The sequence below is a fragment of the Lynx canadensis genome, chromosome C1 (genome assembly GCF_007474595.2).
Source record: "Lynx canadensis isolate LIC74 chromosome C1, mLynCan4.pri.v2, whole genome shotgun sequence".
Lineage (NCBI taxonomy): Eukaryota > Metazoa > Chordata > Mammalia > Carnivora > Felidae > Lynx > Lynx canadensis.
The window spans coordinates 22,917,243-23,202,959 of record NC_044310.1 but is presented as its reverse complement, the minus strand read 5'-3'; the positions used below and the strand labels follow the sequence as shown (position 1 = coordinate 23,202,959).

Genomic DNA, 285,717 nt, shown 5'->3' with positions numbered 1-285,717 from the left:
TACTCTTGCTGTAAAAATTCAAGTAAAACTGAGCCCAAAGCAATGTTAAATGTCCCAAGTCCCAAGTCGGTGGCACCCTGAGGAGGCAAATTCTGCTCTTGATGAGGGGTGTGGCCTTTCAGACCTTCGACTGTATGTTTTCACTCAGACGCGTGTTTTGTCTGCTGGATAGCTTTGTGTGTTTCACTTGGCCAACTGCCTTTCTTCTTTAAGAATCTGTCTTGAATGTTTTTCCGTGTCAGCACATTTAGCCCAGGCTCCAGGGTGACCTTCCTAAACTGCCTGTGACTTGAAGCAGCTCCCCAGTTTAGGGGCCTTCGAAGTAATGCTCCCCACTGCTCCTGGAGGCCCCGCCCACCACTTCCGCCTCCTCTCACCCTCTTCACACCCCTCCAGCCTCGCTGGACTCCCCTTGTTTACTTGAATGTGCCTCAGGGCCTTTGCACGGCCCATCTCTTCTTTCTAGAATATTCTCCCCTTTGCCTAGCTAACTCCTCCTTACCTTTGAGGTCCCAGCAGAAAAGCCTTCCCTGAGGCCCCAGGCTGGGTGACATCTCATGCCCTTCGTCTTTATAATACCCCGTATTTTGCCTTTGGAGTCCTGGTAAATAATTAAGTCGTCTTGTCATTAATTCGCATTGGTAATCGTGCTGCTAATTAATGAGTTAATTATTCATTTTTTTTCTCCCTGACTGGAGTGCAAGCTCCAGGAGGGAGGCCTCCCTTCTGTCTTGTTCGCTCACCTCGCGAGGGACCGGCACAGCTCCAAGCGAGGAAGCTCAGTGGTTGTTGAGTGAGTGGAAGGAAGAAGGGAAAAGCTGCCAGACGGCTTCTCTCTGTTTCCGTCTCCGTGAGGCAGCCCTGTCTCTTCTTGTCTCTTGTCTTTTTTTGTTATACAAAAAAAAAAAAAAAAAAAAAAAAAAACAAGAAAAAACTACAAAGGCTTGTTTTGTTTTGTTTTGTTTTGTTTTGGGTTTAAGAAAATTGAGATGGGGGTGCCTGGGTGGCGCAGTCGGTTAAGCGTCCGACTTCAGCCAGGTCACGATCTCGCGGTCCGTGAGTTCGAGCCCCGCGTCAGGCTCTGGGCTGATGGCTCGGAGCCTGGAGCCTGTTTCCGATTCTGTGTCTCCCTCACTCTCTGCCCCTCCCCCGTTCATGCTCTGTCTCTCTCTGTCCCAAAAATAAATAAAAAAAAAAACGTTGAAAAAAAATTAAAAAAAAAAAAAAGAAAATTGAGATGGCAGCTACCACTTTCTAGATAAATTTTAGCTTGCTTCTTCACATCCACAGAGCCATTTGGGGCCATCTGTCCAGCTCTGATCCTCCGAGAACCGACCCCTACCACAGAGAAGCGTGTTATACATATGGTTCCTCCCCAGAGGCCATAGCTGATGAGTCTTGAGCTCGAAACCTGTCTCAAACTGGGTCACTCAGAGTCCTTGGGCCGAGAATTTGGAATTTATCACAGAGCTCCAGAACTGACCCGGCAATTTACCGTCAGATGCTGAGGAAAGCAAGAAGGAGGAGGAGGAGGAGAAGGCAGACTACAGAGGGAAGCTAGACCAGACTCTCATTCATTCAGTAAATATTCACTGATCAGGGCGCCCGGCTGGCTTGGTCAGAAGAGCACGCGACTCTGGATCTCGGGGTCGTGAGTTCAAGTCCCACACTGGGCGTAGAGATGACTTAAAAAGAAATTGATTTTTGAAAATAAGTGAATAAATATTCACTAAGTCAGGCACTATTCCGTGTGCTCAGGACACGCCGTGAAACACCAAAGGAAAAATCCCTGCTCTCTTGAGGGTACATTTTAATAGGGAACAGACAGTATGTCATATCAATAAGGAAAATAATAAATGGTGATAGGAGCTGAGAAGGGAAAAGAAAGCAGGCTAAGAAGTGGGGCAGGAAGTGTAGGGGCAAGAGAGGGCAAGTCCTGAAATGTTAATTAAGGTGTCCAGCGAGGGTTTTACAAAGACGGGGATTTTTTTTAAACATATATTTTACTTAAAAAAAATTTTTTTTAATGAATTTTCTTATCTTTATTTATTTTTGAGAGAGAGAAAGAGCAAGTGGGGGAGGAACAGAGAGAGAGGGAGACACAGAATCTCAAGCAGGCTCCAGGCTCCGAGCTGTCAGCACAGAGCCTGACGCGGGACTCGAACTCACCAACTGCGAGATCATTGGGGTCAACTGAGCCCAAGTCAGACGCTTATCCAACTGAACCACCCAGGCGCCCCTGGGGATTTTTTTTTTAATGTTTATTTTTGAGAGAGAGAGAGAGCACAAGTAGGGGAGGGCACAAAGAGAGAGGGGGACAGAGGATCCGAAGCGGGCTCCGCGCTGACAGCAGTGAGCCGGATACGGGGCTTGAACCCACAAACCGTGAGATCATGACCTGAGCTGAGCCACCCAGGCACCCCTGCACTCATAGCATTCTTTAAAAACCCCACTCCCTCCATGCGTTCGAGCCCCGCGTCGGGCTCTGTGCTGACCGCTCAGAGCCTGGAGCCTGTTTCCGATTCTGTGTCTCCCTCTCTCTCTGCCCCTCCCTCGGTCATGCTCTGTCTCTCTCTGTCTCAAAAATAAATAAACGTTAAAAAATAAATAAATAAAAACCCCACTCCCGCTCCATCTGTGTAAGCTGGTTGAAAAGGGTTTCCATTCAGGACCAGCTGAAAGACAAGCCCCTCCTGATACACCTGTTCATGTGTCATTTCAGGGGCCTGAAGCCTTGCAATACTTTTTTTTTTTTTTAACGTTTATTTATTTTTGAGACAGGGAGAGACAGAGCATGAACAGGGGAGGGTCAGAGAGAGGGAGACACAGAATATGAGGCAGGCTCCAGGCTCTGAGCTGTCAGCACAGAGCCTGACGCGGGGCTCGAACTCACAGACTGCGAGATCATGACCTGAGCCGAAGTCGGCCGCCTAACCGACTGAGCCACCCAGGCGCCCCAAGTCTCGTAATACTTTATATGCATGTCCGTCTACCGCTGGACCACGGGCTCCCCGAGGGCAGGGGCTTTGCTGCCCACGTCTGCATCCCCGGGAGCTAGCACAGGGCCTGGCTCAGAAATATCCCTGGTTCAAAAAAGGTGGACGAAATCCTGCCCGCTTCCAGGTGAGTGGGGCAGACTAAACGCACACTTACTCTGTGTTCCTTCGAACTAAAACGAGAGGAAAGCCCATTGAGCCGAATCTACACCGGCGAGGGCGGAGCGGAGACGCCGCCCGACTTCGCCGCAGCGGACCCCAAAGCTCGGGGCGTGGAAGGACCGGGTAGCTCTGGTCTACACGAGAGGGGCGAGAGTTGCTGAAACTCGGTTGGAGGCGGGGAGGCCTGAGGTCCTCCCTGCCTCCCCATGTTACACACCACCAACTTCCAATCTCTCCTTCCTTTCACACTCCCTTTCAATCCCTCCTTCCCAAAGTTGAATTCTGCCTTGAGGTTATGAACACTTTCAGTACCGCTGAACTGTGTTCCTGTCCTCTTTGAAATTTGCGGTTAAGAAAAAGGTCGAATGAATAAAACCTTTTGTAAAGACGGTCGCCACCTTCAACAGAGCTGAACAGTAAGCATTATTCACAAGAAGTATTTGTTTGAGCCATAAAATGTATCTCGTGGAAGTCCATGTACTTTGATGTGAACTGTCAGAAGTGATAGTCTGATCCTAAGGAGAAGGGATTGTAACAGCTTGGATTATTCCTTAAATTCATCCTTTCAATAACCTCACGTGCCAGGCATTCAGATCTATCGGCAAACGTCTACAAGCTCACACGGAAGAGCTTTTCCCAGAATAAGACAAGTATCACCTGAGTCAGGTTTCCCAGAAGGAATTCTTTTTTTTTTGGGGGGGGGAGGGTGAGGAAGGGACACAGAGAGAGAGAGAGAGAGAGAGAGAGAGAGAATCTCAAGCAGGCTCCGTGCTGTCAGCACAGAGTCCGATGCTGGGCTCGAACTCACAAACCCACCTTTCTCATTTCCATTACTTCCAAAGGTGATGTTTCCTTTGGTCCAAAATGCAGTGTTGACTGCACGCAAGCCAGTAAAATCAACACTTTGGCAATGACACGACCGCATCTTGGTTTAAGCTACTCACTGTGTGAGGTTGAAACTACCCTCTTGAGCTGGACCTGATACTGTGAATGAAAACGCACCATCTGAAAGGAATCTTCTTCCTCGTTCTGCACGTGGAGATGCTTTGACAAGTTCCAACCTTCTTTTCTGTGTCAAGTGATGCACAGACCTATGAAACAGCTCTTGGAACTCGAATTATGAAAACACCAATGAAATTAGAAACAGTTGGGGCGCCTGGGGGGCTCAGTCGGTTAAGCGTCCGGCTTCGGCTCAGGTCACCATCTCGCGGTTCGTGGGTTCGAGCCCCGCATCATGCTCTGTGCTGACAGCTCGGAGCCCGGAGCCTGCTTCGGAGTCTGTGTCTCCCTCTCTCTCTGCCCCTCCCCCGCTCCTGCTCTGTCTCTCAAAAATAAATAAATGTTAAAAAAAAAATTTAGGAACAGAACGAAAATTACAGCCAAAGAGTTAGGAATACAGGTGTGGTACAGCCCAATGACAGAGATGGAAAAGAACAGAGAAATCACCAGAACACCAGAGGGCCAGCCTTGGAGGTGCAGTATCTCAGTCCCAGGAGTTCCAAAGAGAACAGAGGAAACAGAGTGGAGGAAATCCTCCAAGAGCACATTCAAGAACTCTAAAGAACATTGGTTACCATAGCGAGGCCCACTAAGTTCCCAGAAAAGTAGGTGAAAATTGGCCTGTGCCAAGTTACATCGGCAGGAAATTTCAGAACAATAGGGACAGAGAGAAGATGTTAAAAGATTCCAGAGAGAAAAACAAGTTTTCCACAGGCACGCGTGCACAGGGAGTCCGGTAACGGTATTCAGACGTGCTGAACAAAGGACACTGATTCTGTTCACTCTGCAAAACGCCGTGTGGGTGCGGGGACGTAGTTTTTGTGGGAGGGAGGGAAGTGGGGGTGAACTGTCGCTTTGTGTGCCCGGAAGGACACATCACTCTTCTGGGAAGGGGTTCTGTCCCTCTCTCCTCCACGTACACCCTGCGTGTCGAGTGGCTACTCCCCGGTCTGCTAGGCTCCTTCCTCCCTGGCCACGTTATATCAGAGCCACCTCCAAAATTGTGAAAACCCGGGGCTGGAAAGTCATTACTGATTTCCGGCTGGGTGGGAAAGATGGGAGCTTCTTTGGCGGCTGGCCACCGCGAGCCCAGTAGATGTTTGAAAGCCTAGAGTCCCGGCAGAGAGAAGCAGAGATGAGATTTGGCAGTTTCCGAGCCCTGAGATCCGGCCGTCCCCGAAAGTAGTCGAAGCTAGACCCTTAGAACTTTCGGGGTGATGTGAGGTCTTCCAAAACAAAACAGCCGAACCAAACGTTTCTCTGACCTGGGTTTCCATCACTGGAGCAAAGTCTTGTGCCTAATACAGAAATGTAAAGGGCGACCAGACTTACCTGTGCAACAAATAATTATAACTTACGTGTATCGGGGGTGACGAGGTGCCAGGCACCATGAGCGTGTTTTCAGTGAAACAGAGAAAGCAACCGAGGACAGGGTGGGCGGCTTACTTCTTGTTTTCACACCCTGAGATCAAAGGCACGTAAGAGGCCCTCAGAGACCCTCCCTTCAAAGGGACACCTCCCTCCTGCCCACACTTCCATTCCCCCCACCAAGCCCTGCTCCTGTTTTGTCTTTTGCCAGGATGCCCTTTCTTCCGGAAAGATCCTATGCGTCCTCCAGGACCCACGCAAACGTGTCCTGCCTTGGGGTCCCTGGCAGGGGGAGGAGGAGCATGTGACTCTTGATCTCAGGGCCGTGAGTTGGAGCCCCACGTCGGGCACGGAGCCTACTTAGAAGTGTCCTGCCCTGGGCCATCCTGAACTCGTCTTCAAACGCAGATCACTCCCTAACCTCTTCTCTCTCCTCGCCCCGTAGGCACAAGAGTATGAAATGTAAGGGCATAAACTCTGTTCCGGTGGAATTTATTTTTTTTTTTAATTTTTTTTTTTAATGTTTATTTATTTTTGGGACAGAGAGAGACAGAGCATGAACGGGGGAGGGGCAGAGAGAGAGGGAGACACAGAATCGGAAACAGGCTCCAGGCTCTGAGCCATCAGCCCAGAGCCTGACGCGGGGCTCGAACTCACGGACCACGAGATCGTGACCTGGCTGAAGTCGGACGCCCAACCGACTGCGCCACCCAGGCGCCCCTGTTCCGGTGGAATTTAAATCCCAGCTCTAGCATTGGCCTGTTGAACATACCTGGGCTTTTTTAGTTTTCCTCCTCTGCAGAAGGGGATAAACTAGGGCGGCCTGATAGGGTTTTCGTGAGGATTAAGTGACTTGAACACATGCCCACGACAAGTTCTTAGTGCCCGCGTCGTAAAGAGCATTGGCTGAACGTCAGCTAACGTGATTACCAGCCCATGACTTCATCCTCAAGCAACTGCCTTACTCTTTCTACGCCTTCGATTCCTTATCCATAAGCGGGACGTCACGACGGCCCAGCTCTCGGACTGGCGTGGGATTTAGATCAGCCACTGCTGGTGAAGCACCTGGCGCCGTGGTCAGAACACCCGAGGCCGCTGCCAGAGACTGACGTCTCCATCTATTTCGAGACTTTCCACGACGCACCTTTCCGTGCGGCTCTGCCTCCGCCCCCAGCACTGGCATCTCCGGGGCAGAAGCGGCGATCCAAGCGGCTGTTCCCCGAAAGACCTCTCCCTGCCTTTCCAACTGATTGGTTTCCCAGTTGGAAACCCAACGTGTAAGTCTGGTCGGGTTCTCTTATTTATTTAATTTTGAAAGAGAGAAAGCGTGCGTGGGGAAAGGGGCAGAGAGAGGGGGAAAGAGAGAGAATCCCAAGCAGGCTCTACACTGTGGGGCTCGAACCCACCACCCGAACCGTGAGATCGTGACCTGAGCCAGAGTCGGACGCTTGACCCACTGAGCCGCTCAGGCGTCCCTGGGGACAAATCCCATCTCCTTATTAAAAATGTGTGCATTATCGCCAAGACTGAAATCCGCTTGGAGCGTCATGCCAATTCCAACCCTTTCAGAGATTCCCACTATTACCGGTCTGATGGCTGATTTTCATTGAAGTTGCTCAGTAGCTGGGTACTTTCAGTCTGAGATCTGATGTCTTTCTTGTGTTCTGGAAAAGTCCTCGCCCCTGACTTCTTCAGGTACTGCCTCTCTGCCATTTGCCCCATTCTCCACTTCTGGAGTGCCTGTAACATGGCCTCAGTCTGGCCTCCAAATGTCTTCATTTCTCTCTCTTTTCCCTCCTCTGTTTTCCTTTTGGGAAAACTTAGTACTATCTTCATTTTTTAGTACTTAGATAGTACTTAGTACTATCTTCCTTACTATATCTTCATTTTTTATTTCCCTGAAATTTGACTGTGTTCTCATAGGCGATGAAGAATAAGTCTAACACGTCACAACAATTATGAAAAGCATGTGACATGAATATTAAAATGTAACAACATAGGGGCGCCTGGGTGGCTTGGTCAGTTAAGCCTCTGACTTCGGCTCAGGTCATGATCTCACGGTCCGTGAGTTCGAGCCCCGCATCGGGTTCTGTGCTGACAGCTCAGAGCCTGAAGCCTGTTTCAGATTCTGTGTCTCCCTCTCTCTCTGCCCCTCCCCTGTTCATGCTCTGTCTTTCTCTGTCTCAAAAATAAATAAACATTAAAAAAATTAAAAATAAATAAATAAAATGTAACAATATAAAAACTTAAAAAAACGTTCGATGTAAAAGGTAACTGTACTTCTTTTAAAAGTCTTGTCCATTATGGGGCACCTGGGTGGCTCAGTCGGTTAAGCATCCGACTTGGGCTCAGGTCATGATCTCGGTCCATGAGTTTGAATCCCTGTTTCGGATTCTGTGTCTCCCTCTCTCTCTCTGCCCCTCCCTGGCTCACGCTCTGTCTCTTTATCTCTCAAAAATGAATAAACGTTAAAAACGGTTTTTTAAAAAAGTCTCGTCCATTTTGAAAAGGTGGATATCGAATTTAAAAATTTTAGGTGGGGGGAAAAAATCTCTCTCGCCAAAACGTTTCAAGAGCCATGGGCGAACATCGTATTCTAAGTGCCTTGAGTGAACTCTTAGGAGCTGGAACGATCTTTCCAAGGCAAGTAATGACATTCAGCTTGTGAATGCTATCTGGATTTAGCCCAAAGCGAAGTAAAGGTGAAACGGGCCATTTAGAAATAGCCACGTCACCCCTCTGTCTCTGATATGCTGCCCCGCGCGGAGCCCCATGCCTGACGCATGCAACCCCTTGGCCTCACTTGGGAATCCGGCACCATGATTACAGAATGGCCACTCCAATTACACTCCAGGGCCCCTGAGACTGGAGGGCCCGGAAAGCTAGCCAGTACCATCTGCTTTCACCAGGAACAAAGATCTCTCTGCAGCAAACTAAGTTACTTTCCAAGACCTCCTTAACCTAGGACCCCAACCATGTGAAGTCTTTTTATTGCTTTTCCTGTTTACTAATTATGACCGCAATGTGTCTCAAGAGATTGTTTTTTTCCAGACAGGCTTGCTGTATTTCTGCTTCCTAATGACAGAGAACGCTGGCTGTACACAGGGCCACGGGCTGCCTTTTGTCCCTTTTATTGTACTTTGGTTTGTTACCCATCAAAGGTATTTGGGGGGCAGAAAGAAAAGCTGGGAAGTCCATCAGGACGCACACATTTCTTAAGCTGAGTCACCTCCGATAACACAAGACCTCATTTAGCTTGCCCCTGGAGAAAATTCAAGCAACTTTGGTGTTTATTCAAGCATGCAGATCGTGGTGTCAATTTCGAGCATAAATCACAGCCCTCCAGACGTATGTACTTTCAACAGAAAAATAAAAGCGAGCCGTTTAAAAATAATGTTTTCTAAAATGTCATTTGATGGATTTTTATAGCAGGTTGAGTATCCAAAACTCAAGCCTGAGTATTTTTTTGAAACAGACAAACTGAAATGTGTTCACCAACAAAATAAATTCAGCACATGTAGCCAACTTGTTTACAAGGTTTTTATGTATAAAGGCACTAGTGAATTTATATTCTGCAACATTCGATCCGCAAGTCAGGTTGTTTTTATTAAGAATTGCATTTTGGGGGCGCCTGGGTGGCTCAGTCGGTTGAGCGCCGACTTCGGCTCAGGTCACGATCTCGCGGTCCGTGAGTTCGAGCCCCGCATCGGGCCCCTGTGCTGACAGCTCAGAGCCCGGAGCCTGTTTCAGATTCTGTGTCTCCCTCTCTCTGACCCTCCCCCGTTCATGCTCTGTCTCTCTCTGTCTCAAAAATAAATAAACGTTAAAAAAAAAAAAGGGGGCGCCTGGGTGGCGCAGTCAGTTAAGCGTCCGACTTCAGCCAGGTCACGATCTCGCGGTCCGTGAGTTCGAGCCCCGCGTCGGGCTCTGGGCTGATGGCTCAGAGCCTGGAGCCTGTTTCCGATTCTGTGTCTCCCTCTCTCTCTGCCCCTCCCCCGTTCATGCTGTCTCTCTGTCCCAAAAATAAATAAACGTTGAAAAAAAAATTAAAAAAAAAAAAAAGAATTGCATTTTGTAGATAACAGAGCATCACAAACTGCATTCTAGAGTAAGAAATGTGGTGTTTTGACATCAGTCCACATAAAAAGTTCTGTTGAGATACTTTCCCAAATTAGTATTATGTAATCTTTTATTACTTTCCCAGAAAAACACGGAAACGCTATAAACACATTACTCTGAAAGATAAAAAAGAGGTAACAATGGACTGCTCTATTACTTTTGACTGGAAACATTAAAAAATTTTTTTTAAATGTTTATTTATGTTTGAGAGAGAGAGACAGAGCATGAGCAGGGGAGGGGCAGAGAGAGAGAGAGAGAGGGAGGGAGACACAGAATCTGAAGCAGGCTCCAGGCTCTGAGCTGTCAGCACAGAGACTGCTTGGCTCTCTGTCTCCCATTCTCTCTCTTCCCCTCCCTCGCGCTCTCTCTCTCTCTCTCAAAAGAAATAAACTTAAAAAAAAAATCCAAATCCTTAAACAAAAAATAAACTAAAAAAACCCCCAAAACCTAAATCTTAGGGGCACCTGGGTGGCTCAGTTGGTTGAGTGTCAGACTCTTTTTTTTGATTTTGGCTCAGGTCACCATCCCAGGGTCGTGAGATCGAACCCCGAATTGGGCTCCATGCTTGGCGTGGAGCCTGCTTCAGATTCTCTCTCTCCCTCTGCCCCTCTCACGCTTTCTCTCCCAATGAATTAAAAACACACACACACAAAAACTAAATATTGAGCTCTTTTGCCCATCTTTTGGTATCCAGATTAAAATCAGTGGAAATGAGGGGCGCCTGGGTGGCTTGGTCGGTTGGGCATCCGACTTCGGCTCAGGTCATGATCTCACGGTCCATGAGTTCGAGCCCCGCGTCGGGCTCTGTGCTGACGGCTCAGAGCCTGGAGCTTGTTTCAGATTCTGTGTCTCCCTCTCTCTCTGCTCCTCCCCAGTTCATGCTCTGTCTCTCTCTGTCTCAAAAATAAATAAAAGTTAAAAAATTTTTTTTTAAAAATCAGTGGAAATGAAATGGGAACACGATTAGAATGAATTTGTATCTGCTAGGGTCTTAGGTAAAGTGTCTTCTGAATGACTGGAAAAGGAAGTTCTGCTCATTTTACTAATTCCTCATTTTTCTTTTTTTTAATGTTTATTTATTTATTATTTTAAAAAATTAAAAAAAAATTTTACCATTTATTCATTTTTGAGAGTGAGAGAGACAGAGCATGAGCGGGGAAGGGGCAGAGAGAGAGGGAGACACAGAATCCGAAGCAGGCCCCAGGCTGCAAGCTGTCAGCACAGAGCCTGACTCGGGGGCTTGAACTCACGGACCGTGAGATCATGACCTGAGCTGAAGTCGGACGCTTAACCGACTGAGCCACCCACGTGCCCCTATTTATTTTTGAGAGAGAGAGAAAGCAAGTTGGGGAGGGGCAGTGAAAGGAGGACAGAGGATCCAAAGCAGGCTCTGTGCTGAGAGCAGAGAGCCCGACGGCGGGGCTCAAACTCACAAACTGTGAGATCATGACCTGAGCCGCCGAAGTTGGACGCTTGACAGACCAAGCCACCCAGGCACCCCCAGCCCCCAATTTTCATCTTGAAGTAACGGCTGCTTTCTACCTTATTCGTGCTACTTTTGTTTGTTTGCTTTTTTGTAGGAAAGGATATGAATGAGGGCAGATCATATTGGTTTCTTATCAGGACGATGTCTCTATGTCTCTTACATCCTTTTTTTTTTTTTTTTTTTTTTTCCCTGTTAATATTGCAGGATAGGTTTCCTTTGGGCTTCCTAAGCCTTTGGTCTCTCGGCAACAGCGTTCGGTCAGCTCCCAGACGCCCGTGGGTTGGGGAGGGTTGGATCAGCACAGTATCCAAGGCGCTGGCTGTAGGAACCTAGGAAGCAGGAAGGCATCGCTTAACAGTCTTCAAAGGCATGGTCAGGTCAATCACCATGTCTGTCAGACGAACTCGATCCAACAGCCAGCTCTACAGGGTGAGACTTTTCAGCAGAGTCACCCTGCCTGGATTGAGTATCCCATGCACCATGGAAGTCTTGAATGAACGCTGACTTCTGGGTCCCTCGGCGTGTGGTCTTGGAACAGTAACCTGATAGATGTGAGGTGGTATATCTTGCTTTGGGCACAGCACCCTTGCCTAAACCCAGGACCCTCCTGGTCTCTGTGATCAGCAGCTGCCTGGATAGCTTCATGCTGGAGAGAGAGATTAGGGCAAACTCCAGGCAGGGATGAGAGGTGGCCTGGCCCAGTGAGGCTGTTCACCCAGCTCTGCCTCCCGTCCACGTGTTAATTTGCATGCTTTCTGAAGTCCGTTGTAATAAATCACCACGCCCCTCTCCCCACTTTTTTTTCATTTTTTCTAAGTGTATTTATTTATTTTGAGAGAGAGAGAGAGAGAGAGCATGAGCAGGAGAGGAGGAGGAGCAGAGAGAGAAGGAGAGAGAGAATCCCAAGCAGGCTCCACCCTGTCAATGCAGAGCCCGACACGAGGCTCGATCTCATGAACCGAGAGACCGTGACCTGAGCCGAAATCAAGAGTCGGACGCTAAACCCACTGAGCCACCCAGGCGCCCCTCATTTCTTAACAGACTTAAATGTCTGCAGAATGATGTCCTCAGATTGTAAGTATGTATGCCGTCGGATGTGTCCGACAAAGGCATACGGCCCTGTAACCCACACCCTTCTCCAGATAAAGAATATTTTCGGGGCGCCTGGCTGGCTCAGTTGGGAGATGACACTCTTGATCTCAGGGTTGCGAGTTCGAGCCCCACGTTGGGTATATAGATCACTGAAAGTAAATAAAACTTAAAAAAAAAAAAGAGAGAATATTTTCATCACCCTAGAAAGGTGCCTCAGCGCTTTCCTATTAATCTCCCCCACCTCCGTCCCAGGCGACCTGTACGTCCCTGATAATAACACATAGGAGGAGTTTGGCGTTCTGATATTTGCAAATAGTGTTAGAAGAGCAGCAGCTGTTCGTGGTCACGTATGAACATACATATCGCCCCAATGTCAAGTGCTTCACAAGTATTACCTCATTTATTTCTCACAACAACCTCGTCAGGTATCAATATCCCAATTTTCCAGGTGAGGCAACTGAGGCCCAGGTTGGTGAAGCATAATTGGTAGCCCAGGTTGTAAGGGGCGGGGCCGCTGTTGGAGGGACCCAGGCTACGAGACCCCCAAGTTTCTGTCCCGTTCTTCTCACATTGCCTCAACATAAAGCCTTACGAGCAACGTGTTTTTCGAAGTAACAGGGCCCTGCTGGGGGGGGGGGGGCAGAGGCGAGAGTTGACCTAGAAGGTGCCAGAACCCTGGGTCTGCAGGCTTTCGGGAAGGTGTGCTGGAGTCTGCCCACCTGGGAGCCGACCGTTCCATCTTCAGGCTGATGCAGGACAGAAAACCAGCTTGAAATCCGCCACAGTGAGAGCGTTCACAGCGAGGAAATCAGCCAACGCTACAGACCGGAGCTGTCTCTTCACTCCTGACAGCCGCTTGGTGAACACTTAATGGCACGCTGCTGGTGACACCCGTCATGCCGACTGCCCTTTCCTGTGCAGAATCGTCCTCCTGAATAGCCCAACGGGATAGGCACAGGAGACCAGCGTCCGATCTGACTTTGGCAGCTCGCTAGGTGAGTGACCTTGAGCTCATCGTTCACACTTGAGTCTCAGGTTGGTCCTCTGAAAAATGAAGGGAGGAGCAAGCCAGGGCACATGGAGTTAGGGTCCAGATAGCACATCTACCTGGGGCTTTCTGATTCTTCCAGACCGAAGGACCCAGGCAGAGAAGGGCCGGACCAGACAGATTTTAATGGTCTCTTAGCCATTAATAATGTAGAAGGCTGCCTAGTGAGACAGGCCTTAATTTTTAGTTTGGCAAGAGAAGCTGCTATTTTAAAATTACTGCCTGCTTCCCACCCTAGAAGGACATAGAAAGTCACCTAGGTGCGGAGCAGTCTAGGCAAGGATTCCTGGAGTGATCCCTGTTACATATGTAAATGTAAGACTGGTTTGCTCCTTATCTGTGTGTGTGTGTGTGTGTGTGTGTGTGTGTGTGTGTAGGTACCCTTTGTAACCTGACAGGGGCTTCCTCTCCAACTGGAGTCCTGAAGGAGACAGAAGTAAGGAAATTTGCATTCTAAGAATGACCAGATTGAGACCTGCCCCCTTCCCCATGAGCGTCAGTGATCTTCAACCATTTCTGGAGGACTAACGTGTCTTCTCTCTTTCTATTCTCTTTCTGGAACTCCTCGTAGTTAGATGTTCTTCCTTCTGAACTCACTTCTCTCTCTCTTTTCCCAAGTGTGAAGTCAATTTAGAAAAATTGGAGGGGCGCCTGGGTGGCTCAGTCGGCTGAGCGTCCGACCTCAGCTCAGGTCATGATCTCGCAGTTTGTGAGTTCGAGCCCTGCGTTGGGCTCTGTGCTGACAGCTTGGAGCCTGGAGCCTGCTTTGGATTCTGTCTTCTCTCTCTGCCCCTCCCTGCTCATTCTCTCTCTCTCTCTCTCTCTCTCAGAAATAAATAAACACAAAAATTTTAAAGTAATCTTTAAATCAAGCCCCAACAGGGGGCTTGAACTTATAACACCTCTACAGTGCATAAATCTGAAACATATACTCGTTAAATTTTAGAAATGAACATACCTGACACGCCTGGCTGGCTCAGTCGGAGCATGTGACTCTTGATGTCACAATTCTGAGTCTGAGCCCCATGTTGGGTGGAGAGATTACTTAAATAAACTTTATTTAAAACAAAAATCAACATACCCATGGAATCATCTCTCAGATCAAAAGGGAGAACGTTTCCAGCACCCCGGATTTCTCCCTTTGCCCCTTGCAGTAAGACCTCTCCAAAAGCAACCACTTGGTGTTGTGATAGAGTAGTCTTGTCTGTTGTAAAATTTCGTACAAACGTAACCATGCAGGATGTACCCTTTGACATGCATTTTTTTTTTTCACTCTGTATTGTATCCATGAGATTCCCCTGTGTTACTGTGTAGGCCAGAGTAGATTCTTTTTACATTGTTCTGTGACATTCTACCACATAAATATAAAACACGCTGGGGCGCCTAGCTGGCTCAGTCAGTAGAGCATGCCGGTCTTGATCTCAGGGTTGTGAGTTTGAGCCCCGGGTCGAGTGTAGAGGTTACTTAAAAGTAAAATCTGGCGCACCTGGGTAGCTCGGTCAGTTAAGCGCTGACTCTTGATTTCGGACCAGGTCATGATCTCAAGGTTTGTGAGTTCGAGTCCCATGTTGGGCTCCGCACTGCCAGAGTGGGGGAGCCTGCTTGGGATTCTCTCTCTGTCTCTCACTGCTGCTCCCCCACGAGTGCACTCTCTCTCTCTCTTTTTTTTTTCGGTCTCAGAATAAACACTTTTTTAAATGAAATCTTTGAAAATAAATAAATATAAAACATTTATTTTCGAGTGTTCCTGTTGATGGATATTTGGATAGTTTCTATTTTGGAGCTGTTATCATAAAACAGCTACAAATATGTCATATTTTACTTAAGAGTTTTTATTAGGAACAACTGATCATGCTTTTCAGGCTCAATTCATGTAATCTTACGGGTTTTCTTCCTTAATTAATATCAGTGTGTTCTTTGACAGCAAATGCATTCACATACTCACAACGAAGCCTGTTTGTATTATAGTCACATACCCTGTGAAGGAGGCTGTAGTGTATCATGTTCTCATTATATTGCTAGATTTGGATTGTCAAGGTTTTATTAAGAACTTTTACAACTATGTAATGTGAATTCGGCATGTATCAAGTTTATTAATTTACATATTAAGGTTATGCCGGTGTCATACAAATAAATTGTGAGGCTTTCAATTTTGTGATCCAAAATAGCATTAGGGGCGCCTGGGTGGCTCAGTCAGTTAAGCCTCCCGCTTTGGCTCAGGTCATGATCTTAAGGTTCATAGGTTTGAGCCCTGCATCGGGCTCTGTGCTGACAGCTCGGAGCCTGGAGCCTGCTTCAGATTCTGTGTCTCCCTCTCTCCCTGCCCCTCCCCTGCTTGTGCTCTGTCTCTCTCTCTCGCTTCAAAATGAATAAACATCAAAAAAATACAAAAAATAGCGTTAGATATACTCGAGTTTTAATGGTTACAGAAAATTCAGCTATGAAAGCATCTGATCTGATATCCTTTTTTAAATTATTTTTTAATCATTTTGATATAACCTTAGGCTTACAGAAAAGTCATAAAAACTGTACAAGGATTTCAGATTCAATAAACATTTACATTCTGCCCTACATAATTCTCTCATTCTTCTCTCCCTCTCTCCCTCTCCTTCTCTCTCTCTCTCTCCCTCTTTCTATGTATGTGAAACAAGACCATTCTCTTATATAACCACAGTACAATTATCAAAAATCAGAAAATTTAATATTAGTGTATTACTATTACTTAATATACAGTCCATACTCACATTTTATGGCTTGTTGCAGTAATGCTCCTTGGGGCTATTTTTTTTCCAGGTCCAGGCTCTAGTCCAAGGTCACACACTGCCTTTGGCTGTCCTGTCTTCAGTCTCCTATAATCTGGGGAACAGTTCCTCAGACTTTCTCTGTTTTTCTGACTTGGCATTTGGGAAGTGCCCGGGCCAATTATCTTCGCGTGGGTTTGTCTGATGTTTCCTTGTGATTAGATCCAAGTTATGCATTTGGCTAGAGCATCACGCAAGCGAGCTGTGTCCTTCTCGGGGCCCAGGACCCCAGGAAACTGTCTGCTTGTCCCAGTCTTGGGGTGTTAACTCTGACCATTTGCTTAAGTTGGTGTCCTCTGTTTCTTCACTGCAGGGTCACTGTTTTTTCTCCTTATAATTAATAAATATTTATGGGACATTACTTTGAGTCCACTTAACTGCCCTGTTCCTCCTCGAACATCTGGCCTCACCCCTTTTAGAAAAATAATGGAACTTTCATTACCTTCCAGCCCCTTCTCGATGATCGGTGTTCCAACTTTTCTGTCCTTGAGTCAGCTCTTAAAATGTTCTGCCTGTCTTCTTAGCTCTCCATTTTGTGGAATTTTGTCACCTTTCATTTAAAATCTTTTATCTGCATTAAAAAAAAACAACAACAAACAACTCAAGCAATCGTGTAATTAATTCCAAGAAGACTTTCTTGTCCTCTGTTCATTTTTTAAAATGTGCTGTTACTGTTGAAGAGATGACAATAATCGAGGGTCCCCTAAAGTACCTTTGCTGCCTCCAAGATCTTTTTCCCTCCTTGTTTATATATATATATTTTTTTATTTATTAAAATTTTTTTTAATGTTTATTTATTTTTGAGAGACAGAGAGAGACAGAGCATGAGCGGGGGAGGGGCAGAGAGAGAGGGAGACACAGAATCCGAAGCAGGCTCCAGGCTCTGAGCTGTCAGCACAGAGCCTCATGCGGGGCTCGAACTCCCAAACCGTGAGATTATGACCTGAACCGAAATCAAGAGTCAGTTGCTTAACAAGTGAGCCTCCCAGGCACCCCTCCTCCTCATTTATCTTGGTCTTCCTCTTTCCCTCTTTCCCATGGAAGCCTTCTTCAAATGCCTGGCAAGTCTTGTTTGGTGTGTGCAGTTCTAAGAAGGACGCAGTGTCAAAGCTCTCAGGGGCCTTGCACGAACTTGCTAGAGGCTTTCTGGCTGAAAGCTTCATTTTTGGAGCCGTGGGAGGGGCCCTCACGGTGCTGGAGGATCTCAAGGGGAGATTTATTCAGACAGTAGCCGCCGTCTTCCCCATCCGTCTTCACCATCACCAGAGAGTTCAATTGCTTAATTGTGTAGACAAGAGCCCCCACGTTACAGCCTGCCATTTCGTGTGGTGGAAGGGCGTCTGGGTGAGACGTGCAGTGAGTGCCTCCCTTTACAGCCCATCTCTGACTCTACCACGTTATCCCAGTTCTCATTTGCCAGTCAGGAACCTCTCTAGAATTCTGCCGAAAAAATAGATTCCCTCTCTTCCTGCAGCCCCTTCTCGGCATTTTCTCACTCGCTGCTTTCACCAATCTGCTTTGCCGCCCATTTTCCACCACCCTGGAAATTTATTGAAACTTCTAGTTCCCCCAGGGATCAATCTCCTTTTTTAGGTGCAGATATATACAATGTAAAAAAATGTTGCTATCCTTTCGGTGGCATCCCCAGACAGAACATAATACAAGGGCCAGGCTGTCATCTTGGGCCACCGCCTCTCCAGTTACATTTTAATAAAAATGTCCTGTACTAAACTAACCAAAATTTGCATCTGTTACTTGTAACCAAAATATGTTGAAGATAGAAAGGCATGGTCAATTTGTAGCTCTCTGCTGTAGGCATAGGATCCCTTCTCATTCCCTCCGCCTTTCTGCAAATGCACCACATTGCAATTGACTAGCGTCCTGGCTTGTTGCGTGAGATCACTGCCCGGTCACCTTGGATCAGAGTTTTGGTTGCTCCTGAAATCCTCCATCACAGTTAATTTCCTTTCTGATTCTCGGGGCGCCCGGGTGGCTCAGTCGGTTGAGCGTCCGACTTGGGCTCAGGTCATGATCTCCCGGTTGATGAGTTCGAGCCCCGCGTCGGGCTCTGTGCTGATGGCTCAGAGCCTGGAGCCTGCTTCGGATTCTGTGTCTCCAGACTCTCTCTCTGACCCTCCCCCACTCATGCTCTCTCTCTGTCTCAAAAATAAATAAACATTAAAAAAAATAAAAAAAGATTCCTTTCTGATTCTCAAATCCTAGGGGGAGCCAGGCATATGTCACCAACGAATGAAGTGGGCTACGTGGGGACGGGGGCAAACAGAGGGTTTATGCATCGTAGAGGAACAGCTGACACCAGACAACACAAGATCTCTGCCATGTGGACATGTGACCAAAGTTGCCAGGTCTTCTGATTTTGGGGGGTGGGAGGGGGTGGGGGGGCAGATCTTTTGAGTTTTAAGAGAAACTGGGAATCTAAAATTGATGTAAAAATTCCAGATTTTTAAATGTTGGCAACGGATTTTTTTTTTTTTAATTTAAAACCCTGTTCTGACTGAAGAAAACGTGCTTTAAGGCCACATTTGTTACTTCTAATTTAATCCCATAGGTGTTTAATCACAACTGATTTATGGGACACTTTTATCACTGCTACTGCTGGTGACAATTTTACTGCATATTTACTATTAGGCATTGTGCTAAGTAATTTATGAATATAATTGTATTTCATTGATATTACTTTTCCGTTTTATAGATGAGGGTGTCTGGGTAGTAAGAGTGATCCTTTTGAAATACAGCTCTTAAATCCTTAAATCTGTTCGAGGCTTCCTGTTACCCTTAGAATAAAAGTCAAACTCAAGATCCTATTTTTCTCTTTTTAAAGTCTGTTCATCTGGGGTGCCTGGGTGGCTCAGTTGGTTAAGCGTCCCACTTTGGCTCAGGTCATGATCTCACAGTTTGTGGGTTCAAGCCCCGCGTCGGGCTCTGGGCTGATGGCTCAGAGCCCGGAGCCTGCTTCCGATTCTGTGTCTCCCTCTCTCTCTGCCCCTCCCCTGCTCATGCTCTGTCTCTCTCTGTCTCAAAAATAAATAAAAAACATTAAAAAAAATAAAGTCTGTTCATCTATTTTGAGAGAGAGAGAGAGAGAGCGAGCAGGGGAGGGGCAGAGAGAGAGGGAGAGAGAGACTCCCAAGCAGGCTCCATTCTACCAGCACAGTGTCTGATGAGGGGCTCAATCCCACCAACCGTGAGATCATGACCTGAGCCGAAATTAAGAGACACTTAACCAGCTGAGCCACCCAGGTGGCCCGAAACTCAAGATCCCTTAGCGTGGGGCGCCTGGCTCGTTCAGTTGGTGGGGCATGCGACTCTTCATCTCAGGGTTGTGAGTTCAAGCACCGTGCTGGGTATGGCGATGACTTAAGAATAAAATATTTTTTAAAAAGAGAAAAGATCCCTTAGCTTGGGTTACAAGGCACTTAACGCCCAGCCCCTACGTATCCCTCACCCTGCCTTGCACACTCAGCTTCAGCAGAAGCTGAGTTTGAAACTGAAGTTTTCTCAGTTCCTTCAAACATAGTAATTCTGCTCTTGCTACTGGGTTTTCTCTACCTGAACACTCTTCCTACACTTCCATTCACCCCGCTTCCCTTCTCCCCCACCCCCCATGCTCCCTCCTCATCCTGAATTAAGTTAGGTACTTACACCGTGAGTTTCCACAGCACTCATGCCATTTCATTGCCGTTGCTGGTGTAACAAACGTGTTAATTAAATACTTCTTCCCTCGGGGCGCCTGGGTGGCTCAGTCAGTTGGGCGTCCGACTTCAGCCAGGTCACGATCTCGTGGTCCGTGAGTTCGAGCCCCGCGTCGGGCTCTGGGCTGATGGCTCAGAGCCTGGAGCCTGTTTCCGATTCTGTGTCTCCCTCTCTCTCTGCCCCTCCCCCGTTCATGCTCTGTCTCTCTCTGTCCCAAAAATAAATAAACGTTAAAAAAAATATATATTTCTTCCCTCTTTATCCCCCTTGAGTAATAGAGCCCTTAATGATGGGACATCTAGGTCAGATTCCATAAGTTCTCACTCACTTTCAGATATTCAATTTGTATCCAGTTTGACGTGTGACAATAGTCTGCAGCAAGAATCAGCAAACTGGGGCCTCTGGGCCAAATCCTCTGGACTGTTTTCGTAAATAAAGTTGTTTTTCTTTTTTTTAACACTTATTCAAATAAATAAAGTTTTAATGTACAACGGAATAGTGTTCTGCAATAAAAAGGAATGAAGTTGGGGCTCCTGGGTGACTCAGTTGGTTAAGCTTCTGACTCTTGATTTCGGGTCATGATCTCACAGATCATGAGTTTGAGCCCCGCATCAGGCTCTGTGCTGACAGCACGAAGCCTGCTTGGGATTCTCTCTCTCTACCCCCCTCTCTTTCTGCCCCTCCTGCGCCCTCTCTCTCTCTCTCTCTCTCTTAAAATAAATAAATAAATAAACTTAAAAAACTGATCGTAAAAAAAAAAATTGATCGTGGTGATGGTCACACAATTCTGAGTATAATGATAACCAAGGAATTGTATATGTCAGGTGGATGAATTGTACAGTATGTGAATTATACCTCAATAAAGCTGTTAAGAAAGAAAGAAAAAAAAGAGGAAGGCTTGAGAGAGAGAATATGGGGCACAACGGTGTGAACTTGTTGCAATTTATCGCACCGTGAAAGGTTATCAGTAGGTTGACAGAAATCTGTTCAGACTACAGCGGGAGCAAAGAGGGAGGAAAGGTCACTCCCTCCAGGGAGGTACTTGGTGATACATGAGCTGGGTATTGAGAGGTAGGTTGGTGTTCACCAGGCTGACAAGGCAAGGTGGGAAGGGGTGAGCGAGGCATTCTAGGCAGAAGGAACAACTTGGCAAACATCCAAAGATGTGAAACAGCAAGATACGTCTGGGAAACCGTAAGCCTTTCAATACCGTCAATCCTTTAAAAAAGGAGAGAAATTGGGGCATCTGGCTGGCTCAGTCGGTAGAGCATGTGACTCTTGACCGCGGGGTTGTGACTTTGAGACCCACGTTGGGTGCAGAGATTACTTAAAAATAAAATCTTGGGGCGCCTGGGTGGCGCAGTCGGTTGGGCGTCCGACTTCAGCCAGGTCACGATCTCGCGGTCCGTGAGTTTGAGCCCCGCGTCAGGCTCTGGGCTGATGGCTCGGAGCCTGGAGCCTGCTTCCGATTCTGTGTCTCCCTCTCTCTCTGCCCCTCCCCCGTTCATGCTCTGTCTCTCTCTGTCCCAAAAATAAATAAACGTTGAAAAAAAAAATTAAAAAAAAAAAAAGCTGTATTTATTAGATTTAGCTGCAAATGCAATGAAGCCCCAATCAACTGTGATCTGGGTGGTGGCCCAGGGTTTCTGTGTCGTTCTGTTGTCAGGAAATAGGTTTCCTCCAGTTTTGTGGCTCTGCCATGCTTGGTCTTAACTTTATGATGCAGAAAAACAGAACTACATTTCAGAAATGGATAAAGAAGTAAAAAGGGCATTACTCATCACACATAGTCTCTCTCTCTCTCTCTCTGTGTGTGTGTGTGTGTGTTTAAAAAAATATTTTAAACATTTTATTATAATGTTTATCTATTTTTGAGAGAGAGACAGGGCGTGAGCAGGGGAGGGGCAGAGAGTGAGGGAGACACAAAATCTAAAACAGGCTCTGAGCTGTCAGCACAGAGCTGGATGCGGGGCTTGAACCCACAGACTGCGAGATGGTGACCCGAGCTGAAGTCAGTTGCTTAACCGGCTGAGCCACCCAGGCACCCCGAGATTACTTTAAAAAAATTTTTTTAAAGATTAATATTATTATTATTTTTGCTTCCGTTTATTTATTTTGAGAGAGAGAGAGAGAGAGAGAGAGAGAACCAGCGGGGGAGGGACAGAGAGAGATGGGGACAGAGGATCCCAAGAGGGCTCTGTGCTGACAGCGCAGAGCCTGGAGCCTGCTTCCGATTCTGTGTCTCCCTCTCTCTCTGCCCCTCCCCCGTTCATGCTCTGTCTCTCTCTGTCTCAAAAATAAATAAACATTAAAAAAATTTTTTTTTTTAAATGTAAAAACCACTTTCGGCTCACGAGTTGTATAAAAATGGACAGCAGGATCCCTGTTCATCACATTCGGTATAAGCGTCCAATTAATCTTCACATCGATGAGATGAGGCGTGTATGCTTATCCTCGTTTTATAGACAAGGAAACTGAGAGAACCCCCAAGAAGGGAAATAACTTGCCCAAATTCACATAATTCTTTTTTTTTTTTTTTAAGATTTTGGTTTTTTTTTGGGGGGGGGGGGCACTTGGGTGGGTCAGTCGGTTGAGCATCTGACTCCTCAGGTCATGATCTCACAGTTCGTGAGTTCAAGCCCCGCATCAGACTCTGTGCCGACAGCTCGCAGCTCGGAGCCTGAAGCCCGTTTCGGGCTGTGTCCCTGTCTCTCTGCTCTTCCCCTGTTCATGCTCTGTTTCTCTCTCTCTCAAATATAAATACACATTTAAGAAAATCTTTTAAAAGATTTTTTTTTTTTTTTAGGTAATCTCTAGACCCAACATGGGTCTCAAACTCACAACTGTCAGATCAAGAGCCACATGCTCCGTTGACTGAGCCAGCCAAGCATCCCCCAAATTCACATAGTTCTCAATCTCTCTCTCCCCCTCTCTCTCTCTCTCTCTCTCTCTCTTTTTGCAAGCCCCTCTCCCAAATTCACAAAATTCTTTACCGGAGCTGGAATTTGAACCGAGGCAGTCCACTTCCAGGGTTTGTCAGCTTAACTACCTTGTTGGGGAGTTAAGGCACACGCAGGACTTGTCACTTACGTATTTATTTATATATGATTGCTTCCCTTTTTCATCTCACGGGTGCCAGATTGGAGAAAGGTATCTCCAATGGAGAATGAGAAGCACAAAGAAAGAAAGAAATGCAGAAGCCTTTAGGAGCAAAAGATCTCCCAACACTTCCAGACATGCCCCCAATAACCCTGGGACTCAGTGAGGGCAGATGTGATTATCCTCATTTTACGAACACAAAGCAGATACTCAGAGAAGTAAAGTGACTTGCCCAAGGTCACACGGCGAGGGTGTGGCAGAGTCAGGATCGGGGCTCCGGACTCCGGAAGCTTGTCTGGGTGCATCTTACGAGCACACTGTCTCTCAGACTCTGTCCAGGCTTGCAGCCTCCTCTGTTGGATGGGTTACCCAAGACCTGGTTTTTCCCGAGAACACCGCGTATGATCTTCGGTTGTGCACCAAATCCCACAACGTTAGAACCCTTAGAAGCTCGGAAGTGGCAAGTCCGTGAAAGACCATCAGGGGACCCTCCTACTTCTGTCGTGTCTGTGTGCCAGGCCTTGCTGGCCGCTTGGCACTCGTTATTCCATTCAATCCCGCAGAAGTCTCCTGAATCTTTCATTTGCGAATCTGTGGCTCCAACAGCAGGTCTCAGCGAAGGGAGTCAAGGCCCTGGGGTCAGACCGCTGCCCGTGGCAATCCTGGCTCAACCACTCACCAGGTCTGCAACCCCAGTTAGGTTGCTTTACCTCTCTGGGCCTCAGTTTCCTCGGCGGGAAAATGGGGACAATAGAACTTATCTCGCACAGCTGTTGTAAGAATTCAGATTAATATTTGCATGTCAGATTCTTCTCAGTGGTGATCACTAAGGGGCAGGATTAGGGGAGACATATTTCACAAACTTTTATAACTGTAAATATTTTACAATAATTGTGTATTATTTGGGAGCACCTGGGTGGCTCTGTCGGTTAAGCGTCCGACTTCGGCTCAGGTCACGATCTCGCGGTCCGCGAGTTCGAGCCCCGAGTCGGGCTCTGGGCTGATGGCTCAGAGCCTGGAGCCTGCTTCCGATTCTGTGTTTCCCTCTCTCTCTGCCCCTCCCCCGTTCATGCTGTGTCTCTCTCTGTCTCAAAAATAAATAAACGTTAAAAAAAATTTTTTTAAAAAATAGTGTATTATTTTGTCAGTAGAAATACGCGTATAGATGAACATATATATACACACACACATACACGCAAGCTAAGTGCATACAGTAAGCACTCAGTTCACTTGCCTGTATACGTATTTGTTCAACAAACAGGGAGCATCTGCTGTCTACTGTTGGCTACAACAACGTGTCTGTGGGATTTGAGCCCTGAAGAAGTTCCCAGTATGATTCACACTGGGTGAGGGTGGGAGGCATCTGCTGTGGTGTGAACAGAGCGCTGTGTGTAGGTGACAAGGCCAGGCGGGAGCGGGGGCCTCTAATTGCCAGTTAGGGGTGATGGAGACACTGGGAGAGGCGGGCACCCAGAACAAAGGGTAGGTTTTCTGGATTAGTAGAGCTTGCCGGAGGGCAGACTGGGAAGGTACTTTCCCACAGCCAGCGACGATTTTTCGCAGGATTATAAGGAAAAGAGTTCTTTGTTTGAGGGTGGCTCAGTATGTGTCAACCTCTGTAGCGGGGAAGGCACGGCCGTAAGATTTTAGGACTCACCAGGTCACTCGTGGTGGGGGAGGGACAATTCTCTGAGAGAGGCTGGATTGTCATCCGGATGGAGCCCAGCTCCCTTACAGATTTAAATGTTATATATTGGGGCGCCTGGGTGGCGCAGTCGGTTAAGCGTCCGACTTCAGCCAGGTCACGATCTCGCGGTCCGTGAGTTCGAGCCCCGCGTCAGGCTCTGGGCTGATGGCTCGGAGCCTGGAGCCTGTTTCCGATTCTGTGTCTCCCTCTCTCTCTGCCCCTCCCCCATTCATGCTCTGTCTCTCTCTGTCCCAAAAATAAATAAACGTTGAAAAAAAAAATTAAAAAAAAAAATAAATGTTATACAACCATCAAAGCTCAGGAAGAGGGGTGCCTGAGCGGCTCAGTCGGTTGAGCAGAGGACTTCAGCTCAGGTCGTGATCTCGCTGTCTGTGGGTTCGAGCCCCCCGTTGGGCTCTGTGCTGACAGTCTGCTTGGGATTCTGTGTGTGTCTCTCTCTCTCTGCCCCTCCCCTGATCACATTCTCTCTCTCTCTCTCAAAAATAAACATTAAAAAAATTTTTTTAAAAAGCTCAGGAAGAAATATGTGAATAAGTTTACAGTATAGAGTTGAAGAAGGGGTTCCTTCTAAACACCAAGCCAGAAGCCATGTTGTAAAAGATTGATTAATTTGATGGGGGGGGGGTGGAGTCTAAACACAGGTACGGCACAAGAGTCCAAAACCAAAAGCAAATGACAGATTGGGGGTAAATATTTATAATAAATGTAACATGTGTGTAGTGTAAGCACAGAGCACCTGCAAATAGCAACAGAAAGACAGGGCAAATAGGCAACTCACAGAAGAAATGGCTGGGGAACGCAAGAAGATGTTTATCATTCTTACTATGTGAAGCTACAAAAAAATCCAACAAAAAAATACGATCTTTTTTATCTATCAGATTGACAAACTTCATGAAGGTTAATGATAGCCTGTGTTGGTAATGGTGCATCTGTGTGTCTGTGTGTATTTGTGTACTTTTTTTTTTTTTTTTTTTGGTAAACTCTACCCCCAATGTGGGGCTCGAACTCACCACCGTGAGGTCAAGAGTCATGTGCTCCACTGACTGAGCTAGCCAGGGCTCCCGTGTACCCTTTTTATTTTATTTTTTTAATTTTTGAAATGTTTTTTATTTTTGAGAGAGAGAGAAAGAGAGAGAAAGTGCAAGCAGGGGAGGGGTAGAGTGCAAGAGAGAGAGGTAGACACAGAACCCGAAGCAGGCTCCAGGCTCCGAGCTGTCAGCACAGAGCCCGACGCGGGGCTCGAACCCATTAACCGCGAGATCATGACCTGAGCTGAAGTTGAACGCTTAACCGACTGAGCCGCCCAGGCGCGCCCTGTGTACCCTTTTTAAGTGGGTTTGAAATTGGGCAACTACTTTGGAGAATAATTTGACCGTATGTATTAATATTTGAATGATTTGCTCTCTCTCCCTCCCCTCACTCCCCAGGAACGTAAGATCCAAGAGGGATCCAAGGACCTCAGTGGCCATCCCTGCTGTTGTATTCCCAGAACCTGGAAGAGTATAGGTATGGCATAATAGGCCTTGAGTAAATACTTAACTTAATGGAGGCATGAATTTTACACTCACGTTTCTCTAAGTGTGGAAATTCTTTTTTTTTTTAAGTTTACTTATTTAGTTATTTTGAGAAAGAGACAGAGAGTGTGAGCAGAGGAGGAGCAGAGAGAGAGGGAGAGAGAAGATCCCAAGCAGGCTCCGCGCTGACAGCGTGGGTACTTGAACCCACGAACTGTGAGATCATGACCTGAAACGAAATCAAGAGTCAAACGATTAACCGACTGAGCCACATAGGCGTCCCTCTCTAAGCGTGGAAACTCTAGTCCAGAGAATCTGTTGAAAACTTCTTTCATGAGGGGACAAAGATATTCCTCTAAAAATATTTATTGAAGGGGCTCAGTCAGTAGAGCGGGTGATGACTCGATCTTGGGGTTGTGAGTTCAATCCCCACATTGGGTGTAGAGATTCCTTAAAAAATAAAATCTTTAGAAAATAAAAATATCTGTTGAAGCATTATAGGACATGATGAAAAGAAAATTACAAACAAAATAAATGTTCCCCAATAAGCAGGGTGCATGAAAAAAAGTTTTCACCATGGAATACTATGTAGTGAGTGTGGAATGTCTCTTCGAAATCCTGATTTCATTTCCTTTGGATTTATACCCAGAAGTGGGGTTGCTAGATCATATGGTACTTCTATTTTAATTTTTTGAGGAATCTCCATACTGTTTTCCATAATGGCTGTAACTCTTTTGGTTTAGTTTGAAATGTTACTCACGAGCACATATTAGAATTATAACTTTCAAAAGAAAACAAGAAAAGTTAATGGAACATAAATGGTATTTTAGCACAAAAGCCCTAAAGAGAAAAATTCAGCAGTCTGCCTAAATCACTGGGGTCTGGATTCGGGGTTTTGTTTTGTTTTGTTTTTCTCTTCTCCCTTCCCTCCTTTACCAGTTCTCCTCCTTCTCTCTTACTCCTCTCTTATGATTATTATTTTTTAAGATATTTATTTTTAAGGAATCCCTACACCCAATGTGGGGCTCAAACTCATGACCCTGAGATCAAGAGTCACATGCCCTTCCTACTGAGCCAGCCAGGTGCCCCTTCCTTCTTCTTTTAGATTCAGTATTTTTTCTCTCAAAAATAAAAAAAAAAAACCATGAAAAACAAAATTAAAAAAAAAAATGAAGATGATAGTGACACTTCCCACCTAGGGTCCTGGTCAAGATGGAGTGAATTGATGTGCGTCAGGCTCCTAGAACGGTGCCTGACACCGTTTTACAGATAAAGAAATTGAGGCAAGTCAAGACGCTGAGCACTCAGCACCTGCTGGGTCCTTCCAGTCAGCCCTATTTTGGGAGCCAACCTTTCACTTGGACTCTGAGGCAGAATGGGGAGGTGGAGTTGGGAGAAGTTCCCTTCTTGGTCCTTCCTGTGTTTCTTCAGCTGTTGAGCACAGCAGTGGTTTCCTTAATTAAGCAGGAGGCAGCCTGAGGGAAACCAGAAGCAAGTTCCTCCGCTCTCCACAATCCTCAGAATTTTTATGCTGGTTGTAAAGTCAATTTGTGCAAGTCCCTGGGAGGGTCGCGCGTTTTTGCGGGGGGATCGGTTCCTTGTTGGCCTGAGGGGACGGCTTCTCTTCCCCGCCAAGATGGCAGCCTGTGGAGGCAGGTCTGGCGGGACCCTCACAGTTCAGGCCCTGGCCTGCCCCCTACCTCACCCCAGTGACCCCGTGTGATGGCCACACAGAGATATAAGTGAGAGAGAGCTCCATTCAGAGGATTCTTTGAGAGGCACCTGGGTGGCTCGGTCGGTTGAGCATCTGACTCTTGATTTCGGTTCCGGTCATGACCTCACGGTTGGTGAGACTGAGCCCAGAGACAGGCTCAGCACTGTCAGTACCTGTCTGGTCGGCATTCTCTCTCTCTCCCTCTGTCCATGCCCCTCCCCTGCTCACATTTTCTCTCTCACACAAATAAAAACAAAAACAAACAAAAACAAAACTTTAAAAAGAATGAAAATAATTGGGACTTCCTGGGTGGCTCAGTTGGTTAAGTGTCCAACTTTGCTCAGGTCATGATCGCATGGCTTGTGGGTTTGGGCCCCGTGTTAGGCTCTGTGATGACAACTCAGAGCCTGGGGCCTGCTTTGGATTCTGTGTCTCCCTCTCTCTCTGCCCCTCCCCCAGTTGTTCTCTGCCTCTCTCTCTCTCTCTCTCAAAAATAAATAAAAATAAGGGCGCCTGGGTGGCTCAGTCGGTTAAGCATCTGACTTCAGCTCAGGTCATGATCTCGCAGTTCATGAGTTTGAGCCCCGCGTCAGGCTCCGTGCTGACAGCTCAGAGCCTGGGGCCTGCTTTCCATTCTGTGTCTCCCTCTCTCTGCCCCTCCCCCGCCCCGCCCCGTCTCTCAAAAATAAATAAACACTGCAAAAAAATTTAAATAAATAAACAAAAATATTAAAAAATAATAATACATATTTTAACCATTTTGCTTCAGAAATGTTTAGGAGTGGGGTGCCTGGGTGACTCAGTTGGTTGAGCGTCTGACTTCAATTCACTCAGGTCATGATCCCAGGGTCAGGGATTGAGCCCCGTGTCAGGCTCAGGGTTGGGCGTGGAGCCCGCTGAACATTCTCAGTCTCTCTCACTCTGCCCTTCTCCCCCCAGTCAGGTGCGGCCTCTCTCCCTCTGAAATGAAGTAACATACTTAAAAAAAAATTTTTTTTTTTTAAAGATGTTTGCGGAAAAAAAGCAGATGACAGGGCGCCCGATGGGCTCAAACAGTGGAGCATGTGAGCGGACTCAATCTTGGGGTCGTAAGTTGGAGCCCCACACTGGGTGTAGATGTTAATTAAAAATAAAAGCGAAAGAGAAAGAAAGAAAGAAAGAAGAAAGAAAGAAAGAAAGAAAGAAAGAAAGAAAAGAAAAAAGAAAGGAAAGGAGAAAGGAAAGGAAAAAAAAAGAAAGAAACAGAGCAGATGTGAAATCATTTCTTTTTAAGAAAAGTGAGGTCACAGAGGGAATGTGGCAAAATCCTAGGCTTCCTCTGGGCTGCCCCTGCACCTGCTGGCCCCACACCCCATCCCCTCTGCCCCTCCCTCCCTCCCTCCCTCACTAGGTGTGTGCCACGAGGGGGGTACAATCTGCAGTGGGGTATCCCCCTGGCACTTGGTGACCGGGTCTCGTCGCACCCAAAGGTCTTTCCGCACCCTGCCCCCTCCGCAGACCTGGGCTCCTCCCCCACCCCTTCTTCCTACTTATAATTCCGTGTAATGATTTAATTCCTGGGGGGTGGCCTGTGTGCGGAGCCTGCGCGTGCCTTGTGGCAAGGAGGCTGGTTTCTAGTCAACTGAAAATAAAGAATAATAAGCCACAAAAGCAAAACACATACACAAGAAGTCAACGTGGAGAGCAATGTCTATTCCGGGTTTTGCTCCTTGCCCAGGACGGAAAACACAAAATGAAAACACAGCTACTCCCGGCACCCACCGAGAGCCAGCCAACCTTTTTGTTAACAGTTTGTTTCTGCTCTTTGGGTTACAGGACACCTGTGGTGTTTATTTAGCCCGCGGGTGGCGGAAGAGACAGCCACCTGTCCCTGCGCACCCTCCCTCCTCCCCCCACCCCCCCTCCAGCGTGAAGAGGGCAGAGTCGATGGCTCAGCTCGGCCCTGCATCGGGGTTGCAGCTGTCAGCGCAGAGCCCGCTGTGGATCCTCTGTCCCATACACGTTTGTAAACAATTAAAAATAAAAATAAATAAATAAAAATAACGAATAAAGCCATCTGGGTGGCTCAGTGGGTTAAGCATCTCTCTCTTTTTTTTTTTTTAATGTTTATTTTTTTCAGAGAGAGCGAGCATGAGTGGGGGAGGGGTAGAGAGACGGGGAGACACAGAATCCGAAGCAGGCTCCAGCCCCCGAGCTGCCAGCACAGAGCCGGCCATGGGGCTCGAACCCACGAACCGTGAGATCATGACCCGAGCGCGAGTCGGACGCCCGACCGACTAAGCCACCCAGGCGTCCCAGCATCCGACTCTTGATTTGGGCTCAGGTCATGATCTCACGGTTCCCGGGATCATGGGATCGACTCTGCAGACAGCGTGGAGCCTGCTTGGGATTCTCTCTCCCTCCCTCTCTGCCCCTTCCTGGCTAGCGTGCACATGCTCTCTCTCTCTCAAAATAAATAAACTTTAAAAAATAACAATACTAATTATTACAACAGCCTTTTCAATTGGAAAATGCAAAACAAAACTTTTTTCTTAATGCCGACTATGGAAAGTCAGCTGAGAGGAAATCTGGTCAAGAAATCTGATCTTGGGGGGCGTCTGGGTGGCTCAGTTGGTCGTGTCTTGACTCGATTTCGGCTCCTGTCATGATCTCACGGGTTCGTCTCGTGAGTTCAGGCTGTGCATCTGGAGCTGATGGTGCAAAGCCTGCTTGGGATTTTTTTTTCTCTCCCCCCCCCCCCTTGCCTGCACTCCCTGAAACGAATAAATAAACTTAAAAAAAAACCCACAAACGCCTGATCTTGGGGTTATCGCAAGCCTCTTGTTATCAGCGATCCCAAACCTGGGGGAGTGGAGGAGGGGCAGGGCCCTGCCCTTTTCCAGAGGCGTATCAGGAATGGGTGGGCGTGAGCTGGTTTTATTTACCAGACTTAAAAAGGTGGATTCCAGGCTGATGGGGGAGGGCCTGGAGCGGAGAGGACTGTACTGATTAGAAAGCAGAGATCTGGGCCCTGGGGTCAAAGGGAGAGCTCGGCAAATTCCAGGACCCGGAGGGAGCTGGAGGGGGGGAGGTGCTCTGAGGAGCCTTGGCAGGAGCTGACCCTTAGAACAAAGTTTCTGCCCAGTGTCCCCAGGGCAATGGGAAGCCACAGCGGGTGTTTAAGTTAGAGTTCTTCGGTTAAAAGGGACAGAATTCCACTGGAACTACGTTAAGAAACTCTGTTAGGAAAGACAAAGCGATCTCTCTCTCTCTCTCTCTCTCTTTTTTTTTTTTTTGCACTGCTTATTCAATTTTGAGAGAGAGCGAGAGCAGGGGAGGGGCAGAGAGAGAGGGGGACAGACATCCCAAGAGGGCTCTGGGCTGACAGCAGTGAGCCCGATGCAGGGCTCGAACTCACAAACTCACAAACCTGAGCTGAGGTTGTAGGCTCAATGCTCCATCAACGGAGCCACCCAGGTGCCCTGACAAAGGGATCTCTTAAAGAGAGCCGAAGAGCTAACAACCAGGCCCAGGAAAGAGGAAAGGGGTGTCCCAGCTGCGCCTGGGTGTGTGCAGGCTCTGGGTGGTAAGAACAACTCCTTTTACCAGGTTCCCACCGTATGCCAACCCTTGCTCAGTCCTTCATGTGCATGAACCTATTTAATCCTCAAGGGATGAGGCCTCGGCAAGTATGACCTGTTGCCCCGATCCTCACTGCACAGGTAAGGACAGTTATGTGACTTGCTTTTAAAAAAATATATTAAGGGGCGCCTGGGTGGCGCAGTTAAGCGTCCGACTTCAGCCAGGTCACGATCTCGCGGTCCATGGGTTCGAGCCCCGCGTCGGGCTCTGGGCTGATGGCTCAGAGCCTGGAGCCTGTTTCCGATTCTGTGTCTCCCTCTCTCTCTGCCCCTCCCCCGTTCATGCTCTGTCTCTCTCTGTCCCAAAAATAAATAAAAAACGTTGAAAAAAAATTTAATAAAAAATATTAAAATATATTGAATATATTAAAATATAAAATATTTTAATATTTATATAAAATTTATTTAAAATACATAAAAAATATGAAAAATATATTAAAAAATTTTTTTGAGGTTTATTTATTTTTGAGAGAGCGAGACAGAGCATCAGCAGGGGCAGGTTCCAGACCCTGAACTGTCAGCACAGAGTCCGATGTGGGGCTCAAACCCATGAACCGCGAGGTTGTGGTCTGGCCAAGTTGATCATGACATCTCTGAAGGTGGACACTCAACCAACTGAGCCACCCAAGTGCCCCAAAGGTATCTTGACTTTTAAGTTTTTAGTGACACAGTGGCATGCACTTGACTTTCTCATTGTAGGTTCAACATTGACATTCAACTTTGGAACATTTCTGTTTGAAAATACTTATTCAAAACCCTCCAACGTTTCATCAAAACTGAAAAACTCTTGCTGTGTCATTCCTAGACGCTATTTAAAAATTCAGTGATGTCAAAGGAAACTTTTACCACATCATTCGCTATCAAGTTTAAAGGATACACAAGACAAAATAAAATGGATTTCCCTGGAACTATTTCTCAAGGCTCTTCTAATCCATCATAGTTTTCCATGCATTTCTGCTACATAGTCATATTCCCAGCCCCTGGGGTTATTTCTGTCTTCCCCTTGATTCAGTTTTTGTAAGTAGTCTCCTGAGAATGTAAAATCTTTCCCTAGTTGAGTCATCTGCTAAACAAAATCCCCCAAGATGTTCACACATAGATATATTTGCATTTTGGAAATCAGCAAATCTAAAATAATTGTTATGTATTCTGCATAGCTTGTTTCTGGAGTCGTACTTAAAATAATGGAGTAATGTCTAACATCTCTTTATTCAACATGGTCTTATTCGTTGCATCTCTCCTTTTAATTATTTCGTTTTGCCTTTTATTCCCTAAACAATGTGTAATATTATTTTGTGTCAATGTTTACATTTCGCATAAAATGTTCTGACATGATTGTTTCAAACTTGGCTATGATTCCTGCCAAGTCAAGAACGTTTCTCATTATCACACTCATTAACTTTTTTTGGATGAGCTTAGATATTCCCTCACCAAAAAGTGAATCATAAGTATCATATGCTCAAAAACAGCACCCAATTTTGTTTTCTCATTTTCACATGGATATCATATATTTTTGGAATCAGATTTCAATTTGGTTGGTGTGCATTTCACTCCCTTCATGTTTATTAGGAATATGCAGGAGACGCTGCCAATCTCTGTGTTCCCATTCTCGTGTTGATTTGATTTTTTCCATCTCCAAAGACTTTACAATGTAGACAAAATATAGAATTCCTGGAGGAGAAATAAAGTAAGGAGGATTTAGTGATTTTTTTTTTCCTAGAAGAACTGTATTTTCTTTCTTTTTTTTAAAAACGTTTATTTATTTTTGAGACAGAGAGAGACAGAGCATGAACAGGGGAGGGTCAGAGAGAGGGAGACACAGAATCTGAAACAGGCTCCAGGCTCTGAGCTGTCAGCACAGAGCCCGACGCGGGGCTCGAACTCACAGACTGTGAGATCATGACCTGAGCCGAAGTCGGACGCTTAACCGACCGAGCCACCCAGGCGCCCCTCTTTTTCTTTTTAAAAAAAGTATTTTTAAGTAATCTCTACATCCAAGTTGGGGCTCAAACTCACAACCCCAAGAACAAGAGTCACGTGCTCTCCTGACTGAGCCAGCCAAGTGCCCTAGAACTGTGTGTATTAAGTTTCTAAAAGTTTCTACCTATGATGTTATCTGGAAACTTAACATTTCTCACCTGAGATATATCATTACAACTAGAGTTCCCTGTTTAAATTTTTTAATGTTTATTTCTTTTTGAGAGAGAGAGACAGAGAGTGAGTGGGGGAGGGGCAAAAAGAGAGGGAGACACAGAATGGGAAGCAGGCTCCAGGCTCTGAGCTGTCAGCACAGAACCGGACATGGGGCTCGAACTCATGGACCTCAAGATCATGACCTGAGCTGAAGTGGGAGGCTTAACCGACTGAGCCACCCAGTCACCCCCAGAGTTGCCTGTTTAATATGCAGTTATGTGGTCAGTACCTGACAGGCAGAAAGTGCATTTGGTTTAATGCATTCTTTTTTTTTTTTAATTTTTTAATGTTTATTTTTGAGAGAGACAGAGAGAGAGAGAAAGAGGCAGAGTATGAGCGGGGGAGGGTCAGAGCGAGAGGGAGATACAGAATCCGAAGCAGGCTCCAGGCTGTCAGCACAGAGCCCCACGCAGGGCTCGAACTCACAAACTGTGAGATCGTGACTGGAGCCGAAGTTGGACACTTAACCAACTGAGGCACCCCTGGGTTAATGGATTCTTTGAGGGTTTTGTTTGCTTTTGTTTTGCTCTCTCTTCCAGTTTTTCTCGAATTCCATCCGTGATGGGGTGTTGAAGTCCAAGGTAAACTCACAACCTGTGAGTTGTGTGAGAGCTACATTTTGCTAAAACTGGTACCTCCTTGTGTTCTGGCAATCCTTCTCATTATTCCAGAAATCCAGTCATCTAGAGGAGTCATTAAGTTTGGCCACTGGAACCTAAATGTGTAAGAGGGTGCTTAGATCATTGTAAGCAACTAGATATATATATATTTTTTTTTTAATTAAAAAAAAAATTTTTATGGTGCACCTGCCTGGCTCAGTTGGTAGAGCGTGCAACTCTTGATCTCAGGGTCATGAGTTCGAGCCACATGTCCCCCCGTCCCAGGAAAAACAGTGTTATTTGGACAGAGAGTTGGAGAATGAGAAAGAACTGAGCAGCCTACTGAGCTAAAGAGTAAGATTAGGTAACAAAACGGCAGACAGAGCTCATCAACCAAATGAACTTCACTTCCTAGCAACCTTCAGTTAGTGCAATCAATAAAGGCCTGCTGGGAAATGTATTTGCCATTAAATCACCAAAGTGTGCCAGCCCCTGTTACAAAAAAAAAAAGGTACAGTTTCTTTTTAAGTTTCCACAACACCTCCCAGCCACAAGTATTGCAAAAGAAAGTTTAAAAACATCACCTTTGACAGATCTTGAGCTTATCTTCGGCATTTAGCTCAAAGGTCTCACCATCCCCCAAAAATGATTCTCCCGCCAACCTCATCAGCGAAAAGTTGTATCCAAGTAGTGAGAAGTCGGTCTTTGCTGGCCCACGGTAATTCTTTTCCCCGTTTTCCCTAGCCGTTCAGGGCTGAACGGCAGAGTCAGGCTCAGATTGGGGGGTGAGGGAGGAAGGGCTCAAGGGCTTAATTTTCCCCCGTACAAGATGGCTTCTGGAGCTTGATGGGCGAGTGGAGCTGGAGAGGCTTGAGGGAAGCATCCAGGCCCTGTATTCAGAGTCACTGCTGGAAAAGGAGGAGAAGAAATGTTTTCCTACCTTGTGGTGTTGGCGCATCTTTTTCTGCGCTTTCCTCATTTTCTTCATCTTCTTGTCCATCGTCATTCCTGGTCCTACCATGCAGGGTGCCAAGGGATTCACAGGAGGCATGCCAGGAGCAGGTGGTGGGTAGGGAGGGGGGTAGGGGCCTAGGGGTTGGGGTCCTAGATACCCCGGTTGGGGGAGAGCTGAATCTCCCTGGGGAGCTGCTGGGGGAGTTGGAAAGGGGCCCGGAGGACAGGCAGGATTGACAGGTGGTGGATGGGCAGGAATGGAATACAATTAGCAGGTTATTAACATACAATATGTAATGCACATCATTAATAGTTTGTGCCATCGGTAAGGCTTCTGATCAATGGTAAGGTATTCGTAGTTAAGTTTTTGGAGAATCAACAGTTACACGTGGATTTTCCAACGCGCGGAGGGGTGGAGGGCCTCTTGTTTTTATTAGATGACATTAGAGCCACAAGGTTTTCGTTTTGTTTTTCTTTTCTGAGCAACAAAGTTTTTTGATTATTGTCAAAACGGAATGATATCTGATGACGTGGTTTACAAAAAGACACCTCAGTGTATGCTTGAATATTGTTGCATTACGTATGCAGATCACTCGTCTTTGGAGTCAGCAAAATTATAATGAAAAAAAAATTATTTTAAGGGGCGCCTGGGTGGCTCAGTCAGTTGAGCGTCTGCCTTTTGATTTCTGCTCAGATCATGATCTCATGGTTCATGGGTTCGAGCCCCACGATGGGCTCTGTGCTGGCATTGCAGAGCCTGCTTGGGATTCTCTCTCTCCGCCTCTCTCTGCCCCTTCCCCGCTCGAGCTCTGTCTCTCTTAAAATAAATAATCATTAAAAAAAAAAAAGATTAAGTAATCTCTATACTCAACACAGGGCTCAAACTTATGGCCTTGAGATCAGGAGTCACATGCTCTACCAACTAAGCCAGCCAGGCGCCCCTATGATGGAATGTTTTTTAAAATTCTAAATAGCAAAACTCTCTACCACTTTAACGGCACTCCCTTAGATATGGTGGTGTTGTGCAGTGTACAACCTTAACAACAATACCCAGAGGCTCTGCTATGTGAGTGATCAATGAGAATGGTGATTAATGCCCTGGGAAGGACCATTCATCTCAGATGAGGGGCATTATTTGATCCTAACCCCATGACAGTCACTGCCAGGACAGGATGGAAGAGGAGATAAGAGGAGGGCTACAGAGATAGCCTGAAATGACTCCTCGTGAAGGTTACCCCAGTTATCCTACTGAGTGGCCTCGCTCCTCTTTTTTTTTTTTCTGACCTGAAGAACTGAGCCTTATTAGCAACCTGGTCCTTACTCAGGCTTTCTCGTGCCTTGACTAGCTGAGATGCAACGCTCACTTCATTCATTCATTCATTCATTCATTCATTCACTAAGTATATCAGGCTTCATGCTAGTCTCTGGAGGTTTGAAGATGGACCAGTCATAGTCCCTGGCTTCCGTGCCGAATGGAGGACCCAGACAGGTAGACTTACCATGTGTCAGGCCCTGTTCTAAATCCTTTATGTGAATTATCTCACATGAAGGCATCGCAGAGCCTGCTCGGGATTTAATGCTTGTCACACGCTCAGCGGAGTTGGAGGAAACCGTGTGGGAAACGGAGGCGCATCGACCTGAGGTTTCGCGGCTGCTCGGATGAAACAAAGAACTCGAGTATCATTTGGGGGGCCACCTGGGTGAGGAGTGATGTCACTTACAGACAGGGGGGTGAACAGCAGGTTGGAGAGGGGGAGTTAGATGATGGGCGAAAGGCCTGACAAGTTGGGTTTTCGGTGTTTGTGGGCTATCCGTGCAGAAGAGTCTAATAGACACGGGGTGGCTATCAGAAAAGCGTGTGCTAAACTCTCACGTTGAGCCTACTGGACATAATCATCGTAGCTGCACTGCGTGGATGGAATCAGTGAAGGAAAGACTGATACAGAAAAGAGAATCCAGGGCTAAGAACGTGGATCGCAGCAGCATAAAACGTACAGGCTCTGTCTTCCAAGATTTTGTCAGTTGTAAATAATAGAAACCCAAACGTAACTGACTTCAGCAAAAGCAAAGCAAAAAAGAGAGCTTTTTCCACTCAGGAGAGAGGACTGGCTTCTGGATGTGGCTGGATCCGTGGCCTCAGTGTCATCAGGTCAGCGTCTCTTGGCTTTGTTTTCCTCTGGGCTAAGCTTTCTTCTCGGGCAGACCCCTTATGAGCGGGGGAGGGGCAGAGAGCGAGGGAGACACAGAACCGGAAGCAGGCTCCAGGCTCCGAGCTGTCAGCCCAGAGCCCGACGCGGGGCTCGAACCCACGGACCGTGAGATCATGACCAGAGCCGAAGCCAGACGCTTAACCAACTGGGCCACCGAGGCGCCCCGGGCCCGTGTGTTTTGACCTCCGAGGGGAGAATTGGTTAAAGAAATGGTCTAGCAAACAATGGGAATTTCAGAGTCTGCACCCACGAACGTGCCTTCCCTCTAGCCATTGTAGATGAACGGTCTTCGCTCTTCTCTAAAGCCAGTCTCTCCTCTGAGCCACCAGACTCAACGACAGCGATCTTCCCCTCTCCCCAATGTCATCAACTTTTGCTCTCTGCTGGCTCATTGCCACCAGTTTACAGACATTCTATTATTTCTCCCATCTTAAAAAGAAACTCCTCCTCATTCTACCCTTCCCCCCCCCCCCACCGGTCACAGCTTCTTTGAGGGGCACCTGGGTGGCTCGGTCGGTTCATCACCTGACTCTTGATTTTGGCTCAGGTCATGATCTCACGGTTCAGTTCGTGGGTTCAAGCCCCGCATCAGGCTCTCCACTGTCAGGGCAGAGCCTGCTTGGGATTCTTTCTGTTTCTCCCTCTCTCTCTGTGCCTCCCCTGCTCTCTCTCAAAAAAAAAAAAAACAAAAAAAAAAAAACAAAAAAAAAACAAACCCAAAACAAAAACCTTAAAAAAAAAAAAAAAAAGAACAAACTTCTTCAAAGCCAGTCTCCTCCAAAGAGTCAACCTACTCACTGTCTCCAATCTCTCTCCTCATTCCCCTTTAACCTTTTTCTCCAGTCTGGTTTTTCCTCCAGCATTCCACCGAAACTGCCCTGGCCAAGGTCACCAGCCACTTTCACTTTGTTAAGTTCAGTGGTTAATTCTCTTTCTTTCTCTGGTTTGACCGATCTGCTCACTCCTCAACATACTTTCTTTTCTGGTTCCAGGACACCAAATCATTCACCTCCAGTCCTCCTCTGTTTCTCAGTGGACTCCTGTCCTTCTCCCAGACCTCGGTGTAGGAGTGCCCCCAGGGCCCCAAGGTTGAGCTGATTCCCTTCTCCACCTCTTGTCACCCCCATCTCATCCAGCCTCATGATTTGATTACCGGTTGTGTGCCAGCAAGTTCCAAGCGTGTATTTCTAGCCCAGACCCCTTTCCTGAACCCCAGACTTACTTATCTGCCTACATACCAACACTGCTCAGATCTGCTTGAATGTTGAATAGCTGTCTCAGATTTAAAAATATTTAAAAAAAATTTTTTTAAGGTTTATTTATTTTTGAGATAGAGAGACAGAGCATGAACAGGGGAGGGTCAGAGAGAGAGGTAGACACAGAATCCGAAGCAGGCTCCAGGCTCTGAGCTGTCAGCACAGAGCCCGACACGGGGCTCGAACTCATGGACCACGAGATCGTGACCTGAGCCGAAGTCAGATGCTTAACCGACTGAGCCACCTAGGCGCCTAGATTTAAAATGTTTAAAACTTGGGGGCACCTGGGTGGCTCAGTCGGTTAAGCGTCCGACTTCAACTCACGTCACGATCTCGCGGTCCATGGGTTCGAGCCCCGCCTCGGGCTCTGTGCTGACAGCTCAGAGCCTGGAGCCTGCTTCATTTTCTGTGTCTCCCTCTTGCTCTGCCCCTCCCCCGCTTGTGCTCTGTCTCTGTCTCTGTCTCTCTCTCAAAAATGAATAAGCACTAAGAACAATTTTAAATGTTTAAAACTTGGAGCGCCTGGGTGGCTCAGTCAGTTAAGCGTCCAACTTCATCCCAGGTCACGATCTCATGGTTCGTGACTTCTGGCCCCGCATCGGACTCTGCTGTCAGCACAGAGCCCGCTTGGGAACCCGCTTGGGATCCCCTGTCTCCCTCTCTCTCCGCCCCTCCCCCCTCTCCAAAATCAAGAAACGTTAAAAAATAATAAAATCAAGTGTTCAAAAGTGAACCCCAAATCTCTCCCCTCCCCACTTCCTCATTCCGTAGCCTTCCCCAACCAAATAGAGGACAACTGACTATTACTCGGGCTTCCAAATCCTCAAGTTATCTAAGTGACATACCAAGGTTGGCCGTAGGGGGGTGAGATGGCCACGGACAGTGGCCTGCCACAGTGGGGAGGGAGTACTTTATGACTTTTCAGACAATGTTTAGAATTGGCGATGCATGATGATACTACACAGCAGATTAACATCTCCATTTTATTATGATTTTAAAATTCTCTACAGACAAGGTACTCCCTTCATCCTTATTGTCTATATCCAGGGAGAACCATCTGGTTACCATGCTTCCCATCCCTCCCTTGGGGAGGCTACTGTCTGTGTCCCCTCTTTTCTTTCACCTTCTTCGTTCTTTCACGTAAGACGTTCTAGTAACTCGACCTTCGAAAATATCCCTGGGCGCCTGGGTGGCTCAGTTGGTTGAGCGTCTAACTCTTGGTTTCTGCTCAGGTCATGATCTCAGGGTTTGTGGGATCAAACCCCGAGTAGGGCTCCCTCCGCTCCCCTCCCCCACTCTCTCTTTCTCAAAATAAAAAGAATAAACTTAAAAAAAATCCAGAATCCAGCTTCTTCTGCCGCCTCCACTGATGTCACTTTGAGTCACCACCGTCTCTTCTTCGCATCGATTGTAAGTAGCCGCTAGCTGGGTCCCTGTGCCTCTACCCTTGCCCCTCGGTCATTCCTGACGCCACAGCCAGAGTGACTTCTTTTTTAAGTTTGTTTATTTTGAGGGAGACAGGGTGCCGGCAGGGCAGGGGCAGAGAGAGAGAGGGGGAGAGAGAGCATCCCAAGCATGTTCTGTGCTGTCAGCACAGAGCCCATCGTGGGGCTCGAACTCACGAACTGTGAGATCGTGACCTGAGCCGAAACCGAGAGTGGGACGCTCAACTGACTGAGCCACCCGGGTGCCCCTGGAGTGATTTTTCTAGAGCCTTGAGTCACATCGTGTGGAGGCCCTGCTCAGTACCCTGCAATGGTTCCTCACCTCCGTCTTCACAATGGCCTCTGAGTCCCCAGTCAGCCCGGCCCCGTAGTCTGTGGTAGGTCTCACAGACTTGGACTCTTGCCTCTCCCTCCCTGGCTCTTGCTGCTTCCACCCCAGTGCCTTTGCAAGAGCCGTCCCCATTGCCCGACTGCTCTCCCCTTGGAGGTCAGCTTGGCCCACTCCCTCACTTCCATCAAGCATTTGTTCAGACGTCACCTTCTCTGAGGCCCACCTGCGTGGACCACCCTCTGGCCGTGCTGCGATCCATGCTGTCCCCCCCCCCCCGACACACGCGTCCTCTCATCTTCTGTTTTTTTTCTTTTTAAAAATTTTTTTTTAATTTTTTTTAACGTTTATTTATTTTTGAGACAGAGAGAGACAGAGCATGAATGGGGGAGGGTCAGAGAGAGGGAGACACAGAATCGGAAACAGGCTCCAGCTCTGAGCCATCAGCCCAGAGCCCGACGCGGGGCTCAAACTCACGGACCGCGAGATCGTGACCTGAGCCGAAGTCGGCCGCTTAACCGACTGAGCCACCCAGGCGCCCCTAAAAAAAATTTTTTTTTAACATTTATTTATTTTTGAGACAGAGACAGAGCATGAACGGGGGAGGGGCAGAGAGAGAGGGAGACACGGAATCGGAAGCAGGCTCCAGGCTCTGAGCCGTCAGCCCAGAGCCCGACGCGGGGCTCAAACTCACGGACCGCGAGATCGTGACCTGAGCTGAAGTCGGACGCTTAACCGACTGAGCCACCCAGGCGCCCCTCATCTTCTGTTTTGAAGGTATAATTGGCTTTACTAAATGATTCACGAATCAGGCCGCATCCTATCTGGCAAGCAGAGGGGAGCTCTGAGGAGGTATACACAATGGCAGGTGTTTGCTTTTAAGCAGGCTCCACACCCAACGTGGGGCTTTAACTCAAGACCCTGAGGTCAAGAGTCGCACGCTCTGCAGGACGGAGCCAGTCAGGGGCCTTCAAAATGGAAGGATTTTATAGGAAGGAGGGTGGCGTTAGAAAGCTATAAGGAAAAGCAAGGATTAGAGCACCTGGCTGGCTCAGCCCGTAGGGTACTGGACTCTTGATCTCGGGGTCATAAGTTCAAGCCCCATGTTGGGCCTAGAGTTTACTTTAAGAAAAGAAAAGAAAAAAAGGATTATTCCAGACCAGGTCACTTTCCCTTGGGGGGCGGGGCCTTATCTCGCAGATTACCTCTTCCTTTGGGGAATGGAGAGGGCTGCGTGACAGACTGGCGCTCGGTGGAAAAATCCTGGCTGACTGGTTGAGACTACGTTTCTGGAGGGGAGAGGGGCCGTGTGAGTCCTCTTGCCTTAATCTCTGATCTGTTTTTCCTTTTTCTTAGCACTTTCCCTCCCCAAGGTATTACCTAATCTACTTATGATGTGTATTGTTTCTTATCTTTCTCTCCGGGACTGGACCGTAAGCTCCCTGAGGGCGGAAGCTCTTTGTTTATTTATTTACTGATGGATCCCAAAGCTTTGGTGAACATGACACCTATCATCCCAACCAGTGGTGAAAGAAGGTGCTGTTTTCTGTGGCTTCTTGGGTGTCCCCCACAGCTGTTCCCCAGCCAACAAACGCAGACAGGGTCCAATGTCTTCACTTGCTCATCTGGAAAACTTTGAAGTTGGTGCAAGCAGGCTGGGTCCAGGGACCCAGAGGAGGGTCCTGTAGGACCAGCTCAGAGGGTCCTGGCCTCCCCGCAGGATAGAAATCAAATGGGAGCAGGAGAAAGTGAAGGCAGAGTGTGTTGGATAGGGTAAGGGACAGGAAGAGAATGGCAGAGTGTCTGGGAGACTCAAAAGAAAGAATGAGTGTCCTTGTCGCTTTGGGTTAGGGGTTTATACTGGAAAGGGGTCGAGGATACGTGTTCCTCGAGGAATCCAGGGCGGGGTCCAATCAAAGGGGGGGGGTGCCAGGTGCATAATGGGTGTTATTTTATAAATCACCGAAGGTGGGGGATATGGATGTCAGCGTTGGCTGAGGTTTGTTTGAAGCTAATGTCTTGGAACTTGTTTGGTTCCAACTCTTCTTAGATGTTATCGGGTGTTTGGAGCCCAGGACAAAACTCAGAGAATGATTAACTTTCTTGTCTCCTGCTTGGAGTGGGGACATAGTTTCTTTGGCTTATTCAGAGGCAAATTATGGAACATGAGTAAGGGGGGGGGGCCTCGCAGATGGAGTCTTTCTAAAATGGAGTCCCGGGGCTCCTGGGTGGCTCGGCCAGTGGAGCAAGTGACTCTTGGTCTCAGGTTGTGAGTTCCAGTCCCATGCTGGGTGTAGAGGTTACTTAAAAATAAATAAATAGATAAAAAAATAAAGGGGCGCCTGGGTGGCTCAGTCGGTTAAGCATCCAGCTTTGACTCCAGTCATGATCTCATGTCATGGTTCATGAGTTCGAGCCCCAGGTCGGGCTCTGCGCTGACAGCTTGGAGCCTGGAACCTACTTCGGATTCTGTGTCTCCCTCTGTCTCTGTCCCTTCCCCGCTTGTCACGCGCACTCTCGCTGTCTCTCAAAAACTAAATAAGTAAATATTAAAAAAAAAAATAAATAACGGAGCCACCAAGGCGCCCCTGTTTGTTTCCTTTTTAAGTAAACTGTGTGGTGCTTCTCTGGATCCTATGGGGGTGCCCCCAAAGGTGGGGCAACTAATCAGGTAGAAACTGGTGGTGCAGGCAGTGACAAGAATTCACCTGAAGCAGAGCAAAGGAGGTAGAAGTTTATTGAATATGCGACAGGGGAGTGGTGGGCAGGACAGCGGAGGAGAGGCTGTCTACAACAAGGCATTGGGCGGGGGGCCATATTTAAAGTGGAAAAGTGAGGAGGTATGGGGACATATGGAATTTTCCCTTTTTTGGTAACTGTGCCTCGTTGTGAGTAGTTCATTGGTCAGTTAGGGCCTGTTGCCTGATGGGCCAGTCTATATTCAGCCAAGGAGTTGGGGGTCACTGTGGGCCCTTCTTCCTTCCACTGCTCAAGGCTGTTGGCCTAAGAGGGTCAGCTCAGAGGGTCTACAACTGTACCCCAACTGCTCAGAGGGTCTACAAACTGTACCCCCAACGTGGAGCTCCCGCTCATGACCCCAAGGTCGAGGGTCAGGAGTTGCATGCTCTACCGACTGAGCCAGCCAGGTGCCCCTGTAACAATATGTTTGAGAGAGCTATTCATGGTGTTACGTGGATGGAAGCATGACACTTCATTGAGCGTATCCACCCCATTTCCTTCTTCCCAGGCCTGGATGACGAACAGCAGGTGCCTCCTGGTCTCTGTTGCCACAAACAAGACCTTGATAGATATCCTTGCATAAGCTGTTGTTAGGACGCTTGCAAACATTTCTTTGGAATGGAAATGAGGAGACGGATGATTGGGTCCTGGGAGGTGTTCATCCTTAATCTGATTAAGTTCAGATCTATTGATCCATAAATGGCTGCAGGGCCTGAGGGAATTTACACTTCTCTCTCCTTGACAACATTCAGATTATCTGGCTTTTTACTTTTTGCTACTCGAATAGTGTAAAGTGATATCTCACCATGGTTTAATTTGCATTTTTCTGATGACTAGTAAGTCTGAGCATCTCTTCATAAGATCCTTAGTCTTTTGCTTTTCCTTTTCTGCAAGTTATCTGCTCATATACCCTTTGCCAGTATTGATTTGCAAGAGTTCCTTGGTTTTTAGTCATTGTTGGGTTTAATCGTTGCAAATATCTTCTTCCACTCTGTCTTCTGTCTTGTAACTTTGCCCATTGTATCATGCTTTGAATAGAAATACTTAATTTTGGGGCTCCCGGGGGGCTCAGTTGGTTGAGCATCTGACTTCAATTCAGGTCCTGAGCTCACGGTTCGAGCCCCGTGTTGGGCTCTGTGAGGACAGCTCGGAGCCTGGAGCCTGCTTTGGATTCTGCGTCTCCCTCTCTCTCTGCTCCTTCCCTACTTGTGCTCTGTCTCTGTCTCTCAAAAATAAATAAACATTAAAAAAATTTAAAAAAAAAGAAATACTTAATTTTGGGGGCACCGGGGTAGCTCAGTCGGTTGAGCATCCAACTCTTGATTTTGGCTCAGGTCATGCTCTCGTGGCTTGTGAGTTTGAGCCCCACATCCGGCTTTCTGCTGTCAGCTCAGAACCCACTTCAGATCCCCTGTCCTCCCCTGTCTCTGCCACTACCCACCCCGCCCCCCCCCCCGCTTGCACTCTCTCTTTCAAGAAATAAATAAACATTAAAAAAAATCCTTAATGTTAATATTGTCAAAATGGTTTGTGCTTCAGATTTAAATGGTTTTTCCCCTTAGTTTTTATTTTAAAGTAAGATCTAGGGGCTCCTGGGTGGCGCAGTCGGTTGGGCGTCCGACTTCAGCCAGGTCACGATCTCGCAGTCCGTGAGTTCGAGCCCCGCGTCGGGCTCTGGGCTGATGGCTCGGAGCCTGGAGCCTGTTTCCGATTCTGTGTCTCCCTCTCTCTCTGCCCCTCGCCCGTTCATGCTCTGTCTCTCTCTGTCCCAAAAATAAATAAACATTGAAAAAAAATTAAAAAAAAATAAAGTAAGATCTACACCAAATGTGGGACTTGAACTCAAAACCCCCAAATCAAGAGTCTCATGCTCACATGCTCCACCAACTGAGGCAGCCAGAGGGCCCAGATTGAAGTTTTATTGAAAGAATCCTCACCTGCTTCTAGGTCACGAATGTGCTCTCTTATTAACTCAAGACTTTTGCTTTTTTTTTTTTTCATGGTTAGGTCTCTATTTCATTTGGAGTCTATCTTTGTATACAGTGGTAAGCAGTCATCATTTTTATTATGCGTCGATTTTCCCAAATGTACCTACTAAATCAACGAGTCCTTCCACATTGGCTGTAGTGCTGCCTTTCTTGTATGTTGAGTTCTCATTTCTGCCTGGGTTTGTCTCCAAGCTTCCTATTTTATTTCATTTGTCTATTTGTTCTTGAACAATGCTACAATATATCGTGTAGCCTGATGGGTTGGTAGCGTCTTACTATCAGCACAATCGGTCTCCCTTCTTTACTCAGCACTTTACTCAAGTCTGGAGTTAGAATGTTGGGGAAATTGACATCTACTCTAATTCTGAGTTATTTCTCCTATGACATGTCTCTTCATTTATTTGGGTTGTCATCTATATCCATCTATATTCATTACTATGGTCTTAAATTCTCTCTATAGATATCTCCATATTTTTGCTTAGTTCTTCTTTTTTTTAAGCTTATTTATTTATTTTGAGAGGGAGAGGGCAAGCAGAGGAAAGGCAGAGAGAGAGGGAGAGAGAGAACATCCCAAGCAGGCTCTGCACAGAGTGGAGCCCGATGCGGGGGCTTGAACTCTCAAACCACGGGATCATGACCTGAGCTGAAACCAAGAGTTGGATGCTTAACTGACTGAAGCATCCAACTGCCCCTTAGTTCTTAAACTAAGTACCTGTGGTGACATGTTTCTTAATTTTTTAAATTATATTTTCCCGTAGGTTGTAGCAGGTAGAGAGATACAAACTTCCTCCTTGTCTTTTAAAGCATCTTTTGGGTAAACTTCTTTCTCAGATGCTTGATTTTCAGCATCCCTTCCCTCTTTCTTAAGAGATTCTGGCACAGTAAGAAACTTCTTTTTCTTCTCTGCTGTACCCTCCATGGTTCCAGCTAGAAAAGAGGAAGAAAGTTTCTGTGTCTCCCTCTCTCTCTTCCCCTCCCCCACTTACTTTCTCTCTCTCTCAAAAAGTAATACAAGATAATAAGAGAAGGCCACCTGGCTGGCTCAGTCTGTAGAGTAAGTGACTCCTGATCTCAGAGTTGTGAATTCAAGCCCAATGTTGGGCGTAGAGCTTACTTAAAAAAAAAAAAAAAAGAAGAAGAAGATAGTTAGAGAAAGCTCTCATAATTTTTATGCCAATAATTTTCCAAATTTGTATGAAATGGACAACTTCCTAGAAAATATAACAAGTAAAATTGACTCAAGAGAAAAGCAAAAAGGCAAGTCATCTTATAATTATTAAAATTGTAGTCTTAGCATTTATCACAGAGAAATGAAAATGATGTTCACAAACCAAAACACCTGTACACAGTTGGTCATAGCAACTTGTTTTTTTGTTTGTTTTTGTTTTTGGTAGCTTGTGCATCACACTTTTTTTTTAAGTTTATTTATTTATTTTGAGAGAGAGAGAGAGGGGGTGTGTGTGTGTGTGTGTGTGTGTGTGTGTATGTGGTGGGGGAGAGGGCAGAGTGAGGGAGAGAGAGAATCCCAAGCAGGCTCCTGGAACTTAAACTCACAAACCCTGAAATCAATGCCTGAGCTGAAATCAAGAATTTGAGGCTTGACTGAGCCACCCAGGTGCCCCTCAGCTTTACTTGTAATAACCTAAAACTGGAAAGAACCAAATGTCCTACAATGCTTACATCTGTGGTTCATCCCTACATCCCTAGCCCTGAATACTACTTACTCAGAATGAAAAGGACCAAACTATTGTTACAGGCAGCAACTTGAATAAAACTTAAGGGATGCTGAGTGAAAAAAGCCAATCTTGAAAGGTTACATCCTATATGATTCCATTTATATAACATTCTTTTTTTTTTAAGTTTATTTATTTATTTTTTTTTCAACGTTTATTTTTATTTTTGGGACAGAGAGAGACAGAGCATGAACGGGGGAGGGGCAGAGAGAGAGGGAGACACAGAATCGGAAACAGGCTCCAGGCTCTGAGCCGTCAGCACAGAGCCCGACGCGGGGCTCGAACTCACGAACCGCGAGATCGTGACCTGGCTGAAGTCCCCTTTTTACCTTTTTTTTTTTTTCAACGTTTATTTTTATTTTTGGGACAGAGAGAGACAGAGCATGAACGGGGGAGGGGCAGAGAGAGAGGGAGACACAGAATCGGAAACAGGCTCCAGGCTCTGAGCCGTCAGCACAGAGCCCGACGCGGGGCTCGAACTCACGAACCGCGTAAGTTTATTTATTTATTTACTTAGAGAGAGGGGGAGCTCCCACGAGCAGGGGGAGGGGCAGAGAGAGAAGGAGAGAAAGAGAATCCCAAGTAGGTTTCACGCTGTCAGTGCAGAGCCCAATGCCAGACCCAGGGCTCGATTTCACGAATCGTGGGATCGTGACCTGAGCCCAGCCAAAATCAAGAGTCAGATGCTTAACTGACTGAGACACCCCAGTGCCCCAGAGATCATTCTAATTTTATACAAACTCTTCCAGAGTGTGGAGAAAGAGGGAACACTCCCCTCCTGCCAATTCTATGAGGCCCATATAATTTCAATGCCAGCTCCAACTAAAGGAAGAACAGGAAAATGATATTATAGACTCATTTCACCTGTGAATATAGGTGCAAAGATCCTAAACAAAACATTAGTGAATAATAGTCAATTATGAATAAAAGAAACAGTATGCTATGACTAGCTTGGGCTTGTCCCAGGAATAATATATCTCCAAGTTGGAATATCTCTAGATGTCACTTAAGAGATTATAAGAGATTAAGGAGAAAAAAGTAATATAAACATTTCAATAAATACAAGAAAGTTATTTGACAAAATTCAACATAACTTAAAAATAAAGGGGGCGCCTGGGTGGCGCAGTCGGTTAAGCGTCCGACTTCAGCCAGGTCACGATCTCGCGGTCCGTGAGTTCAAGCCCCGCGTCAGGCTCTGGGCTGACGGCTCAGAGCCTGGAGCCTGTTTCGGATTCTGTGTCTCCCTCTCTCTCTGCCCCTCCCCCGTTCATGCTCTGTCTCTCTCTGTCCCAAAAATAAATAAACGTTGAAAAAAAAAATTTAATAAAAAAAATAAAAAAAATAAAATAAAATGGTGACCCGAAGAGAGATCTATGAAAAGCTTACAACAAATGGTATCATAAGCGTGGAAACTTTAAAAGCATTCCTTTTAAAATCATAAATCTGAGGGGCGCCTGGGTGGCGCAGTCGGTTAAGCGTCCGACTTCAGCCAGGTCACGATCTCGCGGTCCGTGAGTTCGAGCCCCGCGTCGGGCTCTGGGCTGATGGCTCAAAGCCTGGAGCCTGTTTCCGATTCTGTGTCTCCCTCTCTCTCTGCCCCTCCCCTGTTCATGCTCTGTCTCTCTCTGTCCCTCCCCCCCAAAAAATTAAAAAAATAAAATAAAATCATAAATCTGATATGCATGCGAACTCTCATTATTTCTGTTCAATAATATGAGGGAGGTCCTAGCCAGGACAATAAAACATTAAGAAGAAACTCATGGCACAACTATTGAAAAGTAAGAAATGAAGTTATCATTACACTCATTAAAAAACACAAAATAATCTATAGACAAGTTATTAAAGTATTAAGAGTATATAGTAAGGTAGCTGATTATAAGGTCCAAGTACCAAAGTCGATTGCAATTCTACACAATCATATCATGTAATTATACAAAGAAACCATTCAAGTAGCACAAAACTATGACATGCTCAGAAATAAACCTAACAAAGGAGGTGTAAGATCTGCACATAGAAAATTATAAAACTGTACTAAAAGACATTAATGAAAACCTAAAGAAGTAAGAGCTGTGCCATATTAACAGCAGGAAGACTTGAATTCAGAAAAAGACAATTTTCTACAGGTTGATCTACAGATTCAACCATTTTTTTTTTCAAAACCAGTATTGAAAACCAGCTAATTCTAATACGTATATGTAAGAATAGACCAAGAATGGTGAAGACTAAATTTTATTTTTCAATTTTAATTTTAATTTTTTAAAAGATTTTGGTTTTAAGTAATCTCTATACCCAATGTGGGGCTCACAACCCTGAGATCAAGAGTTGCACGCTGTACTGGCTGAGCCACCCAGGTGCCTTCTAAATTTTATCTGTTATTTTTTTTGGGGGGGGGTTAGAGTTTATGTATTTATTTTGAGAGAGAGAGAGCACTTGGGAGTGGAAGAGAGAGAGAGTCCCAAGCAGGCTTCACATTGTCAGCACAGAGCTTGATGTGGGGCTCGAATTCATGAACCATGAGATCATGACCTGAGCTGAAATCAAGAGTAGGATGCTGAACGGATTGAGCCATCCAGGTACCCCCTAAATTTTATTTTTAAACTTACTATATATACTTAAAATTTTCTACAATAATGATTTTAAAGAATCTTGTCTGTTCTTGGTCTTTTATTCTTCCTATAGTATACTAAAACTCTCATATACTTGTCAATTTCAACAATGATCGATTCTTGTACTATCTTGTTTCATTTATACTCTCTTCTAACTTCCCCCACTCCAGATTATTTTGAATCAGATCCCAGACATTACATCATTTCACCCTAAATAGGGAACTCTTCTTTAAATGTTTTGACAACATAGCTGCAAGAGGAATATTTTTGTTCTCCACTAAAGTTACTCAGACATTCCAACAAAATAAAATAGCAGCGGAAGTTCGATTGTGTTTCACTTAAATGTATTTTCGAACTCTTTAATCTTGCCAGTTTAACAAGCCAACTAAAGTTTACAAATAAATGCAAAAAAAAAAATTATGGAGTTAGTTATCCTTTCTTTTCAAACAGTCCAGGAGAAAAGGGTTAACTGAAATACATCAGGCTGTGGAATTGATTTATCTCAGACATGATATATTGAATTTTGGCCTCAAATTTGGCGAAACGCTTATCGTAATTATGGAAAGTTTTGATCCGTGATGAATTTTAACTCCCAGACATGTTCGATCTTGTCACAATACATGTCGATGATTACTCCTTTAAAAAGTGACACATACATGCACAGTCCGGATATAATTGGTTATACAAAGTGAGGTTTTCCCAGGAGCTACCATAGGAAGTTGTTGGGGGTGTGCCAGGTAAAATGATGCTGGGTTCTGGGTCGAATTAAAGATTTGAAAGTTTCATTTACTTTCATGGTAGCAACTTTATTCCTGCCATGACTCAGATATTCTCAGAATGGTAGCCACATTTCGATGGTGAACACCAGTTGTATCCTTCCAAATTGATGACCGCAGGAAAGAAGTGTGAGACTGTTGTCAAGGTTAAATGTTTCAGAAATATCTCATCAAGTGCATGGTCAGAGTGCCTGGCTGGCTCAGTCAGTAGAACATGCAATTCTTGATCTCAGGCCTGTGAGTTCTAGCCCCACGCTGGGTGTAGAGATTACTTAAAAAAAAAAAAAAATGTGTGATTACATATGGAGAAATAGTCCACTTTATTTTTTATCATCTGAACCGACACAAAAGCCTACACATTAGCAAATAGATACCCAAAGCACTTATTTCTTTTTTAATTTAATTTAATTTAATTTAATTTTTTCTTTTTCTTTTTTTATATTTAAAAATTTTTTTAAGGATATATGAATAAGGATATTTATTTAGTGTTGTTTGTACTGGCAAAAAAAAAAAAAAACAAAAAAAAAACCCAAGCTGGAAACAACTTGAATGAACATTAATAGGAGAATAGTTGGACTGATTATAATAATCTTTACTACAAACTGTTATACGAAAATTAAAAAGAGTAAACCAGATTTACATGTTTTTTTTTTAATTTTTTTTTCAACGTTTTTTATTTATTTTGGGACAGAGAGAGACAGAGCATGAACGGGGAGGGGCAGAGAGAAGGGGAGACACAGAATCGGAAACAGGCTCCAGGCTCCGAGCCATCAGCCCAGAGCCTGACGCGGGGCTCGAACTCACGGACCGCGAGATCGCGACCTGGCTGAAGTTGGACGCTCAACCAACTGCGCCACCCAGGCGCCCCAGTACATGTTTTGAACTGTATGGATTCCAATGATATAATATTATGTGGGGAAAAAAAGTGGGAGATTAATGTACAAGATAGCATCACATTTCAGATTAAAAAGAAAAATTTTTTTTCAATGTTTATTTGTGACAGACAGAGCACAGGCAGGGAGGGGCAGAGAGAGAGGGAGACACAGAATCGGAAGCAGGCTCCAGGCTCCGAGCTGTCAGCACAGAGCCCGACTCGGGGCTCAAACTCACGGACCGTGAGATCATGACCCGAGCTGAAGTCGGATGCTTCACCGACTGAGCCACCCAGGCATCCCAGTTTAACTTATTTTATTTTTAAATGCTTATTTATTTTTGAGAGGGGGGTGGCAGGGGAAGGAACAGAGAGAGAAGGAGACAGAGGATCTGAAGCGGGGTCTGTGCTGACAGCAGAGAGCCCGATGCAGGGCTTGAACTCCAGAACTCTGAGACCAAGACTGGAGTCGAAGTCGGAAGCTTGACCCACTAAGCCACCCAGGTGCTCCAATTTAATTAATTTATTTTTTAAGTACTTTCTACACCCAACGAGGGGCTCGAACTCACAACTCCAAATTAAAAAGTTGCATGCTCTACCAACTCAGCCAGCTAGGGGCCCCATGCTTAAAGCATTTCTAAACAGTGGTATTCCCATATGTTATTACATTCATTTAAGAAGTCAAGTACTGGGGCAATTTTTCAGGTTTCATGATCTCCTCACAATATTGTAATACATTCTGGACAATAGTCACTGCTTGTGTCTATTGACTAATTATATTTATCTACACATTTGCCCATGAATAGATAATTTTCTCTGGTGATTTTCCATCATTAAAAAAAATGCCCCGCAAGATCATGTAATTGACCATGGGCAGGCACCTCCACGGAATGTAAAAACCAACATTTCTTTTGCAGTTTGATTTTTGTGTTAGTATAGCCTCAGCTTTCTCTCATAGGATCCACACGTGGTTCTCTTTTCTTTTTCCTTCGGGCTTGTCCTGTAACTTTTGCTAACTTCTAGAATTGGATCGGTTGGACTGTTCATTTGGAACAGTTCTATCTCCAAAAAATATATGATAAATAAAGCATTTAAAATGATATATTTTCCTCCAAATACTGTGGGTTTTTTTTCTCTATTCCATAAATTTTGAACTGTAGTGTTTTTCTTATGATTCATTTCATTTTTTTTCTTATGATTCATTTCTAAGTGATTTCCTTTACACATTGGGAGCGCAATTGTTGCTTAATAGTGTAATTTGGTTTCCAAGTATACAGGATGTGTCATTTGTAACAATAAAAAACAAAAGTTTTTAGTTTTGCATCTTATAGCTGGAGAACGTGGTCTATGTGATATTGATTTTTTGGAATTTATTGAGGCTCCCTTTACAGTATTATGCACATTCTATTTGTGAACATGTACTATAAATGCTTAAAAATCTATGACTTCTGTTGGCTGGGAATAGAATTTTACATATAACCAGTAGGCTGAGCTTATTGTGTTCAGATTTTTGATATTTTTACTTATTTTTTTGTTTACTTGATCTGTATGTATTTTCTTTTTGTTTTTGTTTATAAATTTTTTTTTAACATTTATGTATCTTTGAGAGACAGAGAGAGACAGAGCATGAGCAGGGAAGGGGCAGAGAGAGGGAGACACAGAATCCGAAGCAGGCTCCAGGCTCTGAGCTGTTGGCACAGGGCCCAATGTGGGGCTCGAACTCACGGACCGCGAGATTATGACCTGAGCCTGAGCCACCCAGGCGCCCCTTGTTTTTATTTTTTGAAGTTTATTTATTTATTTTGAGAGAGACAGAGAGAATGCAAGCAGGGGAGGGGCAGAGAGAGAGGAGGACAGAGGATCTGAAGTGGCCTCTGTGCTGACAGCAGAGAGCCCAATGTGGGCTCAAACCCACGAACCCCAAGATCATGACCTGAGCCAACTGAGCTTAACCAACTGAGCCACCCAGGCACCCCTTTACTTTTCTTTTTTTTAAGTTTACCTTATTTTGAGAGAGAGAGAGAAAGAGAGAGAGAGGGAAAGAGAGAGAGAGCTGGGGAGGGGCAGGGGGGGATGGTGGGAACAGAAGAGCCAAAGCGGGCTCTGTGCTGATAGCCCGGAGCCTGATGCAGGGCTCAAACTCACATGAGATCATGACTTGAGCCGAAGTCCCTCGCTTCACCGACTGAACCATCCAGGCACCCTTTGACCCCATGTCTCTTAAAGATGGGTGAAAGGACAGTCACCAACCTTCAACTCTCACCTCCACACCAGCCTTGATTTTCCTGAGGTTTCTTGTTTGCAATTCATAATGTTTCTTGAATCTATGCCTTTATTTTTTCATAAGTTTTGGTAAATTAATCTCTTCATGTCAGATATTTCTTTTCCCTACTCTTCGCTTCTCGTCCTGCTTTTCCAATTACTTGTACATGAAAGTGTCGTATTCTTGCCTCTGTGATTTTTATCCTTTCTCTCTTTTCCATCCTTTTACCCCTTTATGTTTCATTCTGGATATTTGCTTCTGAGACCTCTAAATTTGCTAATTCTTTTCAGCATCGTGTAAATTGCTGTTGAGTCCAGTTCATTGGGTTATTAAATTCTATATTATATTTTTTAGTTATAGAATTTCCACTTGGATGTTTGTATATTTCCTACTTTTCTACTAAGGTGATCAATCTATTTATCTTCTTGAACATATTAAATAATTTGATGAGATGGCTACAACATCTGGGGTTCTTTTGGGTCCTTCTCGATTGTCCTTTGTTGCTGCTGGGTTTTGTTCATGCTATATTGTCTTCCAGTATGTGTGATTATTTTTGTATCACATATATAATACATATATATACATATATAATTGTTCATAGAAACCATCTGACATCTGAGGCCTGGGATGGTGATCTCTTTTTTTAATTTTTAAAAAATGTTTTAATGTTCATTTATATTGGAGAGAGAGACAGAGACAGAGCATAAGCTCTCTATAGAAGGGCAGAGAGAGAGGGAGACAGAATCCAAGGCAGGCTCCAGGCTCCAAGCTGTCATCACAGAGCCTGACACAGCACTCGAACTCATGAACCTCAATATCACGACCTGAGCCGAAGTCGGACACAACCGACTGAGCCACCCAGATACCCCAATGGTGATCTCTTTTAACCAGAGACGATTCACTTCGTTTTCTTCTAGATACCTGGAGGCCTTGGCACTCTGGGATCACCTTAACATAATTACAGGATTTGAGACGGTTTGAAATGGAGTTTTGATCTCTGTGAGACTTGTCTATTATATTCACGTTTGCTTTTATTATTTTTAAGTGTTTATTTCATTAAAAACTTTTTTAATGTTTTATTTAAAAATTTTTTTAATGCTTATTTTTATTTTTGAGAGAGATAGAGACAGAATGCAAGTGGGTTAGGGGCAGAGAGAGAGGGAGACACAGAATCCAAAGCAGGCTCCAGGCTCTGAGCTGTCAGCACAGAGCCTGATGCGGGGCTCAAACTCATGAACCGTGAGATCACGACCTGAGCTGAAGTTGGACGCTCAACTCACTGAGCCACCCAGGCGCCCCTATTCACTTTTGCTTTTAAATTGGAGTCCTTTGGGATCCCAATCCAAAGTGAGAGTTGTTTATTGGGTTCTCTCTCTCTCTCTCTCTCTCTCTCTCTCTCTCTCTCTGGGGGGTTTCTGGGCTCCAGTCTCTGCTCCCCTAACTCCCCAAGGCTGCTAAAAGCACCACTCAGTCTCTGAGCTGCCTCTCAGGAAATGCCCCACCTGGAAAAGTAGTCCTAAATGTGGGCCTTACATTCCTTAATTTCTCTCTTCCCAGATCCTGGCTCAGTAGTTCTTCACTGTTAACTTTCCAATGATTTAAAGATTTTCAGATTTTTCTAGTTTTGCTAGTTTTCCTCGGTGGCAGACTTGGTCAGAATTACCTAGTCACCAATACTGGAAGCCCAAACCAACTCTCCCTCTTACCTTCTTATGGAAAAAGTACTGCCATAACCGAGATTTGCTAAGAAACAAAATGACAATGGAAATGTTAACAGTGTAACGATTACCCAAGCACCCAAACAATGAGGGGAAGTGCCTCGAAGGGAGATTCCACAAATATACAAAAACACAAGTGTAACACAGTTTAAAAAGCAACTCAAACCAACACTGATGACAAATTATGTTTCCAGAAAACTGGGAGTGTTCCAACTTTGCTCAAGAATACTTTATATCCAATGTGCAAATTCCGTATTATAGCAACCTTTGCTAGCCAAAAGCAGTTGGCTGTAAGTGAGAATAAAGGCCTGTGGAATTGAATAGCATTTGTCCATTCTGGAATTTGTTAGCTGTCAGCACGGCCAGGTTGGCTGACTCACCAGTTAGCCTCAGACCATACTTTGAGAACCACTACCTTACGAAGGAAGAGGCAACTGTTTGAAATCCTTGAACCAACGGGGGCGCCTGGCTGGCTCAGAAAGTTGAGCGTCCATCTTTGGTTCAGGTCATGATCTCACGGGTTCATGGGCTTGAGCCCCACGTCTGGCCTTGCGCTGACAGCATGGAGCCTGGTTCAGACTCTGTGTCTCCCTCTCTCTCTGGCCCTCCTCCACTTTCTCTCTCTCTCTCAAAAATAAACATCGAAATTCTTGACCCAAGTCTTACTTGAATGGCCTTCACTAAAGTTTCTATCTTGAGATCTCTGTCTTTCTCTGGGTTACAATGGAATGGATTAGTGCCGACCAGACAACTCTCAGGAAATAGCCCTAGATAATAACACGTTTGGAGAAACGCTAATCTGGTTCCTTAACCACCCGGAGCCTCAGTTTCCTCATTTTTAAAATGGGAATAATTATGTTGTTCATGTCATAGGTATTTGGGTTTTTTTTTTTTAATTTTTGGTATTTGGGAGTTTGAAATGAAATCGTGAATATAAAAGTCTTAACCCAGTACATGGCACACAGGTAAGCATTGTCTCATGAGTTTTTTTGGAAGACGATGCTCTGACAGGGTTGTTTTGGGGCTGGACAGGGGCCGCAGGTCCTTTAAGAGCAATGAAGGGAAACCAGGGATGGGTAACTAAGTATTCTGTTGAGATTGCAACGTTCGACTGGGTAGGGGCCTGGGTGTGGCATAGTTCCACATGGTGCCTACACGGATATTAGAATCTTTATGACTGAGTAACACAAGCTAAAGCTTAAAACTAAGGAGTTAGTTGTGGGTCTTAGGATGAAATCACGGCACGCAGAGCCTGATAAGTTTCTGGAAACTGTAATTTTCTCATGTCTGCTATGTTTCCTCCTCTTCCATGCTTTTCAATTATTGGCTCCTCAGCACTCCGTGTCTCCGCCCCATGGGCCTAAATGTTTTATCTGCTTTATTTCATTTAGTGTTCTTATATTAACCTCATGTTTCGCGGGAGAAAGTGGAGGCTCAGAGAGGTTAAGTAAGTAATTTCTTGTCTGGCTTAAGGGCTGGCTCTCTGAACACAGCATATTACTTTTAGGGTTGTTGAATTTGAGAGTTGATACTCCAAATGGCTGTTGGATTCATTCATTTAACAAATATTTAGTGAGCAATGACCACAGGGGATTCAAAAATGAGTACGAGACTACAGCTACAATGAAACGGCCACATTTATTGAGTGTTAATTCCGTCTCTGGCGCTTTGCATATGTTAGTTCATTAAACTGTTGTAACCCCCCTGTGAGAAGAGTATTGACATCCTTATTTTGTAGATGAGGGGGCTGAGACTCGGGGACTTGCCCGAGGCCACACAGCCAGTAAGTGGCAGAGCTCAGGACCTCTAACTTTCAAGTTTGTCTTCTTTTTCGGAAATGAAAATCTCACTTTTTTACTTTTTTTTTATATATATATTTTTTCAACGTTTGTTTATTTATTTATTTATTTATTTATTTTTGGGACAGAGAGAGACAGAGCATGAACGGGGGAGGGGCAGAGAGAGAGGGAGACACAGAATCGGAAACAGGCTCCAGGCTCCGAACCATCAGCCCAGAGCCTGACGCGGGGCTCGAACTCACGGACCTCGAGATCATGACCTGCCTGAAGTCGGACGCCCAACCGACTGCGCCACCCAGGCGCCCCTCACTTTTTTACTTTTAAAATAAAAATAACTTTTTTTTTTAAAAGATTTCATCTTGTAAGCAATCACTACATCCAACATCGGGCTCGAACCCACAACGCCAAGATCAAGAGTTGCATGCCCCACAGACCGAGCCAGCCAGGTGCCCCTGTGAAGTAAAAGGAATCTATACTCAAACAAGTTAAACAACACGAGTGCTGATTTTCTCACAAAACTTGACAAAACAGAGTGTTTATAATCACTAATCATTTTTTTTGCCAGTGTATTTAATATGTGAAAATATTATATTTCGAAGTTGTTTCTTTTATTATTTTTCCCATTTTGTTTACAGCTGTATTGAGATATATTTCACGTACCATCAACTTCACCCATTTAAAGTATATAGTTCAGTGGGTCATTACAATCTAACCAAAACTTTTTCAACACCCGGAAAGAAACCTATACCCACTGGCTGTGCATCTCCATTCCCCTACTCTGCTACCCCTCTGCCCCCGGCTAGGTATTTTTCTTCCCTTAAGTTTATTTATTTATTTTGAGGGAGAGAAAGAGAGAGCACAAGCAGGTGAGGGGCAGAGAGAAGGAGAGACAGAATCCCAGACAGGCTCGGGGCCATCAGCAAGAGCCCACTGTGCGGCTGGGACTCAGGAACTGTGAGATCGAGGATCAGCTGAGCTGAGATCAAGGATCAGTAGCCTAACCAACTGAGCCACCCAGGGCCCCCAGGCTAGTTAGTTATCTTTATGTGTTTATTGGCCACTAATGACTTGATGTCTGTTTACTTTGGATTACGGGTTTTTTAATTGATTAGAGACGGTCTGTATTTATCATGAAGATTAACCATCTGTTTACCATGCATATTGCAATATTTTAAAGCTATTTTCTCAACTTGTTCTACTTTGTTGGTGGCATCCCTTCCTGACGGATGTTTAAACATCTTTCACTTTTTAAAGTAATTTATTGATTTTGACTCATTAGAAACGTTTTCCCTCCTCCAGTTATAAAGCTTTCCCCGGTATCCCCTTCTGGTCTTTTGTAGTATTGTGTGGTTTGCCTAAGTTTTCAATCTATCTTGGGCTTAGTTGGAGATAGAATAACAATACCTTACCAAACGCTACTGATCGGAAAAGTCACTTTGATCAAAAGATAGTGCGAGTGCTTACAACCAGGGTTGACTTTGTGTCTTCGGTTTTGGTTTCCTGTTTGCTACCGTGGTCTTGCAATTCCTTAACAATTTTGAACAAGGGGCCCGGCGCTTTCACGTTGCCCTGGACCCCTCAAACTATGCATGGGTCCAGTTTACAAGTCCCGGGCCCTGTCCTAAGAAGCGCTGGCTATCTTTAAAAGGAATAAGAAGCCACATTGTTTTACTTAATTTTCACGGCAATTCTGTTGAGTAGCTGTTCTCGTTTTCCTCTCTCTTCTCCAAATGGGGCGATGGAGGCAGGGAGATTAAATAAGGCCACAGAGCCGGGAAGCTACAGCAAAGGGGTTCGAGGCCGGCACCGGTCTAAGCCAGAGCCGGGTCGGCGTCCCTTGACCCCCGCAGGCCGGTGCAACCTGGCGGTGAAGCTGGGAGCGCGCGGGGCCGGGCGTCGCGAGCACCGCGGCCGCTCCTAGGCCGGCGCGGGACCCCGCCTTCTTCCCGCCACGGCGCGCGCGAGTGCCCGGCGCGCGCTCGTCTGGCGGGCGGGCACTCGCGCGCGCGGCGGTTGTGTTGCCTGCGAGTTTCCCAAGTTCACACAGGCCCTGGGTTGGCATGGCAACCAGGCAACCTGTTCCAGAGCCGCCTGCCTTCTCCGCACATGCCGCTGCCACCGCCGGAGCCGGGGCCAGAGCCTATCCCAGGATGCACCGCGCCAGCCCCGTCCCCAGTGGGCCGCCATGTTGTCGGAGTGAAAGGTAAGGGGGAGCGAGAGCGCCGGAGAGAGAAGATCGGGGGGCTGAAATCCATCTTCATCCTACCGCTCCGCCCGTGAGTATCCGCACCCCGCCGGCCCCAAACGCTGCTCCGGACCCCCAGCGAGCGGGTTGTCCCTTTGTATTGGTGTTTGAGAGCGGCTGTAGGGGTGAGAAGGGCTTTGGAAAAGCCGCCCGGGGCCCTGGCTGAGGCTTCTCACTCGCTGTTCCTCGTACATGTTTTGGAGTCAGCAGCAAGGCCCCTATTGTTATCAAAGGAGGGAGGGGGTGGGGAGCGGGGTCGAAGCGAGGAAAATGCCGGGGGTTTAGGCCCGGGCCGTGGGCATAGACGTGCCTGTACCTTTCTGCTGGGCCCTGTTGGAGCCTCCGAAGATTGATGTTGCCATTCGGGTTGCTTTTTTTTGATGGGTTTGCGAAGCCGCGAGTCTTCTGTGTGGCCATGAAGTGTAATTCTGGGCCACCCTGGATTTCTTCGACTTCTTGAGCTTCCGTGGCCGCGTCGAAGCAAGAGGAACAATAAATCGCTTTAGAAGCAGCCTTGGCCCCTTGTCTACAGGCGAGACCCACCATGGGGGAACTTTGCGAGCCTTAAATGTGGAGAAGTGGCGATCAGGAAGTTTCAGATCGCTTTTTAGTCTCCTGGGTGCTTGTGGCCTTTTGTCTCCGTGAGAGCTTGGGTTTTGGTGGGTTCTTCCTCTTTGAGCCTCCCAGGGTTGGCGAGTGTCTGTCTTAACTCAAAGAGGGGCTCACCCCTCGGTAGTAGGAAAACAGATACGCACTACCAGATAGTTTTAGTGCTCACAAACGTTCTTGGTAAACAGACATCGTTTGTTATCCTTGTCGTACCACTCCCACGTCAAGTGAGGAATAAGCTCCTGGAACTTTTTCCCCCCACTGTAGCACCCCCCCAACCCCTCTCCCCCCCCCCCCCCCGCGCGCGTACACACACACACACACACACACACACACACACACGAGAGAGAGAGAGAGAGGGAGAGAGAGAGAGAGAGAGAGAGAGAGAGAGAGAGAGAGAGAGAGACCCGGTGTTAGGGAAGGTTTTAGCCTCCCCATAGCTTGAAGAATTGTTATTCATTGTCTAATTGAGAGAACACTGTTTTTAGTTGTCGATAATCCAATCCGTTCACTTCCTGCTCTTCGTGGGATTAAGGATGAGAGTGGAGAGAGGGTTTTTCGGGGTTGTGTTTCTAAAGTCAGCCGCTTCTGAAACAATAGACATGTAGCTTTCGCGTTTTGTGTGTTTTATGAAAACACAAAAACCCACCAAAACAAGCCTACTCCCGAGATATGTCGCTCCCAGTGCACGTTTAGTAAACAAAATAAACATTTTGACTCGTTGCTAATTTTAACTTCATAAAACACTCGCTGGGGCTGTTGATTGTTTATTTGGACCTTGGGGAAATACTCACTGGATTTTGAACTTTGAATTAGTATTTTGCCTTAGCCACAATTGAATGCATTTTGTCCAAGGCCACATCTTTTTGAAGTTGGGTTTGAAGTTTAGTTTGGGTTTGAAATGAACTGCTTTAAAGTAAATTTATGATCACAGAATTTTTTGTTTTCAGTGTGGCAAAAAAAAAAAAAAATCAACAAAAACCACCTTTTATACTACTAAGCATTTTAGTTTTTTTTTTTTTTTTTTTTAAGAAAAGGTGAGCTTTTGAGAGATCAAAACGTATTCCTTTGCTTGAAATAAAATCTATTAGGGATATTAAAAAAGACACTTCGGTGTGAACAGTTTGAAAACTTTGGAAGAGTATAGAATCAGCACTTCTAGTTGCTTACAGTATTTTTATAATGTGCTATAACTCTAAAAGGCATCAGCAGTTTAAATGTTTTATAATATTTAAGTGACTGATTTCTTAATTTTTGTGCTGTAGTTGCCAAGATATTACACAACTACCCAAGACACATGTTAATTGCTTAGGTATTTGCTCACTTTCAAACTGTCCCTTCTGCCAGGTTTTCTCTTGTTTGAGAAACTGCCTTGCCTCATTAGGTAAAGCAGGAAGTCTTAGGGCATACAGATAGCTTTACAAAAGCCAATTGTTTTGTTTGAACTGTTTTGGAGGAACTCCTCCCCCTCCCCAACTCCTTGTTAGAACTTAGTTGTGTTTCAGAGGTAACCCTTTTTCATATGGAAATTCCTTGTTAGAGATGTATTGTGGCAAATCTTTTATTTCAGTTAAAGATTGCGTTTGCTATTTTAGGAATCCTCTTAGAGACTGGAGCTTCATTGCCTTCACTGGTGGTAACGAATTCCTGGGGTCTCAGCATGGTGACTTTAAATTTACCAAAAACTTTTCTATAATTTTATTCTGATTAAAAAAAACAACAAACAAACAAAACACATTTGTGAGTCTTAGAGAAAGGATTTCTTCCAATTTCTAGGTGAGGAAACAGGCTCCGAGAGGTTGCTAATTTAGTGGTAAAGCTTGAGTTTTGGGACTCCTGGCTTACCCTAGAATAGACTATTAGATTGATAGTCCCTTGTAGAAGAAAACTAACAGGGCAGTGACTTGGTTGATGAATGGTAACCAGACCTATTGTGGTGATCATTTTGAAATATATGTAAATATCCAATTATTATGTCGTACACCTGGAAACTAATACAGTGCTCTGTGTCAGTAATACGTCTATAAAAAAAGTGCAGTTAATTCATTTGAAAATCAAATGGGAAGGTATTAGCCTGGTTGTCACTTTGCAATAGCCTATGGTAAACACAGCTATGATTTTCTGGTTTTGGTACTTAAGCATGAACACAATTCTATTCAAGAAAGCACAAACTGTAGTCTAGAAAGCTAGGCTCCCCACTACCCTGGTAAAGTTCTGATGGATTAGAATTGTTAACTGAAACTAGGCATTTCCAAGTTAAGCTTTGAACAAATTACAAATTCCGTTGTGTCTCTGGCTTCAAAACATGAATTGTGAGAAGCACATGCTTTATCAGGAGGTTTAATTCTATAAAGAAATATCTTAATAGATTTTTCATAAATCTTGTAAACCTGTTTTTGAGACGTTACAGTTGAGCTTGGTAGAGAGAAGGCATGTGCAGCAGTGGGACTATTAAGTTGATAGTCTTGAAATTAGACTCCAGTGACTATAGGCAGGGGTAGTCTAATAGGTTACTGATTACTTTGTGGCAATTTTTTAAGCACCCACAGTTTGACAGATGTTCTCTTTTGTGTACAAATGTAGCTTTTGGCTTTAAGAACCTAAATAGTAATGTTTCATAGTAACATTTCAGAGATTCTTTGTTCCTTCCAGGGAAGAGTTGTTGCAAGTGAGAGATATAGTATCTGTAAGGGGCTGACAAAAGTAAGCTTGAGCACAAAACAATTATTTATTTATTTATAGATTTTTTTTTTGTTTTATTAAAAAAATTTTTTTTAATGTTTATTTTTGGGAGACAGAGAGACAGGGTGGGGGAAGGGCAGAGAGAGAGGGAGACACAGAATCTGAAGCAGGGTCCAGGCTCCGAAGCTGTCCGCTCAGAGCCGGATGTGGGGCTCAAACCCACTAAGTGCGAGATCATGACCTGGGCTGAAGTTGGATGCTCAACCGACTGAGCCACCCAGGAGCCCCTATAGATTTTATTTTTTAAATTATCTCCACATCCACTGCTCGAACCTACAACCCCGAGATGAAGAGTTGCATGCTCCACAGACTGAGACAGCCAGGTGCCCCCAAAACAGATTTAGGTTTGAGTCCCTCCTCTGCAACTCACTAGCTGAGTGGCCTTGGGCACATCCCATAACTTTTCTGTCCCTTAGTGTTTTCATTTGTAAAATAGGGCTGATATGATACTCTCTGCATTGTGTTTGCCATTCAGTTATTATTGAAGTATCTGTTTTTTTACAGTGAGATGTTCTATACTAGTAAAGTGTTTGAATTTGGTTTGGTCTCATCCTATTTTTAAGGGAATAATGATGTGATTACAACTGTAAATTATTGGTAAAAAATTTTGATCCCCCCCCCCCCCCCCTGCCCCGCACCATTCAACAGCAGCTAAAATGGTTCAGGCTAAGAACATCCTGTTGCTGTGCTTGGTCAGGGGGTTCTTACTGTTTCTTCAAGGAGCATCCTATGAATATATTAAACATTTTAAAGGGTCTTTTCAAATTTTAGGCAGTCTGAGTCATTGCTAATTATATACTAGGTTTGGATTTTTGTTTGGTTTATTGGCTTTTGTCTGCTCCATTTGTAAAATGATATTTTGTAGAGCTCTTGTTCATTGAAGAAGTATCTGTCCCAGTTGGCTTATGGTGTAAATAAGGTGGGTAGAGGAGCCATTGATTGGAGTCCAATTCTGTGTCCTTGTGTTTGGTAGCAACGTAGGGCTTCCCTGAAGTTGCCGTATTGAACTCTGATCTCAATACCTTGTCAGATTGCCTGCCACCAACCAACTTACGTTTATTTCCACATGTGCTCATATTCAGCAACTTATAAACAGAGGTTTCAGTTTGGCAAAATTGTGTGTGTATGTTCTAAAACATTTAGCTGCTTGGTAGAAATTGGTTGTAGATGTGGTATCGCAAAAGACATGGGGCTCCCATTTTTGTTTTATCAAAGCAAATATATTAAATTATGTACATCAAATTATGTTTTAAAAAATGCAGATTTTAAACGCTTGTAACCTCTTTGTCCTTAGGTGTTGGTGGAATGAGCGTTGCATGTGTCTTGAAGAGAAAAGCAGTGCTTTGGCAGGACTCTTTCAGCCCCCACCTGAAACATCACCCTCAAGAACCAGCTAATCCCAACATGCCTGTTGTTTTGACATCTGGAACAGGGTCGCAGGCGCAGCCACAACCAGCTGCAAATCAGGCTCTTGCAGCTGGGACGCACTCCAGCCCTGTCCCAGGATCCATAGGAGTTGCAGGCCGTTCCCAAGACGACGCTATGGTGGACTACTTCTTTCAGAGGCAGCATGGTGAGCAGCTTGGGGGAGGAGGAAGTGGTGGAGGCGGCTATAATAATAGCAAACATCGATGGCCTACTGGGGATAACATTCATGCAGAACATCAGGTAAAAAAAAGTTCACTATTTCAGCTTTGAAACTCTTTTATAATCTCTGTCCACTCAGGATATCTGCTTTCAGTGAATGTCTTTAAAAGCCTAACTGCTAATTTCATTTGGTCCCAACTTAACAGTCATTTGTTTTAAGGGATGAATGTTGTGATGTTGTCACTGGGTCATTTATCATTCTGGTGCTGAAGAGGTAACAATCAGTTCATTTAAGAAAAGACCTCAGATTTTTTGATGTACACGTTATGTTTTCGAGTATGCTTTTTTTTCAGTTCTTTTTTTCATGTTTATTTTTGAGAGAGAGAGCGTGCACGCGTGCACGAGTGGGGGAGGGGCCGAGAGAGAGGGAGACACAGAACCCGAAGCGGGCTCCAGGCTCTAAGCTGGCAGCACAGAGTCTTGTACGGGGCTTGAACGCACGGACCGTGAGCCTGAGCCTAAGTCAGACGCTTAACTGACTGAGCCACCTAGGTGCCCCTCAGGTACACTTTTTAAACAAATAATATTTTTTCTCCTTTGACATATATTCTTTTTTCTTTTTAAGTTCATTTATTTCTTTTGAGAGAGAGAGAGAGAGAGAGAGAGAGCGCACAAGCCAGGGAGAGAGAGAGAAGGGGAGAGAGAGAATCCCAAGTAGCCTTCGCACTGTCAGCTCAGAGCTGGGTCTCGAACCCACGAACTGTGAGATTATGACCTGAGCAGAAATCAGGAGTCAGGGGTTTAACCTACTGAATGACCCAGGCGTATTTGGCCTGTTGAAGGATGTGTCCATATTTTCAAAGCCTTTTCTGTTGGGCGTGGGTGACTTTTGTTTTTAAGATGTTACAGCTGAAAGTAGGAAGTTGATAACAAATTAGCTGCTCAAGTGAAATTTATTTGAAATGGAACTGGTATATTTAATGTTTTGTGTCAGAGGAGAGGTTGTGGCTTTTAGGTTTCAGCCATCTTTGTCCTCTTGTTGTAAGTGCTTGGCTTCATTTGGTGAATTTTAACATGCTTACTTTTAGTAATCCAAAACCACAGCTGGAATCACAGCGTTATTTTGCTGAGAAGAGAGTTCAGCTTGATCTAGGTTTCCTAACTTCCTGATAGTGACGAAAGGCTTAGAATGTTTTAATCAGGCTATTCTTTGAAATAGGATATAGGTTGAATTTGCAGAGGTTCATTTTATATTGCCAGTGTCTTGAGTACTGACTAGCAAAAGGAACTTTCAGCCTTTCACTAGGTCCCTGCTGCTTCTGTTCTGCCTTAGAAGTAAATCAGGCACAAGCACACTTGCAAATCTGAATTCTCATTGTGCTTTGCCTGACCCTTCAAAAAAGGCAGCCCATGTGCCATGGTTCTTTATCATACTAGAAATGAAGATATCATTTATCTTCTTCTTCACGAGATTTATCGAGCATGTTGATGATATGTCTCTGGTTTATTGGAACTGTCGTATATATCAGTGCTGCTTCAAAAGCACATACTATGTGTAAGTGAGGGACACTAAGAAGTCAGACACGTGGGAGCTTCTTGTGCACTTGGGACACTTTTTGTCTTTAAGGCAGTGTATTTGCTATTTGCTTGGAGTCTTGTGGGTGGGAATCAGATTTTACTCATCTCACTATCCTATTCCCTAGAATTCGGCGTATAATAAAGCTTCAGAGGAAATTTACTGATTGCGTGAGTCCTTAATTCTTTGGCTTTAAAATAAAATAGGAGTGGGGAGCCTGGGTGGCTCAGTTGGTTAAGCGTCTGACTTTGGCTCAGGTCATGATCTCGTGGTTCATGGGTTCGAGCCCCGTATCGGGCCCTCTGCTGTTGGCGTAGAGCCTGCCTCGGATCCTCTGCCCTCCTCTCTTTCTACTCCTCCCCTGCTCGTTCTTTCTCTCAAATAAATAAATAAATTTTGAAATAAAATTGGAGAAAAAAGACATTGTCACAAAGAGAAGGGCTTTGAATGCCAATGCTAAGATTTAGTTCAGTAGGCTGCAGGGTTTTTGAGTGTGTATGTATGGAGTGGTGTTTGGGAAGATTGAGTTGGCAGTGAGAGATGGGAGTGGGTAAGGGTTGAGACTAATTGGACAGCTACTCTCACAGCCCTGGTGTGAGCAATGGTCAAGAACGTATGGGACTGAGAAATACAGAGTTTGGTGACTGAATTAGAAATCTTAGGTCTGTGGGAAAATGAAGTAATAGAGGAAAAGGAATAGAGACAGTATCTGGTTTGGGGACAAGATAATTAAATTTGGTAATACACCTGTTGAGTTTGAGATGTAGGCAGCTGTACATGTGGGGAGACCAAAGTAGGGGGTGTTTGGTTTGGATGGTATCTGTGTAGGGGGCAAAAGTGAAAGGACTGTAATCTTTCCTTTATTTGGCTAAACACTGTTTAGAAATCATAAACGTTGGTTTTAAAAATCTCTATTATAGATCTTATGTTGGCTTTCCTAATGATAGTCCATTGGGTAAAAGCTTAAAGGAGAATCAAGGTGCTTGCTTGTCTTGTGTAGTTGGGAAAATCAAACTCTGGGTTAGTTTTTGGCAAAACTCTAAGATCTAAAAATCTGGCTGTGCTGTGCAAGTCAGCAAGCGTTTAGTGAAGGCTTAGTCTGGGCTGTGTCTTATGCTAGGCCTTATCATAAGGAATCATATCTGATTGAGCAGTTTTATCCAGGTCGTTTAGCAAACTAGAGTTAACATTGAACGGCAAAACCTGTTCCATACCCTGGGGACCTAAACCAGTGAACCAGCTTGGAATTGGCATTCGTCACAACACAATTCTGTTGGGTCAGACGCATGATACAGCGAACGGCGTCGGAGAAACTCAGGGTAGTTGCTGTGTTGTGGCTGTGGGCCGCACACAGATTACCTCTTCTGCAGTCATCATAGTGTATTGTAATTTACTAGTTTTGGTGTTGATCTCATCTGTTGGTCTGAACTATGCCAGGGCAAAGACTGTTGTGTTTTTCATGCTGCTTTGCCTGGCGGTGTCTGTAATTTTTGGGTTGATGGTTATGAGGACGAGAAGTTCTTCAGATTTGTACTCGGGTAAAACAGTAGATCTTAGAGCGCGGCTATCCTGCTGGGAAACACCGGGTAACAGGTGAGGCAGAGTGCAGGGTAATTGAAGGGGGGGGGGGGCTTATCTTTAGGTGGAGAATCACTGCCGTCATCAGCCAGTGTTACTGATTGGAGGAATAAAAAGGTGTTTGATCTGTCAGGTGGGAACCACTGATGGTGATAGAAACATTTACTGAGCATTTACATTATAGGCCCTGGACCATATATTATTTCCTGTAGTTACTCCTCAGGACAGTCCCATGGGGGAGGTAGTATTCTTTCTGAGAGATGAGAAACTGAAACTTAGTTACCAGGTAAACTCCGATTTTGAAATCAGGTCTTTGTTATTCCAGTTCCCATGCTCAGTCTATATTTCTGCCTCTCCCCGGGAAGAGTTCCAGCCTTAAAAACTAGACCAAACCAAACAAAGTGATTGCAACAAAGTAGCACATTCTGAGGTCAGAGAATTAAAAGCCATGATTTTGCTTGAATTCTAGAGATGATAAACTTGATAAGGAGAGGAGTACAAATAATGTTGACATTTCTCCTAGAATTGCAAGAGTCCTTTTTTTCCACAGGAACTGTAATGCTAAAGTCTATTTTTTTTTTCAGATTTGTTTTTATTACATGTGTATTCTAAGTAGTAATTGTGGGAAACTTACCTATATTGAGACAGAATGACTTGCCAGCACATTCTGCCATAACCCTGGGCTATTATTACTGTTTGGTGGGCCTGTTTCATTAGCCTTTTTTTTTTTAAAGGCTTTTTCGCAAAATGGAACAACATTTAAGATCAGATTGGCAGAATGCTTTTATGAAAGTGAGTTGGTGAAGTAAAAGAATATCACAGGCTATGATGCCAGTCAATAGTGTTGGAGGGAAGGAAACTATTGTGCCAGGTACTTTATGGCCATTTCTCTCATTATTACTTGCATTTATGAACAGTCAGGTTTTTTCACTTAAAAAAAACCTTTCTCTTTCCTTTTGAAGTTAGGATTTTCTTGCCTGATGTAGAAATTCTCATAGTGTCTGAGTTTTCCCTTTTTTTTAAAATTTTTTTTTTTAACGTTTATTTATTTTTGAGACAGAGAGACAGAGCATGAACGGGGGAGGGTCAGAGAGAGAGGGAGACACAGAACTGGAAGCAGGCTCCAGACTCTGAGCCATCAGCCCAGAGCCCGACGCGGGGCTCGAACTCACGGTCCGTGAGATCGTGACCTGAGCTGAAGTCGGACGCTCAACCGACTGAGCCACCCAGGCGCCCCTGAGTTTTCCTTTCTTTTAATGATGAGCTCTGTAAGCTGTGCCTAAATATGTATGTGACTTTTTTTTAATATGCAAGTTTTATTTTCTAAGTATAAACCTTAACATAATCAGCATGAAGTTCTTTAAAGGCTTAAACAACAGCTTGAGAACATGTGTTGAGGTAATATGCACTACTTAAAAAAATTTTTTTTAATGTTTATTTATTTTTGAGAGAGAGAGTGTGAGTGGGGGAGAGGCAGAGAGAGAGAGAGAGAGAGAGAGAGAGAGAGAGACACACACACAGACAGACACAGAATGTGAAGAGGCTCCAGGCACTGAGCTGTCAGCACAGAGCCTGATGTGGGGCTCGAATTCACCAACTGCGAGATCATGACCTGAGCTGAAGTCGGACGCTTAACTGACTGAGCCATCCAGGCGCCCCTATGCACTACTTTAAAAATCTTGAAAACTTTATTTAAAATGTAAAGTAATTGAATTTTAAATATTTTAAAATTTGCTTAAAATAAAATAATTTAAATTTAAAAATTAAAATGTTTAAATTAAATCTTTGAATAAATATTTAAAATTAGGTGAAACTTAGACACCATAAAAATAATTTTGAGGTGAGGAATGTGTTTAGATTTGTGTGTTTATTTTAAAAAGTTGTAGTGTGCAAACTCTTTATGGTTTGTCTTTCTACCTTAAGAATACAAACATATTGTCACTTATTTTAATACTTAAAATTACTATATTTGGCATAGTTAGAAACTTCAGACACCCTTCTCCCCCATTTATGGGTCAAATTGAGGTCGTTGGAGGAGAGTGAGGTTAAGAAATCTCATGAATTTTGTTTTTTGGCCTGTTAAACTTAACCACAGCAAACAAGACAATGGATGTGGATCAAGGTATTATAAAATACTAGAAAGCACATTTTTCTATGTGAGTAAATAATATATTTTTTTTTTTTAATTTTTTTTTCAACGTTTATTTATTTTTGGGACAGAGAGAGACAGAGCATGAACGGGGGAGGGGCAGAGAGAGAGGGAGACACGGAATCCGAAGCAGGCTCCAGGCTCTGAGCCATCAGCCCAGAGCCCGACGCGGGGCTCGAACTCCCGGACCGCGAGATCGTGACCTGGCTGAAGTCGGACGCTTAACCGACTGCGCCACCCAGGCGCCCCGTAAATAATATTTTTAAAAGAATGTTGCCTACAAAAAATTTGTGTTTTTTAACAGTGATTTTTATAACCGAAGAACTTTTATTTTGAATAGTATTAAAAGTTTCATCATGTAAAACCCAAGGTCAAGTCTTTGACTTGTGATTGTTTTATTCTCTTATTGTGAAATCTGTTTTCTCTGTAAACTGCTGTGAGATAAAGTGGGTGATGAAATAGCAAAAAAAATTTTAGGGTTGACCAATTGAACTGTGTGGCCTCTGAACTGGATTTTAAGGAACAGAGGTGGGGAGTTCTACTTTGGGTGAAAAGAAATTGAGAGGATGGGGCACCTGGGTGGCTCAGTCAGTTAAGCCTCCTACTTTGGCTCAGGTCATGATCTCATAGTTCGTGAGTTTAAGCCCTGTGTTGGGCTCTGTGCTGACAGCTCAGAGCCTGGAGCCTGCTTCAGATTCTGTGTCTCTGTCTCTCTGTGCCCCTCCCCTGTCCATTCTCTCTCTCTCTCTCTCTCTCTCTCTCTCTCTCTCTCAAAAATAAATAAACTTACAAGATTTTAAGAAATTTAGAGGACAACTCAACAGATCCTTTTCACTTTTGCTAGTAGTCTTTTGGCACTAGGATATATCAGCATCCACCATAGATTGACAGTTAGTCGGTGGGAGATAATTCTAGATAGCCTGGCAGAATTCAATGGGTGAACCCTCTCTTTGACTCTGTATCTCTGTTTTCTTTCACTTGGTGTTGTCATCTTCTGTTGGTATCTTGACACTTACCCTTGATATGTCTGTCCATAGTCTCCAGTGTCTGTTAGTTAATCCTTACATTTGTAATTAACAATATTGTGTTAAACTAGGAGGGATGTCAAGTATTCCTCATAATGAGAATCTCCTCGTTCCCTGGAGATCTTTTTCTAGTGTCCCTGCCAAATGATTGTGCTAGATTATGAGCCTCTTGTCTTTTTGGGTAGATTGCTTAGATGTTTCAGCATTTGGGCCATTGCCATTGAACAGCATCCCCTAAAGCTGAGTAGTCGTGCTTTCATATCTTGAAGCCTTTTTCATTATATTTGGAGTTCACAAAGACTCAACGTGTTATGTACACAGTCAAAGGATCCCTTTCTTTGACTAGAACTATTTTCCATTTTTAAGAATTGGGTTCCAGTGTAAAACAAAACAAAACAGCATTCAGTCAGTTGCTCTTTACTAATACTGTGTGTGGTACTTGATTGTATGTGCCCCCTAGATGGCAACTTGCAGAAGTTTGTGACACATCTTTACTTTGTTTTGTTTCAGAAGATGTTTGGAGTGGAATTAGGGGAAAAAAAATACATAAGATAGGTGGTAATGAGATGTAACCGTGGGGAAACTAAGGGTATGTCAGCAAAATGAAGGGGGTAATTTTAGAATTTATAAATATGTACCAGACTGTGAGTTACAGAATTTGCTCTGGGTGTCCTTGTGGCCAAAGAAAAGAGGGAAATGTGGCAAATTATGAGACTCTTCGTAAGAGAAAACCACAGCAGTTATTCAGGAAGAGATTTCAGTTTCAGATGTGTTTGAAGTGTTTTGTAAAGTAATGTGGTGATACTGGTTTTCAGTGCACTTTTCTATTGCTGCACAAGAGTGACACATCTTTTGTGTGTGTGTCCATTTTCTCTGAGGCAACGGCATTTACTGAATACTTTCTGTAGGTTGAGCCTGATTACAGAGTTATGCTTTTGGGTACTGTGGAAAAAATACTTAAAAAAAAGTTGTAGCACTTGCTTAGAATCTCTCCGTTCTAGGGAGTGGCTTAACGTTCCTAGGGGAACATAGGCCCGCCAATTAATACACTTCCAAGAGCGTAGTTAGTGCTGAGGATAGGGTAAGTAACGTTTTTGTTTTTTGGTTGAGGAATTTCTGGCCCTCTTTGCTTTGTCTTTTACATTCAGTTTCTTCGTCTTTGGAATATGGTAAGGAGCCATGGTGAGAGTGTGGCTTTGGCTCGGTGGACTGCCTGTTACTGTTTTGAGAAGTGATGGTCAGTGATTGGCATTAGATTGGGTGAGTTTACTGTTTAGAAATTGGACTGAAGACCTTGGGCCTGAAGGGTGTACCTGGCATTGGTGATAAAGTCTGCAGTTGAAGAGTTACTGGACCTATTGCAGAGGAACGCTCTTCCATGTCTTTTCCGTGTCATATTTTTGGAGAACTGTGGATTTTAAAGTGCCTTAGTAATGGTTTCAGAAGACTTGGTCTATTTAATGCCCTCAGTAAGTGCTCTTTTATGGTTAAAGTACCCTTCTTAGTGTTTTTATGAATCTCATCGGGAAAATTCTTAGGTTTGTGGAAATTGAGGGCCCTAAAGATTTTTTTTATAACTGCTTTATTGATACATAATTCACCCATTTACAGTGTACAATTCATTGGTTTTTAATGTATTCACAGAGTTGTCCAGCCATTATCACAGTTTTAGAACATTTTCAGCACCCCAAAAAACTATATCCAGTAACTTTCACTTCCAGTCCTTGGCAGCCGCCAGTCTACTTTCTGTGTCTGTGGATTTGTTGGTTCTGAACAGTTCATATAAATGGAGTCCTACAATATGTAGTCCTTTGTGACTGGCTTCTTTCACTTATCATCATGATTGATTTATTATTTATTATTAACATTTTTTTCTAATGTTTATTTTTGAGAGTGAGAGAGAGCGACAGAGCGCAAGCGGGGGAGGGGCAGAGAGAGAGGAGGACACAGAATCCAAAGCAGGCTCCATGCTCCGAGCTGTCGGCACAGAGCCCAGTATGGGCTCTCACAAACTGTGAGATCATACCCTGAGCTGAAGTCAGCTGCTTAATCAACTGAGCCACCCAGGTGCCCCTAGCATCATGTTTTTATTTTTTTAAAAAAAAATTTTTTTTTTTTCAACGTTTATTTATTTTTGGGACAGAGAGAGACAGAGCAGGAACGGGGGAGGGGCAGAGAGAGAGGGAGACACAGAATCGGAAACAGGCTCCAGGCTCTGAGCCATCAGCCCAGAGCCTGACGCGGGGCTCGAACTCACGGACTGCGAGATCGTGACCTGGCTGAAGTCGGACGCTTAACCGACTGCGCCACCCAGGCGCCCCTAGCGTCATGTTTTTAAAAAAAAATTTTTTTTTAACATTTACTTATTTTTGAGACAGAGAGAGACAGAGCATGAACGGGGGAGGGGCAGAGAGAGGGAGACAGAATCGGAAGCAGGCTCCAGGCTCCGAGCCATCGGCCCAGGGCCCAATGCGGGGCTCGAACTCACGGACTGCGAGATCATGACCTGAGCTGAAGCAGACGCTTAACCGACTGAATCACCCAGGCGCCCCCCTAGCGTCATGTTTTAAAGGTCCTTCCATGTTACAGCATGTATCAGGACCTCATTTCTTTTTATTGCTTAATAATAATGCATTATATAGGGATACACACCACATTTTATTTATCCATTGGTCGATTGATGGACAAGTTTTTGTATACAAGTTTTTGTCTGGATGTATGCTTTCATTCCTTTTGGGTACCTAAAGATTTATTAAACATTTCTTTTAATGTTTAATTTTGAGAGAGAGAGAGAGTGCACGCCCATGCGTGTGAGCCGGGGAGGGGCAGAGAGAGAGGGAGACACAGAATCTGAAGCTGGCTCCAGGGTCTGAGCTGTCATCATGGAGCCTGACATGGGGCTCGAACTCACAAACTGTGAGATCATGACTTGAGCCCAAGTTGGAGGCTCAACCAACTGAGCCACCCAGGCGCCCCTGGGTACCTAAAGACTTTTAAAAGGGCATAAGTTTCATATGTACAGATACAGAAATAATGGGAATTTTTTTCACTGATGCCAGTACTTTTATTTATTTAATTTAATTTAAACATTTTCATTTATTGATTTATTTTTAAGATGGTTTTACCTTTAAAAAAAAATTTTTTTTTAAGTTTATTTATTTTGTGTGTGTGTGAGAGAGAGAGTGTAGGTGCAGGGGAGAGGCAGAGAGAGAGAGAGAGAGAGAGAGAGAGGGAGGGAGGGAGAGAGAGAATCCCAAGCAGGCTCCAAGCTGTCAGCATAGAGCCCCATGGGAGGCTCAATCCCACAATCCATGAAATTATGACCTGAGCTAAAATCAAGAGTTGGACGTTTAACTGACTGAGCCAGCCAGGTGCCCCAAGGTAGTTTTACCTCTTAAAAAATTTTTATTTATTTATTTATTTAGAGCATGTGCATGCACAGCTGGGCAGGGGCAGAGAGAGAGGGAGACAGAGGATTCCAAGCAGGCTCTGTGCTGTCACCGCCATAGTCTGATGCGGGGCTTGAAGCCATGAACCATAAGACCACAACCTGAGCCGAAGTCAGATGCTTAACCAACTGAGCCACCCAGGCGCACCCGTGGTTTTACCTTTTTAATGACTGATTCAGACCCAGGATCTGAATCACAAATTCCAGATGTCTGGTGGCACTTTTCTGTAGGCCTGTTTTTTTGTTTTTGTTTTTTTTAATGTAAGCTCTAGGCCCAGTAAGAGTCAAGAATCGCATGCTTTACCAATTGAGCCAGCCAGACACCCCTGTATTTTTTTTTTATAACTTTTAAATTTTAATTTTTTATGGAAGTATAGTTGACATATTAGTTTCAGGTATATAACATAGTGAGTTGACATAAACATGAAATGATCACCACGATAAGTCTAGTTACCATTTGTCATACAAACTTATTACACTATTATTGACTGTTCTGTATATGACCCTTTACTGTGCCATGACTTACTTGTCTCATAACTGGAAATTTATACCTCTTAATCCCCTTCACTTCTTTGCCTGTCCTCTACCCCATCCCCCCACCACCTTGTTCTCTGTATTTGAGTCTGTTTCTGCTTTATTTTGTTGGTTCACTTGTTTTGTTCTTTAGATTCCACCTGTAAGTGAAATTGTACTGTATTTGTCTTTTCCTGTACCATTTATTTCATTTAGCAGAATACTCTCTGGGACTACCCATGTTGTCACAGATGGAAAGGTTTCACTTTTTCATTTGTGGCTAAGTAATATTCCGTTGTAAATATATGCACAACATCTTTATTAATACCTGCATCTATCAGTGAACACTTAGGTTGCTTCCATATCTTGGCTATTGTAAATAATGCTGTAGTGAACATATGGGTGCATATATCTTTTCGAAATAGTGTTTTATTTTCTTTGGATAGATACCCACAAGTGGAATTGTTGGATTGTATGGAATTCCTAGTTTTAATTTTTTTTTTTTCAACGTTTATTTATTTTTGGGACAGAGAGAGACAGAGCATGAACGGGGGAGGGGCAGAGAGAGAGGGAGACACAGAATCGGAAACAGGCTCCAGGCTCTGAGCCATCAGCCCAGAGCCTGACGTGGGGCTCGAACTCACGGACCGCGAGATCGTGACCTGGCTGAAGTCGGATGCTTAACTGACTGCGCCACCCAGGCGCCCCTATTTTTTTGAGGAACCTCCATACTGTTTTCCATAGTGGCTGTACCACTTTACATTCCCACCAACTATGCACAAGGATTCCCTTTTCTCCACAACCTCAGCAACACTTGTTACTTGTCTTTTTTTTTTTTTTAATTTTTAAAGTATTTATTTATTTAAAGTTGATGCACTTGAGAGAGAGAGGGAGAGGAAGGGAGGGGCAGAGAGAATTCTAAGCAGGCTTCTGCTGTTGGTGCAGAGCCTGATGCGGGGCTCGATTTTATAAACTGTGAGATCATGGCCTGAGCTGAAATCAAGAGTCAGATGCTTAACTGACTGTGCCACTTATGCACCCCACTTCTTGTCTTTTTGATACTGGCCATTCTGACAGGTGTGAGGGAGTATCTCACTGTGGTTTTGATTTACATTTCTGTGATGATTAATAATGTTGAGCATCTTCTCATGTGTTAGTTGGCCATCTGTTTGTCTTTTGGAAAAATGTCTATCCAGGTCCTCTGCATTTTTAAATCAGATCATTTGTCTTTTTGGTGGTGAGTTGTACGAGGTCTTCATATATTTTTGGATGTTAACTTCTTATTAGTTATATCATTTGCAAATATTACCTCCCATTCAGTAGGTTGCCTTTTCATTTTGTTGATGGTTTCATTTACTATAAAAACGTTGTTTTAGTTGAACGTAGTCCTGATTGTTTATTTTTGTGTTTTTTTTTTTTTTTTCTTTTTGCCTTTGCCTGAGGAGATAGATCCAAAAATACATGCTGAGACTCATGTCTGAGAGTTTACTGTGCCTTTGTTTTAGGAGTTTTATGGTTTCAGCTTTTACATTTAGGTCTTTTTTTTTTTTTAACGTTTATTTATTTTTGGGACAGAGAGAGACAGAGCATGAACGGGGGAGGGGCAGAGAGAGAGGGAGACACGGAATCGGAAGCAGGCTCCAGGCTCCGAGCCATCAGCCCAGAGCCTGACGCGGGGCTCGAACTCACGGACCGCAAGATTGTGACCTGGCTGAAGTCGGACGCTTAACCGACTGCGCCACCCAGGCGCCCCCACATTTAGGTCTTTAATCCATTTGAGTTTTTTGTTCTGTATGGTATAAGACAGTGGTCCAGTTTCATATTTTCGCCTATAGTTGTCCAGTTTTTTCAACATGATTTATCAAAGAGACTATCTTTTCCCCATTGTATATTCTTGCTTCCTTTGTTATAGAGTAATCGACCATGTGTGTGTGGATTCATTTCTGGGCTCTCTAGTCTTCATTGATCTGTGTCTTTTTGTACCAGTGTCATACTGTTTTGATTACTATAGCTTTGCAGTATAGTTTGAAATCTGGGCGCATACCTCCAGCTGCTTTGTGCTTTCTCAAGATTGCTTTGGCTATTTGGTGATGGTGGTTTTTTTGTTTGTTTGTTGGTTGGTTGGTTCTGTACACATTTTAGGATTAATTTAGTTTTGTGAAAAATGTTCTTGATATTTTGATAGGGATTGCATTGAATCTGTAGGTTGTTTTGGGTATGTAGACAATTTAAACAATATTCTTCCATTCTGTGAGCATGGTATACTTTTCTATTTATTTGTGTCATCAATTTTTTTTTTTATCAGGTCTTACAGTGTTCAGAGTACAGCTCTTTTATCTCCTTGGTTAAGTTTATTTCTAGGTGTTTTATGATTTTTGATGCAATTGTAAATGAAATTAAAAAAAAATATTTGAGAGGGAGTGTGAGCATGAGTGGGAAAGGGGCAGAGAGAAAGGGAGAGAGAGAATGCCAAGCAGGCTCAGATCATGAACTGAGCCAAAATCAAGAGTCAGATGCCTGACTGAGCCGCCCAGGCTTCCTGAGCTTGTTTTCTTAATTTCTCTTTGTCATAGTTCCTTGTTAGTGAATAGAAATGCAACAGATTTCTGTATGTTAATTTTGTATCCTGCAACTTTACTGAATTCATTTATTTTAATAGTTTTTTGGTGGATTCTTTAGGGTCTTTTCTGTAATAGTATCATGTCATCTGCAAGTAGTGACAGTTTATTTCTTTCTTAGCAATTTGGATGTCTTTTATTTCTTTTTCTTACCTCCTGTGGCTAGGGCTTCCAGTTCTGTGTTGAATAAAAGTGGCGAGAATGGGTATTTTTGTCTTGTTCCTGATCACAGCGGAAAAGCTTTCAGCTTTTCACCCTCAAGTATGATATGATGTTAGCTGTGGGTTTGTCATAAATGACCTTTATCACATAGAAGTATGTTTCCTCTATACCCGTTTTGTTGAGACTTTTTGTCATACGTGTGCCAGTGCTTTTTAGAAATAAGCTTGGGAGGGTTAGTTTATTTACAACTTTACACCATGGATTTGGAATTTTTCTTTTTTTTTTTTAATTTTATTTTTTTAAATTTACATCCAAATTAGTTAGCATATAGTGCAACAGTGATTTCAGCAGTAGATTCCTTAATGCTCCTTACCCATTTAGCCCATCCCCCCTCCCACAACCCCTCCAGCAACCCTCAGTTAGTTCTCCATATTTAAGAGTCTCTTATGTTTTGTCCCCCTTCCTGTTTTTATATTATTTTTGTTTCCCTTCCCGTATGTTCATCTGTTTTGTCTCTTAAAGTCCTCATATGAGTGAAGTCATATGATATTTTGTCTTTCTCTAATTTCGTTTAGCTGGATTTGGAATTTTTCTAAGCAATAAGTTTTACTGAAACTGATAGTACCTTTCTTCTCTATGAAGTGTTTTCAGGTTAACAGCATAAATAAATTTGTTTACAACCCTGGGAAGAGGTATACTTAAATCATAGAGAACAGGTGTTTTCAGGTAACGGTATTATTTAGATGTCATGAATATACAATCAGTTGATCCACTAATGAAATATCATTTTTCTCTGTTAAAGGAAGTTCCCTAAGGACTTTAACAAGGGAACAGTTCATTAACCTAATTCTAGGTATTGTATGTATTTAAAAGCACCATACCTGCTGTTAATTAAAAAATGTTCTTTAATTTGCTAAGAATTTATTGATTCAAATTGTTCTTTTTTCCCCAGTTGGCCAAATTAAGGAGATCCTACTTGTATGTGTCAGAAGCCCAGTAAAATGCAAACCAATGAAATTAGTATATTGTTCTTTCTATGAAGAAACTTAGTTTCATGAACTGAGGAAGAAATTATAAACAAATTTTTTCCCAGATGAGAATTTCAGTGAGTGTCTACTGAAATGAGTGCTAAAGCTGGGGCTGTGGCGTGTTTGGGTAACACAAATCAGATGAGACTCATTGTGTGTGTGTGTGTGTGTGTGTGTGTGTGTGTGTGTGTGTGTGTATTTCATTTTATTAAAAAAATTAAAAAAAATGTTTGTTTTTGAGAGACACAGAGAGATAGAGCTCAAGCAGGGAAGGGCAGAGAGAGAGGGAGACACAGAATCTGAATCAGGCTTCAGGCTCCGAGCTGTCAGCACAGAGCCTGATGCACAAACTGTGATGTCATGATCTGAGCCGAAGTTGGACCGTCAACCAACTGAGCCACCGAGGCGCCCCATTTTATTTTTTTGAGTAATCTCTAAATGCAACTTGAACTCACGACCCCAAGATCAAGAGTTGCATGTTCTACTGATGGAGCCAGCCAGGCACCCCAGACTAATTTTATATTGAATACAGTTCCTTCAGTTGTTAATTTATTATCCAGAAAATGGACTTAAAGCTCTTTGTATCCCTGAAGAGTGGTGCACATGGAAAAGGACTGGGAGGAAATACAGCAAATTATTGCTTTTATTTGGGTGGGTGGGGAGATTATGGGTAATTCGATTTCATCTTGTGTTTTGTAGTTTCCAAATTTCAAACCCTGAAATTTTTATAGGTTTAAACCACCTGGCTGGCTTAGTCTATGGAGCATGTGACTCTTGATCTTGGGGTCATGGGTTCAAGCCCCACATTGAACGTAGAGCTTACTTACAAATAAATAAATAAAATTGTTAAAAAAATTCAAAGAAAAATACATATGTAAAAAAAGAGCTTAATTTATTGTACTGAATTAAGGGAAAGTGAATTCGCCAATACATTTGCAGTGGAATTTTGGTATTGAAAAAGATCTTGGAAATCATTTGACTTTTTTTCTGATGCAGTGATCTCCTTTACGTTAATTATCTCTGTTTTAATAAAAAAATGTTAGTGTTTTGAGCAGAGGTTGCTAGGATAGGTTGAGTGTATCCAGTGAGATCTAGAAGGAATTTTAGTATTGAGTACTGTCTTTCTGTATCTAGAAGTAATAATGACATGTAATTCATAAGCTGTGTGCTGGAACTGTTTTAGTCTTTTTTACATATGATTTGAATCTCCAGTAACTCTTTTGGTTTTCATCGTTTCCATTTTACGAATGAGGAAATGCAGGGTCAGAAAAATGAGCTATCATGCTTTATGGTGTCAGATGATGTATGGTGAAGGTGATTACCATGTGCTCTTTCTACCAGACCAGTCTGTTTGGAGACCTACCATTCTTCTTCATGGCGTATTCAACTTTTCCCTAAAACGCACACACAGTCCTGTTTTTACACATCACACATTTTAAGCCCTATCTGCTGTGCATATATTAAAGTTTAGGGACACCAGTAAGAGTTTAGTTTGTATGTCTAATTATATGTATGTCCTGGATGCATAATAGGTCTTCAGTGAGTGATATGATGCTGTTCAAAACTGAGCTTGTTTAGTGTCTGTCATTCCCTACAGCCTGTTTCTGTGGTGCCATCCCCATTACAGGCAACTTAAGAATCTTAGATTCCTCCCTCCAGCCTCCCAACAATTCCAAGGTTATATTTATACTGCCTTATTTGATAGGCTCATATTTCTTGCCAGGACATTTACAGTAGTCTTCTGGTTGGTTTTCTGTGCTCCCCCAGCCCCTCCCTCCCTCCCCCCCCCCCATTTTCTGTGTTGCTGCCGAATTGATATTTCTGAAGACGCAAATCTCTTGTCTCAACCTTGCCTAAATTTTGGTATTTTGTTTTTCAGTTGCTTTTAGAATAACTTCCAAACTCTTCAGCATAGCATGATTTAGGTCCTTCATGTTTTGAGCCAGTTTACCAGTCTTTACTGTTACCCTAGTTCAGCTATATTGAAGTATTTGTAATTTTCTGAACATACATGCTAATTTTGTAGTGTGTGTGATTCCTCAACATAGTTGTGCTATTTTATTTATGCAGTTTTCTGTTTGGAACTCTTTTCTGTTTTCATCCACTTAGCCACTTTCTCATCTTTCAAGTTCCAACTAAAGTATCTTCGTCTCTGATAAACTCTCCTCATTATTCCACTCTTTTATTGAAGGTTGGGTGTCTTGTTGGTGTTGCTGTCATACTTCATACTCATTGAAACATTCAGCTCCCTGTATTAGAGTTAAATATTTACTTTTTCTGTCACCATTGGGTGCTAGGAAGCTGGTTCAGTAAACACATTCTTGGGCTTAAGTCCAGACCTACTGAATCCAAATCTCCAGTGATGAGACACAGTTCGTGTGTTTTTTTTAAAAAGCACTCCCTGGTGAGCCTCATGTGCCCTTTGGTTAAGAACTACTGTGATGGTTCCTCTTGAAGAATCTTTTAGCCTTGTATCTCCAGCACCTGGCAAGTAGTGTTTACCTCATAAATGATGAGTGAATACAATATGTTTTCAGAGCATATTGAAGAGACTCATTGAGTGGAGTGTTTTATTTTCAAGGGTATTAAGATGTTATTTTGAATTGATAAGGTCTAAGGTGTAACAGAATGTATGGTCTTGGAATACTGAGAGGCTTTTGGGCTTGAAGATAAGGAGCCAGTTAGCATTTCTTGAAAGGTTGTGTTAAAGAACTTTTAAATTCTTAACAGCTCTGGTTTTATGCTTTTTCTTTTTGCTTTGCCCCTCCTCCCCCCCCCCACCCTCCTCCCCTATTTGACATTTCTTGAAACCCTAAAAGATAGGCAAACAGAAGGGGCTGGAGGAGCAAGGTTTACTTTCTTTAATTTGTAAAACATTAAAACTTTGTTTCTGTTCACAGTTACATCGCTTACTGGAAAACAGTGCTGTACTTTTTCAACCTAATACATTTACAAGGTTCATTCCTGTTCTCTGAAGTGAATACTCTGTACTAGCATAGTTGAAGATCACATACTTATGAACATAGGATCAAAGTTGTAGTTTAATCCTGTATTGTCAGTGGTTAATTGCTTTTAAGACTAGTGACTCATTTTTCCTATTTGAAGCTTTTTAAGAGGTACTGTTTGGGTTCAAGCTTTTTATTGGGGTATAGTATAAGGTACAAACTGTGAATTTTATTTTTTATTTTATGTGTTTATTATTTAAATATATTTATTTATTTATTTATTTATTTATTTATTTATTTATTTGTTAAGTGATCTCTACACCTAGCATGGGGCTTGAACTCATGACCCCGAGATCAAGAGTTGTATGCTCTGTTGACTGAGCCAGCCAGGTGCCCCCAAACTGTGATTTTTAAAAGGTTTTGTGTTGTACTTCACATACCATACAATTCACCTATTTGTTTATTTAAAATTTTTTTTTAATGTTTATTTATTTTTGAGAGAGAAACACAGAGCATGAGTGGAGGAGGGGCAGAGAGAGAGGGAGACACAGAATCTGAAATAGGTTCAAGCGTCTGAGCTGTCAGCACAGAGCCCAGTGTGGGGCTCAAACTCAAGAATTGTAATATCATGACCTGAGCTGAAGTCAGATGCTTAACCGATTGAGCCACTCAGGTGCCCCACAATTCACCCATTTAAAATGTACTATTCAGGGGCGCCTGGGTGGTTCAATCAGCTGAGTGTCTGATTTTTAATTTTAGCTCAGGTCATGATCCCAGTTGAGCCCTACGTTGGGCTCCACACTGAGTGAGGAGCCTACTTAAGATTCTTTCTCTTTTTTTCCTTCTGCCCCTCTACCCTGCTCTTGCTCACTTTCTCTTTCTCTCTCTCAAAAAATAAAATGCACTGTTCAGTGGTTCTTAGTATTCACAGAGTTGTGCAACCATCACTACAATAAAATTTTAGAACATTTTTATTATGCCCAAAAGAAACCGTGTACCCATTACCAGTCACTGTCCACTTCCCTCATTCCTTTAGCAACCACTAATCTACTTTCTGTCTAAAATGGAATTTTTTTATGATCCAAAATTTTTCATTAACTTTTTCAACGTAAAATACTTCTAACAGCACAGGTCATTTTCTTTCTAGATGTTTTCTGTGTGTATATGTATAAACACAGATTCATGTGTTTTAGTTTTAAGCCAAGGGGGAACATTCTAAGTATATTACACATGTACACATGTGCCTTTTTGCCCTTAATACATTGTGGCTATCCTTTCAGGTCAATAACGTTTGATTCTTCTTTAAGGGCCTTAGTGCATGGAGCTACAGTGATTTATTTTGACTGACTTATCTCACATTAGTGAACTTTTAGAGTGTTTTCAGCTTTTGACCTTCTAAACAATGCTATAGTAACAATAGGTAGTTTTATTTTTGTATTCTGCGGTCATTTCTTTTTTCTTTAAGTTTTATATATTTATTTTGAGGGAGAGAGAGAGAAATGAATGAGTGGGGGAGGGACAGAGAGAGGAAGGTAGAAGATCTGAAGTGCACTCTGTGAGCCTGGTGCAGAGCTCCAACTCACGAACTGAGCGATCATGACCTGAGCCAAAGTTGGGCACTTAACCAGCTGAGCCACCCAGACGCCCCTCTGCTATCATTTCTTTAGACTGTATTTACAGAGGTGAAATTGACAGATCAAGGAAAAGAATGTATTTAAGATTTTGATACATATTTCCACATTTTTCTCCAGATTTCCACGTTGTTCTACGAATTTAAAGTTTTACCAACATTATACGAGTTATTTATTTTCTCTGTTGGTATATATATTATTTTCGTAGATTTTTTTTTTTTTTTTGATAGAGAGAAAGAGGGCACAAGTGAGTGACAGGCAGAGAAAGAAAATCCCAGGAGAGACAGAGAGACAGAGAGAAGCAGGGCTCACCTGAAGTGGGGCTGGTGCTCACCCAATGTGGGTCTCGAACTCACCAACCGTGAGGGCTAGGGCTCTAAGGCTAGAATTTTTCTTTTTTAAATTACCTTTATTGAAGTATAAGTACATAATAAAATGCATACATTTTAGATGTATAATATGATAGTTTTGACACGGAGTATTCACCCATGACAGGATCACTCTAATCATAATGACAGTTCCCATCTCTCCAAAAGTTTCATGGGCCACTTTTAATTCCCCAGCAGCAACTGCTGATTTGCTTTCTGCCTAGGCCTAGACTTTAATTACTGTATTTTAATGGCATTTGGAATGACATTAAAACAACTCTTGTTTTTTCTAGAATCACAGGTATACCCCATGCCCTAAGGGATGAATGCTCCTCCAGAGATGGCTGTAAAAGTTGCTCCCTCACCTCCTTCCAAGTCCTTTGTTTAAATGTTACTTTTCCATTGAGGCCTTCCATGAATACTATTTAAATTATAGTTCTGTCCCCCTTCCCTGCTTTTTCTCAGTGGTCTTTATACCATTTTGTAGTTTTCTGTACTTTCCAAAATGTTTGCAGTGAGGGTTTATTGTTTTGAGAATTCAAAATTACCTTAAACACATTATTTTTAATGGGAGGAAAAAACTCCTATGTGTTTTGGTTTTTAAATCCAGTTTCAAACATTATTCCATGGCACTCACGACACCCATAAATAAACAAGTTTAAAACCTGATAAATTTGCTATAGCTGAAGTTCTTCTCAACCACAAGAGGGAAACTTGCATGCTTCATGACCTCACAGTAATACAAACTGTATTAAGGGTAAGGAACTAAAGGTAGTAACTGTGCTCAAAAAAGGAGCAAATGAAGGTTTACTGTTTGCATAACATCAGGTGGAATTCTATAAAGAATTAAGCCACATAAATTAATACCTGCCAGTGCTTAAGAGATTATTTTGATTAGGACTTCTTACTTTTTTTTTTTTTTAAGTTTATTTATTATGAGAGAGAGAGCACAAGCAGGGGAGGGGCAGAGAGAGAGAATCCTAAGCAGGCCCCGCGCTGCCAGCACTGAGTCTGATGCAGGGTTTGAACCCACAAACTGTGAGATCATGACTGAGAGTCTGAGCACCTAATTGACTGAGCCACCCAGGTGCACCCCCCACCACCACTTTTTTTAATTCAGAGGAGATAAAACTCTGAAATATATTCTCCCACAGATAGAGTTTTGGATTTATGTATTATGTACTCTTTTAGGATCATAAAGTCCAGAATGAGCTATTTGATGTGCTTGGTAGCTGCCTTCTTAATTATGTTGCTGTGATTTATCTGGATAGATTTTCTCAGTGAGAATTCCTTATTCCCTTACATACTACAATAGAATGTTGAAACAAGGGAGTAGTAAGGGTTTGTGACAAGGCCACTAAATGGAGGAAGACATTTTGTAGGCCTCCTGGTTGAAGACTTGATAGATAATCTGTTTCTTGTGCCAGTTGTTTGTAACTGTAACAATAATAATGAAGTGTTTAACTCAAGAAACTTTATCACACCAGTGTTTATTCCCTTTACGCCGCCTGGCCTGGATGGCTCAGTCGGTCGGTTGAACGTGCAACTCTTGATATTGGGGATGTGAGTTTGAGCCCCACATTGGGTGTAGAGATTACGTAAAAAAAATACATATATATGCAGATATGTTAAAACAAGGGTCATTTTTATTGACAGTGAATGTAATTTTGTTTTCATTATGGGCCAACTAAGGACTCTTTCCATGGTTCAATGCCATTTTGTGTATCCTCATAAACAGGGATTTAAAAATCAAATAAAATGTTTTTCCCTCCCATTAAAAATAACTTGTTAGGTACTTTTGATTTCTAAAATCAATAAATGCTCGTTGCAAATATTTTGGAAAGTACATCCAATTACAAAATTATAAAAACATGCAGGAAACCAACCAACTAACTGTAATTCGGTCTTCTGTAACCTTTTATGATAGGTCTATCTGGTTTTTTATTTAAAAATTTTACAAATGTAAATAATTATATATTTATAGACAGGAAAATCTCTTTGGTGCTAATAACAAGAACGATTGCTTCTTGAGTTTTGCCTTTTTTTTTTTTTTTTAATCTTATGGGCAGTATGAATTTTTACTAATTATTTTTCTGTTTTGGTTAACCACTGGAGAAGTTAGAGATAAATTTATGGTTCATTTCTAGCAAGTATATTGGACCCAATTACATACATTTTATAAACAAGGCTCTTCTCATTTTCCCTTTGCCTTAATTTTCTCATTAGTTGAATTTACTCGATTTTGTAAGTCACTCTGAATCCTTTTTGGAACAAGTTCAGGTAAAATAAAAACATTTCTGTGATTATAGTTTTCTGTCTTTTTTTTTTTTTTTTTTTGGTCTAACATATCAAAATATCCTATGACAGAATATTTCCGTAGATAATTTTAAGGTTTTATGATATTCCATTATATTTAATGGTCTCATTCTTTTCTGTATTATTTCCTGATATTGGTCATTTAGGCTTCTAAATTTTTACCATTGTAGGTGGTTTTGTAATGAATATTTTGTTCATCAATATTTGCAGTTTGAATTATTTTCTTAAGTCTTAGAATGGGAAAAATACTGCTAGATGTTCATAAAGCTATTCTACCTCTTGTATAATTATTTTCCCCCTTTTTAAGATACAATTTGTGTATAGTAAAATATGTTATTTTAGTATGCACTTTTATAGGTTTTGACAAATGCAGATATTCTTTTTTTTTTTTTTTTTTTTTCCAACGTTTATTTATTTTTGGGACAGAGAGAGACAGAGCATGAACGGGGGAGGGGCAGAGAGAGAGGGAGACACAGAATCGGAAACAGGCTCCAGGCTCTGAGCCATCAGCCCAGAGCCTGACGCGGGGCTCGAACTCACGGACCGCAAGATCGTGACCTGGCTGAAGTCGGACGCTTAACCGACTGCGCCACCCAGGCGCCCCTTGCAGATATTCTTGTAACTACCATGATCAAGATCAGTTTGACCCATCCCCACATTCCATGGAGCCCCTTCATAGTCACTTCTTAACTCTGTTCCCAGCCACTGGTAACCATGAATCTGTTTTTTGCCCCTTTAGTTTTGCCTTTTCCAAAATGTCATATACTGTAAATGTATGTAGTTTTGAATCTGTTTTTTTTTCACTTAGCATATGCATTTGAGAATCTATGTTGTTGTTTATAACAATACATTGGTCCTTTTTATTGCTCAGTAGTGTTCCATTAAATGGTTTTGTGACTGTTATCCATTTTGTGTGCTTAATTTTAATTCTCTCAGCTGGAATGCTTGCTATACTCATTACTTAAAAGATGGAATGTGGGTGGCCTATTTTTGTTACTTTTCTATATTGTGTTTCTGTAGCCTTTATATGTGAAAGAAAGTTGTATCAAGACCAAATCTTTGGCCGTAGTTTGTATGTTTTATTGTCTTTGGCATGTAGTATTTTATTTTCTTTCTTTATTTAAAAAATTTTTTTTAACGTTTTATTTATTTTTGAGACAGGGAGAGACAGAGCATGAACAGGGGAGGGTCAGAGAGAGGGAGACACAGAATCTGAAACAGGCTCCAGGCTTTGAGCTGTCAGCACAGAGCCCGACACGGGGCTTGAACTCATGGACCAGGAGATCATGACCTGAGCCGAAGTCGGCCGCTTAACGGCCTGAGCCACCCAGGCGCCCTGGCATGTAGTATTTTAGAGAACCAAGAGTAACCCCCCCCCCCCCCCCCCCGCTGGAATACTTAAGGAATACTCCAACTTTAGGATAGTTTGTTCAGGATGTGATTTTTATGTGCTATTTGAGTGAGACCTTTTGATCTGCATTGGTTTTTTTTTTTTTGTAGCTTGAGAAAAAGGTTCTTTTGGTTATATATTTGCTTATTTTAGGGTTTTTTTTTTGTTTTTTTTTTTTTTTTGCTCAGGACTGTCTTTTTTATGGAACTATCATTTTTAAAAAAAATTATTTTTTTAATTTACATTCAAGTTAGCATATAGTGAAACAATGATTTTTGGAGTAGATTCCTTAATGCCCCTTACCCCTTTAGCTCATCTCCCCCCCCCCCAACCTCTCCAGCAACCCTCTGTTTATTCTCCATATTTTTAAGCCATATCTTCATTATTTCTTTATAGTGGCCTTTTCTTTTTTAATGTTTGTTTATTTTGAGAGAGAGAGAGAATAAGCAGGTAAGGGACAGAGAGATTGGGAGAAAAAGAGAATCCCAGCAGGTTCCACACATGGAGCCTGATGTGCACGGTTCAAGTCCATAACCCTGGGATCATGACCTGAGCCAATATCAAGAGTCAGACATTTATCCGACTCAGCCGCCCATCTGCCTGTCCCTCTCCCTCCCTTCCTTCCTTCCTTGCTTCCTTCTTTCCTATTTTATTTTTTAAAGAGAGTGAGCGAGTGGGAGAGGGGCAAAGAGAGAGGGGGACAGAGAATCCTAAGCAGGCTCCATGGTGACAGTGGAGAGCCCAGTGTGGGGTTCGAACTTAACAACTGTGAGATCAGGATCTGAGCCGAAGTTGGACACTTAACCAATTGAGCCACAAGCACCCCACACCTGTCTTTTTTTAATTTAAAATTTTTTTTTTTTAAATTTTTTTTTTTTCAACGTTTATTTATTTTTGGGACAGAGAGAGACAGAGCATGAACGGGGGAGGGGCAGAGAGAGAGGGAGACACAGAATCGGAAACAGGCTCCAGGCTCTGAGCCATCAGCCCAGAGCCCGACGCGGGGCTCGAACTCACGGACCGCGAGATCGTGACCTGGCTGAAGTCGGACGCTTAACCGACTGCGCCACCCAGGCGCCCCTAAAATTTTGATTTATTGTCAACTCACATACTATTGTAAGAAATAATACAGAGTAAAATAATACAGTGTACAATCCTTTATACACTTTGCCAAATTTCTCCCCAGGGGTAACATTTTACAGTATAACATTTGTAGATAACATTTTGTAGGTAATGTTGTGTAATATGACATTACATCTAAGATGCTGACATTGATAAAAATCCATCCAATCTTACTGAGTTTTTCCAGTTTTGTTTTTAATTAAAATTTTTTTAACATTTATTTATTTATTTTTGAGAGACAGAGAGAGAGAGTGTAAGCAGGGGAGGAGCAGAGAGAGGGAGACACAGAATCCAAAGCAGGCTCCAGGCTCAGAGCTGTCAGCACAGAGCCCTATGGGGGCTTGAACCCACGAATGGTGAGATCATGACCCGAGCCGAAGTCAGATGCTTAACTGACTGAGCCACCCAGGCACCTCTGATTTTTCCAGTTTTGATCTCATTTGTGTGTGTGTGTGTGTGTGTGTGTGTGTGTGTGTGTGTGTATTTTAAATGTGGTATGGGAGTTTTATTAAGATAAAGGGCCTCTTCTCTTTCTTTCTTTGTTATTTTAGAGCGAATGGGGGAGGGGGCAGAGAAAAAAAGAAAATCTTAAGCAGGCTCCATGCTCAGTGTGGAGCCCGATGCAGGGCTTGAACCCACGAACTGTGGGATCATGACCTGAGCTGAAGTCGGAAGCTTGCCCAACTAAGCCACCCAGGTGCCTCTGAGTAGCTCTTTTTATAACCACATCCACCTTCCCCTTGAGGGGTAGGGGATAGGGGAGCTCCCCCCAAACTCTAATTTCTTATTCTCCAGTTTTGCAATTTTGTCTTTTCCAAACTATTCTGAATGGAATCATCGTATTACCTTTGGGGATTGGCCTTTTCTTGCTCTGCAGAAGGTCCTGGAGACTTAGCAAGTTGTTGCATATAGTAGTTCATTCCTTCTTGTTGCTGCACACTGTGCTATTTTGTAGATGTACCACAGTTTGTTTCACCTGTGGAAGGGCATCTGGGCAGATTCTGGTTTTTAGTTGCTGGAAATAAAGCTGCCGTGAGCATTCATATTCAGGTGTTTCTGTGACCATAAGTTGTCATTTCTCTGGGATAACTGCTTTAGGAGTGCAGGTGCTGGGTCGATCATAGGATAGTTGCATGTTCAGTTTTTGAAGAAACTGCCAAATCGTTTTCCAGAATTGGCTGTGCCATTTTGCATTCTTACCAGCCATGTTTGGTCTAATTTTTCTGAACCCTTACCAGCATGTGGCGGTGTTACGTTTTTTTATCTTAGCCATTCTGATAGGTCCGTGATGGTATCTCATTGTGGTTTGAATCTGTATTTCCGTGATGGCTAATGATGGTCAGCATCTTTTCACATGAGCAGTTATCTTTATTTTTTAATGTGGGTTTTATTCTTATTATTTATATGATCTTAATTATTGATAAAAATGTTAAATTCTGTTTGATACATTTTCGCTGGTCCCTTTATCCAGTAACATTTGTGGAACTCTATAAGTTCGATAAAAGATCTTTACTTAATTTATAGGTCAGCATTAACTTAGCATGTATTCACTTGGAAAAATTTAAGAATGATTTATTTTTAAGCTAGATTTGGCAAACTGTGGCCTCTGTGCCAAATCTGGCTTGCCGCCTGTTTATGTATGGCCCTTGAGCTAAGAATGGTTTTTTACCTTTTTAAATAGTTGAACCAAATCAAAACAAACCAAACCAAAGAAAGATATGATAAAGACCCTGTGTAGCCCACAAAGCCTATATTCTTTGGCCTGTTACAGAAAAAGTGTGCCAACTTCTGTTTTTTAAATAACAGCTTTATTGAGCTATTTTTCACATACCTTAAAATTTGTCCTTAAATTTGTAATTCAGTGGTTTTTAGTACATCCACAGTATTATGCAACTTATCAGCTATGTAACTGTAGACATTTTTAGCACTTCCAGAAGAAACTTTGTACTCATTAGTAGTCATTGCCTATTTTCTCCTTTCCCAAGTCCCTGGCAAACCCAAGTCTATTCTTGTTTCTGTAGATTTGTTTATTGTGGATATGTTATATAAATGGGATCATATAAATATATGGCTTTTTGTGTCTGGCTTCTTTCACTTACCTAATGTTTTTAGGGTTCATGCATGTTTATGTATCAGTGCTTCATTCCTTTTTGTGGCCAAATAATACTCCTTTGTATGGTATACTATATAAATTTTACACATTCAGCAGTTGACTTACTGCCTTGTGGATTTGAATTTTGCTATGAATTTTTGTCTGTAGATCTATATTCTTTCTTCCAATAGGTAAATCATTTTCAGAAATCTTCTCTTTTATATCTTCAGGATGTGACTTCTTTTTCCTCATTAAGTAGTTTACTCCTTGTGGCCTCATGATGACTTGCTTCCTTTTGATCATCCTTGAATTAACGGAGAGAGTTCTGGCCACAGATGGGCTGTGTGGGTGGCTGTTACATCTTCAGATACACAGTTGGGCGGCAGAGTAGTGTGCACAGCTCCTTCTCTGCTTTTGGGTTTCTAGCAGGCTTTTGTCTGGTGCAGCTTTGTTGGATCTGGATGGGCCCTTTTGTCTTTATGGCCCATTTAAACAGTCGGAGCACCCCAGACACATTTTGATCCCCCGATAGAGGACACCGGAAAGAGACCCGGGAGTCAGCCTGCCTGGGTAACTTTGGGCGAGTTTTCAACCTTTCTCTACCTCAGTTTCCTCCTCCATTAAAAAAATGGGAAATGGAGGATAATTAGGAATTATTTTATAATTTGAGAATTAAATAATACATACTGCTACCTAGAACATAGTAAGTACGAACTATTCTGACAGTCATAAAAGGCCCATCCTATTTCTGTTCTTTTTCACAGTGTTTCCCTGTAGAAACTGCTTCTGAATGTACCATAACTAACCTAATTTTTATTTACTGTTGGCTATCCTACCCCTAACTTTTTGTTGAAAATTTTTTTCTTTCTTTCTTTAAATTTTTTAAGCTTGTTTGTTTATTTTGAGAGAGAGAGAGCGAGCGAGCAAGCAGGGAGGGGCAGAGAGAGAGGGAGAGAGAATCTCAAATAGGCTCTGCCCTGCCAGCTTGGAGCCCGATGGGGGCTCAAACTCTCAAACTGTGAGTGAGATCATGACCTGAGCTGAAATCAGCAGTTGAACGCTTAGTCGACTGAGCCACGCAGGTGCCCCTGTTGAAAGTATTTCTTAACTGTTTTTTTTCTTATTGTTAAAAGTAACTACACAGTGAGCTCCTTGGCTTATAGAACTTATTCCTCATTGTTGTTATTTAAGATGTTTTTAGAAAGAGGATTATTGGTTTGAAAGTTACTAATATTTTAAAGACATAAATATTGTCAAATTTGTTTTTAGAAGATTCTGATTTTTTTCATAGGCATTACACAAAATACAGAAACTACTGAAGAAATTTTAACATTTGAGTATATTACCTTAGTCTTTTTTTTAACCTTCTAGTCTTACTTTGTTTATGTCTCTGTATGGAAATGTATTTGTATCTTTTTATATATGCAGATTTGTTGTCTTTAGAATCCTTACACATACACATTTTTCTCGAACAATTTTAAAGATGTTTTAAATAGCTGCATAAAATTCTGTAAGTGAATATATACTACACTTAATGATTCCTGCTGTAGTTTAACTTTTTACCACTTTTGCCATCACATTGCCAGGTTGAAGATCTTTGTTAACACTCTTTGATCGTATTTCTGATTATTTGCTTTGGCTAAAATCCTAGAAGTGGAGTTACTAGAACAGAGGCAATGAACATTTATAAAACTTGATGCATATTGTCAAATTTCTTAAAAAAAATTTTTTTTTAATTGTTTATTTAGTTTAGAGAGAGAGGGAGAGAGAGAGAGAAGGAGAAAGGGAGGGGCAGAGAGAGAGGACGACAGAGGGTCCAAAGCAGGCTCTGTGCTGAGAGCAGACAGCCCAATGCGAGGCTCAAACTCATGACCTGAGATCATAACCTGAGCCGAAATCGGATGCTTAACCAACCGAGCCACACAAGTGCCCCATCAGATTTCTTTCTTGAAAAGCTGTAGAAAAACATGACAAAGTATTCTTTTAAGCAGGATAAGAACCATTTTAAAGAAGCTGGCACTGGAAGTCATATTTCTGCTATTTTTATCACTCCTGAGACCAAGGGTAATTTCTCACATTACAGATATTTGTGTGTACTGCCCGTCATGTTTTTAATATTGTGGGGGTGACTTTTAGAGAAGACGAACTGCCATGGCACTATTGATAAAGTGCAGTTTTGCTACTTAGTGGTTATGACAGCAGTTAAGAGAGCAGTAGGACCTGTGTGCCATGGTCTTTGAACTTTTGTTTGCATCCAACTTCTGGTTTGCCAACAACGGAGAGCAAATAACTAGAGAAGTAGTCTTTGCGTAAGGACCTCTCCCACCTGGAGACTGACACTGTAGGCGTACCTTGCGGCTGATAGTTTCTCCTCCTAGCTTATTTTCCAACATTGGTAGTTTCCACTGGTGGTCTTAATTGTACATTTATTAAAAATAGTCACTGTCTTGTAATTTGTAGAAAATTCTTATCAGTGACTGTGTAGGCCCTTAAGTTGTTTTCTGTGACAAACCCTTCTTATGGTAGGAATTCTTACATGTCTGTTAGTGAGCCCCAGGGATGACAAAGTGAATCTCAGAAAATTTGATGTTAGCAAGACTTTGGAAAGTCCACTTCTGTGCCTTTTTGGTGGGTAAATATTTGCTACTTTCACATAGACTCTAATACTCTGCCAGTAAGATTGTTCCTGATTCCAGTGAGGTCAATGGTGCCTTTAAATTTTGTTTCATTTTTTGAAAAGAGCCTGATACAGATTTGCCACAACCTGATTTAGGAACTTTTGGATGAGTATTCTTCATTTATCTTTTTTTTATTTTTTCCATATGTTCTCTCTTGAGATTGGTATTTCAGAATGAAGTTTTTTACTGCTAATGAAGACTTTCTGGTGTGTTCCCCATTTGTAAATAAACATTTTTTTTTAATGTAAATGTAATCTCTATAGTGGTATAGGAGTCTCTTTTATGTTTCTGAATTTTGGGTTTTTTTGGTGGTTAGCAATATGCCAGTCAGCTCTCTGGCTACAGATAGTAGTTTCCAGACAAGAAGAGAGACGATCATTATCTTAAGTTTTTAAGGTGTTTTATTTTATTTTATTATTTTATTTTAATTTTTTTTAACGTTTTATTTATTTTTGAGACAGGGAGAGACAGAGCATGAACAGGGGAGGGTCAGAGAGAGGGAGACGCAGAATCTGAAACAGGCTTCAGGCTCTGAGCTGTCAGCACAGAGCCCGACGCGGGGCTCGAACTCACGGACCGTGAGATCATGACCTGAGCCGAAGTCGGCCGCGTAACCAACTGAGCCACCCAGGCGCCCCAAGGTGTTTTATTTTTAAGTAATCTCTACATCCAGTGAGGGGCTTGAACTCAGACCAAGAGTTGCTGCTCTACCAACTGAGTCACCCAGGTGCCCCGATCATTGTCTTAAGTTTTACACTTTTTATTAGGTTCTTCCATAACAATTAAACCATTTCTTTTTGCAGTTAAAATGGCCTTGTCTTCATTATTGATTTCAGCTTGAACATGATTGGTGAAATTAAGAAAAAGACTGGCAGAACCAGCAGTTGTGAGGTTTTTTGTGTTTAAAGGTCACTAGTATCATTAAATGATTTTGAAAATGTGTATTAATTCCTTTTACTTTCAAAATTGTTTTCTTTTTCAACGTTTATTTATTTTTGGGACAGAGAGAGACAGAGCATGAACAGGGGAGGGGCAGAGAGAGAGGGAGACACAGAATCGGAAACAGGCTCCAGGCTCTGAGCCATCAGCCCAGAGCCTGACGCGGGGCTCGAACTCACGGACCGCGAGATCGTGACCTGGCTGAAGTCAGACGCTTAACCGACTGCGCCACCCAGGCGCCCCAAAATTGTTTTCTTTTATGTTTAGGAAGTGCTGACATTTACATGAGGTGTATATATTCTGGTAGTCTGGTAGCAAAACAGTTTTGGTAACTTATAGTAGTTTATTATGTGGGTCTGTTAATCATCCTAGCAGAATGCCACCAGCATATTAGGAAATCTGTAATTCTCATATATTTACCTTAATTAGTAAAAGTAGTAGCACTGTTTAATGATAGATAATAAAGAAGTGGATGGGGGTGCCTGGGTGGCTCAGTCGGTTAAGCATCTGACTTCAGCTCAGGTTCTGTGAATTTGAGCCCCACGTCAGGCTCTGTGCTGATAGCTCAGAGCCTGGAGCCTGCTTCAGATTCTGTGTCTCCCTCTCTTTCTGCCCCCTTCCCCATTCACGCTCGCTCTCTCTCTCTCTCTCTCTCTCTCTCTCTCTCTCAAAAATAAATAAACATTAAAAAAATAAAAATTCATGAAGTGGACGTTCAGTCTAATCCTGGCTGTGGTGACTTCATTTTCCTCATTGTGTATCATAGAAGACAGTATCAAAATAGTGTAGTAATTAGTTGCTGGAACAACTGTTGAACCCAGGTGTGCTTTTGTGTGACTTTGACGAGAACAGAGAAGGTAGTAAAGGGTAGAGACTTAAATTTGAATTCCACTCTATCTGCTATATGACTTTGCACAAATTACTTCACTAAACCTTAGTTTCCTTGTGTATAAAGTGGAATAATATCTATTTTTGTAGTACAGTGTCTTGAAACTCAGCAAATTCTGGTGTTTAGTGTTGTCACTGACAGTGAAAAAGAATGGAAACCTTCATGAGTAAGATCATGTAGTAGGGTTTGCAGCCACTTAGGCTGAAAGAGTGGTTTTTTTTTGTCAATGCCACCCATCCCCTCCCTGCCAAGAAGGATGCTGATTTATTTAAATTTTATTTGAGGACCGTAATCAGTTTTTGCTTTTCTTACAAAGTGGGTGCTTTTGTAAGAGTACCTGCATTTTCAAATTATGATTGTTAAAACATACAAAGTATTTATAGGACAGGGTCTGGCACAAAGTAAGGCTTAGTAAGTATCAGTTATTGTTTATGATACTGATACGTAGTGGTACAAGAGCTGCTGTAGAACAGACTTAGTAGTTAATTCTCATGTTCCCTTTCCATATTTTATCGCTCAAGTTTCTCCTGCCTTTTTTTTTTTTTTTTAGGGTTTTATTTTTTTAACTAATCTCTACGCCCAGCACGGGGCTCAAACAGACCAGCCCCGAGATCCAGAGTCTCATGCTCTGCCATCTGAGACAGCCAGGCACTGCTCAAGTTTCTCTGGCTTTTGCTTGGCTTTTTCTCACTGGTGTCTCCTTCCTGTAATGGTTCTTGGCACCAGCTCCCCTGCTTATATTGTTCTGGATCTGTGCTAGTGAAACAGAGCTAACGTGATCTAGGCTTGCCTGTGCAGAAAATCCTCCAGGAGAACAAAGGTAGTTGTGGAGGAGAAAAGCTCCTCTGACAACTTAGATTCAGTGGTTGAGGAAGCACATGTTCTAGTAAAGGCAATTTTAGTCTCAAGGTGTAGAAATATGTTTTAACTAGCAAAAATTCAGGGCTTTAATGAAAGAATGCCAGGGATTCTCTCTGACCACCCCTGAGTAGAAATGTAAACGTGGGCCCCCTTGGCACTAGGTGGCTTTCTGTTTCCAGCACATTTCTTTCTCTATGTTGCTTGTCTTCTGCTTATTCACCAGCTGATACTTGAATCAAAAATGATAGCCCCAACTGCCAGATCTTTAGGAACCTTCATTTTATCTCTCCATACCCGTCAGGCTCACATGGTAAGAGAAGAACCTGGTTAGGTCAGTTTATCACTTCTTACCAGGTACCAGGGATTTGGCCATTTAGGGGAATACTTTTGCAGTAGGTGCTTGTGGCCAGAGATGATAGGAATCATGAACTTGTCCTTTCTAAGCAGGTGTCTTGAAACATGTCCATTACAGAGAATATTCAGAAAGTATTGATTTGTTGAATTTTATTTTTCTAAGTGCACCATATAGCTCTGAGCTACTCTTTTTTAAAATACTATATTAGGGTGCCTGGGTGGCTCAGTTGGTTAAGCATCCGACTCTTGATTTTGGCTGAAGTCATGATCTTACGGTTCAAGAGACTGAGCCCCCCATTGGGCTCTGTGTTGACAGTGTGGAGCCTGCTTGGGATTCTCTCTCTCCCTCTCTCCCTCTGCCCCCCATCCCTCGCACCCCCCCCCCCCCGCTCGTGCTGTGTCTGTCTCTCTCAAAATAAATAAACGTTAAAAAAAAAATAAAGACGTCCAGTGTGATTTAATAAATACCAAGTCAGTGATATCTTTGTGTCCGAGTTTGGTTCTTCTGTACAAGCAACGGAGAACTGGTCAAGCTGGCTCAAGTAGAGGGACATTCTTTGTAAAGACACACTGGGCAGTTAAGAGGAATGCTAGCAGAGTCGGGCCAAGAACCTGACCACAGCGCTGTCAAAACTTGTTTCTTTCTTAGGGCTTTTATTCTGGACTGTGTGGTCTCCCGTGATTATTTGCTTCGTTCCATTCTTTGAGGTATAATGTTCAATAACACCTGCTTGCAAAATGGATTAATTGTAATTGATTAAATATTTGGATCACGAACTGTTTACATTTGGCTGTCTTTGTGCCTGAGTTTGTTCTTTTTTTCCCCCCTTTGACTACAATGTTGGTTGGCAATGTTGGTTGGCAAACATCTGAATAGTGAGGTAGGAGGAGAATCAGGAGACCATAGTGGCATGGGAAGTTCAGGAATGAAGGAATTTTATAAAGTGGTTTTACTGAGTGTTTTAAAAAATGAGAACTGAAAGAACATAAGGTTGAGCCAGCGATGGTGTTGTTTTTTTGTTTTTTTGTTTCCCTTTTGGAAGTTTCTGAATGGATGAGGATGGAGAGTGAGTGTTGAAGTTTCTTTGAATTGATGATTTAGCTGGGAATTGAGACAGAGAGATGGATGTACTTTGAGATGCTAAGTTTTAGAAAGTAATTTAGATGTTTGCATGATCTAGGTACTTTTAATACGTTGATTATGGAAATGCTGAACTGGAGAGACACCCACCCCACCCTCCCAACAAGGAATGGCCAAAATCTTAACCCTGGGGGTGGGGGGGGGGGCGGTGGGGAAAGAAGGGATGAATGGGTGAAGGAGACATTTCAGTTACTTGAAACAGAATAACCTGTGAGGTGGGTACAGTTGAATAAGTGCCTCCTAAGTATTGGCCATTTTGTCTCATTTAACTATTACAACAAACTTGTAAGAGTTGGTGTTACCTCAGTTTTACAGATGAGGCAGTAGTGACATGTGTATCATTCATTGATGATTCTGATAAGTTTATGGACCGTTGGGTATGGTAAGTAGGGTTTCTCAAGGGGTGATGGAAAGGGCAGGCACCCTTTCCATGTGATTATCTTAAAGAGAATTTGATTATGTTAAAAGATTTGTAAAGTGATACTTTTGCTTAATTTTTAATTTTCCAAGTGTGATCTGTAATTCTGGGTCTATTTGTTTTTATTTTATAACTTCTGTGCGGTAAAACATGCAACTTAGTTTGCCAAGTTAGGCAACAGGATCTAGTTAGGACAGGATCCCTGCTGGAAGGAGAGATAGGTGTTGAGTTTACGGAAGAAAGTTCTGGGAACTGGGAAATGGAAGGGAAACTCAGAAGCATAGGACCTGTGTATGGATAGTATTTGTGGTGGGATGAAGAGAGGAACATAGACGTAGGTCAGGCACTAAAGTGCTTCTCTTGCTCGCGTCTTCAGTAAAGGGACTGGCAGATGCCTTCATGGGGAGGGGCAGTGGTAGAGCAAGTCCTGGATGGTTATGAGAAAGTTCCATGTTACTGGCAAGTAGCCCAAAGACGGAAAACAGGAAATAGATTTGTGAAACCAAAGGAGATAGGTAAGAGCAGTTAATGAAAGGAAGGACGTCTTCTAGACGTTTAGCAAAAATGGAGAAGAAATTAGTAAGTCCTGCTAGAAATTAACACTAACCCGGCACTCAAACCTAGAGAAAGCAGTAGAGCACCAGGACTGGAAAAGACTGTTCTGTCCTGATGGGAGGATTTACTCTGATTATAATTTGCAGCCAGCTCTTCTCTCTTATGATAGAAGGAGCTTCTTTGTCACCTGCCTAAAATATTTCTTCATTCTTTGATTTCTCTTGATTCCCGAGCATCTTCTTCTGATCATTAGTTTTGTTTCCTAGGAAGAATTTGTGTGGAGAGTCTGCCTGGTGTCGATGACCATACCAGGTATAGCTTCTACTATAAACAGTACGTTCCTGACTAGTTAAAAACGTTTTTTTTGTGAGAATGATTTGATTTGTCTGGTCTAGTCACCTGTGGGCAAATGGTTTATAATGGAGTTTCTGGACTAGCATGGCAAACTGTGGAAAGTGAGGCTCCTTCTCACCTGTGTGAGGAGAACGACCAACAGGAATTAGGAGGGTAGTGCGCAGAGGTAGGAGGAAGAGTGGTTCATCCTCTGGGTGGGAGGGGGAGGGACAGAGGGAGACACCCGGAAAGAGGGAGGGCTGGAGGAGGTGAAGAGGGAACTGAAGGGAGGGAGAGAGAAGACCTGAGAGAGCTAGCAAATAAGAACAGAGAGAGAGGGAAAGAGGGAAAAGGGGGGGGAGGGGGGAGAGAGAGAGAGAATGAATGAGTGAGTGAGTGAGTGAGTGAGTGATGGATGGGAAGATAGATCATATAGAAGGGAATGGAAATGGCTCCAAGGGCAGGGTGGGCTGGCTTTGAAGGTGCGGGGGAGGAGACAGTGGAAAGCAAAGGCAAACACGCCAAGAAAGCACACTCCTCAAAGCCCAGGCAGAAACAGAAGGCACTGTTATCTGAGGGGGCGAAACTTCCTGTGGCTGTCTTGGAGGCAGCGTGGTCACATAGGAAGGACGTTGCATTTTGAGTTGGAAGCCCCGGATTTAAATCCTGGCAGTGCCATTTAAGGGCTCTGCCCTCTTAACAACAGTTGGGAAGGGCACTTCTCAGAGGTTCGGTGTTCTCATCTTTTAAATGGAAATAATCGCTGTGACGTTGTTGTGACGATGACATAAATATGTGTACTTCATGTTCTGTACCTTGCCTTACTACTCTCTTTATATTTCCCTCCTTGGGAAATATAAATAGGATTTCCAACATTCTTGGTTAAAACTATTTGTAGATTGCATTTTCAAGAAATGCCTAGCTCTAGTTAAATGTATGATCGGATTCCACAGAAAGAGCTAGATATAGAGCTTTATGCATTTGATTTACATGCTTTGTAAGTGTTCACTCTGGCCTGAAGGTTCAAAATGATTTCATCTGACATTTGTAGTTTTCCAGTTAGCATCTTGTCCTCATTCTCTCCTCCCCCCACGGCCCGGCCTTTATCTTTACTACCTATAGCTTAGAAGCTTACTCAGTGTGTTTACCTAAATAATGGAAACACTTTGTAATGTGTTCACAGCTTGTTTCCAGGCCCTTTGAAAGTATTTTAACCACAGTCAAAAGCTTGGTCTCTATCTATGTCTCTTTGTTCTCATTGGGCTGAATTTTAGCTTCACTTTGAATTTTATAAATTTCCATTTTTAGCACGCATCCCAAAGCTGCTTTGTCTTAGTGACACATTGTCATTTTGTAGCGTATATCAGCTCTGGGTTTTGAAGGTATGTGACTCAGAACAGCGGTGTAGCTATATTTTTATGTGGTGTCGGTTCAGTCAAGATTGCTGGGTGATAAACAGGCAGCCCTGTTAATAAAATCCTTGGGTTGGTTCTCCTAGCTGTATTCTGGCCCGTGTTCTCCGTACTCTTCCCTCTGCCTGCCTGACCTCAGCCTGACCTTTGTGTGTACCCACTGCTGGCGATTGTACACCTACATTGGGAGGTAGTGATGGTCAGATGAGGGGTTTGTGAGAGTCCTGCTTCAGGCCCTCTGCTGTCTTTCTCCAGCGGTCGAAGAGCCTTCCTTGTGAATAAACAAGGGACGGTCCTCTCGCCTCAGGCAGCAGAGATGGCTTGCTGCTCATAACTGAGAGGACCTACAGGATATTAGACAACACAAGGTTTTTTGGGTTACTGTTTCGAATAAACGATCGCACACTTCTTCCTTGATCTTAACCTTATCTTGTAGAAATGACCTTAGATAGGAGTTCATTGAAGCCTGAAAAGATTGTTCCGATGTGGGCAGTAGTTTAATGATAGGTGAGGTTTGAAGGGATTCTTGTGATGAGTGCTGGTTTTTCCTCCTGGAGTTGAGATCCCAAGAGCCCCTCTGCGGAGATCTTCCAACATGGAGAAATGTTCGGACACCCCACTATGTAGTTTGCAGTGCCTTTTCCTGAGGTTTATCCAAGAAATAACTGGGTTGGGTCAAATGAGTCCCCTTGTTTCTACTTGCTTGTCACAGTTGGGGGCAAGCACTGTGGCTTTTGAGTCCAGAGCCATGTTCAGGTCACATAATCATAGGTCGTTGCCCTTCAGCATGTTGGTCTTATACATTTAAAATATATGAAAAATAGCTAACATAATGCTCATTTGATGGAATATGCTTTTTCTGGATTATGTATTTTTCATGTTGTGGAAAAAAAAGGAATGGGAGGGGAGAAAACAGGGGTCATTGGCTCTGAACCCTGCTGATTGAAGGTAAGTGAATGTTTAATTTCAGTCACTTGCTTCTTGTTATGTCTTTGTCAGTATCTGAAGGTAAACCGTTGTGTTTAATGTGAGCGTACAATTCAAGATGCTAACTCGAAACTTTTTCCTTCTCTATTTTGAACGATAGGTGCGTTCTATGGATGAACTGAATCATGATTTTCAAGCACTTGCTCTGGAGGGAAGAGCGATGGGAGAGGTAAGTGAACTGGTGTGTCAGAAAAGTGGGCCTGTTTTTAAGGGAAGTTTGGAGTTGTCTTTCATCAAATGTGTCCGAATCTAGTCTCCAGAAGTATGTGCTTGCTTTTCCTTGTTGCCATCCTCATGATAGGAATGGGATATTGCCGAATTTTGCCAAAATGATTTCATTATAAGAAGAACGTTAGCCTTAGCCTAATGTCTTAAAAATAAAACAAAGCAACCAAAACATGAGCACAAATTATTGATGGTTATATTAGCCAGTCAGTTGTAAGTCGAGGCTTTAAAGTTTCACAAGATAATTTTATATGCATCACATATCCTTACTTTTGCCTCATTTTCCACTTGCTAGGTTCTTTTTGCAGCGGAAGGGGGTCTTAGATTGGCTGCTGATCAGAACATGTTGATAACCTGTTTTTAGAGTAGGTTGAGGAGGTTGTTTGGAGCTCCATTGTGGAGAGGAAGTTGTTAGATTTCTGGTGAAATGATTACAGAGGGTAGAGGTGTCAGTCAGAATATATAGAATTCAGGAACAAGAAGTTTGGTTTGTTTATAATGTTTAAAATTTGCAAAAACAAATTCCTGTCATCTGCACATCGATAGGGAGGGTTGCCGTAATTCTAGAAGAAATGGGAGTATAAAGCACAGCTGACTTCTGGCCATTCTTGTGGTTGACAATTAGAATGTATTGGTGATAAGGTAGAACATATAGTTTGGATTAAGAGCCAAAGGTGTAACAGGTTCTCAAGCTGGGGGCATTTGCTTGTGGTTCTCTTGTTCTGGAGCTTAACCTTAGGTTTTTTCCTTCTGTTTTACTTTTTGCATATCTAATATTTAAAAGCTCCCACATCTGTTTTAATGTTTTAAAGGAGGGAAAATAGCTGTATTCTGGATTCTCTTTTATATCATTCATTAAACACACTTGTTCTTTGATTTAGCAAATATCCTTTGATCCAGGCACTGTGCTGGGTTCTGAGGGTTCAGGATTAAGGTAATCCTTCTCCTGATGTATAGCAAATATTCATTGACTGCCGTTGTGGTTAGGCATTAGTTAAACTCTTCTGGTGTTTTGGTTCTGAGGGTCTTGCTTCCTGTGTTTTGAGATTTCGTTTCCAACTTTTCCTTGTCATCCTGTGATCAGAGTTCCAGTGTCCTATCATCTTGGGTTCATGTGTTTTGGGCCTGTTCATGGGTTTTTCTCCTAGAGCTTTAAGAGAAGTTAGATAGGTGGCATTATGTCTCCCGTGCCTGCCTAATATTAAAACAGTGCACATTAATAAATCCTCTATGGTTTATGGGGAAGAGATTTTTCTCAGCTTTTGGAGCAAAATTTGAACAGAAAGTTAAACAGATGAATCAGATATTAAGTGTAGATGGGAAAACCGTGTTTCTCTTGTTCCCCACTCCTGTGGTTTTAGCCTGGTCCACTCTACCAGACATCAGTGCCAGTTCTTAAAATTAATTATACAAAATAAAATAATGCCTTTTGCTGTTGTGTACACTACATAATCTCTAAAGGCTTAAAGTCTGTTTAATTGAAGAAATAGTGAACAGAATCGAATAGAAAGTGAATTTTATTTAAATGATGACAAAACTACACACACACACACACACAGACACACAAATGCACACACTTTTTTATTTTGAGAGAGAGAGAGAGAGGAGAGAGAGAGAGAATTTCAAGCAGGTTCCACACTGTCAGTGCAGAACCTGATGTGGGGCTTGTACTCATGAACCCCATGAGTTCATGACCTGAGCCACAATCAAGAGTCAGATGCTCAACCGGCAGCCACCCAGACACCCTGACAAAAATATTTTTTGTATAGTTTTTTCCTTCCAAAAATACCTTTCCCCCTACCCAAGGCTTCCAAACCTCACCTTTCTTATTTGTGTTAGGAAATAGTATTTTTTTGGTATCTGTATACTCACACCTGGTTGTGGGCATATGTAGATGACCAAAATGTACCCCAGCAGTTATGGGCTGTCACCCTTCTTCTTTCCTCATTACGTATTCAGAGAGTAATAATAACTACCATTTGCTGACAATGTATTACACAGGTGCTAAGGAGTTTGTCTCATCAGTAACTCTATCAGGACGGATCTCTTATCCAGATAAAGAAAGAGGCTGAGAGAGATGAATTAATTTGCCCAGGGCCACATATCTAGTAAGTGATGAAACTGGGATTCTGACCTGGCTTCCTCTTCAAAGCATGTTCCCTTAGAGTAAATGAAAATCTCATTTTAGTAAGCTGTATAAAAATTGATATTTTGGGGGAGGATTAAAAAAAATGCTTAATATATGTTCCTCCCAAAATACAGATACTGAGGTAGTTTTTTAAAAGTAGACTCTGCCCTCAACGTGGAGCTCAAACTCATGACCCCAAGATCAAGAGTTGTAAGCTCTACCAGCCAGGTGCCCCTGGTTTTTGAAAGCATAACCCACTGGCTAGGCACGGTGTGGACAGACTAAGTATAGAGAATGAGGTTTCTGTACCCAAGGAGCTCTTTAGCTACTTGAGGAAGCAGAGAGTACACTTGACAACAGAAAGAAGGCCCAGTGTTGCCTATATATGTTTCGGGTTTAGAGAGAAAGGGAGTGGTCGGTATCGCTCGGACAGTTTGTGATTACTGTAATGGAAGAGTGTAAGACTTGGGAATTGTTTTCTGGTTTATTTAGTTGGGGTCTGGATAGGTGCAAGATGGGAGAATGTTTTCTGCAGTGTTACAAGGGAAGTTGGCAAAAGAGAAACGAAGAATTAATAAGCTTTTATTATAAAATAAAGCTACAGCTTCTAATTAGTTTAACCTCATTAAATTTCCTTCCCTTTAAGCAATGAAAGAGAGGGGCTGTGTATAAATATAGTCTTTACCCCTATATACGCTAAAATTTCAAGTAAATTGCTTTGATTTTTCAGCCAGGCACAGTGTATTTTTGTTTCACTTATTTTGTGTGTATTTGTGTGTGTGTGTGCGCACGCGCTTGCACTTGTGTGAGTCCTCATTACAGTAAACGATAGATACCTCGTTTTGGTAAACGAAAATGAGTCCTAGTTCCTTCTGTTAAGAACGTTATGAATCGTTAGAATGGAAAGAGAATTGGTTCCATTAAGAGTAATTGAGCTCTAGTAAAGTTAATGCTTCTTGGCTCTTGTTAACATTTTTTCCGTCAAAGCCAACACTAGGCTCTGCAAAATGTAGAGCATTTCTTAGAACTCTTGCTAAGAAGTGGCTACTTGAACCATCACCTCAGACCTTGTTGGCTGTCCGAGGTACCATTGTTCTTAGCTGAAGGATCACAATACAAGTGCTTTACCTACCTCTTATTCTAGAAAATCAACATTAAAAGGACGATAGTAAAATAAATGTCTTAGGGTTAGGCCACAAATTATTTTCAAATATGTCATCTACTCTCCTTGCTGGTCATTTCCATTCAACTTAAAGGTATAGTCCTGAAAAGTTGAAAGGCGTATATTGGAGCAGCTTCTTAAATTTACACATGAGAAGATTAGGCGGTTAGTTGAGTATTCAGGAGTAGATCTTTGTAGTACTGAGGAAAGGCTCACTAACCTTGGGTAACTGGGCTTGGTTTCTACATTGGTTTGGTTTCTGATTTTGTATAATTTACTTGCTTCACCTGTAAGAGGACAGCAGTGTTCCTACTTTTTGTGTCTTCAAAAAGGATGGATTTGCCAAGGGGAGAGCTGTTGATAGAAAAGGCACCTTGTTTTTTTTGCATAATTGGTTTTCTAAAAACTGAGGACTTTTTTTCTGTTTAAGATTCCTTACTGTTTTATGTGCAGAAAACTTGATCATTTTCAGGGACGTTGAGATAGTAGTGATTATTTCTGGAATAAATGGGATATATTTAGATACGTGGCCCTTCATCTTTGTTTTAGAAAGCTGAAGCATAGACAAGTTTGTAAACCTGAGGAAGCAGATCTGGGAGGTGCTCGTGTGTGTGGAGTCCTAATGAGAATCTTGTCATGTTCCTTGGAAGTAGAATAAGGTGAGCTAGGGTTAAAATACAGCTGTAGATTCTTTTTTTTTTTTTTTTTCAATGTTTATTTTTGAGAGACAGAGAGTGACAGAGTGTGAGTAGGGAAGGGGCAGAGCCAGAGGGAGACACAGAATTCAAAGCAGGCTCCAGGCTCTGAGCTGTCAGCACAGAGCCCGATGCAGGCCTCGAACCCATGAACCGTGAGATCATGACCTGGGCCGAAGTCGGACGCCCAACCGACTGAGCCACCCAGGCGCCCCAATCTTTTTTTTTTTCTTAAAAATGTTTTTAAATGTTTATTTTTGAAGGAGAGCGAGAGAGAGAGAGAGAGAGAGAGAGCGAGCACACAAGCTGGGGAGGGGCAGAGAGAGGGAGACAGGATCCAAAGCAGGTCTGCACTGTTAGCACAGAGTCCGATATGGGACTTGAACTCATGAGCCGTGAGATCATGACCTGATCCGAAGTTGCTTAAGTGACTGAGCCACTCAGGCACCCCTAAAATATAGCTGCAGATTCTTACTGGACATTATGTAGGAATTCTATCTGTAAGTGTAAAATAGCAAAATGGCTAGTAAAGGGAGGAATTTGGTAGTGATTTGGAGAGCTAAAGAACAGTTCACCCAAAGAAAGGTGTAACTTGGTGGGATAGAGCACGCTCTAGACCAGAACCCTGAAGCCACAGTCCAGCCTTGGCTCAGATGTTCATCTTCTTCGGACTTTGGCTTTTTTTCATCTGTAAGACAAAGATGTTGGACTGGTTTCCCAGGACCCTTTCAAGTCTAAGATTTTGGAGTTTGCCCTTATTTCTATATCTTTAAAAAGATAGAAAAGAGGGATAGTTCTCCTTTTTCTAGGATATGCCAGAGGGCATCTAAAAGATGTCTTTTTAGAGTGACTTCCCCCTTGTGATGTAGAGGTTCTGTAACTTTTCATTGGGTTTTCTAAGTGACTCATCCACCAGTCTGCAGTTGTCTAAGGCGTTGACGTATCTGTTCCTAAGGGCTCATGGGTGGCAATTCTGAAATCAAGGCATGTGGAAGCCTGATGTGGATACCAAGTCTGTTAAATTCTTTTCTACATCTTTCCATCATGGCAAACAGAATGGCTCATAGAACTGGAGGCTTTTTTTTGAGTAGCTAAAAGTACTTTTAGGATTCACAGCCCAAGAATGGCTACCTAACACTGGCAGTTTCTTGCAATTTGAGTCCCATAAGAGTAACTCGGTTGACTCCAAAATTGACAGAATTTAGACAGGAGATATATTGTGTGCCAGCAAAATCATGCACCCTTTCTTGCAGAAGGAAGACGAATTAATAAAGTCTTTGGTGTATTAATATAAAAACATCTGACCAAATAATGCAGTGAATCCCTTTTCCCCCAAAATATAGCTTTTGAGTACAGACAGGAATGGTAAAACTGCCTAGTTCCTTTAGCCTTGTCTTAATACCATTTGGTTGTTGGGCATTTTTGGCATCTTGCTATTAGAATGTTTCCTTAAGAGAAAACATACATTGTTAGCCAGACCAAGTGACCTGGAGGTATGAGATCTTAGTTCATGACTTTCCTGTATTAGGTTAGTGACTATGGGTTAGAGGTGAAGTAAGCGACCTCTTTAAGGTATTGTTTGGGGAAGTTCCTGAGATCTCGTAATAGTTTTGGGATTGGGCATTTTGAAGAACAAGATAGAAAAAGGGGTCTTCTGTATTGAGGAGGGCACCTGTTGGGATGAGCACTGGGTGTTGTATGGAAACCAATTTGACAATAAATTTTATGTTAAAAAAAAGAAAAAGAAAAAGGGGTCTTCTAACCTTGAGAATGTGGGTGCATCTGACATTTGGAACCTGGTTCTCAATTCTGTCCCACCACTTTGAGACCTGTTGGGAACCTCACTCGTTCCAATATCTGCCTTTTCTCCTGTATTGGGAAGAATAGATAGACCTACCACTGTATATCCTTTGCAGCAGGATGTAGCTTATCCACATACTGCTTAGTCTGTGTTTGTTAAATTTCTCCCCCTTTATCCTCCATTGGTTGAAATGTTTTCGTTCTTTTCATCCACATCACTGTGCTTTATTTGAGGGCAGGCCAACTAAATCGCTACAGTAATGCATTAACACTTTTCAAGATACTTTGGCATTGATTTCATTGCTTATGTGAATCTCTGAATAGATTTTTGGGAGATATTAATACCATTTTTTTTTTACATGAGGAAAATGAGTCCTAAGGCCAAGTGATTCCAGCTAAGGTGATGAGTATTAAGATGTGGATTTGAATGCCAAATAAGTTCTATTTCAGTAGGCTCAGGAATAATAATAATAGCTGCAGCACATTACCGTATATAATTTTCCAGGTACTATGCCAACTACTTTGTATACGTTACAGTCTTCACAGTGGTCCTACAATATTGTGATGCCCTTTTATAGACCAGGCAAAAAGGGACTTGAGAGGTTAACATGATCATGAACCAGCTATTTGAATACACATCTCTGTCAATCCAGATCTTATTGGGTTTTTCTGCTGTTCGTTTCTTCATGTCCAGAGTCTGTTATTTAACTTCACTTATCAGCTCCTCTTTATAAAACTTTTCTTGCTCTTACCAACCAGAATCTATGGAGAGGAATTCAAGTAGTAAGTTATTTGTGTCATTCTTATGGCTCTGATTTATTTCATATGTAGTGATTTGTGTAAATGTTTTCTGTTTCCCCGCACATAAGTTTGTTCAGGGCAGGGGCTTCAGCTTAATAACATACTTTGTAAATAACATCTGCCCATATGCTGTGTTGAATGAATCTTACAAAATAAATATTTTTTTCCTAAGCATGGCTTCCTCTTTATTTTCTCTTTTATCCAGAAGTTGATACTGTCCTCCCCGCACGGGACCTTAGTTCAATTCCGTAAATATTTATTGCCTATATTCTTTATTCAGATTACTTTTCTATCCTAAGGGATGTGGGGTTGTGAAGGGGGGAGGATGAGGAACTGCCAGAACTAAAAAAGCCTCTATTCATTCATCCTTCTCTGCATATTTTTACATTTTCAAACTATTTGATTATTTTGCAAAGAGTAGTACATAAGATGAATAGTAAATCAGCAACGCTATTATCATCCAAGTTGAATCCGATATAAGGGGTTTATTATAAAGGGTCTTTTGTTTAATATAGTTGTAACTCGATCAATGGGACACTTTCTCTGGGTTATCTGCGGGGGCGTGGAAATACCCTCATTACATATACACAACCAGACATAATTGTATTTAGAAAACAGGAATTACTTTTGTTATATTTCTTGTTCGAGTGTGTATTAATATTGTGTGTAATTCTCTCTTCTTTACTGTTACTTTACTGATGAGGAACCAGAATTAACCAGAGTTAATCCATTGTTTCTTGATTAATTAATGCATTCTGTGATTCTCATTATAGCAAAGCATGTAGAGGAAAGAATTTATTTTCCGTATTGGTCTTCCTGGTATACATAATAGCCATATCTATGAAATTTTCATCTCCTGGAGTGCATGAAAAAGGGAACTTGTCCATATCTGGCACACTGAGATCTTTGTCTTGTCAATTTAATAATTAAAAATGCCCTGAGGCTGACTGGGCATGTGGGTGGGTTTAAGTATTTGCTCCCATCTTGAGGCAAAGGACTCTTTCTCTTCTCTTAGTTGAGCTGTTTCCTGCTTTGGGGATATGAGGTGGGTAGGTCATGAAGCAAACTAGATGTTTTCATGGTTTTATTCATGAACTTAACAGGTTTCCTATGTGATCTGGAGGCTTATCTTTTGCACATTGGGCTCTTGGGTATTACTGCAGGAAATCACCTAGATAATTATTAAGTCTAGACCTAGTGTAACATGTATATGATTATGTTATAGGACAAACCATGTAGCTTATACATGTGCAAAAACAAATGACCTTGTTTGACCTAGGTAATATAATCCTGTTTCCTTACATGCCGTTCCTTTATCCTGCAGAAAAGCCTAGTTCACCTTGGACATTTCTTCATTTTCTGAACACAGTTTACTGTCTATCAAGTTTTATGAAGATAGCAGGGAAAAGAAGTTTCATTTGGTTCTGTTCCAATAATTTGAAGGGGGAAGGTGTAAAGAATTTTACTTTCAGTGGATTTGGGAGGTGGGGAGGGTGCAGTGGAGAAAGGATTAGTGTGGAGCTTGCCCCAGGGTAATTTATCACAAAAGAACATGGAGATTGATGTGCTAACAGTATCTCTGAATTTTTTTATGAAAGTATTCTTTCATTTCACGAATGAAGTTAACAGTGATTGTGCTCTTTGTGTGGTAAGGAACCGCTGTGCTCCTTTGAAGAGTGCACACTGTGGAGTTTGGCAGCCATCAGCTGAAGAACTGAATGCACTTCTGACTAACTCGTGGTTGTCCTAAAATTTAAGAGCTACCAAATTCTTCTGTCTGCTTGATTCGTCTTTTTGTTCATACTGTTCCCTAGGAAGCAACCAACCATGGATCTTCAGGACAACCTGAAAACTTTACCCATTGGACTTGTGAACTTAAACTTGGAACGCCGTATTGGTACATACTTGGGTTCTGTTGCACGACTCTACAGAATAGACTTCTCCTTAAAAGAATTTCAGTGATAGACTGGCTTATGTATACTTAGTGACTTCATTCTTGCTTGTCATAATGGGCTATGAATCCTCACTTTTGAAATTACATAGGTTTTTTGTTTGTTGGTTGTTGTTATTATTATTATTTTTTTAATGCTTTGAAAGCCGAGAGAAGCATCTGCATGGCAGTTTGTATCTTCCTTGCCCGATTTCCACAGGTCCCCTCTCTTACCCTTTCGTCCCTAATTATTGCCTCCTGACGTCCATTTAACTTCCCCTTCCCCTTCCCCCATTTTATGGAGGAATGTCAGATTAATTTTCTGAACTTAATTTTTATGACGTTCCTTCCTGTTACTGCCTGTTGGCTTAGAGTGTCACTGGTCGCTGGACTAGTTGGGCTAGTTGGACTAGTCCTTACTGCTTCCCTGTGTCGCTGGCCAGATGCCTTTCTTCTTGGTGGGCACCTGCCCCTGTGCTTTCCTTTCTGTCTTTGCTCTTGTTCGAGAGTCCTTCCCACTGTCTTCTCGCTCTCCCGTACGGGAGTCCTGACCAGTCCTGTCACAGGTTAGTGCTCCTTTCTTCATCTGTAGGAGGTTGTGAAGTTCAACAGTCTGAAGCACACCGTAAGTGTGCTTACCTTAAAATGAAGGCCTGGTAGCTGTATCACTTTGATTCCTGATAGGTTTTTCTTTTTTAGGGTGAAGAGTGTCTTTCACTACTTCTGTTTCCAGTAGTGGCTTCTACAGGCTGTGCATTTCAGGGCCTAGTCAAGTAATACTTTACTTTTTGACATCAGTACTTCAGATGCTGAAAGCTTTGAAATTTTTCAGTAGCCAGAAGAGCAGTAGCGGTTTTCCAGATGTGGGAGAGAGCAAATTTTCGCTCATTGGCCAGGCCTCAGTGGCTTGCGTCATTTCTTTAGGGGCAGAAGAGTTTCTAAAGGACATTCATTGGAACTATTGACATTACTTATGAAAAATGCTTAATAGCTGGAAAATATTTTTCAAAAAACCTATTAATTTTATATACTGCAGGATTATAATTATGCAAAAAATTCCCCTTTTTTAAAAGGAGTACATTAAATTTCAACCAAAAGAGATACTTACTTAAGAGACCGTTCATGTGGAAATCAGTTTTCAGTGGTAAGCATCTCGACGCATAGGTGGACAATTTTAGGCAGTAATTACTAGGTGCCAGGTTTCGAATCTGCCTGGTAGAGAGATGTGAAAAAATTATAGCAGATGTTGATGCTTAGTTTTTTTGTGATCTGAATGAAGTGAAGCAGTCAGAAACGTTTTAGCACTGAAAAGTGATCTTTACGTGTATTGAACAACAGGTTAAAGAGAATGGAGGACACTTCCTTAATTAGTAGCTAGACCAACAGGAGGCGTGAATTGAGAAGGTCCTACTGCTTAAACTGGAAGGGAAAATGAAGAGGAAAACACCACCTTCGTTATACTTATTGTGTATTGAAAAGAGTAACTGGCTGTGCTAACACCATTGAACTCATTCGACATTCCTTATTTAGGGTACAGGTTTCAAAGTGGATTCGATGTTATGTGCTTGCTTAAAAATACTTGAAACATACAGTGTGGGCACTCCTTAAAGTTGCCACTAACTTTTGTTACTGTGAGATTATGTTGAAGTGAAGTGTGTATGCTTAAAAGAAAATGCCTTGTTTGTAGTGAATTCCATACCCCTGTAATCTCAATTTCTGTTTGTTAGAAAATCAGTTCTAAAGCATCATAAACGTTGATTTTGTAGTAAGTCATTCATAATGTCACCACCCCAGCAAGCACCGATTTCAGTTTTTATTTTTCTTTCCAGTCTTGATCCAGAAGGGAAGGGTGCGCCAGGAGAAGGGGTCTTTACCTGTGCAGTTTTGTCTTTTACTTTTAATTTTGTAAACATTACCTAGAGTCTTTATGGCTGTTTTGGGTGAGCTTCCATTGTGGTAGCACAGCTACCTTGCTCCTGATTGTTTTGGTCTTGTACTTTGAATGTAGAGGTGTTTTTTTTGTTTTGAATTCCAGTCTTTCGTTGTTGTTGAGATATATTCTCAGGAATGAACATGACTCTTGATGTATATATATTTTCTTTACCCTTTCCGAAAGAATTATCCTAACAGTGAATGAATGGATATACCCTTAAAAAAAAAAAAAGTATATTGACGTGTAATTTCATATTTAAACTGTTTCTTGTTAAAGCTTTTTAAATGACTTCTGAGTGTAGTTCATAGTATTTACTATGAAAGCACTTGATGTACTGTCTTCCTTGATATGGCTACAACCCTGTATGGTCCGAAGGGCATGGGTAAGGTAGGGCATTAAGATTTTGAGAAGGGCTTTCTGAAAATTATATGATGTTCACACATCAGAACTCTGCCTAGAACCTGTGACTGTCAGTGGTTACCAATTATACTTCTTTATTTTAGTCAGTTCTGAGCGGTCCTTTCTCTGAGTTGATGTCGAATTCTTTTAACGCCATGAGAATGTAATGGGAATATGTACTAAGAGATTAAAAAATTGGGGGCGGCGTCCTGTACCTTACCACCTGTTTAAAACATCAGGTATTTGACTCCTGCACTGGTTACATTCCAGTGATGAAATTCAGCTTGTGTTGGAAGTTTGCATTGCCAGATAACATGATCAAACCTGAGCATGCCTGTAGGGCTGTAGCGTGCGCCCTGTGAATGCTCCTCCTTAAGAAGCCTAATTTCTGCTCTGAGAGGCAGACAGTGTTGAGTCCTGTAAGCAGTTACCTGATATTTTATTCCTTTTGAGAACAGAGTGCCTGTCGGAGTGTGCATTGAGTATTGAGACCATCAGAAAACCTCACTGATACTTCCCTGTGCAAATGTTCGTGGTGGTGTGGTCAGACATACCCAGTCCTTAACAATGATCATGCCTCTTAGTTTCTGCAAAGATGTAATGATGGCTCTTCTTGTGGTGGTTTGTTAGGGCTCTTAATTTTATGGAATTTACACACACACGGGCTGGGTGATGCTGGGCTCACACCTGCTAGTTGAGTACCCCAGGAGCATTTCATTTGGCTAGCCATTCGTAGTGTGAGGTCTGTTGGTTACCACTTTGTTCTTCAGTCATAGTGGCAGCCGATTTTTTGAGTGCTTGCTCAGAGTTCAGCATTGTCCTACTTTTTTGCACAGATCTCATTTAATGTTCGCGATAGTTCATTTTATAGGTGAGAAACCTGAGGCCGAGAGGGGTTAAATTCACAGAGTTGGGATTCAGAAGCAGGTCGGTTTTTAAAAGTGACTTCAGAGCACCCATGCAGGCTTTACTACTGTATTATTGCTTAAAATAAGAAGGCTGGAGGTGCTTGATATTATCAGCACTTTATTGTCTCCACCTCTGTTTACAGGGCTCTTAGTGGGGGCTAATGTTGTGATTGATTGTGCAAGTGTGGCTTTGTGTATTGTCTCTTTTGCTAGATGGTAAAAGAAAAAAGGTGTTTCCAAACAAAATTCAGAGATTTTCCGAATGGCTAACATTGCTTGTAAACCAGTGCTTGGTTTCTCTTGTTCTCCAGAAGCCTCATGAGTATGCTTACTGATTTCTTTACTTTCTGTGTCTTTTCTTTTATAAACCTGTGGTTCAAACTGGGATAAACAGTGTTTTTTTTTTTTTTTTTTTTCCCCTCAAAGATTTGAGAACTCACATATTGAGGGGTTTGGGGCAACTAGGAATCCCATTTAATGGGATGATACAGGGAAGAGTACAAAGTCTGTTGTTGGCTGGGGAGGATGCTGGGACCTCCCAAGTCCTGGTTCTCAGTTAGTAGATCTTGAAAGGGATTTTGATCACTAATTCAGAGGTGATTGGATTATGGGATTGACCTATACTAACCAGAACCACAAGAGACTTCTATATGAAAACCAAAATACAGTTTACTAATTTATAAGGAGAAATAATAACTCTCAAGTGGGCAGGATAATTGTGTTCAGTGATCAGCATGCCTGGCTACAGGAGGGAGCCAAGTTCTCATATGAAGTTTGCTTGCTCAGCAAGAGTCTGAGCCAGGGAAGTTACTTAGATGTTTTTAGTGGCTACTGTAATCAGGCTGCTATCTAGCTTGATGCACTCATTGCTTTTATGAGGATAGACTGTGCATCATATGCCCTCTCCCTAAATTTGCCACCTGGGTAATACTGCCTACATCTGACTCCCTGGGTCTCTTTTGCTTTTGTTGGACCAATTCCTAATTCCAGTTATCTTCCTTTAGAATTGTCAAATCTTTTAATCCTCTTATTGCCTAATCTTTCTTTAAAGTAAATTTTGTAAACCTCTGCTGTGATCTGTTCCTTTTTTTTTTTTTTCCTGTCAAAGAACAATTTTATTTCCAAGTTTTTTATGGGGTAAGCAGTAATTCACTTTTCATACAATGGTTGGTTTTAAATTTTTGGTGTTGGATTTAGGTGTGGCTTAAATGAAGGTTTGGCAACTCCTGGTGTTTATGCCAGTGGGTTGGTGAGCCAGTCAGTCTGTTTTAGCCAATACTGTAGATGATACCTCCAGAGGGGTTGTTTTTGCATTTGAAATAACAGATACTCATCGTCACTTTGTTTTATTTTATAATTCAATAGATTATAGCTTCTTTAGCTCTGATCAGATTTGAATGGTGAATGTCATTATTTTAGTTGACTCGAATATCTGACTGCTACTAGTTTTTGGTAAGCTTTATATATCTAAGCCCATCTAATTTTGCAGAAGTTAGTACTTTTTTTTTTTTTTTTTTTTTTTTTTTAATGCAGAAGGGCTATGAGACAAAGTAGGGGAAAATGGGAAATGAAAAGCATGTTATTTTTTCCAAAGTCAAAAGTCCTTGGAATGAGAAGTCTTCTTGAAAACAAACTTTTATTTATTTTTAAACAGATTTTGAATTATTTATTTATTTTTAAAATTTATTTATTTTTGAGAGAGAGAGAGAGGGAGAGAGAGAATCCCAAGTAGGCTCTGCACTGTCAGTACAGAGCCTGATGCAGCGTGGGCTCTAACCCATGAACCGTGAGATCATGAACGGAGCCAAAATTAAGAGTCAGACACTTAGCTGACCAAGCCACCCAGGCGCCTTACTTACTTACTTACTTTATTTAGAAAGCGCGATTGGGGGAGGGCAGGGAGAGAGAGAGCAAGCCAGCAAGCGAGAGAGTATGTTAAGCAGGCTCCCCACTCAGCTCGGAGCCCCGTCTGGGGCTCCATCCCATGACCCTGGGATCGTGACCTGAGCCCAAATCAAGAGTCGGCTCAACCGACTGAGCCACGCAGGCGGGCGCCGCTATTGAAATCAGACGTAAGAAAGGTTTTGAATCTCAGAACAGCTGTATTCAAATACATTCACAACTGTACAAGTTCCTCTTGCCACCTGACACGTTACCTCAAAATCTCAAGGCCTAAAACAACAGAGTTGTTTACACCTCACAGTTTCTGTGAGCGGGAACCCACTCATGGCTTTGAAAGACCTCTCTTTCGGGGCCCCTCCCAAGCTGCACTCAGGATTGCAGTGGGGGCTGCGGCCATCTCAGAGTTCAACGGGGGATGGGTCTGCTTTTAAGCTCACTCGGGAGATTGATGTCGGGATTAAGTTCCTAACAGGTTGTTGTTCGGAGGGCCTGAGTTCTAATGAATTGATGGCCCCTGGCCTCTCTTGGGTTTTGCCACGTGGGGCCTCTCTGCAGGGCAGGTCACGGTGTAGCAGCTAGCTTCCTCAAAGTGAGCAAGCGGGAGAGCAAGCAGGAGGGGTCGTCAGTGTTTGTAAGGTAATTTTGAAGCTGACACGCCATTCCTCTTACCACGTGTTGTTCCTCAGGAGCAAGTCACTAGGTCTGGCCCACAGTCAAGGGGAGGGGATCACACAGGGCCATGAGTACCGGGGGGCAGAGGTCCCAGTCTGATGCTGATGAGCACACAAGTGAGGGGTGGGGATGGGTATGTTGCGGAGGAAAGTGAGAAAGGCTAGGTTCCGTGTCAGACCCGAGACTCTGAAGAGCTTTGCTGAGTTTGCTTCTGTCTTTGCCCACGTTGTGCTTGGTGTGGTATTTTAACTTTCTTCCCATTTGGAGAGCACTCTGGCAACTTGGCTCCATCTCTTTCCCTCCCAGAATCGGTGTGCGAGCACCTTCTTCTCCCACCCCTTTTTTCATGATCTCTTACACACTTGCCCTTTCAGTCCAAGCTGTTTGCATTGATAATGGTTCGTTGACCTCCTCACTACTACTTTGCCAGAGCACGTGGAGTTCTAGTACTTCTTGCGCTGTTCCTAGTCTCTATGTAGGATTTACATTTACACCGATTGCTAATGGAGAAATGGTTGCCTCTTAGTACCTGACAAGGGTCTTGGGGTTTTTGGTGTGTATTCGTTCCTTTTGAGACTTGTTGCATCTGTTACTACTTTGAAGTAAAATCTCCACTTTTTAGCACCTTTCTACATGTCTGTTGTGTTGTTTCCTTTTGAGAGAACTTGGCCTGGAACTAGCCTTGCTTACATGTTCACCTGCTTTTGCTGGCTTTGTATGTTATGTTATGACAGCCTGGCAAGCTATAGTGAAAGATGACAGGATTCCAGAAGTCATTTTTGAAGCCTTGAGTTCAAGGGCTGCTGCTTTGTCAGCAGTTTGACAAATTACCGACGGACTGTATTTGCATACGGAGGCTGATATTCAAAGAAGCTTTTCCTTGAGTTCTCAGTAAAGATTTCCATATTTGTGTGGAGAGTGATGAGCGCCATTTTGACTCTTTAAAAAACAAATTATGTTTATTTTTGAGAGAGAGGGAGAGAGAGAGAGAGAGAGAGAGAGCGCGTGCCCGTGCGCACGAGGGGGGAGGGGCAGAGAGCGAGGGAGACACAGAATCCAAAACAGGCTCCAGGCTCTGAGCTGTCAGCACAGAGCCAGATGTGGGGCTTGAACTCATGAACCACAAGATCGTGACATGAGCAGAAGTCAGACGCTTAACCAACTGAGCCACTCAGGTGCCCCTTGGCCATTTTTTTTTTTTTTTGATGACCTTTGCTCTCTTTCCATCATTATGTGGAAAACATCCACTATTATATGGAAATTAACCAGTAAGTGAGGTGTCCCTTCTGCTTTCATTCTTTCTTGTACGCAAAAGAGAAGTTGACGTAGACTCCTGTTTGTTCACACCACCTACAAAATGCAGGAGAAAAATCACAATTTTAGTTGGAAAAGATACAACCAATAGGGAAATATTTGTAATCTTGTGAGAGGCCATTTTTGAGACTAAAAGAAGAAAAATAAGTTTAAAAACAAGAATTCTTGAATTGTGCTTGAGTAGTTCACGTTAATTTTCAGTGTCCTTTCTGTGATTTACAGCTATTTTGCCCTGGCATGATAACACTGAATACATTTACTGAAAACCTGCTGTGTGGTGGGCATTGTGCTAGGCACTCCTCAACAACATCTCTAATCATCACAACCTGAAAATTATTTCCATCATCAGTACAGAAAGAATGAGGCCTAGGGCAGTTCAGTTTGTCCCAGGACACATCAAAGTTGTCTAGTCCATGACTTCCTGACGCCACTGCTTCTGACCCCACTGCTTAGCTCTCCCTTCTGCCCACCCGCCGTTCCCCCCACCCCTGCCCCCATCTCAGATTAACAGACGAGCTCTGTCCTTGTTTCCCTCAGAGAATGAACCCACGAGGCATTCTAGGCACCGACTGCTTATAACTATTCATCTTCAAGTAAACGTAAGCTTACTGAATGCCAGACCAAAATGTGTCTTTTGACACCATCTTGCTAGATTAGGGCCTGAAGAGAAAAGTGTGTGGGAAACTGCTTTGACCAGGTTGTAACCCAGGTCTGCCAGGCAGATGTATAGAGACAGAACTGAAATTACGCTGAGAAACCCAGAATCCAGATTTGGAAAGCCGAGATTGATTTCAGTGACGGCAAAGTTGAGTTATTCTCCCATTATCGCTGCGGTATGGGTTATAAATTGGAAAGGCAAACCTTTATTATCAAGGAGGAGAGCAAATATTTTGCTTTCTGATTTTTGATTCTGTTCCTCTGAGAACTTCAACTCTCCAGGTGCTTCTTTTATGCTCAAAAGCAGCGATTACCGTCTCAAACTTCTGTCTTTCTTGTCTGACTAGTAGTAGCTGAAATGAAAACATACTTAGAGGAAATAAGGGGGACGTTTTAGTGAGTAAAGCTGATGACCAAAATGAAGAATGATGGAATTCCAGTGGAATTTCACTTTGTAACTGACCCTGGTCGCTAATGCTTTGATCTTGGGCAAAACTGTACTGGTTTTGCTTAAATGGTACTTTGCATTTCTTTGGTCACAGCCAGTTTAAAGTTCTCATGTTGGTTTAGGGCCAGTGATGTATACATTTCTGTGAAGCATGGAGTGTTTTGTGAAGTCACTTTAATGGTATTATTAAGTTTTGTTAAAATCAACTGAGGATAGGAGGTTTTATTTCCCTTCCAGTAATGGGGAAATTGGCTGTTCTGTCTTCCCAAGATCTTGGAATAGGTTAATGTTGTGGTTGGGAAGATTTTGCTTGTTTTTTCTTTCTGGTGATGAAAATGTTTTGGTTAACACAGTCTTCTGTGCGAAGGAGGTGAGTTTTGCCTCTAGCATTCCATGGCTGGGGTCTGAGTTCATGCCCCAGCTTGAGTAACTTTGTACGGCCAGTTAGTACACATGTAGGCAGAAGTAGTGTGTTAGTAGTTGTAGGTACATTCTTTTTAAAAAGGAGTCTTCTCAGCAAGTATTTAACTAAGAGGTCTAATATTACTCCCCTTTCCCCTGCCCCCCGTAAAATCTTGGCATAGGTTAAATGGATAATTCTAGATATTTAAGCTGAGCCTCTATTGTGGTGGGTTGATCTGTGGCCCCTCCTTGCCTTAGGCCTCTCTGTGACTTGTACCGAATATGCAGTAGTGCTCTGACCACAGTCTGTGTAGTCAGAACACTGCGATTAAAGCCCTCCAGAGCACATGAGCATCTGCAGTACCTTGTCTGAAAGAAAGTGTTGACTGCTGTACTTTCATCCTTTATGAATTCTTTAAAAGCATCTATTATTTTTAATTTGCAGCAGCTCTTGCCAGGTAAAAAGTTTTGGGAAACAGATGAATCCAGCAAAGATGGACCAAAAGGAATATTCCTGGGTGATCAATGGCGAGACAGTGCCTGGGGAACATCAGGTAATCTAGATCTAGCATCTGTACTGTGATTTATGCCTGTCTTAGAGCTCCTTTCCTCAGCAATTGGCAAGTCATGAATTTCACATCAGTGACATAAGCATGTCAAGCAATGTCCTGTCCTTTAGTATAATTGCCATGAAGGAGCTTATATGATGTAATTTATTAAAACATAATTAACGCAAAATCAAATCTTCAATATTTTATTGAAGTGCTAGCCACAGGGGAGTGGTCTGTTTGAAATGACCGTAATTTCAGCTATAACTTCTTGTTCTGTACTGCTGTCAACATACTCAGAATTAGAAAATCCATGCCTGCCATTTGAAGTTCATGTTTCTTTTTCCTCCCCTTGCCCCCCTGTGTACTGTGTATGGGATGATCTATTTGTAAATGTGGTTGGGGCCAAATCAAGTTACTGGGCACGGATGCTCTTCTGACAGACTACCCCTGAAGAGGGATGGGGAGGACCTGTAGAGGCACACACTGACAGCAGAAAGAAATAACAGAGGATAGGGAGGAAGGAGACGGAAATCCCAAAAAGCCAACGTGCTGTGTTACAGCGCAATGTAAAAATGGAACCTCGGATGACAGTGAGTCATCAGAAAATATCAAATTATGTTGTTGGTTTTAAAAAGGGCAGTAAAATCACATTTTGTTTCAGTAATATTACTAATAAAATATATTAAAAAGAAATTCTGCTACTTGAAAGGGGTAAACAATTTATCCACTATACCTAGGTAAACCAGTTATGTGAACTGCTGTATTGTTCTGCTGTCCTGGATATATGAGGAGTGTGTTCCGTTTTCCTTAGTTTATGTAGAATTTATACTTAGGGAAAAACACAATAGGAGGTTTTGGCTCACCTGACCATGGCAGGCTTCCTGATTCCCAGTCATTGGTTTATCCATGAGACATCACTCATAATTTGTTTGAGCCTCTGGCTGCACTGTATCATGCTTGTGTATCTTTTTTGTAGATCATTCAGTTTCCCAGCCAATCATGGTGCAGAGAAGACCTGGTCAGAGTTTCCATGTGAACAGTGAGGTCAATTCTGTACTGTCCCCACGGTCGGAGAGTGGGGGACTAGGCGTTAGCATGGTGGAGTATGTGTTGAGCTCATCCCCGGGCGATTCCTGTCTAAGAAAAGGAGGATTTGTAAGTTGGCTTGAGGAACTTGTTCCTATATCTCTCTTCCCCCCCCCCCCTAAAGCAAAACATGCCTGTTTAGTTTCCTTAGATATTCACAGCACTAATTACAGTGTATTTTAAAACACTTTTATTGCAATTCGATGTCTGCAAACACAGTAGGAGATGTACACTGAACTTTTTAAAAACAGAGACATGATGTTTTTTTGGGGGATACATTGATAATAATGTGAGGTAGAACCAAAATCTAGTTCTCAGTTCCTTGGTCTATCAGAAGACATTTTTGGTTTAAAACAGACAGACAGACAAACAAACAAACAAACAAAGTAAAAACAGAAGGAATTAAAATAAGAAAGCTGAAGCTGGGAATAGATCCGAGAGCAGCGATTTGCCAAAACCCAGAAATCTTTAAAGTGGACCAGATATGTAGGACCATTCTTATTTTGCTAGCTAGGCTTTATTATGGTATGGTCTTTGGCCCTCTTTGAACAGCTTTGCCTCTTGTACCTTGCCTGTCAGGAAATTAGAATGTCTGTTAGTTCCAGATCTGCACACTTTTGTGGGGGCAGGGGTGGGGGGAGGGGATTGATCATCGTTTGACCTCTGTGATGCTCAGTTGTTGCCAAAGTAGTTCCTCTGTCTATAGCCTCTTCCCCTTTACGTCTTAGGCAGTCTTTCTCAAGCATCTTTGGTAGCCTTTCTTTCTCAAAACTGGTTCTTTCTTGTCATCAACTTTCTAGATCTAGAAGTCTTACCTTGAATTTCCATTTGAGTCTTCCTCAAATGTGTTCTGTGACTGGTTTTATATTCCGTGTCACAGCCAGGAAGGTCATGAAAGGCAGCCTGAATCTGTTTTCCCTCCTTTCCTTCTGACTCGACTTGCTTTGTATGTTTTCAGAATCCTTTCTCTGTGAAGTCTTTTGGCTAATACTGTTTTTGGCAGTCTTATAAAAGACCTTCTTTTCCCCAAATCCTGTTAATAATTTTGCCTCCATAACGATCTCACTTTACCTTACAGCATTTATGATCAGTATTTTTCTTGCCATATATCTGTTGCTGGGTATCAGAGGCTTGGTCCTCTTTTCCTCATTCCACTTGAAACTTCTTTAGAGTAGTAGGGTATCATTTTTGGTGAAGCTTCCTTATGTGTCAAGTGCAATTCTTCAGTATGTTAGTGGACATGAAATGAATGATTGTTGACGTGGTTGGTGTGAAGAGAACAGGTGACATTTAAAGTACCCAGAATCCACGTGGAGTTAGCTTTATTCTAGGCATGTCAAAGACGATGCTTCAGCTAACATTGACACTTGCCATGTGGCTGGAGCTCTTAATTCTACAGAAAACCCAGAAAAAATGAACTCCTGTAAGAGGATGTTCTGGATTTCTCCCAGCTTCACACCTAGAAATTTGACGTGAGGAATTTAGCCAGAAGAGGATCTTTTATTTTTATAAAAACCCTTAGGATGATGAAGGGACTAAACTGCGGCTTTTGTCTTGAGTCTTGAGTCCTGGTCATTCCAAACCTGACCCGATCACTTCTGGGTCTTTTGACCTTGCAAAGACATAGGTCAGGTTTAGTGGCTTGTGGATCAGGTAGGAAAAGCCTTCTGTATTTGAACCTTCCCAAGAGACTACTTGGGAAAAATAAGATCTACCCTTGGATGTGAGGAATGGGTTTGGGCAAAATGATCGTTTCCTTCTTGTCCCGTGGGAAGGATGGTGTTACTTCTTCTATTCTTTCACCTATCCCCGGTTCACCTCTTCTTCTGCCCTCACACTTTCCCTGTCTCACGAGCACAGATTTCCCAGGAAGCGTTGCCTGCTAATTTCTGTGTGTAACTTTTATTTAGTTATTTATCGTAGGAGAAAGGTTGATATTGCGCATAGATAAGTTGTTAGTGTGGTGAACTGGATCCTGTATGCCTCCTGCCATAAATTCTCTATCATGTGTGTGCCCAGTTTCTAATTCTTGGGTATTAACCAGGAGGCACATGCCTGGGTTACTGTAAAGTTTGGAAGCAGGTAGAAAAATAATTGGAATCAGGAGACAGATAAAACACTGGGACTGAATTACTGCGATTTTTGCCTGCTTCTCTCTTTTAAGCATTTATTCCCTCCGTTAATCTTATGACAAAGCAGTATCTTCTGCATCATTGTCTTGTGTTGGATTTTGTGAAGGTGGCTTCCGTCTGAGTTGTCTTGAGAGATTGGTAATTTTCAGCCATTGTACAGTATTGTCACCAGAGGAGTTTAAGACCTCAGGATATAGAGGTCAGAAAATTGAACTCTCAGATAATTTACTGAGCCTCTGAGATTTGCATAAAGATAAATAAAACTTCTCCAGATGTGTTTCAACTTCTTCTCAGAAAAAACTTATTGTGGGTAATGAAATACTATCCCATATTTGACTTGAGTCAAGGGTGATACAGAGGACTGATCAGTGACATCAGGCTACCACATTGTATATCCAATCTCTTGGTGAATGGAGGCCTGAGAAGCAGTGAACTACTTTTATCAACTTCATGACCTGGCTTTGCTCTGCCTGTTTGTTAGATGACATTTGACCAAAGCTCTTGGTAATGGAAACCTGAGTCACTTTTTGGTTGTCATAGAATGCATGCAAAAAGGTGAACCTTTTTTCTTTTTTCTTTTTTCTTTTCTTCTTCTTCTTCTTCTTCTTTTTTTTTTTTTTTTAATTTAGTCTGTCATTGAAAGTGTTGAGTTCAGAGAAGAGCTGCTTTGTAGACAATTATTCTGAGTGGTAGTTGGTGGCTTATGGGTCAGAGCGCTCAGATATTTTTACTTTTTGGGTGACCGGACCTCCAGTAGGCCGTGGGGAGACTCCATTTTAATTCTAAGAGCTGAAAACCTCATCTTCGATGGCATAATAAATGTAGACCTCAAAGCAGGTACCAAGGGGCTATTTCTGGATACTGACAACAGATAACCCAGACTCTGACTAACTTTTTGCCAAGGGTAGTTTAGAACTAAAGTAATCTACTCATTCTACAGTGGTTTTCCACTTTCAGTAAGTTTATTTCTTGGTTACAGCTTGAATGAAGGTATTTAACTCTTTGTCTAACTTGCCTGAGCTTTCTGAAGTTCATCTTGATTGTACAGATAGACTCAGTTGAGTAGTTTTGGCTTCTGTACTTTCAGGCTGACGGTAAGAATCCCACAGCAGTATTTTATTCTTAGCACCCACTGTAAAATTTTGGTAGTATTCCACATATGAATCAAAAACCAGGGTAGCAGGTTTCAGGATAATAGGGAAACTCAGAATACCAGTTAAGTCAGAGATGAGTCTTTTCGTATCCTTTATTTTATTTACCCCTGGAATAAGACGGCCTTCCTCCCCTGCGTCCCCCCAAAAGCATGGTTCAGAGTGGTTACAAAATCATACGTGGCTACCGTATTGTGAGGCTACTGTGTGAAATATCCCATCGAAGGACCTCGCTGTTGGCCTTTGAAATACCAGCTGATCTTCAAATAGATTGAAGCCTAGCTAGTCAGCAGAGTGGGTTATAATTTCTACATTTCTGGTTTATGGTGCCTAGGGAAATGAGAAGACTACTTAAATTTCAGTTGAGGTGAAGACCACCTCAACCTTGCAGAAGAAAGATCTTTAGGAAAAAATACCTTGGGCCGGCCTTTCTACTTGTGTGTAGAGACTGGCGGCTTTCTGACCAGGAGGACGTGTGCACGCTCATGGCAGTTCCTTTGGGTCACAAAACTTAAAACTGGCTTTTCTAGTCTTCGCTGCATTTGTTTTAGGTAACCAGTGCTACTTAATTGATTTTGTTTAAAAATTGTGTGTAGTGTAAATGCAGTTAGAAGTCAGGGGTTTGAATTTCAACTGAACCTTAATTTTCTCATCTGCAAAATGGAGTAATTAAAAACCCACAAAGTCTCATTTGTATGGATGTGTAATGTATATGAAGATGCTTTGTAAACCTTACAGAATCTTGCTCCACCAAGTCCACGGGCCAGTAGCATTCTCACGACCTGGGAACTTACCCCAGACCTACCCCAGACCTATTGAATCAAAACCTGCTTATTAATTGACAGGATCCTCAGGTGATTTGCATGCACACTAAAGTTTGACAAATGCGTAATTTTCTTGGAGGATTAAATTACCAGGAGGCCATGGATCAAATCCAGAAAGGCAGACACAGAATCTGAAGCAGGCTCTGGGCTCTAAGCTGTCAGCACAGAGCCCGATGCGGGGCTCAAACCCATGAACAGCGAGATCATGACCTGAGCCGAAGTCGGATGCTTAACCGACTGAGCCACCCAGGCGCCCCTGGTGGAGCCCCTTTAGATTTGAACTTCTCTTGAACAGGAAATCTGCATGCTCTACTATCAATGTCAAGCTTTTAAATACGGACTAGATAAAAAGTTAAAAAACCAGCAACCACCTTTTAGAAAATGGTTTTGTTGTGTTTTCATCTCTGTAATAACAACAAATACCATTCTGCATGGTCAAGATATATGTTTTTTCCCCCCTCCTGGATCTGGTGGCTACTACGCAGAGAACACTCTTCTTACCTTTTGGCACACCAGGAATTAGGTGATCACATGCGCAGTGTATATTCTGTGTTCCACTGTTTCTAAAGTGTACACCTCCCCACCTTATTCATTTTGAAATTGGAATGCAACTTGAAAATGATAGTATATCACAGTTTAATTGCCAGTATTTCCTTGTTAGCACATAAAATGATGGTATGTTTTATAAATTGATTTGATGAAACGTAGTAGTTGGTGGTGGCTCGATTCTGCATACATATCTCAAGAAAATCCGTGGTACAAAGGGTCTAATGATTAGAGCCATAAGTTTTTTCCCAGGGGATGGGGAGACATAAGATATCTAGGACTTTTGAAACTTTGGGAGGTGGGGGTGGATGTGTCTGAAAAAGGCATTGGGAAAAAGATGTGAAAATGGAATAAAGTACTTTGAAGAATTTTTTTTTGAAAGAGTCACACTTTTATGTATTGCCTTATTTAATCATTGAAACAACCATTTGAGGTAGATACTGTTGTCCCTGTGAGTTTATAGATGCAAAAAATGAGGCTTAGAAGGAAAGTGGTAGGGCCTGGATTCAAACTTTGTTCTAATTTCGGATATGCAGAATGCTCTTTTTTGGAAAGAAGGGCGGAACATTACTAATCTCATTGAATGTGACTTGCCCCATGGAGCGTTGTGGTACGATCACTGCAGTAAGAGAAGAAATTAAATTCTCATTTCTCTGACTCATTCAGAATTAATAGGTATTCTCCTGAAATATTCCTCCTGTTATGTGAGGCTTTTGACAAAGCTGAGCCATAAATGGATGGATTCTGATCTGCACGATATAAAGTTCTTCTCTTTGCCTGCTCTTCTGTCAATTCTTTATCTACGAGTGGAACACAGTCTTCCGCCTCTGTGTGGGCGGGGGATCTCTCAGAACCCTTCTTGGCCGCACTCTTGAGAGTTTGATTGGCCTTGGCTACGTGCATTTTGAGCACTCATTGAATCCTATATTTGAATACTACAGGTTTAAGTTAACATTCATTTAAAGGAAGCCCACAATAAAAGGATGCTATTAATCCTTCTTTGTTTTTTCGTTTATTTAGATAATAGACTTTTTCGGTACTATTATGTGACCAAAAAAGCCAAACAAAAACCCTGCCTTTATGATGCTTATGTTGGACTTAATTACAGTGGTTCTCATTTGTGAGTGCTTATTAGAGTTGCTGGAGGAGAAGCTTTTTATAATACTTGTGGGAGCTTCTGCAGACCAATTAAATCAGAATCTCTGGGTGAGAGCCCAGACACTTGTAAATTTTAAAAAGATTGTGATGTTCAACACTAGCCATACAGCCACTGCACTGTGAAAATGAGTGTCCCTGGGAGGGCTAGATTGGCTATATACTTATATTAGAGTTAAACCGCTTAATTGGGGCATTTAAGAGTTTTAATCTTGATATCATGAATAATGTTACTTAAGAAATACCATCCCAGTGAATAGCTTTTACTAATTGTCATAGTACTGTAGTGTAAAATGATTTATACTTCACAGACCTTTTGCATATGCATCATCTTATAACTGCTCTGTTATAATAAAATTATCCCTGTTCTGTAGATGAGAAAATGAAGACTCGGTTTTCATGACCTGTCCAAAGTCCTGTGACCAGTTAAGTGTTAGCAGTCCAGATAGAATGTAGGTTTTGTGCAATCTGGATTAGTCCTTCCTTGCTTCCTTCCGTCCTTCCGTCCTTCCTTCCTTCCTTCCTTCCTTCCTTCCTTCCTCTGCATTACTTCTTCCTTCTCTTTCCCTTCCCCATCCCCTTCCCCATCCTTTCCTGAGAGAGGGCCTTGCGAGCTGAGGAGAGGGGCAGAGAGAGAAAGAATCTTAAGTAGGCTCCACACTCAGCACAGAGCCCATTGTGGGGCTTGATCCCACGACCCTGGACCATGACCTGAGCCAAAATCAACCTACTGAGGACATTCAACCTACTGAGCCTTCCAGGTGCTCCTGGATTAGGTCTTTCTTTTTAAAAAAATTTTTTTTTTCAACGTTTTTTATTTTTGGGACAGAGAGAGACAGAGCATGAACGGGGGAGGGGCAGAGAGAGAGGGAGACACAGAATCGGAAACAGGCTCCAGGCTCCGAGCCATCAGCCCAGAGCCCGACGCGGGGCTCGAACTCACGGACCGCGAGATCGTGACCTGGCTGAAGTCGGACGCTTAACCGACTGCGCCACCCAGGCGCCCCTGGATTAGGTCTTTCTTAAAGACCATATAGCTATGAATGTACCCTTATCTTAAATATTAATTAAAAATCTCATAAAATGTACCATCCCATTTCTACCCCTGTTTTTCTCTCTCTAGAGTGTTTATATTCCTAAGAGAACATTTTTATGATCCTGAACCCTGTATTCTCTTTTAATAGCAGACTTTTGACAAAAAGTCTTCCCACTTGTGCTCTTGGTATCATTCAGAAATCAGACTTGTGAGCCATTTTTATTTAGGGCTATCGTTGATTTACTGAACTTTTTCTCTTGAGTAAACTTTTTTTTTTAAGTTCATTTATATGTTTTGAGAGAGAACACGAGCAGGGGAGGGGCAGAGGGAGAGGGAGAGAGAAAGAATCCCAAGCAGCCCCCTCGCTGTCAATATGGAGCCTGATGTGGGGCTTGAACCCAAGATCATGACCTGAGCCGAAACCAAGAGTTGGACGCTTAACTGACTGAGCCACCCAGGTGTTCCTTGAGTAAACTTTTTACTGAAATGTGACCCAAGTGCTAAAAAGCATATAAGTCCTATATGTTCATCTTTATGTGTTTCTATAAAACGAATACACCCAGTGACCATCCAGATCAAGGAATAGAAGCCTCTCTTGGGTCCCCCACCTTCAAATCGAAGGAACCTACTCTTCTGAGGAATTAATAGCCTAATCAGAGCAGAAAACCAGGTATCTATAATTTATATGAATAGACTGTACAATATTGTTGAGAAATGGCCCATTCTAGGGATTCCTTTGAAAATCTAGCCCTTGGCAATATAATTGAGTAAGTTTAGTATCAGTGACTGTTTTCAGGCCCTGGCAGTTGGCTTAGAGATAGGCCCAACAGCTTCTCAGCAAGCCCTTCTAAAGTGTCACTGAGGAAAGAAAATGCAGAGTTGATTTGGTGAGAGCGAATCTCTCGTCACCAGGTTTCTTGCTTGTTGGTGAAACTTGCCACTATTTCTTTATCCCATTTTCTTCCTATTTGGCCACCAGACCTTTGAGCTGCTTGTGAGACATTGGAGCCGAACTGTTCCTTCTGAGCCAGGAACTTGATTTGTAGATTTCTGGAAGATTACTTAGTTGTGTTAGTGGGATCATCCTTCTAATACTCTTGTTATTGGACATTAATGGTGTCACATACAGGTAGAGTTTGTTATCCAGACCGTGTCGCTATCTCCTGGACTCTTACGATAAAGACAGTGGGAAGGTCCTTCTTACGGTAGTAGTAGTTCAGTTTTGCAGGACTTTTTGGTCATTTCAGTTTCCTTCGTCATACTTTTTTTAACTTCTGCCAGGCACCGTATTCAGTACTGGGGATAGGAAAATGAATACATGGTTTCTGTCGGTTTGACCTTTGCAGTAGGAGGGAGGTATTGTTTCTGGACATTTTGGAAGATGTGTCTTTAGAATCCTATCGTATTCCCATCCCTTCTTTGGGATCTCCCTGTGGCACTTAATTGGCTGTTGTTCGTTCGCTCCTTTTGAACCTGTAACAGTCTTGCACTTCGAAGATTCTCCTGTGAAAGTCCCATCTCGGTGGCTGCCAAAACTGTAGTTTACCGTCTTGATGCCACATGAGTATGAAGTTGTATATCCTTTCTATGTTCCTTCTTGTGTTCCTTGGTTCATATTAGCCGTGAAATGTTTTTCTGTGTCTTGAACCGAGAATGAATTTGAAAGTAAAATGGGCTCTGACTGGCAGGTGAAAGCTCTAAGAATGTCGGGATTCGTGAGTTATCCTCTCTGGGCCAGAGTTCTCCAGGAACTCGCCTAAGAGCGTGTGTGTATTTTGCATTCGTGGGTCTTGCCTGTTCACAACGGAGCGTCTGCTGCTCCGGCCTCCATTATTGACACACCCCCACCCCCAAAATGTGGTTGTGATGACTGGAAATGCTGTAAAGCAGCTCCTCTTTTTCTCATTGGCTCTTGCCTTTTGCCAGGAGCTTTAATTTGGGCCAGGTGTATTTGTTTCTTCCTTTGACTAGAAGTCGGTGGTGAGGACAACAAGCAAGGTTGCCTCTCCAGTTTTATAAAAGTAAAGGTTACTTACCGTTCAGTAAGATTCTGCAAAGCTCTGTGAACCATGTCAAGTCACTCTACCAAATCTTCATTTCCTTTTGGAAATCAAGGCGCATTTGCTTTCTATGTCCTGGTCTTAATTTAGGATTGTTGATAAGAGGAGACAGACTTAATTCCCTTAGAAGATAAGGCATCGGTGTGCGTGGCACCAAGACAGTTCTTTTAGGTCCAGTCTTCCAGTCTTTGTAGCTTGAAACACTTCAGAGGTCAAGTGTGCTGCACCAGCGATCCAGCTGAAGGTGCTCCCTCATAGTCTCATAATCTGCTATGGGACAGGCAGAGGGTGAGACAACAGATGAGCACTTCTCAGAGTACTTTCTTTTGGTGAAAGACTTTCACACTTAGATTGAACATGTTTTGAAGGATTAAAACAAAAAAATGAAGTGAAGGATGATTGGTGAATTATTGATGCAGTAAGCCCTGAGAACTACTGTGGAGCGGAGAGGGTAGTGGTGCACATTGATTGGCAGGGCACATGTCTCGAGTTAAAGGGTAAGGTGATTGAATTGGACTGATGTCAGACTACACTTAGCACAGTTTTCAGAATCGAGGGAGTTTACACAGGCAATGGCATAGCAGGAAATTCTTTTCGTAGGCTCAACACCTTCTAACTAGACTGTGAGCTGCCACACCTGGGGCTTATTAGGAGTCATCCTGTTATATGGAATTAGAATTGGAAGTCGAGAAGTGGGACCAAGAGATGTAAAATTGTGGCTGGGCTTTGGGTAGAAAAGAGAAAACGGGATGGTGGGGCACTGGGTATGGTAAGACCGTTCTAAACTCTGTAACATAATTGTATGTCTGTCTCCCCCATTTGGCAAGACTTTCTGCAGTGTTCCTGCCTCTATGTTGTCTGTTAATTAGATTGTACTGTCTTGAAAGGGCCCGGACACTATCCTGTTGTAATTAGCATCTAGTGTAGTCTGGTGTCCACAGTGGTTGCCCGCTATTATTAGTTGATGATGATTAGTGAAGCTGAAGCTATTTTTTAAACAGGGCCCAAGGGATGCAGACAGTGATGAAAACGACAAAGGTGAAAAGAAGAACAAGGGTACCTTTGATGGAGATAAGCTAGGAGATTTGAAGGAGGAGGGTGATGTGATGGACAAGACCAATGGTTTACCAGTGCAGAATGGGATTGACGCAGACGTCAAAGATTTTAGGTTTGTATGTTTTACACTTCTGATTTTTGAATGGGGGCTGTGGGCTTTTGTTTTGATTAGCTTTATTTTGATTTTAGTTTTCTTTTTCCTTCCTTAACTGTCCTTTTTGAGAATTGGGTCTAGTGTAGGCCATACCACAAAGATTCTAAATTTACTGGTAAAGTGGAACTTTTAAGAGCTGTCAATGCCTGGTGCTTTGCCAGAACAGCTTTTTTGCATTCGCATAGGACTCTATTATTTGCAGAATGATTCTATACTTATCATTGCAGTGGTTCACAAATAACAAAATCACCTGGGTGGGGGCGGGGGGGTGGTGGTGGGTTCCTTGGGACTTTCCCCAAGTTTCTCCCAAATCACTATCTTGGGAGTAACCGTGGTCACTAATGGAAGTGTGTCCTAGCTCTCTGGCTTGTTAGTGTGGAGGGAAGCAGTTGAGAACTTAGGCATTAGATCATTTGAGACTCATAAGCTCCCTTTGAGGTAGGTGGGTCAGTATCATCTCCCTCATTTTGAAGACCCAGAGATGTAGCTTATATGACTTGTTCTTAATTGTATCCCTTCCATGGATGCCTCTCATTCCATCTCTGGTCATGACTGATTTGTAGGTTTTACCCTGTAATTTAATGTACACGCTATTCAGATAATATTGTGTATCTGTCTTGTACATTTGGCAGTATTCTTCACTTACATAGGTAACCTTTAGTGGTGGTGTATCCTTTTCAAAATCCTTAGTGATTGATGTACAGGTAGAGAATTTAATTTTGAATAATTTTAATGTTAGTCTAAAGCTAATGTATGTGTGTCTAAATACACACACATCTATCTCTGATCCTAATTTCTACCACAGCCAGAATTAAAATTCATTTTGGACCATCGTTTGTAGAACACAATTCAGTTGTTTAGTATTCCTAATCTAATTTTTTAATCTTGCGAGTGTAAAGAATTATAGTCTTTGGAGGAAATTTGAGGCACAGAGTAATAACCACTTACCTAAGGTCTTTCGGGTGAAGTGGATAGCCTTTCTCTCCTGATTCTCAGGCAGCCTGTAGCAAGGTTTGGTATAGTTGACTTCTGGCCGGGTGGTGGTAGGGCATGTGCGTGAGAGGGAATACACAGTAGCTTTAATTTGTACCAGCTATAGGGTTTCTTTTAGGGATGAAGGGCACAGAATGTACTCACTGGCTATGCTCCCCTTACTAGAATGTAATATTGTTTTATATTAGTCTGATTCAGAATAACACAGTCCTCGATCCTCTTCTATAGGGAGATCATGTATCCTGGGCCACCCAAGACACTACTCGTTTATACCATGTCTGGAATATTTACTAATAGTGCCCTTTTCTTACTCTTAGGAGTATCCTGGTTTGGATGATAAATTATACCCTCATATTACTTATAATTCTTAGAATTGTCTCCTCAGCAGGGGCATATCCTAGATAATGAATTTATCGTGTACTGTTTTGTAATGGTTTGCTTCTTCTGGTTGCTTAGAAGGGGAAAATGGGAGACAGTCTTAGCACTGATGAGTAGTACCCAGATAATGCTTAAAATTTTTTTTCACCTATAAAAAAGTTTTTTTTAATAGAATCGTTCTCATTTATGGAATTTCCCCCTAGAAGCTACTTTTTCCGTTGGGTCTCTGTTTAAAGAGTAGGTGTTGTTTTGGGGGGGCATGGTTTACTACCCACATTTTGGATCTTGTTTTCATGGATGCCACAGGTAGCGTTTTTTTCCAGTTCATTCATTATTCCTCAAATCTGGGCCCTTTGGTTAAAGGGATTGTAAATTCTTAGTGGTTAATGTGGATTTACGGGGTGGGTTGTGGTGGGAAGAGACAAGGAATAGAAGGGTCGTTTTATGGGATATGGCACGTAAATACCGTAAAGTGTCTCTGGTTGTTTTGTAGAAATAGTGTTAAGTGCTATTGACAGTAAACTGCTCAAGGACCTTGTCCTTAAACTTGGGTTGCTGTAGTGTCCCTCCCCGCTCAAAATAAGGTTTAATGCCCTTTACTTTCTCTGTTTAGCCGTACCCCTGGTAATTGCCAGAACTCTGCTAATGAAGTGGATCTTCTGGGTCCAAACCAGAATGGTTCTGAGGGCTTAGCCCAGCTGACCAGCACCAATGGTGCCAAGCCTGTGGAGGATTTCTCCAACATGGAGTCCCAGAGTGTCCCTTTGGACCCCATGGAACATGTGGGCATGGAGCCTCTGCAGTTTGATTATTCAGGCACGCAGGTACCTGTGGACTCAGCAGCAGCAACTGTGGGACTTTTTGACTACAATTCTCAACAACAGGTACTGTGTGTGTCTCTGTCACTCTCTCTACTCCCCTCCAGCCAGCGCGTGATTCACGTGACTTAAGAATGGGGCGGGGGGGGGTGGTGGTGGGAGGAGGGTGGCATTATTTCAGGCTACCGATAGGCAGCCCTCCTTACCCCGACGGTGACGTGGGCGCACAAAAGCCTCTGTATCTTCCCCGCAAGAAGCCGATTCCCATGCTGAGATTATTGGCGAGAGAGATCACTCTGCTCCACATGTCCTTCCTTTGGCTCCTCTGTCCCACCAAGGCCCGGCGAGTGGGTGAGGTAGTGGCGCCTCTCGTGACACAACCCTTTCGGATGCTGAAACTAGTCTCTCTGAAGATTAATGTAACTGTGATGCCGTTGGTTTGTTTTGTTTTTAAAACAGTAAACTCTGTTACCTGCTGCTGGCAGGAGTCCAGTGCCAGGTCATCTTATTAGTCATGTCTTTTAATTAAGTGAGCAACTATAGATGACAGACATACCTGCTGCCGTTCACCAGAGTTTAAAATAGGATTGGGGGAAAACACAAATCACTCAATGTAAAATCTACAGTGAAATGACTTGGCTCTTTCTTTTCTTCATAATTCCTTAGAAAATACTGTATGTGTGCCTTCTGGGTTTGAACGCACGGTGTGACTAACTCTGGGGTTTACTGATCCTTCTGTTCAATTCAAAAACAAAAAGCCACTAACTGTCTAAATTATAAAAGGGGGTACGTGGCTTCCCCATCTTGTCAGGTACCACAAGTTCTCTCTTGTGGCTGGAAGCACTTTGACGGGCCATGAATTTCTGATATTCATTAGTTTTGGACTGGAGCATAAATACAAACCTCTAGGCTTGAAAGGTTAAATTTTCATTTTGAAGTTTAGAAATTCTACATCTGTAGGGGAAATTGGCTTATGTATGTGGTTTTGGAGATCAGTGTATCATACTGTCCCTTTGTTATTGTCACAGATAGTTGATTTTAAATGAATTTTGATTGATAGACAACTGGATAATAAAGTTAACCATATGAAGTTTACAAAAGGAAATCCCTTTAAGGGATGATGTGATACATGCGCTCTGCTCGTATCAGATGGAACTATTGGGTTTAATTAACACACTCTTTTTTCTGGAGAGAGTGAGCTGTTAAGTGTCCACCACTCTCCCTGTGGTTCCCAATAAATACGCCACCTCTTCGTAAGAATGACTTTTTGTGCTTTTTCTCTTCTTTCACTCTTTGACCCTTTCACAGTGGCTCCTCAAAACAGCCGTTTTGAGTGAAGCCAGAACTTGCTGAATTCAGGTGCTGAAGGTAGATTAGACTTAAAATCTGTGCCACATCAGCAAATGTAGGGGGACACTGCTACCACATAGACCTTAGCTGGCTCAGCTTAGGAGAGGAGTGTGGTAGTTCCGTGTCTAAATTGAGGTTTGTGAGTGTAAGCTACTTCTAATCAGAGTTCTTTAACTTGTTATGTCAAGAAGTTTTATCTGAATCTTCCTTTTACTCTTGTCTTCTTTGGTCTGAACTTCCCCAGCAACCGTTACAACTCTGGCCAGTTTTGGTGCTTAGCTTCCCATTCCCCATCTAATTCAGTCTGACCCTCTGCTTGTGAACGAAAATCTGATGCTCTTTGATTTAATTGTTTTTTGCTTCATAATCAGAGTTGGGATTCTCTTTCGATGTATTGATCTCTGGTTTCGAACTAATTTGACCGACGTTTTAAGAGGCTGGATAATTATTAGAACTTGAATAGATGATGTCCGTTTGCAAACTTCTAAGCAGTTAACATGATTCCATTAAAGATAGCACCCACTCAGATTTATGAAACCTGGGATGCCTTTACACTTCCCATTTCAGTAATTTTGAACATGAACGTTACTGTTTTGAAAATGAAACTGTTGTTGGCTTTTGGCTTCCCTTGCACGTCTTGGTTGAGGCAACATAGAGGCATTGTTCCATAGGTGAACCACCATCATGTGATGTGGTCATGGTTGTTTTATCCCACGGGCCCACAGTTCCTACTTTTCTGCATAGATTCTTTTACACAGTCTTGTAGCGGGCGCCCTAATAGCATGCCCTGGAACTGTTGGGCCAGGACTCCTCTAACTATTTTCAAGACCCTTACCCTCCTCCAAATGTCTCCTGCATAGAGGCAGGAGGAGCTGTTAAGAAGATAGGATCTCTTTTCTGCTGGAAATTGGTGTTTGATCTTCTATTTTATCCCTCCAATATTTCTTTTTTTTTTTTTTTAATTTTTTAACATTTATTTATTTTTGAGAGACAGAGTGAGCAGGGGAGGGGCAGAGAGAGAGAGAGAGAGAGAGAGAGAGAGAGAGAGAGACACTGAATCTGAAGCAGGCTCCAGGCTCCGAGCTGTCAGCACAGAGCCTGATGCGGGGCTTGAACCCATGAACCGTGAGATCATGACCTGAGCTGAAGTCAGATGCTTAACCGACTGAGCCACCCAGGCGCCCCGAATATTTCTTACTCTTACTTTCCATTACATTTCATTCCTGTTTCCCTTTCTGCTAATTTTATTTATTCTTAAAAATTGTTAATGTTTATTTATTTTTGTTAGAGAACAAGCAGAGGAGGGGGCAGAGAGAGAGAGAGAGAGGGAGACATAGAATCTGAAGGTGGCTCTGAGCTGTGAGTGCAAAGCCCACTGTGGGGCTTGAACCCACAAACTGTAAGATCATGACCTGAACCAAAGTTGGAGGCTCAACTGACTGAGCCTCCTAGGCGCCCCTCCACTAATTTAAATTGTTGTCATTCTTGAAGGTCCAGTGCTGCTAACTTTCTTGGTTTCCAGATCAGTAAGTTGTATTGTCTGTCTCCTTTGAACTCGGTGGTGCTCTGTGCTTCCCTGAAGAAAAAGAATCACGATGTTCTGCCTTGTGTTATGATTTCTTGTTTCATAGTCTTTGCTAGGTTGTAAACTCCTTGAAGATAAGCCCTGGGTCTTGTTCTTCTGTGTCTTCTGATTGGCTTTAGCAGACCAGGTTTTCAGGAAACTTATCTCATATCCCTATTATAGTGTCTCAGAATATCCCCCATATTAAATATACTTCCCCAAACTAAAATCTGGAACTAGCCTTCTCAGAGATCTGGAGGCCACTCTTTGAGGCCCTGCTTGTATTCTAATAAGCGAGTCCTTTAGATCTAGCCCACTAAGCTTGTGCCTCACGTACGTAACTAGACCTGTATCATACCTAGGAAATGACCTCCTTTTTAGGGTCACAGCCCTCTGTTGCCATCTGATCAGAAAACGTACGTAATTCTTCTGCAGTCTAGTTTTGTGGATAACTTCAGGGAGATCGCAGATTTGTGGATTGTGGATTATGACTTTCTTTTCTCGTTTTTTTGTTCTCGCTTGTAGTGGAGCGTATCTTTCATGAATGAGATGGGCTCCCCTCACCCACAGCTCTCCATTTAGTTGTTGTGACTCATTTGGTCATTTAAATAGTGCAGGGAAGTACTCGATGACAAGTCTAGGTCATGCCCATGTCCTAGAAGCTTAGACAAGGGAGAGCATACTTTATTCTGGGGAAGGAAGGACTTATGGAAGAGGTAGATCTTGAGCTGTACCTTGCAAGACTTGTTTATATCAGGAAAAGAATGAAAATTCCATGGGAGGAAATAGTAAAACATCAAGGCTTAATACTAGAAATTAACAGGTACATGTTTAGTAGATAATGTAGTCATCCAAGGAGGTGGGTGAAGTTGAAAAAAAGTGACTTGTGAGATTGCATAGTGTTGTGTCCTCTTACCTGCTTTGCTGTGCTGCCTTATTGACAACAAGACATTTCTAAGAAGCAATGACTTAATTATCACGGTTTAGTTTTTTGTGTTGAGTGTTGGTTCAGTAGCAGTTTTAGACCTTCTTTTACCCGTATTAATCTTAACTATTGACGATTGTGTCCTTCTAGGAAGCTGGGTTCTGCTTGTAGTGAACAGAGCTGGTGCTCATAGTAAGACCATGATACGTGGAACCATGTGGGGCAGTTGAGGAACTATACATGCTAAATTGGTTGGTCAGGAATGCTGTCAGACCAGGGGAGGGCTCCATGGAGATCAAGGTTGTGTACCCCTGACTTGAAAGGTGCGGTGTGTATTGCCGTAATTAAAAGAGCAGAGGTATGGAGACGAGATGGGTGTGGTGTGGTCATAGGCTGCCAACAGGAGAAGGTATACTTACGGGGAACAGCAGATGGGTGGTTCGTTTGGCAAGTCCAGGTCTCAGAGGCCTTGAGAACCAGGCCTGAGTCCCAGACAGTATTGATGATTGTGAGGTTTGAACCAGAGATCTGCTGTAATACATGTTTTTCCACACATTCTGCTCTTTTATGTTGGCTTTCTTAAATGGGGATCACAGGCTGTCTTTAGTTTTGAGTTCCTTTATTTGTGATTTTGTGATGGGATCTGGCTTGGAAATTGACAAAATAAACTATTCCTTCTTGTGTCCTATTTTCTTTTATTCCCGACTTGGATTTGGTGTGTAAATTGGTTTCATAAAACTGTTAGTATCAGCTTCTATGGAGATACATAGTAGAGAACAGCCTGAAGATGTAGGAAAGGTAATTTTCGTTCAGTTCATTACACACTTAATGGTACTTAGGGGTACTTTGGGTTTTGGATAGTTAAGTTACTTGTCTAGTCATTGTAAATCATAAACTTAACCTAAGGTTTATTCAGAGCAAGTATTCCTTTTTTTGTGCCATGAACCCCTTAGCAGTTAGATGAGATCTGTGGGCTGAATTGTGTGAGTGATATGTAGTGTAGATAGGTTTACAAAGGAACCAGTGATACAGAAACAGTTAACAGAAATATTTAACAAATTCAAGATGTATCTGCTTTATCATACGATGCATGCGGCAGAAATATGTACTAGTTTTCCGTTTATTTATTTTTGGGACAGAGAGAGACAGAGCATGAACGGGGGAGGGGCAGAGAGAGAGGGAGACACAGAATCGGAAACAGGCTCCAGGCTCTGAGCAGTCAGCCCAGAGCCCGACGCGGGGCTCGAACTCACGGACCGCGAGATCGTGACCTGGCTGAAGTCGGACGCTTAACCGACTGCGCCACCCAGGCGCCCCTGTACTAGTTTTCATGATGAGCGTGAACGCAGCTGTGAGATATCTAGTGGTCGTAAAGGAGCATGAAACGTATTTGACTTCTGTTGATGATGAAGTCACACAAGTGTATTGCTCATGTTAATATGGTTTGTTGCCTGTGGTCATAATTGAAGGACATGGTAAATTTCATGAACATGAGGATAATTTTACCTATCCCAAGTACAGAGATCTGGGATTTAAGTACCCCTAATGTAGGGTGGTTTGAAATGTTCATTGATATCTCTGGAATATTCTCCCCTTTTCCCCTCACTTTTCCCTCATTGTCTTCTCTCTAATCCTATGTGAACAATCAACATTATAACCAGTGACCAGTTAATTATAACGTGTTCGTACCATTTTGTGTTATGATACTTGAGCGAACTTGTTTATTTTAATGAAGAGCCATACAAGTATTTATATTTCCCTAAGTATATTTTAGAAACTTACTGCTAGGTTTCATTATATTTTAATGCTGTGTAGCAGAAACCAAAGCCAGGATCACATCATTATAGATCAGCCAGATTAATTGCTGATGTTCTTTATTTAGAATTCAGTTAATCTAAAAATAGCCTAATGCAGTATGTTTTACAAAATTGTATACCGATGTGCTAAAACCCTTAACCTGTTAAGCATGAATTTTACTTTAAAAGTGTTTAATTTCTGTCCAAATGTGTATTTAAATTTCTAGTGAGTTGACGTACAGTGCAATATTGGGTTCAGGAGTAAAATTTAGTGAGTCATCACTTCCTTAGAACACCCAGTGCTCCATACGTCGCCCTCCTTAATACTCATCACCCATTTAGCCCACCCCCCACCCCCTTCCCTCCAGCAACCTCCAGTTTGTTTTTTATCATGAAGAGTCTCTTGTGGTTTGCTTCCTGGTAAGCATGAATTTCAGCAAAGAAACCATACTCTGAAAATCATAATTGAAGTACAGATTTGTTCCTTCACAGCCCTAGGTGCAAGGGGGAGGAAGCTGGCACGCATTGCTTTTAAAAGTGCCATAGTGATTAGATGTTATCTTCTGAAGCCAAGTTTGTGCATAGTTTTCATACAGGTCTTTAATATTCTCAGCTTTCCTTTCAGTTCACAAGTGAGGAAGACTATTTTTCATTGTTGTGTGTAGTCCCTGGTAAACACTGCCTTTCGCTGGCACGCTGACCAGTTGAAGCTTGCCTTTATACTTTGCTGAAATTTTATATGAGTTTTCTCGAAAGATACTTACTGACTTGGTGGAAGGACGTTTTGTTTTTTCCACCTTGTTTAGAGATTATTTTGGACTCCGATTTTTCATCTGCTAAGGAAATGTGAAGAAGGTTTTCTTAAAAAATTCAGCAGCATATGTAGTTGTTTAACCAGAAGTCATTGTCAATCGTCGTTGTTGTTCAGATAACCTGGTTGAAAATGGGCTCTGATCTGCAAGCTTCGGACGGTAGCAGACTTCCACATATTTTATGTACTACAGCCTGGCTCCCGTGATAAACCTCTTTTCTTAAAAGAGAAATAGTCCCATCGTTGATGTAACAGCTTCAGTGTTTGGAATCTCCTTTCTCTGTGAACGCTTACAACCGCCCCATGGGGTAGAGCAAGCATTAGGTTTTTACAGGGAAGAAAATTAAGACCTCACGAGGCTGAGTTGCTGAAGGTCACGAGACCACAAGCCATGCGAACATCTCTGTCCTGGTGTGTAGCTCTGGGCTGTGTCGTTCCTGGATCCAGTACTGGAAACACAAAGCCTTTTGACCCGTGGGCTTGCCTCACCTTCCCATTCTGTGCATTCGTGGTTTTCTCTGCATGGAGTCTATGCTAACGTATTCTTCGACAACAAGGCAAAAAAGGTTTTTCTTCCATCCCCGTCACCTTTGTGAGCTGTTGACAGCAGTTGGTGCTCATGAGCTCAGTGGGATTTTGACTTTCGCATTCACTCTGAAGAGTCTTGACCTCTGCTTTCCTCGACCTGGGCTGCCCTGTCGGGAGGAGGAGCTGTACGAGGTGCCTCACAGAAGGGGTGTCTGTGTGGGGGTGCTCTTGCCATTCGTCAGAGAGAACATACATCAAGGACTGTTCCAAGGGGGTTACACGTGTTAATTTTAATACTTGCAGCAACCTTATGATTTAGATGTGTCTTCGTTGTCCCTGTTCGAGAGGAGAGTGAGTCAGAGAGAGGTTCTCTTGCCCTGTGTCGCGTAGTCTGTGTTGACGCCGAGCTATAAATCCAGGCTTTCCGGCCCCAGAGACTCCGCTCTTATCCCCTGTCCACTGTGGCTTTGGCCTTAAACTGGCCAAAAGCCAGGGCTTTTTAGTTGCGAGGGGCAGAGGGATAATCTTGCAGACACCAACTCGATACTGAGGTATTACTCCTCCGCATTCTGAAAACCTAGTAACAGTGTTTTCATGCTAACAAGTGTTATTGATAACAACATAATGACAGTAATAGCTATCTTTGATCACTTAACACTATGCTGGGTGTTTCTGACTGCCCCTTTCTGGAATAAAAACTCTGCAGGGTATCTTTTGTAAGGTCATGTAGTGACAGAGACGGGAGTCAAATCAGCTTGCTCGTGTGGTTCCCAAATTATGCCTTCAATATTTCTTACTAGGAACCTTGATGAGCTTGAAATACTTGATGTATTTTCCCTTGCATTTAGTCTCTTGAACAACTTAAGAATTCTACCCAAGTAAATTGTAATCGGTAGTGGCACATTTATCATTATACCAACCTTAAAACAAGCATTCTCTCCAAATCTCACAGTATTGTGTTTCTCAGTTACCATTGGCTTCCTTTCTGAAAATGATGAAAACGTTAACAGAGCTCAGTGGTTTGCCCAGCAGATGGCATTTGTATGAGTTTTTCAGGATCCTTTGGAATCCATTACTTGCCAATTACCCAATTTTGTTTTGAATACCCTGTATTTCCAGTTAATATTGGGGCATTTACATAAAGAGAATGTGCCAGAATTGCTGTAATCTATGCTATAATAAAATCTGCTTGCTGTAGATGATAATTTCTGTTAATTGTTTACTGCAAAATGCACTCAAGAAAACAATTCCTTCTCTATTCACCATAATCACTGAGATATCAATCAACTCTCAAACACAGGGTATGTGGGAGCTCTTGTAGGGTCTGGATGTTTTTAGTTACAAGTGGTAGTTCCTCCTCCTCAAAGTATGGCTGCATGGTGGTGAGAATCACAAACTAATGTCATGCAGAAATGGTTGGTATTTACACATGCTGGATATTTATGGATACGGTACATGAGCATTGAATGAGTTACATGTCATGTTAAAAACATGAAGCGAGGAGAAGTCAGATGGAATGTCAGTGAGTACTGTTTTTGGTTAATAAGAGAACTTCAAGAGTTCTGTTCTGAGCACACTGTCTTTATCTCCCTAGCTCCCCGTGTTATGGTGCCTCGCTAATAACGGGTGCTCAAAAAATGTTTCTTGAATGAATGATTTTGTTTGCAGCAGGGCAGAGAAGTGTAGACAGAAGAGACTAGCATGAACAGTGCCTGAGATGTTAAATATTTCAAAAGGTTTGAGGCTAGGAAGATTCCAGAGACCCACTGAAGACACAGATATTTAAGTGAAGCTATAAGGTATTTTTACAGCCTTGTAAAAAATTGAAAAACAACTTTGCACTATTTTGCTATTATGTTTTCTCCCTCCTGGCTTCCCCTCTGAGGTGAACTGCCTCCTGTTGGTAGGAATACTCTGGGGCACTATCCTTAAGTAGACAGTCATGTGAAAAACAACCTGGCAAAAATCACAAGATCCCAGTTACCAGATAGTACTGATTGGCTGCCTTCCTGGAGGGATCAGGTCTTTTGATAGGTTGGTCTATAAATTCCAGTATTTCTTTTGAAGACTTGATATTTAATCAGTGCCTGTTAAATTCGTGCTTGTCTTTTTACCAGCATCATAATGAAATTTCTTTTTTCTTTAACTTTTGAAAATAAAACAATTACTTTTGAAATCTGTACATAGTTACTTTTGATTTACTTTCATACTATAAAGACAAAGGCTAATTTTACTCTGGTCTTTAGAAAGATGGATATTTTACAAAGAGAGGTAACAGGTGAAGTTGGTCAGTATGTTCAAAATATTCACCCCCCCACTTTTTTTTTTTAAGTTTATTTATTTTGAGAGAGAGAGAGCACCAGCCGAAGTCAGACCTTTAACCAACTGAGCCACCCAGAGGACCCCTTTTGTTTTCTTTTTATTTAAAATTGTCTACTCATAGAAGTCTCTTCACCACCTAAGATAACATTACAAGTCCAATTCTGACGATAATTAAGCTGAGTTGGTGGGATGACATTATCTTTTAATGTCTGAAACAGGTCTCTTTATGAGGAAATCTGTTATTCAAGATCCATGGTGTCAGTTCTATATCATCCAGTGATATCACCTGAGTTGTTGAAAACTCCTATAGAAAGAGCAGGTAGCTAGGGGGAAGTTCCTTTGTAGGGAGGTACTTTCAATAAGCACTCTGATTTCAGTGAATAAAGGTTTTCAGTGTGACTCCTTGGAAGGAGGCACATCAAGGCAATCCAGAATTCTTTCTTTGTACCAGTGCTATTCGTACTGAAATGTATGATCATTTTAGTCAGTGTTGTATCCTTAGTTCCTCACACAGTGCCTAGCAGGTATTATTTGTCTCCTGATGTTTGTGGAATGAATGAGTGAATGATTGGCCTTGTATTAAGGTAGAACTTTGGGATATTCTTGGTGTCACGGTCTTTGTACTCCTTTCCTTTTCTTGGGAATGAAGAAGTGTGCTAGGTCTGGGACGCCTGGGTGGCTCGGTCGGTTAAGTGTCTGACTTCGGCTCAGGTCACGATCTCGCGGTCTGTGAGTTCGAGCCCCGCGCCGGGCTCTGTGCTGACAGCTCGGAGCTCGGAGCTTGGAGCCTGCTTCGGATTCTGTGTCTACCTGTCTCTGTGCCCCTCCCCTGTTCATGCACACACACACACTCTCTTTCTCTCTCTCTCCCTCTCTCAAAAATAAACAAACATAAAAAAAAAATTTAAGAAGTGTGCTAGGTCTGAGCTCATAATCCAAGCTTTGTTAGTAGCAGCTGTATTTCTGTTGTTTGATTTCCTACACATAAAGAATAGGAAACTGGAGGGCTCCCAGAAGTTGGCAGCTGTCCGATTTCATCATTATGATAAGCCACTAGTTGAGAAAGGTATCCAGTAAATATCATTTCCCCGGGAAGAGGCAGCCAGGGATGAAATGAACACTTCTCATTTTCCTTTCCAAAACGTGAGTAGGTGAGGAGTAATTCAGAGTGTCTGTGGGGTTCTCAGAAGAACTGAGGAGAGGTAACAGCACGAGGGGCAGTGTGGTGGGTCGTTTTGTGGTAGCTTTAATGTGTGAGTGTGTCTGGGATCAGGCAGGACCCTTGGCCTGTTGGCGGCCATTAGGTCGTTTGTACGTATGTTTGTGCTCTGGGGACACCTCGCCCGGGAAGTGGGAACTGGGTGCACCGAATGGAGGAGGTAAAGAAAGACTCGGGAAGCAGAACTCTGAAGCATCACGATACCATCGGAGTGGGAGTGGAATCGAACACAAGAACGTTTTTGTTTCAAATGCCATTCCTGAACAAGGAAGGGCTTGTCGAAGTTTTTATTCAGAGAAGGTTTAAAGTTGTCTCGCGAGACCGTTTCTCTAACCTCACCGCATCCTTTTCTTTCTTCAGCTGTTCCAAAGACCTAACGCGCTCGCCGTCCAGCAGTTGACGGCCGCGCAGCAGCAGCAGTACGCACTGGCGGCGGCTCACCAGCCTCACATCGGTAGGTCCCTGGGCGCGGCTCCCGTGCCTACGCGTGGCCCCCGCTCCAGGAGCCCCGGCGGCGGAGGCCGGGTAGGACAAAGCGCAGACAGGGCTCTCGGAGTAGATGGCCTCGTTCGTCCTCTTGTCCGCCTGTCTTTGAGCCACCTGCTTGATTTTTGGCAGCCTTCTAGACTTCAGCTTGTAAGCTTGCCTGGTGTCCGGGGAGTGGTCTGCCTCCGCTGTGCTGTCGGAGGACTCAGGGTCAGTCCTAAACGACAGTTGTGACCAGCATGGACTCTGTTGGTTAAGACTGGATGAAATCCGTGACGTAACAACAGTTCTGTTCTTGTTAGGGTCGTCTAGACTGTGAAAATATCAACTTCTCATCTTCTTAAGTAGCAGGGACTACCCATAAGGCCATTTTCCAAGCAGCGTGTATTGATGGTCGTGAAAAGTATTTTCATTTAATGACTGGTTTTTAAAGTAGGTTTTCCCTTTTCCGGTAACATTGGTTAATGTTCTGATGTACCTATTTTTATTGCCTAGACTCCCCCCCCCCCCCCACCAGACCTTCTTAAGGTCTCTTTGAAACAAAGTGCTATATGCGTAAACAAGTACATGTACAATTTTTTTTTTTTAATGCGTCAAAAGGACATGGTAGAATAGAAGGAAATCATGGGTTGAGGTATGCTGTGGAAGGAAAGACTTGCTTCCAGCCTAAATGTCTTAAGGCTAGGCGTAACGGCCTTTGCCTGGGTCTGGTTTAACTTACAGTTGTAGATGCTAGTTTTAATAAATACCCATACATTTTTCTTTGAGAAAAGCTGTCCAGAATTTTTTTTTTTTTTTTTTTTTAAATTTAGAGAGAGAGTACGAGTAGGGGAGAGGGACAGAGGGAAAGAGACAATCTTAGCTTAAGCACGCTCCATACTCAGTGTGGAGCCCGATGTGGGGCTCGATCCCATGACCCTGGGGTCATGACCTGAGCCAAAATCAAGAGTGGAATGCTCTAGGCATCCCTGGGAAATTGTTTTATTTTTGTTTATTTCTTTTTGTAAATACTTTAAAAAAAAATTTATGGGGCGCCTGGGTGGCTCAGTCGGTTGAGCGTCCGACTTCGGCTCAGGTCATGATCTCACGGTCTGTGAGTTCAAGCCCCGCATCGGGCTCTGTGCTGACAGCTCGGAGCCTGGAGCCTGCTTTGAATTCTGTGTCTCCCTCTCTCTCTGCCCCTCCCCCTGCTCATGCTCTGTCTCAAAAATAAATAAAAATATTTAAAATAAATAAATAAATTTATTTATTTATTTTGCTAGAGAGAGAGAGAGAGAACTCACAAGCAGGGGAAGGGCAGAGAAAGAAGGAGAGAGAGGTTCCCCAAGCAGGCTCCATACTATTAGCACAGAGCCTGATGTGGGTCTCAAAGTCACAAACCTTGAGATCATGACCAGAACCAAAATCCAAGAGTCAGACGCTTAACTGACTGAGCCACCCAGATGCCTCTATCTATCTATCTATCTATCTATCTATCTATCTATCTATGTATCTATCTATTTATTTATAAGCGTTTCTTTATTTTTGAGAGAGAGCAAGCAAGCGAGAGCGTGAGTGGGGGAGGGGCAGGCTCTATGCCGACAGCAGTGAGCCCGACTGGAAGATCATGACCTGAGCTGAAGTCAGACACTCAACCAACTGAGCCACCCAGGGGCCCCTGGAAAATTGTTTTAAATGGAAATAAATGATTCCTTCTATCTCATGACAAAGTCTTTTAAATTGCTTTATTTTAGCCTGTTACAATTTTAATAGTCTGAGAAATTGTGCTGGATTTACAACTGCGTAACAGTTTAAATTGTTAGCAAAAGTAAAAAATAAAAATAAAAAAAGACCGTAGATAAACATCACCCTAATCTTTAGTGTAGGGATTATTTCATCTTTTCAGAGCCCTCTTTCCTTTCAATCTGTCCTTTTTTCTTTTTCTCACCTGCAGCCTGGAGTTGAGTAGCCAAACTGTGTGGGTATTTGCTAGGGTTGCGGTTTTAGTCGGGTTTGTTTTTACTGACAGGTGTGTTTTCAGCAGGTTTAGCGCCCGCTGCGTTTGTCCCCAATCCCTACATCATCAGCGCTGCTCCCCCGGGGACGGACCCCTACACGGCTGGACTGGCTGCAGCGGCGACACTAGGTGAGGTGTTCTGCTGCATGTGGGATTTTATCCCCTGCTGAAAAGTCGTGTTGGCCCGCATGCATTCTTTGTACTGGGTCCCAAATCCAAGTCTCCGGTGGAGATTTCTCTCCCGGTTTCCGGTGTTCTTTCCCTGCCAGCTGGATAGCTCTCCTTAGCTGTAACCTCAGACTCGAGCATAATCCAAAGGCAAGTTAATGAGCTGCCTCCTCTACAGGCATTTGTGATCCATGGAGACACCACTTGCTTGTAGGTATTTTGGGAATTTCTCCCCTTTCCTAGGTCTTCCTACTACCTGTAGTCTGCCATAGTCCAGGTCCTTATACTCTTTCTCTAGACTTTAGCAGCTGTTCTTACATATTGCTAATGTCCTCTCCCACCCCCACCCCCCTGATTGTTCTAGAAAACTGGCTTAAACATCGATTTTAACTTCTCACCTTTCAGTTTTAACCCATCACTGATTTGATTTTTCTTTTTCTCGTGCTGTATTATCTTTAATTAAGCAACCCGTCACCGATTTCCATCTTATCCAGCCTAACAGCACACCTCAGCTGTTAAACATGGCTGATTATTCCAGCCTAACTGGGTGGTGGTGGTGGTGGTGGTGGTGGTGGTGGTGTGCTATTCCTTGGAATCACCATTTTTAAGGAGCTGCCACGGCCATTCTGAGGACTAGTGAAGACTGGAGCCCACTGTGTATAGGGATCTGATCTCTCTCGCCATGACTTGTATGTAGATATCTCTACACACATACCACTTTCTTCCCCTCTCCGGATCAGCTCTTACTGGCTCATACCACACATTCTCGCTGTACTAAATGAATTTTAGCTTGCTGCAGACACCACGCTGGTTTAGGTCTCTGTGTCTTTGCCTACTGTGGTTTCCTTAGTCCTCTATAGTAAACTCCTCCCATTCTTTGGGAATCTCATTGGCTGCCATTGTTACCCCCTAGAAAGCCTTCCTTTGCTACCACCCCCTCCCCCATTTTTTTCTCTGTTACTTCTTATTACTTTGTGTTCATTGCTGGTGGATGTTTGAGTGAGTGGTTTTAAAACCCCCTTAAGATTGAACTCTTTCAAAAGCAGGCCTTTCTGTTACTTATCTCTGTAGCACAGTTGCTGGCACCATAATGGGGTCACACGTGTATGGTAGATTGGATTCAGTGTCAGGACGAAGTAAATGTCTTCCAAATCCCTCCAAGTCATGTTAATTGTGACTAAATATTATTGTAAGATTCTACTTTTTATCTAGCATGCAGTTTGCCATTATGAACTCAAATGTACAGTATAGAATTTATTTATTTTTTTTAGTATTCACATTTTAGCGTGGTTTTGTTGTGTTTGAAAGACAGGAGCAAATCTTGATTTTATTTTATTTTTTTTTTTATTTTTTTTTTTTTTAATTTTTTTTTTTTTTTTTTCAACGTATATTTATTTTTGGGACAGAGAGAGACAGAGCATGAACGGGGGAGGGGCAGAGAGAGAGGGAGACACAGAATCGGAAACAGGCTCCAGGCTCCGAGCCATCAGCCCAGAGCCCGACGCGGGGCTCGAACTCACGGACCGCGAGATCGTGACCTGGCTGAAGTCGGACGCCTAACCGACTGCGCCACCCAGGCGCCCCTTATTTTTTATTTTTATCATTTATCGTCAAGTTAGCTAACACACAGTGTAGTCTCGGCTTCGGGAGTAGAGTCCCGTGATTCATCATTTCCACACAACACCCACTGTTCATCTCAACAAGTGCCCTCTGCGATGCCATCGCCCATTTTCCTCACCCCCCCAAGCTCCCAGCACCATCACCCCTCAGTTTGTTCTCTGTACTTAGGAGTCTCTCATGGTTTGCCTCCCTCTCTGTGTGTAACTTACTTTTCCTTCCCTTCCCCTATGGTCTTCTGTTAAGTTTCTCAAATTCCACACATGAGTGAAAACGTGTGATATCTGTCTTTCTCTGACCAACTTACTTCACTTAGCGTAATACCCTCCAGTGCCATCCATGTTGTTGCAAATAGCATGTGTTTTTGTTTTTGTTTTTTTTTTTTCAACGTTTATTTATATTTGGGACAGCGAGAGACAGAGCATGAACGGGGGAGGGGCAGAGAGAGAGGGAGACACAGAATCGGAAACAGGCTCCAGGCTCTGAGCCATCAGCCCAGAGCCTGACGCGGGGCTCGAACTCACGGACCGCGAGATCGTGACCTGGCTGAAATCGGACGCTTAACCGACTGCGCCACCCAGGCGCCCCAAATAGCATGTGTTTTGATGGATATGTATGTAGTATAGTTCCTCTGTCCCCCTCACCTTTGGGGTAGTACAAGTGTCTTTCTAGCAGAACGATCTACGTAACCATCATTAATTTTTATTCAGCCCTTATTAACCATTCGCCAGACATTGTGCTGAGTGCTTTTGTTTCATACGAGTTGTTGGAGGATGATTTTACAGATTAGGAATTTAGGGCTCAGAGAGCTCCCTTTTTCAAAGGTCACACTATTTAAATGTCACACAGTTGGGGTTTGAAGCAGGTCTAACTCAGAGTCCATGCATGCACTTTACTGTCGTGTCCAGTGCCCATGCTATCTTGAACTGCCTTCTCTGTACTTTCTTTCCTTTGCTAATTTACTATATGTTATTTGAAACAAAGAACTAGTTTTAGGGAAGACATGCTTGGCCTCACTGAGATCATAGTTTTGTGATGAGGGTCTTGATCGTTGTATTCATCCCTAAGCCAGACTGAAAAAGACTTGAGTTCTTTCACACAGAACCAGAAATGTTAACCACCTAAACTACGAAACTGCATCCGCGTGTGGGGTGTTCGTCACACGGGAATTGGAGCAGGCATCCTGATGAGCCCAGCTCAATTGATGATGCACCCTGGGGGTATTTTCCTAAATGCAGTCAGAGGCCATGTGACCAGGGGCAGCAGTAGAAATGCTAGTTGAGAGAACTTAGAGGATCATATGAAAGTTGATGGTAGCAGCAGTCTGCGCACAGCTGAAGGTGGTTTTGTTGACTTTTGGTGGAGACTGTCATCGCAGGTTGCAATCCAGCCTTTCGCCATGGATGTGGCACCACCCTCACCCTTACGATAGCCATTCGTAGGTGAGGAAACTAAGGCATAGGTAAGGTCTCGCTGTTGTTTTCTCTTTCGTTCTTTTCAGTAAATGTCCAAGACCACCCCACTTTGTAAACGCTAGTCAGATGAGTTTGGGTATGGTGTTTCAGACTATGCAGGTTCTGAGGCGTTAAAAGGTTTTCATTACCCTTTTGCTTATTATAAAAAAGTTGCTCATACTGTAACCTAGCTTTTCTAAGCAGCAGCATCTTTATTTTGCGCCCAGATGTCATATTTCACAGTGGGCAGCCTTATAAACAGAGCTGCTTTTTGGCTAAGCCTACAGGTACAGAAAATACCAAATTAGAAATGTCAGAGCAATGTTGGGCAGGGATGTAATTTGACTTATTTGTGTTTTAGAAGCTTAAAACTGGGAAACAAAACACACGTTCCAATTTATTTTGATTTAATGAAATATATGTTTCTACAGGATTAGCTACTGTGTCAGAATGGATACATTTGAAATAGCTCTTTGGAACTCTGTCTAAAGGCACTGTTGTTATTCAGTCAGGTTGCAAATATTTTAAGTTCTGTGCTTTAAGAAACTTCTCACTGGAGATGTGTTTCAGCAGATGTGAGAAGCTGGCTCCGAGCCCTTGTCTTGTTGGCACAATGCAGCTTTGGTGTTTCTTGCTGCCATCTTCGGGGAGTCTGTGGTTTAGACACCTGCCCCACCCAGGCTGCTGTCTGCTAGCTCTGTTACCTCTGTTGCCTCCCCCAGAGAAGGTGAACAGATCATTTAGATTGAAGCAGAATGCTTAGTTTTGTTTAGGATACTCAGCAGGTCTGTAAGAACTCAAGGTTTTGTTTCTGTTTCTTTTCAACGGTGACTTGGGTTCAAAATTTCATATATCAGTGTCTGAATGTAGTTGTGTTGACTGACTTCCAGAACAGGAATGGGAGAACCAAGCCTCTTAGAAATTGAGCAGTGGAGGTTCAGTGGCGTGTCTGGGTCACGTTGTCAGAGACTGGTGGATTTTCCTGCTTTGGGAGTTAATGGAGCAGCATGGCCCCTGTCCCTGGCAGTCACCTTGGGTGCCATCCTTACCATTGAGAGCAGGGTACCCTTAATTTTTTGTTCTCTTCCTTCACTTGATGCACACAGACTCTCCATTTATTTCCCTTCAAATAACAAACTTTGTCTCTGTCTATCCCGTGTCCTTTCTTTCTCAGGGAAGCATAGGCCTTTTTGCCTTCTTCCTGACCCAGCACCAGTTCCTCTGTTCTTAAACCCAACCTTTCTGACTTTGATCAGTTATTCTCCCTTTTTAAAATGTTTTGTCCTTCATTAGCTTCTTCCTCTTGGCCTGGAGTATATTACAGGCTTTAGAAGACTTTTATAAAAATATAAAAACATTTTCTGTTTTTTAAAAAACAATCCATGATCAGCTAGAATGAATCTGTATGTTTTTTTTCTTTTAATTTTTTTTAACGTTTATTTTTTGAGAGAGGGAGACAGAGCGTGAGTGGGGGAGGGGCAGAGAGAGAGAGAGAGAGAGAGAGGGAGAGAGAGGGAGGGAGAGAGACGGAATCCGAAGCAGGCTTCAGGCTCTGAGCACAGAACCCATTGTGGGGCTCGAACTCATGAACCGTGAGATCATGACCTGAGCCGAAGTTGGATGCTTAACTGGCTGAGCCACCCAGGTGCCCCTGAATCCATATATTCTTAATGTTTTACGGTAGGATCTGTTGAGTCTGACTTAGCCTTTGGAAACCCTGAGTGGATTCTGACTGGTCTGAACTTCCTTACCTTTCTCTTGATATTTTTAGGCCCGGCTGTGGTCCCTCACCAGTATTATGGAGTCACTCCCTGGGGAGTCTACCCTGCCAGTCTTTTCCAGCAGCAAGCAGCTGCCGCCGCGGCAGCAACTAATTCTGCAAATCAGCAGACTACCCCACAGGCTCAGCAAGGACAGCAGCAGGTAAGCGTAAAGAGAATTTACCCATCTAAGTGTGCATTTGAGTCCTTGGCTATCATTAACATGTAATGATACTCCTGCTAGAGAAATGCTGTGAATGGGTGAGTGCCCTCCTGCGCATGTTACCTGGGTTCAGGCTCAGACTCAGCAGGGCTCACCGAATGCCTTGTATTCGCAGGTTCTTGGCCTGTGTGACTAGGTAAGATCATGAGATTGGGCACGAAAAGACTGTAGAGAATCGTGCGGTTGAGGGTCCGCGCTTAGCAAGTGGCAAAGCGAGTACTGCTTTCCGCCACACGGAGTCTGCTTCTAGACGCCATTCTCAGAGTTCTGCCTGCCCGCGGGCAGCTTGCCACCAAAGGGGACGTACTCGTTCTCCGGACTGCCTGTTGAGAACACCAGCTGAATTGGATAGAAATCTGTGACCCTATTGTACCTTTTAACTCAGAGTAAGAAGAGCTTTTTTTTTTTTTTTTTTTTTTCAACGTTTATTTATTTTTGGGACAGAGAGAGACAGAGCATGAACGGGGGAGGGGCAGAGAGAGAGGGAGACACAGAATCGGAAACAGGCTCCAGGCTCTGAGCCGTCAGCCCAGAGCCTGACGCGGGGCTCGAACTCACGGACCGCGAGATCGTGACCTGGCTGAAGTCGGACGCTTAACCGACTGCGCCACCCAGGCGCCCCTAAGAAGAGCTTTTTAATGAGTTGGGAAAGAAACTAAGTATGCCCTTTCGTTTTGAATAGGCCATTTTCTCCTGCTTACTAGAAAAACACCTGTTTATTGCTGAAAATTGTGGTAAATTAGAAAACTCGAAGAAAAAAATGCCTCTTGTGAGGAAAAAAACAATATTATAATATTATGTTTGGTATTTGTCATTCTAGTTTTATTATTTAACTTCTGATAAAGTCAGGGTTATGCTCTCCACACAGTTTTGAGTTTTTACACTTTTCCATATTATTTAATGCTTTTTAGAAATATTTGCTAGCTATTTTTAAATGTCTCAGAGTATTCCAGTCTTTTGTTCTCACCAGTTTAACGTTTTTATTTATTTTTGAGACAGAGGGACACAGAGCATGAACAGGGGAGGGCCAGAGAGAGAGGGAGACACAGAATCTGAAACAGGCTCCAGGCTCTGAGCTGTCAGCACAGAGCCCAACGCGGGGCTCGAACTCACGGACCACGAGATCATGACCTGAGCCAAAGTCGGATGCTTAACCGACTGAGCCACCCAGGCGTCCCATGTTTTCGCCAGTTTATTACTATTATTTGATATTTAGCTTAGCAGTATTTTGATGTTATAAAAAAGATGGACTGATATCCTTTGTATAAGTGTCTGATTATTTCCATGGAGTAAATTCCTAGAAATGGAGTTTTTTTTTTTTTTTTCTGTGCAAATAAAATGAACAGTTAGGCTTTGATACACATTGTCAAAGCCGTCTTTTGAGGCAAAACACCATATGTGATACGATGCAAACAAGAATGGTTTTTACTAGTCTCACTAAGAGAGTATGTATTTAATATTTTAGATTCTGTAAAGTTATAGAAAAACTCAGATCTTAAAATTCTAGCCAATTCATCATTTTCCAGTAAGATCAGTCATTTTACCGTAAGATAAATTTTTGGAAGCTGACGCATGATTTTCTTTGCAAAGGTACAATTCTTGTACCAGGATATGTAAGGGAATTTAACAGATAATTTGTTGACATAATGGGTGATCCCTATTAATAAGCCTCATAGCTTACTCTTTGTGGATAGTCAGTACTTATTTGTATGATGATCTTTATGTTTAAATGGCTGCCAAATAATCGTGGATTTGGAAGACAGAAGTAATTGCTACGTTTTCAAAGTAGTTCTAGCAGAGTACGCAAGAAAAATAGTAGGAACTACTTGTTGAAAGCTTTTTGCTTAAAATTAAGTGCTTAAAAAAATAAAGCTGAGGGGCGCCTGGGTGGCGCAGTCGGTTAAGCGTCCGACTTCAGCCAGGTCACGATCTCGCGGTCCGTGAGTTCGAGCCCCGCGTCAGGCTCTGGGCTGATGGCTCAGAGCCTGGAGCCTGTTTCCGATTCTGTATCTCCCTCTCTCTCTGCCCCTCCCCCGTTCATGCTCTGTCTCTCTCTGTCCCAAAAATAAATAAACGTTGAAAAAAAAAAAAAATTAAAAAAAAAAAAATAAAGCTGAGTGTTCCACATAGGATTTCTTTTGCTTATTCTAATTCTGATAGATTATATGATTTCCCTACATAAGATTGAGGAAATGGAATTTGTGTGGCCAGGGTCACACATATATTGTTGAGATTTGAACACAAATCTATAATTCACAACTTGTGTTATTTTCTGACCGTGTTGTGATATTCAGAGTTCCGGAAAACCCGAGGCCTGGCCTTTGTTTTCCTGTGGCCTGGTTGCACCTAGAGGTCGAGGAGCACAGCTGTTCTGTATTCAGAGAGTCTGTCTCCTGAGCTGTCAAATGGGCATGGCAGTCATTTGCATTTCAGGGATTTCTGTCACCCACAGTTGCAGACCCTACCGAGGAAAGATTATTCACATTGCTTTTTACTTTTTAATAAGCAGCCATAGTTCAGTTCCAAAGTTATTTTTGTCAGTTGCTGTTTCAGTCGTTTTAGGAAAAAACAGTTTTATTGGTGAAGTCCTTTGTCGTAGTCCTTGAAACGAGAGGCCCTTTTTAAACTTTGGTTTTGACCTTTTTGGCCTTTATGTTTTAATCAGAAAGCATTTGTTGTGTTCTAGGCATGGTAACTGTTCCACACCTAATTGCTGGAACTTTCTGCACAGGCAGTGACATTCCAGCTACTCCATCATACTTCTGATTCCTTTTTCATCCTTTTTGAAGGTTCCTTTGACACCTGATAAAATTTTTGTTCTTTTCTATTTTAAGCGTTTGCTAAAGAAAAACTTCTTGTGTGTTGGGTTGAAGCCAAGGACGTGTTGGCAAACCTGGCAGTGATTTGGTGTTAGATACTGCATTTTGAGAGAGAAGCGTTGAGATTTAAAAAAAAAAATTTTTTAATGTTTATTTATTTTGAGGGAGAGAGAGACAGAGTGTGAGTAGGGGAGGGGCAGAGAGAGAGGGAGACTCAGAATCCGAAGCAGGCTCCAGGCTCTGAGCTGTCAGCACAGAGGGCGACGCAGGGCTTGAACTCACGGACCGTGAGATCATGACCTGAGCCGAAGTCAGATGCTTAACCAACTGAGCCAGCCAGGCGCCACTAGAGAGAAGCATTTAGAATGGCTTCTGAACTTTCTAGAATGGAGGAGACTCTGTAGATGATAATTTTACCGAGCATGGTGAACTATAGAAGGATGAATGATTATTAATAAAGGTATCCCCATTGAACGTCTCCTTGAGTATTAGGTATTGGTAGATCTCAAATGCTGTATTTAAATCGGTACCTTTTAAAAGAAATTTGAATTTAACAGCTTTTACATCATAAAGAGAGATAGTAAGCTAACTCCAAGGATAGTGTTTTACAAAGTAATTTTTGTGATTTTGTTAGATGTTAAAATGTTACTTATAAATTTTATACATGTGTTTCCATAAAATCCAGCTACTGATGAAATTAAAATATATACATATTGGCAGTGGACCTAAGAACTTTGATTAGTCATCAGGGTCCCACACAGTTTTCTAGAGACTGGACATAAAGGAAACGTTTCTCTCATTAAAACGGGGCTCAGTAGTCTGGACTCCCTCTTTTTTCAGGCACATTGTCCATTCCCCTGTCCCCTGACCTTTCCTACAACTCCTAACCACACATAAGCCTAGTTCATAATGCCCAATGATAATGATGGTTTCATTGATGTTGTATTAGTTCTTGAACTATTAGTATTTGCCATATATGTGTACATGCTGTTTACTTTTCCTAGAGTGAGAGCTCTTCTGGATCTTGGTGCAAACACTCCCCTGGGCAACCTCCTTTGACTCTTCTGTGTGGATTAAAGCACTCTTTCTCTTGGAAAGTCTGTTAGATTCCTTAGGTCACAAATAAATATTTTGATAGTAATTAGCTGTTGGTTATTGATTATCTCCTGGGTACCAGGTATTGTGCCTTGCAGAAGTTAATTCGAATGCTCCCAACATATTTGCAGGATCAGCTGTTACCCTTAACTAATTTTACAGAGAAGGAAATAAGAGACTGGGAGTAAATTGTCTACACATCTCTTCTTGCCAGTGTGGATGGTGTTGTTTCTCTTATGCTCATTTAATAAATAGCTAGTGGTGTTTCTCTTTTATATTGTTTACCCAGTGGTACCAAGAATAATCTGTACCCAGGTTCCTGACCATATGTCTAACTTTTATAAATAGCAAAGTGATAGTGAAAGTGATCCGAGAAGAACTTTGCCTTTGGAAAACATTGCAAAACGCATTTTATAATTTTAGCCTCGGTCTGTGGGTTTTGCATTTTTACTTACTGGAGCATATAGATCATGTGGAGTAGATTCTTCAGAGCATTCAGAAAAAGAATGATTACCAGCATTTTGGTGCCCATGTTTCATTAATAAAAAGTAGATCCTTCATCACAGTGGCAGAACTGGTGTTCTGTACTGAAATGGCAGTGCTCTTGACACCTCTCCATTTAGATTGCCGTCTGTTGTGAAATTTGTGAGAGGAGAAATAGAAACAGCTCGGAGGCCTCCTAAATCCAGTCCTGGTGAGCTCATTTGGGACCATTTGGGCCTTGTTGAATACCAATAGTGTTATAGGGTAGAGAAGATGTTCTTATATTCTATAAAGGAAATACAGACTTTTGGGTGTGTGTGTGTGTGTGTGTGTGTGTGTGTGTGTGTGTGTGTGTGTGTTCCCCTTTAGACACAGCTATTTTAGTCTAATTATGTGGGTAAATTACCTCTGTTTACCTATCTAAACTCCCCTTCCCACTCCATCCTCCTCCTCCTTGACGCACTTTTTGTCAGAGCACTGACACCGTGTTTAGACTTAGTTATCTGTCTTCGTTCACTGGAATGAAAGCTTTAAGAGGGCAGGGGCTTTGTTTGTCTTGTTCGTTGCCTTGTCTCTAGTACCTGCCAGATGGAAGGCATGAAGTATTTGATTAATGAATCCTCACTTTTATAGGCTTTTGGCTGCTTGTAAAGGTAATAATGTTTAAGAGTGGTAGAATGAGATTTCATTCAATGAAATGTTGTTAATTGAACTTTTATCCTAACAGCCATGCCATGTAAAACATTATAGGAGAAATGGTTTACAACTACCAATTTAAAAAAGTTGACCCAACTTAAGCACACGGTGGGTCTTAGGTATTTCCAATGAGAAGAAAGTAGTTGATTTATTTCTGTCTCCCAGGTTCTCCGTGGAGGAGCCAGCCAGCGTCCTTTGACCCCAAATCAGAACCAGCAGGGACAGCAAACAGATCCACTAGTGGCAGCTGCAGCAGTGAATTCTGCCCTTGCTTTTGGACAAGGACTGGCTGCAGGCATGCCAGGTGAGGCTGCATTGTTGTTCCTCATGCTTTGAGGGAAAAAACAGTCTGCTTGTTGGGGGAGACTGAGAGGAAAACAGGCGGTGCTTTCAGCTTGCGTAGCAGACTTGTCACGATTTGGGGACTGGCAGGGATGACATACACTTGCCCTCACTTAGACCATCGTTCGTTGATGAGAGCACCTGATTGTTCTGAGCCAGTCTTAATCTTACATGTGTCTCTCCACACACTGCTTGGAGTATGCCGTTGTCCTTTGGTGGTGATCTGTTTTGTCCCTTGGGACTGGGGATGATGGAAGGAGTGGGCAGGCTACTTTAGCATCACTCCCAGGTTTTAGTCTTTATGCTGATGTCTTTGAACAGCATTACGGAAGAAGTTCCTAGTGTTCCTTGATGGGGCCATCCCTTACGTTTCTGGGATTTCTCCTGAGCCGACAGCAGAGGTGCTTTGTGGTTCCCTACCTGTGGTTGATCTTCACCTCGAGCAGATGTTATTCTTGGCTCACTGTCACCTGGTCCTGTTCTTTGCACAGGTTGGAAGTAATTTGTGCTTCTTCCTTTGAAACAGGTCCTTGTGAGACCTCAGCATAAATTTATGGATTCTTACTGATCATGGAGCGTAGCCACATTAACTGATCTACTTAGGAATTCACCGAGTAACTTTAACCTGCATCATTTGTTGTACGAGTTACTAAGCATTCAGCTTTTATTGGGAAGTCACCTGTAATTTCTCCTGTGGCTCAATAGCATTTGGAGATTCCATGAGGTGCTGAAAGATCCTATTATTTGAAGTGTGTCTAGGTTTTACCTGGTAACTTGCAGGGTATTTGTGCTTAGACTGTTACGAGGTATGGAAGTACTACGTTGTGATCATTGATACTCTCTGTTATTTTCGTAGTCGAGGAAACTGTAAAAAAAATTGTCAGGGTATGATTTCTGGTGGTAACCTTGGTTGGCACTTGGAAGAGCGCAGGTTTCCCTGGCCCGCCGAATTCCCTTTCTGACACTTAGCGGATGATGAATAATACTGTACCATTCTGTGCCAGACACCATGCGAGATCTTTCGCATTCCTCCTCTGATCGTCTCAAGACTTTTATGAGGCAGGTATTCTTATCATCGTCACTGGGGAAATGGGATGCGCAGAGATTCAGGGTCATACCGCTGTCCAGGTAGTGAAGCCAGGATAGAAATCTGCGTCTGTCGGTCCCCACGGTCAAATCTGTGACTGTTTACAGTCTGCTAGCGCCCAGGAGGCCCTGGTAGCTTCCTGTCTACTCACATGTGGCTTGACATTCCCAGGTTATCCGGTCTTGGCTCCTGCTGCTTACTATGACCAAACGGGTGCCCTCGTGGTGAACGCAGGGGCGAGAAACGGTCTCGGGGCTCCTGTGCGGCTGGTCGCTCCCGCCCCAGTCATCATCAGTTCCTCAGCCGCTCAAGCAGGTGAGCTTCCCGCTCCGTGAACTCCTGTCAGAGATCCAAAATGGGCGACGGACGATGTTCTTACAGTCTGTTGAAATGTACTTCATTTGACAGTTCTCGATATAGCAATTCTGCCCTGTAATATTTCAAAGAGAAAAGCAGAAGCATCAAGTGACCTCGATAGATTCTGTTGACAGCCATGTGCCAGCTGGTTAGCAGCAAGGACCTGCTCCACCGTGAACATAGGAAGTTGGATTACTCACGCACAACGGCACCGTTGGCAGCAGTCCAAGGCTGATTTCACAGAAATTCATGTCCTTATTTTCATTATTTTCAGATAATGTTTTTTTTTAAATATGTTGTTTTTGTTTTTCGGGGTGGAGGTGGGACGGAGGGAGTAGTGAGAAGTGGCAGAGCAATACATTTTGATGGGGGATAAACGATACATAGGTTTTTGTTTTAGGCTTTGTGTGTGTGTGTATATATATTAGGAATGTAAATTAGGAGCAACGGCGGAAACATCTAGAAGAGAGCAACATGTTTAGGAATTCGAGGGACTTGAGTATATTGATGACAGTGGTTCTGGAAAAGTCCTCAACGATGATATTTGTGGAACTTGAGATTTGAGGAAGTAGTTGTAGTTAAAACAGCTACGTCTGACATCTGTACCTGTTTTAAACTGCAGACTCCTTAAAGCTGCCACCATAGTGAATTTGGCTTCGGTGGTATTTTGACTTCACATTGGAAGCAGAAATAGAAAATAGAAGCTTCAGATGAAGGGATCGGAGGCAGATTTGCGTAGTTGTGTACGAGGCTCACGTCTGCTTCGAAGAGATAGGACGGCGTTACGGGGTTTTCGGAAGGATGACACCGTGGCTGGGGAATGCGGCCAGTCCCTTTCACAGCCCAATGGTTTGCTTTCTTCTTCGTAGCTGTTGCAGCGGCCGCAGCTTCAGCAAATGGAGCAGCCGGTGGTCTTGCTGGAACAACAAATGGACCGTTTCGCCCTTTAGGAACCCAGCAGCCCCAGCCCCAGCCCCAGCAGCAGCCCAGTAACAGCCTGGCATCCAGCTCTTTCTATGGCAACAACTCTCTGAGCAGCAACTCACAGAGCAGCTCCCTCTTCTCCCAGGGCTCAGCCCAGCCTGCCAACACGTCCTTGGGATTTGGAAGTAGCAGTTCTCTCGGCGCCACCCTGGGATCAGCCCTTGGAGGGTTTGGAACCGCAGGTAGAAATCAGACTTTATGTGCTGTTAAAACTGAATTGTAATTATTTTTACAATCTTTATGGAACACTGACAGTGCATGGAATCCTGGACAGATGCCCCAGGCAGATCTGGACCGACCCCCGTGGGAAGCGGCCGTCCCACATATCTGAGATGATGGACTGTTAAAATCAAGTTTTTAGGGTTGGGGCCGATTTCAGTTTTATGCTTATGTTGCTACTTATTTATACTCTCAGAGTCGATTTGTTTCAGGGATCGGAAAACCAGGGGCGATTTTTTTCAGGCATTGGGAAGAACGTGGAGGGAAGCGTAGAAATGTGGACACTAAAAGCTGAGGGAGGAGGACTTACCAAAGACCACAGGGTAGCATACCCCACAGTCTGCAGGCCTTGAAGAGTCAGGAATTTTCTCCAGTCTTCTGAGAAGAATTAAGGTGGATATTATGGCAAAGTGGGAAGGCGGAAATTAGACCAAGATATTTTTAATGTTTTGATGGGAGAGAAAAGCAGGGAAGGAGTAAGGGAAACAGTGGGATAATTGCAGTGTTTGTAAAACCATGTGATCTCCGAACAGCAGGGCATGTTTGAGAGCGAGAATCTTCAATTGGAATTGGGGGCTAGCAGTAACTCTTGATCGAACCCATTGAGAAAACAGGCTTTCATATGTAAGTCTTGTGTAGGGGGACGATACCCCATTTACAAATCTTTTTTTTTCTGTACTCCATTTTTCTACTAGAACCTTTGGGTTGATGAAAGGCATTCTTTCTAGCCCATTTTCTTTCACCTTTTCCATAGCTTATGTGGCCGTCAGAGCTTTTTAACCCATCCCCACCCCATAATATGTGACACCAAAGGAAGGTAAATTTAGCATTCGTGTGATGGTTTGAACAAAAGTTTCATGTTAAACCGAGCCATGTCCTCTTTATTACTTTACCTGCCCCTAGAACTGCCACATGAACAGTTAGGCTGTCTCTGCTGACAGATTTGCGGTGGTAAGGAGTCTGGATCAAAGTGTTAGGAACAGGTCACTGGGCTTGTTCTTCAAAGAACAGGCCTTTTCTTATCTGCATTGTTTTAATTCCATTTTAGTTGCAAACTCCAACACTGGCAGTGGCTCCCGCCGTGACTCCCTGACTGGCAGCAGTGACCTTTATAAGAGGACATCGAGCAGCTTGACCCCCATTGGACACAGTTTTTATAACGGCCTTAGCTTTTCCTCCTCTCCTGGACCCGTGGGCATGCCTCTCCCTAGTCAGGGACCAGGACATTCACAGACACCACCTCCTTCCCTCTCTTCACATGGATCCTCTTCAAGCTTAAACCTGGGTAAGAACCATTACTCTAACACCACCTTGAACTCTAGAAACCTCTTGCCACTGATGACATTACAAGTACTTTGCGTACGCAAAGGACAGTCCCTTTATCCCAGGAGCGCCCTGGGTGTTCTGTGCCTTCCTTAAGTGCCTCATGTTATACAGGCTGTACCTAGATAGCATAGCAGTTTCGGGTTTATTCAAGTTTGGGTGCGTCCCCTGTATATTCACTTCAGCTTCCGTCTGAACATCTTGTTCTCGGTCTACACGTGGGAGTCTTTCATGAGAAGCCCAGTACAGATTCATTTTCAGTAAAGCTGGAAAACACAGAGACACAGACAAAGAATGTGTTCACCTAGTGTCACCACCGAAATATCACAATTAATATTTTGCCTTATTTTTCAGACTCCCTCCCCCCCATGTTTACGCTTAATATCTTTTCCACAGAAAACACTCTATGTAAAAAACTTGCCAGATTCTTACAATTTTTTTATATAAACTACCTAGTATGCTAATGAGTATAGAAGTGTATTTCTCAACTGTATGTTCAGGTTGTTACTGTGTACGGGGATTTAAAAAACGTTACCATCTAGATCCTAAAATGAGGAAAGAAAAGAGGATTGTAAACAGCAGACTGTAAGAATGAAAAGAAACTTTATATTAACACTTTGGGTGGCAAATTCCTAAATCTTGGAAGAGTTGGAAGACGGTGCATACTTCCTTCCCTTGGTTATTGATTGGGTGTGGATTCTGAAGCACTGATTTATTCTTTAGGTGGGGGAAGTTGAGGCTTTGGAGTGGAGTGACCATATAATTTATCGTGCAGCCCAGGGCATGTTTGAGAGTGGATGGGAGTGCTGTTAATAATTACTCTGATGATAGACCTAAACTGGCAGTGTCCTGGGAAAAATCATCGTGTTTGGGTACTTCCCCCAGAAGATACTGGTTTTTGTTTTTTTGTTTTTTAATCCTCTATTTATTATTATTATTTTAAAAAAAAAAAGACATTTTTTTAAGAGCAGTTTTAGATCCATAGCAAGATTGAGGGGAAAGTACAGGGATTACCCCCACACCCTCTGCCTTGTGCTCGTGCACACTCCTCCATTATCAGTGTCCCCCGGCAGACTGGGACCTTTGCAACAGTGACCTCATTAACATCGTTGTCATCCAGAGTTTGTAGTTTACGTGGACTGTTTTCAGTTTTCACCAGCAAGGTTAGAAGTGGCTTTACGGGCTCTGAAATGAGAACTGACTAAAAACAAATAGTATGCTTTCATTTGGAAAGACAAAGACCGCAAAGTGATCTATAAAAATCAAAAAAGTGTCGAAGGGGATAGGATAATAGAGTTCTTATTCTGGGACTGGAAAGTGCGGTCGCTGGGTTGGAGTGGTGGGTTTTCAGGCAAAGCTGTGTACGCACATATGCATTTGTGTGAGTGTGTTTGTGTCCTGCAATCTCCGAGGTCAGAGCTGTTCTTGTAGAACTCATGGGCTCAGGTTCCATATGGACGTTACTTTAGAAAAGTTGTGGGGACATTCCAGGTGGGTAAATACGTGTTGGACAGAGAAGGCAGTGGGGTCCGTCGCACGACAGGGTTTCCTAGTGACAGAATGCTTCCCTTTAAAGACTGAGGGTTAATGCAGATCATTAGGGGTAAACGAAAGTCCCAGTTTAGTATATAGATGGAAGGAGGTAACGCTTAGTGGTTATTATTGGCTGCTATTAATGGTTTTGGGTGCTGTACATATGACTCAGGCAGGGATTAGGTATTTTGCCCATGATACAAAGTGAGGAAACTGCCTTAAATATCTTGCCTGGGTCTTCGCATTCTCTGAAGAGATTTAGTGTCAAACCTCTTCGGCCCCGAAGCCTGCACTGTCAGTGTGCATGTCCTGGCCCGTGACATACCCAGGGTATCTTTTAAACCAGTGTTTTCATCACGTCCAGAAAGTCTCTCTTTTTAATTCCTCGAGTTAAACATTTGAACCGTGTCAGCTAATAATCTGACATTTGTAGTAAAGAAACTAAATCTACAAACATTTTTACTTTACTAAAAAAAAATTGTTTTCAACGTTTGTTTATTTTTGAGAGAGAGTGAGGGAGTGGGGGAGGGGCAGGGAGAGAGGGAGACAGAGGATCCACAACAGGCTCCGGGCTGACGGTGGAGAGCCTGATGTGGGGCTTGAACCCATGAACTGTGAGATCATGACCCGAGTCGAAGTTGGACGCTTAACCGATGGAGCCACCCAGATGCCCCAATTTTTTTTTTTTTTTTTTTTTTTAATTTAACAGTTTTTTTTGGTTAAGAGACAGATGGTAAATATTGTAGGCTTGCAGGTCAGGTGGCCTCTGTAGTAAGTATTCAACTCTGTTGTGAGGTACAAAATTGGCCACAAACAAAATGTAAATGAATGTGTAGCTCTCACGCAGTCAAACTTTATTTATAAAAATAGGTGGCAGGCCAGATTTGTCCTGTGGGCTTTAGCTACAGGTTGGCTCTGTCAGCCTCTGAACTAGGTGCTGTGGTTCTTGGTGTTTGAAAATGGGGCTGGAAACAATACTTGGGTGCATGGTGCCTTTCCTCTTCCCAGTATATCTGCAATTAAATCCTTCTTAATTATGTTCCCCCTGTGAGGTAGGCAATAACTGTTGGTGTGAGTCATTTCTCATTTTAAGGACTCCTGCTGCCCACCTGGCTTTATTTTTAAACGTATCTTCCCTTTTGAAACAGTTTACCTCATTTAAGCAACTTAGTTGTATGTGTTCGCATTGGACTTCCATTGCTACGCGTGCTGTGTAAACCATACGTGTCATTCCTGAGGAACTTTGTGTCTTGATCGGTAGAGCTTTGCCTCTTCTCGGTCTGTTTGCTTGACAGAAGGGTTGTCCTATGCTTTAGTCCTAACCTAGACAAAACAGAGGTGTGGGAATTTCTTTTCTTTTCTTTTCTTTTCTTTTCTTTTCTTTTCTTTTCTTTTCTTTTCTTTTCTTTTCTTTTTTCTTTTCTTAATTTTCTTAATTCTCTTTTCTCTTCTCCTTTCCTCTCCTCCCCTCCCCTCCCCTCCCCTCCCCTCTCCTGTTTATTTGTTCATTTTGAGAGAGAAAGAGTGCCCAAGTGGGGGAAGGGCAGAGAGAGAGAGAAAGAGAGAATATATCCCAAGCAGGCTCTGCATGGTCAGTGCAGAGCCTGATGTGGGGATCCAACTCCAGAACTGCGAGATCCTGACCTGAGCCGAAGTCAGACGTTCACTTAACTGACTGAGCCACCCAGGTGCCCTGGGAATTGGTTTCTAACAGTGTCCATACAGAGGTCCTTAAAGACATTTTGGTGCCGGAAACTTGACATTTCTTTACCAAATACATGTTGGACCACACCTAGTAGAGTTTCTACTGACACCGCTGCCCTGCTGACACCAGCCATTAGTTCTTGGGTCACTAACCGCCATGCTGTGCATTTGCATCCATTGTGTTAAATGCTCACATTTAACTCTGTTACACACAGGGAAAATTAAACTCAGCACGGTCTGGTGACTTTCATAATAACACACAGCTAGCAAGTGTTTGAATGTGCATGCCAGCCTGTATATCTCTTGTTTTCCCAGTGTGGGTCTTTTCTCCATGATATTTTCATACTTCTTCCCTGAAGCCACGTGTGTTAGGATACTATCAAAATGATCAATGACCTGCTTAGTTTACTTAGTTTTTTTTTCCTCATTATTTATTCAATAATCATTTGTTAGTAAGACTAACTAACGTAAGACTCCTAAAAATTTTTTTTAATGTTTATTTATTTTTGAGAGAGAGAGAGAGAGAGCAAGTGGAGGAGGGGAAGAGAGAGGGGGAGACACAGGATCCAAAGGAGGCTTCAGGCTCTGTGGTGACAGCTCAGAGCCCTGATGCGAGGCTCGAACTCACAAGCTGTGAGATCATGACCTGAGCTGAAGTCAGCTGCTTAACCAACTGAGCCACCCAGGCTCCCCCAAGACTCTTTTTTTTTTTTTAATGTTTATTTTTGAGAGAGAGAGCGCACGCACGCCTGAGAGCATGAGTGGGGGAGGGGCAGAGAGAGGGCAGGGACAGAGGAACCAAGGCAGGCTCCCACCTGACAGCAGCATAGCCCAACGTGGGACTCGAACTCAAGCACCATGAGATCATGACCCGAGCTGAAGTTGGACTCTCAACCTATTGAGCCACTCAGGTTCCCCTACATGAGACTCTTAAATGCTTTTTTCCATTACCCATTGTTTAAAGACCAATATTCTTTTCTTAAGGACACAACTTTATTGAGTTATATTTTACATATCATAAAATTCACCCATTTCACGTGTATAATTCATTGATTTTTAGTAACTTTCTGAATTGTGCAACCATCACCATAAATCGATTTTAGAACATTGTCATCCCCTCGGTAAGATTTCTCAAGACCAATTACAGTTAATCTGTTAGCATTCACACCCTTAGCCCCTGTCAACCACTGGTCTACTTTCTGTTTTTAAATTTGCCTTTTCTGAACATTTCGTATAAATGGAACTGTACAGTATGTGATCTCTTTTGTTTGGCTTCTTCCCTTCTCGCGGTGGGTCGTCCCTCCTACTCCTCATGTTTTTGAGATTTAATCCATGATCTTGTGTGTGTCAGTCGTTTGTTTCATTTTACTGCCAAATTGTCTTCTTTTTTATGGATATGCCACATTTTGTCTAACCATTCACAGTTGAAGGATTTTGTTGATTACAGGTTTTGCCTTCTGGAGATTATTCTGCTGTGAATGTTTGCATGCAGGTCTTTCTTTGGTCACATGTTTTTATTTCTCTTCTAGTAGAATTGCTGAATTGTGTTTTAGTTTTATGTTAAACCTTTTGAGAAAGTGCCAGATTGTTTTCCAAGTTGGTACACATTTTACATTCCCATCAGCAGTGTATGAGGGCTCCAGTTCTTCTATATCCTCACCAATGTTGTGCTTTTCTTATTTAAAAAGCTCTTCTGGTGGACTTGAAACAGTATGCCGTTGTGGTTTTAATTTCCGTTTCCCTTATGACCAGTCATGTTGAGCGTCATTTCATGTGTTTATTAACTATGCGTATATCTTTGGTGTAATGTTTGCTCATATTTTTAAAAATTTGGATTGTTTGTCTTCTTATTGAGTTGTAGGAATTCCTGGAATTCCTGTAGAAATTCCTTTTTATATTCCTGGATAGAAGTCCTTCATTAGATACCTGCCTTGCATGTAGTTTCCTCTGGTTTCTTGCTTGTCTTTTCATTAAAAAAAAATTGTTTCTTTAATGTTTATTTATTTTTGAGAGAGAAGAGAGAGACAGGGTGCGAGCAGGGGAGGGGAATAGAGAGAGGGAGACACAGAATCCGAAGCAGGCCCCAGACTCCTAGCTGTCAGCACAGAGCTCGATGCAGGGCTCGAACTCAGGAACCGTGAGATCATGACCTGAGCCGAAGTCGGAGGCTTAAACGACTGAGCCAATCAGGTCCCCTTGTCTTTTCATTTTTTAAATAGTCTCTTTTGAAGTGCAGTATTTAATTTCGATGAGGTCCAGTTTTTCATGCTTTCTGGTTCAGAAGAAATCTTTGCCCAACTCAGGGTCTTAAAGATTTTCTCCTTTTTTGTTCTAAAAATGTTATTGTTTTAGCTCTTACAGTTAAGTCTGTCATCCATTTTGAGTTAATTTTGTGATATTGTCCGAGGTGGAAGTTCATCTTTTTGTGTGCACCAGTTTCCCCAGTAAAGTTTTGAAGTTTTCAGTGAACAGGTCTTACGTGTCTTTTGTTAAATTTGTTTCTACAGATTCTATTTTTCTTACGGTATTGTGAATGGGATTGTATTCTAGGTTTGGTTTTGGATTGTTTGCCGCTTGTTTATAGAAATGCAGTTGATTTTTGTATATTGATCTTGTATTCTGTGCACTTGCCATATTTATTAATTAGCCGTAATAGATTTGGATGGATTCCTTACAATACTCTATATATAGGGTCATGTCACTTGTGAATAAAGAGTTTCCCAATAAACAGACAAACAAACAAGAGTTTTCTAGTCTGGATGCCTTTTATTTCCTTTTCTTGTGTGATCGTCTAGAACCTCCAGCGCTGTGTTAAATACAGTAGATGAGAGCACACATCCTTGCCTTGTTCCTGATCGTGAGGATGAAGTGTTACTCTTTTCCTCTTAAGTATGATCATTGTATGTTTTCCATAGATGTCCCTTATCAGGTTAACTTCTGTTCTGAGTTTAAGAGTTCTGCTATGAATGGGTTTTGGGTTTTGTTAAATGCTTTTTTCTATGTTTATTGATGATTATGTGGTTTTTATCTTTTATTCTGTGAATACTGTATGCCACATTAATAATTTTTGGATGTTAATCCACGCTGGCATTGCAGGGATAAACTCCACTTGGTCATGTTGGAGTTGGTTAATATTTTTGTTGAGGAGTTTTGCATCTATATTCATGAAGGATATCTGTCATTTTCCTTTCTTTGTTTGACTTGTTATCATGGTGATATTGACCTTATAACATAGGTTAGAAAATGTACCACCCCCCTCTGTTTTCTGGAAGAATTTGTGGAGTACTGATATTATTTCTTTAAACTTTTGATAAAAGTCAACACTGAAACCATCCTGGCCTGGGTGTTTACTTGTACTTGTGGGAAGGAGCTCTATTACTAGCTTACTAGCTCAGTTTCTATTTAGGTCTTACAGGGTCAGACTTTCCATTTCTTCTTGAGTCAGTTTTGGTAATTTGTGACTTTCTAGGAATTTGTTCCACCTGAGTTGTCAAATTTGTTGGCATAGGGTGGAAATGTCTTAAGTAAAATCTCCCACCCGTTTCTCTCTGTCTCTCCCTCCCATCTCTCCCATCCATAAATGTGCATAGGTGTATATGTGTGTTTAGTAATGCAAATAAGTTTTTTATGACCCCGAGCAAGTCAGATGTTGAAAATATTTAGTCTGTCTTAGCATGTGTTATATTTCTCAATTTTAAAACACTGCTTTTGTAATTATTAATATTGCTTTTGATAATATTATTAACAGTTAGACTTACAATCCTCATTTGTGGCTTCCGTGTGGGTAAGATGAAGCCTTTAGGCTCTCGCTGGTACCTAAAGCATTCATCTCTAATAAATTTCATCTCTACCTCAGCGAGAAAAAGTAAGCATGTGGAGATGAGTGCCGCAAAGGTCTGATTCTTACCTAAATAGTTTCACGTCCTGCCTACCCGTAGACCTCTCCATTCTACACCCGTCTCTGCATTTCCTAAGCTGCTTCTTCATGCTTACGGTTTTCTCCATAATCCCAGATTGTGCCACTTTTAAACTCCAGGCATCGAGAAGTAGCAGATATAGTTTATTATAATGTACACGGTTGACAACTCCCAGCCTTTTCAGGTGCCCTGGAAGAGGAGTACTGTGCTTGTTGATTCCCACAGTGTTGAGATGCAGCAAAAGTGAGCTCAAAAGTTCATGATCTATCTGTCCAGGGCAAAAAAATACAAGCGTTTAGTATTATGTCATGATAGAATTCCTATCTTCTTAAAATGAATTCTTGCTATTCTTTAAATTCAGGGTTGTAGGTACTTAGTCCTTTAAGAAAAGCAAAGTTCAAACACAAGATGGTTTTCTCTGTCCCTGCCTGAACTGCAAGAGATGTTTCTAATTTATTGTTCAGTCACTCGTACTAATTTCAGATTGTTTACTAGTCATGGGTGTGCCTTTTCATGCTTCTCCATTCTAAAAGGTAATGGAGTGTTTTGTGATTGCTCACTTAGTTCTTTGAAAGTGACTTGTCTTCTGTAAAATTAACCATGTGAAAATTAACTTATTTTGGACTCAGTCATATGCACTGAAGATAATTCATTTTAGGCTTATTTTAATTTAGGGCTAGCTGGCTGTGGTATTAGTATTAGGGAGTGGTTTGGTTGGGGAGAACTTATAAACATTTTGGTGAGTGGTGTTGCCTTGCCTGTATTAAACCCAGAGCTAGATGTTGGGGGCCTTGGGAATTTTTCTTTAAAGGTGAAGAAGGCGGGGTTTTACCCAGTAGAATTAGATCACAGTAGATTAGATCACAGTATTAGATGTGTGAGTACAAAAAGCAAATGGAAGAGAACATTCCAGATAGCAAGAGGGTGGAAAACTAGATGGCTGCTGGCAGAAAACCTTTTCATATACTTGCAGAAAACAACTGAAGTACGCACTAATTTAGTTTAGCGCAGTGTAGTTTTTCCATCCATTTACTTTTTCTCTGTATGCGTCTTCATTTTTAAAGTCGATTTCTTGTAGACGACATCTAGCTGGGTCATGCTTTTTTGACCTACTCTGACAATCTTAATTGCTGCTGTTAGACCTTTGACATTCAAAGGGATTATTGATACAGTTGGATCAATATCTCCGATATTTGTTTCTGTTTTCTATTTGTTGCCTTTGTTCTTTGTTCCTGTGTTGTCTTCCACTCTTTTTCTGTCATCTATAACTGATGCAGGCTCACTTTCAAATAAGGTTATACCACTTGACATGTACTGTGAGTACCTTACAATAATAAAATCCCAGTTCCTTTCTTCTGTCCCTTGTTTCAGTGCTGTTACTCATTTCACTTACATATGAGCATACCCAGCATTTCACATATCTAAGCATAAGCGTTCACTGAATGCATTGTCGCTATTATTATTTTGAACAGGCTGTTATCAACTAAGAATAGAAATGAAAGTTTTTGTTACCTTCACCTGTTCCTTTTTTGATGCTCTTCCTTTCTTTATATAGATCAGTTTCTGACCTATATTATTCTTTACTTCTCTCCAAAGAACTTATTTTTACTCTTCTCCAAAGAACCTTTTTTTTTTTTTTTTTTTTTTTTTTTTTTTAAAGATTTCTTGCAAGGTGGATCTGCTGGCAGCCAATTCCCTCAGTGTTTGTTTGCCCGAGAAAGTCTATTTCTCCTTTGCTCTTGTGAAGCACAATTTTGCAGGATATGGAGTTCTAGATTTGTGGCTTTTCTTCTCTCAGAACTTTACATATTTTACTCCACTCTATTCTTGCCTGTGTGCTTTTTGAGGCGGAGTGAGATGTAATTATCTCTGTTCCTTTTTAGGTAAGGTGTTTCCCCCCACTCTGGCTTCTTTCAGTGTTTCGCCCCCTTTATCTTTGATTTTCTATGACTTGAAGATGATGTGTGGTGGTGTAGTTTTGGGGGCATTTATCCTGTTTAGTGTTTGCCAAGTTCCTGGATCCGTGGCTTGGTGTCTGACGTTAATTTGGAGAAATTCTTGGTGGTTGTTGTTCCTGATATTTTTTCTGTTTCTTTTTCTTCTCCTTCTGATCTTCCCATTATGTGTATGTTACACCTTTTGTAATTTTCCTCAGATAATTTGATTCTGGTTTTCTGAGTCTTTATTCTCTTTACTTTTAGGTTTTTGGGGATTCTGTTGATACTTCCTCTAGCCCAGAGATTCTTCCCTCATCTGTGCCTCGTCTACTAACAAGCCCATCAAAGAATTCTTCATTTTGGTCACAGCGTTTTTTATTGCTAACATCTCTTTTTGGTTCTTAGGATTTCCATCTCTGCTTGCGTTGCCCATCTGTTCGTGGATGCTGCCTACTTTATCTGTTAGAGCCCATGGCAGATTCATTGTGGTTGTTTTAAATTCCCATTCTGGGGAAAAAAAAAATTCCCAGTCTGGTAACTTTAGTATCCCTGCCTTGTATGTCTCTGATGCCTACTCTTTCTCTTTACATTGTGTTGTTTGACTTTTTGTATGTCTTGTAATTTTTTCTTGAGAGCTGGGTATGATGTGCTAGGTAAACAGGACTGCTATAAATAGGCTTTTGGTAATGTTGTGAGCTGTTGGGGGAGGGGAGCGTTCTGTAGTCCTGTGGTTGGGGCTCTTTTAGTGATCTCCAACTTCACAAGGGCTTCTCAGTTTTTTTCTCCCCTTTTTGGTGGGACAGGATGGTTTGAATAAGCTGGAGTTGTATATTTCTCTTTCCTAGGTCAGTCGGTCTCTGATAACCCAGCATATTATGCTCTGGTTAACCAGTTTCCCCAGAGGTCAGGCCTGCTTAAGAACAGAGTGCTCTGGCCTATTTCAAAATTGTTTCTTTTCCCTTTACTTAATTAAGCCTGAGAACATTTTTCCCTCATATTTATTGTGGAACCTGGTTGGCCTCTCAGAGATCGAAGATTTGTGGGGGTTCCCCTCTGACTGGGTCCTCTTCCAGTTTTAACTCTGGAGGCCATCCACTCTGCGTTAATTGCAATTTGCCAGTTACCGTTCAGGTTTCCTTATACTTGTCATCCATATCTGGATGGCTTTTTTAGGAGATTGGTTCTGTTTCTCTGTTGACTTACTATTTTCCCCTAAGTACCTTTGTTAGTGACCAGGTTCCTAAAATATCTTTAAATTATTTTCAGAATTCTGTGTATGCCATTCTTTCTTCTGAAGCATGTTCCTTGCTGTTCCCACACTCTGTAGGACTGCCACTGACTTAACTTGATTTTCACCTCTTTGCCCATTTCTCCCCAGTCTCAGGACAGGGAAGAAAGAATTGTTTCCGAAATGGAATAAAGAACAGCCATGTGTGGCTCCTTACCCTTCTCTATTCTTATAAACCTTCTCTCTTTTCTTTCCTTAAAGAGTCCTTTAGAACAAGAAAACTTGATATAACTGAGTCTGAAAATGAGTCTCACATGGCTGCAAGGGCACTTATTCTAGAGTCGAGTTCTGTAACATTCTAGCCATGATCATCTTGGGTTTTGTATCTTGGGGTGAGCATTTCACCCTAGTCATCTGGTACATACATGGTAGTTTAAAACTCCTTGTCGAAAATAACAGTGAGAATTCAGTGGAAAGTGTGTATGAAACACTTCTAGCGTAGTGCCTAGCATCGGACAGATGCTCAGTAAATGTTTCACAGATTGTAACATCAAGCCTTTTCCTTTTGGTCCTGTTACTTTCTGTGGGATCCAGGCCTTTGAAGCTGAGCCCGGGAAATCCAAGCTGGTTATCTTTTCGTAGCTGCCATTAAACTCCAGAGCAGACGTTCGTTAACATCTCGTGAAGATGTTAATGGACAGTTCACGCTGCGTGACTTTTCTCATGGATCCTGAGTTGTTTTTCCTCTGTGTTCTTTGTGACTTTTATGGTGTTTCTTACCTACTTTGCCTTTTGGTTTGAAAGGAGTGAGGTAAAATGACACACAAAAAGGGCTTTTTTTTTTTTTTAACCCATCTTTTTTTATAGTGTAGTCTAAAGTTAAGAAACAACCAGTAAGAATATTGAAAAAAATATACTCATAATTATTTATTTATTTATTTATTTATTTATTTATTTATTTATTTTCTATTATTTTACTCATAATAATTTATTAGTCTGCTTTACATTTTGATAAGCCTTTGGTCTTTATTTTATCTCTAGGGCTTCACAGTTATTATTCCCGTGTTGCCAGTTCAAACCACAGTATCAGCGGCAGGAGAGTTGTCGCTGTCGCAGTCATTTCAGCCTGTGCCCCACTGGAAGGTGCTAAGAGCTGCCCGTTCCGGATGCAGAACTTGAAAACCTTCCATTGCGAAGCATATGTCCTTTTTTCCGACTCCTTGTGTCTCCTCCTCGGCCTGGGGTGCCTTAGTGATTTTCAGATTTCTGTTTAGTGGCAAAACCATTCTTTGAAAGCTTTTCGGGAGGCTCTTTATATAAAACAGACCAGTCTGGGTACTCTGGTTTGTTTTCTTTTTTCCTTTTCCTTTTTAGAGGAAGGGTTTCCGGTGGGAGTGGGATCATTCCACTGATGGCAGGAGTCTCCCCAGAGCTCAGAGCAGAAAACCACTGAGGTCTCTGTGCGTTGTGTTTTCGGATTTCTGGTGCTCAGGTGCTGGTTCACAGGGCAGGCACTTCCCCGGTCGTTTTACTTACGAGGGGCTGCACTGTCTATCGTTAGCAGTGCGCTGTCGGTGGACAAAAGCGTCCCCCTCTCAGTCTTTGTACTGAGTAGAAATTTCTTCCTACTTTGGTGAGTTGGCCTTATAAAAACTGGCATGAATGGAGTTGAATCTTAACATGAAAGCAACAGAATTGAAGCAAAATCAGAAATGATGCAGGCTTTCATGTGTGGGATGCTTTTTCCTCTCATAAACAGAATTCCTTAAGAGCGAGTCTTGAGTTCTCCTGTTCTGTAACCAACAGGAGGACTCACAAATGGCAGTGGAAGATACATCTCTGCTGCTCCAGGCGCTGAAGCCAAGTACCGCAGCGCGAGCAGTGCCTCCAGTCTCTTCAGCCCCAGCAGCACCCTGTTTTCTTCCTCCCGGTTGCGATATGGAATGTCTGATGTCATGCCCTCTGGCAGGAGCAGGCTTCTGGAAGATTTTCGAAATAACCGGTACCCCAATTTACAACTGCGGGAGATTGCCGGGCATATAATGGAGTTTTCCCAAGACCAGCATGGGTCCAGGTGAGGACTTGGCTTTGGCACTTAAGGTAACTGAAATCTTAATGCCTTAAATTCCGTGCCTCAGATAAGGTAGACGCTAGTAAATTGCCGTAAAGCAATCGAAAGTTTGCCTTTTTGGTGTGCTTCCCATTATGTATTTCAGAGGGAGGTGGGTGTGAGAATCACTAGATATCCGGGTGATTGAAAAGAGCCGTTTAGTAATCTGGATCACATGCTGAAAACAAGCCTTTTTACCTTATTGTGGTGTTCCGAATTCACGGGAACCTCACAGATGGTCTGTAATTTAAGGAACAGAAACACTAACACGAAGATACATGCATGCTTTTGCTACTGTTTGTTTTTTTAAGTTTATATATTTTGAGAGGAAGTGCATGGGGGAGGGGCAGAGCGAGAGGGAGAGAAAGAATCCTAAGCGGGCTCTGAGCTGTGAGGGTGGAGCCCGATGCAGGGCTTGAACTCATGAACCATGAGATCGTGACCTGAACTGAAATCAAGAGCTGGACACTTGGCGTCCCCACACTTTTGCGATTTTAATCGCTATTAAGAGTCTAGTTCTTAAAGAGACATTATTCACATATAAGTTTGGATTTCTCCTGCTCAGGAGTAAGATAGCTCCACCATTTTTCTTTGTTGTTCCGCTCTGTAGACGTGAGAGAGTCTGCATAGAGGTGAGAGGGAAGAAGGAAGCTGCCGTATAAAACACAGAGTTTACTTCTCCCCGTTTGGCTGTTCCAGTGGGCTTCACAGAAAGGGACCACCCTGGTCCTGGGGAAAAAGCCTGATTATGGTGACCTCATCCGTCCTTCCTTCCCATTTGTCTCCATGTCTCTTTCTTGCTCTCTGTGCCCACTGAAACAGCTTCTAAAGAATCCACCTCCTCTTTGAGTTCTGCCATCTTGCGACTGGGCGATTTCTTGTATTTGGATCCTATAGACCAGGTTGAGAGACAACATGGTTTTTCTTACCTAGTCACCTGAACCTGAAAAATGAAAACTGAGTAGTTACTACTTCAGAAGACATTTGCAGGCATAAATAACAACTCTTCCGCGTCATGACTGACTACTGCTTTGTATTAGCATGAGTTTAAAGAAGACAGTAAGGGCTGTAAGCTCTCAGTTTATTGATGTGGGACTCGTTTCTAAAGGAAAAAGTCAGGTAGGGTTCTCCCTGTGTTCTGTCCACCTTCAACCCCCTCTCTTTTCCTGACCCCCTCCTTGTTTCAGTTTATTTTGAGAGGGAGAGAGCAAGGGGCAGAGGAAGGGGGGGGGGGGCGGGGAGAGCGAGAATCCCAAGCAGGCTCCCCCCACTGTCAGCAAGGAGCACGATGTTGGGCCTCGAACCCAAGAACCGTGAGATCATGCATGACCTGAGCCGAAATCAAGAGTCGGACACTTAACCAACTGAGCCACCCAGGCGCCCTTCAAGTAATTCATTTAAATGACACTTGTGTGTGTGTGTGCCCGTGTATGCACACACACACAGTTTCAGAACCGATACATTATGTAAATTGAGCTAATCCTTATTTCCCCAAGTCTTCCTGAGATGCTAGGATTGCCATTTCTTTTGTACTTCAGATTCATTCAGCTAAAACTAGAGCGAGCCACACCAGCTGAACGCCAGCTTGTCTTCAATGAAATCCTCCAGGCCGCTTACCAGCTAATGGTGGATGTGTTCGGAAATTACGTCATTCAGAAGTTCTTTGAAGTAAGCCTTTGTTCCTTCTATCCTTTGACGTTAGAGAATCTCCAGAGCATTTTGATTTTCATTAGCTGTTTTTAGAATGGCAGTCCCATTCCAGTCCTCAAAATGAAGCGTGTGTGGTCTTTTTGAAGAGCTTTTAAATGTTTCTCCATTTAAACGATACGGCAGCAGTATATCATTTAAATACCCAAACAGATGTGCCAGTCTGTTTTAAAAATGTGTTTGGAGAACTGCTGTCCCCATTTAGAAACTAGCACGTTACTTCTGATTGTTATAATCAGTTCGCTAAACGTGTCATTTTTAGAGGAAATAATCTTTGTAAGATATTTTAGTAGGATCATGATAAAGTGTTCTAAAAGATGAAAAAAATTAGTTTATTTAATTTTGAAAGACAGAGAACAAGAACACGAGCAGGGGAGGGGCAGAGAGAGAGGGAGAGAGAGAATCCCAAGCAGGCTCCACGTTGTTGGCACGGAACCCGATGTGGGGCTCGAACCCACGAATCGTGAGACCCATGACCTGAGCCGAAATCAGGAGTTGGACACTTAACTGAGTGAGCCATTCACGTGTTCCAAAAATGAATTTTTGTTTTTAGAATTCCTAGAGAGTTATCTTTGGATGTCGACTGTAGTGTTTTTTTTATTTTAAACTATAGTTCTAAAGATTATTAAACGCTTCTTTTTAGCTGATCCTTCAGCTTTGGTTTCTTATTTACTTCTATTGTTGTGAATAACATCCACTCTTGTTACCGTTGTTTTTGGAAAGGATTAATAGAGTTTTGGATTAAAGTCTGTTTCCACCACTAAACTGGTGTCAGAAAGGCAGGTACACTGATACCAACAATTCCAAGTCCTAAATCCAGAAGGGAATGAAACATTGAGAAGAGTCTGGTACAGAGAAAAATGCCGGAAGTGGACATTACCTTCCCCAATCAAAAGAAATTTGTAAATTTTATGCATCTTGTTTTATGCAGTCTGTATGAAGATTAAAAAAAAATGGCTCATAGCCTTTGTCTTCCCAACTTTTCTCATAAAGACTTAAGTTTTTTTGTTAGTGATTCGTTAGCGATACACTAAGGAATCAACTTAAAATGACTTACATTATTGATTTTAGAACAGCTTTCACTCTGTGACCCTTTTGTCACAGATCTAAAAATGTAGAGCTCTCCACCTCTAGAGGTTAATATGCAGGTAGAGGTGGCCGAATGAACAGTGGATTATAGCTGTATGACTTGGGACGAGCCAGAGAACGTCCTGGCTCAGACAACATCCCTGGTCCGTAGTTCCCTTGTGTGGGGAATGAGTGGGTTTGGGAAGCTGATTATATATAAAGTCTCCTTCACTCGCATGATTATGCCGTTCAGATGAAAATAAAAGGCCAGCAATGGGAGATCATTCTAGGAAGAGTTTTGGCACTTGTGCAGCCTGACCTCTTGCTTCAACTAATGTGCCCCCAGACTCCGTTGCCTTGTGTAAATAGAACATTTCAATTCTTAGAGTGATGTAGAACCCTACTTCAAAACAGGATGTCCCTATGTTAAGTTTCCAGTAGATGAAAGAGGAACTTTCTAATCCACGGGCCTTGGACACCTGAGTGCCATAGCTTTGCTCCAAGAAGTGCTTGAGTCTTTCCTATACACTGTCGAAAGTTCCAATAAACAATGTTTCCCACGTGTATTACTATTTTTAGAGTAAATAGGTATAAATGCTCTTATAATTAATAGGAGTATAAATTCACTTAATAGTGGATTAATGGCAGCTTTGAGGAATTCCATATTTGTTTAGCGGGTATTAGTAGTGAAACTGCTGTTGTTGGGTATGTGAGAAGCTTTTCAACATTAAAGAGGGTTCCTTGCAGTCAGAGGCTGAGAACTCTTGCCTTGAAGAAACAAAGATTTTTTTTTGAACAAAAAGGTTTAGTTCATTAATCCTAGTGACAGAGCTAAAAGAGGTTATGCCAGTGGTTGATACAGAATAACGGATGCTTTGCCTTCTCTGGTTTCTTTCCTTCTACCTAAGTAATGGTGTTCACCCACACATTATGTCTAGTTTGGCAGCCTTGAACAGAAGCTGGCGTTGGCAGAACGCATTCGAGGCCACGTCCTGTCATTGGCACTGCAGATGTATGGCTGCCGTGTTATCCAGAAAGCTCTTGAATTTATTCCCTCAGACCAGCAGGTAATTGTAAGTTTCCCCTTTAACTTTTCTCTTGGTGTTCGACGTTTCTCCGTGGCACGTGTAGTATGAATCGTGTACATTTGTCAGTCTTTAGTTTTCTTTTACGGTTTCCTTTGGTGCTTGTGGCTGCCTTTCTGTGCATGGCAAGCATGAGCTGTGTGATTAATTTTGTAAATTTATAGTAGATCAAGTGTGTTTTGTTAATAAGGCTGTTGGTTTCAAACACTCTTTTCATCAACCAGGCTTCAGTAGGTGTAATTTTACAAGAGACAGTTTTGTTTGATAAGAATTAAAGCCAGTAAAATACTAGTAAGTTGTTGTTGTGTTCAACTTGAACTAACCACTCCGGCCAATCAAACTTGGATTATCCAGCCCGCCTTCCATTTTCCTTCACTTCTTATTCATTCATCCCACCACCTTTTACTGAGCGAGTGCCTGGCCTGGCACACTGACCTGGTGCCCGCTCTGTGCCAGGCGCCAGCGCGGGGAGGACGAAGACTGGTCCCTGCCCCCAGAGCGCAGCGTGGGGAAGAGCCGTGGAAAGCTGGGCCGGGCGGGGGGGGGGCATGCGAGAGCACGTGCCCGAGGCTTGGCGGGAGGGCAAGTCCAGGCTAGGGAGGAGTGAGGAGAAAAGGGACGGAAATCTGAAATGTCAAGGTGCTGTGTGTGGGGGGAGCGACACCGAAAGCCCCAGAAGCAGCCCGTGCGTGGCTGGAGGAACAGTCGCAGGGCAGGCCCAGCCAGCAGGTGAGCCGCAGCTGTGTTTGTGCTGGGCGGTGCCGCGAGCCCCGGGGTGCGTCTGATGCGAACCCTCAGCCTTTGGGCTCTGAACTCCCTCTGCCCTATCTGAGGGGAAGGTGTTGGCCTCGGTCTGGCAGTGATGAGCCACTTGCCCTCGCTGAGAACAAAGTTCGGTAATGAGAATCTTTGTTAAGGACTCAAGTTCTGAGCCAGGCGAGGCGTCCACCGCCTCCGGTTCGCAACAGGACGCAACACGACGGGGCATCGCGGTGGTGTTGGCGATGGCGGTCGAAGGCTGGGGGCGTCCGGAGTCCTTCAAGTTGGGAGGCTCAGGGAGAGGTGTGTTGAGACGCTGGTGAAGGCAGAGGGGATGTTGGGGACACACGGGCAGGGTTGGGGTTCGCTCAGCGCTCTGTCCGGAGACGTAGCGGTGGTAAAGTGGTGTGTATGTCGGGAATTAGAAGCAGGGACTCAGCTACTACTTTTTTTCTTCTAATGATCAGAATCATTATCAGTTTCAGTTTTCCCTGGGATTTTCATGGATGAAAACTTCATGAGTGAATCTTTCTTCTTAAATTTTCTCGTTTCTTTGGAACATGGAAGTTTCTTACTCTTTGACTATAATTCTCACTAGCTCAGAGAAAGGAGGAGTATTATAGTTTCCCAGGAATGTCCCCCATCTTTGCCCTCTCTCAGGATTGTGATAAACTGTTGGTTGATACTATCTATCTATCTATCTATCTATCTATCTATCTATCTATCTATCTATCTAATTTTTTGAGAGAGAGCATGAGTGGGTTGGGGAGAGGGACAGGGAGAGAGAAAAAGACTCTTAAGCAGATTTCACGCTCAGCACAGAGCCCCAACACGGGGCTCCATCTCACGACCATAAGATCATGACAGCGGAAATCAAGAGTCGGATGCTCAACCAACTGAGCCACCCAAGTGCCCCTAAATTGTTGATTTTGTCTCCATCTTTTCAGAGTTTACTGTTTGTTTTTTTTTTCTGATTGGATGGCTACACTGTAGTTGCTTTTCACTCTCCCCTTGAGTTGTTCTTTCTACTCTATATTTCTGTGGGGTTTTTTTTGTTTTTTTTTTTTTCTGGTCTGGTTTCTTTGTGTACCTTGTTGTGGACCTGGTAGGACTCTTCCTGGTATGGATAGTTTACTGTTATTTGGATGCAAGTTTATTATTTTACATGAAATTAACTTCTCTCCAGTGGAGTTTTTATGGGCTCCAGAAAATATACAAGGAAGCCATCTCCCCTTTATTTTGATTAAAAGTGTTCCTTGTCTTTGTATATAGCTATCATTCTCCATTTACCATTCCCATAATTATATTTCCAGAAGAAATTTGTTTTCCCTGACATTTGATTAATTGCTTTAGGAAACTTTCCTCAGTCTATTGCCTTTGGCTGGTTTGGTCCCTGGCATTGCAATCTTGGATTTCTACCCCCCCCCCCCCCCAGTATAAATGGGATAACTCTTAGCTGCTTTGACATATTGAGCAACTCAGAGATTTGAGACCTTGTATTCACAAACATCACCATTTTGACTGGTTTGTAGTTCCCACTATAAATACATGTTCAGCACAGGGGAGCGAGTAGACAGAGATTGGATAGAGCAAGGAGATTGGGCAGCACATACTAGGGCCCAGCCATGGTGCAGGTATTCAGCATCAAGAAAGGGACCCAGTGAAAATCTCAACAACTTTTTCTTGTCGCTTCCACTCATTCCCTACACATGTGCACGCATGCTTGCTCCCACGCTCACAACTCCGGTGTCTGGTCTTCTCCTGTACTTCCGGAGTTTCTCATACACACACACACACACACACACACACACGTCACGCACTCACGTAACTCAATGTCTGGTCTTCTGTATTCTCTGAGAGTGCTCTCCCTGCTGTCCTTCAGTCCTTGGCCCTGTGGAAAAAGATCATGTTGGGAGTTACAGACCTGTAACCAGAATTCTGGTACTTAATCCCTCTCAGAGTCCCCTCCTTCTTAGGTGTGGGCAGAGGGTGTGTGCAGTATCATATGTAACTGACACAGGTAATTACTGACCCACATTGTTTTACCACATAGGCGCCAGATTGCTTGGGTTTGAATCTTGGCAGTGTAGGTCTGTGATTTTAACAAGTCAAATAATTTGTGCTCTGGTTTCCTCATCTGTAATAGTGTCCAGTACACAGGATTATTAGGAGGATTCACTGGGTCAAAGAGTGTTAAGCACTTAAGAGATATTTCTAGCATACTGTAAGCTATAGATTGATTCTTCTTATTGTTATTAATTTTTTTAATGTTTATTTGTTTTTGAGGGAGAGCGGGGAAAGGGACAGAGAGCGAGGGAGACACAGAATCCAAAGCAGGCTCTAGGCTCTGAGCTGTCAGCACAGAGCCTGACGCAGGATTTGAACCCAGGAACCATGAGGTCATGACCTGAGCTGAAGTCATACGCTTAACGGACCGAGTCGCCCAGGGCCCCTGCTCTTCTCATCATTAATAATATGTACCTTACAGGGTTGTCATGTTAAGAATGTGATAAATTAGATGTGAAGTTCTCGACGACAGTGTGCTTTGTACACGTTCTTTTCTAGAGATGTCTACGTTTTTATAAAGTCTCTGAGGCCTTTTGCGAGTTAGAGAACTTTTTTGAAGACGGGCTCCTATTACAGGAAGTTTGCTAACATGCAAAAACTGCGGCCTTCACTTGGTGCCGGTGTGCTGTCACAGTGCCACAGCTGTGCTGTCCCGCTGCTTCGTCACAGACTCTCTGCCTGGTGCTTTTGTGTTTCGCAGGGAGACTGTTGATTGTCCAGGAGTTTGCTTGCTGTGATTCTGGTGGTGCTTTCTTTCCTTGTCTCCTCTAATAGAACGAGATGGTTCGGGAGCTAGACGGCCACGTCCTGAAGTGTGTGAAAGACCAGAATGGTAATCATGTGGTTCAGAAATGCATTGAATGCGTGCAGCCCCAGTCTTTGCAGTTCATCATCGATGCGTTTAAGGGGCAGGTAAGTGACTTACGAAAGAAACGAAGGAAACAAGTTGATGGGTGTTTCCATTGTGAGCAGAGAACAGGGTAGCATTTGTGGGGTGTCCCTAAGTGGCCACCCCACCAGAGATAGCTTCTAGTTTCTCCTATTTACCTGTGTGTCATAAGAGCCCCTATGATCTTAGCACCAGCTTCCAGGCAGATGGTTTTTTGTTTTCTTTTTTTTATACTGTGATTTTTCCAGAATTGCCCCTTGATTGGCTGTTGTCATTCATTTCTTTTTCCTGAAGCATCATCCTCACGCTCTCCTGAGCTACGCGGAACAAAGAGAGTAAAACGCATCTCCTTCTTGGGTCTGTGAAATTGGTTTTTTGTTTTTGTCTTTAAAGGGAAAAAAATGGTAAATACCAAGTAGATTTTCAGGTGCAGTCATGTGTACTGCTGAGCCTAGATTGAAGTGGGATTTTAGAGTTGTTAGGTTTTGCGGTTTGCTCAATTATAGCAGCGGTAAGGAGATTGCAGGCTTTAACTCAGGGGGTTGTTTGGATTTTCTGAGTTAATGAAAAAAGATCTGTTTAACATTTTACATTTATTGAAATTGACAGCAAAGAAAGTAAAAGTAGATTAAGCTACCAAAGGGGAGAGAATATTTTCAAGATGAAACTGTCAAAGAATTAATAACTGGAATATATAAAGAACTCCTGTAATCAAAAGAGTACAGTACAAATTAGTGTGAAAACGGGCCAAAGGCATTAACAGACAAAAGAAAGACAAATTGCCAGTCCATCTATGAAAACGTAATTCTGTTAGTCAGGAAAACGCAAAATAAGGACACAGAGGATAGGCATTGTTTGCCCGTCAGTCGCGGTGCCCTGGCAGGAACGTGGGACCTGATCACCGGTGGTGGGAATAGATATTAGCACAGCCATTAGGAAAATACTTTCGTATCACCGTCAAGGTTCAACACTTGTATTTCCTGTGCTGGCATTCGTAGCCTAGGTGTGTAGCTGGGGGAATGTCTACATGTGGATACTACGAGCCATATTTAGACATGTTGAAAGCAGCATTATTCTCCCAGAAAAGACTAAAGAATCTAGATGTCTGTCAATCAGCAGAGGGTTGGACAGAAATGAAAATAACAAACTCAAGTACTTGCCCAGCAGAAGCTTCACAGTATAATAAGTAAATACCTGAAACATAATGTTGAGTGAAATAAGCTCATTTGTTACAGACTGTGAGTTTTTAACCTTTTTGATAGACTCAAGCAGAACTGTGCTTTATACTGTTGAGGTACACAGTTGTGCATATACAGCTACGTCTAAAAAACCCACATGAAAAGCCCTTTGTGCATTGACACTTGGTCAACATCTACGAAGTGTGAGCTGTTGTTTCTGTGCTTATTATTCCTGTGATTATTCCTGGTAACAGAGCGGGGGGCAGAGAGGGGGTGCGGGTTGCTCCAGGTCATTCACACTATTCACACTAGGAAGGACAGAATCGAGACTGAGTGATCTGGAGCCGAAGCCCAGGTGCCTGTCTTCTTCCAGACGCAACAAAAGAGGAAGCTTTTCTTGCTCATTGCTGGAAAAACACCCTAATTAAATGTAGAAGATTGCAGCGTTGGTTAGGTGAAAGCATTTATGATCCTAGCCCTTGCTTTTTCTGTTTTTAACCCTGTCTTTTGACACTGTGGACTCTTAATTAAGTGTTTTTTATGACCTCGACTAATTCTCTGTTCCTTTCTAGGCTTCTTAGAGAAGTCCTTTTCAGCTCTGAATTTATGTACATTTGTGAATCCCTAGAATAGGTAAATGGGTTTACACACACACACGCACACATATACACCCTACTATTTGTAGAGAGAACTCAAATGTGTCCTATGTATAATTGGGGCTTTTGAGTCAACACTAGGACGTAGTACCCCGGCTCTGTCAGTTACTATCTGTATGGCTGCAAGCACGTTATGTAAACTTCTAGAAGCTTCAGTTATCTCATTTGTAAGGTAAGAATAATTCTCGCTCTCTCTGTCAGAGTCTTTGCAAAGATTAACAGAATAATGTGTATGTGAACAACACTGAAGCGTTGAAAGTGGCAACTGTCTTTTTTGGCTTTATTTGCTCGTCTGCCCTAGGTATTTGCTTTGTCCACGCATCCTTACGGCTGCCGAGTGATTCAGAGGATCCTGGAGCACTGTCTCCCTGACCAGACTCTCCCCATTTTGGAGGAGCTTCACCAGCACACAGAGCAGCTTGTACAGGTAGTGGAGTTGCCGGTAGAGTAACTGCAAACACCTGTGGGCTCGTGCAGGCCCACAGCTTGTGTGTTTTCTCAGCACAGGTATCCGTTCCAGAAGAGTTCGTGTTCACGTGTTTAAGATGCCCATTGAAGCTTTGGGGCAGGTTTTCATTTATACCATCCGGGTTTCTGTTTTGTGAATATGGGTGATGAAGAGAGCCCCGGCCTAGGCGTGAAGGGCGCTGCCTGCCGGCCGCCTGTCGTGGACCGGCTCGCGGTGCCTCCTTAGGCGGGTCGTTTAATCTCTGTGGGTCTTAACTTCGTCATTTCAAATGAACTGAGTGGATCAGGGGACTTCTTTTTTGCTTTGATACTTTCTTTTGCTTCTGCCACTAAACATTTCTCCCACATCGCAGTAACCAGTAGAACACTTTCTACAAGTCGGATTATTGTGCTGAAGCAGCATTTTTGTTGGTGTTTGTGGCTTGTTTTGGTGTCAGGTATTAAATACTCACTGTAGAAAAAAATGGTAGGGGCGCCTGTGGTTAAGCATCTCTTGATCTTAGCTCACTTCTGGATCTGAAGGTCGAGAGTTCAAGCCCTGCGCTGGGCTCCATGCTGGGCGCAAAGCCTACTTAAAAAACGAAAAGAGGAAACATTGGAGGTGCAGGAAGTAGCAGTAAAACTAAAGAAAGCATCCATAATCCTGCCACACGGAAGCAAGCACATTTGGTCTTGGCACTTTTTTTTAGAAGTATTGTTTGTACACTTAAATTTTTGCCTCTTGCGGGGCGCCTGGGTGGCTCAGTCGGTTGAGCGTCCGACTTCAGCTCAGGTCACGATCTCACGGTTCGTGAGTTCGAGCCCCGCATCAGGCTCTGGGCTGATGGCTCAGAGCCTGGAGCCTGCTTCCGATTCTGTGTCTCCCTCTCTCTCTCTGCCCCTCCCCCATTCATGCTCTGTCTCTCTCTCTGTCTCAAAAATAAATAAACATTAAAAAATAAATAAATAAATAAATAAATAAATTTTTGCCTCTTGCAAATCTTTTTGCCGCTGAAATTCCTTACTTACACACATTTATTCTCTTAAAAGTATCTTTACCTGTAGATGAGTGAGTACCTCCATTGTATGCTTGTGATGTTGTTTAATTAGGTATTGTCTGTTTTGTTGGACATAAGCATTGTTTCCCATTTTTCTTACGAGATAAATTTCTGTTTGAGAGAAAAATAGCTCTTTATTCCTACCTACACAGCCTCCCTCCCCCCCCCCCCCCCCTTCCTTTTTTAAACAAGAAGAGGCCTACTTTTTGGCGTCTAGTACTTTTGAAGAACCAAACTAGGATCCTTGGGCATAAATACAGAGGAATATTCCATTGTCTGGTAATACGTTCCTGTTTTGTAATGATAGAGAAAAATCGTCACTCCCTGTCCATTTTAAAAATTCTTAAGTGTTCGTTGGTATTCAGGCAGCCGTCATGGTGCTACAGGAAGGTAGGCAGGTGTTGATTAGATGTAAGGATTTAGGTAACCCACAGAACTAATTTTTACATCAATTCTATTTCTGTTGTTTCTCCAACAGGATCAGTATGGAAACTATGTAATCCAGCACGTATTGGAGCATGGTCGTCCTGAGGATAAAAGTAAAATTGTAGCAGAAATCCGAGGCAATGTACTTGTATTGAGTCAGCACAAATTCGCAAGGTACGAGCTTTGCATTCATACAGACTCTGTTTTCCAGAAGGAATTATTACATTGTATTTCAAGTCGAGGGAGAAAGAATGAATTTTCATTCTCTTCTTTCAAAAATGTTTTTCTCAAGGTATATACAGCTTAAAACGTCAAATGGTTCTACTATCGTAGAGTATAAAACAAAGCAGGTCCCTTAGTGGCTCTTCCCGCCCCCAGTCACCCACTTTGAAATACAGGGATTATGTTTCTGAAGAGCTTAAATCTTGTACTTTGGTGAACTGGGCATTTTGTTAGCTTACTTGTTCTTGTTCTTCACTCAGTTTCCTCTCTGGTGCCAGAATTCAGACGTAGTGTATCATGTTGATGTATAGGCATTAGTACTCTTAGAGTCTCTTTTCCAGTCTTCATGTTGTGGCAGATCAAGAATAAAACGCACTAGTTATTCCCAGGTTGTGAAAGATGTTTTAGGTGACTTACAATCAGCAGTGGTTGGAGAAGAAATTGATGGCCCTTCCAAGGGATTAGTGGTATGGTCTTCTGAGTGGAATGGGTGTACAAATATAGTCATTTGTACTTTGGGAATATTTTTCTCTGACTCTTAGGATAAATTCCAAAGCAGTTGTGATTCTACAACCTTGTTTTTAAATTGTTCATCTCTAAGTTTTTAAATTTTATGAGATGGCAGCATGGAAAATAGAGAAAAGGAATAAACGCGCTCCTAGATCCAGTGTCTTAGCAGCCTAACCATATCAGGGTCTCTCAGACCTTGTATTGCCTTTTTATTTTTTTTATTTTTTTATTTTATTTTATTTTATTTTTTATTTTTTGGACATTTGCCAGGACCACGGAAGCAGGGGCAGAATCTCTTAGAACTCTTCCTTGGGTCACTGTCTCCTCTTGTTTTTCAGTGCATTTAATATCTCACTCTTAAGTATAAGTATTAATGCTACAATAGACTTGTGGTCTGGTAATGACTGAAAAGCTACTTTGGGCCCAATCCTCCCACAGATAACAGACAACTGTAAATTGCGGACAAAATGCCACAAATTTTGCTGAAGGCATTAGGCGTTACAGTGTGGCCAAGAGCAGGTGGCTACCCGAAGGGGTTGGGGAAAGGGAGGCTTATTGATACTGGGAAGGAGGTAATTGCACTGGGGAAATTCCCGCCTGCCCCTTTAGATTTTTCTTTTTTTATTTTGAGGGAGGGAGGGGGAGAGAGAGAGAGCATGTGCAAGAGAGAGAGAATTCCAAGCAGGCTCCACACTGTCAGTGTGGAGCCAGATGTGGGGGGAAAACCCATGAATCATGAGATCGGACCATGAGATCGGACCATGAGATCGTAGCCTGAGCTAAAATTAAGAGTCGGATGCTTAACCAAGGGAACCACCCAGGCACTCCAGAGTTTTCTTTTTGTATCGAGTTGTATCGAGATATAATTGACAGCACTGTGTAAGTTTGAGGTATGCAGCATGTCGGTTTGATGTATTTCTGTATTACAGTATGATTACCACAGCAGCATCAGCTAACACCTTTATCATGTCATACATACAATTGTCACTTCTTTCTTTCTTTCTTTCTTTCTTTCTTTCTTTCTTTCTTTCTTTCATTCATTCATTCATTTTTTAAAAGTTTATTTGAGAGAGAGCAGATGCGTGCACACACAGGCCCTGGGGAGGGACAGAGAGAGAATCCTAAGTAGGTTCCGTGTAGCACAGAACCCAGCTTAGGGCTCATACTCCCAAACTGTGAGATCATAACGTGAGCCCAAATTCAGTCAGACACTTAACTGAGCCACCCAGGTGCCCCCAATTACCATTTCTTTTTTTGTGTTAAGAACACCATTCAGATCTAGTCTCTTAGCAACTTAGCATTTTTATAGTGCAGTGTTGTTGACTATAATCAGGAAATTTCCCAGTTTTTAAAAAAAAAAATTTTACATTTATTTATTTTTGAGAGACAGAGCACACGTGGGGGAGGGGCAGAGAGAGAGAAGGAGACACAGAATCCGAAGCAGGCTTCAGGCTCTGAGCTGTCAGCACAGAGCCTGACGCGGGGGCTGGAACTCACAGACCTTGAGATCATGACCTGAGCCGAAGTCTGACGCCTAACCAACTGAGCCACCCAGGCACCCGAAGGGAATTTCCCAGTTTTAATGGCTTGTAGCCTATAGGTGCTTCTCATTCTGCTCCATGCTGGGCTTCTAAAGTTGGGATCAGAGGGGCGCCTGGGTGGCACAGGTCGGTTGAGCGTCCGACTTCAGCCAGGTCACGATCTCGCGGTCCGTGAGTTCGAGCCCCGCGGCGGGCTCTGGGCTGATGGCTCGGAGCCTGGAGCCTGTTTCCGATTCTGTGTCTCCCTCTCTCTCTGCCCCTCCCCCGTTCATGCTCTGTCTCTCTCTGTCCCAAAAATAAATAAACGTTGAAAAAAATAAAATAAAAAAAAAAATAAAAAAAAAAAAATAAAGTTGGGATCAGAAATCTCCAGTGTTCCCATAAGGCAGAGTTTGGGACAACCGTGGCAATGAGAGTGACAAAGTGACGGGAGAAATCCTGGAAAGGAAGAGAAACAGGGACGGGGAGGCTCGCATTTAAACTTCCCAAATACCTGGTTGACTCCTGAATCACGTTGGTTTGCATGGGCTGAACCTGAACTAGCTAAGGATGGAAGTGCTGCACTGGGATCCCTGCGGCCTGGGACAGGCTTGCAGTTTGAGCTCAGCCAAGTTAACTACACTGAAAAAAGGAACAGATGTCACCTTCTTGGAAGAACATAACAGAACTGTTTCTACGGTGTATCATTCATTATGTCTAGAAAACAGGAAAATGTGCTGTTGGCCATAGTCAAGAAAAAAGAAAAAATAGGAGAATGGAAAACTGCAGCTAGTTCCACACCACCCTGACATTAGAGTTAGCAGAGAATGATTATAAAGCAGCTATTTCAGTTATAGTCAAAGATGTAAAGGAAGATATGGTTGTAATGAATGGAAAGATATGCTAGTAGAGAATTGGAAGCTTTACTATGAAAAGAACAAAATGGAAATTCTAGAATAGGAAAATAAATCATCTGAAATAGAATTCACTGTGTGGCTTTAGTATCAGCAGATTAGAGAGAACAGAAGAAAGAGCTGATACACTTGGAAATAGATCAATAGAAACAAAACAATAAAATAGATGAGTGACTTTCTGACGTTTTTGGCGGTGACCCAGAATAAAAAGTAACATTTTCATTGACTTTGCATGCACAGGCACATGCATACACGTGTAACTGAACAACTGTGTTGTCCATGATTAATTCTGTTTCATTAAAAAGCAGCAGCAGCTGGTCCCAAATCACTAAGTTGATCTCCCTGCCCACAAATGGGCTGGGAGCTCCGGTTTTAGAAACACTAGAATAAGCTTAAAAGACTGCAGCACCATCGGTCATGCATGAGGGTAGAAGCCTTTGGCCAAGTGGGATCCCATGGTGGTAGCTGATTGACCTGCTTGCTTCCTTGGAAGACAGGTCACTGTTGAGGCTTGAGTCCTGTATCCAGATGAGTGAGTGTCCTGGCCCCAATCCAGTTAGGAAGTTCTGTTCTGACGCGGACTGATTTGTTATGGAACGAGGCCTGGAGTGGACAAAGGTACATACAGTCTAGCCGAGTGGTCCTGACAGGTGATGAATTCTTTGCCTGAACATTTGGAGATCATGACTGGCTTTGTGTTCTCTGAACCAGCTCAGGAATATCTTAACTCCCTTTCTGCTGAGGAGAAGCCAGTGGTTATTAGGAGATTCACTTCCACGGTGCCACACCTTAAGCTCACACTAGAATAGAACTGTATGTTAGTTGTATGTTTAGTGCTGTGGGAGGAAGGTGGGAAGAGAAGGTTTTCTATGGTGTGGTGTCAGAAGGAGAGGCTCTTGTCTTAATTAGACTTGATCCATTAGCTCACCAGACTTGATCTACACTGCATATCTTAAGAAATGTCCAGTAGGTTGGTAGTTCTTGACAGTTTAGCTTGAGAATTTGCTTTTCTAAATAAAAGCATATATATAAGCTCTGTGTTCAAAATGATAGAACACTGGGAGCTCCTTGGAGCAGCACCCTCTTATGGTGTAAAAACTTGTGGAGTAGGGGATTATTCTGGTGATAGTTACTTAACTACTGAGATATCCACAGGTCCGGCCTCTGGAAGGAGTAAGACACAGAGTACCTGCTCTAAGGTGCCTCGTGAAGTCGGTATATATGCCCTTTTTCAGTCCCTGAAGGCAAAAGTAAGACAAATGAAGAATGTTTAACAGAGCCATTCACCCATATGGTCGGTTGCCCTAGAAAGTAATGCTTCCAAATTATTAGAAATTCCCAAGCAGAGGCTAAATGGCCATCTTTCAGGATTGTCACAGAAGAGCTTTCTTTATTTTTTTTTAAATATACTTTGTGTGTATGTATGTATTTTTTGAGGGGGGGCACAAGTGAGCGAGGGGCAGAGAGAGGCACAGAAAGAGAGAGAAGCGGGGCTCACCCGGAGCAAGGCTCATATTCACCCAAAGTGGGGCTTTAAACTCGCGAACCATGAGAGAGTGATCTGAGCTGAAGTCAGATGCTTAACAGCTGAGCCACCAAGGTGCCCAGGGGCTTTCTACATTAGCTAGGTCTGGTCATTTAAGTCCCTACTCTCTCTGAGTGTTCTGTGACCCAGAGCAGCCCTTCCCCCAGTCATGGACCCTTTACAAAGCCTTCAGCTGCCCACCGGCCCACCAGACGTCCTCTTTGCCAGGTATTGGCTCCAGCAATCCACGTTCAGATGGTGTGTATTCTTTGACATCACCCAACTTCCTCAGACCCACAGACCCACAAGATGCAGAGTAGTGCTGATTTTTAGAAACAAACATTAATGAGTGAATCAGTCCCTCCTTGATGAGAAATACCCATTGGCACAGCTGTATGTAATTTAATCACCCTCTCTGGCCCCTCTGGATTTAGTGTAGCCACGTTCCTGTTTTCCTTTCCCAAGATGATGTATTTCTGAAGTGTTTAGAAATGCTGACAGACCTGTAAGGTGGTTCTTGTCCCTAGACTCTTAAGAGGCAACCTGAGGTCATTGAGTGAGTGCTGTGGTTCCTCCTCGTACACTCCTGACTCAAGTCTGCAAGGCCTCTCTCTCAGGTGCCATGCTCTGTGGTAGGCACTAGAAATACAGGCAGTAAGTAAGGCTTGTTCCTGACCTTAGTACACTCAGAAGAGGAGGGAATTCATTGACTTTGGTTATGTGTTGAAATTATAATCATTGACAAGTTCAGCTTTTAGCCAGTCATGTGAGCCTTTATGTAAGTCCCCTCACTCACCTGGGCTCATTACCCTCACCCTGTTAGCGGGTTAGGGCTCGTATTCGCCCGACACCTGGTCCCAGCCATGGGTCACATTGGAAGCCACAGATGACTCCAAGGTGGAGGCTCATAGAGTCAGGCAGTTGATGAATTCATCTTCCAAAAATGTCAGGCTCTCTTCTGCTGCTGACGGTGAGGTCGGGGCAGAGGCCGGACAAGCACAGCCTCACAAGGTTTGTTCTAAGGGTTGTCCCTGGATTTGTCTTATTATAGCAATGTCGTGGAGAAGTGCGTCACTCATGCGTCCCGTACGGAGCGTGCTGTGCTTATCGATGAGGTATGCACCATGAATGACGGTCCCCACAGTGCCTTATACACCATGATGAAGGACCAGTATGCCAACTACGTGGTCCAGAAGATGATCGATGTGGCAGAGCCAGCACAGCGGAAGATCGTCATGCATAAGGTAGGCCAGGCTGGACAGGTCACACTCAGAGAAAGCGTGCAAGGCCCGCACTAATTCACGTTTCTGAAATGCGGATGAAGGTGGGCATCTGGCTTCTTTTAGTGCAGTTTGTCACTGGACCGTGTCTCAATATGTTTCTGTTTTCCTTTTATCTAGAGTGGCCATTGTCTCCGTGGTTCATAGTTCACTGGTGTGAAAGAGTCTTAAACTCCATCTTTGTGAGGGTTTTCCCTCCCTGATCCTCAGGCCGTGTGTCTCGTCCTCTGCTCCCACTGCCCCCCCGCCCCCAAGCTTCTCAGTCCCACAGATCAACCTGATTGTCTTACTGCCTTTTCTCCTTCTTCCCTTTTGTTCATCCCACCACCTTTTACTGAGCGAGTGCCTGGCCTGGCACACTGACCTGGTGCCCGCTCTGTGCCAGGCGCCAGCGCGGGGAGGACGAAGACTGGTCCCTGTCCCCAGAGCGCAGCGTGGGGAAGAGCCGTGGAAAGCTGGGCCGGGCGGGGGGGGCATGCGAGAGCACGTGCCCGAGGCTTGGCGGGAGGGCAAGTCCAGGCTAGGGAGGAGCGAGGAGAAAAGGGACGGAAATCTGAAATGTCAAGGTGCTGTGTGTGGGGGGAGCGACACCGAAAGCCCCAGAAGCAGCCCGTGCGTGGCTGGAGGAACAGTCGCAGGGCAGGCCCAGCCAGCAGGTGAGCCGCAGCTGTGTTTGTGCTGGGCGGTGCCGCGAGCCCCGGGGTGCGTCTGATGCGAACCCTCAGCCTTTGGGCTCTGAACTCCCTCTGCCCTATCTGAGGGGAAGGTGTTGGCCTCGGTCTGGCAGTGATGAGCCACTTGCCCTCGCTGAGAACAAAGTTCGGTAATGAGAATCTTTGTTAAGGACTCAAGTTCTGAGCCAGGCGAGGCGTCCACCGCCTCCGGTTCGCAACAGGACGCAACACGACGGGGCATCGCGGTGGTGTTGGCGATGGCGGTCGAAGGCTGGGGGCGTCCGGAGTCCTTCAAGTTGGGAGGCTCAGGGAGAGGTGTGTTGAGACGCTGGTGAAGGCAGAGGGGATGTTGGGGACACACGGGAGTTAGACGCACGTCCATGACAAATACTTGTGTGCGTACTTACAGCAAGCCCCCCTTTCGGCGGGGCTCCTGGATCTGAATACAGCGGTACCGTGCACAGATAGCCGCGGTGGTGCCTGGGAAGTGTTGGGAGGGCTGTGCGAGAATGTGGCAGGGTCTGTTCTAATGTGGAGGTGCAGAGAATGCTCCCCCAGAGAGTGACATTTGATAAAGCCCTGAACCTCTCCTGGAAGAGCAGGGGACAGACTGGGTATTTGAAGAAGCAAAGCGAGTTTGGTAGGGCAGGCCCGTGGTTGCCGGGTCACGTTTACGTTTCACGTGATTGTCCCAGCTGACGAGTGACTTAGAGGTGGGGAGGCGGTAGGAGAAGGGGCAGTGAGGAGGCGGGATGGAGACCGTAGAGCCAAGAGACGGTGGTGGCTTTGGGATTGAAGACAGGGGACAGATGGGGTGTGGCAGTTGGCTGATTGAGGGAGCCGAAAGATGAAGAAGAGTCCCACGAATCCCGCATGAAGAGCTCTGCAGCCTTCTCCGAGACAGAGTCCTCTTGAGCAAGAGGAGACGGTAGAGCAGGTCTTTACTTCCCACCTCCCCCCGGATCAGGTGAACAGCGGAGCTCGACAACGGTGTACGTGCGTGTGCACGATGGGAAGGGCGAAGGGTAAAGGTTCGCCGGTGGCTGGACTGCTCAGTCGCCGGTCCTAGGGACAGGGCGGGTGAAAGAATTGAATGTCACTAATGTTTCTGAAAGGAGAGCCGCCAGAAAGCAAGGGGGTCTTGAACCTCACGTTCTGATGACCAAGACGTGTCTGGGGCCTCGCTACATCCCAAGTGCAAGGGTAGCATTGTCTCACGTCCTCTCTCCAGAGGAGTTGAGGCGAACGGTGTGGGTCACACAGCTCAGGATTGGGCCCGGGGCTATTAATGGTTCCCCACGCGGGCTTGTAGATGAGGGTGTCGTAGCTGCTGGGTCCGCACCCTGTGGTGCAGAAGCGGTTTCCGGTGTCCTCGACACTCCAGGACGTGGCTGAGCAGACGGAGTCGCCACGTGGCCTACGTGGAGCTCTCGAAGTAGAGCGTGTCCGTCCACCCTGGTGTGGGCGTCCGGTGTGAGTGTGCGGGTGCGCCTCAGGATGGGGAAGCAGCCCGGTAAACGCGGTCATTCACTGTCCCTGTGGCACCAGCAGTGGCTAAACCGGCGATTGTGAAGGCAGTGTGCTCCGTGCCGTAGCCAGGCCGTGTAGAAAGCTCCAGGAGCTCCCGGCAAGGAAGCACCTCTTGTGTCTGGGATGGAGAACAGAGGAGAATGAGCCGGACCTGGGTGCTGCAAGAGCCCGGCGCGGTGGGTGGTGCTGTGGGTGCAGAGCCGGGAGGGACCCTGTCCCCCTCCCACTGCTGCGAGACCAAACACCTGTGCCTTGGGAGCCATTTGACCTTGGATGTGTGACTCAGGCACCGTGAACGGGGATAATCACAGCTGCCTCGTGAGGCGGAAATGAACAATGCCCGGCCAACACTAGTCATTTTTATTGTTGTCGTTAGAAGTTTTCTGTGATCCTCTGTGAACTAGAGGCGGGATCAGGTGATGAGCTCAGCTCAGGGTTCGTGGTGCCCAGAAAGAAACTCTCACAGCTGAGGGGAGCCGAGGAGGCGCCTTGAGTGGGGGCAGAGGCTGAAAGCAGCCTCGGAAGGTGCCGTGCAGCGGCACTGTGGCTGTTGGTCAGGATGCACGTGTTCCGTGCACTGACCCGGAAGTGGTCCGCAACCAGCCGCCCCCAGAACCCTCGTGTCCTATGCCAGTGCTCAGGATAGGGGCTCCTCCTGTCACCTGCTCGGATGGGTCACCCACCATAGCTCTAGAATCACGGCGCTTTGACTGAACCAGGGGAAGGTGTTGCCTCGTGGGCTCTCGTGAGCACTTCGGTTCCCGGAGCACAGCGGGAGCCCCTGGGAGCACAGCGGGAGCCCGCCCAGGTCCGTGTGCAGGCCAGAGTAACACAGCCTGTGCTTCCTCCCCAGATCCGGCCCCACATCGCCACTCTCCGCAAGTACACCTACGGCAAGCACATCTTGGCCAAGCTGGAGAAGTACTACATGAAGAATGGCGTTGACTTAGGGCCCATCTGCGGCCCCCCGAATGGTATCATCTGAGGCAGTGTCACCCTGTCCCCTCGTTCACTGACCTCACTGGCCCACAGGCGAATCCAGCCAGCAACCAGAAATGTTCTAGTACGGAAGCCGACATGGGTAAATGGTTGCTCCAGGATTACCCGCTCCTCCAAAAAAAAAGGAATCAAATCCACAAGTGGAAAAGCCTTTGTAAATTTGTTTAATTTTATTACGCATAACATGTACTAATTATTTTTTTTAATTGACTAATTGCCCTGTTGTTTTACTGGTGTATAGGATACTTGTACATAGGTAACCAATGTACATGGGAGGCCACATATTTTGTTCAATGTTGTATCTATATTACACGTGTGGAAACTTTCAGGGTGGTTGGTTTAACAAAAAAAAGTTAAAAAAAAAAGAAAAAAATGTTTTTAATCCATTTTGCCTTGCTGGCAAGTTTTGCAAATAGCTCTTCCCCACCTCCTCATTTTAGTAAAAAACAAAAACAAACAAAAAAACCTGAGAAATTTGAATTTTGTTAAATGACCCCAAACTGGCATTTAACACTGTTTATAAAACATATATATATATATATACATATATATATATAATGAAAATTGTTTTAGAGTTGCTAAAGCTTCAGTTAATGACATTAAGTTTATGAAACTTCAAAAAATTGCCTTTTTTGGAGACTATTATGCCGAAGAAGATGTGTAGTGTGTTTTGTGAGGAGGAGATGTGAGCTCCTAGGATGTCTTTCAAGGCCGGGCGGGTGTAACTTGTTTACTGCCTACTGGATTTTTTTTTCTGTTAACATTGAAAGGCAAAATCTGATTATTTAGCATGAGAAAAAAAAAAAAAAAATCCAACTCTGCTTTTGGTCTTGCTTCTATAAATATATAGTGTATACTTGGTGTAGACTTTGCATATATACAAATTTGTAGTATTTTCTTGTTTTGATGTCTAATCTGTATCTATAATGTACCCTAGTAGTCGAACATACTTTTGATTGTACAATTGTACATTTGTATACCTGTAATGTAAATGTGGAGAAGTTTGAATCAACATAAACACGTTTTTTGGGAAGAAAAGAGAATTAGCCAGCCCTGTGCATTCAGTGTATATTCACACCTTTTATGGTCGTAGCATATAGTGTTGTATATTGTAAATTGTAATTTCAACCAGAAGTAAATTTTTTTTCTTTTGAAGGAATAAATGTTCTTTATACAGCCTAGTTAAATGTTTAAAAAGGAAAAAAATAGCTTGGTTTTATTTGTCACCTAGTCCCACAGTAGCAAGATCCTTTCTAAATGTTATTCAAGATGATTCAGTTCACACTAGTGTTTTTTTTTAATCCTAAAAAAGTAATGTTTTGCTTATTTTGTGACAGTCATAAGGACGTGCAAAGTTCAGCCCTGCCCTAGCTTTCCTTACAATCAGAGCCCCTCTCACCTTGTAAAGTGTGAATTGCCCTTCCTTTTTGTACAGAAGATGAACTGTATTTTGCATTTTGTCTACTTGTAAGTGAATGTAACATACTGTCAATTTTCCTTGTTTGAATATAGAATTGTAACACTACACGGTGTACATTTCCAGAGCCTTGTGTATATTTCCAATGAACTTTTTTGCAAGCACACTTGTAACCATATGTGTATAATTAACAAACCTGTGTATGCTTATGCCTGGGCAACTATTTTTTGTAACTCTTGTGTAGATTGTCTCTAAACAATGTGTGATCTTTATTTTGAAAAATACAGAACTTTGGAATCTGAGTCTGTGTTTCTGTTTTACCCCTCCCCTCCCCCCTTAGTATTAGTGCCCCAGGACAGCCCTTTCCTTCTTTGTGTCCTTTGTTCTGCTTGTTTTGTTTCTGTTTGTCGGAGGGGAGGGTGGGGTTTGCGTTGGGATAGGGCCGATAGCCCTTGAGCCCATCTTGACCCAAAGATGCTGGGTTTAGCCTGCCTAGTGCTTTCAAAATTAAGACGTTACACATTAGTTCGGATTCACAGCTTCTCTTGAAAAATCAGGTGCCTGGTTTCCTGGGCCCGGGGTCTGCTGTTGGTCACAGGGAGCATCCTCAAGAAGCCTGTGCCCTGCGGTTTGACCCAGTTACTGTGTTCTTTGTTTGCTCTCTCTGGCCTTTGCAGCATTGTGCACCTAGGGTCTGGATTTGAATCCAGTCCATCACAAAGGTCTCCCAGCTACGAATCCTGTGACGGGGCATCGAATCCTGTGACGTGGGCGGCAGCTAAGGCATCTCAGACCGATGTCCAGTCTGTCTGGCCTCCCCTCCTGAGGTCCCCTTCCCTTTTCTCTGGGCGGCTCCTGCCCGCATCCCGCCCGCCTGTGTTCACACTCGGAGGCCGGCCCAGGCTGGCCCAGGGGCCTAGCTTGCTCATCTTGCTTGTCCCCCTGAGATCGGGGACCCCTCCCGGCTTTCAGTACAGGAGGCTGTAGCTCACGGAGGTGCCCGCCACCTGCGTCTGAGGATGCCCCTCCTCTCACCAACCTTTGCTGCCACTTAGACTGGCCAGTGCTGGCAACTACAGGGTAGCTCAGCCAGGGGCCAGGTGGGAGCCTGTCCTACCTCATGTCTGCAAGCGGAGCCCCGGGCTGGTTGCAGAAGAAACTGCACGATCCCTTCCCAAAGGTAAGGGACTGTCACTAGCAGGCTCTGCGGTCCTGGGAATAAAGGGAGGGAAAAGAGGCTGAGCTAAGGCGGGTTTAGTCCAGGACCTGGTGGTGTATCAGCGGCTGAAATCGGGTGCTTCCCGGGGCTTCTCCCACTGATGGTCTTCAGCGGCCCACCAGAGACCACGCTCTAGAGGCATTGCCAGCCGTCACTGCGTGTGTGACTCTGAATGTCCCGGTTCCGGAGTCGGACAGACCAGGCTCAAGTCTGGGTCCCCTCCGCTGTGCCTGTGGGTGTCCCTTCGCTTCTCACCAAATTCCTCCCTGGCCATCGAAGGTGGTGAGAAGTATTTGTGGTTCTCCCTTCATGGCTTGGAAAGTCAGGGCTGTTCAGTGGTTCGGGTTTCACTAGACCCTCGCGGAGGCAGTGTGCAAAGCCGGCCAGGTGGGAGGTGTGGATTTCTCCCATTTGGCCGCCATCTTTGTGACCTGAGGCGAGTAACATCATCTGTCTGCGCCCCGGCCCCGTTTCCTCTTCTAGAAGATGGGAGGAGGGGCGCCTGGGTGGCTCAGTCTGTTGAGCGTCCTACTCTTCTCTCCTCTCAGGTGAGTTTGAGCCCCGCACCGGGCTCTGTGCTGACGGTGCCGAGCCTGCTTGGGATCCTCTCTCTCTCTCTTTTCTGCCCCTCCCCCGTTTGTGCGCGCGCTCTCTCTCTCTTTCTTTGTCGCTCTCTCAAATAACTTGAAAAAATTAAAATTAGTAAAAAAGCTCTTATTTAAAAAAACAGATTGGAGGAACACCTGGAGATGTGTGACCTGGAGCCGCCGATGACCCTGCGTCTGGTGCCTGGCACGCCTAGGCATTCGCTCGCCTAATGCTGGTTGTCGTCCTTTCCACCTGGATCGTGTATCCTTTGTACTCGGCCAGGGTTTTCCTCCCCCTTTTCCTCTTAGCATTTAGCGAGATGTCTTGCCTCGGTGTTTCGTCGTGGTGGCAAAGCCAAGGACTCGGTTGGAAGCATGACTGGCTCTCCTCCCCAGCACCTCTTGTCCAAGCCTGTGTCTCTGAGGCCTGGGGCGGGGGGAGGGGGCTTCCAGAAAGTCAGACAAACACGGGGGGTTCATCCCAACTGCGTGTTGGTCACCGGTGTCCTCTCTTGAGGCCCCGGGTCCTTCCGCGCGAAAGGAGGGAACGAGCAGAAGCGACGTCAAAGGTTGATTGGGAGGACGGAGTGAAACGATGTCGTTTGGCATCGTGCCCAGCATGTTGGTGTAACAAACGGTATCTGTCACCTTTTTACCTTTGACCCCACTCCTCCGGCATCTGCGCACAGGTTTGGGTGACGCCAACCACCCTTGTCCGCCCTGTGAAGAAGTTTACATGATAAAGTCATTGGCTGTGAACCAGCTCTGTCTGCACCAGAGATGGTTCTTACGTTCCTCACACGGGTCCTGCAAGGAATGGGTCTGGACAGGTCTGGGATCTGATGCAGGGCCCGAGGGTACTTCCTTTGGTGCGTCGTGAAGGGGGTGGGCCCGGGGCAGACCCCTTCCTCTGCAGGCCCGAGTTTCAATCCTGGGCTCAACATTCATCTCCTCATTGGCCGCCTCCCAATTTCTGCGCAAGGATGTGACATCCCCGGGCTACCAGCCATCAGCGACCTTGGTCTCTCCCAACACAGTGTAGGTAGTGATCTTTTCACCTGGTCGCAGCGCTTTACGGTTCACAGAGTCTATTCAGATTTGTGATTCCTCAATCCTCATGAAAGCCTTGGAGGGTAAGGTTGGGGAGACATTATCAGCCCATTATATGGATGAGGAGTTTGAGATGCCAGCCCTACGACGAATCGGTCAATAACCAAATAAGGATTTTATCTGAAGCTTCCTGACCTCAAGCCCAGGGCTCTGTCCATGGCTTCTTATTCACGCCACCTTCGGTTAGCCCCAGGAATAGCTGTCTTCTGTCGAGGGGGTGGGTTGCAGAAAGGTGAGGCCCTGGAGGGGGAAGCTTTGTGGGTGAGGAAACCTGGAACTTCGTGTAGTTACCAGCTGTAGCCACACGAGGGCGCTGCTGCCCAAAGAAAGCAGTAGAGAGGCCAAAGGGCTCCAGGCTCCAAGGTCAGGGCTGGGATGGGTTTCCCAAGGCTTGAGGGCCTCAGGAGTGGAGTATCTCCCAGGGACAAGAGGCCTGGCATCCCCTCTTCTTCCCTCCATCCGCAGCTCCTCCTGGCTTTGAGCTAGTCCCTCACTCTGGCTTGGGATGGCAGGGGATGGTCAGGCGAATCTGGCTCACAGGCCCCAGCTCTGCCTCCGACTCACTGGGTTATGTCTGCCAAGTCCCTGACTTTCTCTGAGCCAACTGTCACTGGAGTGGCCACCCAGCCCTGCCACTCTCACGGGGATGGTATGCGGTCAGATGGCTGGGCCTGAGGAGGGCAGCCCATGCCTCTGTTAAGGTGACCCAAGGCCCTGGTGCCTCCCTGTGGGACCACATCCCTGGCTTATGCACCAAGCCTTCAGACAACTGAAACCCCTAAAGACTTTTCATGACCTATCGCTGCTTCAAACCCCAGGTCCTCTGGCCCCGTGCGACCTCTGCGAATCTTCTCCCTCCCTTTTCTCATCTGGAAAATGGGGATGATGCCTACTTCACAGGCTACGTTGGCAGTACAGGGCTGGGCTCAGAGTAAGCCATAAATAGGAGTTGTTATTAATTATTCTTATTGCCTCCGGTTTTCACGAGGGCGGCTATTTAATTTAGCCTCCAAACTGAGATGCTTTCAAGCGCGAAGGCAGATGCGCTCGGTAGTTAGCGTGCAAGGTGGCCCCGCCTCCTGGTGTTCTCACCCTCCCGCCTTCTCTGCCCGGTGGGACAGGGCTGCATGGACGCGAGAGGAAACCGTGGAAGGGTGGGGGGGGGGGGGTGACTTCCAGGCCAGGCCACCAGGGACACTTGCAGCCCCAGCTGGCTCTCTCTCGTGGATTGCATGCTGCGTAAGTCACTCTACGGCCGAGGTCTCCGTGGTGGAGGGACCGGCGTCTCCTGCTGTTAGCCGTCGCTCGCCGCCTTGTGAGCAACGCCCCCAGCCCCCAATGAGACTTCCAAGACCGCAGAGACCCCGAAACAGAACCACCCTCCCCAGGACTCCAGGAAACTTCTCGGGGCTCCTCGGAACCCAGGCTGGAGACGCGTGTCTCTGGAGGGGGCGGGACCACAGATTCTCGGGAGGCCACTGCTATCCTGTTCCCGAGGTGGCTCAGCCTCTGTCTCTCAGTCCCAGCAGAGGGTCCCCCTGGCCCGCTGACCTCACGCGTGCCCCATGCGGGGAAGGACTGGAAAACGGTGGCCAGTTGAGCTGGGGCTGTGGGTCTGGCCCTGAGCCGGGTGCTGCCTTGCACTGCCCTGTTCACCTCCCCCAAACCCTGGAGAGGGACAGTCACTCACTGTACCTTCCAGGGCAGGAGAGAGGCCCCAGGTCACCTGCCCTCTGCCAGGCCCCATCCCAGGGCCACCCCCAGGGCCACCTGCAGGGTGCTGGGAATGAAGGTTGGCCTCCCAGACCTGCTCCATCTATGCGGGAGGAGACTGGGGCCCAGGATGGGCGGGGGGGGGGGGGGGGGGGGGGCGGAAGAAGTGACCTGCTCAGGGCCACACAGACGGTGAGGGACAGAGCGGGGACCCGTGTCACACTTAATGCGGGCCCTGGGATGGCGGCAACTTCAGCTCCCAATCCGAGCCTGCCTGGCCGGGAGCTGGGACTCCAGAACTGGAGGCTGAGGTGTGCGTCCTAGTCTCCATGAGCCTCGAAACCTCCAAGAAACACAAGACACATCAAATATCTCAGTGACAGTCGTGCTCGCTCAGATTCCACGGCCTCAGGGGGAGGGGGGCCTCCTGGCCCCCCTTCAGTTCTTCCCGAGGCCCTGCTCCAGGTTGGTCTCCTGCACCCCAGTCTTTGGCTGTCACCCAGCCGGGCTGCTGTAGCCCCAGGAGGAGGTGAGAAAGAAAAAATATTTTTAGAGAGGCTTTTTTTTTTTTTTTTCCTTCTTCTTCTTCCAGGAAAATGACTCCAAATGTGCAATTTATTCCCAGGAACGGGGGTGTGTTCGTGGGATGGCTTCTGGAAAGGCAGTGCCCTCCTCCCTGCCCCCACCCTCCTGCTCTCTCCTCTTTCTCCACATCCCTGCAGTCCTGTCTTCTCCCTCCCCTCCCTGGGAAGATGGCCGGTGTGTGAACACCCACCCCTGGGCCAGCCCCCTCCCCGCCATCCCCAGCCATTTCCTAGTCCTGTGACCTTGACCTCGCAGGACTGGGCCACCCCATGGAAGGAAGGGCTTGAATGAGGGCCTTGGTTGTGGGGTGATAGGTCTCACGCTGAGAGGTTTTGCAAATAGGGCATCTGGTCAAGGGCAATGGAGTAGGGGAGAGAAAGTCCCCAGGGCAGGGAGTGAAGCAGCCTGGGGTTCTGCCACAGACTGAACCTGTGACCCTGGGCCACTCACTTCCTCTTTGGGCCTCAGTTTTCTCACTTATACAAGAGGCAGGTGAAGGGAGGTGCAGTAGGGGGGAACAACACAAGGCCCCGCATGCTCGGTTCTTTCTGGGTTACAGTGAACAAGCTTCTAGAATGTTCTTCCTCATCCACGCACACCTGGAGCTGGAGCTCAAGCCCTCAGAGGCCATTCTCTTGGGCAGGGCTCAGCCTCTGCTGCCATCACCACCACTATGAAGCCTTCCCAGATTCCCTCCATGACATCTAAACCCTCAGCGTGGTGTTAACCCCTCCTGACCAGGGTCCCGCTCGCTCATGCAAATTTAGAGGCAAATTTGTTGTAAACTTAATGAAGCTTAAGCATCAGGGCCCCCGGCCTGCATATCCCCCTCCAAAGTCTTGTTCCGAATTTTGTATTTGTGATCCCCTCACACTGTGGGCTTCAGGCCCACAGAGCTGGGACTCACCCTGTATTTTTCTCCCTACTCAGCCTGAGGCCCCAGAGCCCTTCTCTTCCCTCAAGAAGCACCCCCCCCCCCCCCAACCACCCCGACCCCTGCCACCTGGACCAGGCCTGGACAGACAAGGGTTTCTGCTCAGGGCCTCTGCACCTTTACTCACCCCACCTTCAAGGTCAGCCCCGCTCAAACAACATCTGCCTCAGTCCTCCCCTTACCCCCACACCTGCCCTGACGGGCCTCCAGGGGGCCTTCTGGACTCCACAGTTTGTGAACTCCCAGCTCACAGATGTAGAAGAGGCCTGAGTTCAAATCCTGCCCCCTTCTGGGCAGCTGTGTGCCCAGGGGGCATCGCCCACCCCTCATCTTGAAAGGACTTGCCTAGCACACACAGGACTCAGGGCAAGCTCACAGCACGGGCCCGACCCTCACACAGCCAGGGCCCTCGGAGGGGCAGGGGCTCCCCCCATTCAGATGAAGGCCCTCACGGACACAGGCCTCTCTGCCTGCTTGTTCTGGCCCCTCCACAGGCCCTGAGGACTCCCCCAGAAGCTGAGGCTCACCCCGTGGGCCTCTTACTTGCTGACACAGCCGACTGCGAGCCTCCCAAGCTCTCTCTGTGCCAGATTCCTGTTTCAGTTCCTGATTTGGGGGTCACTCACTTTAGCACTGCCGCCACTTGGACTTTCTCGGAAGCCAGCCTGGGCCCCTGCCTCCATCTTGAATCCCGCCAAGACTGGACGTGATGGCGAGGAAGGCGGGTGGGGAGGCAGCAGGGGAGGAGGGCGGCCCAGGGGACACAGGGACGTCTCCCAGGGCCTAGGACTGCTTGGAGCGGACAGCCATCACGAGATGCCCTGGGCCCACAGGGGACGGCACGGCATGCCCTCTTGGTCCTGTGGGGCCTGTCCCCGCTTCTCAACTGTCCCCCGCGTTTCCCAACTGTCAAAGGGGGACAACGTGAACAGCCAATGCATCGGTCGTGCTCGCTCACGGTGGGGGGGGGGGCAGGCGTTGATGGAAGGGGCTCCCAAATGTCAGCTCCTCCTGTCCTCGTGGTGAGCGCCCTGGGAGGCAAGTGTGTTTGTTGTCCCCAAGTCACAGGGGCTGTGGGGACAAGTCAATGAGAGCTTTGCCGGCAAGGGCTCAGAACAGTGCCTGGCGAGCAGTGAGTCCTCAGTGGATCACAGCTCCACAGCGAGGTTGGGTGACAAGGAGCCAGTCTGTGTCACCAGACCTCGGCGGGGGGGGGGGGTGGCCGATAGAGTCAGGCGACCGTGACCGAGCACCTAACCGTATGCCAGGGCTCGGGGACGCGGCTGTCAACGAGGTGGCTCAGGCGCTGAGGTCACGGACGTCGCTGAGGCCTTCCACGTCCCCTCGGCTGTCTCAGCTGTCCCATCGGGAGCCCAGAGTCGAGGCCAAGAGCAGAGAAAGGTCTGAGTGGACGGGGCGGTGACGCATGGCTGTTAGGCGCGCCTGTCAGGGCCCCGGGGCTCCAGGCTCATCTGTGTACGTCTACGACTTGGTCATGTCTGTCCATGTGACAGTATGAATCCCCTCAGGGACTCCGTCACTCCCCATACGCTTCCTGCCATACCTCCGAACTCAGCACTACTGTGTGGCTGTTCAGAGCTGTTCAGATCCTGGGTCAGGATTCCCCAGCTGTGTGACCTCGGGCAGGTGTCCTGCCCTCTCTGCGGGGATGTCGTCAGGGTGCCCTTCTCAGAGCGGCGCCGGGCATGTCGTCAGCTCTGCCGGAGCTCTGTGACTATCGTCCACCGGGGGTTCCGGGGTGCTCCCGCTTCCGGGGGAGACGGAGAGGCAAGGTGGGGAGCGCAAAGATGGGGTTTGCCCGGCCCCGCCCCGGGGGGGGGGGTCAGCGAGGCCGCCCAGGGGGCCCGAGTGGACCAGCTGCCCGTGTGGATCGTGATGGTGGTGGGTGAAGGGCGACCCCGAGGTTCTGGGACGCAGCTCGAAGGCACAGGTGGGCGTGGGGCAGGTGGTTGCAGGGTGGCCTGTGTGCCCAAGGGCGGACGGATGGGAGCATCTGGGAGCCCTGGGGGGAGCAGGAGCAGGGTGAGCCCCTCAGGGGCCCAGACCCGCTCCCTTCCGGCTGCAACCCGCGACCCGTATCTCTGGCAGCAGCAGGTGGCGCTCCTAGCCTGCCCAGCCCCCAGATCTCCCCTCCCCACCTCCTCGGGAAGTCACGGCGAGGGGCTGCTGCTTCCAGAAGTCTCAGAACTGGCAGGAACCTCTGAAGATGAGCCATGCCCACTGCCCACCCCGTGCAGGAAGATTGTCCTAATGGCCTCCCCAATAGCTAGTTTTCAGAGCCTTGCATACCTCCCAAGACAGAGCGTTCACTACCTCTCAAGAGTAGCCATCTGTGGCCAGCTGCAATTTTCACACGTCCCACCTCACACCGAGCTGACCTGACTTCTCATACTGTCCTCCCCCCCCCCCCCCCCCACCCCAGCCTTGCTGGCTCTGCCCCTTTGGAAGCTCCTCAGAGCCAGTCTGTTCCCTGGCCTGGTCTGCAGCCCTTCTGGGAGGTGACTAGCCCGGGAACCAGGTCCCTGACAACCTGGCCACCTCTACCGGACCCCGAGCACGTGTAATCACGAACTGACACCTGCCCCTGAGCCTGACACGTGAGAGCACTCGATTTATATCTGGAGAAGGAACGAACGAACGAATGAATGAACGAACGCTGTCTGGTTGTTATTTCCATATTATAGTTGGGAAGCTAACGCTCAGAAAGGTAAAGCTACTCCTCCAGGGTCACACTTCTTGTAACCGGCAGGACTGGGATCCGCCCAAGAGCCAGTGGTCTTCAAATCCGAGCTGTGCCGTCTCAACCGGAACCCCCTCTTGCCCTCCCGGGCCCCGCCGGCCCCTCTCTGCCCACCTCCCCAAGGTGCCCATGGGTCAGAATTGGGGATATGATTTCCAGAGGTTGGGACTCGAGAATTCCTAGGGATGTTCGCATCTCCGAGTTGGAAAGCTTCCCTCCCTTCCTGTCCAGGATCTCTGCCAAAGGGCAGCTAGCCTGGCCTTACATACCCCTTGGGGACTGGGCCCCCGCTCCCTCTGAGGGCACACTTCTAATTCAGCTCAACCTAACGCCAAGCCGATGTTTGTCCTCTGGACCCGCTCCCCAGGGCCCTGAAGGACAAGTCCCATCTCCCCCCGCAACACCCCAGATTATGGCCGGCACCCCAGACTCTTTTCCTCTGGGCTCAACCCCCCATCCTTTCCCCTACTGGCTCCATTTGTCCTGGTTTTAGTTCCTTTTTTCTTGGGGGAACTGTCCCAGTTTCAGCTCAGTTTGGTTCCCGTTTCCTGATAGCAGGCGCCCTGAACAGGGTACCGGACACAGGGGCAGATTGCCATCGTTAGCAAATAACCTCACCTCTCTGGGCCTCAGTTTCCCATCGAGGTACTGGAGATACAGACAACACCTGCTTTATGGGGCTGCTGAGAGAGGGTGAAACGAGACAACCATGTACAATACTTGGGGCCATGCTGGCATGTGACCAGGGCTTCACAAATATGTGCCCCCCCCCCCCAACACCTGGGGCCGGATGAGCTCAGGTGAATGGGAAACACATTCATTGAATCAACACATTTGCACTGAGCTCCCACTATGTGCCAGGTCCTGGGCTAGTGCTGGGGACACAGCAGTGAACTGGATGACCCAGACCCTGCCCTCCTGGAGCTCCTGTGCTGGGTGGTGGGGACTTGAAGAAGAAGTAAAGTGCATAGAATGTCCGAGGGGGTGAGGGCAGTAGAGACAGGCCAGGCAAGGCACTGTCACTCAGGGACATACGTCTACACCACCCGCACTGGAGGAGGGGGTCCTCGGTTCTCAGGCATAAATAAATGAGTGTCAGAGAGCCGGGCCTCACAGCTGCGGGCGGAGCAGCGCCGCCGCGGGCCTGTCCCGCTTTTCCTAGGCGGATCCAGTGACGGGGCGGAAGTCCACAACTCTCGTGGGTGCAGAGGGGGCACTGAGGCCCAGAGAGGTCCAGGCCTGGTAGCAGGTGTCCTGAGGATATCAAAGCCCCTGGACTTGGGTGACCTCTGGCCCTCTGTGTCCACCGGCTTGGGGCCGGTGGTGGTGATGGGTCCCGGAAGAGCCACGTGAACGGCCCCCTTAGGGGGAAGCCGCTAATGAGCACACAAATGCCACCCATCTACTCAGACCCTCAAACGAGCCAGGCCCGTCCTCCTGCATTCCCACGCGGATCCTTTCCTTCCGGCGCTCACCACCGCCCTCGGAGGCGCGTTCTGCGGGATCCCCGTGCTCCTCCCGACCGCGGCTCAGCGAGGCGGCCCACTAGTCCCAGGTCGCGCAGCAGCCACAGCGCGGGGGGCTGGCGAAGGCCGGGGCGGGGGGGGGGGGGGGGTGGAGGGGGAAGGAGAGGGGGCGGGCGGGGGGGCGCAGGGCCCGGGCAGGGGGCGGCAGGGCGGGGTGATGGTGACGGGGGCCGACGGAGTTGCCGGGTCCGGGGCAAGGGTCGGCGGGGTCCGGGTGGGGGGGGGGGTGGGGGCGCGCGCCGGCCCGAAAAGACAAAGCAACACCGAGAAAGAGCTGGGGGACGGAACGGGAGGAGGGGCGGAGGCAGCGGCGGCGGCAGGCGGCGGCGGCGCAGATGCGGGCGCGGTGCTGGTGGGCGCGGAGCTGCGAGGCGGAAGCAGGGCCGCCGAGCCGGGAGCCGCGAGCCGGGAGCGCGTCGGTCCAGCCTGCGGGCCGCGCCGCCGCCGAGCAGCCGCCCGCGCGCCGCGCCTCGGGAACAAAGGCGCCCGCCGCCGCCGCCGCCGCCATGAAGCCGGGGCCGCCGCACCGCGCCGGGGCCCGCCACGGGGAGGCGCCGGGAGCGGGGCCGCGGCAGGGCCCGGGGCCCGCGGGCTGCTCCTGCCGCCGCTGCTGCTGCTGCTGCTGGCCGGGCGCGCCGCGGGGGTGAGTGACGCGCGCCGGGCCCCGCGCTGCCGGGTCCCCGGTCCCCGATGCCCCGCGCGCCCCTGTCCCCGCGCCCCCGGCCCCCGCGCTCCCCGGTCTCCGATCCCCCGCGCGCCCCGGTCCCCGCGCCCTCCGGTCCCCCGCGCTCCCCGGTCCCCGAGCCCCCGCGCGCCCCTGTCTCCGCGCCCCCGGTCCCCGCACTCGGCACCTCGCGCCCCCGGTCCCGGGTTCCCCCCACCCTGCACTCGGCACCCCGCCCCCGCACCCCTCGACCTCCGCATGCCCCCAACCCCCCTTTTCCCCCGGGCGACCCCCGCCCCCCAGCTCCAGGCTGGCCTGGAGGGGGGGGCCGTCCCCGCCGCCGCCCGCCTCTGGGGGCTCGCTCCTCCTTGCTCTCGGGACCCCTCCCCGGCAGGCGGCCCTGCGGGAACCGGAGCGCGGGTCGTGGACCCCGCGCCCCTCCCCAGTGGCCCCGCGGGCGGTGCGGGGTCCCCTGCCCCGGTGGAGAGGCGCGGGGCGGGCCCGACTGCGGGCGAGGGGTCGCCGGGCGCGGGGCCCGGGCTGGGTGTGTCGCGGGTCTTGAGCGAACGTGGCTTTTGCTTCGTGGGTGTGCCCAGACCGCGGCCACTTTTAGGGAATTGGGTCGATTCCCCCTGGGGCACGGCGGTGGGGGGGGTGCGTTTGGTTCCTCCGAGGGTCGCTGTGGGGAGGGCGGGGGGGGGGCGGAGAGGGGGAGGAGGGTGACTTGTGTGAAGGTGACCTGAGGGGCTGAGTGAGGGTGACCCTGTGTGTATGACCACCTCTGTGAAGGCTGTTGGTCTGTGAAGGCTGTGTGCGGGTGAAGGATGAGAAGCAGTCCGCCACATGGCGGGGTGTCACCGTGCCTTACCTGAACGTGCGGTGATCCTGTGGGGGTGACCTATTGTGCTGGCGGTGTGTACCAGGGACGGGGCTGGGCAACTGTTGGCCGTGGCTGTGTGTGCCTGGGGGGGGTGAGTGTGTGTCTGGGAGGGACGTGTGCGGTGGGTGTGTGCTTGGCCCCACCGGAATGTGTGTGTGCATGTGTGTGCTCCGGGCGGCGTGGATGACCCTGTGCAGGGGGGCATGTACCCTTGGGGGGGGGGGCAGAGTGGGTGCAGGTTGAGGCGAGTATATATGTAGGCAGTGACCCCTTGAGTATCCGTTTGAGTGACCACACAGCTGTGGGGTTGAGCTCCATCCCAGCTCCATTAGGGGAGCAGGAGGAGGTATAGGAAGAAGGGCGACTCCTCCCCGCTTTGAGGGACCCGGGTCCCAAGTGAGTTCCCCCATGGGCACGTGTCTGGAGCCTGGTCTGGGGATGAGCTGGGGGGTTCTAGACCCCGTTTCCTTGGTTGGCTCTAGGAGCTATGCCTGGCCCTCATTCCCCAGGTCTCTCAGGCAACCGCCAGGTGCCGACTCTGCCCCTGTGTGTCTGTTTGGGCCTCAGTTGGCCAGTCTGTAAAAGGGGGGGAAGGACAGGCTCAGAGGTTGCTTCTTGGACAGACAGGCTACTCGTCAGCTTTCCCCATCTGGGGGCTGAACTGAGGGGAGAGAGAGTGTTGAATGCCAAGGCGAGTATAGTGTCTGGTAGGCTGGATGCCTCCTCCCTATGTGCCCCCCACCCCCACCCCCAGGAGGGGTGAGAAGAAGTCCCTGGGAGGGACTGGGACCCAGCCCATCCTAGCAGCTGGGTCACTTTCTCTCAGCTCCGTTTCCAGAAGACCAATTTTGAAATCAAAGGCGTGGAAATAACACAGCCTTGGGCTCGACTCCTGCTACCCCCCACTGACTCGTGGTATGACCTTGGGCATGCCGGCTCCTCTCCCTGAGCCTCTGTTTCCCCCTCTGTGAAATGGGGCTGGTGTACCGCCTTTCTCAGGAATGAGATAGTATCTGTAGTCCTAGCCAGGAGTAAATGTGTGATGTACAGATGAATGAAAAGGGGCGTGGGACAGAATGCTTTGCATTTGGAAGCCCAGAGGGGAAGGGGCAGGAATGAGCTGTATGCCCCTGGGCAAGTCCCATCCTCTGCTGAACCACTGTTCCTCACGATCAGAACAAGGCTAATCTAATTCATGCCCCGTAAGGGGGTGGAGGGAAGGAAGGGAGCGCGTCTGTCTGAGGTGAGTAGGGTCTCCCTGAACCTGAGGGTGAGGTAGGTTGGGTGTGGTTCAGACCCAAAGCTGAGTGGCAGATAAAGGCAAGATGGTGGGCTTGACTGGGAGGGGCTCCAGATGGTGAGGGGAGAAGGGGGAGCCCCTCTCCACGCCTCACATCTTCCCAGGGGGGAGCCTGTCCAGGAGGAGCATCGTCTCATCTGGCCCCGGAGGCGAAGGGTAAATGAATGGTGCCCGGCTGCCCAGGTGCCCTAACAGAGGGAGAGGGTGATGCCTGTGGCAGGAGGGACCGAGGTTGGACCAGAAGCGCCCCACCCAGGTTGGCTTCAGGAGTGGCCTCCGTGGTGGGGTCCTCTGAGGACATCGCTCGGATGGGCAGTGGCTGGCTTAGGGCAGGGGAGGGACAGGATGACCCCTGGGTTTGCCCACCAGCTTGAAAGGGAGTATGTGTGGTCGGGGTGGGGGGTGGGGCTTCCGGGGTGGCCTGTGGGGATAGCAGGTCCCAGTCATGCCGCAGATGGTGTGTGGGTGGGTGGGTGGGTGTGTGTCTTCGGGCATCTGTTTTGGGGAGTCCTCTCTCCTGAGACACCAGGTGTCTGGGATTCTGAAGGACAGCTGCCTTCAGGGCCACCTCAGTCCCTACCCAGAAAAGCTCGGAGTGTGGAGCTTCTGGAAGTTTTAGCTTCGAAAGATGTTTTCTTAGAAGCTCAGGGCTGGAAGGGATTTTGGGTGTCACCTCGTCATGTTGGAATATTCCCCGTGATGGGAGATCACTCCTTTGTGGCTGTGTGACCTTGTGAAAGTTAGTTAACCTCTCTGTGCCTCGTTTCCACCTCTGTAGAATAACAAAAACCAAGAGGTTACCGTGGAAAGCTTCTAGTACAGTGCCTGGCACATAGTAAACAGCCAACAAATGTGATTTCATGTTCTTTTGTAAGGTGTTATTCTGTGGCTGGGGACCATTGGAGGTGAAATCAACCAAGGAATTCTGTTTTGTTTTTGTTTTTTTTTGAAACATTTACTTATTTTTGAGAGAGAGAGAGAGAGAGAGAGAGAGAGGAGAGAGAACGAATGGGGAGGGGCAGAGAGACAGAGGGAGACACAGAATCTGAAGCAAGCTCCAGGCTCTGAGCTGTCAGCACAGAACCCGACCGGCGGGGGCTCAAACTCATGAACCATAAGATCATGACCTGAGCTGAAGTCAGAAACTTAACCAATTGAGTCACAAGGAATTCTTTTGAAGCCCCACCCCCAGGCCTGGTGTTTCCTGCCCCCTCCCACCCCCCCACCCCCCCCCCTTTCCAGTCCTGGAGCTCTGTACTCCTCCAGCCACCCTGTGACTGAATGATGAGTTGTCAGAGCAAGATTGTCCTCACTATAAAAATTAAAAGTTGGGGACCCTGGGGCTGTTGGAGGTCAGGCCCCGACCCAGGGACACCACAGGGGTCTGCTCTCTGTTAGCTCCCAAGGTGGCAGGGGCTCCAAAGACAGACACCTGCTGTGTGACTTTGAGTGAGGGATTTCTCTGTTTCAACTTCCTCATCTGTAAAATGGGGACTATAACCATGCCAACCTCCCAGGGATGTGGCGATGAGAAAATGAACCCCTGGGGTAGACTTGAGCACAGCCTGCCATGTCGTGAGCTCTCAGCAGAGAGGGTCTTTGCAGGAGGGAGCCCGGAGAGGTCAGGGAGGGCTTCCTGGAGGAGGAGGTTTTGAGTTATGCAATAAAAGCGGTCACCACGTGGCATGGAGCAAGCTGTAGCCTGCCATAACCCCAGGCTTTCTTACTTGTCGACTGGAGACACATACTTGACTTCTAGGACTGCTTCTGGGGGTTGCAACATCATCGTGGCAGAGTTGGGATGGGGACCTGGCGCCTTCTACACCCTAGGGAGCAACCCAGTGCTTCCAGCTGCCGTTCAGTGTGTTACTTGTTCCCTCGTGTTGGGGGTTCTACTGTAGAAAAAAAGCCCTTTGGCCTTTTGAAGACGGATGACTCCTCCCACCTCATGGAATGGGACAAGGGGTCTCTGGGGGGCCCCCGGGGCAGCACTGGGGCAGGGCAGTTCTGGGCTTGGGCTCTGGAAGGTGCTGGGGCATCAGTGGGGTGGGTGAGAGGGGTCCTCCGGAAGGGAAGAAAGAGGTGGAGACAGAGTCCCCCCCTTCCCCGAGAAGCCAGGCCTCCCTCCAGACACTCCCATTGGAGCTGGGACCCCCCCCCCCCAGCCTGGCTGCTTGGAGGAGAGGGATGGGTCATTCTAGAAGGGGCTGCGGTAGGATTGCGGAGGGCTGGAGCAGACTGAGGCAGCTGGGGGTGGGGATGGGGATGGGAGGCCGTCAAGTCTCCATCTGTCTTTGTCATCCCTCCCCACCTCCCCCCACGGGGACTGTGGGCAGGATCTGGGAGGCGGGGCGCACACCCCCGGGGCTTAATGACAGAAACAGCAAACTAAGGCTCACTGGAGCCCCGCCCACCAGGCACTTGATCGTCTTTGGAGGTGGGAATTGTTAGAACCTCCATTTTACGGAGGCACCGGGAGGTTAAATGACTTGCCCACGGTCCCACAGCTGGAAAGTAGCAGAGCCGGATGGAGCCGGGGCCTGGCAGGCCAAGAGGACTGCGCCGCAGTCCGAATTTTGCCCCCTCTTGCTCTGTGATCTTGGGCAAGCTGCTTCTCCCTGGGGCCTCCTTACCACCCCCCCAGATGAATCCCACGTTACCTACTGTCCCCTAAGGGCTTCCTCTCTGCCAGGCTCTGGGCCAGGCACGTCCCCCATCTCTTTTCATCTAATGCTCCCCCTGGCCTTGGAGGTGGGTGGCACTAATTACGTGTTGCGGGCGGCGGAGGGCGGAGGGGCGGCGCTTACCCAGGGCTTGAGCCTGGAGCCCTTGCTCCTCGGCCACCTCACAAGGCTTTGTCATCTGTAAAATGGGCTTCTTTGAGGGTCATGGGTTTGGATTGAGGGAGAGCTTTGTAAACTGTGCAGGATGAGGGGTGGGGCTCGTCTCTGGTCAGGGCCCAGGAGAGGGGAAATACTTAGAACTTCAGGACGTGAGGGGTCTAACCTGCCCCCCCACCAGCCCCACGCCCCCTGGCTCACGCTGGTTGCCCTCAGGGTTGGGGCTCACGCTGCATCGGTGATGGGGCCTGCGTGGAATCCCTTCTGCCCCTCAGAAAGCTGTCACGTGTGGAGCCCAAGTCTACATCCCTGCGGTACCCCAAGGCCAGCTTTGCTCCTGGCCCAGAATTGGACGGTCTGAATGAGGGAATGAGTGAAGGAAGGAAGGAAGGAAACCAGGACTCTGAGCTTTGGAGCCCAGGAGGGGGGGCTTTGTGTTCTCTCCTTCGGAGGTGGGTTGAGGGGACAGTGAGGGACAGCGAGACTGGCGGAATTCTGCTGGGCCCAAGCGTGTGCCCGTGGGCTAGGAGGTGCCCGGGGGCCGCATGGAGCGGGCCTGAGGTCTGAGTGCCAGGGCGCGGCCACCGCATCTGGGTGGGACAGGGGCACTGTGGCTCTGGGCTCCAGCTCAGCTGCTCGGAAGGCTGTGATTTGGTGTCTGGGGCAGGGGGGCAGGGTGCCAGGAGCCGTCCTAGGGCCCAGCCCCTTGCTCCTGCCCCCCCCCCCCAGTCCCCATCCCAGCAGGGGGTGGGGTCTGGGCTGGTCTCGGACCACCTGGCTCGTCTTGCTGTCCCCACTAACGGTCCGCCACATCCTGAGAACATCAGGCCAGGACTGGGTAAATATTTGTTGACTGGCCTCCTTGGGGGCCGCCCCCCTGCTTTGGCTCCCAGCCTTCCAAGATTCCAGGAGGCTGGGTAGCCTTTACTTCCGGCCCCCCTCCCTTCAGAGTAGGCCCCGGCCAGAGGGGTGGCTGCTCCCCTCCCCCCACTGACCAGGCCTAGTCTCCACGCCAAACAGGAAGCCGTGATTACAGGGGGGAGTCTGGGCAGCAGTGGCTGAGGGCCCAGCTGCAGGATGGGGGTGGGGGTGGCCCCTGACAAATGATCTGGCCTCTTCCCTACCTGGCTGCTGAGGGTGGAGGGCAGGGAATGTCTGTGCTGGCCTTTTATACCAGATGGACGGGGTTCCACAACCTCTGTGACCCAGCTGGCCAAGGTCTGCTGCCTTCTTTCCACCCCTGGGCCCCAACCTGGGCCTTGGTGCCGTCTGTCTTGGGGTCTCCAAACCGGGGGGGGCAGCTGGAGGTAGTGGAACAGTCAACCAGGTTGAAATCCTGGTTCCGCCGGTTTCTTGGCTGTGTGAGCTTGGCAAGTTTGCTTAACCTCTCTGAGCCTTGTTCTCTTGTCTCGGTGGAGCTCAGAGTACCTCTGTCTCCAGAGTTGCTGGAGAATGAACAACATGAAGTAATAAAGTGCCCGATAAGGGGTGGGTCTCCCGTAAATACTGATTTCTTCCATTTACCTGCTTCGGCTTTGCTCTTTTCCTGTCCCACTCTTGGCCTCATCTGAGGAGTTGGTTTGGGGGGGGGGGTGGGAACAAGGCTTTCCCTTGGAGAGCGGGAACCGAGTTTGAATGATCATGGATGACCCAAAGTAGAACCCTGGAGGGTGGGGTCTACCCTGAAAGGGAGAACTTGAGCCGGATTAGAAGAGGGACTTCCCAGTGCCTCGTGGTGCCGAGTTCAAGGGCAGTTTGGTTCTCTGAGGCTACTGGCAGTTTGCACTCCGGTCTGGAGGCGGAGGATTGGCCTCAGTGGCTCTTCGGGCCCTTCTGGTCCTAGAGCTCCCGGGAGACCTTGCTGTTTGCAGCTTTAGCTCAGGACGTGGTGACGCTGGGTTCTTTCCCCTTTCCCCCCAGCTGAGGGACACCTTGGCTGTGGCCCCTGGCCCGGACTGGGTGACCGTTGTTTGTACAGGGCGTCAGAGGTGGGAGAGCCCTAAGGGGATGACCAGCCCCATGGTCTGCCGTCTCCTAGTGGGAGTCCAGAGACCCAGAGACGGCCCGGGGCCTTGGCCAAGGGTTGGGCCTTGGTATCCAGCCTGAGGTGGGCTCACTGAGCCTTCCACACTCTCAGAGGCGGTGGCATTGCCGTCCGCTAGAAGGCTCAGAGATGTCAAGCCACTTGCCAAAGCTCACACAGCCGGGTCCTGGTGGAACCAGCTGTCCAGTTGCCCTTTCACCTACTCTGGAGTTCTCTGTCCCTTTGCTGACCTGTCATCACCCCCCCTCCAGAGGGGGCCGGGGTTTTCTGAGACGGGGCGGGATGGGGTGGGGGGTAATGCTTCATCCTGCTTCCGCGATGGGTAGGGGGCTTGCTTCAGCCCAAACTCTCCTAGAGCTCACTGTGCCCCCTGTACAGCCGGCCGGCACCCCCCATCCTGCCCCCCCTCCACCAGCTCTGCTCGCCAGCCCAGCCTTTACTAAGGGTAGTTTGGAATCCGTCAGCAGTGGGATCTGGGAAATCTAACGGCAGCAAGCTGATTGCCAATGCCATGGCAGGCACCAGGGGCCTGTGGGCGGCTCCCTGGGTCCCTCCTTGGGCTGGGGTGTGGGGGAGCCACGTGTGGGCTTAGGAGGGCTGAGCCTACAAGGTTCCTAGAGAGCTGGGGGTTGTTACACTGGGAGCAGGGGGGTCTTGTCAGCGTGCCAGGCACAACCCATGGACTGGCATCCTCCGCGGGGCCCCCAGCTGGGGGGTGGGTGACCTTGTTTCCTGTCTGCCCTTCGCTGACCCGCCGCCTGTTGACTGCCGCCCTCTTAGGGCCAGGCTGCCCTGGGGGCCGGGGTGGGGGTGTCTGCGGCTGAATTCTGGCTCCTGCCCTCAAGATGAGGGCGTCTGCTGGGAAGACGGACACGGACGGTGACAGCAGGGCAGTGGTAACGGCCAGTGCGTGCTCACCACGCTTCGTCTCCGTTCTTACCATGACCCTGCGAGCCGGGGTTGCTATCCCACTGTGCAGATGGGGACCCAGAGGCCCAAGGTGAGGCGGTCCGCGAGCAGCTGGAGTCTGTGCTTCCGAGAGGCCGTGATGCCAGGGGCCGGCCGCGTGGGCTGCTGTGCGCATGCGCGGGGGCGTCTTTTGCTCGACCGACCGGCTCGTTCCGCAGACGTCGTTGAGCACCTGCCGTGTGCTGGGCCCCGTGCCAGGGGCTGGGGGTGTGCGGGGGCTCTCGGGGCGGGCTGTGTGTTGGCGGCGGGCGCTGGGTTGTGCCCAGCGCCCGGGCGTCCGGGGCTCTGCGGCGGGAGAGCGGGCCAGCGGCTCCTTGGTTCGGCCCGCATCATCTCCGCTGATCCGTGGGCGCGGTGACGCTCGCCCTCCAGGCTGCGGTGATGCTTTCCCTCGAGAACCGTCCGTCCCGTTTCAGAAGGGAGGCTGCTACCGGGCTGGTCACGTGACCACGGGCACAGCCCCTTCCCGCTCTCAGCCTCCATTTCCACATCTGTGAAGTGGGGGAATGGGACGGGGCGACCCAGGGACCCCTTCAGGTCTTCACGTTTGAGGAGCTGTCCGAGAGATGTGAGGCCAGGGGCCTGGCCCGGGGTGGGGGGTGGGGGGACCCCTTTGGGAAGAGGGGGCTGGCTGGGGGGCGGGGAGGCCTGTTTCCCGCACGTGGACTGCGTGTGGTTCCTCTTCGGCCGCGGGTGGGCCGGGCCCCTTGCCTCACCCATCGCGCTGAGCACCGCGTCGCTTCCCGGAGGCGGGGACATGATCGGTCAAATCCAGGCGGCCTGGGAGCTGGGCTGTGAGCCCAGGACACGGGTCCGTGTCCCTACTCTGCTGCTGACCTGCCAGTCGCTTCAGCCACTATTTGCTGCTGCCCCCTCTGTGTCTGGCCTGTGCCGAGCACTTGGAACCCGAGGAAGCTCAACCTGGTCCCTGGTCTCAGGAAGCTCCCAGTTAGAGGACGGAGCCAGCGCACGTGAGAGGCTAAGGGTAGTGAGTCAGGGGGGAGAAGAGGTTGGTTCTGGCTCTGGAGAATCAGGGCGGGCTCCGTGGAGGAGGTGTGATTTGTACCAGGCCTTGAAGGATGGCAGCACATGGATGGGCCAGGGTGGATGGAGGCTCAGAGGTGGGAAAGGTCACAGTCGATTGGGGTGTGGTTAAAAGCGGCAATTCCCAGCTGGGGGAGGTGGGGACAGAGCTACCTGTGGGGCGTCACTGTTTCTAATGAGAGCGTGTTGTTTCTTGCACTTAATACGTTCACTGGGCACCTCCTGGGTACCTGGCCCTGTGCCATGCGGTGATCTGGGCCCGGATGGGTGAACGTCACAGGGCCTCGGCTTGCGAGACGCCAGTGGCTCACGAGGTGGGCTTTGAGTCCCAACCAAGGCATCTGGGTTCCATTCTGCAGGTGGGGGATGTGGGTCTTGAAGTGGGCGTAGCCACGCTGCCCTGAGGGGCTGGCATGAGATGCCAACAAGCCACAGATGTGACCTATTCATATTGAATCCTGCCTGTTGAGGGCCTGCCCCGGGCAAGCCAGTCGGCCAAACATCTTCTCTACGGAAACTCACTGAGTCCTTACAACAACCCTGGGAAGGGGGGACCGTTATTATCTTGCTTTTACAAAAGAGGAAGTCGAAGCACAGAGAGGTTAAGTAACTTGTCCAAGGTCAACAGAGTGGCGTGCCTGCTAGGATTTGAACCCAGGCCATCTAGAATGCTCCCTGGTGTACAAGTGTTGCCTCTTGCTACCTCGCGCTTTGCAAACTGTAAAGTGTGATGCCCTGAGAGGATGAATCTGGGGCCAGTCACATGTCGCTAAGGCACCTGAATCCGTGTGGCTGCTGGGGGAGAGGCCCCGACCCGGCCCTGGGGGCTCCTGGCTTCCACACGGGTCTTTTCTCTGCTGCCTGTTTTCTGTCTAGGGTGGGCCAGGGGCTGAGGCCATCCTAGGCTGGGGGAAGATCAGAGGGCCAAAGAGTCTTTCAGCCGGAAGGGCCCTTGGACGCAACTCTTGTGCAACTTGTTCATTGTCCTGAAGGGGGGACGGAGGCCAGAGGAGTGATCTCTAGTCACAGCAAGGATCTTCTGAGGTCTGGTGGTTTAGCCTTCTTATTTTACATAGGGGGAAACTGAGGCGGAAAGAGGAATAGTGGCTGGCCCAAGTAACACAGCACGTTGGCCGCTGAGCTGGGACAAAGGACAAAGGTCTCCCGACTCCCCGACACCAGCTCTTGCACCGTTTCTCCTCTGTACCTGTCTCTGTTGTGCCACGACTGCAAGCCCAGCTCCCCCCACCCTTCTCCCCCAGGAAGCCACCCCTAACCCAAGCCCCGCTGCCCTCAGCCCCAAGACTCTATGCCAGATTGATTCCTATCAGTGCATTCGGTGTATTTCTCCCCAGTTTCATCCCTTGGCCCTGTTCACCCCTCACTGCTACCACTCTGTTCCCTGGGCGCAGAGTACAACCTCATTTCTCTCGCCTTCACGTCTACCTGCGTGCTGTGCACTCTCCGTGGACTTGGCCCCCTCTCCGGTGAACTCCTACTCATCCTGCAAAACCCCGCACAGGTGTGCCCTCCTCTGGGAGTCCTTTACCGACCTCTCCTCCCAGCTCTCAAGCACAGAGCGCCTTTCTTCAGCCCCTTCTCTCCTCCCTTCTTCTTCTAGATTTCTAGACCGTGCCCCTCCTCTACATGTTAGGGTTCTTTGCTGGGCCCCACAGTTTTTTCATAGCTTCTGATTTCCCCACAGGGTTGCATCCTTACCTCCCTGGAGCTCTCACTTGGATACGTTGTCGCAGCAACTCTGTCATTACATCATCTCCCTGTCGGGCCCTCTCAAGGGCTACTCGGTTTCATCTCCCCAAGTCCTGGCATGGCTACACTGTTTCCTTTTTCCGCCTTCACACATCCTCAGTCTGTTTTACTTGGAGTTCCCCACCCCCCCCCCCACCGTGGTCACACCTTGTCCTCTGATCCCCAGAATTGGAGAAGTGACCCCAGGGAGCAGTGGGTACGAGCGATGTAGCCTTCCTGCCTCCTTCAGCTGGGGGAGGGGGGTGGACTGGGTCCTTTCGGCCTCCAGCTTTCTGGAAGGTGGACACATGGTGGGCTTCCAGAGGCTCAGGCTTGGTTACCAGAGATCTTCCCCGCCACCCCGGCCTCCCCCAGCAACCCCCCTGCCCACCTCCTCCTCTGCCCACTGCTCCCCCCTTCCTCTCTGCCACCCACCCTCCTCTCAGATGCCCCTGCGTCACTCCCTCTCTTGCCGGTTGGAACCTCTCTTCTGCCTGGCTGCCACTCAGTGGGGCTAGGACTTCTGGAGTCCCCTGGGGGACAGGGGTCTTGAGGGCCGAGGGGGTGGTTAGGGTCAGACTCTACTCTTCACCCTCCTGGACCCAGATGTCCCCCTCCCACCCCCCGTATCTCCATTGATCCCTCCAGAAAGGTAGTTTCAAGGGCAGAGGGCTACAGGAAATCAGCCTCCCACCTTGCTGTTCACATGAAGACCCCTGGCCCGGTGAAGCTAGGACAGCTCCCCTAGGACAGTGGCTCCTTGGGGACCTCTACGGAGCCGAGCCCTGGCTCGGCTGGGTCCTGTTCTCGGGCGAGGCTGGGGAGCTGCGAGGCTTGCTGGAGGCCGGTCTCCGATCCAGAAGGAGGGGTTCCGGCTCTGTGTTCAAGGGACGGTCTGCGAGATGGTGGTTGAGCCCGGGGTGATCCTTTTCCCCCCGTGGAGCTGAGACCACGGTTCAGTTCAGGTTTGGACGAGGGGCTGGGTTTGTGTCCGCGCGTGTCGCCGCGTGTCTGTGCCGATGCGTGGGGCTCTCGCGTCCGTGCGGGGAAGGACATTGTGGCCCACGCCCCTGTTCCAGCGGCTCAGGTGTGGCCAGGCCCGGAGAATCGGGAGAACCCAGACTGCTGTCTCTCCGCCTCTCGGCTGTGGGGAGCCTGCCCCCCAACACCTTGGCTGGCCGTGGATATTAGCAGCTGCCGGGAGAATGCTGGGAGAATTGGGAGACGCTCTCCCGGCGTGGGAAGGTCGACGCACACCTAGAAACGTGAACACGTGCGGACGCATTTGCGTATGTGACGGAGCGTGCGGACCCGAACCCGCCCGGGCACACACAGACAGGGACACACACGCTCTCCCTGCCACCTCCGTGCACGCGTCCCACTCACGCGAGGGGGGCATCTGAGCCCATCTGAGACCAGCACAGGTGTGCATGCACAAATGTGCCCGCAGCATGCCCGGAAACAGCCCTGAACGTGCCCGCGTGTGCACATGCGCACGCACGCACGTTGCTGGGGCTCTTGAGCTACCGGGAATGTGTCCGCCCTTAATCCCAACTCTTAATCCCAGAGTCTAGGGAGCCCAGGCCGGAGGGGCAGCTGGTCATCTGGCCTCCTTAGCGGTGATTAAGGCAAGGGCGGGGGCAGGGTGCACAGGGACGCAGAGATCCGTCTTCTGCCTGACCTCCAGGGACACCACACGCTCAAAACTCGGGTTCCTTCAGAGATTTGGTTATATGTCCTTTACGGGGCCCCGGAAACGGACATCCTGGGGCGGAGGGAGATGGGTGTGGCTGTGTGTCCCTGAGGAAAGGGACACCTGGGGTCAGGGAGGCCAGGTGAGGTGGTCCTTTCATTTAACTGCTTACCCGACGTGGACCCTGAGTCAAAATCTTCAGCGTCTCTGGGAACCCTGTTTCTGGCCAGAGCATTTCCGGACCCAAGTGCAAAGATGAGGCCCAGCCGCGAGATGCCGAACTTGGGGCCCTGAGCCGGGATGGGGGTAGGGAAGCTTCCAGGAGGAAGCGAGGCCCGAGCCGGGCATTGAAGGTCCCAGCGCCTGGGCTTTTGGAAGTGCACGGGGACACTTTTGGTTGTCACAGTAACAGGATGCTGCTGGCATTTCCGGAGGGGAGGGGAGTGGTCGGGGCTGCTAAGTGGTGGCCGTGTCCCGTCCAAAGGACCGTCCTGCCCAGGTGGCAGTAATGTTCCTGCTGAGAGATGCCATTAGGTCATGAGATGTGGTGAGGATGCTTCTGGTGGGGGGGTCGGTGTGGACCACGCTCGAGTGACACTGTCCCTGGCACACTGGGGAGGGGTGGGGGGACAGCCCACGGGAGAACAAGACTGGGTCCCAGGAACAGTCCTCCCGTGCCATCTAACTTGGAGCCCCGCTTTCCCAGTCCGGGCCCTTCTCCTGTAGGCACTGACCGCTCCAGTCCCTGGGCCGGGCCCCTGGGACGCATCCGTCCAGCCTTCTGGAGGGGCGCTGCCCTGGCCTGGGGTTGGGCTGGCCCCAGCGGAGCGCCCTGCAGGGAGCGGGGCCAGGCCGGTGGGACTGGGGCTGGAGCCTCTGACCTGCCTGCGGGCGGGGGGGCGGGAGGGTCAGGTGATGGGCCAGGTGAGACCCGAAGGCGCTTTTGGTCAGGGAATCCGTGTTCAAGTGACACGTGAGGAGCGGAGGACCCGTCTCATCCTTGGGCTGCAGGGCATGCGGGGGCCAGGGTGCTCAGGGTCCCTAAATCCCTAGTGGGCATCTGCACTCCCTCGGAGCGCGGGGGGAGAGGGTTCTGCCTTTTGGCGGTGGACTGAAGACGGGCTGGCTGGACGCAGGGATGTGCCGGACCCACGGGAGGCCAGCGGGTGATGTCAGGGGAGGGCACGTGGGGCCCTGGGGTTGTCTCTGGAACCCTCCGCGCCACGGTTGGGACTGAGGGCCAGGGGGTCCTGGCGGAGGTTTTGGGTTCCCCTCCTCGGGATCCTTGGTGCCTGAGTTCACCCTGGTTGGGGTGTCTGGGGGACACGGGGCACCTGCCAGACACAGGCCCGGCCCTCGGGACAGATGGGCGGCTGTGTGGAGAACAGAGAGTGGACACCAGCCTGCGGGGTGGGTGGGTGGGTGATGGTGGCCGCCAGCTGAGATGGGCGGGGACTGGTACCGGGGAGCCACGTGGAGCGGGACACGGGGTGAGGGATGGGTCCTGGAGACATGTCTGCCCTCAACATTGCTTTAGACGGCCACCGGCGGCAGGGGACCGATGGGCTCGTCTTCACATCCAGGTGTGCTTTACCTCTGGGGCCCTGCCCCCTTTCCTGGCAGGGCCGCATCCTTATGCCCCTCCCTGAGGGCAACCAGGGGTCTGGGCACCCCAGAACCGCGGAGGGCTGGAGGCGGGGCACTGGGGTCTGGGGACGGGGACGGGGAGGGGGGCAGCCAGCCTGACTTTGGAGCTGCCTCCCTTCTCCTGGGTCACTCTGGGCCAGGCCTGCCCCCTCCCTGTGGTCCCACCTGCAAAGCGGCCTTTGACAAGAGCAGAGGAGGTAGCTGCCACGCTGGGCCTGTCCCACTGCGGTCGGCAGAGTCAGTGTGTGCCCTCCTGGGGGTGAGGGCTCGGGAGGCTTCACCCGGGGCTTAGTTGGGGGATACTCAGATGGCAGAGGAGGTGAGCTTTGCCCCTGCTCACCTCCTTTCCCATCTGAGTATTTGAGTTTAGGCTCTGCTGTGTGACCCTGGGCAAGTTTCTTACCCTCCCTGAGCCTCAATCTCCCATTCATTCTCTCCCCCCCCCCCCCCCGACAAACAACAGCTTTATTGAGCTTGAACTCCCCTGCCATAAATTCACCCATCCAAAGCATCCAGTTGAGTGGTTTTGAGTACAGGGTTACACAGCCGTCACCGATTCTATATATTTTTAGCAGCCCCCAAAGAAAGCCTGTACCGTTTAGCAGTCACTCCCCCTTTGTCCCCAGTCCACCGGCCCTAAGCAGTCACTTCTGCTTTCCCTTCTACGGATTTGCCTTCCTTGGACGTTTCGTACGAGTGCAATCGCACAACATGGGGTCTTTTGTGACTGGCTTCCTTGACTTGTCATCACGTACGTAGTTCAGGTCCGCCCGCGCGGGAGCGTGCACCAGAACCTCGCTCCCTTCTCTGTGGAGCAACGTCCCGCCGTGTGGACGTGCCATCTTTTATTTATCTATCAGTTAATGGGCACCTGGGTTTGGCCGCTGTCTGCCTATTATGAATAATGCTGCTATTTTTTTTTAATGTTTATTTATCATCGAGAGAGAGAGAGAGAGAGAGAGAGACACAGGGCGCGAGCGGGGGAGGGGCAGAGAGAGAGGGAGACACAGAATCGGAAGCGGGCGCCAGGCTCTGAGCTGCCGGCACAGAGCCCGACGCGGGGCTCGAACTCACAGACCGCGCGAGATCTTGACCCGAGCCATAGTCAGACGCCCAACCAACTGAGCCACCCAGGCACCCCATATATACATATATATACATGTATATATATTTTAATGTATGTGGACATATGCTTTCGCTTCCCTTGGATACGCACCCCAGGCGTCGAATTACTGGCTCATCTGTAACTCTCCGTTTCACGTTTTGAGAAGCTGCCAGACCATTTTTGCAAAGCGGCCACCCTGGTGTTGATCCCCGCTGGTGCGTGAGGCTCCAGTCACCTCTCCAGCCCTTGTTATTCCCGGCTTTCTGGTCACCTTCACTCTCGCATCCGTCCGTCCCTCGGGTATTTATGGAGCATCTATATTTGACGAAGCGGGGTGCTCGCTGCAGAGTTAGGGGGAGGACTTGCCCCTTGAGGAGCTGTTTGGATTCAGTGGCACAGTATCTCCAAAAACCTCTGTGCACCTGGGGGGGGGGGCGATAAAGACGATCCGGGGTGGAACCTGGGGGTGGTCAGGAATCACGGGGGCCCCTGAGAGCAGAGGAAAAGAGAATCTGTGTGTGCTGATGACCTGCCGTGTGTCACTGCCATTGCTTCAGTCCTCACGACCCTCTGGGCTGTATGGTCTCATTTGCAGACGGGAAGACTGAGCTTCAGGGCCAGGCAGCTTGCCCCAAGGTCACCGAGCTGAGAAGTAGCAGGGCTTTGGGCCAAGAACCTGTTTGGATAATCTCACTTAATCCTCCCAATGCTTTGAGGTTGGTTCTATTCTTATGCCCATTTAGTAGGAGAAGCAATGGGGCTCAGAGAGGTGGGCTTATTTGCGCAGGATCACACAGCTCCCCGGGGGCCGGTGCTGGGATTTGGATCCGAGCAATCTAGCTTCAGGACTCCTGCTCATTGCAAGGCCCTGCCTGGTGTCCTGGGACTCAGGAGATGGGGGGGAGAGCCTAGGGCACCTGTCTGCACCTCCCCTTTCCCGGTCAAACCCATAGTGCCGCACAGAGGGTCATCTCGGGCTGGGGCCCTGCCATGCCCCCCTGCCCGCCCCGGTCTTTTGGTCTTGATTCTTTGCACCCCACTCTCCCATCTGGGCAGTGGCCGTGGTGGACCCGCGTGGCTCACTACCTGAGTCTGGCTCATTCCATCCCTTGGAGCGGAGCAGCTCAGAAGCCAGTGGGACAGCTCAGGGCTGGGGGGCGGGGGGCGTGGCGTCTCCACCATGTGTGAGTTATAAATAACACAGCAGATGGGATGGTGAGGGGGTCCACAGCCCGGGTCCGCGAGGAGGCTGGGCTTGGACACACGCAGATGGGGACACTTTGCGGGTGTGTGTGTGCACCGTGTGTCCTCAGGGTGCGTGCTGGCACGTGCCTGAGAGGTTCCAGGGAGGATGGCAGAGCTATGAGGTTTCCCAGGACAGCTGGAAGGGCTGGGCCTGCCTTGGGCTGCCTCCAGGGTCTGTTCAGTTTCTCGGGGGAGGGCTGGGGGTCACCTGGCTTCAGGTGGCCCCCAAGATCGGGCTGAGGATCCTGCCCGTTGGGCTGGACTTCTTCCAGGTTCTGTGGGCATGAGAACCAGACACGTGGCCCTGGGACCTCTATGTGCTTGCCCAGCGCCTTCCCCACCCCCAGGCCTCACTTCCACCTGCCTTGGCCACCTCCCCCCACCCCCCCACCATTCTGACTCATCGCCTGAGTTCTCTGTGACCTCCAGCAAGTCGTCTGACCTGTCTAGGGAGTAAGGAGGACCTTTGCGCCTGACTCCGTGTAAGGAGCCTGGCATTTAGCAGATGCTCAGTAAATGCTGCTTCCCCCCCAGCCCGGGGCCCGGTTGTAAAGCAGCTGAAATCGAAGGTTCCACTGGGAGCCTGCTAATCTGCAGGGTTTTGCATATAATTTGCATAGTGATTTTATGAAAAAAAAAATGCTGGGATGAGTCTGTTTCTCGTCCCTCCTCCCAGCTCAGTTGGAGTCCTCCCGGTTGGCTTTTGCAGGGACCAGGGAGAACCTTTGTCCCGCCCCCTGGTTTTAGGTGTGGGGAGACTGAGGCCAGAGGACAGGGCCCCACATAGTGATTGGGGGCGGGACGTGGGTGGCGTGGGTCTGTTGAGGGTGATCCCGTTTACGGGATCCATTGAACAAGTATTGATGGAAGCTGGCTGTGTTCCAGAAATACCCCGGGCCCTGGGAACACAGGAGTGGCCTTGCCAGACCTGGTCAAGGGCAAACCGAGGCCCAGTGAGGTGAGAGCGCTTGACCGGGGCTCTCTGGGAGCCCGGACTGGAACATCTGACCCCCATGCTGGCTTGTTCCTTGGAGGCGTGTGGGCCTCAGGAATGGTCAGGCAGGCCCAGTCCCCTTGATCGTTGGTGGGGATTTTTGCAGAGGCTGGGGACTCCGTCCCAGAGGCAACTGCTGGTGAGTCATGGGGTGACGGGTGGGGCTGCTCACCTGAGCCGCACCGTCTGTCCGGGGAGGACTTACCCTTCATGTCTGTTCATCCCCAGACGTCCAGTCTGTCTGTCTGTCGGTGCCTGTACAGGGTGCTGTGCGGAGGTGGGGGGACTGATGGTGGTGTGGTCCCACCCCTGAGGAACTTCCTGGTGGGGCAGGGAGTAGGTGTATGCTGTAGTACAAAGAATGTGGTCTTCGCGGTTCGGCTAATCCTGGGTTCAAATCTGGCCCCCGCCGCTGCTGTGTGACCTCAAGTCAGTTGCTTTACCTCTCTGAACTTTGGGATGCGCACCTGTGAACTGGGGATAATAACCCTTCGCCGGGAAGCTGTCTGGGAAGAGAACCGAGGTGAGGTGCATAGAGAGAGTCTGGCACGTACTGAGCGCTCCCTCCGTGGCCGCCAACTCTTGTCCATGGTAAGGGAACGGAAAGGCCCAGGCCTCGTCTGGAAAAATGCCCGGGGAAATGAGTATCACGTGACAAACTGGGATAATCTGCGCGCCTGCTCCGGGGGTCAGGAATTCCCTGAGCCCAGGATCTGGTGTCAGTGAGGCTGGGGTTCAAGTCCTGCTGTGCCCTGCTGGCCTGAGAGTGTCTCGCCATCCCCGGCACCTTGAAGGGTTTAGGTGGGGGGAACAAGAGGGGTAGGCAGCTGGGGGAGGAGGCCTCAGTGGGTGGCCCTGCTTTCAGGCACCAGCTTGGGGACAGGAACAAATGAGCAGTGTGAGTCAGGACGGCCAAGAGGGTGGCACTGGACAAGGCAGGTGGCTGGGGCTGGCGGAGCGATGACGGGGGGTCCCAGCCCGGGGTTGGGGAGGGGGGGCCGCTTTGCCCAGGGTCTGGACGGAGGCTGCATGGTGGGCAGCTGAACGGTGGCCAGCCTGCACCCCCAGCCGGGACCGACGGGGATGACAGGGCCAGGAGCTGGGCTGGCAGGAGACAGAGGGTGAGTGGGTGTCCGGGCCAGCTTGCCCCCAGACGTTTCCAGGCCTGGGGAGGGAGCGGGCCCCGCCAAGCCATCCCGTCGGTGCTGAGACGTGCTGCCCAGGCTGTGCCGGCTCCACCGGGCTCTTGTGTCCTTCCCTTCTGTCCTGCATGTCCTTCTGTCTGCCCATGAGCGTCCTCTGGGACGAGCTTACTGGTGGGGTCTCTGCAGGATGAAGGGGCCCAGGAATTGCCAGACTGGAGAGCGGCAGGGATGGGGACACAGAAAGAATGTGCTCTTTATTTATTTATTTTGAGAGAGAGGGAGAGCACACACACGTGTAAGCAGGGGAGGGGCAGAGAGAGACGAGAGGGAGAGAGAGAATCCCAAGCAGGCCCCATGCTGTCAGCACAGAGCCCGATGCGGGGCTCGATCCCACAGACCGTGAGATCTTGGCCTGAGTCGAAATCAAGAGTCAGATGCTTAAACCGACTGAGCCGCCCAGGCACCCCAAGAACGTGCTGTTTCTAATAATCAAAGGGCTCTGAGTTTATCATAGAACATTTGGAAAATACAGACAGGTCCTGAGGGGAAAAAATGAAACACTGCCTGTCATCCCAGCACCCAGAGAGTTTCTGGAAAGCCTTAGTAGGATTCGGTGTTTAGAAATCCACTTTGGTAGGGCGTTCTTTAAAGCAGGATCGTGTTGTCTAGTTTTTTCTAACTTGTTTCCTAAACTTAACGATGATAATAGTATTCATAGGCAGCGTTCACTGAGCGATTCGTTAATGTGTCAGAGTCTCCTGTGCACCCGGAGTGGGTTATTATCTTTGTTTACCAGGAAAACCGGGCCGTGAGAGTTAAATACCTGCCCAAGGTCACCCAGGTATTGAGAGACAGAACCATCTGTACGATCCCATCAATAGCCGAGCCGCATTGCCTCCTGACAACCAACGCGTGCATTTTCCCCTGTCCTTAAATATTCTTTGAAGCAAGTAAAAAACAAAAACCTTCTGTTCCCCATTCATGCCTTTTTAATGGCCTGAGAAAAGACAGCGCGGGCTTATGAAAACTCAATTATTGATAGCTACATAATATTCCATGTTATGGTTATGCCTTCATTTATTTAACTAGTCCTCTGTTGGGAAGGTCGGTTGTTTCCACTTGTCATCAGTAACATTTCCCCAGGTCTCTTGAACTGGAGGACTGGGTTCCCGACTGCCCAGAGTGTCAGTCAGAAAGGCCCTTAGAGCACCGAGCGAGTGAGGCATCGGGAAGTACGGAGAAGGGGGCTGGTCTGGGGCTCAGAGGCTGTGGCCTCCTGCGCTGGGAGTTGCTTGCTCTCCGGGGCGCCCTGGGGTGGGGGGGTGTGGGCAGGGGTAGTGCTGCCCAGGGGAAGGGGGATTCCGGGAAGGTGGGGGGGGCACAGGGGTGTTTTCCCGCTCCCTGAGCTGCCCTGGTGGGAGATTGGAAGTAGGCTTCTGGAATAAGGGCGGTGGGACAGGGTACGCCTCTGTGCTTTGCTGACTGTTTGGTGTGTGTGTGTGTGTGTGTGTGTGTGTGTGGCGGGGTGGGGGTGGGGGGGTCTGTCAAGTTTAGCCTGGGCCTTCTCTGCCCCTCCCCCCGCCCCTCCCCCACGCCCTTCTCTCTGGCCCTTGGGCTCTGTGGCCCCTTCCCCAGCAGGTACCACCTTCATGCCCCTCACCCCTCCAGCAGCAAGCGAATGTGGCAGGTGCTGGGTTCCCAGCCAGGGCAGCTGTGGACTGGCAAGGGGGTGGGGACCGAGGCGTCCCCCTTCCTGGTCCCGGCTCTCCATTGTGAGCCCCCCTCAGCTGTCCTGCTGCCCAGAGCCTGGCCCCGGCCCACATTCCTGCCGTGACGCTCTGGGTCTCCGGGTTGGAGCTGGTGAGCGTGAGGGGCACTGAGTTCTCACAGGACGGAGGGCCTTCTGGGGACAGGGACTGGTGGGGACAGAGCCTGTGGGGATCCAGGGGGCTCTGCCGAGACCACCCTGCTCCCACCAGCTAGTGGTTACGTCACTGCGTGTCCCTGGACGGATCCCTTGACTTTCCTGAGTGCCGCTTGGCAGGCTCGGTCCCCACCCCCACCCCTCTTAGCAGGGACTGGGGTGATGCAAGCCCTTCCCCTCTCTGAGCCTCAGTTTTCACATCTGTAAGAAGAAAGGGTAGAACCCCGTGATCACTGAGGCCTAGTTTGGCCTTGAGGTGTGGACCGAGGTGGGAAACGTGCTGTGGTAAGGCTGACCTCCAATTATTCTGTGCCACCTGTGTTACTAGTGTCCCCGTGTGACCGAAGAGAGGCTCAGAGAGGTTAAGTAACTTGCCCAGAGTCACCCAGCAAGTAAGCTGGACTTGAACCCAGGGCTGTCTGAATCTAGAGCTGGGCTCCCAACTCCTGCTCACACGCCTCTAGTCCCCGAGAGCGGGGCGCCTGAGTCTGGCTCATGCAGGGCAGGAAGCTTGGGCAGAATTAATTATACTTGATTTTATTCTTAGCTTTTGTGGCACGATTAGCAGTGCTCAGGGGTGCTGGGCTCCTGGCCCCCTGCCAGCTGACCTAATTTGTGTGTCTGCGTCTGTTTCTGTACCTTACCCTTTCTCCCCGCTCATCCAGCCTCTCTTTTTCTTCTCTCTGCACCCTCCCCTGCTGTATGGCCTTGGCAGGGCCTCTTGACCTCTCTGGGCATCCGCAGCCTGGGTGTGACCGTCCCGATTCTATTTCCCACCACGAGGATGGCGAGGCTTGAATGAAGTAAAATCTTCGGAAAGGATCACGGAACGCTGAGCGCAGAAGGGACACTAGCTGCAACTACGTCCATTTATCCAGCTCTGGATGTTGGGTCCTGTGCTCAACCCGTTACCTGCGTGATAGTATTTGATTCCCAGAGCAGCTAGAGGAGCAACGCACTATTAGCGGCATCCCCATTTTACAGATGAGAAGGCTGAGGTGCTGAGAGACTCAGAGGCTTGCCTGATGTCCCACGGGTAGCGAGGGGAGTGGCCGATCCATTCCGGCTTCACCTCTGTGCTTTCCTGTGTCTCAGGGAATGCTCTTGATGGGGGAGGGCAGGTGATAGGGGCTGGGCCTGAGAGACCCCAGACTTGGAGTCTGGGAAGGAGGCTGGGGGCAGAGGGAGGCTCCCTGGCTTTCTCCCTGAATGCACCCCTGCACTCAGAGGGGAGGAGACATACCTGAGGTCCACCTGATTTGGGTCCGTCCCCCCCTTCCCCCAGGTGGCAGCCCCTTGGGAAGGGCTCACCCCAGCGTTGTGTATGCTTGTTTGTACCCAGAAAGGAAGCCTGCATGGTGTGTGTGTGTGTGTGTGTGTGTGTGTGTGTGTGTGCGCGCGCGCGCGTGCGCATGTGCATGAGGGTGCGGGATTGCCTGCTGGCTGCAGTGTGTGGGTGTGTTAGGCGCGTGGATGCGTTTATCAAGCATGAGGGGGGGTTTACCCAGAGGTGGGGCGCAGTGGGGGGCAGGGGCAGGCCACAGGGTCCTGGGGCCTTCGGATTCAGTTCTCCTTTCAGGGGATGGCATGGATAAGTATGCTAATTATGCATGGAATTATGCAAATGGAGAGGTCGTTTGGGGGTCGAAGGCTGTTGTCACCACTCTCCCCTGGCACTTTGTGACTTCTGAGTCTTTCCCTGTGCCTCCCAGGCTCAGCTCCCGGCCCCCATCTCTTTCCTCCCTCCTCCTCCTGGTCCCCTGGGAGCTGCAGCCACCAGCACCCCTGCAGTGTTTCTGGGGGGCACCCACTGAGTTCCGGCCCCTCCAGCTGGCCCAGGGAGGGGTCAGGCTGGCATTCAGCTGGCTGGGGGGGGAGGGGGCTGGGCAAGATGGCATCCTGCATCCCCCTACCCCCACCCCCACAAGTGTCCCTTGCATTAAGCTTCCCAGGACGAGTTCAGGGGTGACCGGGCTGTTGGCCACCCCTCCTTCACCTCGTCTGGGGGCCACTTACTATGCAGAAAGGATGTTCTCTTGGATGCGGGTTTGGAAAATCACTGAAGTGGCCCCTTCCCCAGCTCTGTCTGATTGCGCGCGAGGCTAAATTAAGATGTGAGAGAATTCGCTCCCCGCGCCTGCCACTCTCGCCTTCCTGCTTTCTCTCTCACTCGCCCGCTCACCGCGTCCTCCCTGCACTGCCCCCTCCGCCTCCCCCCTGTGCCCCTCTGACCCCTGGCTTCCCCCTGCCCTGCGCCTCCCCCCTCCCCCCTCCCCGTCGTCCTCTCTATTCTTCCACTATCTTTCCCTCTCCTGCCCCCCTCCATCTCTGTGGGAAGCTGGAGCTCCTGGTCCTTAGCATGGAGGAGATGGTCGCCATGGTAACGGTTGTCATGTCGATGGCTACTGAGCTAGGGATGAATAGTATCTAGGTGAGAGCTACCTGAGTGGAGGCTGATGGGTTCACAAGAGGCTCCATGCTTGTCTCGGGGCCTCAGAGCTGCACCGTGTGCCCCCCCCTGCCCAGTGCCTGCCCCCAATGCGTGGCCCTCTTTGTACCCAAAGGCGTGCCAACGCAAGGTGCCTCTCTGAGGCTGCCTAAGGGTGTGTGCATCAGGGTGTGTCTGTATATGTTCTCTCTCTGTCTCTGGGAGTATCATTTCAAGAGTCTGTGTGGCTTTGGGGCGAGTCTTTGGATTTGGGCAGGCCCTTCCGGGAGCAGATTGTTAGGGGCTATTGCATGGCATTGGTCACCCAAGAATCATGAGGACTCCCTATTTTGGCTCCCATGTTGACTCCAGTTTGGGCACTCCCCGGGGACCTCAGACTTCTTAGAACCCCTCCTCCCGGCTCCTCCCTGGCCTTTCCTGGAAGGATGGAAAGACAGTGAAGACAGCTCCACTCCCAAGTGCGCTGTCCTGCTGTGTGGCCCTGAACAGGAATTGCACATCTCTGGCTCCTGGCTGCTTGCCTAAGAATTAGGCAGAACGTCTCCAAGGGACTCCAGCTTGGCTGGCCCAGCTTGAAGAGGCTGGTGGTACAGGGAGCCTTCTGTTTCCCTCACCGGGGGTCCTGGGGGTTCGTTCTTTTGGGCAGCGGGGGCAGAGATGGGAGCTGGGGCAAGTCGGATGATAGCTGCTCTGAGCTCCTGGAATGTCTGAGAGCGAGAAAGACCCAGCAATTAGTCACGGGAGCAATTACACTAATTGTTCCACTCCATGACTCATTGGTAGCAAGTAAATACTGATTAATTCATTACTTTGCGTGTGTGTGTGTGTGTGTGTGTGTGTGTGTGTGGTAACAGGGGTGGGGTGGCAGGACGGAGGGCATCTCCTGGCTTGCTGCCCTGGCCTCTTGCCCCGGCTGGCCTGGGGAGGGCTGCGGAGCAGGTGGTCGAGGCTGGGGCAGGAAGCCAGGGTTGGGGTCCTCTCTCTAGCTGTGTGCAAACCCCAGAAGGGGGCCCATCAGGGGGCTGAGGACTGGCTCGCGGCGCTGGCCCGGTCCCCTTCCTGCTCCACACTCCTTTCGTGGTTCCCACGTCGGTCAGACAGTGCGAATGCTCAGACTGTCCCTCAGATCTGCTGAACCACCGAGTTCAGTGTTCACGATATTCTGACGTGCGGTCAGGACGGAAAGGAACCGGTTTCCAGGATGGAGTTGTCAGTTGGTCGCTGAAAGCCCCCTGTGATGGGGCTTCCCCACCTGCAGCTCCGGCCCGCCCCTGCCCCGGGCACTAGTCCCATCTCCCAGCTCAACCCCGTTTCTTAACAGGCATTTCCTGAATACCTACTATGTGCCGAGCAAGGTCCCGCCTCCATCCATCGAGATGTAGTTCTGTAGGGCGGGCTGTCACCCAAGCAGACCCAGCTCACAAATGGTGATAGGCGTGAATTCAGAACCATAGGATCCTCGGAAAGATCAGAATAGGGTGGGGCTTCTCGAAGGAAGTAGAGTGGAGGTTCGCTGGCCAGACGTTGGACGATGAGGGGATGGGATCAAGAGTGTTCTGGGCGGAGGGAACAGTATGAGTGGACAGGAGAGACCAGGCACATTCCGGGAATGGAGAGCTGCGAGCGTGTCTGGAATCCAGCAATTGGAGGGGTGCAGAGGGACCCCGGATGAGGCTGGAGGGCGGGCATGGCCAGCCCGGGGAACACGGGCTGCACTTCCCCACCTCGGAGACTTGGCGTATTTCTTTCTCTTCCCTCTGCTGGAGATGCCTTTCTCTCTTGTTCCGTTGTTTCAGCCCCAAGCGCTAATCCCTCCAGATCCGTCTCACTTTCCTGGGGAAAGCCCTCAGGGGCAGGGACTGTGGCTTGACTTGGCTTGGAGCCAGGGTCAGAAGTGTAGCAGGGGATGGGGCCCCGGCTGCCCCCTTGGAGGGGGAGGGACTCCTGCCTTGCTTGCCCCTTGTGCTGGCCGTCCTCCAGGGTTGCAGTGGGGAGGGACAGCCCCAGCCCCGGGCCTCCCCAGCTTCTGACACTGGGAGGAGTCTGGGGAACCTGCAAGGAGCCCCTCGCACCCCTCCTGAGGTGGAATTGGCTTTTGGGCCCTCAGCTGACTCGGGCATCGAGATCCTCGGGGTGGGGAGGTAGGCCACCATCCTGGTTTGGGGAGGACCCAGGGCCAGGGCTGGAGTCTACACTCCCTTCTCTCCCTCCCCCTCCCCACTCTTACCCAAAGTACCCCCCTCCCAAAGCCCCTCGTCTCCCTAAACCCCGTGTCCGACTAATCGCATTGCCTTTGAGACTTCGATTGGGTCCCCAGCAGAGTCTGAATCTTGTCGCGTCACGTGCTCTCTGGTGACCTAGGGCAGCTGGGTGGGCCTCAGCTGCCTCCTCTGCAGAACGGGGCTGATGACCGTGGCCACGCCAAGAGTCCCGCCAGGCGTCCCGGGCACCACACACACATCCGCACGCCGTGTGCTCGCGGCACCAGTGAGGCAGGCACTGTGGGTAATGAGTACAGAGCGGTCACACGTTTAGTAAGTGATGAAGGCGGGACTCATCCAGTGTTCTGGCTCTAGACCCCTGGTCTGCCGCCCAGCAGTTCTGATCAGGGCGTCTGGGAGTGGTCCGGGTCCCCGGTGGGGGCAGGAAGGTGGGGCTGCTGTCCTAGCCTCTGGGGGGTACCAGGAGGTGGTATTCAGGCCTGCCCTGGCCCTGTTGGCCCGTGTGGTGGCCACGCCTGACGTTGTTCCTCAGTCGCTTGGCCCACAGATGTGTCTGCTGTCCCTCTGGGCACGTCTGGGCTGCAGGTGCTGAGCTCTGTGCCCGCCTCTGCCTTCCTCAGGCTCAGCGCTGGCGCAGTGAGAACTTCGAGAGGCCCGTGGACCTGGAGGGCTCTGGGGATGACGACTCCTTCCCCGATGACGAGCTGGACGACCTCTACTCGGGGTCCGGCTCGGGCTGTAAGTACCCGCCTCCCCCCCCCCGCCCCCAACCCCTTGCCCTGTGCCTGGGCAGTGCCGTCTGCCTCCGGTGCCCCACCCAAGGCTCTGGGATTACTGGGAACAGGGGCCCGTGCAGGCTGGTTTCCATGGTGGGGGTGAGGGGCCGGGGTGGGGGGTGGGGTGGTCAGGCAGGGGAAGCTTCTGGGCCGCAAGCAGGGGGAAGGGCAGCCCGTCCTCCCGGGGCTGTCGCCAGGGCTTTGAGACCTCAGAGCTCAGGACTCGCCGCTCCCCCGTGGTTCTCTCTGCACTGTTTGGGTCTCCCTGAAGACCTCCCACCTCTGCTGGGGAGCACGGACGCCCCTCAGTAACCCAGTTTTTAGTACTGCCCTGACCTCTTGGAGGAACTTAGTAGTCACTTCTCGGATCTGCAGGGGCGCATCCTCAGCAGAAACCATTTGACTGACTCCGCTTGGGTCAGGTGGCCCCCTTCCTGTCCAGTCAGCTGTGGCCGAGGGTAGAGTTCAGGGAGCGGTGGAAAGGGGCAGACGCCTCCACCAGTGCCTGGGACAGCCCAGTTCTGTGGCCTGGGAAGGGCCAGGAGAGTAGTGTGAGGTGAGGGAGGTTGCCCCCGCATCCCTGGTTTGAATCCCAGCTTCGGCGCTTAAAACCTGTGCCACCTTCAGCCACTCTCCCCCTCTGAGTCCCTGTGTTCTCACCTGGGGATCATAGAAGAGCTATGCCTTCTTCTCAGAGCCTCTGGAAGGCTTCAGCGTAAGGTGTCAGGGTCTGGAACAGGGAAGGAGTTCTAAAAACGGTAGAAAAAAGGGGTGTGTGTTCGGGGGGCACCTGGCTGGCTCAGTCGGAAGAGCTGTGACTCTTGATCTCGGGGTCTTGAGTCGGAGCCCCGCTTTGGGTGTTGAGATTACTTTTTTTTTTAATTTTTTTTTTCAACGTTTATTTATTTTTGGGACAGAGAGAGACAGAGCATGAACGGGGGAGGGGCAGAGAGAGAGGGAGACACAGAATCTGAAACAGGCTCCAGGCTCTGAGCCATCAGCCCAGAGCCTGACGCGGGGCTCGAACTCCCGGACCGCGAGATCGTGACCTGGCTGAAGTCGGGCGCTTAACCGACTGCGCCACCCAGGCGCCCCTACTTTTTTTTTTTTTTTTAATTAATTTATTTATTTTGAGAGAGCGAGAGAGCGCAAGGGGGGTAGGGGCAGAGAGAGAGCGAGTGAGAGAAAATCCCCAGCAGGCTCCACACTGTCAGCGCAGAGCCCGTGGCGGGGTTCGAACTCACGAACTTCGAGATCATGACCTGAGCCGAAGTCGGACATTTAACCGACTGAGCCACCCAGGTGCCCCAAGATGACTTTTCTTTTTTTTTTTTAAAAAGGGGTATGTGCTGAGATTGGGCCCTGTGAGAGGACAAGGCGGTCTGATGGGATGGTAGGAGGTCTCTGTGCTATGGGCCTGGCCACCCACAGTCCTCTACCTCTAGTCTCCCCGCTTTAGCCCTACTCCATGTAAGCCTCTTGCAAGTTAATCTTCGTAAAATCCATCTCTGCTGGGTCATGTCTCTACTCCTGAACCTCTCTGGCTGTTCTCCACCCCTCCTCTGCCTGATCAGGGGCCCAGGGAGTAGGCTGCACCTTCTCTCTCTCTCTCTCTCTCTCTCTGTCCCCTATTTCCTCCCGGGCCCCTTCACTTGTCCAGGCTCAGAGTCTGCCAGATTGCTGAAGCATTTCCCTGTAGGAAGGGCTCCTTCTCCTCCTTGCTGTCTTCCTGTGGCCTGTGCCTCCGGAGAAGCCCTTAAGCGCCTCATGCTCATGGCGGGGGTTTATCTAGGCCTGGCTTTTCCCACAATGCCACTCCCTGCTTCCCCCCAGCTTTTAGCAAGATCTGCAGCCCGTAGGGCTTTTAGGCTGCCACTAGGTCCAGGCCGGGGGGTCTGGAAAAATCAGAGAAGACTTCCTGGAAGAGGTGCCCTCCCTCCCCTGCCCCCACCCCCCGAGGAATTTTTGGCTAGGCAGGGAAGGCTTAGGGAACATGCACCAGCCGCCGACCAGCTGTTGACCTGTGGGCAGGCTGTGCCTTACGTCTTTCCCTCATCTTGTCCCGGGGAAATTGCATGGAGTGAGGGCTGGGATCCGCCCCATCTTGGTGGCCATTGCTTACCTGGGACACTCCTGCCCTCACGATCAGCCAGCTCCCTAGCTCTCTCCTCTTCCCCACCCCCTCAGACTTCGAGCAGGAGTCGGGCATTGAGACAGCCATGCGGTTCAGCCCAGATGTGGCCATGGCAGTGTCCACCACACCCGCGGTGCTGCCCACCATGGACATCCAGCCCGTGGGCACCCCGTTTGAAGAGCTCCCCTCCGAGCACCCCACCCCGGAGCCAGCCACCAGCCCCCCGGTGGTGACAGAGGTCCCGGAAGAGCCCAGCCAGAGAGCCACCACCGTCTCCATGCCCACGGCTACCACTGCTGCCACGACCGCGGGAGCCCTGACCGTGGCCACGGTGCCCGCCACGGTGGCCACCGCCGCCCCCAGCATCCCTGCGGCGCCCCCTTCCACGGCCATCACCTCTGTCATAAGGACCACCGGTGCACAGAGGCTTCTGCCTCTTCCGCTGACCACGGCGGCCACGGCCCGGGCCACCACCCCAGCGGCGCCCTCGCCTCCCACCACGGTGGCTGTCTTGGACACAGAGGCCCCGACACCCAGGTTGGTCAGCACAGCTACCTCCAGGCCAAGGGCCCTTCCCAGGCCAGCTACCACCCAGGAGCCTGACAGCCCTGAGAAGAGCACCCTGCCCCTGGGGACCACGGCCCCTGGACCCACGGAAGTGGCTCAGGTGAGCAGTTTGGGGGAGGACAGGGAGCGAGAGCAGAGGCGGGTGGGTCGGGCCTGGGCAGGGGAGGTTGCAGCTGGGCAGGGCGGGGACCAGAAGGGTCTGGAGATGGGCCAGACATGGCTAGAGAGGGTGAGGCCAGAGGGCCAAGGCTGGGGGCGTGAAACACAGGATGGGGACAGAGGTCGAGGTGGATGGGGATGGAAGGGAGACTAGCCCTGGGGCTTAGGATGTTGGGACAAGATAGGGATGGGGAAAGAATCGGGTAGAGCGTGGTTGGGGGGGCGGGGCAAGGGGCCTGTGCAGGGCCAGGGGGCAGGCATCCTGGAGTGAGCTCAGGAAGTCGCCGATTCTTTCTGTCCATCCCATTTCCTCACCTGTGAGAAGGAGGAAATAATAGGACGCGGACCCTAGTGTTGCGGAATCATCCAAAGCGCCTAAAACGGGGCCTGGCAATGGTAAACCAGCCAGAAGCTTCGGTATCGTCACGGTCACCGTCATCGCCGTCGTTGTTAGTCTGAGGGTGACTGGGGCGGGGGGGAGGCCGAGGGAGAGGAGAGCCCTCAGCTCACGTGTGCGGCGTGCTGCCCGGGCGGCCGGCTCAGAGCTGAGCGTCCCCGTGCCCTCCCTCACCCTGGCATCTACACTGTGGGCGGCACTGCGCCTTCCTCCTGCTGCAGACGAGGCCTCACCCGCGATGGCAGAGTCAGCATCTGAGCCCCGCAGTTGGCTCTAGAGAGAGGCCAGGGCATGTGTGTGTGTGGGGGGGCGGGGAGGGTGTTAGGGGTGAGGGGTAGAGGGTTGAAGGGGGGAGGATGCGGACATCAGGACTGTGGGGGTGCATGGGATCAAGGAAGTGGGAGCAGTAGCCTGGTCCCTGCTGGGTGGGCTGGGCTAGGAGGGGGAGGAGGTCGCACTGATTGGGGTACAAAAGCCCTTTGCAGCCGGCCTCACGGAGGGAGGAGGGCCCTCAGGTGGGAGAGGTGCCTTCAGGTCCCCCTCAGCCCCTCTGACTCCCCAGCCCAGGCCAGATGCAGACCCCGCCCTCAGCTCCTCTGAGCAGCTGGGGCAGCCTGGTACTTCCCAGACACTGGCCAAGCAGGAAGGGGAAACAGTGACAGGGGATGGAGGGCGGGGCACCAGGCCCACCTCGCTCTGCTCACCCCCGAGGCACCTACATCCTTGCCCCAAACCCAGCCCTGGTCCTGCTTCCCCCTGGTGGGAGCCGCCGGGCTGGTTTCCTGGACGCTTGCCTCCAAGGGGCATCACACTCTGCATTTGTACACTTGAACTGACCCCCGGGGCTGAGGGCCTCACCCCTGCCCCAGGTACGTGGCCTGGGGACCAGGCAGCACCTAACAGTCCCCAAACAGCAATTCGACAGCGATCTCCCAACAATGATCGTTATTACCAAGAGGCGGCTAGAGGGGGAGGTGGCAGATGGGGTGGGGATAGGATGTGGCCAGGTGAGAACAGAGGCGGTGTGGGGTGGTTACAAACCCGAGACGTTGGAACTGGGTGGATCTGGGTTTTAGTTCTGCTTCTACTGCTTTACTACCTGTACGTCCTTGGCAAGTCACTTAACTTCTCTGAACCTATTTCCAGCCCTATAAATCAGGGGTAACAGTACCTCCTTCACGGGGGTGTTGTGAGGGCAAAACGCCCATAACGTGTTTAGCACAGTGCCTGGCACATAGCGAGTGCTTAGTTAAGTAAGTGTCGGACCCACTGGGAATGCGGGGTGGTTTGGGCAGAGGTGGGGGGGTGCCCCATGGCAGGAGGGGCTGAGGCCTGGATCCTAGGCTCATGCCTCCCTCCCTCCAGACCCCAACTCCGGAGTCCGTCCTGACCACGATCCGGGATGAGCCAGAGGTGCCCGTGAGCGGGGGGCCCAGCGGGGACTTTGAGCTGCCGGAGGAAGAGACCACACAGCCAGACACAGCCAATGAGGTGGTCGCTGTGGGCGGGGCTGCAGCCAAGCCGTCACCTCCACCTGGGACGCTGCCCAAGGGTGCCGGCCCAGGCCCCAGCCTCCTGGACAATGCCATCGACCCAGGCAGCTCAGCTGCTCAGCTGCCTCAGAAGAGCATCCTAGAGCGGAAGGAGGTGCTCGTAGGTGAGGCCTGGGGCCTGGGAGGAGCCCAGAGTGAGGCAGCTGGTCGGGCCTCAGTTTGGATGTCTAGGGACCCGAGAAGAGGTCAGGGCATGGGGTTTCTAGGAGCCTAGTCTCCTAGGAAGGGAAAGCTGGGGACTCAACCCCCAGACCCTCCTTTTGTTTCCTCCTCTGACCTTCCCCTGTCCCGGGGTCTGACCCTGCCTCCATATCCTCCTTCCGGCGAGGTCTGTGAAGGCCAGCCAGCGCTGCCCGTGTGAGAATTGGCCACCCCGCGCCTCAGATTCAAGGCTCTGAGCCCCCTCCCCACCCGGGGCCCTCCGCCCTCTCCCCAGGTTCTGAGCCTGTCCCCAGCTTGTCTTTAGCCCTTGACCTCTGCCTTCTTCCTCCGCAGCTGTGATTGTAGGCGGGGTGGTGGGCGCCCTGTTCGCGGCCTTCCTGGTCACGCTGCTCATCTACCGCATGAAGAAGAAGGATGAGGGCAGCTACACACTGGAGGAGCCCAAGCAGGCCAGCGTCACGTACCAGAAGCCTGACAAGCAGGAGGAATTCTACGCCTAGCGGAGCCTAGTGGAGCCACAGTGCCTCCCGTAGCCTCAGCGTCACCCTTCCGCCTAGCCCCCGGCCCGGCCCCACCAGCCCTGGCCTGGGACTGGGCCTGGGAGGGAGTCTGGCCTCGGTTCATCTCTGCCCGCCCTCCCAGGGTCTGCCCAGACAGCCAGCCTCACGCAGATCTTACCTGAGGGACAGGGGGCACTGCCATCTGCCCTAGACTGTGCCCTTACCAGCTCATCTCTTGTCCCCCCGCCCTCCCCACAATCAGCCTGGGGCTTCAGGACTCGTGTCGGCCGGACAGGAGGAAGGAAGCTCCGGATTGGCTGGGAGAAGAAAGGGTGGGGCTTGAGATGGGCTCCAGGCCCCAACCTGGCCCCCCCCCAGGGCCAGCTGAAGTCTCGTTTCGGAGGCGGAGAGGCACGCAGGCTGGTTTCCAGGATGAGCGTTTGGCCAGCTCAGCCCTCGACATCATCGAGACACTGTGGCCTCTCGCGACCGTCCCGGGGCCCCTCTCTGCCCGGGAGAGACGGTACCTCTCGTCACCAGCCTGTTTTGCCCTGGCCTCTCTGGGGTGGTGGGGCCATTCTCCCCTGGCCCCTGCCCAGTGCCCACCTACCACAGGCCTCACCTCATCCCAGCGTGCCCCTAAGGAATCGACTTGCTAAGAGTGCTCTGGCAACCACTGGTGAGGAGGGGCTGGGCTGCCTGGGCCTCCCTCCCTCTTGCAGGCGGACTCTGCACAGACACCATCTCCCACACGGCCACGTATGACGTCACACACGAAGGCGACGACGCGCAACGACAAAACCTTGCGCGGTCCCGCTCACCCAGCCGGTGCAGACCTGTCACAGACATGCTTCCAAAGATGCTTATTCTCACGTGTTTCTCACCCCGCGGCCCCCCCTCCCCCCGCCCCCCAATGCTCACAACAATGCAAGGCACTAGTCGTCGTCCCCTGATGGTGGTGACAGTGTGGCCTGCCCCTCTCTCTGTCCCCCTCCCCCCATGCACACTGTGGCACCAGGCAGGCTGTCCCCAGCTCCCGGGCTCACCGGAGAGGGTGGAGTCAGGCTGGAACAGTCAGCCCATATTGGGTCCCCAGAGTTGCCCTGCCACACTCAGCCCCTCACCACGACGCCAGCACCAACCACGCGGCCGCCGCCCCCAGCATGTCAGATACGATCCCACGTGGAGGTACAGTCTCCCCCCTGCACAGCCCCGCGCTTGTGCTGCAGGGGAACCGGCGGGCACTTGCTTGCCTCTCCTGAAATAAAGTGGGGGGGGATGCTGCCACAACCCCCCCCCCCAGGGCATTGCACATCGGTGGGGCCTGCTCCCCTCCCCTCCCCTCGGTAGCTCGCCGAGGGGTGAGTTCGGGGCCAGTCCCCCGCTAGCTAGGAGCCTTGCTGAGGAAGGCAGGCTGGTTCCTGGAAATGTGGAGGGGGTTTGGGTCACCCAGGACCACAAGGCCTGGGGCGGGGAGGGGTGTGCGGCCTGGCTCCCGGTCTCCCTGTACCCTCTCCTGCTCTGAGCTAGGGGCTGACTCTGCCTCCCAGGACACAAGTCTCCAAAGTGCCTGCGAGGGTGGGCCCTGTCGCCTGGGCCTCCTGCACCCTCCCTGCGGCCTCACCAGGCCCACCTCGGTCCCGCCCTGGGGCCCTCCCCGTGGACACCTGCCCGCTCGCTGGCCAGACAAGCTGATGGTTCTTGAAGCAGCCCAGCCAGACACACTGCCCCAGGCCGGGAGCTGAGAGCAGGTGGGGCTGGGGGGGGGGGGCGTCCCAGGCCCCGGCCCACCTCCCCCTTCTGTGTTACCCTTGCGAGGGGGCCGCTTCTGTAGATATTTTAAATGTGGGGTCACAAATCTCCTTGGGGGAGGAGGGTGTGCTTGGTGGGGGCTCCTGAGGACACGGGATGTGGTCTCAGTTGGGGTTGGCTGGTGCTCCCCCCCCCCCCCCGCCGCCAACCTTCAGCCCAGATCAAAGTCAGGAACCTAGCTTTTATTTCTGTTCCCTTTTCTAGACTCCCTGGCAGCAGATTTCTGCAGGGTGAGGGGGGTGGGGGGTGCCCGAGTCATTGAGAGCAAGGGTCCAGGGAACTTCCACACCCTGTCTTTTCCACCATCCTGCCTCCGGGCTGGGGCTTTGTCTTTCGGCCTCAGTGTCCCCCCGGGCAGGGCCTGGAGGCCTGTGAGGAGCCCAGCCGGTCCCAAACTTTGTGATGGGCAGGAGTGAGGGGAGGCACCCTGGGCCCATGATTTGTTGAAGGTGAGGCGACCTGGCCTCAGTCATCCCTGGAGTGTGGAAGGGCGAGGGGAGGAGGGACTGATGTCCCAGCAGCTCCCTGGTGGGCTGCTGTGGGGGGCCAGCAGCTCTGGTGACCAGGCCTGGGCAGGCCAAGGCTGAGAAGCCAGGGAGCATGGAGGAGAGGGGACGTGAGCCCAGGGATGGTGGGCCTGGGGTAGGAGACCCCTGCATGGGCCACATGTAGCCCATGGTGGGGCGGGGCCTGGCAAGGACGGAGGAGCTGGGCTTGGTCTGGCTGGAGTGGACGTGGAGTGGCCCCCTGCAGGGGTCCAGTCTGGTCCCAGCAGGCCTGACTCCCCACGGAGGGCTGGCTTCTAACTTGGGACTTGGGGCTTTGCCTTCTGGCACACGGGCCTCTTCTCTCTGTCCTTAGCGTTTGAGAGAAGGGGCCAAGGGCCTCGTTCATGGAGCCCTGGACCTGAGCCCAAGGCCCAGGCTTTATCCTCGTGGAACAACACAGTCTGACTGGCCCAAGTTCATTCCGGCCAGCCCGGCTGGGGCAGGGCAGTCCAGGAGAGAGGTCGGTTAAAAGGATGAGCTGGGGCTCTCCTCGGTGCAATGTGGGTGCGGGGCTCTCACTCTGCCTGGGCACGAGGTGTGATCCAAGCAGGGCCTGGGCAGATGGGTCCCCAGACACACCAGTGCGCTTAGGGAGGGTGTCCCGCGAGGCCCTGGCATTTCCTAGAAGCCGGGCCGATTCCAAAGGGGAGGGGGCTTGTGTGGCCGGAGAACCTCCCTGGGGCCTCAGCTGCCAGGGAGGGTGGCTGGGGCCTCGGGAGGTGGGGTTCGGACCCTCGCTCCAGCTGTGACTTCTAGAACCCAGGTTCTGTCTCCCTAAGGGGCCACAGGGGCATACCTCTCCTGAAAGGTGCGTCCCCTTCAGCCCTGGAGGGGGCTGGGTGGCAACCAGGGCTGGGTGAGGCAGGTCTGCGTTCCGTGGCTTGGGGTGCTCAGGCCAGATCCCCGCCGGGGCTGGCAAAGCCATCTGTCCAGGCCTCCAGGCTGGGGCCCCAGGCGCAGGAAGCAAACCTATCTTGGCCTCTCTGGTGGGGCGGGAGTGGCCACCACCTCCTGGGCTCTCCCGGATTTCTCCTGACAGCCACCACCCTGGACTTGCTTCCTCAGGCCTCCTGCCTGTAAATAGAAGCCCACGAACTGTACAGATTTACGGAGATGCCAAGACTGGGTCCTGGAGTTGCCATCTAAGGGCTGATGGGTCCAGCATCCCCCCCCCCCGGTGCCCACCCGGCAGCTTAGTGCACAGCGTGGCAAATACGTGTAAATACTTTTCGTAGGCAGTGTGGCTCCAGAGAGCCCCCTGAAGACAGTGTCCCTCCCGTGCGTCCTTTCTCCTGTACAGAACCCTTCGCGTACCCGGCCTGGGGTGGGTGGGAGTTTGTCCTTCCCTCCCCCAAGCCTTCCCTGCCCTTTCTCCCCCCCCCCCCCACCATAACCTGTTTATTAACCATACTTGTCCTGAGTTCACGGCCAAATCTCTAAATAAGGAAAAGCGGAGGGAAAAGACTGGAAAAAGAGACCCAGGTGCCTGCCCCCCTCCCCCCCCCGCCACTGGGGGTACTCACCTGTCCCAGCCTTGTGAAGGAGCTGTTTGGTTGTTTTGTTTTTGTTTTCTGTTTGGTTGTTCTTTCTTTTTTTTTTTTTTTTTAACACTTCCCGTGCTGTGCCCATTTATAAGAAGAAATAAAATTAAGCTGAAATGATACAGTGTGGCCTGAGTGTGAGATAAACAAGGAGGCTTTGGGGGAGGGGCGGCTCGTGGTCCCCCCCCACCCCGTCAGCCACTTTACCCTTCAGAAGAAATTGAGAACCAAGCAAGGAAAATTGACCGGCAGCCTCTCGCGGGAACCATTATGGTAAAAGCGACCGTAGGTTGAGAATGTTCAGGAAACCACGAAGCTGACTGTGGTAAGGCCGCCTGGGGGCTGCGGTTGGGCCGGGGCCAGTCTGTGGTGGCGTTGGGGGCCCTGTGGTTCCCCCCCCCCCCCCCCCCGCCCAGGGGGAAAGAACTGGTTTCAGGCCACAAAGGGAGAATGTTGGGACCACAGGACATCAGAATCAGACTGACTAAGGCCGGACGGCTTTGGGGTCGGGAGGCCTGATTTCAAGCCCAGGTGACATTTCCCAGCTGTGAGTCTGGAGAGGCCACTTCTGAGCTCGCGGAGCCTCGATTTTCTCACCTGCGAAACGGGATGACAGTGACCGCCCGCTAAATGGAATGTGGTAAGGATTCCACGAGGAAGAATAGTGCTCCGTGCTAGAACAGAGCAGAACCTCAGGAGAAGCGGTTTTCCCTGACCTGGCACCACAGACTGACCCCTAGGGTCACAGGGTCATGGAGCTGGGAGGGCCTCGGGCCAGCCCCCAGCCCTGGGCCCTTTGGTGCAGAAGTCCTTGTGCCTACCCCTGCCGGCGTACCTCTTGTGACAGGGCTTTGGTGTATCCTGGGGACCAGTAGGTCACTCTACCTGTTGAGAAATCCTTTCATTTTTAGCCAAAATTGGCCTGTCCAGTGTTTCTCTTCTCTGGGGGCACACCAGGCTCTGCCCTCTTGCCCTGGGATGGCCCCTAGGCGTGAGTGTCACGGTCGTGAACTTCCCTCCTCTAAGGGAAGCCTCTCCACGTGTCCGGCAAGCATTCCCTGCAGGAATTTATTTCTCTTAAGACGTGATACTCACACCGGGTCTCCGTGTTTCCGGGGTGGGTTGCCGCCTAAGGCCTGCGGATCCGTTCCTTCTTCCCTGTCTTCACTGAAGTTTCTTAAGTGCCTGCTCTGAAACTGGGGGACGAGGTGTCATCAGCACAGGCCCAGCCCCTGCCCCACGGGGCGCGTACAGTCTCCTGGGGAGACAGGCCATAACCAGAGGCCCGTGACCGTGTAATGACTCCAGCCTGGGGGTGGGGGTGTCTTTTCTCCTCAGCCACCCCCTCCACCCCCATCCACCTCACTGCCAGACAGTTCTGGGATGGAGCTCCCGGGCCTGGGTCCTCGCTGTGGGACCTCAGGCCACTGGTCCCCTGACAGCCCTGGACCACACAGCTATAAAAGGGGAGAAGGGACCAGTCCGGCGCTACGTCGAGGTTTATGACAGAACCGGACCCCAGTTCAGAGCCTGCTGTGACGTAAGGGGTTGGCCTGCCACCACTCAAGGCCCAGCTCTTGACACGGCCTCTCCTCCAGGAAGCTTCTGGAAGGTCTTTGCATCCTCTTTCTGAATCCCTACAGCCTAGAGCTGTCTCCCCACCTGCAGGGCCCCCTTCACCTTCTCTGAATTCTCGTGCCGTACATCCCTCTGGTACCCTCAGCCGGAGGCGTGGGGACAACATGCTTCTGGGGTCAAGTGGCCCCAGCTGTGCACTTGGGCACAATGTTCTCCCTCTCAGAGCCTGTTTATTCACATGCAAGTGTGGGCGATAAGGCAGGTATTTGGAGACTATGGTGGAGATTAACAGGTAATATATAGAAAACAATGAGGGGCGCCTGGATGACTCGTTCGGTTAAGTGATTTTGGCTCAGGGCACGATCTCACGGTCCATGAGTTCAAGCCCTGCGTCGGGTTCTGTGTTGACAGCTCAGAGCCTGGAGCCTGCTTGGGATTCTCTCTCTCTCTCTCTCTCTCTCTCTCTCTCTCTCTCTCCCCCCTCCCCCACTCATGCTCTGTCTCTCTCAAAAATAAATAGAAACATTTAAAAAATTTAAAAAAGAAAACAATTAGCATGACAGCTGGGTTCCAGCCCTTCTGTGGCTTTGGTCTTTCACTTTCTTTAAATGTTTACTTATTTTTATTCTGAGAGAGAGAGAGACAGAGAGTACAAGCAGGGGAGGGGCAGAGAGAGAGGAAGAGAGAGAATCCTTGGAGCCCAACATGGGGCTTGATCTCACAAAGGGTGACACCATGATCTGAGCCGAAATCAAGAGTCAGAGGCTCAAACGACTGAGTCACCCAGACGCCCCTGTGGCTTCGGTCTTTTACAGGCAAACCCTTATGCCAATCCCAGCTCTGCTCGCTGACTAGCTGTGCGAACTCGGGCGGCTTATTCAAACCCAGGGCTCAGTTTCCTCGCCTGTAAAATGGGGACAATAGTGGTACCTGCCCTATGCGTCCGGTGCTTTGAACCGTGCCTGGCTTAGGGCAGGGGCTCTACAGCTGGGGGCTGTTTTCTCGCCCTGTTGCTGTCATATTATCGTTGTTATGATTTGCAGGGCCCAGCATGCTGCCTACTGAATGAGGAAATGACCCAGAACCTGGGTAGAAATCCAAACGTCAGCGTCAGCGCTGGTGTGAACGATGGCTTGGGCTGGGGCCGGCGACGCCCAGGGTCGCTGCCCGGGAGTCATACACAGGGGCCTCGCAGATGGGCGCGTGGGCACACAGGAGCTGCTGGGAGGTGTCGCGTTTCTCTCCGGGCCCCTTGGCTCAGGGATGGGCGACAGGCAGAGGGGGAAGGAGGAGGGAGCTCGGCTTCCAGGCCGCCCACCCTGTCTCCGCCGACCCGCAGGGGGGCAGACGGAGGGGCCGGGCTTACGGCCCCCAGAGCTTCGAGCCTTCTAGCCTTCTCTGCACTTGGGGAGGACAGAGGCTGGACCTGGCGTGGGAGCGGGGGAGGGGATTAGGGCCAGGGAGCAGATTGCCAAAGCGCTGGGGTGAGACACCGTGCGGGGTGCCCTGATGGGGGGGGGCGGTGGGCACTTCTCCCATCACCTCATTACAGCCTCGGGCAGGTCTGGCCTCCTGGTCAGTGGAAATTGAGGCTCAGAGAGTTCGAGAAACCTGAGGCCAGAGAGCTATGAAAGAGTGGAGTGGGAGCCAAACCTGGGTCTCCTCCTGGTGTCAAAATTCAGTTTTACCCTTTCATTTCCTTCCTCTACCGATAGCTGCTGTGCGAGCACGGACAGGTTCCTAAGCTTCTCTGAACCTCAGCGAGGCCGTCAGAGAAACAGAGGCCACGGCGTACGGACAGACTCAAAAGATATGTTAACGCAGAACATATTTGCTGGGCGCTTTCTCGTGGTCAGTGCCCATTCACAGACGCTCCCTGCTTTCATCCTGGGAGACCCCGATTGCCCCCCACCCCTCACAGATAGAGACAGCGAGCCTGTGAGCAAAGCCCCACACTGCGGGGGCACTTCTAAAGGACAGATGACCCAGTTTTTTCAATTAAGTTCTTACACATTCTTGCAAGATGAAGAGGTGATTTACAGGTAAGCTTAAAAGGCTTGTTAGCTAATCAACGTGGGAACTTGATTCAGATCCCGATTCGGATTCTAAAAAAACAAACAACAAAAACAAAAAAAAGCACCAAAACTCCAAGCTAATTATGAGGCAGGTGGAAATCTGACCTGTGAATGAATAGTTGTTGTAAAAGGATCATTGTCCGTGTTCCTAGATGTGACAGTGGTCCTATGATTATGTGTGTTTCTTCTTTAAAGCATCCTTATCCTTATGTAGACTGGAATATTTGCAGATAAAACGATAGGATGCTTGTGACGGGCTCACGGCAAGGGCAGGGAGGAGGGCGCGGGTGGGCAAGCAGAGGGGGCGACGTGAGATTTAGGCTGGTAATTGGAGAAGCTGAAGGATGGGCACATGGGGGTTCATTAAATTATTCTATCGACCTGAAGTTTAAATTTTGAATTCTTCATTCAAAGATGTTAAAAAAAAAAAAAAGAAAAAGAAATTGATCGCCGGGGGCATGAGGTCTTGCCAGGGTCTCACGCCAGCAAAGGCAAAGCTAGGTCTTCTGACTCTGTGCCCCGGGCCCCTGCCTGCCCTACACCCCCTCCGCGTCCCCCGCCCCGACCGGGGGCTTCTGCAATGTCACATCTCCCCTGCTTTGTGTGGTCCACTTCCAGGGGGCCAGCACCTTCACCGGCCTCGTCCCCTCCCCTGCCACGGACGCTGACTCCCACGAACTTCTCTGATGGAAGAACTCCCATGGAATAGTGACGACGGACGTGGCGGTGGCCTACCCTCCTCTAGAGGTGTCAGCCTCTTGCCAGAAGGAGGAACAGACACCGCCCTTCCCACGCGGGCGGCGGGTCACGGCTTTCCGGGGGATCTTTGGCCTTGTTCGCTGTTCACGCCAGTCCCGTGAGGTGGGCTGGCTGGGGGTTACTCCTCCCACTTTGAAGGACATTGGGTTGGGTCATTTCTCTCCATCTACAAGGCTCTGGCCAAGTCTAGACCTTTGTCACGTCTTGCTGGGAATACCGAAGTAGGCTCTGAGTAGGCTGCAAGGTCAAGGCACAGGCTTTGGCATGAACGGCTGGGGGTCATCCCCCGGCCTCGGCCAGTTCTTCCCGGGCTGTCCTGGGGCAAGCCACTTTGCCCCCTGACTTTGGCTTCCTCCTCTGTATAATGGGCACAGTGGGGACCACTAAAGTGGTTTGTGGGGATCCGGAGGCAAGGCAGAGCCATGTGCCCAGCACGATGCCCAGCACACAGCAGGTGCCCAACAGCAACGGGGATGGTCTTCCCAGGAACAGCACTCACCACGGACTGCATGGACTGCACTCACAACATCCTAAGCGCTTTAAACTTGAAAAAAAAATTTTTTTTTTTAATTTTTATTTTTAGAGAGAGTGTGAGTGGGGGAGAAGGACAGAGGAAGAGAGAGAGAGAATCTTAAGCAGGTTCCATGATCTGTGCAGAGCCTGACGCAGGGCTCGATCCCACGACCCTGAGATCATGACCTGAGTTGAAATCAAGAGCCAGACAGCTGACTGAGCCACCCAGGCGCCCCCTAAGTGCTTTTTAATACGCGTGCATTTAGAACAGGGCCCGGCACGTGGTCAGTACTATATAGGTGTTTATTTAAAATAGCATCGTTTTTGACATATGAGCCCATTTTCTGCTATGGACTGAATCGTCTCCCCCACAATTCATATTTTGAAGCCTTAACCCCCGATGTGACTGTACTTAGAGACAGGGCTTCTAAGGAAGTAATAAAGGTTAAGTGAGGTCATAAGACTGGGGCCCTGGGACACTTACCCAATAGGATTAGTGTCTTTACCTTGTAAGAGACATGAGAGCGTTTGAGCACTCTCTCTGTGTGAGCACAGAGGAAGGCCATGTGAGGACACAGCAAGGCAGGAAGAGGGCTCTCAGTAGAAGCCGGCCGTGTGGCCACCCTCCTCTCAGACTGCCAGCCCCCCGGACTCTGAGGGAACAAACGTCCCTTGTCTAAGACAGTAAACCCAGTCTGTCGGATTTCATTATGGCAGCCTCAGCGGAGTGATATATTTAATCTTTACAAAAATCATGAGACGTGGTAGGTACTCATTACTTTCATGCTTACAGATGGGGAAACTGAGGCCTATAGACTCCGAGAAGACTGAGGGCGTAGGTAATAAAACTGTACAGGCGACCTTGACTCCCCCGCTCTCCCGGCAAACTCCTATGGGTCCTTCAAAGCCGCTCCACGACGCCTTCCCAGGAACCCCCAGGCAGCATTAGTCGTTGGGACTGGTAAGAATAGGAGGCCAGGAGGCCAGGAGGAAATAGGCCTGGAAGAGAAGAGGATGGAGAGCAGGGAAGGCCTGAGGGAGGCCATCGGGTGAACGAGGGGGAGGGACCCAGGCTCGAGGGAGAGCCAGTGGGTTGGCTGTTGGCAAGGGTGTGAACAGAAAAGTTCTCGGTCCTTCTTCCCACCATAGGTGGCTCTGCCTCGCGGCTTGACCTTCAAGGCCCAGCCCAGCCCCCAGCTTTCTTGAGGTTAACAGACTGGGGCCTCACTGCCCTGGTTTGAGTCCTGCCTCCTCAACTTATTGGCTAAGTAATCTCAGGCAAGTTATTTAATCTCTTGTGCCTCAGTTTCCTTATGGGGATAAAATAGGGATAATCACAGTACCCACCTCATAGAAGGGTCCTGAGGTTTAGTTAAGTTGATGCACGGTACGTAGAGAATGCTTCATGGGTATTAGCCAGTAGTCATCTTGAATTACCCCACGGCACGGTGCTCTCTCTTTTCTCGTAATTCCAATGGGCGTATGTAGAAACCATCCAATTTAACGCTACGGTAGTGATAAAAACAATGACCCTTTATTGGACACTTACAATTAGCCAGACTCTATGCCTGTTCCTTTCTATAGGGTTTCATTTAGACATCAGAAGTAACCCCATGAGGTATATACTGTTAATATGCCCATTTTACAGATGAGAACACCGAGACCCCTTTAACATGTGTCTCAGGGGCTCCTGGGTGGTTCAGGGGGTTGAGCTTCTGACTCTTGATCTCAGCTCAGGTCACGATCTCATGGTTTGTGAAATTGAGTTCTGCGTCGGGCTCTATGCTAACAGTGCAGAGCCTGCTTGGGATTCTCTCTCTCTCTCTCTCTCTCTCTCTCCCTCCACCCTCTCTTCTCAAAATAAATAAACTTAAAAAAAAAAAGTGTCTGTGGGGCACCTGGGTGGCTCAGTCAGTTAAGCGTCTGACTTCAGCTCAGGTCATGATCTCACACTCCGTGAGTTCAAGCCCCGCATCAGGCTCTGTGCTGACAGCTCAGAGCCTGAAGCCTGCCTCAGATTCTGTGTCTCCCCCTCTCTCTGCCTCTCCCCTGCTCATGCTCTGCCTCTCTCTGTCTCAAAAATAAATAAAAACATTAAAAAAATTTTTTTTGAAAAAATGTGTCTGAAATTACACAGCTAATACATGATGAAATGAAGATTTGAACCTAGGACATCTGACCTGGAGCCCACGTGACTTGTCCCAGTCTGTTAGTCATTCACCCAATATTGGGAGATGCCTACTGTGTCCCAGCCACTGTGCTGGGTACCAGGGATATGGAATTAAAAGACCCACAGTCCTGGCCCTTGGGAGACTCACAGGCTGAGGTAGAGAAGCTAGATCTGGAATCAGATGCCTGAGAATCCCCACGATGTGGGAGGGACGGGGCTGAGCCTCATGTCTGCATTCGATCCGTTAGAGGCTATGTTTTATTTAACCATATTCTATCAGTTATTGGGCATATGGTCTATATAATAATTAAGGCTCCCTCTTCCCAAAGACGAGGCAGGCAGGTTTCTTCAGTGAAAGAGGGATATAAAAAGCACAGCTTTGGCATTATTTTTAGGCTTCCCAGTAAATCTGAAGTTGTCAAATATGAGCACTGTTGGAGCCTTGGTTGATCAACTGAGGTTCTTAGAAAGCCCCCGCCCTTCTCGCAATCGCCGCGCCTGTTCTCACCGGCCCAGACAAAGGTAGCTAGCTTCTGTGTGGGACCGGCACACGCCAAGTCAGAGTTCAATGCCGCCTGCTGATATGGATATGCACCAAGCCTCTGGGAGTACAGAGGAGGGGACAATTAACTTTGGGGCTTCCAGAAGAAAATATTTGAGTTTTGAAGGCTGTGTAGGAGTTCCCTGTGAAGAGGGGAAACAATCCTTAAACGAGGAGGAAAGGGTGCAAAAGGCACCCCAGGTTATTTGGGGACTGGTGGAAATCAAGTGGGTCTGGAGTGTTGGGTTCATGGGGGGTGGTGAGGGTTTCTCGTATAAGCAATGTGGGGGGTTGCTGTGCAACTTTTTAGGGAGCGATATATGGTCAGATTTGCAGTTTTGTAAACGTGGCTTTGGTAGCTTAGGGGCAGGTGGGTGGGAAATTGCTGGCAAGACAATCAATTCCCCAACCAGATTGTAAGTCCCTTGGGGACAGTGACAGTCAATGTCTTTCCTTCTGGTATTTTCCATAACACCTCGCAGGGGTGGGGCATGAGGGTGGTGTTCAACAAATGCCTGCTGTATGAAATCCATGAGCGTCCCAGGACGTGTGTATATGGGTGGATTTTAGTAGCACCCAGTGCCCGTCCCCCCCGAACCCCTTTCCGGTGCTGTCCGTGGTACTAACACACACTCTAAGGCTGCAAATCCCAGGGGGCTCCCTGGGGGCAGCTTGGTGTGTGCATGTGTTCGTGCGTGCGTGAATGCATGCGTGTGTGCGTGTGTGTGCGCGTGCGTATGTGTATGTGTAGGATGAGGTAGGGGAGGGGACCCTCAACATCTGTTTCTTGGCATCGAGCAGGGTCCCAGCTGCCCCAGCCTTAGAAAGGCTTCCCCTGTGACTGCGTAGTCTGGGAGGTGGATCCTTACTTCATCTGGCCAAGGCTTAGTGCATGGATCCAAGGCAGGAAATAAAGACAGATAAAAAGGATGGGTTTAGAGTTGGGAACGGGTTTGAATACCACGCTGGAGAGTCAAGATCCACAGAAAGAGAGGGACAAGGTCACCTTTGTGGTCCAGAAAAATTGCTCTGGTGATAGCAAGGAGGGTAACTCTGGAATCTTGGGGCCACACGTTAGCACCCAACGTCATGCAACACACACGACTTAGGTGAGGGAGGAAATCTGTGAGGGTTAGAGTAACCAGGCAGGTTTTCCTGGAGGAGGTGGGACCTGAGCTGGGCCTGGAAGGATTTACAGAGAGAGCGGGAGGGGAGAGGGGTGTGCCAGGCAGGGGAACTGTAGGAGCACAGGTAGAGATGTCAGAACGGCTAAGAAGAGGGAAGAGGCACCTGCTTTTCTCTTCTCTGTCCTCCCCGCCTCCTGGCAGGGGCCCTTCTGAGCAGGGAGGCGGCCTGCTCGGGGACTGAACTCAGCGGCATTTCTGGGTGTCTCTGGCTGAGAGAGGGGGCAGGCTCGGTGCGGCCTCGAAAGGTCCTTCCATTGTGTGTGAGGCTCGGCCAGGGCAGCGGAGGCGGGTCCATGGAGCCCTTTGTGTGCAAGTGATCCGCCCCGCACGCCGGCGGCCCCCACAGTCCTCGCTGGCCCTGGCCTCAGAGCCATGTCATAGAGACAGGCTGTTCTGCCTTGGCTGTGGCTCCGATGTCATAGCTGAGGGAGGGGGCGGGGTAAGGGGGTGGACACACGGTGGCCTTCGAGGCTGGCTGAGGGCTAACAAATTGCCTCTTGCCCTCGAGGCTCGTGGGGCTCCACGAATCACCAATTCATGACATCCTTTAACTCTGTGATCCTCAGGCCAGTGGATGAAACCTTCCAGCACCCGAGTCTCCCAGAATAATGGAGTCTTTTTAGGATCTTTCACAACAGACCCCGTGGGAATCACAGAATCCCGTAGAATAACAGAATCTTAAAAGCCATAGACTCTTTTCCTACCTTCCTTTCAGGGCAAGAATGAGGGTAAAGTGAACCCTTACATGGAAGCTCATAGAACAATCCTGGGATGTCATGAACGCCCCCGAGTGTCAGCTGTGGTCTTTGTCTTGAGGAAGCTCAGGCCCGGAGAGGTGATGGGATGCGACTGGCCCAGGGACAAGCAGCCAGGGCTGGCAACACAGAATTGCAGCGGCCTGGAGGAACCCTGGGGCTGGAGGGGGAGGCTGAAACACGGTGATGCCGAATCCCCCTGCGGCCCAGCCGGCTGGTTCTGGCTCCGGAAGAAGGTCTCTGAGTAAGAGGGTCATTGTTGGGGGGAGGGCGGGAGGCGGGTGCCCAGGACTGCAGGCCTTTGAGCTGGCCCTGGCTCTCAGTGTCGATCCCCGGGGTGGCTTAATCTCCCGGGGCCCCAGTTTCTTCCCCTTTAAGGGGAGGGGGAAGGCTCTGAAGTCAGGTAGCGCATGGATCTTGGCTGTGTGTTCCTAGGCAGATGATATCACTTCTCTGAGCCCATTTCCTCATGAGTGCGATGGGGACAACAGGACCCAGAACTGCCATGGGGACTGAATGAGCTGATATCCTCTGAGGCGGGTTAGGGTCACATGCAGGCTCCCCTGCACTCAGGACCCAGCGGTCCCCGCTTGATGGGCTGGTGACTATAACCCCCGGGGTGCCTCCGTTTCCTCAGTTGCAAGATGGGCAGGACAGTAAGCCTCCATCATCGTGAGCAATTAGCCGTGGTCAGCGAGGAGACTGGAAAGTGCTGCACAGCTGTGTGTGACTGAGTGTGTGTGTGTGTGTGTGTCCCCAGTGCGTGAGTATGCGCGCGCCTGCGTGCGTGTGAATGTGTATGTCCCCAGTGTGTGTGTGCGCGCCTACGCGTGCGGCCCCCATGCGTGTGCATGTCTGAGTGTGTGAGCGTGTGCCCTCGGTGTGCGTGACAGGGTGGATGAGTGTGTCCGTGACTGCGAGGGTGTGCGCACGCGCACGTGCGGGAGCGAGTGTGGGGATGCCGGTTACCAGCAGAGCCGGAGGCCTGGAGTTGGTCTGTGGGCCCGGAATAGCGGCTTCTCCTGGCGGCCTCCCCGGGGGACGGAGCGTAATGAGTGTTTACGGAGCCCCTGCCAGGCGGAGAGGAGGCGCGGAGCAGCACTGAGCCAGGCAGCGGCTGGGAGCCCAGTGTTATCATATTAACGAGCATCAGGGTGATGATTACCATTAACAAGATTATTCGCCAGGCGGCCTCCCCCTCCCCAGGCTGTGTCTACAGCAGGGGGAGCTGGGAGGCATCTCTGCCCCGTCCCTCCCGCCCCTGTCTTGGGGGATGAAGAGAGGGCTCCCCGGTACCAAGCCCGCCACACCCTTGTCTCAGTGAAGCTCTCCGGGCCCCCCGAGGTCCGGCGGTGTCGGCACCCCCACTTCACAGATGAGAAAACTGAGGCTCAGCGAGGGGAACTGGGACGCCCTCTCAGGCCGGTCTGAGCCCAGAGCCGGTGTATTTTCATCGCCCCTCTGCGCTCTCTGTGGGCACTTGGAACGGACGAGTCCTGGGGTGGCGCCGAGCGCGGATTAACCCCTTAATCTTCACTATGACCCCATAAGGAAGGCACTGCTGTTATCCCCTCTGCAGGGGGGAAACTGAGGCACAGAGCACTTGAAGTAACGTGCCGTCCATGTCACAATGTCTTCTGCCTCCAGTGGGCCCCTCTCGCCCCAGGGGTCAGGATGAAGGTGTAGTTCCCAAACCTTTTGTTGTTCTTTCTGTAGCCCACCCGGCCGAGGGCTCTGTGAGTGGGGGCTTGTGGGTAGTTTTCTCCTGACCCGTCATCGCTACAGGCCCCTCGGTCAGGCTTACCCCTGGGCACAGGCTCTTCATGCCACATGCCATACAGAGCGGAGGCCGCGACCCCCCCCCCCCCCCAATGCACCAACATTGTCCCCACCCTCCTTGGGACCAAAACGTCAGCGCCTTTAGACACAGTTCCCGGGGGGTCAGGTTTACGCATCTGATGGTACAGGCCAGCTACTGGGGGGGGCGGGGAACGGCACCGACGGAGGCGGGGTCCCCAGAGATGTCTCTCGCCTGCCTGATCAGCTCAGTCACATTCAGGGCCCGCCATCGTTCAGTCAATGGTCATGCCCCAGCTGAGAATTTCCGATTTCGACAGTTCCCTTGCTCAGTCGGGCCCTCATTCCGTGCTCCCCGCTGCCCAGCCCGTTGCAGGTTTGGTGTGGGGACACAGAATGGAGTCAGTTGTGGTCCCCGCCCTGGACTTGCTCCCAGCCTGGGGCGGGAGACGGACGTCCCCACACAGCACCGTGTCAACAGTGGGCATGGAGACGCTTCATCCGGGGCCGGAGCGGCGCTGGTCCGGGAAGGCTTCTCGGAGCTGGAGGCAGAAAAAGGGAGGCGGGCGAAGGCAGAGCATGCGCAAAAGTGCGCATCCCCAGGACGAGGCTGGCCGAGAAGGGCCCTGAATGCCAGGCTGCGGCGGAGAGCGTGGCCGACCCCCGAAATCCACTCACCCTCCCACAGTAACCACACGGCGGCTTGGAATACAGACTACACTTCCCAGCCTCCCTTCTGTCTGGGGGTCATGTGACTAATGTGGCCAATAGGGTGCGAGCAGAAGTATAGCGGGTTCAGGGAGGTTCCTGTAAAGGGCGGTGGTGTGCCCTCTCCTCTACCTGCTCCCCTATTCCATTGGCCGGAAGGTGATCATGGAAAACAGCCCAGGAATGATGGAACAAGACAGAAGGAATGTGTGCGCCTGATGCCGAGAGGCGCCAGCCACTGGATGCTTTTATGTGTGAATTCTTCTATGAGGGTCAGATAAACTTCTCTCTTGTTTAGTGTTCTTCGGTGTCCGAGAGGCTAAACCCGTAACCTAGCTGATAGGCAGGCTAACGGCTGTCACCCCTGAGGGCACAGACAGTGGCCAGAGTTCTGTCGGATGGGGAGTGACATTGTCAGATTTGCATTTTTGGGAGATGTGGCTGCAGAGTGCATGGTGGGTTGGAGGGGAGAGAGAGACGGGAGGCCTGAAGACCAGAGAGGGTGTTGATGCCTTAGAAGAGGGCAGAGATACCCAGGCCTGACCAGGGGCAGGTCTGCTCTATGGGCCCTGCTAACAGGGAGGGCCGGGTTGCTCACCCGGGGCCTGGAACATCAGTCCTGCAAGATCTGGCCGTGGGAGCCCCAGGGCAGCCCCCTCTGGGGAGGGTCAGCAATGCAAGGCTGAGGGTGGGAGGCAAGGGGCTTGAGATGATGGATTTGGGGAGGAGGGGGAGGTGGGTGGGGCCATGTCTATGTGAATGTGTGGGAGATGGCAACAGGGGGTGAGGACAGATGACAGAAAGGAAGAGAAGGGCAGCTGGGCTACTTGGGCTCCTCTCCCTGCAGGGAGCAGACACCCAGTCAGAACCCAGAATTAGGGGCTTTGTTGGCCGTCATCGCTGAGCAGGACGCTCCTGGATCAGACTCTGACAAAGTGGTGGGGGCTGTCCTTCTCTCCACTCTGCCTGGCCCTGCTGGGCTCTTTCTTTTCCATTCCAGATAGCTTTCCTCCACACAGCACACTGTGACTCCCACAGGTAGCTGGGAGTCACAGCCTTTTAGGTTGTGAGGCAGGAAGGAGACTGAGAGCATCTCCTTTCCAGCGGTCACACAAAAATCCCAGGGAAGGAGACTGATTGGCTGGGCCAGGGTCACCTGACCATCTGTGGCCAATCACTGGCCAGGAGATGTGGTGCTTAATGGCCAGGTCTGGGTCTTTCATGTAGCCTGGAGCCAAGGGGCTGGGTCCTTGGGATTGTGCCCCCCACATGGAGTAAAGAAGAGGAAACTCCCCTAAGGAGGAAAGCGTTTTTCTGTTACCTGGAGGCCAGGGACACGATCTGTGGGTGGACAGTGATAGCCCCAGACATGGGGGGTGGGGGGGGAAGGAGACCTCTGGGAGGAGGTAGGACAATGACTGGTGGCAGGGGAGGGGGGAGGCCTAGCCGGAGGAGAGGCTGATGGATGTTTGAGGTAAGATCTTCCTGCGCCTCTCACCCGGCAATGAGTACACCCCAAAATGCACCGCCAAGCCCCCCTTCCAGCTTCTGGACTCCCGGTGTCTTACTTAATTGTTAGGAAAGAGCACACCACACCGATTCCTCTGAGAATGGATGGACTGAGGGATGCCAGGCTACTCTTTCCAAAGCTCGCTCTGTCACTTCCTCCGAGAAGCCCTCCTTGACTGCACCCCAGTCTACAGAGCTGGGCCTTCTCTCCTCCGGGCCCCGTGCTCTCCCCCACCCCCGGCTTACCCTGTGCTCCGGAGAGGGACCCACAGGGTCCCCTTAGCCATGAGCCTTTTGAAGGCGCGTCTCTGTCCTCTCTGCGTTAGCACTCTCCCCTAGGCTTTGGTCCGGCCAGCCCTTGGGTGTCCGAATGTGTCTTTGTATTTGTCCCTGGGTGAAGAAATGTTTGTTTGTGTGTGTCTGTGGTTATGGGTGTGTGCCCGTGCGTATACGTACACCTATGTGTGTATAAGACTGTGGGCACGTAGTGGGTCTGTGTAGAGGTTTTGTGTGTCTGCCTCAGTGCATTTGGGATGGTCTTGGGGCACTACTCCCCTCTGGGGCTTGGTAACCTTGAGATATACACACACAGACACATGCACACAGACCCACACAGAGGTTCAGATACATACAGACATAGACATGCAGTTACACACACACACACACACACACACACACACACACGCATACACACACCTATCTGGAGCCCTCCCGTGACCCTGCCGCCCAGGGCTGGCTCTGCATGGGGCTACCCTCCGGAAGGAAGGCTGGGAGCCCATGGCCCCGGGGCAGGCTGGCTGGAATGGATTCCAGGGGCTTCCCCTCCCCAGATGGGAGTGTTTTCTTATGCCCAAGCAGTGGCTGAGAGCCAGCCCCACCCAGCGACTTCCATTCCCAGCCATGTGGCCACACCTCTGCCAGCGGGACAGCAGGTGGCCGTGCAAAGTCGATAGTTCTGGAAAACACAAAGGTAATGGGGCCTCGGAAGAGGGATTCTCGCCCAGCTGTCTCGGGCACCACCCACCTCAGACTCCAGTGAGAGCATCTGCGAACTGCCGTGAGAGATATTTATGTCATTGTACATGCAGAGGCAGGGCCCGGAGTCAGGTGCTATGGGGTACACTCAGGGGTGGGGAAGGAAAGGGGACCGGTCCATCACTTGTCAGGTGGATCCTGACGTCCCCTAAAAGGTGCATTCGCTCTGAATCCCTGGTTCTTAGCACAGCGGCTGGCACACAGTAGGTACTCAATAAGTGTATGTGGCACAAATTAATGAAGGAGGCTATTATCAAACTGATGTCAGAGAGGCCGTTTGCTTAAGGTCGCACAGCAACCATGTGGCAGAGATAGGATTTGAACCTAGGAACTGTCAGAGTCTCCAGCCCCAGCTTGTCCCACTGTCCATCCAGGTCTGCCCAAACTGACCCAGGGAGCCTGTGAGCTCATTGGCTGGAATGCACATCTTTATTACTTATCTAAAGTCTCAGTTTGCGCATCTGTGTAATGGGTTTGATGAGAGAGTATCAGGTATGAAGTCACAGAGCTAGTTTATAAGAAGTGTAACTTTCTTTTTTGTCACTGACTTCTTTCTACTGAGGGTAGCAGGACAGGAACCTCAGTCATTTGCGGACCCCCTAAGTGGGAGTGTGTCCAGGTTGGGGAGAAAGGGCAGGCCTAGTGCCAGGAACTGGGGCTGAGGGCCTGCCCTCTGGGCTGTGGCTACCCCACACTGGCTCCGTTGAGATGCCCTCCTGCCTGAGTGGCCTTCGAGGTCAGCCCTCGGATGTCACAGATCCCGAGCTGTCCAGCGCTGGGGCTCCCTCAGCCCCTCCCGGGTGCACGGGGATTGTTCTGGACCTAGGTGTGTGTTCCCAGCCCAGCTCCCGCACTTGGCAGGTAAGTCTCAGCAACCTCAGTTTTCTGATCTATGAAATGGGGATAATAACCATACTCGCCTCTTCGGGTTGCTTGTCAGAGCAAACAGATTAATCCACACTGAAGGCTTAACACAGCACCTGGCGCATTGGAACTGCTCAGTAGGCGCGCTTTTATCCGTTACTATTACCTGTCCTGTTCTGGAAGCTTGGTTCAGGCCAGGGGTGGGGGCAGGACTCCCTTGTCTTACAGCTTTGTCTCGGGTCACTTCCACGCCTATCCCCTCCTCTCTCTCTCTCTGTCTTTTTTTTTTTTTTGGTAATATTTATTTATTTTGGGGAGAGCGCAAGCAGGGGAGGGGCAGAGAGAGGGGGACAGAGGATCCCAAGCGGGCTGACAGCAGCGAACCCGATGCGGGGCTCGAACTCATGCGCTGCGAGATCGCGACCTGAGCTGAAGTCAGACGCTCAACCGACTGAGCCACCCAGGCGCCCCTACCCGCTCCTCTTGAGGGTCACGTCCTAGGTCCTCGGGCCACTGGAGGGTCAAGCTCTAGGCTCTTTCAGGGTCCGGGGCGCCCCAAAGGACAGTCTGGTGCTAAGGGCCGTGGATGTTTTCAGAAGACTCAGGTCCCAATTCCTGCCTTAATTCTCACCAGCCTTGTGACTGTGGGCAAGTGACTTTACCTACCTATGCCACAGCTTTCTTATCTGGAAAATGGGCGGGCACGAGACTCCTCGGGCCGGGGCCAGCAGAGCTGTGGACACAAAGGGCCATTGTTGCGAGCGCCTCCCTCAAGCACACGCTGACCGGGGAGATGACGCAGGGAAGGTTGCCCCAGCGACGGTTTTGGACTACAGCAGTCCCGGATTCCCCCTGGGAAACAGGAAGTCCATGCTGCCCAGGTCACCGCCCCGGCCACAGGAAACCAGCTGACCCCTTCCTCTCCAACACCCCCGCCCCCCACCTCGCCTGCCCTCAAGCCCAGGAAGAGAGCTGCTGTCCTGTCAACAGCCCGGCCTGGCTTCTGAGAGCAACTCTCAGAGCCGCTAGGGCCCCAAACAGCATCTGGCCTCTCATTTCATGAGATGAGCGGCTGAGGCTCAGAGAGGGAAAGGGGCCTGCTCTAGGTCACACAGCACCCAGGGCTAAGCAGGGGTAGAACTCCTGGGAGCTCAGCAGCAGCCGCGTCAGCGTTATATAATGAGTGTTTTCTCTGGCTTCCTGTCGGATTACCACCTACACAGAACTCGTTCGGTCCTCACAACCCTATGAACTAGATGCCACGATTGTTCGTATTTTATAGCGCACCCGAGAAACAGAGCTGTCAGATGTCCTGCCCCAGGTCACACAGCCAGGAGGTAGTGGAGGCAGGATTTACACCCAAGCAATCAGAGCTGGAGACGGCCCGATAGCATCTGGGCCCAATTCTCCCAGTTTTGAAGTGGGGACACTGAGGCCTGGGGCGGAGAGGGAGTGTGTCCCAGAGCACGCATGTTAATGGCAGGCTGGGACTGGCTGACACCTTTATAGTTGCCCACAACCCTCTTCATCAGCTTTACTCATCGGACCCAGGCTTTCTTCACGGTGGCGACGGGCCCAGATTAAAAAACCCAAAACTATTTTTCCCATTCTCCCTGGTGCGTTGGGATGCTGCGTGACCCATTCTGGCCCATGAAATATAAGCAGATTCACGGGGTGAGGCTTCCAGCAGAGTCTTTAAAGGGAGGTCACCCAACTGGTATGGGCTTCTAGCTCTTTGCCAGTCCCTCTCTTCCTGCTCGGAGCACAGACAGGATGCCGGAGTGGAAGCAGCCATTTTGTGGTCATGAGGGTCCGGTCTTCTTGGTAGGGGAGGAGGACAATCCCTCTGTGATTGAAGCCCCAGCCCAGTGTTTTGTCTTGTTTTGCTTTTTGATTCTGTTCCTCGCAGCTCAGCGTAGTCCTGACTTGTGTCTAGAGGTGAAAGGACGCTGAAGAAATATCCAGTTCAGTGATGTTCAAGTTTTTGTGTTGCATCTAGGCTCCGGGACACCTGCAAAACCAGTGGGAGGCAGGAAAACTGGAGGGACCCTGTGGAGAAAAGCCGTGGTTTTGTTTGGTTTTGTTTTGTTTTTTGCCTTTGCTTCTTTTCCCACTTCCGTTCTTGCTGGGACCTGCACGCCTGCCTTACACACACCTTAATGCCTGTCCTCGTAAAGGTCAAGGAGTTAATGATTCCTTTGGACACTTCCAGCACCACAGATAATCTAAGGGGTGACCGGGCAGGGTCGTCCTAAACATTCTCCAAGACCACTGACTCCAGACACCCTGACGCCAAGACCCTGGGCTTCAGGGCGTCAGTGAAGGACACTCGGACCCCGGCCCTTGATCGGCCCACTTCCTGGATGCCCCACAGGACACGTGCACCAGACCACAATCGTCAATAAAAACCCCAGACGCCCAGCAAAGACGAAGCTCTCTTCTCTCCTTTCTGAGTCTCCTGGACACTCAGTCCCTCTGTATCTATTCTCTCTCTCTCTCTCTCTCTCTCTCTCTCTCTCTCTCTCTTCAGTAAACTCTGCTTTCACCTCCTGCTGGCTCACATTTGAGCCACTCCATCCTGTGTGAAGCTGACGGCCCTCTTGGCTGGTCCTGTGGGACCCCCTCTGGGTCTCTGGACCTGGCCTGCTAGCATCAATTGAGTGTGTGTGTGTGTATTTATGTATATTTATACATACATAACCCTCAAATTTCCAGGCCCTGTGGAAGGAGGACCCCATCTCCCTGCTTAAAAGAGAACAGCTGTTTTTCCATTGCTAAAATGGTGTAAAAGCCACCGTTTCATCACATTCTATGTAAAGGTGGGGAAACTGAGGCTCAGCGACAAGGTGGTGGCTTCACGTCGAGGATAAAGAGGGCCCACAGTGCCTTGCACGGAGGAGGAGGCCGGCAGCCACAGAGGGACTCCGCCACAGGTAGCAAGCAACCCAGAGCGCAGGTGCGGGCAGGGGGAGCCGGGCCCAGGTAGGGGGACGCACGGGGACTGGACAGGGTCAGAAGGCCGAGCATCGCTGTGACCCAGGGTGCTTCCAGTGTGATGTCCTGGGAGGACAGGTCCCAGCCGGTGCGTCTGAACCCTGGGCCGGGGGTGGGGGTGTCTTGGTGAGCGGGGCAGGCTGAAAAGGGCTGAGGCATAGGGTGCCCAAGAGAGGAAAGTCCCAGCACCCTTTGCCTAACGGAGCCTTTGCCCTGCTGGGGCCCTGCTGTGCGGCCTGAGGCAAGCCTTGGCCCCTCTCTGGGTCTCTCTGCGGGTGGGAGAAGCTCTCCCCAGGGCTCTTTTCGCTCTGACACCCGGGAAATCTGGTGTAACAGGGATGATACCGGTTTTGAATGTACCGGTGTGTTTCTTAACTGCTTTCATGTGACTTTCTTCCTTTTCAGCCAGAGGCGTCCAGGGTTTTAGGAATGGGATTGAGGATCGGGAGCACAAAAGAGGAGAATTGATGTTCGGCTTTTGACTGAATAGGATCCTGCAGTCTTCAGCCAGATAATGGTCTTGAAAGCCGGGCTTTGTTGAGAGAGGGGAAGGCTTTGTAAGTCCCTAAAGTCCTCTTTGCATATCAAGAGCCCAGCCTGGCTGTCTGGGAGATCACAGGAGGAGCACAGGGAGATGGAAGGAGAGGAAGAGGGAAATTCTGGCCAGACAGGCAGAGGACGGGGAGGCTCAGCCACCTGGGGTGGGGGGGTGGCAAAGCAGGGATTCTGACCAGCAGGGACCAGGAGGAGGACATGGCCTGGGGCCTAAGGAGACACCCAGGGGCCCGCCCTCCTGGGCATCAGCTTCTGGTGGGGATGAGACCACAGATCCCCCAAACCCTACACGGGGTCCTAGGGCATCAGTGCCGATGGTCCAACTCTGCCACTTATGCAATGTGGGGAAGGAGGTAGGATGTGGGCGTGGGAACAGGACGCTGGCAGGAGGGGTGTCTGACCTTGCTGGGGCCCGCCACCTGCCTGCGTCACCAGGAGGTCTAGAATTCCAGCCTGTCCCCTGAGGATCAAGAGAGCGTAGGACGCTCTCTTGTAGGACGAGGTGCTTTGAATGGATTGCCCGTGTGTGGACTGGGCGGGCCACGCACAGACGGGAGACCTCACCCCACTGCTTCCGGGAAGCTCGGTCGGATTCTCCCCACCCACCTCTAGCCCCTGTCGCCGTATTTGGAAGGAGAAGTGGGAAAGGGGGAAACCTTGAAACATTGAGCGTTCACCCCAAGGCAACAGAGTTAACCCCAGAGAGACCATGTTCAACTGAAGAGGGACAGACTCGGATCTCATTGGTAATGAATTTGCCAATTAAGAGCCCTCCACCCCGCCTCTACCATCAGTGGGATGAGTAGGTGAGCGTGAGATGAGATCATTTGTGAGAGCTAGAAGGAAGCTATATTTACTTTTCCTCTGTGCATCTGAACAATAGCGTGCGGTTTTGAGCTGCCGATCCCGAGGGAAAGGCCTCATGTTTGTCCTTCCCTCTCTTTGGTCAGGTTTTCCTCGGCCAGTTTTTGCAGATGGAGGCTGGCGGGGAGGGGAAGGGGTGGGGGTGGGGGTGGGTAGATGGCTACACAGGTGCTACCTGCCCCGTCTTTTAGGAATCGTTGCCTTACTTGATAGTCTTAAGGATGATCGTCCCTCTCTGGGGCAACTGAAGCTCAGAGAGGTTAAGCAGTTTGTCCGGGGTCACAAAGCAAATTGGCAATGGAGCTGGGATTTGAACTTGGATCTTCAGATTCCTGAAGTCACGTGCTTCTCACTCGCACAGGTGCTGTGAAGATCACCACCGCCACGTGATTGATGACGGCGATTACAAGGCCATGATCTACTTGGGGGACCCTCCCGGCATGTGACAGGAGACATCCACAGCGATTAGTCGGGGGCCGCACAGGAGCTGCTTGCTGGCTTCCAGGCGTGTCACAGCAGTGGGTTCTGAGCCATCACTCTTCCTACGGTGGATGAGGAGGCCCAGACGCGCCTGGCAAAATGATGTACAAGAAAGACTCATGCGTCTTGCTCCAATTAAGATGTTGGAAGAGAAGAGAGTCTAATTGCCCCACAATTACCTTTATTTATCAAACTCAGAATGAAGTGTGATTATGAAGTGTCTCAGGAGAAGAGTGCAGAGTTGGGGATGGTCCAGGCCCTGCCTGGCGTCCCAGCCGCTGCGGGGGAGGAAGGACAGCCACGGCGGCACCTGCGGATGGCCTCCCCATGGAGGAAGCCAGGTAGATGAGCAACGTGAGTTCTGGCTCCCGCTGTGCCACCGGATTGCAGGGGACTTTGTCCCTTCCCGCAGCATCTGGGACAGACCTCCAGCAGCTTTTCCATAAACGTTTGTTGAATCGGTGGGTGACAGGTAAGGCGACTTAGGCTCATGAGGGCTCAGTAATTTACCCGAGGACACACAGTCAATAATTCTCAGAGCCACAAGTCAGTGTGTTTGACCGAGTGGAGTTCAAGTGCTTTGAAACACAGGACCAAGGATAAGCCGAAGACGTTGGTTTATCATTGCACGGTCACACACCCACAATAGACCGAGGACCACTTGGATGCATCAGAATAAACGTTCAGAAAGAAAAGAATGAACGAACTGATTATATGCCAGGCGCTGTTTTATGCACCAGTGCTGCAGGTGTCCGTGAAACACCATCTCTAATTTCAAGAAACAGTCTAGTGGGGAGACAGAGCTGGCAAGGCAGTGTGACATGTGCGGTAAATGCAGAATGTCCGGGTCCCGCAGGTGGTTGGACCAGGGTGGGGGCCAGGAAGAATTTCCTGGAGTGTTTGACATTTGGGAGCAGTCTCAAAGGATGAGGGAGGGATGGGATAGATAAGCCAAGGAGAAAAGCCTGTGCAAAGGCCCTGGGGGTGAAAAGGTTGACCCTGCTGGGCTGACCTGTCTGTGTGCAGGTGGGCACCGGAAGCTGTGGGATGGGAAGTGGTGACCCTGGGCTGGCCCCGGCCCTGCCTGCTGGGCCAGCCATCCACTCTGAACTTGCAGACTCCGGAGGCCCCCGGCTGCTGCCACACCCTGCCAGCTCCCGTGGCACGAGAGAGGAGGAGGAAGCAATCTTAGTTTGCTCAGTTTCCTGTGGTCCTTCCGTAATCCCTGTGCTGGCTCCAAGGAGCAATGGCTCAAGATAGCTTTGCACAGCAGGATGGATGGCGGGCCACAGACGGGCTCTTCCGACCTGGGGCTCCTTTTATATCCGTGTGTTGGCTGCTGCCTGGCCACAGCCCGTGCATGCCCAGCTGTGGCCGAGCGGGCAAGAACCGAGGGGGGCTGGCATTTGTAGAGGACGGACTAGGAGCTACACACAGTCCTGGGGGCTTTCACACATGGTCTTCTCACCGACTCCTCATTGCAGCCTAGAGGTGGCGCTGTTATCCCCATTTTGTAGATGAGAAGGCAAATGATCAGGGGGGTTAGGAAGCGGGGCCAACATTTGGACCAAGATTGTCTTGGTCCACTGTGTCAGGACCAGCCAAGCAACTAAAGGAAAATGTTGGTCCTACCGGTAGGTCCAGGGTATGTGAAATAGGGAGTGGGCATGAGGGCCTGGGGGAAAGTGCTGGAAAAGTTCAGTTCTCCTCAGCTAATTCTGACTTTGAGTGCCTTGAGTGGCCCTTCATAGGAAGACAATAACACTGCTGATGGTCCTTTATATTTTAATACACTGTATATCCATACATGCACTCATCCAACTCTCCATCTCCATGTCCATCCATCCATCCATCCACCCATCCTCCCATCCATCCATCTATCCATCCATCCATCCATCCATCCATCCACTCATCCATCTATCTATCCATCCACCCATCCACTCATCCATCCATCCATCCATCTACTCATCCATCCATTCATCATCCACCCATTCATCCATCCATCCATCCACCCATTCTCCCATCCAGCCATCCAGCCATTCATCCATCCATCCATTCATCATCCACCCATCCATCCATCTACTCATCCATCCATCCACCCATCTATCCATCCAGCCATTCTCCCATCCATCCAGCCACTTATCCATCCATCCTCCCATCCATCCAATCACCCATCCACCCATCCATCCATCCATCCATCCATCTACCCATTCTCCCATCCATCTATCCATCCATCCATCCATCCATCCATCCATCCATCTATCCATCCATCCACTCATCCATCCATCCACCCATCCATCCATCTACCCATTCTCCCATCCATCCATCCAGCCATTCATCCATCCATCCTCCCACCCATCTATCCATCCATCCATCCACTCATCCATCCATCCATCCACCCATCCATCCATTTACCCATTCTCCCATCCATCCTCCCATCCATCCATCCATCCATCCACCCATCCATCTATCCATCCACCCATCCATCTACTCATCCATTCATCCATCCATCCATCCATCCATCCATCCTCCCATCCATCTATCCATCCACCCATCCATCTACTCATCCATTCAACCATCTACCCATTCATCCATCCATCCATCCATCCATCCATCCATACATCCATCCATCCTCCCATCCATCCATCCACCCATCCATCTACTCATCCATCCATCCATCCATCCATCCTCCCATCCATCCATCTACCCATCCATCCATCCATCTACCCATTCTCCCAACCATCCATCCATCCACCCATCCATCCATTCATCTACCCATTCTCCCAACCATCCATCCATCCATCCATCCATCTACCCATCCTTCCATCCATCCATCCATCCATCCACCCATCCATCTACTCATCCATCCATCCATCCATTGATCCATCCACCCATTCTCCCATCCATCCAGCCATTTATCCATCCATCCATCCATCCATCTACCCATCCTTCCATCTATCCATCAATCCATCTATCCATCCATCCATCCATCCATCTACCCATTCTTCCATCCATCTATCCACCCATACATACATACACCCATCCATCCATCTACCCATCCATTCATCTACCTATTCCCCCATCCATCCAGCCATTCATCCATCCATCTACCCATTGTCCCATCCATCCACCCACCCATCCATCTACTCATCCATCCATCCATGCATCCTTCCACCCCCCTCCCCACTACACACACATTGGTTAATTTAGTGTTTTAATGAGGAACTGTGAGAACCCAGGGTCTTTCTATATTTTTGCTCTGTGGTCCTCAGAACATCAGGCTTTTGTCCCCATGTTTGCTCCTCATGGCCGCAGGATCTCTGAGCGTCTCTCCTCACACATCAGTGTTCAGAAGCCAGAAGAGAGAACATCCCCTCTCTGTGTTTCTTTAATGAGGAAAACTTTCCTGAGGGATCCCCAGGAGACTTCCTCTCATGTCTCCTGGGTCAGAATTGCATCACATGGCTCTTCCAAAACAGCTCTCTGGCAAGGTGAAAGGTATCCCCACGATGGCCGTAAACTAAACAAGATGTGTCACTGGCGGGCGGGGAGGGGCTCAGATCTCCTTGTATAGGCTGCCAGAGACTCTAGGGGAATTGGGATTCATTTAGCAAGGAAGAAGGAAGGGGAAGAGGGAGGTAGCTGATGAGTAGGCAAATGTGTCAGCCACTCCATCCATCTTCCCATTCGCTCATCATCTGCACAGCGATTCATCCATATATCCCCCATTTATCCATCCATGCGTCCATTCATCTATCAAACGTTTATTGATGCCCACTGAGAGCCAGGCTCTCTGCTCCTCATCTGGTGGGAACTCACAAGAAAAAGATCTCGTTAGGGAGAAATATGGAGTTTCCCATCACACCTCTGATAACTGCTTTATTTAAGTCCCAGTAAGAATCATATCTGGAGATCGTGCTGTGCATTGCAGTTTGCGAAGACCTCCCAGGACCACTCCTTCATTCCACACGCGTTTATTAAGCATCTGCCACAGCCAGGCACAGCTTTTTAGTTTTACAAAGTGCTTTTTCCTGCATTTGTCAGGGAGAGCGCTCCAAAGTCAGAGACCAAATGTATTTTGGAGGCAGGAATGAAGCGTCCCTCAGGCCTTCTTCAGAGCCAAGGGCGGGGAGTCTCCTGGGGTCAGGGTTGTTGACGGGGTGGGCTTCCCCTGGGGTGAGGGAGAAAGTGTTTTCCAGAGACAGGTCAGGGCCTTTCTAGAACTAAACAGACAGCATTTTTTAGGGCTGGAAGTCAGCGTTGTTCAGGGCTAGGGTGGGGTTTCTGCGTCCACAGGTTATGTCTTCTGGGTGTCACCCTGTCCCAGGGTGTCTTCTGGGCCAGGTATGATGGAATCGTACTTTCCAGTACAAAGTGGGCATCTCTCCTAGCCCCAAGGGGAGGTGCAGATCTTCCCTCTGAGAAGCCAGGCAGTGTCCCCCAGCCCTCTAGGGGCGGTGGGGTTGGTAAATGTAACTTGGCCTTTGACACGAATGCCTCCGTTTTGGTCAGGCCCACTTGCCTCCTCAGCCTTCACCTCCCAGGACACTCAGAGCCTGTTACCGGTCTGTGCAACATCTCAGGATCTCCAAATCTACCTGATGGCCCACAGACCCTCATCATCCCACGTTCTACCTCCTGGGTCCCTCTCTACTCAGACCCAGGGATGGAGGGCAGTGTCGCTGTAAGAACAATTACTTCCACTCATGTGTCAGCTAGAAAATGGGCCTCGCCTCCCAGGTGCTCAAATTCTAGGCCTTCCAGATGAGAAGAAATACCTTGAATTATGTATGTATTCTTAAGGTCATTAGGATAATGGCAGGACACATGAGGACATTAGGAATGCCAGGTTTTCAGAACATTCTTGCCTTCCGTGTCCTCTCAACCGTGTCCACTCTTGGTTTAGAGTGGGTGCCAGACATCAAGGACAGGGGTTAGTGACATGTGTGGCTTGGAATCCCCCATACCCAGAGACCAGGGGCCCTTCAGACGCTGGAGCTATGATTACGCCAGATCCAGAGTCTTCCCCACTCAGAGGCTCAGAGCCCACGACCTTCGAAGGTATTAGGTCTCCATTCTTGGGGGCTTAAATGGCAGGGTGATGGAGCCAGCTCGTAGTGGCGATTGTATGAGGTGACTCAACACATCTCCTCCCAGATCTGCTTTCAATGACGTCACGTTGATAACTTGAACTCAGCCACGGTGGGGTGTTCCAACCACCATGGAAATTGGCAAACACTACCCGTCAGCGGCGCCCCTCCCCCATTGAGGGCCTGTTGTTAAAATTCACCAGCACCCCACTCAGAGACCTCCAGACTCAGAGCAGAAAGTCCTCCAGGTTTAGGGGCGGACTTTCTGGATCTTGTGATGAAACTATTTTCTAGATTTTTGGATATTGTATTTTCTGGAGCCCCGCGCAGTACAGATCATAGTCATGAAGGGGGGTATTTCCTGGAGCTTAGGATGGAGTGTTTTCCAGAGCTAACAACATAGAGTGATCGCTACGGGCAGAACAAATGTTTTCCAGGGTGTGCAGTGAGCTGTTCCCCTGTGCTCAAGGAGTGTTTTCCAGATCCAGGGATGGAGTTTTTCCCAGAGCCGTGGACAGAAGTTTTCCCACTCCTAAGTACGGAATTTTCCGGAGCTGGGGATTGAGAGTTTTCATGAGAAATCGAAAAGCAAGTTCTCTGGGTTAACCCTGCTGATGTAAAGGACCTCGGAGCCTGTCCTGGGTGTGAGGCCCCCTGCGCGGTATCTCTGAGGTAGCAGCCTTCTAGCAAATGTAGATACAGCCTTCTAGTAAATATAGATATTCTAGTAAATATAGATCTAGTAAATATAGATGCCTAGATACAATATAGGCAGTGAGGAGAAACGTATACTGGCCTGTCTGGGGGTCCGACGGTCCTTAATGGGGTGTCCTGGCAGACCTCCTTCCTCTTCTGACCCTCGTTTCCACACCACAAAATCAAGGATGAAAAGAGATGACGCCACTTAATATCCACACCAGCTCCGACGCGCACTAGCACTCTAGGACCTGAACCCTGGCCTTCAGAAGCTGCCCCAAAGTCTGTCGTTTGAGCAGGGAGAGCGGAGTCATGTCTCAGTGTCTGCAATGACATCCGTCAGCATCCTGTTGGAGGGTTGGGTGAGGTCCCGAAGGTGCAAATGTGGTGACTCGGCCAAGGACCCAGGAGTGGAGGTCCCCTTGTGGCTAATCAGTCCTCCTTCTCAAGACTTCTCAGCCACCTATACGTGCAAAGATGAACAGCAAATGGGAAACCAAAGCATTCCCGTGCCAAGAGCGAAGGGAAATCTGCCTTCTGTCCCCAAGAAGGGCTCCCTGCCCAGAAGGGAAGGACACATTTCTCATCACGTGAGCCGAATCTGTTCCTGAAGATGTATTGCAAAGCGAGACTTTGGAGACCACACGGCCTTCCTGGCCCATCACACTCCCCGCCAGTGAACATAAATGTCTCAGAAACCCTGTTGGACACGAATACGACAACCTTTCTAGGAGGTCTGCCCCAAATAAAGCCTTTTAAATTGAAATCAATAAAAAAAAAAAAAAAACTATTGTTTTTTTAAATTATTATTCTGATTTTAAAATCACCCGATTATTTAGCCCTGTATGGATGAGCCGTGGGCAGGTTGGTGTACCGGGATACATAGAGGGGAGGGTGTGAACGGGGTGTTCTTTTTGCATCACAATGGACACGTGCTGTATTGTAAATAACCAGTAGATGGGCGGGTTAAAGACGCTAGAGCCCGGGGGCGCCTGGGTGGCGCAGTCGGTTAAGCATCCGACTTCAGCCAGGTCACGATCTCGCGGTCCGTGAGTTCGAGCCCCGCGTCAGGCTCTGGGCTGATGGCTCGGAGCCTGGAGCCTGTTTCCGATTCTGTGTCTCCCTCTCTCTCTGCCCCTCCCCCGTTCATGCTCTGTCTCTCTCTGTCCCAAAAATAAATAAAAAACGTTGAAAAAAAATTAAAAAAAAAAAAAAAAAAGACGCTAGAGCCCGGCTGCTCTGGACCCGGGCTGGCAGTGCCCTCAGGTGTCTGGCAGAAGCAAGGAAAACGTAGGGAAAATAATCAAGCCAAACCCCCGGATCCCTATGGGAGAACCACCGAGAATCACCTGCTGCACGTACTACCTTCTGCCGCCTGCGCCTGCGTGCAGCGTGAGTGCTTCCGGCAGTGAAGATCCCGCACGTGTTAATTACCGCACATCTTTGTTTCCTGTGCTCGGGACCTCAATTTTTCTTTTCTTTTCTTTCTTTTTTTACTAAGCCATTCAGATGTGAGAATTCGGCTAGTAAGGGACAAAGTTACAATTGCTTAATTTCAGTCAATATTTAATTTATTAAAGCTACAGATTTTAGAAGCTAACTTTCGCTGTTGCTTCCAGCTTATGGATCTTGATATTTTATTTATGAACTTAGTAATTTTCATGTAAAAAGTAAGATCACATTTACTTGTTTATTGATCCAGATTCAATTAACTCATACATTTTAAAGATTAAATTCCCACAAACTTTTAGCACCGTTTACACGTTGAATTAAGCAAATTCCTTTAGATATCTCAAACTACAATTACACATTCAATTTATCTGATTTAAACCCTTCAAACACCTGACAAGGGAGATTTACAAATCTGATGAACAAATTATTCCCAAGCACTTAAATAACTTTTGTAAATCAAATCCGACATAAAATTAGTTGCTCAGATTTTGTGTCAAACATAAAAAACAAGGAGAACATGCATAAAACAAAACAATGATTATAAAATTTCTTACTACAAATGTAAACACAATTTATATAAAATGTTCAGTATTATGATTTATTTCTTTATTGTCTTTTCATGTTAAAAGAAATATGTGTGAGTCAACCTATACATTTTTCACCGTCGTCAAGGTGAACTACATTTCTGTCTTGCATTAAAAATTGGGTTACTTGGGGGCTGCCTGACTCTTGATTTTGGCTCAGGTCATGATCTTACGGTTCGTGGGATCGAGCCCCAGGTCGGGCTCTGTGCTGAAGGTGCGAAGCCTGCTTGGGATTCTCTCTCTCCCTCTCTCTCTCTACTCCTCCCCTGCTCATGCCCTCTCTCTCTGTCTCTCTCAAAATAAATAAACACAAACCATCCACAAACCAGTCTCTTGCCCATTTGTTCTACAAGGTTGTCTTTTTCTTATTCATTTGTAAGAGTCCTTTAGATATGCCGGATGTGAGTTCTTTACCAGATGTGTCTGCTGTAAATATCTTCTTCCGCTAAGCTGAGATCAAGAGTCTGGGTCTCTTGGTACTTGATTGCGTACTCAAGATCTCTTGAGTGTCCAATGGATGTGTCAAACTTTATATGGCAAAAATGGATCTCTTATTTCTGGACTCTATCTTCTCTCTTCTCACCTCCTCTCCAAATCAGAAGTTGGCACCATTATTCATCCAGTTGCCTGGCCCCATTCTTTTGAACTCCTTTTTATATTGTGAGAGAAAAATTACATACAGAAAGTACATAAAAACTCAATGCATATTTAACAAATAAAGCAAACATCCGTGTAACTACCCTACAAGCCAAGAAGTAAATAACACTGCCAATGTTCGAAAGTTTCTTATAAATCTCTAAAAAAAAACATATTATAATATATACTATAAGATTTATAGTAAACTATATATTATAATATATAGTGTAATTTATATCTAAATATCTATTTATCAGAGTATATATTTTTTAGTTTTGCCTATGTTTGGACTTTATATTAATGGAGTCACACTAAATGCATCTTTTGATGTCTTTGTGTTTGTAACGTTGTGTCTGTAACACTCACACTATTGTTGCCTGTACCTGTAGCCCGTGCATTTTCATCGTTGTTTATTATTCTGCTATAATGTATACGCTATAAGGTACAAGCCATAGTCTACCCTTGATGGATATCTGCATTGTTTCCAATTTTTAGCTGGTGTGAACAATGCTTCTAAAAATATTCTTGTGCATTCTTATGATACACAAATGCATGAATTTGTTTAAAGTGTATTCCTAGAACTATAATTGCTGGTCACAGGGTATATCTATTTTCAACTTTCCCAGAAAAAGCCAAGCTCTTTTTCCAAAGTGGTTGTAACATTTTTTTTTCTCGAGTCAGTTTTGGTAAGCCATATTTTTCTAGGGATTTGTCCACTTCGCCTAAACTTCCAAATTTATTGGGCATGGAATTTTCGTCGTGTTTTCTTCTTCTTCTGGATGTCTGTAGCATCTTCAGTGACACCCCTCCTTCCTTTTATTTTTGACATTGTTTGTTTGTGTCTGCGCTGTATTTTTCTCCACGTCCTCAGGACAAAAGTGGTTTCCATGATCACTTTCCTCTTTGGGTTCTTATATTTCCTCCCAACCTGCCCTGGTCATGTCTTAGGATCCCGTCAGCTCTTTGTTCTGAAGAAGAAGCTTTTAAAATTTTATCTAGCATCTTTGTTTGTTTCTAAGGGGACAGCTGGTCTTGAAAACCAAGGCATCAGTTTCTGGAAGTCCATGGTCATTCAAGTTTCTTCTCCCTCAAGTGTGTCCATTCATACGCCCCTCAGCTATGCTTCCAAAATGGACCCCAACCCCTGGATGTCAACCTCTGATATGATATTTCTTTTTTTTTTTTTTTAAGTTTACTTATTTGAGAGAGAGAGAGAGAGAGAGTGCATGCGGGTGAGCCAGGGAGGGGCGGAGAGAGAGGGAGAGAGAGAATCCCAAACAAACTGCACTCTCAGTGCAGAGCCCGCAGCCAACGTGGGGCTCAAACCCTCCAACTGTGAGATCATGACCTGAGCTGAAATCAAGAGTCAGACACTTAACTGACTGAGCCACCCAGGCGCCCCTAATATGATATTTGAGTGCTGTCTTGACCCAGTTTGGGGAGCCTGGCTGAACATGCGTAATTCCTCTCTGCGGGCATTTTGCTAAAACTACATCCCAACCTCTTCCCTTCATCTGACTCTGACTCCCCTGGGTGGCAATGCCCTGAAGCCAAACATCTAGGGATCACCCTTCTTCCTTGGGCCCTTGGACTCATTCATAATACTCCAGCCACAGGAGGCTGAAACCTCCTAACCCCACGCTGCTACTTCCGGCTTGCTGCTACCTTTGCCCGGTGCCCACCCCCATCCCCGTGTGGCCCTGAGTAGCAGCCTTTTCTCCTTCAGAGCTGTGCCTAATGACAGTCCTGCCTCTCCCCTATCCGGGAGTCATTACGCAGTGTCTTGCCTTCATCACGATCTAGCAAATGTTGAAATTACTCCGCCCCCTCGCTCACTTTAAGTTTCCGCGGTCTGTAGCCTGAGTCTCTCAAATAGCCCAACCCTCTCCCTGTCCCTCTTTGGGCCCGCCAGAGTCCAGCTGTGAGGACGATCTTTCCAAGCCACAAATCCCATCCCTCCCTTCCCCTGCATATGATGCTCTTGGCACTGAAATCAGACGGCAACCCAAACTCTTTCCTATGGCTTCACGCGCCCTGTGTGGCTTTGGCCGCGCCCGCCTCTGCGACCCCTCCACCCTTTCCTGTGCATTGTGCTTTGGCCACACTGGCCTCCCCCTCTTCCTTGGTGGGGTGCACTCTCTCCTGTCTTAGAGCCTTTATATTTAAATTTCTTTTTAACATGTATTTATTTTTGAGAGACAGAGCATGAGCAGGGGAGGGGCAGAGAGAGAGGGAGACAAAGAAGCCGAAGCAGGCTCCAGGGTCTGAGCTGTCAGCGCAGAGCTTGACGCGGGGCTCGAACCTACGAACTGTGAGATTATGGCCTGAGCCGAAGTCGGACGCTTAACCGACTGAGCCACCCAGGTGCCCCTAGAGTCTTTATATATACAGAGGGATTTGGAATACTCTCTCCAGACCTTCACACGACTCCTTCCTTCTTATTCAGGTCCCACATCCGGCGTCCTCCGTGGGGGCCTCCCTGACCTTCCTTGCTCAGGCTGTGGCCCCTGATCCTACACTTTCCGCAGCACTGAACCCTATTTACTCACTCTCTGCCGCATCACGGTACTCATTTATTTTCAAAGCATGCGCATGTTCCAGAAATAGTCCTACGCATGGATGTGTCTGTCGTTGTGTCCCCTGCTCTGGAATATGCTGGTCTCGCTCACTGTCGCATTCCTAGTTCTCAGAACGACACCTGGCACGTAGCAGGCCCTCATCGGTCCTTGGCGAGCGTATCCCTCAGGCTGCAGTCAAGAAAACAGCACTGTGGGTACCGCTGTTCAATTCAGCGGTTTAATTCGGGAATCGGTTGCAAATACGTCAGAAGGGTCAGTGGAGGAAACAGGGGGTACAGTCACCGCCGATGCAGCCGGACTGTTGTCACTGCCGTCACTCAGGAGATAGGAGCTTTTGCACTCCCACTGATGCTTCTTCCAGAAGCCTAATCTCCTTCCTGCCACCTAATCTCACCCGGATACCCCCCCACCCCGCGCCCATGTCAGAACCCAACGGGAACCCAGCTCTGAGGCTGTCTGGGAAATGTAAGCTGGAAACTTCTGGCTCTGGGTATTCCGAGAGGGTCAGGGCAGCGCGGCACGGTGAGAAAGACCTTCGAATGGCCAAATGCAAACTCCACGGGACTTCTGGTACGTCCTTCCTTTTCTGCCCTGTTCCGCTTATCTGGGCCTGCTGTCCACGAGGAGGCTTGGCCAGGGCCCATCGCTACTTCTGCCGATCTTGGAAACGCTCGTGTGTTCCCCGTAGCTGCCGTTTGTGGATGTTCCCACGTACCTCACCTTCAGATTCTGCTGGGGTCAGGAGCCACGGCGAGAACAGCTTCCTCCCTGTCTCCCGGCCACATGCATTGCAGGCTCCCAAAGTAGTTCTGCTTGTCATGCTCAGACCCCACCATGCTGCCCATGTAAATGAAATCTGAACAACTCTGGGCCTCTACACTTTGACCACGGGAACTCAAACCCAGGCCAGGTTGCTGAGCAGAGACCACGGCAACCTCTCCATTTTTCCTATCTTCCCACCCCCCTGACCCATCCAACACCCCTCCTCCTATTCCAGAGGCGAGAAATGAAGAAGTGTCTCAAGTCCAGGGGCACAGACTCAGATTTAGCATTGCTGGACCCTCCACATTCCTGGACGGCCAACCCCATTGAGCCAGGGGGGGCTGAGTCCATATCCTAGATGAAGAGTGGGGACAGTGTTCCAGGCCAGTCGTGGTGGCCTCCAGATCCGTGGAGGGTCAGCCCTCTAAAGCCAGGGATGAAGAGTCCTTTGGCTGCACAGTTGGACCATTTTCCAGAGCTGGGATTGGATAATCTGACGGAGCCAGGAAGGCGGTGCAGGGAAAAATCAAGGAGGAAGGGTCCACCAGAGACAGGCTGGAGAATTCCAGAACCAGGAGCTGAAAATCTTCAGGAGCCATGGAGTTTTTCCTACAGTCAACAATGTTGTGGTGCTATAAATAGCCCATGAATATTTTCCAGAGGCACAGAGATTATTTCCAGAGCCAGACACAGCATTTCTTTTTCCTGATCCACAGTCAAGGTGTTTTCTAGAGCTAGAGATAGAACCTCTTGAAGACAGAGAACCTTCTAGTTCCTGTGAGTCAAGAATGACATCCCTTGCGGACTGAGGGGCACGGCCGGCACGGAAGAGGCTGTAGGCTACTGTGTCGTGGGAGCCTCCAAAGACACGAAGTTAACAGAGTCACATTTGTCCCTGGGACTGTCTCGTAGACGCCATCCTTGCCCTTCCCCCAGGATCCCCTGGACGCATGATCACTTCAAGACCCACAGACTCATGCCAAGGTCTCCTTAAAAGTTAACTCTCCTGTGTGTTGCTCTGTGGGCCAGAGAGTGTGGGGGGTGGCATCTCACTCTGAAAATGTGCCCAAGTCTCAGAATCAGCCTCCCGGGTGGTCCCCTAATAGACCCCCAGGCTGGACCGTAACTCTTCAAGTCATATTATTTGGAGGAGTGTTTTCAGAACAGGGTAGGCGTGTGAAACACAAACGTGCAAGAGATTCTAGGGCCCCTTTTGTCTTTGGCCACCTCTCTTCCTTCAGTGATTACGGTGGCAACTCTCCCTGAAGCCCCCAAGCCCCCAAACAAACCACACTGAGTGGTCCTAGGGTCAACTGGCTGTCAAGCCAAGAACGTGGGTTTTGGAAGCTGACAGACCTGTGTTCGATCGAGGAAGGCTGTGCAGTCTTAGGTGAGTCACTTGATCTCTCTGGGCCTTTCAACTGGGAATAATGATGCCTACCTTGCAGGGCTGTCACGTGTGTGAAGAAGTATGCCCTGGGCTGAAGGAGTTCTCGGCCGCTGTTCAATTGCAAGGCAGATCGGAGTTGGAAAATTGCGGTGGATTTGGAGGTGGGAGCACCTGATAAAATCTCCTGGTTCTGCCATGCAACTAACTGGGGGACTTGGCACGTCATTTCCCTTCTCTGGCCCTTAGTTTCCTCATCTGTGAAACCAATGGTTGAATAAAAGGATTCAACTCCCAATTCCTGAAGATCCCTTCATTATAACATCTGGATCGATTCTCTTGGCATTTAAGAAACTGCCAGGGTGTTTCACCCGTGTTCCTTGAGAGAGGACATCTGTAAGCATTGTATCAGGGATCTAGGTGAGGGTTTTTAAAAAAAAATTTTTTTTTTAACATTTATTTATTCCTGAGAGACAGAGCATGAGCAGGGGAGGGGCAGAGAGAGAGGGAGACACAGAATCTGAAGCAGGCTCCAGGCTCCGAGCTCTCAGCACAGAGTCCGATGCGGGGCTCGAACTCACAAACCGCGAGATCATGACCTGAGCCAAAGTCGGACGATTAACGAACTGAGCCACCCAGGCGCCCCCATCTAGGTGAGGGTTTGATGGTGTTACTATGGCATTATGACCAAAATCTACAAGTCTTGTCTTGCCATCATATTTCATCTTTTGTTTTCCCCCCGGGGAGTGTGTGATAAGCACGTGTGACGAATGACAAGTCAAAACACCACTCTGTGACAGCAAAGTGAACGGCTCATATCTCGGCGCAGAGCTGTGTCATGTTAGCGGCCTGGCCAGCCTTGCCTCCCCCTCTAACACTCCGTAAGAGTAATGTCACCACTAGAACTGATTGATTGGATAGTTACTGTGTGCCAGGCCACAAGCTTTAATTCTCAGTAACAACTCTATGACTATATTATAATGGCTCTGCTAACCGGAAAACGGGCCCCATGGAGTCTTCTGACATCCGACCCAACAGATAGGCAAGTTTCCCTCTCTGCCTGGGGGTGAGAGGAGGAAGGGGCTTGATGGGGGCAGGGGCCAGCCCCACCTTCTGGGTGGGGCTCGCTGAGGGCGACTCTCTGAGAGGGGAGAGGGGCTCAGGGAGGGGAAGGATGGATGTGGGCGGGAGCCAGGGGCTGGTCATGGGGTGGGAGATAATGGGGGTTCATCCCTGTCCTTGGGAGAGGCGCTGTGCCCTGTGCTGGGAATAGAGATGAACTCTGTGTGTGTGTGTGTGTGTGTGTGTGTGTGTACAGATGTGGAAACAGACATCTTCTCAGTGCAGCATGCCTCTCAACACAGAAGTTGCCTACACAGATGTGGATGTTGTATAGATGGGGAAGCAATGATCCTATCTGGAGGCCACGAAGACCCTCACAGTGTCCCGGGTGAGGTGGTGGCATCTCCTCCAGCATGTTTATACCCCCTCCTGACTTCGGCTCTCCCCATCTCCACTCTAGGGGCCTTAGTTGCCTCCCCCCACCTGTCAGCAGTCCCTGCCATCATTGGTCTCCCAGCCCTGCTCCAGCCCATCCTCCACGCAGCAGCAAGAGTGAAGACCTTCCAGAAATGCAAACCTAACCCTAGCCCCTCCCCTGAAATCCCTCCACTTGCCTGGACTATGGTCCAAGATCCCTTGGCATGACTTTCGAGCCCTGTGGAATCTTATTCCCGCTTCCCTTTTCAGCTTTCCCCTGAGCTCCTTCTCCTTGTCAACCCCCTCCCCCCATCTAATTTCCTGCCAGAGCCCTCCAAGCCTGCAAGTGCACCTTGCTTTCTCTTGCCTCCTCTCTTTGCGAAGGCTGTTCCCTCTGCCGCGAATTCTCTTCCCCACCCTTCCTCATCTGCTAACTCCTTCAGGTCCCCGCTGGGCATCTCTTTCTCCTGGAAGCTTTTGGGGACCCCTCCTCTGTGTTTCCACAGGCCCTGTGCCTGCCTGTCTTTCAGTCCTTAACACTCTGCCGTGTGATTCTCCGAGGGACTGCGTGCTGCTCAGACTAGCGGCTCCTTGAGGGAGGGATGGAGGTGTTCTCAGCTCCCTGTCTTGTGGATGGCGCTCACTGCTTGCTGTTTGCAGGAGGAGGGGATGGATGGGTGTTCGTTCTGGGGCTGGGGGGCGGGGCGGGGCCGGGCTGCGGTGGGAGGGGTGAATGGGAGCCTTTAGAGCAGGTGGGGTGCGTGGGGCTGAGCGGGGGTCCCCGGGCCCCGCTACAGGCTGGAAGGAGGTGCGACACGGCTCTCCCCGCAGAGCCTGCACTTTTCCTTCCTGCCCGGAGCCGGCCTGCGCTGCCATAGCAACAGCCCGCCCCGGCGGCTGGGCCAGCCAATGGCAGCCGGACGTGGTGAGGTAATGCCCAGGTCTCGCAGCTCATTGGCCGGCCGGGCCGCGGGTGGGAGAGGCGGCGCGGGGGCCCGGGCGGCGGGGTGGGTGCGCCGAGCTCCCCGCTGCCGTGCGCCGCGGCCCGCCCTCGCTCGCTCTCCCTGTGCGCGCCGTCTCCCCTGCTCGTCTCTCTTTCTTTGCGCGTCCGTCCTGTCTCCGTCTGTCTCGGTCCTTCTGTCTGCGTCTGTCCCCCTTGGGGGCTTGGTGACTCCTCCTTCTCGACCCTGTGTCTCCGCCCCGGGGCGGGGGTGGGGGGTGTCTCTGTGTCTCCGCGTGCGTCTCCCTGTCTCCTTGCATCTCTGCCGCCCGTCCATCTCTCGCTCCAGCCTCGCTGGCCGGCGCTTCTCCAAACAAGGGCGCAGTGAGGGCTCCTTGACTGGCAGCCAGAAGGTGACTCCACTGTTGCAAACCGCAAGCTCTGCCTCGCTAGGCTCCGAGGCCCTTCTTCTTCCCGAGCTTGTCGGAAACCTCTGGCACCCCGGGCCCAGGTCTGGAGGCCTTGGTGAGGCCGGCTGGGCCTTTATCTGGCGTGTCTCGCCAGACATTCGTTTTCGTTGACTTGTCACCCAGTTAAGCGCAAGGCCGGCCGGTCTGTGCTTTGGGGCAAGGAGGGGCGTTGAGGACAGGCGTAAACTTCAGTAATTACAGCAGAGGGGGTTAGGTTAGGCAACTGGAGGAGCTTCCAGAAAACGACCAATGCGTAGGCACCATTGGAGTGAGTGCGCGAATTTCTGCCCTACCCTCCTGTCTCTTGGTCCATCATCAGGGCAGCGTATGGGTTCCTCTGAGGGCCAGGCTCTGCGTCCCTTGGGCTCTAGGAGCCGCAGCCCAGTCAGGGAGGCAGACGCACAGATCCTGGGTTTGGTTGGGATTCCGGGAGAGGGAAAAACTCAGCTCCCAGGGCAGCTTCGTGGAGGCGGTGACCTTGCTTGGGAGAAGGCCAATAGCTTGTCTGGCTCAGCCTAGGTGGGGCTGAACGTTAGGGCAGTCTGGAGGGATGCATGGTGGGGGGGGAGGGGGGGGGAGGTAGAGGATCCAGGAATGTGAATCCCTGGATGGAGGGTCTGCCCTCGATGCCAGGGTGATGGGGAGCCGCGGGAGAGATCTGAAGTGGGGAGGCATATGGTCAGATGGGGGTTTCGTGCAGTCTCACTGGCAGCGGGGCTCGCGTGTCTTGCCCGGCCCTGGGTCCCAGCGCACGGGTCAGTGGCAGCCCAGAGGAGGTACTTGGGCATTCATTGAAGGCAAGCGTGACCCTAGGGGGAGAGGTTGTCTGAGAGATTGAGCGGCGACATGGTGTGGCGGGCATCCGTGTGGGGTGAGGGAGAGGGAGGTGCCCTGGGGAACGCCGTGGTTTTGGCTTGAGCAGCTGAGCATGGGACAGGGGAAGGGGGAGAGGGAACACGGATGGGAGCAGATTTCAGGGGAAAGGTGACTCATTTAGAGTCAGACCTGCAGAGCCTCAGATGGTTGTGGGGTGTCCAGGTGGCGCGGTCTGGGGGAAGGTCTGGGCTGGGGTGACCAGCACAAAGGTGGCTACTGAGGCCACTTAAGGACTGGGACGTGGTTAGGGGTCAGGGGTCCTGGGTTGTGATCTGGACTCTGACACTGGCTTGCTGTGTGGCCTTGAGCAAGTAAGTCACTCTCCCTCTCCGGGCTGCTGTCCTCTGATCTGTCACCAGAGCCTCTTAGAGGTGCAGAGAGGCTTGGGCCTCTTTTTTAAATTTTATTTCATATCTATATTTTAAGTCTTCTGGGTACGGTTAAAGACAAAAATTAAGATGTGCCAAAACCAGGGGAGCAAACATGGTGGCTGTTTACTTGGCTCACATTTACAAATTAACGTTATGAACAAAGATACAGGGAGGGCGTGTCTGATCTCATTTGGATATAAAAGCCCAGATCAGAGTGGTGTTGGGAGGGACTTACGGCCTTGCCGGTGGCCTGGCGTAATTGCCCCTTTTAGGTGCCCGGTTGGGGATGGGGAGGGGCTGAGCCAAGGCCTAGTCTGAGCCCCTACTTGCCCCAAGCCTGGGCATTCATGCCACTCCCCAGTTCCTGCCTAGTGTCCGTGCGGGTCCCTGGCCTGCGGGTTTCCACAGTGGCACTGGCCGCTCTAGCCTCACCACCTGTTCTCCTGCCCATCTTAGACAGAGTTGGGCCTTGGCTTTGCCTTTAACTTGCCCTTGGGCAGGTTGCCTCCTTTCTGAGACCTCAGAGTCTCAGCATCTCTAATGTCCTCAGGCTGTAGCCTGGCGACTGGCCCAAGGTATGCATTTAATAAATGTTGGCTTAATTGAATTAAATTGCAAAGTAGTTCATTTGGCTGGAGCGTGGCTTGGGGGAAGGGTGGTAGGGAGGGCGCCTGCCACGGGGGCCTTCAAAAGAAGACAATGCCTGCAAATGTGCTTTGGAAAAGGTACCTCAGCAAATATTTACAAGTCTGCATCGTATCGCCTTTGGCCCCGCGCCCCAGAAAGGCATCCGGAGCAAAAAATAAATAAATAAATAAATAAAATAAGTAGACGTAAAAATGGGATTCCTTCCCCCGCATCCTGAAAAGTCTTTGTTTCACAAGAATCAATCGTGAATACATTCTGCTTGGCCCAGTGGCAAAGAGCAGGAACGTTGAGGTGGGCAACCTGGTTCAAATCCGGCTCCGTTTTCTGTTTGACTCGCAAGGAGTGGCTTTGTGGATCAGACTCCAGTGTAAATGCATGTAATTACCCACCTCATGGGGTTGTTATGAGGATTTAATGACTCACTAGATGTACACTGTTTAGGACAGTGCCTGGTGTGTGTGTGTGTGTGCGTGTGTGTGCGTGCGTGTGCACGCCTGCGCAGGAACATTAGCTGTCATTGTTAGCAAAGATAGAGCTCTTGACCACCCCCCACCCCCCACCCCCACAGCTGACCTGACCTCTCTTAGCAGTTGGGGTGGGTGCAGGAGTTTAGGGCTCCTCCCTGTGCTCTTGGGCAGCGGTTCTCAATTTTGGTTTCCACTTTAGAATCACCTGGGGGGGCGGGGATTGGGGTGCCTGGGTGGCTCAGTCGGTTAATCGACTTCGGCTCAGGTCATGATCTCGCGGTTTGTGAGTTCGAGCCCCGCGTCGGGCTGTGTGCTGAGAGCTCGGAGCCTGGAGCCTGCTTCGGATTCTGTGTCTCCCTCTCTCCCTGCCCCTCCCCTGCTCATGCTCTGTCTCTCTCTGTCTCTCAGTAATAAATAAACATTAAAAAAAATTTTAAAAAAAGAATCACCTTGGCCGGGGGCGGGGGGGGGCGGTGCTTTAAAACTCCCAGTGCTGGGCTATGCCTTCGAGCAATTACATGGGGATGTCTGGGGGTGCCACCCAGGCCCCGGTGCCTTCTCAGATCATTGCTGATGTGCAGCCGGGGTGGAGAATGACAGCAGTGGTCCTCCAGCGTCAGCATCACCTGGTCCCTGGGAACTTGTTAGAATGCAGATTCTCAGCTCCCACCCCAGCTCTCCTGAGGAACGAGAACCTCTAGGGGTGGGTCAGGGCAGTCTGTATTTTCACAAGCCCTCCTGGAGATTCGGGGGCAGTTCAAGGTTGAGAACCACTGATCTAGAGGCTGAAAAAGTGCAAGCAATTGTTTTTGAAAGCCACTGCAGTACGCGGCATCCTGTTCCCGGTTGGGCTGGAATAGGGACCGGTCCCCACCCACTAAGAAGCACCATACCGTTTGCCATGGACACACCAGCTGTTTCCTGCGGGTTCTCGTATTTAGACCTCAGAGCACCTGCTACCCATAACCTCACCTCCGTTTTCCAGGCGAGGAACTTGAGGCTCCAGGGACTCCTTCCTGTGACCTGACCCAGAGTCTCACAGTTAGTTAAGGGGCTGCCCAAGGACACCTAGGGCCAGGCCCCTCCGAGCTTTGGCCTTGTGTGAGAAGGGTGTGAGGCTCCGTTCAAGACCTTGAGCCTTGGCTCTTATCAGCTGAGGGCCCAACTGTTCCTCTGTCGTCCAGGAGTTGTGAGATCATTGGTCCTCAGATGATCCCCAGAAATATCTTGAGAGTTGCAGGTTCAAAGGCTGGAATGTGAGGGACATATTGCCTATATAGCACTTGGCACAGGCCTGGCACATGCTTGCCTTCAGTGAATGGCCAAGTACCTCCTCTGGGCTGCCACTGACCTGTGTGCTGGGACTCAGGGCGGGGCAAGCCCTGCCCAGGCAGGACACACGACATACCCAAAGTTCCTGTGTGGCACCTGTGTGGCTCGGTCGGTTAAGCGTCCGACTTCGGCTCAGGTCATGATCTCATGGTTCGTGAGTTCGAGCCCCTCGTTGGGCTCTGGGCTGAGACCTCGGAGCCTGGAGCCTGCTTTGAATTCTGCATCTCCCTCTCTCTCTGCCCCTCCCCTGCTCGCGCTCTGTCTCTCAAAAATAAATAAACATTTAAAAAACAACTTTTTTTTTTAAATTGAAGTGTGTTTCAGGTGTTTAACACAGTGATTCAACAATTCTATACATTACGCAACTATTCAAGGGTAAGCGTATTCCTGTTACTGTGCAACGTTATCACAATATTATTGACTATATTCCCTGTGCCGTACTTTTCATCTGTGTGGCTTATTTATTTTATAACTGGAAGTTCATACCTCTTAATCCCCTTCACATATTTTTCCCATTCCCACCTCCCCCTCCCCGGGCAACCACCAGTTTGTTCTCGGATGTATGAGTCTGTTTCTGTTTTGTTTGTTTGCTTGTTTTGTGTTTTATTTTTTGTTTATTAAAAAAAATTTTTCATCCTTATTTTTGAGAGAGAGGAGAGAGAGAGTGCACACACACATGAGCGGAGGAGGGGCAGAGAGAGACAGAGAGAATCCTAAGCAGGCTCTGTGCTGACAGCGGGGCTCGGTCTCACAAACCGTGAGATCATGACCTGAGTTGAAATCAAGAGTAGGACAATTAACCGACTGAGCCACCCAGGCCCCCCTGTTTTGTGTTTTAGAGTCTACATATGAATGAAATCATAGGGTATTTGTCTTTGATTTATTTCACTTAGTGTAACGCCCTCCGGGCCCATTCATGTGGCAAATGGCAAGATCTCATTCTTTTTTATGGCTGAGTAGTATTCCATCGTGTGCCTCTTTATCCATCTATCAGTGGCCTTGCCCAACTTTTTTCCTTCCTGTCACTTCGCTCTGATTACACTGATCATGCTGATTCCAGACTGCCCAGTCACACTCCTGCCAGAGGGCCTTTGCACATGCTGTTCTCTCAACCTGAAGTGTTTTTTCCCCAAGTGAGTACATGGCCTTACTTACTCTCTTCAGGTCTTAACTCAAGTATCACCCTCTTGGTTTTTTTTTAATTTATTTTTTATTTTTTGAAGATTGATTGATGTTTTTATTTATTTTTGAGAGGGAGAGATAGAGAGAGACAGAACATGAGCGGAGGAGGGGCAGAGAGAGAGGGAGACCCAGAATCTGAAGCAGGTTCCAGGCTCCGAGCTGTCAGCACAGAGCCCGATGCGGGGCTTGAACCCACGAACCGTGAGATCATGACCTGGGCCGAAATCAAGAGTTGGATGCTCAGCCTACTGAGCCCCCCGGGCGCCCCTCTTAGCTATGTTCCTTAACCTGTCTGCGCCTCAGTCTCCCCATCTATAAAGTGGGGATTATACGATTGCCTCCCTTATAGGGATATCGCGATAATCAAGGGGTTATACAGGTGAAGTGCTGAGTAAGGTGCCTGGTGGAAAATAAGTGCTCCATCAGCGTTAGCTGACATTTGTCAGCTTTGTGGCTCGGGGAGGTGACCGTGCGCCTGCCCGCTTCTCAGGATGGTTATGGAAGGACATCAGGGAGACGGGGGATATGGCCTTGTCTTGTGAACTCCGATGCCCAGGACGGAACAGAGGGGCTGTGGGTGGAGACCCAAGGCTTGGCCAGGGCACTCAGGGCAGCGGCCACAAGAAGGGGGACAGTGGAGATAGTCCCCAGCTGTGCCCACTTCAGCAGGGCCGCTGCTGCTGCACCATCCCTGGTGGCAGGTGTTTCTAAAGGTAGAGGGACCTGCGTTCAGGTAGACAGAGGTCTGGCTGGTCCCCTGGCCGGTCACCTGGCCTTTTGACTTCCGCAGACTGAGTCACCGGTAGATGAGCCCAGGAAGGGTCCCAGCTTCACTTCTCAACTGCGGAGAGCCTGGGCTTGGACTCCACAGGGAGCAGTCTGGGGAGAAATAGGGTCATGGGGGGAGGGGCTCTCTGGGACACTGACCAGAGTGACCAGGGATGTCCTTGCACCTTCCGCCATCAGGTTTGTGTGGTGGGTGTGTGTGCGCGAAAGAATTTGTGAGGGTGTGTGTGTTAAAACATTTGCTCCCCCTCCCTCCCCCTCCCCCTCCCCCCCAACGGGCCGGCACACGCATGCAGGATCACACAGCAAGAAGATGACAGATGAGGAGGCTGTGTGAGTCACCCGACACGTTAATGGCAGGGCGACAATTTGAACTGGGGTCGCTCTGATTTCAGAGGCCGTGCTCTCAACCACCACTACCCTTCCCAAGCTCTCGAGTAAGCCAAGACATCCTGGGGATACGTGAGAGAGGAGGAATTTGGGTGGCCAGGGGAGGGAGGGGCTGAGCCAGCCGGGAAGGGTCAGCAAGTAGAAAGCGAGGCACAGATGTCATTTGGGAGCACTCCAGGGAGAAGGGGTGGGGGTGGGGGCATTCCACAGGAGGGAAGAGTGTCAGCAAAGGCATGGAGGCGTGAAATACGGTGCCACGTTTTGGTGGTTTGTGGCTGGCCCACCGAGCAGGAAGACAACCTCCACTTCTCCCTGCCCCCACCCCCATCCTGGCTCAGAAAGCCTGATTGTCCCCACTTCCCTTCACCCCCTCCTGTTAGGCTCCTGGGATATGGACAAGAAAGGAGCTTGTCTTTCCCCGCGCTGCTGGAGTCCTGCCGCTGAGGTTTGGTTACCATGGCGACGGGCTCCATGGAAACTCACAGCCCAAGATGGACCTGGACCCCAGCCCACCTGCTGATGCACGGCCTCAGCATCCCGAGGAGATGTCCAGGGGGTCACGGTGCCACTCTGCTGCCCCTTCCACCTTGGCAGAGGCGGGAGAGTCCCCAAGGTCAGAGAGGTGGTAATTCCAGCATGCAGGGTCTGTCGGGTGGCTCCAGGATCCCACATTAAACTCAGGGCACGGAGACCCAAATTCCCTGGGCAATTATTCCCAAATAATTTGTATATTTAGACAAACTAGGGGCCAGTCTTTATGTGGCCACTGTTTGATGTCCTGCCCGTTCTGTCCCTGCATCCTGGTCTGTCTCACTCCCAGGGTTGGGCTCTCTTCGTTATGTTTCTCTCCTGGCCCTGCTGGTCTCTGAGTTCTGGTCTATTTAACCTACCGTCTGTCCACCACGCCCCACGTACCCCGTTTTGGAAAATCAACACACTGTTGATGCATTTGCTTGGCTAGACCTGTTAGGGGACCCTAAACTCCACACCTATTAGCCCTGTGACCTTGAAGAAGTCACTGCCTCTCTGAGTCTTGGATTCGACATCTCTGAATACACACTTTATTTAATTTTTTAAGCTTATTTATTTTGAGAGAGAAAGAGAGTCAGGGGTGGGGTGGGGAGAGTGGCAGAGGGACAGAGAGAGAGAGAGAGAATCCGAAGCAGGCTCTGTTCTGACAGTGCTGAGCCCAACTCGGAGCTCGAACTCACGAACCATGAGATCCTGCCCAGAGCCAAAGTCGGACGTTTAACCGACTGAGCCACCCAGGTGCCCCTGAATACATCCTTAAATAGGCGGCTTATTCATCCAAAACATGTGCTAAAAACCCCTGCATCTATCAAGCACTTATTTATTTACTGCATTTGTTGTGCCGAGAAGTGCAGTTGCATGATCTCATCTACTCCTCACAACTCCGAGGCCGGATTCTTATTCCCAATTAAAACACTGAGGTAAAGGAGGTGCAGGACCCTGACTGAGGCCATGCCGCTCCTGGTGGCTGCTGTGTGGCGAGTGGGTAGGAGAGGGGCAAGAGAGGAGGCCAGGAGGACGGCGCAGGTGTCCAGGTTAGAGACGGTGGCACCTGGGCTGCGGTGCTGGCTGTCGATAGGGAGGGGCTGCTGAGTTTGACAGAATTTGGAAGGAAATGGACAGAAGGGGTTGATGGAAATAGGTAGGGAATGAGAACAGGAAGGAACGAAGGGTGCCTCTTAATTCCTGCCCACAGTGACCACGGGGATGATGATGACGTCGCTCCCTGAGATGTGGCACCCCAGGGCGAGACTGGGGGAGGGGGGTGCCATGCCGAACGGCTGGCTTTTGGGGGAGAAAGCCCAGACCTCGCGATGGGATGTGTTATGCGTGAGATACTGAGGTGTGGAGTTCTGGGGAGGGGTCTGGGATGCAGACATAAGCGTGGGAGCTGAGAGGGTAGACGGGACGTATACAGCCTTGGGGCTCGTGAGACCAAAGAAGGAGAAGGGGTAGACAGAGATGGGCAGGGGGAGAGGAGAGGAGAGGCAGGAGGGGAGAAGCTGGAGGGATGTGGGAGGAGGGAAGGGGGAGGGAGGAAAAGAGAAGTAGGGAGAGGAGGAAAAGGGAGGGGAGGGGGAAAAGGAGGGGAGAAGGGAAGAGGGGAAGGGAGGAGAGCAGGGGAGAAGGATGGCGGGGGGGGGGGGAGGTGTACAGGGGAGGGGGCCTGACTGCAGGGTGATGGAAGAGGCAGACTGGCCTGCAGGTGGAGGGGAGGAGCAACCATGTGGTTTCTAGCTTCTTCCTGGGGGGGGGGGGCCCCTGCACCTCCTGGCGACAGCCCAGCGCCCCCCCCCCCATGTTAGTGTAGCTGCGTGACCCTGCGGCCAGACATCGCCAAGGGGGACGGCACAGGCGGGTGCGTGCGTGTTGGTGGCACATGTGTGGTCCCGCACAGTCACAGGGACAGCAGAGAGCCTCGAAGGCCTGCCGCACAGACTCTCCAGAGCCCGGGTCTTGGGCAAGGAAGACGGGCGCTCTGAGCCTCCAGGTCTCACCTGGAAGAGGGTGATAATAGCATGTGAAAATGCTTCGCCAGCGCGAGGAATTAATAGAGCCTCCCAGGCTACAAGACCATGTGAGGCACACTCCCAGGTCCGTTGAGAGAGAGAAAAAGAGAGAGACAGAGACAGAGAGACACAGAACAGAGAGAGGAGAGAGACCCAGGAGACAGAGAGAGACAGAGGGCAAGAAAGGGAGACAGAGGAGAGGGAGGGAGAGAGAGAGAGAGAGAAAGAAAGAAAGGGGG

The 285,717-nt window shown here is 47.6% G+C and overlaps 2 protein-coding genes and 3 non-coding genes across 26 annotated transcripts; all 5 read left to right on the top strand.

Annotated features, from left to right (window-relative positions):
* The first annotated feature begins 58,907 nt into the window (after positions 1–58,907).
* Positions 58,908–194,231, top strand: PUM1 (pumilio RNA binding family member 1). Of its 22 annotated transcripts, none has more exons than XM_030327967.2 (22): positions 58,908–59,121; positions 63,809–64,182; positions 100,730–100,798; positions 118,451–118,559; positions 119,533–119,711; positions 129,548–129,714; positions 131,741–132,011; positions 142,821–142,914; positions 144,967–145,071; positions 149,953–150,104; positions 155,423–155,561; positions 156,858–157,001; positions 157,913–158,209; positions 159,295–159,531; positions 171,695–171,962; positions 173,537–173,666; positions 175,712–175,840; positions 179,459–179,596; positions 181,709–181,834; positions 183,391–183,512; positions 189,081–189,273; positions 192,367–194,231. In XM_030327967.2, the coding sequence occupies exons 1-22, from the start codon at positions 59,025–59,027 to the stop codon at positions 192,496–192,498; spliced, it is 3,672 nt and encodes a 1,223-aa protein (XP_030183827.1). In that variant the 5' UTR covers positions 58,908–59,024; the 3' UTR covers positions 192,499–194,231. The 22 variants fall into 22 exon arrangements, with proteins under 22 accessions (XP_030183827.1, XP_030183833.1, XP_030183834.1 ...); XM_030327966.1 differs by having other exon boundaries at positions 59,002–59,121; positions 118,454–118,559; positions 175,712–175,846; XM_030327969.1 differs by having other exon boundaries at positions 59,004–59,121; positions 157,994–158,209; positions 175,712–175,846.
* Positions 155,682–155,759, top strand: LOC115522631. Its single transcript, XR_003971517.1, has one exon. It is a non-coding gene; the product is annotated as a small nucleolar RNA SNORD103/SNORD85 (small nucleolar RNA).
* Positions 176,711–176,795, top strand: LOC115522630. Its single transcript, XR_003971516.1, has one exon. It is a non-coding gene; the product is annotated as a small nucleolar RNA SNORD103/SNORD85 (small nucleolar RNA).
* Positions 190,089–190,173, top strand: LOC115522629. The gene has a single exon (XR_003971515.1). It is a non-coding gene; the product is annotated as a small nucleolar RNA SNORD103/SNORD85 (small nucleolar RNA).
* A 19,587-nt stretch (positions 194,232–213,818) lies between the features above and the next one.
* Positions 213,819–240,475, top strand: SDC3 (syndecan 3). Its single transcript, XM_032594072.1, has 7 exons — positions 213,819–214,032; positions 215,518–215,627; positions 230,037–230,197; positions 230,826–231,016; positions 233,242–233,855; positions 235,677–235,968; positions 236,360–240,475. The coding sequence occupies exons 1-7, from the start codon at positions 213,819–213,821 to the stop codon at positions 236,524–236,526; spliced, it is 1,749 nt and encodes a 582-aa protein (XP_032449963.1). The 3' UTR covers positions 236,527–240,475.
* Positions 240,476–285,717: the final 45,242 nt, after the last annotated feature.

What these genes read in the sequence shown, in the direction of transcription:
- PUM1 (XM_030327964.1), top strand. Translation starts at nt 59,025, where the DNA reads ATGCCGCTGCCACCGCCGGAGCCGGGGCCAGAGCCTATCCCAGGATGC. An exon ending in GGCTGCAGCGGCGACACTAG is followed by an intron (nt 145,072 to 149,952) that starts GTGAGGTGTTCT and finishes TGATATTTTTAG; the next exon opens with GCCCGGCTGTGGTCCCTCAC. An exon ending in CTCAGCAAGGACAGCAGCAG is followed by an intron (nt 150,105 to 155,422) that starts GTAAGCGTAAAG and finishes TCTGTCTCCCAG; the next exon opens with GTTCTCCGTGGAGGAGCCAG.
- SDC3 (XM_032594072.1), top strand. Translation starts at nt 213,819, where the DNA reads ATGATCGGTCAAATCCAGGCGGCCTGGGAGCTGGGCTGTGAGCCCAGG. An exon ending in GAGATCCTCGGGGTGGGGAG is followed by an intron (nt 230,198 to 230,825) that starts GTAGGCCACCAT and finishes CTTGGCCCACAG; the next exon opens with ATGTGTCTGCTGTCCCTCTG. An exon ending in GCGGAAGGAGGTGCTCGTAG is followed by an intron (nt 235,969 to 236,359) that starts GTGAGGCCTGGG and finishes CTTCCTCCGCAG; the next exon opens with CTGTGATTGTAGGCGGGGTG.